Source organism: Apteryx mantelli, chromosome 8, assembly GCF_036417845.1.
Source record: "Apteryx mantelli isolate bAptMan1 chromosome 8, bAptMan1.hap1, whole genome shotgun sequence".
Lineage (NCBI taxonomy): Eukaryota > Metazoa > Chordata > Aves > Apterygiformes > Apterygidae > Apteryx > Apteryx mantelli.
This window is the reverse complement of record NC_089985.1, coordinates 20,578,307-20,854,952: the sequence shown is the minus strand read 5'-3', so window position 1 is coordinate 20,854,952 and position 276,646 is coordinate 20,578,307. Positions and strand designations below refer to the sequence as shown.

At 38.0% G+C, this 276,646-nt stretch overlaps 8 protein-coding genes across 24 annotated transcripts; 3 read left to right on the top strand and 5 right to left on the bottom strand.

Annotated features, from left to right (window-relative positions):
* Positions 1–22,023: 22,023 nt before the first annotated feature.
* On the bottom strand, positions 22,024–30,829 carry VCAM1 (vascular cell adhesion molecule 1). Of its 2 annotated transcripts, XM_013961207.1 has the most exons (10): positions 30,813–30,829; positions 30,284–30,356; positions 29,320–29,595; positions 28,282–28,599; positions 27,241–27,513; positions 26,374–26,640; positions 25,577–25,843; positions 24,379–24,645; positions 23,389–23,655; positions 22,024–22,656 (listed from the first exon to the last, which is right to left on the bottom strand). In XM_013961207.1, exons 2-10 carry the CDS (start codon positions 30,345–30,347, stop codon positions 22,496–22,498), a joined length of 2,160 nt encoding a protein of 719 aa, XP_013816661.1. In that variant the 5' UTR covers positions 30,348–30,356; positions 30,813–30,829; the 3' UTR covers positions 22,024–22,495. The 2 variants fall into 2 exon arrangements, with proteins under 2 accessions (XP_013816661.1, XP_013816662.1); XM_013961208.1 differs by lacking the exon at positions 26,374–26,640.
* A 34,744-nt stretch (positions 30,830–65,573) lies between these two features.
* GPR88 (G protein-coupled receptor 88) lies at positions 65,574–67,439 on the bottom strand. Its single transcript, XM_013961072.2, has one exon. It carries the CDS (start codon positions 66,660–66,662, stop codon positions 65,574–65,576), a length of 1,089 nt encoding a protein of 362 aa, XP_013816526.2. The 5' UTR covers positions 66,663–67,439.
* Positions 67,440–72,744: 5,305 nt separating this feature from the next.
* On the bottom strand, positions 72,745–136,005 carry CDC14A (cell division cycle 14A). 3 transcript variants are annotated; one of them, XM_067300845.1, is made up of 16 exons: positions 135,392–136,005; positions 134,140–134,230; positions 124,695–124,770; positions 116,123–116,215; positions 108,999–109,078; positions 99,271–99,337; positions 96,856–96,918; positions 93,550–93,637; positions 92,259–92,489; positions 90,482–90,620; positions 89,418–89,577; positions 86,610–86,725; positions 86,029–86,076; positions 84,807–84,935; positions 83,589–83,916; positions 72,745–74,550 (listed from the first exon to the last, which is right to left on the bottom strand). In XM_067300845.1, exons 3-16 carry the CDS (start codon positions 124,734–124,736, stop codon positions 74,521–74,523), a joined length of 1,614 nt encoding a protein of 537 aa, XP_067156946.1. In that variant the 5' UTR covers positions 124,737–124,770; positions 134,140–134,230; positions 135,392–136,005; the 3' UTR covers positions 72,745–74,520. The 3 variants fall into 3 exon arrangements, with proteins under 3 accessions (XP_067156946.1, XP_067156944.1, XP_067156945.1); XM_067300843.1 differs by lacking the exon at positions 135,392–136,005 and adding an exon at positions 134,692–134,913; XM_067300844.1 differs by lacking the exon at positions 135,392–136,005 and adding an exon at positions 134,451–134,626.
* Positions 136,006–138,958: 2,953 nt separating this feature from the next.
* Positions 138,959–147,796, bottom strand: EXTL2 (exostosin like glycosyltransferase 2). Of its 2 annotated transcripts, XM_067300836.1 has the most exons (6): positions 147,543–147,796; positions 146,623–146,749; positions 145,381–145,453; positions 143,686–144,113; positions 142,171–142,241; positions 138,959–141,531 (listed from the first exon to the last, which is right to left on the bottom strand). In XM_067300836.1, exons 3-6 carry the CDS (start codon positions 145,383–145,385, stop codon positions 141,040–141,042), a joined length of 996 nt encoding a protein of 331 aa, XP_067156937.1. In that variant the 5' UTR covers positions 145,386–145,453; positions 146,623–146,749; positions 147,543–147,796; the 3' UTR covers positions 138,959–141,039. The 2 variants fall into 2 exon arrangements, with proteins under 2 accessions (XP_067156937.1, XP_067156936.1); XM_067300835.1 differs by lacking the exon at positions 146,623–146,749.
* A 237-nt stretch (positions 147,797–148,033) lies between these two features.
* SLC30A7 (solute carrier family 30 member 7) lies at positions 148,034–181,083 on the top strand. Of its 3 annotated transcripts, XM_067300832.1 has the most exons (11): positions 148,034–148,121; positions 148,304–148,405; positions 153,446–153,559; positions 155,198–155,285; positions 156,823–156,949; positions 157,896–158,051; positions 159,697–159,747; positions 161,147–161,282; positions 173,176–173,266; positions 174,315–174,464; positions 175,858–181,083. In XM_067300832.1, the coding sequence occupies exons 1-11, from the start codon at positions 148,042–148,044 to the stop codon at positions 175,903–175,905; spliced, it is 1,143 nt and encodes a 380-aa protein (XP_067156933.1). In that variant the 5' UTR covers positions 148,034–148,041; the 3' UTR covers positions 175,906–181,083. The 3 variants fall into 3 exon arrangements, with proteins under 3 accessions (XP_067156933.1, XP_067156934.1, XP_067156935.1); XM_067300833.1 differs by lacking the exon at positions 153,446–153,559; XM_067300834.1 differs by lacking the exons at positions 173,176–173,266; positions 175,858–181,083 and having other exon boundaries at positions 174,315–174,459.
* A 733-nt stretch (positions 181,084–181,816) lies between these two features.
* Positions 181,817–203,213, bottom strand: DPH5 (diphthamide biosynthesis 5). Of its 3 annotated transcripts, none has more exons than XM_013961294.1 (8): positions 203,173–203,213; positions 202,763–202,947; positions 199,707–199,831; positions 196,289–196,397; positions 186,480–186,600; positions 184,238–184,277; positions 183,064–183,167; positions 181,817–182,070 (listed from the first exon to the last, which is right to left on the bottom strand). In XM_013961294.1, exons 2-8 carry the CDS (start codon positions 202,895–202,897, stop codon positions 181,844–181,846), a joined length of 861 nt encoding a protein of 286 aa, XP_013816748.1. In that variant the 5' UTR covers positions 202,898–202,947; positions 203,173–203,213; the 3' UTR covers positions 181,817–181,843. The 3 variants fall into 3 exon arrangements, with proteins under 3 accessions (XP_013816748.1, XP_013816749.1, XP_067156943.1); XM_013961295.2 differs by lacking the exon at positions 203,173–203,213 and adding an exon at positions 202,148–202,318 and having other exon boundaries at positions 202,763–202,839; XM_067300842.1 differs by lacking the exon at positions 203,173–203,213 and having other exon boundaries at positions 202,763–203,022.
* An 86-nt stretch (positions 203,214–203,299) lies between these two features.
* On the top strand, positions 203,300–261,236 carry LOC106499745 (uncharacterized oxidoreductase ZK1290.5-like). 9 transcript variants are annotated; one of them, XR_010884857.1, is made up of 8 exons: positions 203,300–203,399; positions 220,120–220,368; positions 228,152–228,253; positions 242,874–242,965; positions 248,896–249,078; positions 249,622–249,681; positions 254,751–254,938; positions 258,242–258,327. XR_010884857.1 is itself a non-coding variant. In XM_067300837.1 (8 exons), exons 1-7 carry the CDS (start codon positions 203,315–203,317, stop codon positions 251,940–251,942), a joined length of 867 nt encoding a protein of 288 aa, XP_067156938.1. In that variant the 5' UTR covers positions 203,300–203,314; the 3' UTR covers positions 251,943–251,948; positions 260,687–260,753. The 9 variants fall into 9 exon arrangements, 6 of the variants coding, with proteins under 6 accessions (XP_067156938.1, XP_013816747.2, XP_067156940.1 ...); XR_010884856.1 differs by having other exon boundaries at positions 254,751–254,942; positions 258,242–258,322; XM_067300837.1 differs by lacking the exons at positions 254,751–254,938; positions 258,242–258,327 and adding exons at positions 251,847–251,948; positions 260,687–260,753.
* A 2,585-nt stretch (positions 261,237–263,821) lies between these two features.
* On the top strand, positions 263,822–268,450 carry S1PR1 (sphingosine-1-phosphate receptor 1). Its single transcript, XM_067300831.1, has 2 exons — positions 263,822–263,985; positions 265,396–268,450. Exon 2 carries the CDS (start codon positions 265,514–265,516, stop codon positions 266,651–266,653), a length of 1,140 nt encoding a protein of 379 aa, XP_067156932.1. The 5' UTR covers positions 263,822–263,985; positions 265,396–265,513; the 3' UTR covers positions 266,654–268,450.
* Positions 268,451–276,646: the final 8,196 nt, after the last annotated feature.

Sequence of the window (276,646 nt, the reverse complement as noted above, 5' to 3'; positions counted from 1 at the left end):
GAGATGTAAATGAGATGCTTGTGCAATTGAGAGTTACATCTACATCTTACAAATTAATTAAGATTTTATATATTACTGCAAGGGATTTTGAGATCTTCCAGAGAAAGCATACTGACAGATACAAAGTAATAGAGACCTGCAATGAAGAGAGTTTTTTTTTATAGAAGCTGTTTATGCTTCTTTGTGCGGTACAAGCCTATGGCAGTACTGTATTAGCAGACCTGAAATGAAACAATGATCTTGTTAGTTTACTAAAGGATCTACATTGCACCAAGCTGCTGCTGTTTGTTCTTTTTAAAAGCAGTACTTAATTTCACCTGAGATTAGGGAGCTGTTCTTGAATATACATATATACACATGTATATATGCATACATACACTGAGCAGTGCATATACACACAAGTGTATTCAGGCATATAAATCTAGTTGCATTATCCCCCAAAGGAGGATTAGGCAGTGAAGTACTTTTGTAGTTCTGGCCTTGGGCTTTGCTACAAAAGCTTATTCTGAACTAAAAGGAAAACAAAGGGTGAGATGAGGCATCAGTTCTATTTTGCATATGAAGGCCTGAGTCACAGAGTTGGAGTGACTTAACCAAAACTTCATAAATGCACTCCAGGAGCTTGAATTGCTGTCCAGGTTTCCCATATCCTAGTCCACAGCCTTGGCTCTAAGATCTTTTTCTCAGTTATGACTATTGAACTTAACATTTAACAATAACAATTGATTAACAATTACTTAACAATCGCTATGTTTCTTCTTAGGGTTCTTTCCCTCCTCCCTGAAAACAAGTGCAAAGGAATGAGATGCTATTAATTTCTGATTAAAAATTATTATTTTCTCTAATACTGAGAATGACCTGAAGGGGGCAGCAGATACCTTCTGCAGTATGCTTGAAGCACGGGCATTCTAACAGCAGCTGATAAACGGAGCGCCTCTCTCTCTGAATTACAAGTCTGTGCTGTTCATGACTTTCCATGATTCCCTTTGGAGAAAACCAGAATGTATTTCTCAAAGAAGTTTGAAAGAAAGCTCCCAAAGGGTTGTTGTCTGTGCTTAAGAAAGCAAGCTCTTCTAAAGCAGAGATTTTAAAGGATCTTTACCTGTTTTCACAATTCAAAAGATTAACATACCTGACTAATTTTCCACTTAATGGAGAGATTCCTGCTGAACTATTAAGTGTTTTGCTACAGCAATAGCATGGTACAGAAAAACCTGAAAAAACAAGAGACAGACAATGAAGTACTAATTTTCACACTTCTCAAAAAATACAGATTGACGAGAAACTAATAAGGAAAAATCTCTCTACTTCTTGCTAAAATAACCCAAAAGGTAATCTCTTTGGGCTAGGTCATAGAAAGCTTTAGGTCAGACGGGATGGCTGGGCGTCATTTAGTTTAACATCCTGATCAAATATTGCTCAAATGTTGGCCTTGTCCAGCCCAAGTTTTGACAATTTTTGAAGATGGAAATCCCACAAAGTTTCCAGTCAACTTGTTACAGAGCTTGTCCATTCTCAGAGCCGGCAGTCAATGTGAAGAGGCAAAAGGGGGGGTTGTTTGTTTATTTGTTTGTTTTTGTTGTAGGTTTTTTTTAAGTTGAAGGACTGTTTGTTAAATGAAAGTTACTTCCTGCTACAAGAAACATTAGAAAGGTGAGCATAGTAATATACCAGTTCTTCGTTAATTCCTGAAAAGAAAACATGGCAGAAGACAATGATATAATCAGTTCTACACTATTCAGAAGATTTCTGGTATGCGGGGAATCCTCGGGATTCCTAGGAACAAGGAAGCTTCAGTAGGAAGCCCTAGAACTAACATGTTCAAAACTCCAAACCAAAAATTAATTTCGGAAAGTTACATAACATTGCTTAAAATTAACACAGAAAAGCATCTTAAATGAAGTTTGTAACAAACATAGTTGACAAACATTCCTTTTTATTGCCATGGAAGTTCAATTGCTGGATTCTGTATAATTTAATAGCCTTTAACCAATACCCAGTCAAAGAACTTTCACGAGTACAGATAATTAAATTTAATTCTTGTGCAGTTCAAACCTTTGTGAAAATTATGCATCCCAAGAAATAATGACAATCACATTCTCTGTAGTGTTATTCAAAATAAACCAACATCGTGTATATCTCTATTAATTACACTCCAGCAGCTAATGCCTTCCCTTTAGGTTTTAAAATCTCCAGCAAGTATCTTGCACACTTGGCCTTCTTGCCCTGTAATCACGACTTCACTTTAGCAATCAAAGAAGCATGTTCCACTTTCTTGCCTAATGGATTTTTTTGTGTAATGTAATCCTATTTAGGAGATGTTAACGCCTAGACAGTTTAAAGATTAAATAAACTAACATAACTAACGTTTGTCATGTTAAGAAAAGCTTATGACTGAAAGTACAGCACAATCAAATTTTTTAGATCTATGCAGGCTTCTATATATTCATAAACATAACATATTGCATTTATGCACAGAAAGTAAGATAAGCTTAAGCATGTTTTTTATCTGGTCTCAAAGGTTGGCTGGATTACTTTTTCATAGTTTTGTTTGCTTCTGAAAAACTATGCCAGTTTATACACCTGAGAGGATCTCTACAGTACAACCAAAATTTTTCCCACATTCACAAATGCCTAAGTCTGTCTCTGAACAAGTGTAGCAAAAAAGAAGAGCTAGAGAAACGCTGATAGAACTATCTTCTGTTAGAATTTGTAATTCTATCCAAGTAGAGATATTTTGTGAAATCAGGTCTAATCTTTCTTTTGGACAGAATTTCAGAGTGTGCAGGATTGTTTCTAAGGAGAGTAAAAAACAGAATGGAACAAAAATCAACAACAAACAAAAAATCTTCTATTGAAAAATTGAAATGCAATCCGTCTTCCACACAGGCCTACAAAAAAAGTATAAATGCCCAGCCAACATTATTGAATAAAGATTAACAAAAGCCAGGTTACCAGAAGAGTTTCTTCAACCTCCTCTCAGTAAACATATGATAACTAGAAGCTCAGCAAAACCAGCCCCCACTGTTCCACCCTCCCCTGCCTCCCATAAGGCCATTACAAAGCGCAGCAGGGCACTGATGGTTGGCAGCCCTTGGCCAGCTTCATTCCCGTCCCATTCGAGTGTCCAACCTGCTCTTGTTGAGACATGAACATCTGGGCCACCACCAAGCAGATGAGGACCTCGCAGGACACCCGGGCTGGCCTGCTGGCCCTCCCTTCCTCTACTCTGTCACCTTACGTCTGTCCCCCTTGTCATCCTGCGCTGCTTTGTGGGCTGAAGGAATCCACTGCTGATTCGATCAGGCTTTAACTGCAAAGCCGTTCTCCTCACAGGACAGAACATCTCTAGATAGGAGACATCCACAACCAGCAAACTCTTCAATAAGGTTAAATTCCCCAAACAATTCTTTCCCCTTGCTGTGCATGTGCACACACACATGCACACACGCAGAGTTTTATTACCCAGGCCCAATTCACATCTTGTCTCTTCATGGTGACCTCTTACCAAGAAATGTTTACCACAGTTTCTGTACTTTTTTAAAATATAATAATTAATTACTCATCCTTAAATATATACTTGAACACATTTTAACTGAGGCAATAAAATTTATAAAATGGATTTAGGGCTACTAATATCATTCATACTCTACCAAGTTGCTGTTTTCCCTTTTCAACAGCAGGGTTTCATGTCACAAAACTTAAATCCTCTGGATTTACATTTACATTAAATTCACTTAGATTTTAAATCCACAAGTCAAAACATGAGCTACAGTTCTTGTTACATCACACTCCTACACTGCACGTGCCATACATACTTCAGCTTAAACTTTACAGCATAATTAAGTCTTAAAATTAATGCAGTGTGTGCAAATTAATTGTTAGTAGTTAGTGGTATAACTTTTCTTTTTTTAAAACTTCCTGCCCTTTTTGAATATTAACTAATAATTACATTGCATTACCTGAAGCTTTTTAACTTTCATTTATATCAATTTACAATCATATCATTTTTAGCGATAATATTAAGTGACTTAGATTAAATTACTTGTAGGAATGTATTAACCTTTTGTTCAGGAAGAGATGAGACATCACTTGCACCTGCTCTACAAATATGCACCGGGTTTTCTTATGCTAATGAGAGCACATTAGAATCTTATATAAAAACTTTGATGTGGGTGCATAGATACAACTAAGATGCTTACATTTAATACTGCTCAAACAAGTAGTGGTGATGACTCACAAGTTCTATATAGCAAGGAAATAAGATTAATCCTCTCAAACTAGGTGTCTCCAGTACACTTCCACTGAAAGAGTATTATGTTTAGATGAATGTGGTGATTAGGAAAGGCATTGTGCTAATGTGTTATGTGGGGACTGAAGTCCGCTTGGAGCGGGAGGCTGGATCGGGGTCCTCCTGCCGGGAATAATTCTGCATTATCCTATGTTCCTGAATGTCATATCTGGCAACTAACGATCACCTGAACATCATGCTGAAGACCTCCCTACAACAATATTCCTGCAGAAGTTATTTGCTCTTGGAAAACCAAAGCTGACTTTATTGGTTAAAAGGAGCCACATGTTAAATAAAACGCCATACCAAATAAAGGTGCATACAGAAAAAATGCCAAGTAAAATTATTTGAAGATTTAACAATGGAAAAAGTTTTTTAGAATTAGAGTTATGTCTTCCTGAATGAAAAAAAAACAATGCAAACACAGAAATTCTATCTGTTGGTGACTAAAGGGAATATGAAGTAAAATTTGTATCTGAAAATCAAGTAAGATAGATCAACTGGAAAGGATTGTCACTACCTCCCTAATATTTGACTGCAGAAAAGTCTGCACAGACGGAGGTAAAGCAAGTGGGAACATAGGCCTATGTAAACCTAGGCAGAACCAAATTTTTTTCTTTAATCCAGGATTTACTAGTACATTCAAGACCAAAGATCAGGGTTTAGGAAACTTACTGATAAGTCCACTTAAAAGCTAAAAGCTCTTATGAGGTACACATATGGAGAAGCTCAGAGTAGAAGCTGTGTGATTTTGAGCTTTTGTACCACCCAGCTGCCTCCTGGCTTTTTCACAACCTCTCCTCTGCCCACGAGTCCTTTCTGAACTCAGTACCGTAATCCCAGGACGATAGGATATCTGCTGCTACAAGAAACTCTGATTTGAAAATCCCACTTTCATGTAATAACTGAATCTTTTTCTTCATATCTGAGTATTTTAGGATAAAACTTTAGACAAATTTTCTGCCACACCATACAAGTGTTAGAAAACAAAGCTTATTAGCTCAGAAAACATCTAGAATTATTTATTTTTCTCTCCTTCCAGATATATTTATTTATCCAGCCACTCAAGCCTTCCATTACTGGATGAATAATTCCTGTGTAAAGAGACAATCTGTGAAAGCATTTAATGATTTTTCCACGTGGAAGCCTCTGTATAAACAGAAAATTTTACACACACTGCATTGTTATGGTTTACACAACTCCAGCTGACGTGAAGTTTATAAAACCCCTGTAATCCTGGAATGTACTGGTAGAGCATGTATTTTCTCAGCCATTAATGTCTGTAGCATCAGAACAAAGTCAGGCTGTCCTGGACTGCTATCCTTTCTTTACATTATCTTCCATGGAAAAAAAGGTGAAGAATAAAGTATTCCCTTTTTTGTCAGAATGGAGCCTTACACACCAAGGCTGTGCAGGCTAAGACAGATTCCAATATATTGTATCTTAGAAACAGTGGTCAAGATTTTGCTGTTACTTATAATATGATGAAACCATAAATATGGGGATTTACATTACTGTAAGTGAAGACAGAATTTGGGCTATAAGCATAAATCGAAAAGACTGTCAGACTACAGCATTTGGCACACAAAGGAGAGTATGCAGTAAGTCAAAACAGCATTTCCATCTCATTTATTCTACCATCACCCCTGCTCCAAATGCAGCCACAGGCTACTTTGATTTTAAATTAAACTTTGCTGTAATGGCTTCCCAGTGAGTACTTCATAGCAAATGAATTATACACACTCACCTCTCTTTCGGCTATTCAAATTTACCAATTATTTTGCTATTTATAAAAGTTAGCCCTCTCTTTCCCAGCTTCCTTTCCAAAGTTTCACTAGATTTTGCCTTTCTCCCTGATGAAGAAATAAGTCAAAAGTGAGATCCTCTATCAGTACCATTTTAAGAAGGGAATGTAAAAAAAGATGCTCAATTTATAGCAATGTAATTTCACAAAATTTCCAAAAAAGTCAAAGAAGTTACTCTGAAGTAATACTGGAGAGCAATGGCCCCATGCTGAACGGGGAATATCAACACGTGCTGACAGACCTTAGATAGGTACAGTGGGCTAGTCATCAGAAATGAGGATAAGCACATGGCCCTTATATGTTTAAGTGATTTGGTGACGCTGTATAAATATCTCTTATCAGAACAAGATTGCTAGCATTCTCTTCTACGTGGGAGAGTTCATTTTCATAATCAAATTATCAGATGTAAAACTGTATGGAAGAAAGACTATATGAGTTAAACTGGACTGCATGAGCTCAAAATAGAGTTAAAAATTAATTACTTTTCATGAAGCCCAGCAAATCTCAGGTCTAAACCTCCCATATTTACAATACGCCAACATTATAGCTCTGAACTTTAACCTTCAGCTGTTCAACTTTACCAATGATTTTGCTATACACCATCTACTTTTCTCAACTTAAACATTCTTAATACTGTAATTCCTTTTTATTTCTCTTTCCATTCCAAAATGTAAAAGTCTCTGGTCTGAAAAGCCTTTGCAATCTGTTTTTTAGCATTTTCTGTTTTTTAATGCTGGAAAAAGAAAAATTTCCAAAAAAACCACTAAAACCAGTCTAAACTGCTGCTCTTGCGAGAAGGCTAAGACCAATGCAACTGATTGATGAAATCATTTAAATTTGTTAATTTGCTTCACCTTAAATTACAACTGGAACAAAATTTTCAAACCTGACATTTCAAAAGCACCTAAGCGATTTAGAAGTATTTATGTTTCAATGGGAGAAGGCCTGCTCCCAGGTCACCTAAAGCATACTTACATACTTTACAAACTTTCATTTTCAGAGGTGGCAACTACTTGCACTCTTACTGAAGTTTACAAGCGTTGCAGTGTGGTCAGCTCCTCTGAATCTGAGGCCTCGCACCTTCAAAGTATGACAGTGTTGATACCACTGTTCTACCTCTGGTTATGACAGCATATTTAGGTTTTCTTTCCTTTTTTTATGAGGTGTAAAACCTGCACAGCTGAAAATAGATGTGATTTGTAATAATGAAAAAGGATATTTAGAACGAGCTAATGATGTAGTCAAAATGTCATATACTAAATAAGAATACCTTATGTTGTCAGAAATATACTTAACCGTTTGTACTTTAGGAAGGGAATTAGGGTAACTGAAACAATGATAACCACTGTCATAGCGAGAAAAGGTCGATGCAAATTTCAGCTAACTTCCTTTCAACATAGTTTGGCCAGTCAGCACAAATAATTTTGAAGCCATGCTTTTAGACAGATTTATTTTCTTCCCTCTTAGAAGACGGTGACCTCAAGGACTACAGGATTTACATCCTCTGACTGCAAGCCAGATTTCTGTATCCTGTTTATTATTTAATAGGTGCTCTGTAAAATAAGCACAATTCAAATACTTTGCCACTCAATCAAGAGTCAGACCCAAGCCCAGATTTAGATAGAATTTAGGTATGTATTTTACCCAGTGATTATTTAATGGTCCTGAAACAGACCCAATGAAGCCCTCTCCCACGCGAGTGCCCAGCCGCTCGGGTTAGCATGCGGGCAGAGGAGAGCCTCTCTCGCAGCCCGCTGGGGAGCTCGTGGCTGCAGCAGGCTGGAGGGACAGCTATTTAAATCCTCTCTGTCAGAGGAAGAAATTAAACATACATCTCCTACTTTCTGGACGATGCTTTAACTCACACACACTGTGAAAAGAAAGAAACACTAACACCTCTTGTCCTGATTTTTAAGTGACTCCTGCTGTTTTTCTGAAGAAAAGATTGCAGGTCTCTCACCCTGCGGAGGGATTACAAATGGATGGAAAGACCTCCCTGCAGGCCTGAGGTAAGAGCTGGGTTTCGAGCATACCCCGGTATCGCTCCCTCCAGGTTAGGTCCCAGCAGCGTTCACCGTGACTTTGGATGCTTTCCTGCTCCATCCTCAGGGGGGTTTCCCTGCGCCTGGGGCCAAACACGGGCCCCTGGGCTGCACCGCCGGGAGCTGCTGCTGCAACCTAACTTTGCCCCCAAGATCGCTTCTCCCGCCACGTGACTTCATGAAGTGCAAGTTTCCAGTAAATTTTAGGCAGGCTGTTTCCCAGAAGCCGCTACCCCCTGGACATGCTGGCAGTGTGAGTCAGATAAATAAGATAAAGTTAAAATTCAGCAGAAGCGAATAGGGAAAACTCAGCAAAAATTGCAGTTTTCCATACGATCTTGTAACATATTACAGAATTGGTGGAACTCGGCAGGTTTAAACTGCAGTCTGCCCCTACTGAGCTCACCCTTTCTTTCGCCTGCTTTCTCATTCTCTCCCAGTCGCTCTTCGCTCTCTCTGTATCGCTGGCTCTGGGAACTGAATCTGCGAATGGGTGAACAACCCAAAGCCCATTTTCTAAACATCAGACTAACTGCGTCTCCCGCTTGCAGACTCAGCGGCGGTGAAACTGAGTACTTATGACAAGTGAGATCAAATTTAACAGCACCCTCCTTTTTTCTCCCCATCCCGTTCTGATTCTACATTGATCTTCTGTGGCCTGCTTTCAAGTTAATTTCTTTTCTGTTCTCTGTGCTTTTCTTCACCTTCCCTCCAACTTTACATTTACTTTCCTTCTCCTCTCTCCCTTTACTCTCATATCTACTTACAAAACATTACAATATCATGGTATTGTTAAACTACAGAATTAAAAGTACAGTCTGGCTCCAACTAACCTTGGTCCTTGCAAAACCATTTTATTTCCTGCAGGCTACAACAACTGGGAATGCAGAAAGCTTTCAAGGTCATCTCAGCAAGCCCTTCCTACAGTCTAGCTGGACGGAGGCTCAGTGCTATGCGGAGATACGTTTTGGCATTCCCAGGAATGCAGCAGTTGCCTGTGTCTGCAGACAGAGCTACAGTAAATGGTGGTTCAAGATATCTTATGAAATAAAAGGAGTACCAGAATATGGGATTCACCTTGTTTCCCCACCTGTTTAGGTGACAGAGTGTTGTTCAGAGCATGCCTAAAACTGCATCCAAACTGTTGAAGATGGGAAACTGGAATGGAAAATTCACAAAATTACTTGCGTGAGATTCCTGAGGTTTCCCAACTTCATATAGAAAAAGAACAAGACTGGCTTTTCTCACTTAAGTGTAAAACTATCCTTCGATTAAAACAAAGATATACAAAATCCACAAAAAAAAAACAGAAAAAAACAGATTAAAGAAAACTTGATCAAGCTTTCTGAACCTCCAAAAATTCTCTTTCCCAGCATATTACTCCTACATATGCTTTATCTACCCTGCACTCAAACTACCACCATATGAGGAAGAGCACTCTTCGGCCCCAGCATCTTTCTCCTAATGGTTTCAAAATTATTTATGTGATTTAAGCCTCACTGTATGCCCATAAGATAAAACAGTGTTACAAGATGGGATGTAGGACAGAGAGGCAAGTGAAATCAATTGCTAAAAGGCTTATTGGAAAAAAACAGAGTCAGAAAGTAGGTTTCAGGATCCCTGGCTCTCCATGCCTAGTTGCACTGCATGACTGCAATGCAGTGACTGCAATGCAATGACATGAGGTTGCATGACTGCAATTTAGTAATGATTGTGAGATTTATAATTATTTTTAAAGATTTCTACACATCACAGATGATAGTGATATTTTAAATCTCTCCAATATACGAATATATAATTAGCTCTTCATGTTCATGCTACCAGATCTCTGAAAAGTCCTAAAGTGTCTCATACACTGTTCACATTTGGCACAATTTTCTCCTCTGGAACAAAAACTCACACCCAGCTTGTGTGCTGTACCACAGCTGTTCCAGCAGAGCATTAACCCTCACAAGCACACAGGGCTTATGTAATGCCTCCGTACAAATATGAATGCAGCATGAGAACAGGACCAGAATAACTCAGAAACCACTTCTGGTTATGAGAGGTTGGGAGTCTCAGGTTAGGATCAACTGCAGTTTTGTGGCAATTTTGTGATTTTATCCAAAAGATAAGTGGCAAAATCTTTGCAGGGAAACTGTTCTCCATCTGGACTGCTCCTTGACAACCTAAGTCACTGCTCCATGACTCCTGGCACTTTCATGATCATCCCTCCCACTGTGTCACAAGCTGCTACCTGGCCTCCTCTCCACAATGTTTCTACAACTACAGCCATACAGCTGTATAGGAACACATCTTGCACATGGCATAGCGTTGGGTCACAGCCCTGAAAACACTTAAAACTGCTATCTAATTGTAAATGGTCTTACTGGAGTGAAATGAATTTACTCACACATTTAAAAAGCATTATGTTCTGTTAATACATGATTTGCAGACTCAGATAATTAATTTCTCTGAGTAACATGATAATGTTTAAAGATTAACAAAACAGATCTTAGCCTTTGAGATGAGTTACATCCGGGTGCAAAAAGATTATGGGTCAACTTAATTTCATTAGTTCTTACCTTGTCTATACCATTTCAATGCAATCATTCAGAAAGGAGACAAATTTGTTAACAAAGTTAAATTAAAGATGTAAATTAAGTTAGAGATATTAGTAATATTAAAATATTGCCTTCTACTACCAAAAATTAATAACACAATGAAAAGACTCAACATTCACTAGTAAAAAGGCTTTTCATAGCACCAGCTTTTGCTTAAGCAGTTCACAAATTTTAGTAATTAACAGATTAAAAACCACCCTGGCACAGCTTTACAACTGCATGCAAATAGAGACATTATTTCCCCCATTAATCCTAGAAGCAAATAGTAAAACTGTTAGCCAAATTTAGGTCAGGAGATTAAATAGCTGAGAAGATGGCTGTCAGTTCACACTACAGTCATGCTTCTCTAAAAAAGAGCATCTGTTGGCTGACATTACAAATTTTGATATTACACAGATATGCATCTATGCCAACCGACTTTAGACATAACTGAAAAAATGTTCCCTAAGCAATTTATCTATGAGAAGACAGTAGAAAGGCAAACAACAGCAGCAGTTTAACATGCGAGATTTATATTCTTGAGTCCTGGGTTTTGACACAAAGTATTTTTAATTTTTTTCTTGTTGAGCAAGTGGGTGATATTACAGGATGACAGGAACAGCACATGTTCTTAACCAGCTTGCTCTTTCCAAACAATGCTGGGAAGCTGCTGACATACCAATATGCAATATGTATCGCTTGTAGAGCAGAACTGCTGAAAGTAACTCAGCCGGCACATTCACAGGCAGTTTCGGATCTACTCACCAGGTTCCCTAGGGAAAGCGCCCGCTCCCGAACTGCAGGCTTTCCCCAGGAGCAGCAAACACTGAACCGTCGCGGTGCGGCTCCCAGCCCCAGGTTCACCCTTGGCATCTGCTGTCCAGCCGTTACCCTCTACGTGTCCCTCAGGTGAGCACCACTGCTGCAGTGGAAGGCGTTAAGAAATGGTATCTCCGTAACACAAGGAAGCACATACTGGAGTTCATGGCTCCTGAGATGTGACTGGTGTGATTATAAAACAGGTAATCCAAAATAGATATACACTCACCACACCATACAAAGAACTTTCAAAGAAGAGAGGGTCAAAAGAGGTGCTTTCTATAACTAATATTAATAAGAAGTGAGAACTTCTCCCTTTTATTCAATGCTTATTCATTAAAAGCGAAATATGCTGACATTCCCCCACCCCAAAAGTTCTTATAATCTTCCACAGTGACAAAATATATATTTTAACTGGCTTCCAATGACATCGGTGATCTATGGATAGTTGATCCTAAATGTCATTCACAATATCTTAAAAAAGGAAAGGGATGTGTCGGCAAAAAGCACTGCAGGGCAATGGTAGAAGAGAAATAGCCCATCATCACATCCTCCTTTACAAGGATTAAATCCTGTATCCTGTGTAATCCCTAACAAGCCTCATTTATTTCTATGGTGCAGGACCTTACATTTAAAATAACATTAAGACAATCTTAAACTCTTTCTGGTAATAAAGATTTACTTTAAAATACTCTTTAATCAAGGAGTCCTGATGTGATTATCAATCAAATGCATTTAAAATGTTCAAGGAAATGGAAAATATTCTTCAGACAACTTGGAAAATCCAGGTCAGGCTTTAGAAATATCAAAAACATCCAGAAAGAAGCTAACTGCCTCTGATTTCCTACAGGAAATTTTTGCTGGGTAACATGCTGAGTAATGGTTATTTAGATAAGGTTATTAAACTCACTATAAAACTAGTGTGCATTTTACTAAGTAGACAATTAACAATCATTGTTCTGAGTTCAGTAAAAACCTCTGCGTAGAGTGCATCTAGGGTTAAAATAAGGTCAGCTATCACAAGTAACTCGTTTCACAGTCATTTTCAACCACGATGCAAGTGTGGAAGAGGTGGCTCTGTCACTGCACTGATTGCCAGCGCTGCTAGCTTGGCTGCACTAGCCTAAATATGAGTAAGACTCTATGGCAATCTGGATTCAGTACCTGATCCATCCAAAAATTAACTCAGTAGGAAAAAAAAAAAAAAAAGAGGATGGGAGTGGAGGAGAAAATAGTTTTCATTAAACAGCAGGCTCTCATTTTGGCTTACCATGGGCGAATGGGGATAGAAAGCATGGAATATCCTCTCAGCTCAGACTTTGTCAGCTTAAAGCAAACACATCCCACAATACTAGGATCTGCAAGGAATGAGAAGCAAAATAATACAAGAAACCTTATAATTCCTTTAAGGTAACAAAATGATGGAGCTTCATTTGGAATAGTAAGTACTGGATTGATCACCACCTATGAAAGGTGATGCTGCACTAGAAATTTTGGAGAGGGTGACAGAAATTACTGAAATGTGAAAAGCCTTACAACTATTACAAAAAGAGTGATGTTTTGATTTTTTTTTTAAATTTAGAAAGGATATGAGTAAGACGAAATTACACACATTAATCAATAGTGTAGTAAAAAAAGCTAGATGACAAACTTTTGTTCTTCCTGTGTCATAGCTCAAAAACAAGGGGACAAAAAGTACTGAAGTATTTCAAACCAATCAAAGGAAACACTTTTTAAAAAGTATGCAATTAAACTATGCAGCTCTTTTCCACCAGAAGTAATTTGAGCCAGTACTTTAACATGAGTCATGAAAGGATTGGACTTGCAACTATTGCCAGCTATTTGGAAAAGAGACTAAGTCTTATACCTGCAGGCTTAAATTTAAGCAATCTGTATCCGATATCAATCCCCCCCGCCATATTACAGAAACAACTGTTCCTAAATCTGTCTCTAGGGAGTTTCTTCCATCTTCCTGTGAAATACTGGGTGCTGCTTATTGCCAAAGAACAGTATCCTGACCTGTCTGAATATTTTTTTATTTGCTCTTGTATGGGAATTCCATTGTTTCTTACAAAATGAGCAACGGTACCTTGTCATATAGAACCACAGAAAAATTTAGTTTGGGATGACCGCAGGAGGTCATCAGCTCCAACCTCCTGCTCAAAGGTAGGTTACCCAGTTAAGGGTTGCTCAGGGTCTTACCCAGCTGAGTGGTGAAAATCTTCCAGGGCAGAGGTTGCACAGCCATTGAGCAACGTGCTCGAGTGCTTAACCACTCTCGCTGTGATGAGATTTTTCGTTCTTGTCCAATTGGAATTGCCCTTGTCACATATTTTGACCACAACCTCTTGTCCTTTTATTATGCTCCTCTGAGAAGAGGCTGGATCTGTGGTCTCTCTAAGCCCTGTTTAGTGGAGGGATATGGAAAGACTGCAGTCAGACCACAAATACATTTTGCCCTTCTAACATGCATTTTTTATCTGGCAAGAGTATTTAGACATATCACCAGACTACAAACTACAAGTTGCAAAACAGATTAAACGGAATGAAAAGGAGGCTTGTATTAGCCACAAAGTTTCTTATACTTTGGCTTTTAAAACTGTAGTCATTCACAGTATATTTTCCAAAAAGTCTTTGCTTTAATTTCAATTTAATTCTGCGACCTCTTTAAAGGTAGGAATCCTATTGCATAATTTGAATAGAACTATCAAGGAATGTATTGATCATGCATATAATATGAAATTTAAGGTGCTTCCTTATGTGACCTGTGCATGCAAAATAATTTCAGTGTGACCCAGAAGATGCACTGTATTACATCCCTTTATCTAAATTGCAGACTTTCGTCTCTTCCTATAAAAACCAGGAGTCTGAGGATGGCTTTTTTAAAAAGACATTTACACTGCATGCTTTCAAGATGTCTACACTTGAGAGCTCAACTGCAGAAAGATACAACTAAAAAGAAGTATTCATCTTTTAAGTACAATCAGGGATGTTAATCTTGCCATTCTGAACCGACAGTCTTTCTTTTCAAGTGTCATAGACTTGAGCTCTGATTACACACTCTTCACAAAAAAAGAAGCTCCTGTTTCCCCTTTACTTTGTGCTGCTGATCTATTTTTTCAAGTATTCATTTTGATAAATAATACAGGACACTACCCTGAAATTAAGTTTTTGTCAATAAGATTTTGCCATTAAGAGTGGAAACAATATCTATGTAAACAATCTTTTACAAAATTCAATGAGATTTAGAAATCTACAAAGTCAGTAAGCTCCCCAGTATTTCTCAGGTTCGTTTTATTATTACTGTCTATCCTGTTTTATTATTACTCTTATTTTATAGGTTGGGACATTTAACAATGCATTAGCTTTTCTTAATTTAACAATCTCTGATCCAAAATCATACATGCATTAGACTCTCTTAGAATCCAAATAATCTACATCAAAATTCCTTACCAAGTTTGTCAAAAGCATTAAGAAGACTTTCATTTTGTTTGAAATGAACAAGAGAAAGTGTGGTCTTGCTCCTGCCCACCCAAAACATGAGTGTCGCAGCTACCCCATGCTTCATTTTAAACTCAACAAAAGGAAGAGGATAGCTCGATCCAACAAACAAAATAAAAATCAAACACCCTCCTTGCAACAACCCCAAAATTTACTGTCTTCTTCAGTCCTTCAATCAGTCAAGAAAAAAACATCTACCCCACCTCAGAATTGTCCTCAGATTTTCTTCCAATTTTTGTTTTATATAAAACACTTGACCTTCATTTTTTAGTTATATCCATTCTGCTTGTTTGTTTAAAAAACATAATAACTTGAATATCAAATATCTAAGTGAGAGCTCTTAAAATGTGAAAGTAATGTTTATTGCTCACTTATACCACGTAAAATACAGTCATTGGCAATCTACAGACTGTATGTTGAACTATTCCTTAATAGACTTTGCACTTTCAGCCCCCTAGCTCTATTTTATGGGATCACTGCCAAACCCCTTCCTCCTGCTGCTGACAGCTTGCAGCAATACTGTGCAGAGTTCTTCACACCACATTCTTCAGTCCGAGACATTATCTAGAAATCTAGATAGTTCAGTGTTGAAAGATTGCTCAAACTTACTCCTGCTTTCTTCTATTTTGAAAAGAACACAAAACAAAACAGTATAAACAAAAACCATAACAAGCCAACAAAACTTTGATATAGGTAAGTTAAGCTTTGCTAGAAAAACCTGAAGGGTAAAAAAACCTCCAAAAGCTCCCAGAGGTCAAACTACCTGTCAAACTCAATAAAGTGGAACTTCCCTGCAAACAAAGATGTACTATGTATTTAATACATATGTGTATATGTACTTTTAATACATTATTTAATGCATTAATACAATATGTATTTTTAATACTTTACTATGTATTTACATAATTTCAAGTGACAAAACAAGTGAACAGAAAACAAATCCATTACAAATTACTAAATACAGAGAAGCAATGTCTGAGTCAGGAAGTTCCCGAGCTGCAAAACTGCTGGAGGCTGAGAGTGCATTTGGAGAAGGTATTACTATATGGGTTTTGTTTGTACAGTCTTTCTTGGGCATTAACTTTCAACTAGTGCTAGTTAAAAAAACTGCTGGTCTGACTTAGTCATTCTTATGTTCCACACTGTGGTGAACCTCATTTCCCTTGTTGCTGCGGCTTTTTCTAAAATTGTTTTTTTACCTCATTACCTGGGTCTTGTTCCAAAATTATGTGTGTGCACTCACAAAAGACTGCAGAAACCTTGGGAACGAGCCAGCATTAATTTTAGCCAATATTTGCCTTCGCTTCTCTATTTAATCATGCCCAAGGCTCAACAGATGCCTGGATCCAAACCCATATCTACTCACCTGTTTCTCATCACTACAAGAGGGCTTTGCTAAGAAAAAACACAACAGCTTCTAGGAGGGGGATTTTCACATCCAAAGAAGCGCAGATCTCAGAGATTCTTACAGCCCCATTATATTCAATTAACAGTGAGCTCTATAGAGATAGGGAAGAAAAAGGAATAGTTGTGTTCATCCCTAATCATATATGCAGATTACTTGCAACAGTGCTCTTCAGCTACTTGTTACTACAGACATCTGCTACTAAACAAGCAACAAGGCAAAGAACTAAGTTCTCTAAATAAGTTTCTAGCTTTAACAAACAGGACGCTTCAGGACATTTATGTTTTGAACACAGAACTTTCAGCCTCTGAATGTAACTTTAGATGAGGAAACAAATTATCATGTTCCCTATACATTTCTTTAGCTGCTTCTATAGACACATTGCTCTTCTGGCTGTTGAAGAAAGCAAGTAGGGCACTATTCTGCCCTGTTTGTGCTTGTCACTTCAACTCAGAATACTTGGGAAAAGTGCTGTATGCCAGCATTGTCACAATTTCTCGAAAGAAGTGAGGTTCCTTAATAAATACACAAAAAATCTTGCTATCTGCTCCATCCTGCTCTGTAATCAGCACCAAGGCCATTTTGACTATGAATGAAAACAAAATACTCAATAACAGTGTGGTGCTGGAATTGCATTTTGTATATGAGAAGGGATTTTACTATTCCTTTCTCCCAGAGCTTATCTATAAAACTTAGATTATCTCAATAAATTGTTTATTTCTGTATGCTTCTCAGATAAGAGTGCCTAGATGAATTATTCAACAGGGAAGAATTGTGCCTTCTTGCCTTCTCCTATTGTTTTGATGCTTGGATATATATGGACAAAATATCCCTGAATTTTAGCTGAACAGTGAATTGTAAGTAACAACAGCAGATAAATGATCAATGTCATTCTAAAAAATGTGGGCAATTGCGTTTTAACTGTATTTTATCAGTATTTCTGATATTGAAACAGGCAAACGAAGCCATCATTTGTAGTATGATTTTGTGGCTTAAGCCCATTAGTTGCAGAACAAGATACGATGGCAGGATATACCCAAGCCCATTTTCTGTAGTTCTCTCTTCAGCTGCATGTTAGAAGGAGTGCTAAAGGATCTCGCACTGTTTTTTTCACACATGCCAAAATGCACAGAAATGCAAAAAGCTAGTTTAATTTACTAGGTTTGACTACCCACAGAGGAAAGACTCTGTGGCTCGGCTGGCTGAAAAGTCTTGAAATAACATCACTGTTAAAACTGTTAAAGCTTCCATCAGTGTAAGTATCCGAGCACTTAAATAAGAAACAAAAATATTTTCCCTGATTTCACCACTTCTCTCATTCCTTTTTCAAATTTGTGAAGTAGCTTTGAAACTGAATATGGAGTCAAAAACTCTTGTCAGTTTTTTTAATGGTAAGCTGAATGTTCAGGGTAAAATTTGGATTGGTTGGCATGACAAAGGTTTAAATAATGGGAAAAGCTGATACAGGGATTAAAGTAAAAGAACAGAAAATATAATTAGTGTCATTCAGCACGGTTTTATGGAATGTAGGCTTCATCAGACAAATTAGGTTTAAGTTATTCGGACTTATGAGGTATCTGACTGTGTATCACACAGCTTTCTGTTTCACAAAAAAATGCTAACAACACCTCTGAAGGATTGTATCCTCCAAAGGGTTGTGTAACCATGATGGGGACAAGGAACTGAACAATAGCTTCTACAGTGATTCTCTGACACAAAAGGATTTATGTAAAAAAGAGCTGTACACAGTAGGAGTAAAGAAGTAAAATCCGTTCTGGCATTGGCAGAACCAGCACTGGAATATTGTGTGCAGTCTTGTGCCTACATGTTAAATGATATGTTGAAGTACTGGAGAGGATTTAGAAAAGGGCCACAAGAGCTATTTACGGACTGTAGAAAATGCCTTATAAAGAAAGGTAGGCTTACAACAGCTCAATCTGTGTAGTTTGTTGAAAAGAAGATTAAGAGACAGCTTGATTACGGGACATAATTATCTTGTGGGGAGAAAGGCATAAAACAAACAAATGGCTAGAAGCTGAGGCCAGACAAGTGGAGCTAAGAAACAGGCCACGTATTTCCAACAGCAAAGGCAGAACTAATGAACACAGACAACGATGCCTTCCCCATTTTGTGAGGATACTCTGCTCCAAATTGGATTCCTTACACGGCAATATGCTCTGCTCAGAGATGTTACTTGGTTCAGTGTAGTGGGAGGTGGATGGAGCTGAACAGCCTGCAGTAGCCAGACTCACCAGGTCACTCTTTGACCTTATTCTCAAGAAATTTTCCCAAACATTCCCAAGAAAGTTTGAAAAATATATCTTCTTCCATTTGAGCTCTATGTTTTCAAGGAAGAGCACATCCTTCACTAGCTATGGAGAGTAAGGTTTTGTAATCACCCTTTAAAATTCAACCTCATATTAGCATTAGCATTGCCCCAGGGTTACTATGGGGATAAACCCCTGCTCTGAGGACACGGACAACACGTGTGCTTGAGCACAGTCCTTCAATGGCAGAGAGGATAAAATGCAATTATGTAACTTGGGAAGTAACTTTACAGAGAAAAGTCGAGCCAACCCATCACAAGCCTTTGCTCCACAGCCCCCTTTCTCTGTTGGTCATGAAGACAAGCCCCCAGCAGGGCCTCGTGTCTAAGCCTTCAGGCAACTGTGACCCCTTCTGAAAGCATTTGCTGGGCTGGAGCTGCTGTTAATGTCTTTTTGCCAGGGTAGGGGCTCTGCACTTCGCTTTATGAGCAACAGTGCAAAGGGAAATTATATTCCTTCCAGAATTTTCAATGAGGAGAGAAGTTATTTGATTATGAACTTTTAACCTCCATACCACAGCTGCTGCCCAAATCATCAAATGTCTTGGAAAATCCCAAGAATGAGGCCATAGGGGAGGAGATCCCCTGGCAAGGTTCTCCTCCTGATTTCATCAAGAGGAAGTTTGCTGCCCACACAAGAACAGCATTTCCTAAAATGGCAACCCTGAAGCGTCTGAGAGGACAGACAAGTCATGTAGACATTAAGGTCTGTATCTACACTGCAAATACTGGTGAAACCAACAGTGCAGCAAAGATACCAGGAGCCTGAGGAGGAATTTCCAAGAAAAACTTTCACAGGCACCAAAGTGCTGTTGCAGGATGACTTGTATTCCTCTCCCACTCATTTTTTACTAAGGAACAGAAGAGGAAAGAAAAACAACACACGGGAAATACTAAGCCCCTTCTCCAAGCAGGCCTTGCCCTAGACCATTCAGAGAAGACATAAGAATACAAGAAATACCTTACTGGGTCCAACCAATGATCTGGCTATCCCAGTATGTCTCCAGCAAGGGGAGGCTATTTAGGGAGAGCATGTGAGCCTGGCCACTTTCTGCAGTCTATTCCCTGAGCATCGCCTGGCATCCATGGTCATTGGATCAGGGATGTTATAGAGTACATCTCTGCCCATTTCCTTTAGTATTTGTTTATGGACCTCTCATTCATTAATTTGTTCATTCCCTTTTCGTGCCAAATGATACTGTTTGCCTCCACAACCTCCTACAGCAGCAGCTGCCAGTAGTTTACCACCAACTATGTAAAACTACTTTCTATTATCTGTTTTAAGCTGGTCTCCTCCTAGTTACTTTGAGTGTCCTGTAGTTCTAGCATTGCATGATTTAGCAAACAGTTCTGCATCTGTTGTTTGCTATCAGCTACCTCCAGTTTTGAAAACCTCAGTCATATCTCTCCTTCAAAATGGTCTCTCCAAACTCAGAAGTCCCAGCCTTTCTAATTTCTTTCTCCAGCTCCTCCAACCACTTAATCATTTTAGTTCCCTCTCTGTATCTTTTCTAATTACACTATGTCCTTGCAATACAAAGACCAGAACTATATACAGTATGCAAAATGTTTTGCATAATGGAAAAATTATGCTTTCTGGTTTGTTCACAAGACTGCTCAGAGACAGGCCTGACAGTATTCTGAATTAATTTGCCTGGCACCACCTCCAAGAAATTTGTATCATGGGCCTGTCAAAGCTCTCCTCCTCCTCTGTCTTCAGTCTTTTCTTCACCCTCCTACTGTATGCTTGCATTCCTCCAAGCCAAGTCCACACTACTCTCGCATTTTTCTGCTACACCCCCACTTCCCAAGCCTCCCATTCCAAATGCAGGTAGGAACAGGACCCCACACGACCTCATTCGCTGTGCACAAAATACTGCTGAACATGCTGTGATGTGCGAGATATGCATCCCTGCCTCATTCTGCAACTAGCTACTGAGAGTCAGCTGCTTTTGTATTGCTCCTGGAGGTGGCTGTTACCATGTGGTATAATATAAAGAAATTCCTTTCACATATCTGTTTGAGCTTGTTGGGGGTGAGGGGAGGGGGGGGAGTTTGGAGGAGCCAGGCCCAGTTTCTTGTGCCTAACACAGTGGCTCAAGGCTGCTGGGATGAAACGAACTCCAGCCCCAGCAAACAGCCCAGCACACCTAGTCTTGCTTTGCACCTCCCATGACCGACCGTGCCTTCAATCAGTGCTGAGCCTCGTTGACCAGCGGAGTTAAAGCAGCGCTGCCAGGCAGGAGAAGGGATGCAAGGGAGAATGCTCTTCAGTTCCGCCTCTCATCCCTTCCCATCTTTGCCTCTGCGCAGAAAGCCCACTATCTTCATAGCCTTTTCCCCATCACTGGAGGGGGTGGGCGGTGGAAGTAAGTGCTCAACAGGGTAAAACACACAGGCACTGGTTGCCTATTAGAAAACAAGTCGTCAGGCGAGTGGTTTGGTTTTCCACACTCTGGGCAGCTTGGGAGGGCACTGTTTCAGGAAACAACTCAGCTACCATTGCTGAGACTGCCTAGATTTTGCTTCCTCCATTTGCCTATGGCCTTAGGCAAGTGCCTGCTTTGCCTGTGCCTTTAAAGTTAAGGCTTCCCACAACACATGAATCTACTGTTAAGAATAGTTTTCACTGGCACCTTCTATAGGAATGTGCACAAGAATTACCCAAGCTTTCCCCTCAACAGGGCAGTCTATGCCCAAGATCTGTTTAAGTTTACATATATCAGACCAAGTTCATAGATAGAAAGCAATTATATTTGCAACCAATGAATTTACATCATCTAACTTCTGAGTGTGGACTATCTTGCTCTCCAAAGAAACATGCATTAGCATTAGCAATGGTGATTTGGTAAGCAGGGGACTTTAGTGACAGAAACCCACTAGCAGTTTTATTTTGCAGTGGAAATCTGTAAAGCATACTTATTGGCAGCTTACATTCTAAATAAAGGGTCTGATTTTGCTCATCATGAAATAGCAGAATTCTGCCATTGATTTGAGAATGATTAAACCCTGCAAAAATATCTTAGCTTTTCTAAAACTAACTAGACTTTAATCCCAGACACATTCTGAATAGCATTTATAATAACATAGTAACTAAAATAAAGTGTTTCAAAAAGGAGTCTTGAGATCTTAATTGCATTTAAGTTAATTAGAAATGTATGGCCCAGTGACTGTGCAACTTCATTGGAAGTAGGTTTATGGCAATGTAAGTGAAAAGAGAACATTTTTGAAACATTTCCACAAGCAGACAATTTATATTAAAAACGTTCACTCTGTAGAATAATACAAAATAAAATATTACCATCTGATCAGCTCAAATAATGCTGATTTATATCTCTGAATTAACAACATTTCTATGTACAGTTGCAGTAAGGCTCTGCATTTTTACAAACTGATATTCAGTTGAACATATTTATAATACAGATTATACACTATATACAAACCTAGTTCTCCCAGGAACTCATTGTTGAGCATGCTTCAACAGAGAAGTGGTTTCCCTGTTTCTAAGACAGGATGTTAGCTTTGCCTTTCATTTAAATACTGAAATACTCATTGAAACACAAAACATTTTCCATTTGCTATCACATGATAGCATTCTTAAGTCACTTGCTTGTTACAGCACATCATGGAAGAGGAGCAAAGCCAACAATTGTGTTGGCAGAGCCAACACAACAAAAAATAACATTGCTTATTATGAACCACTTAGACTGTTATATTCACGTGATCACACTTTCAGCCTCAGTGCTTTTACAAGACTGTAGGATCCATTTATCTTTGCTTTTCTTGACACGTAGATCAAAATCGCGACTACAGGTATTGCTATTGCTGTTACACAAGAGAATGCAATAATCACAGGCATCATTTGATCTGGTTTTTCCACTCTTCCTGCAAAATGGAGACAAAAGAAGAAAAAAAGTTGTGTAAAAAGTGATTCAAACAAATATATGTATATTACTGTAAAAGCTATGCTATTAATCACCTTCATTTGGGTCACTTTTTCTGTTTTCATGTACAAAGCACATTTCAAACCCTCTTCCTTATGTTTGCTTCTTTAGCAACTTCATACTACTCACTTTATTTCTTAGTCAGAATCTTGGTCTTGAATTTGTTATGCAAGTTCAAACCCATCTGGTATCATCTACAATGAAGAGTACCATGGAGTTCATGAAGAATACAAGAAGAATATCCTGCATTTTCCCCAAGGAATACTTGGGACATTTCTGCTTCCTGGAACCATAGCACTTCAGGAGAAGACCATGTTTAAGGAGCCCAGTCTTTACAATTTTTTGTGAAATGGATCTTGCTCCATGCAATGGATTAGGCCCACTGTTCATGCAGGTGCACAGAAACATAGCCAGGATCCTCCTTTTTCTAACTCCCTTCTTAGAGCTGTTGCACCATGTCAGGTAAGAAAAATAATAACATTCATTTTGAAAGGAGGTTATATACAGGTGATTCTCACCAGCTGTTTTATTATTTGCCTTGATCTTTTTGTTTTTTAAAGTTAATCACACTATTTCTGTGCAAGGATCAGCAGTGAACTAGATGTGCTCACCTTGACACAAAATTCATTAGAAGGTAAGAACAAAATCAGTTTAAGGCAACAGAATTACCTACCTACAACGGCTATCTCAATCACTTTAATGTTGTTTCCAACCTCATTGAAAACATCAAGCAAATATCTGCCTGTGTCATTTTTGGTGACATTGTAGAGTGTAAAGGTTCCATTCACTGATGACAGAATAATTTCTTTCTCTGGATGGACTTTTTTCAGGACCATCTGTGATGGTGGGTTACTGTATGTGCTACATGTAATAGTGACATTTTCGCCTTCTTTAACATTTTCTGATGGATGTACTAAAACAGTAATATTTTGGGGAGGAACTGAAAAAGAAAAGAAAAGAAACAGGGTAAGATTTAGCAACAAACAGAAGTAAAAAAAAAAAAAATCACAAGATATCAGCAGCTTGTAGACACAAAGTATTAATTCAGTTAATGGATTCACCACAATTTTTGAGCATGTAGCATTAGATGCTACTTGGTCACTAGCTGATAAGCTCTTCTTAACACAGTGCACTCAACAGCAATTGACAGAAAGAACATTTTATCACCTGATGGACTATTTTGCATATATTTTACGTTATATAGAGCCTTTTCTTCTTTTCTTATTTCATTTATTCAGTGAGTCCATGAAAGGACATGAGTTTACAGCCCCTGAGGTTGATGTCCTCTTTCAACAGATGAGAAATAGAAAAGGCAAAGAAAGGAGTCCTAAAATAGCATTTTTGTCATTAGGTTCCACAATTTTAAATCCTGTTTTTACAGTCTGGGGGAAGTGGAACTATGAAAATTTTGAAGAAGCAGTTGTTCTGTGCATCTGTCATTTTGGACAGCAGTTTTCATTACCACTAAGATCCTATCACTTATTTATGACAAGACTCTGTGCAATTCATCTCAAGACAATTTTTTTAAAGACATTTCATTCTTAATGGACAACAAAAGACGAGACAGAACACTGCAATTTGAAGGAAATGAAGTGAAGATGTAATTTCATCCTTCTAAAACAAATCATCATATTAAGTTTATACAGTAGTTATTTTAACTGACCTTTGACATCAAGTACTATGTGCTGAGACTCCTCTCCCAGTTCATTAATGGATACACATTCATATGTTCCCGCATCCTTTAGCTGAACCCTGCCTATGGTGTATTTGCCACCTTGCGTTTCAAGGGCTGTGATCACATCACCTATTTTCTTTCTCAGAGTAATCTGAACAGCTGGAACACCTGTAGATGTGCAAGAGATGGCAACACTTTCTCCTTGTTTCACTGCATTTGAAGGGAAAACTGAAAGTGTTGTATTTTTTGGAGGAGCTACAAAAAAGTAAAGAATAAAGAAGACAGACTGATTAGTGGCAGAAGCAACCTTTAAACAACACATTATTGCTATGCAATAAACACAACCAGACTGGCTAAAGAAGAGAAATGCACTTATTAATGAAGTTACACTTTAAAAATAAATTAATAGTCCAATAATAATATTCTAATCCTTGTTTTCTTAATTAGTTATAGATAATGATACTATATATCTGTATAGTAGTGTTGTCAGTTAGACTGCTTTTAGGATTACTTAATTTACTAAAATGCACATGTGTGTATGTGCTGTTATGACTATATATTGTTACTCAGTCTTTTTTCAACTTCAGAAACATTTATGTTTAGCTTGCTCTGAGTATTGGATGAAAACTAGAGCAGATCTTGTTTTCTAAGGGCAATCTGAGTAACAACTACAAAAATATTCCCTGAAAATGAAACTCTGCTATCCTTGCACACAGCTTGAGGAGTCAATATTTGACATAAGTTTAAATGGAGCTTATGAGAACAGGACACACTGTCGATACTTAAAGGAGGGCCAAGTGGCTGGAAAACAGTCCCTCCACAGAGAATTTTCAGCGTATACTTTCTCTTTGAATCTTTTCTATGCAAGTATCTGGATCCTACACTGAGACTTATTTGGTTGAAAATATAGATGTTTCCCTTCATAGCTTCTTTGCCTCGTGTGTACATTTGCCAATGCAAAGGAGTAATGGAAGCTAAACTGACATGGAAGGACTTTGCATGAGCTATCTATCTGTACTAAGGCAGATTTCACCCTTCATTATTTAGAGCTACCTAAATGATTTAACGGAATAGGGCCACCTTTTAACTCCATTGACAAAGGCAGAATTCCCACTGGCCTGCACAGAATGAGATTTGGACCTAAAATATATTTTTAAAAAAATGTGTTCCATCTTCTTCTACTAACCTTGAACAAGTAATTTCACAGCTTTTTCCTCTTTGCCAAATTGGTTATATGCTTCACATTCATAAAGCCCCAAATCTTGACTTTCGATATTCTTTATAGTTAAAGTCGCATCTTTAAAAATTTTCTCAGATTCCCCAGTGACTGTCTTTTTCTTCCAAGAGATCACTGGAGCTGGATTACCAGAACTAGTACATTTCATTGTCACAGTTTCTCCTTCTTTAACAGTAGCAGCAGGGATTACTGAGATGATTGTATTCTTTGGTCCATCTAAAAGGAAGAATCCTGTAGTTAATTATCAATAGAATTTTTAGAGAAGGATAAATATTTCCTGCTGGATGCAGGTTGTCAGCCTCCTGAAGTTAATTTCTCTTTTATCCTCAGAATAAGTAAAGCACACAGTTTCAGAGCCTCAATGCAAACTCTCCATAGGCTAAATATCCTACCTATAAACCAAGAATGTTAAGAAGGTAGGTCAGTCTCCCTCATTCAGATCTTGATTTGAGACTGACAAAATGCCAGGTCTAACCTTTACATTAAAGATTTCATGCCTCTGTTTTGCTCCTCAGCACTGCTCCTTTCTTTGGGAAGTGCAGAGGATTAGGCTGGTTTTTTTCTACAAAGAGAAAAATGCACTCAAAAGAGTATTGGAAGGGTTAGGGAACAGGCAGAGCTATGACTCTGGTTTTGTACTCACAGCTTTTTGTTTAGTTTGATTGTTATATCTGTCACTGAAGTAAGTGGAGAACTGACATAACTAATTATTTTTAAATGACTGGTAATAAAATATGGACACTTACATTCCACATTAAGAGCTACTGCACTTTTATTTTTCCCAAACTTATTTTCTGCTACACATTCATAGTCTCCTCCACTAAGAAATGTCACAGATGGCAGGAGGAGAATTCCTCCCTCACTGTAAAGCCCCATGTCTGCACCATCAGATTTTCTCCTTAAAACAATCTTAGGAGGAGGGTTACTCTCAGCGGAACATCGTATGGAAACATTTTCTCCTTCCCGAACTGTTGTAGAAGGCTTAATGGAGAACTCTGCAATATTTGGAGCACCTGCATGACAAGAGGAAATACTAACGTTATACTAAAGCAAAAGAAGTACTAAAGATGAATAGCGTTTTAAGAAAGCAGGAATTGTTTGCCCAAGGATCTCTTCATTTTGGTTTTGGTCCCAGATTCCAGCCGAGACTTTTGCACCTATTGAAATAGTAGTATTAATAATGATAATAAATTATAGTCTGATATAGTTTTACTACTAAATGCCTGTTAAATTTACTACTATTGTTTAAAAGTCCGAAGTAGGAGATTGAGATGTTCCTGTGAAATTGCTACGTGCATTACTATTTCAAGGAAATAACAGTGATCCCCACAATACCACTTTCTCAGATTCCTTTAAGACTCTGAGTGTTGCACTGCAGGAAATATTTTTAAGTCTGCATGTACACCAGTAGAAAAACAATTAGCTGAAAATTAAGCATTGAAATGTAAAACATAGCCCACAAAGAGTAACAGTAAATTGAAATCTGACTCCTGAATACATAGTAAGGAAGGCCCCATAATTTTCTAATTTTCAGTGTTCCAGAGTCCTGAACCCAACAGACAACTGTAGATTGGGTACTGAACAATATAAGTAAAATTCATGCAGACTTGTACCTTGTATAACAATGTCCACAGTTGCTTTCTCTGTTTTATTAGTCACCAGATTAATTACTTCACAGATGTACAGTCCTGAATCAGTGAAATGGGCATGAGGAATAGAAAGGACATTGTTTTCCACCAGATACTGAACGCTTTTGTCAGCCACCTGCCTTCTCCAAACTATCTGTGGTGGTGGATTACTTTCAGTCACACAAGTGAGTTTTAGAGAGTCTCCTTCCATTGCTGAGTTGCTTGGAGATGCAGTAATGACAGTATTTTTAGGACCAACTTGAAGTGAACAAAAGAAAAATATGATCAATATGTTGATGAAGAATGATATGCACATCTCTAAGGCTAGCTTCTCTAGAGAAACACTTCACACAATACAGAGAAAAATTAACAATCTGGGTGCACCGGTGGAACAATTTTTCCAAACTTGGTAAGGTGTTCACGCTTGCAACTTTAAAAGCTAAACTAGGCAAAATGTGTACAATTTTTTTTTTAAACTCTTACATTTGTTGTCACCCTATTGACTGGGACTATAAACTAAGAATTGCAAAGGCAATTTTAAAAATAATTGTCTATCTGTGTGCTGTTATTTTTATTCTGGTCTTTACCAGTATCCAAGGAAAGAAAGTGAGAGAGAAGTTACTGCAGGACTGCCTCATTTCCATCATGAACAAGAGTGGGTGTTTAAGGCTGCATGGACACGTTTCTCACCGAATGTTACTGAATACAGCCCCATTCAATTCTATGCCCTCGTCTTTAAACCTGAAGCCATCAGTCACCTGTTCCCCAAAGAAGTTATGAGACTGTATTCAGAGATGATATTTAATAACTAAAGAGCCATGGACTAGCTCTGATCTTTTTGCAATACAGTTGCTAGCAATGGTGTGAGGCCTAATACAGATATTAGATAGCAGATTATCTATACAAATAATATAGATAAAAAGTGTGGATTATAAATGATTTACAGCACATACTTTGTAAGCCCACTCCATGAACCTTAACGTAAAATGGTATTTGATTTGAAAACCCTAGTATAAAAAGACTTACAGTTTGCATTCAGTTTCTGAGAAGTTACTCTTTCTTTGGGTTCAAAATCCATATTAGCAATTGGTAACTTGGCCACACAAGTAATCTCTTTCCCAATATCTTCAGTAGTGGGGTAAAATGAATATGTCACAATTTTGGTCTCTGTATTTGTGCTGTCATCTTCAAAAAAATTTTTCTCAAGAAGAATATGTTCTTCTTTCTTTAGGAGTACTTCCAGGTGATCAGAAGGATACACATCAGGAATTTTACAGATGACAGTGGTTTGTTCCCCAGCAACTAAGGATGTGCTGATCTCAATGACAGGATCACTGGGGAAAGCTGAAAGAGCAAAACCAATTTATTTAGTCTGCCTAGAGAAAACACAAGAGCAAGATCCAGATTTGAAACATCTTAAGCTTAGAGGTGTTCAGAACATGACTGTGTATTAACTGTGTTACAAGGCATATCTTGATATGAAGAGGTATACATCTTTTATAAGCAATTCACGCACTAGCAGGAATTACATTTGTACATTTGTTAGAATACGACCACAAGTGATCTAATAAGATCCAGCAAGGCACCTAGGCAGTGATTCAGCTGCCTAAACATACGCAACTAATGCCATCAATACACTGGGAGTATACTGTCATCCGTACTAGTAGGTTTGGGCACCTTAATCATTTCCCTACAAATTGCAAAGGGATTTGATTATGTGCTTTTCACCTGCAGGTTTTGCAAATATTTCCATCTCAACCATATTTTTTCCAGTTCTGTGAATGCTTTGGGGAGCCTATTTTTTGCCTTTCAAGTATCACCAAGAATAAGAAAAAATAAGACCAGTGTGTGCTGTCTTCAGTGTAGACAAGCTAGCAGAAAGAGGCTGAGTAAGACGCCTGAACAGAAACATGAATCTTACAAGGAAATATATGCTGAGCTATAGCAGACTCATTATCCTAGGGTTATCAGTTTACCATCAATTGCATCATCTAAGAACAATTCATAGAATTTTTATGAATGAGTACTACTTAAAGTAAAAGAAAACTTTACATTTTCACTTACAGTAAAGTTCAACTTTGACACTCTTCTCTTTCTTCTCAAGCCCACAGAAGACAGTACACAGATAATCATGAGCATTCTCAATGCTAACTGGACTCATAGTCAAGGTAGAGTATGTCCCATGGTTGCTCACTGTTCCTCCAAGGGGGTTGTCCGTTTGGATTCTCCAGGAAAAACTTGGTGATGCACAGCCAGTAGTATTGCATGTAAGCACGAGTGTTTCTCCAATCTGCTCAACAATTCTGTTGGCAGGTGTAATCTCCATTTCAAAAGCTTTAACTACAATAGGGAGAATATACATAAACTCAGTAACATTCTCAACATTTATTTTCCTTCTTCTTCTCGTGGTCTGTTGTGACACAAGAGCTCATTACTTTACAAGTTTAAAACAGTTAAACTAATAAAGTTCAAATAGTGGTTTACTTGTCCAAAAAAAAAAAAAAAAAAAAAAAAAGCAATGTTTATGGAGTAAAGATCATTTGGACTCAGATGATCCTAACACCCATTTCTGATGTGCAAAATGGCATAAAACCAAGGCTTTAAAACTTTTTGCCAACTGGATCTGTTTCTAAAACTTTGTAAGATTTGAGAGGAGGGGTAGTAAAGAAGTTAAAAAGGGCAAATACAGGATCACTTTCAACCGAATGTTTAGTACCAAACTTGGCTGATACTGTCAGGGATGATAGTAAAATCAAACACGCAGTGATGTACAGCAGTTGTCTCCTAGACTATCTAGCAAACTGAATGAGAAAAGGACCATGTTACTGCAGAGCATAAAAAAGCTCAAAGTAAATGTTGAAAAAAAGTTTCTTAAGATTCTGACAGAACTACTTAATTGACAATTGTATTCACTGAAATGTAAAAGCAACTGGAACAAAATGAAATAAAGATCAAACAGCAAATTGCAGCTCAGTTGACATTAACCAAAATTTAAGCAAAGTGAAGGAAACAAACCCTTCCAACTTACCACTCATGCATGCATACAAAATTATTATCACAGCTTGGCTTGTTCTTTCCATCTGTTTTATCATTTGTAATTGCTGTAATTAGGTAAAGAAAGTAAATTCAAAAGTCTTGCTTTCGATTTCCTGTGAAGAAGTTCAGTGAGAGTCTGCTGCTCTGCAACTGTTTATTCTAATAGCTCCAGCGCGCTTTTATAAAGGATCTGATGAGGCTGATGGGAAATCCCTGGACGGGGAAATCCAGTGTAGAGAGGAAGGCATGCATATAGGGTTGTGTAGGTGGTTTCAGCGCCCTCTGCTGCTTTCTTATACAGAATTTGAAGCCCAGGAAAACAATAAATACAGGGCCTATTGTACTTGCAAAGAGCAAGTCAAGATCTGGTTCTGCAAATGTCTGATAAAATGAATGAGTGTGGGTAATTCCAAGTAATTCAATAGAACTACATATCAGATGGAAAAGTTATTCAAGTTTACCTTCAGCACAAATATCTTCATAGGACTGGGTCTTTTGTGAAAAGTCCTAACAATACTCACTTCTGTGAATTCCCTTTGAAAACTGTGCCACCACTCTATGAGGTGATGTTATTCACATTCCTTAGTGCTTTTGATCCCTAAAAATCAAGAAATATTAGTCAGATGAGAAGCGTGGAGATCAGACTTCATCCGCTTGTACTAGGCTAGTCATGTTCAGATGAATGGAACGAACAGATTTTCCTGATTTTACTTTAAAAATGTCCCTCAAATGGCCCTTCTGGTGAAATGCTATTGGCATGTATTACATTACCAATACTCCTCTGAGATCACACACTGTCCTATTTAAATATAATTAAAGCAGAGAGATGAAAATATAACTCCAGGTCAGTGCTTGGTTTCCAGTGGATATACAAATGCAGTTTGGAACAAAGACAAGTACCACCGGTACTACTAGGTACTGTCTGGTAAAGAGACAATGTTAGGAAAAAAGTAATATATTGCCAGTTTTTAATTTTAAATTGGGAAATGCTGTGAGAGCAAAAAATAGATAAAGGTTTACAAATCTCAATTGTTTAGTTACTCAACCACTAATTGCAACTGGTCAAACATGAATTGCTAAATAAAAGCAGCAAGAAATTCAAAACAAAACATACGTCTTAAAAATGTCTCTACCAGATCATTTAGTATGTAATAACTTAATCAGTCATTTGATGTCTGTGAACTGTGATTGTCATTGCATTGTGCATTTTATAAAGAGCACAGATCTAACTACCTGTTAACTGAGTAGTAACTTGGAAAAATAAATGCTAAAAATAAAAACAGATCTATGAATGCTAAACAAATTTCACTGCTGAAAAGCTGGCACTACATCAACCTAATACTTTTTGAGCCAAGTAGATTTTATGATTAAGACACTAATGCTGGCTCCAATATAGCATATTCGGATGAGAGTAGTACTAGAGGTGGTAAGGCTCCTGCTGTCATCATGTCTTCTTTCTTTTTCTTTTTAATCAAATCCAGAAAACCAAAATCTACGGAACTAGGTAAACAGCATTTACAGAATGTGATTTGACTCCACAGAAAGTGTTTTTCTCAAGTAAAGCACACCCTCTTAGTTAAGTTGCAAATAAATACTTTTTAATCACAAAGAGAAGCAGCAGATGAAATTCCTCTGTTTTGACTACTTAGATACTCATACTTTAAGCTGAAGAAAAAAGGCATAATTTCCCTATTTCTGGGAAGTCAGCTTCTAGATACAAGTATAAACAAGGAAGGAAATATCTGCATGCTGGAAAAATTGTAATTAAATCCTTCATCAGATACCATGGAATAGGAAACAATCCTGATCCAGATCCCAGTAAATTAAACTGGACAGCTGCCATTAGCTTTACTGGAGTTGGATCCTTACCAGAGGGATTATTATGCTGAGTGATCAGACAAATTTAACTCAGACAGTACAGGTAAGAGCTGGGCTAGCCAACACACACTATTAAAGGAAGTACAGACTTACCAAGAGCACTGATAAATTTCTTCAAACTTGCTCTTTCCCCAACCTTAAATGTGAGCACCCCAAGTGTTTTAAAAAGAACACGCACTTTATTGTTGCCCCTACTATCCTCAGCATTCAACTTGCAAATAGGAAAACAGGTAACAAATGTGCTTATTTGCAGAACTGGCTGTTCTGTCTGAAAAGAAGATAGAGAACAGCTGACAAGTTTTAGAAGTTGGCCTCAAGAGTTCAGATAATCTAGCTTTTCATTCAGATGGCACTGAGGAGGATGCTGGGGATAAAAAGAAAGGGGGCAGACAGCGAGATTCACAGCGAGATCAGGCATCCTCAGCTGCAAGAAACTGACCCGTGCAGAGGACAACCAGCACTGCAATGTAACAAGTATTACAAAAATATTACCTAAGGCCCAAAAGACTAAAAGAATTAAGTGCTGGAATGTAAATATATGTTTTCCAATATATTTAAGAATCAAAAGAGACTTTTTTAAGGCTTTGGTGGACAAACTGAGCTAAAACAATTGTGTGTCTTAGGAGAGGTTCAGAAATACTCAACACATCATTTTTGGCTTGGCATCAGAAAATAGATGTCTTTCAGGAAACCGAAACTTACTTTAGACTTTTCTGGCACGTAAGAAGAGAATAAAACTATTTCAGAACTGTGCTAAGCGTTGCCTTTAATTCATACTTCTACAGCCCTGCTAAATATCTATATGATGAAGTTCAAGATTTCCTCTAGACAAAAGAGATCACAAGTTCTTGATACCTTTATGAATTATTTGAATAAAATGTGCATTATGCAATGTGTTAGTTATCTAAATATGCAGTAAGAGGGTTAGAAATGTCAGTGTGCTGCATTGTCTCATGGAGGCTATTAGGGGAAAGCAGAAAGGCTAAACTTCATTCAGAATTTGGTCCCTTAAAACCTCCACCATGTTTTTTACAATTTAGGGGCCAGGACCTGTTGAGAAGAGGGCTAATCCTTCTCTTCTTTTGGCAGAGGAGATTTAAAAAATGCTAGAAGTAAATTGGCCTAATTTGACCTTCTGCTTCCTGTGCCAGCAATAAAATGCTTAGCAGCACTTCACTCCAATATCTGCATCTACAGCCTCCACTTGGGATTTCTGCTAAAAAAAACTAGTGTTGAAGTAATTACTTCTATATAGGACCTAAACCCAGAAACATATTTAAACATATATATTACTGAGCATCTTTGTGTCCCATCAGCTTGAGATGACAGTCTTTCAGCGTAAGGAATGGCATTCAGATGAGAAATAAGATATAGCTAGGTTTCACTCAATATTTCTTTGGCCTCAGGCCATAGAGCTATTTTACCAAGTTCATACTTAGGTCTCCCATCCTAACTGCAGCCCTCACTCATCTCATGAAAGATCTTTTTCTTGAGATGTGCACTGAAAGCCACTGGGATGAAGAGCTTTCACCCTACAAAAGCATCTGATATATCCACAGTATGATCTTGCCTAAAGAATATGAGCAAGAGAAGCATCCTGTAGCCTGAACGAGAACTATGTTTGCAGGGAAAACATACTTTTGTCAACAAAGAAAGAACAGGCACTACATCCTAGGCAACAACTTCAATATAGTCATGTCTTGACCAAGTAACTGAAAAAATACTGAAAAACCCCGAAAACTTATTAATACTGCTGCCTATATGGCCTATACTGCAGATATTTGACATGCCAGCCTCAGCTTTTCAGTTCTTCTGGGCAACCTCAATAACCCGCTATATGAGTTATATACTGTCTTTCTTTTCTCAATGCCTACTGGCTTTTCTTGGTTCCCAGTGCTTCCCTGACCCTTTGCTTTCCCTAACTCCCACCACCTTCTTTCTCATCACCTGACAATAGTACAACCTCCGTATAGCCCCCAAGAGAGGGAGGAGAGCATCACTGAATCCCTATAATTTTCACCTCTGGATGGGAGGGATGAGATCTACATACAAATCTATTTAAAGGATTGTGTCTGTTTCAGAAATTTTAACTTTGTTCCTCATTACAAAAAGAACACCAACGCATTACCATGTAACCCACTTCTCACTTTACAATTGTACTCCACATCTAACTTGTCATCTGTTGAAAAAAAGAAAAAAATAATAACTTTTAAAAGTTTTATCTGCTTTTCCTTTTCTGGAATTTCTGAAATACTTTATACAAAAATAAATGTATCTACTTTCTTTATTATCTTTCTCAGGCACCAGTTCATCAGCTATTACATTTCCTGCTTGGTTAGTTTAACTGCACAGTCTCTGAAGGCATCTAGAGTCCACAAAAGATGCCAGGTAAAACAATACAGAAGTATGGTAACTTGCACAGACTACAAAATAGCTCATTTCTTATTTTCTTCTATTGTGAGGCACTGTCTATTTCACTTAACCGAAGGAACAAAAAGTTCATCTATCAAACAAATAGAAGCCACTAGAGAAAAAAGTCCCTACTTTTTATCTTAGTCTGTTGTTGTTGGCAAAAAACAAGCTGTGGAAATTCCAAGTCTTATTTCTGAAAAAAAGAAAGTATGATTTTAATGATGTGGGATCCAAAAGTGAAACTCACTTGTCCTTTAAATCCACATACTTCTTAGAGAGTTAAGTACTGGAAGTCAAACTTTATCAGTTTGAGTAGCTCTGCTTCCAGTGTCTTCATGGTGAAATATACAAAAAATTCCCTTTTGAAATACTCTCCAGTATATATCAAGACCCAAATTGAAATATAAGTTTTGGGGTATTCAAAATCTCAGTGAGAATTTTGAAGTGAGAGCACAGATCTCCTTAAAAGAATTCATTTTGAGCCAAATAAATTGAGATACATTGAAGTCATTTCTTCTTACTAGAACTTTTTAGACAAAATCCATTCAAAACCCCAAAAGTATAAAAATAAAGTGGGATTTGGGTTAAAGTGCAGACTGGGACCTGGAATATTGCAAGATAAAATAAACTGAAAACACATAAAAAGGAATATGAACAAGTTACTTAGTTCCCTCAACAGGGTGACAACACTCCATATGAAAGCCCAATACTAGTAAATTTTCTTATGTACCTCATGAAGGCCAGCATTTCACATCATCAGAGGTGAAGTCATTCAAAAAGAGGGTGGAGGAGAAGTTTTTGACCAAACTGTGGTATTGCTCACCAGCAGCTGCTTTCCAGGGAACTTGTATATTCTTGACTATGGAAAACATGTCACTTCCCTCGTTTCTCATCGCCTTCCTGCTCTTCAGCCATTACATATATGCATATCTCTACAGACCCAGAAATAAAAAGGGGAATGATGAGAACAAGTCCTGTAATCGACCATGCCAGCTGCATCACAAGCCAAATATCAAACAACAGAAAAAAATGCAGAACTTTGACACTTTTAGACATGCTATTGATAATTGTAGAGCTGCTAACTGATTATCTTGTAACTTGTGCATCACAGACCATGTTCTTCATTCTCTTATAATGATTCTTTTTCTGGAGAGCTGTGTTTAGCTTTATGGATGTTATTTTTGCTGCACTGAGTTGTATAAATATTATTCTTTATAGTCCCACAGTGGACTGGCTCACCAACAGGCAGAAATATTATGTGGATATCCAAGGAGAAACAAATGACTTAACAGTGCATGATTCAAGAACCATCATTTTAAAATCTTTATGAGAGAGGATTATGGGGATTGTGCTATTTTTTAATGACATATATGGGAATCTTTTCTGATCTAAATATTGTTACTTTTTCTCTCCGCAAATGAACTGCCAATTGTAAAGGAAATGATCCTCTAAAAAGAAATAGGAATGAACCAACCAATTTTTACTTCTGTCAAGCCAAAATGTCAAATACCCATGAGAAAGCATTTTGCTGTTGCAAGATGCATTTGTGCATGTATATGTGTACATACATTAATACACAGAGAGAGATTTTAAGCCAGATACTAGTCTGTTAAACCAGGACCTTTTTCTTTTTGCTTTTGAATGTGCTCTACCTTAAATCAAGAAAATGCTGTTTTGTTACCTAGACTACTATTTCTTTTATTATTTCTTTCTCTTTCTCCCTCCTCCCCCCTGCCTGATAAGTATCATCTTAGCTAGTTGACTTGTTAACTCTTCCAGGGAAGGAATATGTTAATGTAGGAGTAACTAATAGCTCAGTGATAAGAACCACTGGCAGCTGAGTTTTTCTAGACAGGCAAGGGTAAGAAAGATGTGAGTTGCTGGGATTTATTTCCCCTTTCAAGAGAATTACTTGGCCAGGCATCAAAGCCCAAATCCTTGTTGTTTGAGATAGACAACTGAGCCAGAATGACTTTCATAGTTGTGTCACCCGCTATCATAGACCATGTTACTCTGTAGTGATAAGAGAGGCAACTTGAGAAATGCAAGGCATGTTTGAAATTGTTGGCAGGCAGGATAAAGCTTTGTGCTGAATTAACTCAAGAAATTTCTGACTTTCACCGTTCCCATGCTTCTTAACCAAGGCTCCTTCCTGAAATTTCCCAGATTTATATGTAAATACTGATTCATAAGGAACAGACAGTTTAATGATCCTTTTAGTTGGATAAATTTTGCCTCTATTGACTTCATTTCTTGCTATAATTAGCTCTGCAGCATAATGAGGAGGAGATATCAGTATGTCTCTTCCAATAGCTGAGCTCCAGACAAATGCTCTACCAATATGGTTTTCTGGCCAAGGTTCCCTCTCCCTGATGAATGAAACCACTATTCACTGCGTCACAGAGGACCATGCAGACTAGTGCTAGGGCATTCAGTTGGAAGCTGAGACACATGGATATCCTAATAAGAAACATTTCTGTGCAGCTCCCAGTTTCTTAAAGATAAGATATCTAAATATGATATACACAGTGCTGAGTCCCTTTGTGGATCAAAAACCAAATTCAGTTAAATTCTGGTAGGCTAATGAGATTGAGATTAGTCTTACTTCTGTAATACCTTTCTGTATTCAGGATATCAAGTAGTAGAGTGACTTGGACTCTGCAAGAGTATCAGGGCACAGGAATTCCAAGGGAGTGTTCAAGGGTGAATTCATTAAGATTTTGTCCATATTATATTGCGCTCAGTTTCCTAGATTACTTGAATGAATGCAACACAATTATCTCATACTGAAAAGAAATACTGTCTAGTAATTCTGTATTATTGAGGTAAAGTATTTGATATAAAACTATCAGCTTTTAGCTGATTTGTTGTTTAAGATTACATTTAATTATGCTCATTCATCTACTATGATACCAAGATGCAGATGACAACTTTGCTTGCACATTGCTCAGGTGTCTTGTCCTATAACTGTATTTTATTATGTGGCATGAAGAGATACTTATTCTACCTGTAAAGTCAGCATATGGCTTCTGTTTTAACTTCCAAGTTCAGAAAACCTGTTTCTGCATAGCAAATATATCCCATTAATAATTTAGGGTCTTAAACAAGAAAAAATTGTTTCCCTTTATGTTGGAAATCAGAATTCATAAGATTAATTCAGATACTACTTCCCCTGAGTGGCTATATATTTTAAAATAAACTACCTGTTTTTCAGCCTTGTGATACATTTCTGTTTATTCCTGTAATCATTCTGTACTATATATTCCAGCTGAAAATTTGTCCTCCTTTATGTTACATGTGAAAACCTTCTAATCTTGTTTAATTAATCTGAATTATTTACTAGTACTGACTAGGTCATCATAATTAATATTTTAATATGGGTGCCAATGTTTTCTAAGTCATCAGAAAGAGTGGACAAGGCATTTGAAAAAGATCATTAATTTAGATTAGAGCTGCAGATTATTATAAAGATGACTGAATTATTAATTTTGCATAATAGTCATTGCAAAGCTAGTAACATTTTTGTCAATTATCTACAAACTTACCTTGCTATTTGATTTTCTTATTCTTCATTATTAAATGTATTAATGAATGATTTTCACACTAAGGCATTTGACTGTTTTCATCAGGATTTGTATTGTACAATCAGTCATTTAAGATTCACTTTATACTTCTGATCCTTTTTTAGATGACAAAAATGCAGACAACAAAGCTCAGTGCTTTGACTGACACAATTATCTATTGGACATGACTGGGAATAGCACTATTCTGGCACATAACTTTAAAGCAAACCATTGTGAATAACTGGAAATCCTGGCAGGATCTAATTGGAAGAAATAAGGCATAAAAACAAGCAAGAAGTCATCTGAAATTTCTTGGTAATCTCATAATAGTTGTTGTATCAGCTGTAACAATTCCATAGTTGCTATTTAAGGTCACTAAAGGTGAAACACTATGGGAGCCTGACTTGACATGTGATAGAGAACTTCCAGTTTTATCTTGGCTTGAATTGCTCACTGTCTCTCAAAAGAAAAGTGTCTAGAATATTCAGAGAGCTCTGTCAAGTACATGGCATTTCAAGAGCCTGGAATGAGAGAGAGTATAGCTTGTATTGGCACATCTGGGTTTACAACACACGGAAGTGTTCAGTAAAAGTGACCAATGCCTTTGTTTGAACCTCCCAAATGAATATGAAATAAGTGTCCGAAACCTCTAGGTACCTTTAAAAATCTTACACTTAATGAGGAAAGAAATCTACCATCCTTGGCAATGTGCAATAATGCCTCACACGGAGATAAATTTCAGTGGCTCTTCTCCGAGAAATGTAATACTCAGTGTAAACATGAATGTCAGACTGTCACTAACTTCTTAGTAAAATTTCTAGGATCCACACAGTGGGAAGCTATTTGAAAGAGTAGTAAAACAATTTCTTACAAACACCATGAGATCTTCTTACTCTACAAATTAAAATCTTTTCTGACAAATACCAGCTTTCAGCTCAGGAAAGCTCATTTATAGTTGCTCCACAAAACAATAAATAATGCAAATAGATAAAAGAACAAAAAAAAGGAGAAAAAATAGATAATAGGAAATGAATGTTCAGGAAAAGGCTGTTGCTGAAACATTATTAAATAATCTGAATTCTTCAGTATCTCATACAGTTTAGGAAAAGTGTTTTGTCTTCTAAAGGAGTTCAAATCAAAGGACAAATGCTGCTGCCATATTCATTTCAGATAACAGAATACATTATGGAGACTACTCTTCTTATATATCATGTGATGTGTTTTGGGTTGGAGTTTATACTCTTTCATCTCCTTTTATTTTCTTACATGAAAAGGAACCTTTTCCATCTATAAATTCAGCTGCTGCTGTTTCTCTTTTCTTTTATCCCTTATATTCAGAACCATCTGCTGTGATCTTCTCCATAGTAATTAATGCACTGGAAGAAATACGATGTTACCCCAAAACTTTTGAAATAAAGATATACTTATGTAAGAGAAAGACAATTTTTCTAGTTAACTGGATAGAGTAATTCCTCTATACCTTTTAATAATTGTGAAAAGTGGGCCGGAAGACAGCTTGTACTCAAGATCTGACTTCTGAGAGAGGGTGAGTGCAAGATTTGTAAGATGGCATTATCCAGAGTTTGACACACCACTGAGGTTTTGTTTCATCAAACTTAGATTTTTATGCAAATATACAAACACTTGCACTGAATCAGTCAGAATTTTATTTAGCCAGAATCCCATCTCTGACAGTGGCCAAAAGCAAATGCTAAGAGAAAAGCTTAAGAATAGGGGAAGTACAAGTGATACAATAGATGACACAAGGACTCAGAGAGATGGCTTCTATGCCTTTAGGATGTGCTTTTAAGAGCATAATTCAAAATAAGGAAAATCCTATGTGGAAGTGGAAAGAAATTTGAGAAATGACTGAAAGTTTTAGAAATTCAAGTCTATTGGCACGTATTCCTAAACACTGTGGCTTTGAAAATCTCATCCTAAACAGTTTATAAAAATAGAAATTAATAATAGCAATTAACACCTGTTTATTTAGAACTCAGGAATCACCTGTTCTGTTCTGCTGCTGTAAAATCAACTCATCTGCTTTCCACAACTCCTCTCTGCACTAGTACTGCAAAATCTTTTTTTTCCTCTATGTAGTTGCAAAACAATCTGAGTTACTCCTGAAACTAGGATGCCACCGAACTACATCAAATGACCTCTTCTGAGCATTTCAATTTTGCACAGAGACGCTGCCAAAATTTTAGCTGTCTGCCAGCTCCTGCTAATGCAGTACTCCCATGCCACCTCACCCAGTCCTCTGTTAACATGTTTTGGCTGCTTCTGTGTCGCAGCTTCACCATCTGCTGACTTTGCACTACGTACTGTTACAAAGTTGCCTGTTGGCTTTCACCTCTGAAAATAAGTTTTCCCCAAATTAAGCTTGTCACCTGCTGCTTGAATCTTCACTCGGGCCTAATATAAAACTCAATTGACTCAAAGAGAGAATCTCTTAGAGATACCACCAGACTTTGTATTGTCCCATTTATCTGTGTTACGACTTACTAATTGAAACCATCATATTTACTACCACTGGAAACTGGAAAGACTAAAAAATCAATAGCAACTTTGTTCCTAAGGATCTGTATAACTGAAGTCACCAGGAACAAAATTTTTAAGTACTTTATAGGGTACCTGCTGGTACAATTGGCTAGTCAGCCATGGCTTGAGCATGAAGCATGGCTGCTGTTCAGGAGGCTGTCCTTGCCATAGCACAAGTTTGCGGATGTTATCGCAAGAGAATAAACGTCTTTATCTCAAAATAGTGAAAGCTGGCTTTGCAAGACAACTTGGAAATGCATGTTAAAACTGATTTCAAAATACAAGGATGTTTCAAAAGGAATATATAGGATAGTAAATCTCTAAGGCATATAGTCAGAAACACTCTTTTTTGTGATGTCTCTTCTCATTCTGTTCTTGGGGGAAAATGGCATTTATTGTTTCAGTAGGATCTATTATCACTTTTTAAACATTCCTCAATTTTAACAGAAAAATCTCCACCTTCTCCAGATATATTATATGGGAAAACCTTTGTATGGCTTCAGTCTTTTTCAAAATCCCACCGTTAAACAGGGGATAAAGAAAGAAACAGGATATCCAAGTAAAATATACAAAAATAGGAAGAAGTTTGTTTATGAAACACCAACCAGAGTCCTGACTTACAGAATATTCTCATTGTTTTTTCCTTTGCCATAAGTTTTCTGACCCTGCTGTTTTGTTTTTCTGGTTGATTTATTCATCAGCTTTTTCTATCACTATGGCAAAGGCAAATATCCTTTGGAAGGAAGACCATCTTCCCTCTGCCACACTTCCTCCAGGGCAGAGAAGAAAGAACATCAATTTATTGTCCTGACAAAGTTGGCCACCTGGTCAGAGAGACCCATAGCTCTCAGGCCAGAAGTGCAAGACTACATTGTACTTGGGCAAAATTTGCCTGAGGAACAGATCATTTGCCACATCAGCAACATTTACCACTGATCCACTGTCTAGCTTCTAGCATAGTCAACAGCGGGTGCTTCAGCGGAAGATGAAGACTGCACATAACAGGCCAAGTTTATCATGCAGTGCTTCAAATAATTTCCTTATTTGCACAGAATTTTACGTACCCTCACTTGAGGTATGACTTCCTTTTTCAGCTTAGTTTATTTTACTGCAAATATTACTACTTTAGCAGTGGGAAAAAAAAGGCAAAACCCATGCAGAATGAAAAATACATATAAAGAGTGGTGTATACTGGTGCATGTAAGTTTGTATACAAATTCCACCATTTTATCTCTGGAAGCAGCAAGGAACTTCCTGAAAGTTTCCCAGCTAAAAAGTATCATATAATCAGCCAATATCATTATCTGAAATCAAAACCTATTTAATTCAAGGAAATGTGAAACATTTGACTGGAAATGAGAGGAACGTCCACTTATAAAAGCATAGTGCATGCTACTCTTCCAACAAGAAAAGCAACCTTTCTCACTTCATTTGTGCTGTGTTGGAATTGCCTGTGCTTAGATTGTGAGCTCAGTATTTGACAAAATAATTTATAGAAAGAAGGAAGGAAAAATATAAAAACAGAACCTAAGGTTTATGCTGGTGTAGAAGTTAAAATAAATACCATGCAAAAACTAATGATTTTTTATTATGTTCTAAAAATATGTTCAATTTAGCTGTAGGATTTAGACCAGTCTTACCAAACTTGAATAACTAAAGTGCCTTTTGTCATCAAATGAAGGAATAAAATGACAACACATTAAGAGAAAACAATAGTATTAACCATCTACAGTTAGAACATAAATTAAACACATTAAAATTAGGGTAAGGTATGGAAAAACATCAGAAAAGATGACAGCAGTTTAGTCATCTATGCATTCAAACACAGAATTAACTGAAAATGTTTATAGAAATGATTGTCTTGTGGTTTGATTTTAAATTTCCATTTAGAGTTTCATATTGGCAATTTAAAATACCCACTCTAAAGAACTCTGAAAAGAAATCACAAAGAACTTGAAAAACATAGCTTTCATATTACCAACACACGTGCTTTTTCACTTAGTAGCATTTTTGTCATTAGATCTTATGGGTTCAACTCAGTTGCTTACATCGGCGTGTTTTGTGCCATCTGAGATACCTTCAGGTATGGAAAGCACCCACAGGGACTGGGCAGATATGACCCAGGACCTACAAAGGAGCTATGCTCTTCTGAAGCAGCAGCTAAAGGCTAGGAGGGACAGCCCAGATGCCTACGTGGCACTGGGTGCCTATGTTTAAAATATGGATTCAAACCTTACCAGTGGCTTTCTGCTCCAGATTCACACACCCAAGTTTGGGTGTCTAGCATGTAGATTTCTATACGTGAGCTAGGTGTCCAAGCTCTTCATTTAGTCAATGGGTCTAGAGAGTCTTGGAGACTCAGTGGAGTCTGGAGAGCTTCCTCTCATCCTACAGCAGATACCTACATTTAGTTAGACACATTGATCTCTTAAATGAGGGTGGTGTACACAGGCATACCTGCTATGGAGCATCGTGCTTGGCCTTCAGATGCTAGTCCAGAAGGGTAGAGGTCTCCTGTAAATCTTGTGTGATATCTATCAGCCTTGTGTGAATGTTTTGGATATCCCAGGCCACCTCAAAGAGCACTAAACACCTATATTTAAATAGCTAATTCTTATCCCACTAACTAGATCTCCATTGACTATAGTGAGCTCTAAGACACCTAGCTCACATAAGAGCTCCTACACGTAGACACATGCACTGCAGCCCTAGGTGACCTACATACTAAAGAATGATATACAAAAGAGAAAAGAATATACACCTGTATCTCTATATATTATCATTTCTTTTTCTTAGTGATTTACGTATGTATCGCAAATTTCTTCTGAAAATGCCTCCTACAAACTATTTTTAGTAAAACTATATTAAAATATTTATAATTTGTTTCTTAGTGCCACACTGTATTTGTATTTATGTTTTCAGTACTAAGAAACCATATAGCAAAAAGAGAAACTCAGCTCACTTCATCAATGAACTATCAGGCCCATCCTTCAAAAGATTAGAAATCTATAGACTAAATAAGCTCAAATTTATTGGCACTTAATCCCCTTTATAAACATTTTTCTCACTTTGCTGAAGAATGCCATTATTGCTCAGTTTTATGTAGGTGTACAAGTGGAGGCCATGGACTCCTTTTCTGATGGATACTATTTGACTACTTCTAATAAGCTCAGCGGAAATCTGTGCCACTATTCAAGCTGGGATGGAAAATACTCATTGTGAATGAACTATACAGGAAAGTTAAATACAAAGCTGAAATATCAAAGGGAGAGAAAATAATACAACATTCCAAGTGCATCCTTCTAGACAATTAAAATACTGAACCAATGTATCTCTAAAGAATCACATCAGTCTTCAGAAGCACCTTATTCTCTACCAGACACATAGGTTCTATATGCAAGGAAATAGGTAACTCAATTTTAATTTTAGTTTTCTTTAAAAATGGTTGAAAATTTTGTTACAAAAATAATAATTCACCCATATCTGGTTTTGATTGTGACATAATCATCATGTGTGCTTACCTGCAGGAGACCTCACTCTCTGGGGCAGCTACATAATTGCCCTCAATATCTTGACTGATTTTATTCTGTGTAATACATTCTATTCCCTATCATGTTATTATAGCTTGTGTGAGTCCAGATGCTACTCATATTTTTATAAATGTCCATCCACCACTGTTATGTAACAAAAGATCAGTTATTAACATAATATTAATAATAATAGTAACAGTAATAATAACACTGAAGATATTTCTCATTTGGAAAAAAATCAAGGCAAATGAGAAACACTGCTCTATTTTATGTATTTGCATCTCTACAGAAAGAAATATGTGGCCAAAGTGATTTGGTCACACAAGCATTCATGAAATTTTCTTCATGGGAGCCCTGTAAATCTTGCCACTAACCAGGTGTGGCAAGTTCTTTAATAACTTCAGAAAGTTATTGGCAAGGATTAGTATTAGCCATTGAATTTTTATTCTTTTGGACTAAATTAAAGAGGATGAAGCCTTGTCTTCCTTTGGAAGGACTTCAAAATTACAAATGACTGCCAAGACAAGCAGCCCTTGCTGGGAAAAATAATGTTAAAACAATGCAATAGGTCACTGGAAGTTTCCTAATGAATTTTTTTATACAGGGACCTTTTGGACAGCAAGGCGATGTAGGGCCTTTCATTTGAATCAATTTAAAAAAACCCAACTAAATAAAGTTCAAAATAAGGTTCTTCGCAAAGGAAAAATATTGCTAGGACTGTTGGAAACTAACTACTACTACGTAGCACGGGGCTGCTACATTTCTGTTCTGTTAATTCACAAGAATTGTTACTCTAGACAGCCCTATAGTATGTCTCTGATCAAATGAAAATCTTCCAGGTCTAATGCAATGGGAGTAACAGGGAGTGCTGAATGACTTTTTCTTTATTATGGAGGGCAGCATTTGGGGTAGTTCTACATGCTTGCACTGTGACTTGTGTCATAGCCCTGGATAATATGTACAGAATTCAGGATGAGCTATTCCATATGAAATACAAAAAGGAAAAGAGGTTTTGGTAAAATAAATAGCACATGGTAACATGTATGACACATTTTAACAAAATATACAGTAAAATTTATGTGTGTTGCAAGATCATAGAGCTTCCAGCATTAGTCATGCCATGCCATGCCTGCCATGTGGAATGGAGCAGTTTCTAAGTATTTTTTAATTAGGATAAAAGACAATGTTACATTTAGGGGCAAGTCAACTTGCTGTAATGCCACTTTCAGAATCAGGTTGTTTTTTCATTACTTTGCTATCATTGGGTCTAAATACCCACAAAACCATTGTACACTTAGTTCCCAGATGCAGAGTAATTTTAAGTCTTGGATTTCAGTACAGCTTTTAGGATGAAAGATTTTTTGATTTCCTTTTTTAAATCAGTCTTGCCCTGTATTGGTTGTACTGAGAATCGACTCTGATGGGAGCGTGCTGAACTTCCTCCATCTGCTATGGCTACTTTCTTTGTTTTTCAAATATTTTTTTCTAAATGTAATTTCCAAGCTTTTGTTTCATTTTGGTGTGAAGTAGCCTATTGATAGATGGTAGGAGGCAGTTAGTTGATGACATCAGCAGAAGTTTAAAAATAAAATCCAGAACACACCACCAATGTTTTAGCAACTTCCATATAAAACAGACTGGTAAGAGCAAAGTCCCTAGTGGATTTCATAGTACATACATTGCTCTTAAAATATAATTTTTAATATCCTGCACCCAAAAACATATAGTTGTTCACACTACTTATTTTTATACGGTCCTTAAAAGACCCTATTTGAACACTTAGAAGTTTGCAAAATTTTAACCTGATTTCTTTGTTTTGACCAAAACAGTTCAGCTATTTCCTCATGGAGACGTTATCCCCTTGTAACTATTGAGTATGATCACATCATACATAGGCCATACCTTCAGAGCAAAAAACCCATGTTTCAGTTCTTGCTTGCATGTACTCAGGATAGGACTAAATGCAATACCTCATAGCTCAACAGCAGAGCTGTATCCGGTGGAGCTGCGAGTTTAAGACTTTCCCGTACTCCATGTCAGTACAACACAACATGATGGAATTTCTGCAATCCTGAAAATTACATTTAAAGATACTACATTAAAAAAATGTTATTAAGTTTGCAAATCCGCATGCTCTAAACTGGGAAAGAAGAGAATTAAAGTTTCTTTACGTGCTCACATACTTTTGTTTCAAGAAACCTTCATTTACACTACAGTTAGATTGACTGTGGAAATGAATAAGAGTTGGATGACAAGGGAGGCTCTTTGTACCCATACCCTGCCTTGTTTGGGCACAATTCAGGTGCTCAAATTAGGCAATCAAAGTTAGTGGAGCTGAGGTGCTCCAGGAAAGTGTGAGTGTGTGTGTGGGGGGGGGGGGGTGGAAGCAATGAATTAATCAGTGGCGGTATCTTCCATTTTTGTTAACTAACATCATATATGTGGGTGTAGGTACAGAAAAAACGTGTTCAAATGAGTAGGTCTACTGCCTTCTGAATGTGCTGCAAGGGAAGGGAAAGCTTTTAAATCCTGATATTAATCGGAAAAACAGTAATATCCTCACAATTATGAGGAAATGCTTTGAGATTACAGAGAAAAAAGAAAAGGCATCATAACCGGACAACTGAAAAAACAGCCTTAGGCTTCATCCAGCTTCTAGCCACTCTTTTTACATGGAAAGTGACACCCATTTGTCCCATTTCCTACAAACATATCCACTTCTATAAAAAAAGAACACAAAACAAGACCCAGATCCTCATAACAATTTCTCCTGCCAGAAATTCACATTTTTTTCCTGTGCTCAGTATGGCTAAATTCCAGGAAATTCACGGAAAGTAACACCCCGGAGCAGATACTGAGCTTTTAGAACCCGTAGAACAGGACACATGCAGAGTCTTTCACTTACAGCAGGAAAGTACTGAAAATACTTTGCTTCCTTTTTAGAAAAGGACCTGCTTAACAACTTGCTGTGTTATGGTTTATCTTATAAAATACATTAATAAATCTGAGATCAGTGAAAGTCGGATAAAGAGTAACTCACAAATAGTGGAATACAGTTCTTCAGCACTTACCCAGAACCACGAAGTCAGACACCAGGCAATCAGCAGTGTATACCCAGAGCCTCTCCACACCAGAGATTCTAGCTGCTTCTTACAAGAACGTCTTAAAGTTGACCCATGAAGAATCTATTCAGAGAATTTATCAATGAAAGAACAACATTTGTACTCCAGAAAAAAAAAAGATCTCATGTAGAATTTAGATTCAACAGTGATTCCTAATGTTAGGGTCAGTTCTGGGGAATTTAATATGATATTACACTTACAGTAGGGAGCTACAATGGAAAAAAGAATTGGCATTGAGATTGTTTAATAGCATATAATCTTATATTGCTTGTAATCTTAAAAAGAGTATTTATGACAAGTACACACTCTTGATGTCTGAAAAGCTTCAGAATGTTACCATTATCATCTTCATTTTCAAATGCAGATGGGGCCCACAGAGGGAAGTCTTTGCTCAGGTTGAAGTCCTACATTTAAACTAGCAAAGGTATAAATCATTCCCAGCCAGATGTTCCATATACAATATCCCATATTACACCATGGTGAAAATAATTGTATGCCTTTTAACACATCCACAACTTACATAATTTGCTGCTCTTACTAAAATTATCTGCATAATAACATTCTTTGTCAATAGTCTACAGAAGCCCAACATAATCTTTTCTAATTTCCTAAGTGCTCTAACTACATTCGGGATAACTAAAACTGCCCGAAGCAGTACATTTACTAACAACCTGTTGATAGATTGGTGTATGTTAATAGAGCTCCTTCCCCTGATGATGTAATTAAGTGAATAGCTACACAGTTTTGCTTATTTAGAGACAGCTGCAGGGCATGCTCTGATAGTAATTTCCTCTTTCTTGTTTTGCTTTTGGATGGTTAGAAGCGATGCAAACTCCTTCCAAGCATGCCGATGGCCTCATGCAGTGGAGAATAAGAAGTCATGGCATAAATATCTAATGAGCACAAACATATAAAGAAACCAATAATCTTATGAAAAGGAAGCTACAAAGAGAAAATGGCCCTTGGAAAGAAAACTGCCCTTCTGCCAAGTACTTCTGCAATAATGCAATGGCAAATGCCCCAAGTTAATTTGGAGAGTTTAGTATCGGGGAATTCCCACCATGAAAAGCATTGAAACAGTTTAAACATTACTGTTCGAAAAGTGACTGGAAGACTTACTTCTCATAATCATAGTTCTCCATGTATACAAAATTGTTCTCAGACCCAAAGGAACTTAAAATATTTCCTTTTCCACTATCACGTGCCTATACTTCCTTCTTGATTATCACATGCCTTAGCAGCTGTTCACTTCTGTCAAAGCAAGCAGCAATAACCTAAAATGATGATGACAACCTGCTGACAGAGGTGACTGATTCTGTCATTCTGTCCCACAAGTCTGTACGATACCAAACCTTGGCTATTCTGTTTTGATGGAACATTTGCAAGTACTAGCATTTAAATTCACACCAGGTATATGAAACTTCTGAACATTTCTTGCAGAAATGTTTCTTTAAGTACCCAGGCTCTCCTCTTTACATTTCCTTTCAGCTATCAAAAAATTAAGAGTTATTTTAAACCTCTTCTTGCTAGTAATTATTTTCTCATCTCATTTTCATAGCTCTTCAGTTTGACTATTTTTCTCCTTAATTATCAAAACATCTGCAACTTTATACACTAGCTTCAACCATCCAGTTTCCCCTTACATATTTATTCTCTCTTCTCAAGTCTGCAGAAGTTAACTTCAGAGACCTGTTGCTCTTTTCTTCAAAGATCGTGTTCTGCAGTGACAGTTCTCCTATTTTCTACCACCATAACACACTGCTCTTGTGCCTTGTGCCAGTCCTCTCAGGATCACTGGTCAAACTCTCTTGTTTCTTTTCCAATATGGTTTACCAAAAGTCAGTTTCTAGTATTTTGAATTACAACTAATCTCTTATTCAGCATGCTGAACATCTCTCTCACCCCTTTGCAAACATTTCCTCACTTCTACCTCAGAAGAGTTAGCAAGACCATTCAACTGACTACTTTTTCACAGGCTTTTAATGGTTCAAGTTACCATTAAAGGTAGCCTGCAATTGCTCTGATAGCTTATACTATTAAACAACTGTAAGATGCATTATTGCATAGTATTTGCAGATGTTTAACCTTTTAACAGTTCTTATATCTTTCAGCATTAGCTGAATTGTCAAACTCCTTACTTCCAAATCCTTCCCATATCTAGCCCCATATTACTCACTAGCACTGCGTAAACATGCTATTGTTCTTTTCTTGCCTAGTTCCTGATCTCACATTCCAGCTAGTTCTCTAGCACAAAAATAGTAGGATTAAATTGATTAAGATTTCCTACTATTCTTTTTTTTTAGTTATCTTGTTGGAAATGCCCCACCTACATAGACAGAAACCTGAAAAAATATTTCTGTGAGATACTGAAACGAAAAAAGTTTATAGAAGAATAAAACAAAAAAGAAATAAAAAAAAGAAAAATGGATAAAAATTCTTCTCATCTGTGAAATAAAACACAAGAGGATTTTTTAAATTAATTCTTTTAACATATTTTCAGACTAAGCAGTATAGGCTCTCAACTGAAAAAAAATAGTATTTAGATGTTACACTTTAGGTAAGTATTTTTGGTTATTGATTCTTCAAAATACTGAAATACATGCATAACATTAGCAATGGGATTAGTTTCAGTTAATTATACAATTAAAGCTTCATATATGCTTAAGAGCTTTGCTAAAAGAGCCCTTACTAGCATAAAATGTGAAGTGTATGTGAAGGTGTAAAAACGCTAGATGCTCCCCACAGTTGTTACAACATTAAACAATGAACGGTGGCTCATAGATGTTGTATAAAAGAATTTTAACAAACTTATTATAGCAACCACATCTTAGTAGTTCTGAACATACATTTTGAATGTGTGCACTAAGACAACAGCTGTACGTGGGTCTGAAAGCTGTGGAAATACCCTAGGAAAAGAGAGGAAATGGAAATCCTGCCCCTCCAATTATTACTTTATAAATTTAACTATATAAAAATTAATATCAGAGTCATGCATACTGAAGAGTTGAATGTTTAGGAGTATGGAGACACCTTCCCGCATTTCTGATATTTTGTGGAGTTCCACAGGCAACTGTATTGTTCCAAAAATCTCCTGCTCCTGTTCTTTACCAGGGAAAATCTAACCTCTGTTAGATGTTGGTCCTGTCTTTATTTTTTGTTGGAACCACTCTTGTATTTACCCCAATATAACAAACAGATTACAATAGGATAGAAAGAAAAGGAAAAGGAACAGACATGGTCAAACTATCACCTGCTTCATCCAAATCCCGCAGAGAGTAGAGCAGACACAGGGAGCAGAGCAGACACAGGGAGCTAAGGCTCTTTACTCGGGCTTGTTCCACTGATTTGGATGTTCTAGTCTTTTTTCTTCAGACCTCATCTGCGCTGGAGCAAAGCTGCTTTTAAATATTCCTGCTTGTAACAGAAATAGTGTAGTTTAAATCTCTGGAACTGCTCAAGGCTTAAACAGAAAACAGGGAAAGAATAGAAGCAAAGGAGAGCGGACCCACAAGTGATACGCAAGGGGGAATGCGCACCCTTGCCCCACACGTCGGGCCCTCCAAGGAAGGCTGCTGCTCACGGGAATGTGCCTCCCTGACCGGGAGGAACTGCTGAGGCTGAGGCCGATTTCAGGGTTGGAAAGACGCTTGGGCAGACAGACTGGAGCCAGTTGCATATAAGCTATTACCGTAGCCAACAAAATTAAGAGTTTAAACAGGAGACGAAAAGAAGGGCGTGTGGCTTTCCACAAACCGTCTCTTTATCTGCAAACACAGTAGCAGGCTTGAAGTTTGCATTTAAAATGGGAGAAGCAGAAAACCAGTCCTTCAGTCTCAGCTCTTACTTTTTTCTGGCCTGCCAGAAAAAAGTTGTAGCTCAGCTATTGCAACTGATTCAGGTTATCTCTGAAATTGTGGGGCAGGGTTGGCAATTTATCATGTAATTTGCAACACAATAAAATAAAAAATGTGGTGAATATTCAGAGGATTAAAATAAGAAATCTTAATTCACTTGGCACCTTCCAAGAACATCAAACTAATGAATTTATCAGAAAAACTTTTTGAGCAAAAGAGTGATTTTTAAGTGAATATTGCAGTATAGATGCATTTATAATAATTTCTGAAATTCGAATGTTTTCTTCCTCAAATCAGTAAGTGGTAGAATGCTACCTTACTGAAGAGTCTATTCAAAGATCCATATATTATAGTGTCATATTTCTAATATATTTCTAATGGCAAATACTTGCACAGGGCTGCTCAGAAATTAATTCCTTAATTTTTGAAAGAAATAATTGTTCATTAATTTACAGTAATTAACACCTTTAAGAAATGTCAGTACTTTCATGTACTCTCTCGGTCTTATGCAAAACTCACAAAGTCTTCAAATGATTTTCATAGGTCATTGGACTTGCTGTGAACAGTCACCAACCAAAATTTAATTATCCTACTACTTTCTGTATTTTACAAATATGTTGCAGTTTCCCCTTTAAAAATACTGTTTTCATGAACCATCTTGCAGATAAATTAATCTATGCAGGGAATGACAATCTATGAAGTGAAATGAGCAGTTCCAGTGCACGGTAAGCAACTTCTACAAAATTTGAAATGAATTTTTACAACAATTATTTTTAAACATTATCCCAGATTTAAAGGGTATTAAACTTATCAGCTCCTGCTTTATTCAGTTCACCTGTAAGACTAAACCCAAAAAATAATCATGCTGGATTTCTTGCTGAGTGTGCTCATTTTAGGACAGTTGCTGCAATCCAAAATTAGTACCTTATTTAGCATCAGCACTTTCTTGAAAACAAATACAAAGTTGACAGTTATTTTTAAGAACTTGCTGCATCACACATTTAAAAAATACAAATAATGCCAGCAAATATGAAGGTGAGATACCTTATACAGACAGTGTTACAGGAAATAGAAATCAGATGTAACAAGCAATTTTTCCTATCACCAATAGCTAGAAATTGGACCTGCTATTGTTTATTTAAAACATAGGGAAAAGTCTGCTTCCTGTCACTATATGTGTATTTTGCTCCATATACAACATGACCCTTGACTTACAAGGGACATTAGAGAACTTTTTGGCTCTCATTCAGTTAAGCCATTATAGACTGAATCTGTAGAAGGTTCAGCCAACATCCAAACTACTTTAAATGGATTTGACACATCATCAGAAAAAAGAAAATTTGAGTTTCCTTGAATTCTAGGGGGAAAGTACTTGAATGACAAAAAAAGAACAGAACAGACCAGAAACATCGTTAGGTCAGACAGTATTCTGTAGACAGTCCTTCTCCTTGCTGCTGAGGCAGCACAAAATAAAAGTTACAGTTATGTAAGTACTGTATCAGCACTATCATATTTCTTAGGGCTTTTGAAGGCTGAATCCTGCAGTCAATTCTCAGAAGTCAGGAGCTGAATGAGAAACTGCACTGTACAGTCACCATAAAGGAAATACTTGTGCATCTTTAAAATGAAATCTAAAGTTAAACGCTGGTATTTAATAAAGCACCAGAGATCCCTGCTTAATGGAGCATGAGGCTTATGATCTCTGATGTGTTACCAGAAATTGGAGGAATAATACAACTCACTGGCTGATGCTTGCTTTGCTGTGTAGTCCGTGGCAGGTGTGTATTCGGTGCACATGTGCGGGGCAGATCAGCAAGTAGGTGGTGTTTCTAGAAGATGTTAATGGGAACTAGAGTTTTTCACATGCTGTTGACAGGAGAAAAAGATTTTGTAATTTGTTGTAATTTATTCTGAATTTTCTTCCTAACTCCCTTCAGTTAGCAATTTTGGTCATGGCTAGGACTCTTAGGTTTTCCATCTCTTGGAAAGCATTATTTTTTCCATTTAGACCTGAAATATGTCATCCTAATGTAGTGATACTAAGCACAGCAAGCTGAAAAGGACACATGAACCATCAAATCCACAATAAAGCAGGAGCCGATAAATTCACTGCATCTTAAAATCGTAGGAAGATCTAAAAAATAATTGCTGTGAAATTAATATTATTATTTTTCTTTTTAACAAAGTACAATATTCAAAGCAATTGACTTTTTGCTCTGTGCTATGCGCAGGGAAAGCTCTCCCAGCACATGGTTGTTCTGACAGCTGGTTCTTCATATTTCCAATCCTGCGGCCAATACCATAGACCTACTTCTCTGCCGACTTGGTATGAATCTGTGGTCTTTTCCTTCCACTGTGCCTTCTGATTACAGTGATTCGCTCTCTTCTCTCCTCTTTTGCAGAACTTTTGATAATCTTCCCAGTTCCCTGCCAGCATTTCATTCTTGGCTACGTCTATTACCTCGTTTTCACTTTCAAGGAGGCGAGTTCTTCTCCTGTTCCTTATGACCCCATTTTCTCCTCTTCCTACTCAGCTCTCTGTTTCTCTTCCAGCCGCTTGTCCCTTAATATTGTCCTTGTAGTACTGCAGTTCTAATTTCCCAAGTGAGTTAGGCATTACAATTCCATAATTATTTTAAGCTTTTTATTTCATTTTGCTAGTCCTTCTTTGTAGGTTGCCCTGAAGTTCCTCAAAGATCTCCCTAGCTGTGACTAATTTCCAAACTTTTTTAGCATTTCCAAGTTTGTTACATCGTTGTCCTTACCCTTTACTGGGACCTTAATGAAATATTGAAATCCTGAAGGACCAGTACGATATTCCATAGCTACCTTCTGCCACAATAAAATACTGCAAAACCAATCATTTATTACATCTGTTTTCTGACACTTACCCAGATTGTATAACAATACCTTACCTCCAAACGAACAACTACTGAACTCCTTTAAAAAGAAGGACTTCCTTTGGAAAAGGACCTTCATTCAAACATAGCATGTCACAGTGCAGGCCCCTTCACTGCACAAGCAAAATACGCTCATGAAGAAGCCTAGAGGCTGGCTTCACTACGAAGACAAAGTTGTCTGCCTGTCAGGAATTTATTTGCTTTCAAATGTTGAGACTTTCTTTAAATTCAGTATTAAATAAGACCTCCTCAGATTTGTAAAGCTTAGGGATATTTTTGTTTATTTGTTTTGCTTTTTTAATAACTCTGACATTCTTATAAAGAATTCTTAACCTTATATTACCTACTGGTACTCTTAATACCAATTGTAGGTCAGGCAAAAGCTTTACTTGGCCTTACAATTTTAGTGAAAATTATATTAATATATTTTTGTCTGCTTTTATTTTGAATAAAAATACAAATAGATGAATTATACATATTAGTGAAGTTAAAAACTAGTATAACTTAGTAAAAAAATCATTTTGTTCTAAAAATAGAGATTAGGAAAATCAGCAGATGAAAGTTAAAATATATCTATATAAAGATGATTCAATGAGTGTCTTGCAGTAAAAACCCCAGATATTTAATGGTACAAAATTTATACTCTAGCAAGGAAAGAAGGACCCTCTATCTCTATCCTTAAAGGATGATCAAAGAAAAGTTTCAAGAGAGGATCAGTGTGGATTTTTTCCCCTCTAGCTTTCTGCACCAAATAGCATTTTAAGATGAATCTGCCAGTTTCCTTTAACTGCACAGATGTGCTGTGTAGCTTATCTACTTTCATATATAAACATATTTGAGTACAAGCATCTGATTATATGTTTAAAAACACAAATATGTGTAAGTTATGTTGAAGTAATGATGCACAATCTATTTCTCAGTTATCTGCATAGGCAGTCTTAGAGCCATTTTACATCTGCTCTCTTCTTTCATGTCTGTATGCTTAAGTTTAAGCTTGTTTCCTAAAGAATTCAATTTGTCATTAATTTTAAAAAACAAAAGTTAAATGATTGCACCAGTGAAAACCCTGCTCTCCCCTTAATCCCACTTCAAGAATTTTGCCCATGTTTTTCTGATATCTATTCAATTCTAGAGGCTTTTTAGACCGGATAACTTTTATAGCTTTCACCTTGTTCACTTACAGCAGCACATGATCTTTCTAGAGCACAGTGCCATCTAGCTTCTCTTTTTGTGACTTCAGGTACTCTGTGTTGAACATAACTGTGTGACATGACAAAAGAAATAGTCCCAAGGAGCTATTGTAATATATATTGTCATGGTAGCCTTGAACATTTATCTGGACATACAGCTGAACAGGGGGAAGAATTTACTCCCTGAGCCTCCCATGAAACGCCTCTTTGATCATCCAAAACAGCAAACAAAAGTATATGTTTTCCTTTGAAATAGGTCTTACTGCCTCCCTTCAAAATGGAAAATCAAGATCCATCCTGATGCTCTAGGCAAGCTACCTGTGCCTTTGCAGAAGCTCCGGCACCATACCAATACTACTACTACACACTTCAGAGGGCATCAAGGGAAAAATGGCTAAATCCTCTCACGTTGCTAAAGGCAGTTGTATCTTAAAGAAGAATCCCTGCTCCCAAAGGAGCAACGTTGAAAAGATTAGGCAGATTCACTGATGTGCCAAGAAAGGAGAAGGATAGAGGAAGACACCTTTGATGCACATGAGGGTTTTTTGTTTACTTGTTTGTTTACTCTTCCTTTAGTTACAAAGACTTTTTTTTTTTTTTTTTTTTTTGGAGAAGTGCAGAGCAGACACGAAATGATCCACCACATCTCCTCGAAAGAGGCCGCTTCAAACGGGAACCCTTCGGGGGTAATGGATGTATTCATCACTCCCTGTATTCATCTGGAGTCTGAGACGTACTCACTGGTGTCTGGCTTTCATCTGTCTCTGCAATATACACAGGACCTGCCTATATGCAAGCCTGTAACAACAAATCCAGCCCTCTTCCAGCTGTCTTCTCATCAGAGAGACTGCAGCAGAACAGCAGGCAAAGTCTCCTCATGTCTGGGTCTGGTTCATGCCACTGGCAGTTTCTGGTGAGCCAAGAATATACAGTATCCATTCTAATTTTCTTCATTGTGTCTTCCCAATTCACTGATGTGCTCTTTACAGCTGGGAAGGGGTACTTCCTGCTCTGTCTCATCAACAAAGTTCATTTCCATACACACAGGCACCATTAAACAAACCTCTCACTGCTAATGCACAGCAACAGATAGCAGTGAAACAGCCAAGTCTTCAAACTCTCACTTCTGACCCACTGAAAACAAAGGTTTGCCATGAATTCCATGAATCAATATAACTTCTTAAATGATTAGGGTAAAGAAAGGCCTAAATAATTACAAATAAATACCTAAATAATTAACAAACTCGTTGAGACTCCATTGTCCTTATTCCTTTTCACACAATCCACTTGAAATCCGTGAAGATATATGAGGAAAATTTGCTACTCAGCATGTCAAGGTGGCATATATATGCAGATTTTAAAGGGATGAACTGGTGGTAGCCTTTTGCAGCTGGCTTGCATGAGGAAGAATGACTTGGTCACTTTGCTTTTTCATACTGGTTGGCTGGCCACTGTAAAAGGGAAGGTCTCAGGCTAGCATCCTTCTGTCCCTCAAGAGCATACGGGGACAGCTATCCTCACTGCTGAGAGCACCCACTGGCATCAGACACCCTTGCTTAACACTTGCAGACAACCTCAGGATCACTGAAAGTTTTAACAGATATTCTTCTCAAATGTTTGTTCATAAACTATTCATATGGAAGTATTTACGTAATAGGTATCTCTGCCAGCCTAGGAGTAACTGGCACATAAATAGCTTTATGCATTCATGCTTGAATCCAAATTTTGATGTCAAAATATTACCAAAATCATTAAAACAACACATCAGCTTTGTTTTCAAAATCAATTAATAAGTAGTATTTCAATATAGTACTGTGTAAGTGATGGGAACAGGAAACAGAACTATGTCCCAGTATTTCTATAGATCTCTTATTTAAAGACAAAAATTTGTACGTGCCATTCTAACCTGATCATAGGGATCACAATAATTTTCAAATTAAGGATAAAAATAACTTATTATAATCAGCTATTTTATTCATTAGCCTAACATAATACTTAGTGTTAGATTTCACTAAATAAGAAAGTGATTACAAGACCTTTAGTTTTTACTTTCAGTGGCTTTTTGCTCTTCAACTATTTGCCCCCAGAGTTGCATGCACACAGATTCCTGAATATGGTTTCCCCAGAGGCTTTCTACATTTGGGAAGAGAATTGTTTTATATATTCATATACATATGAGAGAAATTTTTTTCCTCAGAACTGAATGAGTGATTGTCTGCCAAATCTAAGGGAAAATGGTAAGAAAATCTGAAGAAGCTATTAGATAATGACTTTAAATTTATTCTCAGAGTTCTGTCCTTGCACTCTACAGAAATCAAATCATTCTCTGAAATTGTATATTTTATCCTCCAGTAAGTCTTCCATCTACCTGTATCATGACCGGGAATCTGCAGTCCCCCACCCAGGCGGCTCCCAGAGCTCCTGTCTGGGTTCCCTGGCGAGGTTCAGGGCTTCAGAGGTGCCCAGCCTCCGCCACGGCACAGGCCTGAGCGGCTGCGGTCCGAACACCCGGCACGTGTGCGCTGTATCACAAAAAACACAGAAGGTCTGGCTTCATCCGCCTTCTCTAATACATTGACCCACGCTGCCCAACATGCCCTTATGTGATTTCTTTGATCCCTGAGCTGTTTGCAGGTTTTTTTTAATTCTTAAATTCCCAAACTCAGCCAGGGATAAGGGATATTCAGCAAGGGATAAGAAGTCTGGACAAATTTTTGTTTATCTTAAATGAAATAAAAATGTAGTTCAAAAGGCCATATATATATATATTGTTTTAATATATGCACACATATGTACATATATATATATATATAGTTTTTCTTGAATGTTAATAACTTAGAAACAAAATATTTTTTCCTCAAAAATCTCAAAGTGTATTCTTATGTTTGGGCTGAGACCAAGCTTGGGATGCTACCATCTCAAAAATGCATTTTTTAGCATAGCATGACTACATCACAGAAGTGACTATAATTATAATTTTGACATTACCATAACGACCATGGTTGCTATCAGGTGACAGGTATAATATGGATAATCAGTAGAAGGTACAATAGCAATATTTAATGATGCATGAGATGGAAGAAAATTAATTCATGCCTTTAATTCAGCTCAGATTCATCGTTTGTTATGTGAGTGTGACTTTCCTGATTCTGTTAATATGTACATAACAGTTACAATAAACAGCAAAGAGCCAAGCAAGATATCTACTGCAGAATCCAGAGAGCTTACATTCACCCCTCATATACAATGAATAATTTTTTTTGTGCTCCTATTATACTGTTAGGGTTTTTTTTGACATGATAAATAATTCCACTCTTAACACCGTACAAAAAAATCTGATTGTTGCAGCAAGAACTATGAAAAACCTCTTTGCCTTGAAGTCAGTTGAAAGCAGTAATGAGGCTGTCCTTATGTTTTCCTGTGTTGCAGTCTACCAACTCTATGATTTAATGATCCTAAAAGAGATAATGCCACAAATTAAACAAACTTAACCTGGAATAAAGCAAGGTGTCCTCTTAAATGAAAGAGGGGCAGTTATGCTGACTAGAAGAATTAACAGAGTTGCATATTTCAAATCCTGCAAGATTTTACCACTACCTTTGTAGAAAACTATTAACTGAATGAGAAATTTTTATGGAAGAGGAGACTCCTTCCATGAGACTATTCCAATATGTGTAGGTAGCGAGGGACAAAATACAATAGAAGACAAAAGATGGAAACCTGTACAGAGAAACAGTATCCAAACATAAAGATGAGGAAGTATTACTCAAATATCTCAACAATATTTCTAGATATTACCTCTGTTCAAACCTTACTGCTCCTGTCTGTACAGCTACAAAGTTGCTACAGAAATCAAAGTCGTTTCACTATGTCTTAGAATGATATATAAAGTTTACAAGGAATCACAGAAACAGTGTTCTACAGAAAAATATAAAGGTCAGTGCTAAAGAAAGAGGTTGTTTTAGCAGTAAGGTACAGTGAAGTAAAACAGATGAAGGGGACAAAAAAAAGAGGATATTTCACTGACACCTCACTGGAGCATACAAGAAGCAAAGCTTGTGAAACGCTCTGCAAAACTCTGGCTTATTGTTTGACTTACCAACTTTGTCTCTCAAGCCTCTTTTATAGCTTGCTTCGGTTGTTAATGTTCACTTTGTTACTTTGAGAGCGGCATTGCACCTCCACCACATCATCAGTTTCAGCAGAGATCAGGATGGATACAGCTCTTGCCTGAAGCATATTTGCATTTATAACTCTGCACTCAGAACGTAACAGGATGGGTGAAGACTCCAGACAGCCTTAAGACAGCTATAAGAAATTTCCATCCAAAATGCTAGCTTCATGAAGCTACGAAAAACATAACAAGATATCAAAGATCTCTCTTCCAGGCATGGCAGTCTCTGCTGTTTCTCCCCCAGGGCTACACCTCCACTTTCCTCACTCAACTGCTCTCTGAATCCCCGGGGAGACAGGGAACAGAGTGGCCAAGGTGCAGTGATGGACATTTGGCCTCACTGAGAAGCACAACTCACACAGCCATTTTTCACAAAAGTTAATACCTTCCCTAGCTGCAGTGTCAGAGACAAACACGACCAGTGTGTCCATTCAGAAAAGAAGGCAAACGCCACAACCGCCTGCAGTAGGGCTCCAAGATGGCTCACTGTAGGCCTGCTCCTGAACCAAGGCAACCTTGCTCTTGCCCGAACCTTTCCAATAGTAACAGCTCCTGCCTTTGTTCTTTGCACCTTGGTCCTTGAATCATAGGAGCTGGTACTGTCCTGTGGGAAGGGGATTTCTTTCTGCCATGGTGTTTCCTTTTTAATTAACATGGGTTTCATCTGCTGTCACTTCTAAAGCAGCAGGAAAAGCTTTGAAGCAGAGGTTGATCTCAGAAGTACAGGGGAAAAAAAAAGTCATTTAAAGAATGCTGTAAGTTTTGGCAGAAACATTTTTGTTATTCGTTATTTCAATCCACTGTCGCACAGAGGCACAGCTCAGCATGGTGAGGCCTGCGGTGCTGCACAGCTCCCTTGCTGGGGCTGAGCTCCCCTTCTGACAGGCAGTTTGCTCTCCCGCAGAACGAGTCTCAAAAGCTTGGCTCTATACTTATGGTAAGCTTTATGTGGGGTTGCAGGTTAGATATCCTATAGCTTGCCCTAAATGCCAAACAGTTAATCTTCCTGGAGCAGTTACTATTTTTCTTCAGAAACTCAAAACTTCAGGCCAGAAAGCAGCCACAAGTGTTTTTTTTCAGGGTTATTTTGTTTCTAGCTCTTAAATTTCATGAATAAGCTGAATACTTGTCTGGACTAGGTATAGGGCAGAAACTGCACAGGAAATCTTCCACAGTGAACTCATAGCTGATATATAAGAGAGGTGGTCCACACCCATAAAGCAGAGTTATTTTCCTCCAAGTTCATGCCAGAAAAGCCAGAAAAGACCAAACATATTGGTTTGAATACTTGCATAAAGGTGAGGTCACTTTTTATAAGTTAATCATAATGAGCTCTTTAACTACAAAGTGTTTTATCTCCAGTTGACAAACTATGAGTGGCTTTTTTCTACATTACCTCCAGTTTCTCAACAGCCTTAATCAGATGGGAATATCAGCAATACAGAGAATATTTGCAATAAGTCTCACCACTGCTCTACACAGAAAAAAAAAAAAAAAAACACCTTTAACTCCTACTCAGTCTTAGATAGACATCTAAGTATCTGGGATCCATCCCTCAACTCTTTAGTTTTAGTTTACATTTGTCTCCCAAAACTCACACTGCTCAAGGAGTCATTCCCTGATCAGCAGGATCAAGCATTTGTCCCTCAGTGAAGGGGGTTACAGTAAATACTGAAGTTAGGGAAAAAGAAAGAGAGCAAAGAAACTATTACTCTGGTAAAATGATGACAGTGCATAGGAAGGATTGGCATAAGAGACCAAAAAAAAAAGTAGCTTTCTTAGAAGTTAGAGTCACGAGAAAAGCTATTTTTGCTCCCATTTAGAAAAGGGACTTCTGAATTTAAAGAATACTGCAATAATCTAGTTATGTGATTTAAGATGAAATAGAAGGGTAAAGTATATGTTGTCACTTTTTCTTTAATGAAATGCTACACTTAAATGTCTTCATTTGAAAATAATCTGTATGTGGGTTTTTTAAAAATAGCATCAATTTGGTGGTTAGAAAAAAAGGTTCACAATGTGCTTATGGCTGACTGAATCTGGAGGTTAACTAAGATCTTATTCCAGCTTGTAATGCCAGTAATGCTGCTGAATGTAGTCTCCATAAGTATGCTGATGCAATTCACACCGTTAGCCTTTTTGACTCAAGAGGTTAATAAAAAGTTGCTGGTGTGTGGAATGCTTTGTTAAAAGAAATTGAGAATAAAGTTATGTAGCCTTACTTATTAAGAAAAGCACAGAATCCTGCTTCCTAGCACATAGATGGAGTCAAATAACTTGAGATGGTTTATTTCATCATTATCCCAGGTGACTTGTGGCTTTCAGACTTCTTTCTCTGTGCTGCTTCTCAGCACCACGGTTAGTGCCCCTGTCCCGACACCTTTGTCTCCTCTCGTCACACATTCCCAGCCTCATTTTGCTGCTAGTACATTTTTACTGTGCCTTTGCTTTGGGCAATGATTGTCCAGTTTTGGTGAAGACCCACGTTATTGTAGTTAACTGGTCCCACGAAGGAGCTCAGTGGCTCTTTACAACTACCTTAAATTAAGGGTAACTTCGAAAGTTTTAATCCAAACTATAATTTCACAAACACTCTCTTTAAGCTATTTCACAAATAACTATATTTCTGCCTTAAGGTGTTACTCTGATGCATCGCAGTTTTATCTGAGAGCAGATCCCACAGGGAAAGGCTGTATTTCTGCAGGGGCAAATCACAAACTGAGTGGCTGAACTACAGGCAGCTTTATGTAGGCCATGGTACCAAATGTATGTTTTTAAGCTATATTAGTAGCCACTACGATTCATCCAGCCTATTGCTGATTCCTAACTGCTCTCTTTTCCAGAAGCCCTGAGAAAATAGCAAGGGAGTAGGCACCTATTGCACATGAATAATGTGGCTGATCTGCTATTGTATAAAGAAAGCCAATGTTTTGATGAGATTACACCCGGCATCTAATATACACGAAGCCAACTGACCAGCCATTGTTGGAAGGGAAGTTTTAAGCCATGCTCAAAGCAACTTGCTTGGCAGAGTGTCAGAGCAAAGGAGAACTTTGCTTGAATCGCTGATGGTGTTTCACACCATCTTCATTTACATCTCGCCAAGGATTGGTTGGTTGAAACATTTTAAAGGACAATTGGCAACGTAAGCCCTGCACCTGTAAATTAGTTGTCTGAACACAACAGAAGTTTATACTGAAGAAAAGTCACCATCAAATTGCAGTGGGCCCATTTGAATGAGCTGCACAAAGTACAGCAGAGATGCCAAAAACTGAGAACCAGATAATTTTCTCATCCAAGAGGTGCTGGTAACACAGAACCGATAGAAGTTGAGCTAGGCCAAGCTTCCATTATCATTTACCACAGAGTATTTATATTGTGGAAATATAAAGAATATGGCTGTAGAACAAGGCATACAGGACTTTTCTGAGCAGTAATATCTCAGAGACTGAGATCTGAAGTTGAGATAATTATTCTTTCTTAATTACTTTAAATTAAGATTCTTTTCTGTATAATGCTATTTTTAAGTCACCTGAGTATATTAAAACAGTCAAAGATATACAGTCAGATGTAATTGCATCAAACTTTCCAAAAGATTTCCAGCTGTTCTCTGGAATTAATGCATAGCATAAGGATAGCTGACTGAAGTTTTGTACACAATAGCATTTTTTATACATATTTGCATGTAAAACATTTTCTATATAAAATACAGGCATTTCAGATTTAACTTGCATGCTCTTCTGTAAGGGACTAAATCCAGAAGTTCCAGTTATTTGATGTTTGGACATCGAATTCTGAAACAGGTTATTGCTTTAATTCCAGACTAACATGTTTCATAGCTTAAAAACAAGGTATTTAGTCTAATTTATTATTTTAAATGTTGTTCTTTTGCTTATGAGCCCAAGTACTGTGGTTTACCAAACATCTTTAGTTCCTTTAGATATGTGAGAAGTGGTGATGCTCATCCTTTGGTGGGTTCAGGCCCAAAGATTATTTCATAGTAGAATGAGATCTTAGCCCTGGGTAACCCTAAATTTAGCTTTATTTTGGCAGTAATCCTGAATATTTTCCAGAATTGGTATAGTTGGAACAGTGGGTGGCTGGAACAGTTCTTCCTCTTCTCCATTTGCACCACAAAGCTAGCAAAAACAGTCACTGTGATTAGGATGTGAGATTAGAACGAGGATCCTCCAATCTCCAAGATAAGTGCACAGTGTCGATAAAATAAATCTTGCAAAGTCATGTGTTCATGTTACCTTGCTAGGCCTCCTGACCTCCCCTGATGCTGCCACTCAGGTGGTACACTGTCTCTGCGATATGGAGGAAGAAAACCTCCGTAAGCTTCAGACTCTAGGAAACTTCTCTTACTTTTCCACAGGTCCTCATAAGTGAATAAAGCTGTTTTCACTTTGTTTGTCTGTGCCAAAATATGGTTTTGTTTTATTTTCATTTTGAAGCCTTAGCTCCTTGTCTTTGTTGAATCTTGACTTCAAGCAGAATTTTTTCTGTGACGATGGTGACTTTGTTATTTAGAAAAATAAAACAGTGGTATGGGGATTTCAAATACATCATAGCTGCCCAACAGGTTTTAGGCTCAGGAAAAAAATGAAAGTCCTCCTTTCCTTTTAAAGCAATTTCTGCTGAAACTTAGCCCACCTCACGTAAGGTAAGCAAAGCATGAAACATTATAAAATATGGCCTTATGTTTTACTCCTTGTGGAGGAAGACATGTCTGTTCCTTCCTTGTTACCATCTCACCACTCTAATATCATCGTGAGAGCTGCTAAATAATTTTGGTCACCCGACACAACAAAATTCTATGCTTCCACATCCCTATTCTTGTTCTCAGACTGATGTGATTTAGATGTTACTGCACTGATTGTTTTAATGAGCAGGGCCCATGAATTCAGGACAGGATTAGCTTCTTCCAGTCTTTTGAGACAAAAGGCAAACAGTGCTATGCACCACCACCACCACCACCCCCACAGCACCAGCTGCGTCACAAAAGAGGAAGTAAGTGGTCAAGTGATGAAGAAGGAAACAAAGGATTTCAGGTCCCTTCCTGAAAGAAATCTTGAGGCTGCAGTACTCACCACGGAGCAGCTCCACTTCCCTCACCGCTCTGAGTGGGAGGAGTTGTTGCCTTTCCAAATGCTACAGAGAATCTGTCGTTTTATATTTAGCAGAGGCTGTGAAATCCCACTTTAACAATAACGCGTTCAATAGAAACGCCATAAACTGGTAATTGAACAGATGATAAGGTTAGATGGAGAACACTAGTCTCCATATTGCATTATTTTCACCTAGTTCATTGCCGTAGGCAGAGGCCTTTGTCAAAGTGTATTTTATTTAGAGAGCTTTCAAAAAAAAAATAAAATCCAAACCAGACTACTAAACGGACCAGGGTTTGTTTGTTTGTAACAGTTTCCACAGGTAGCGTCATCCAGAAGCTTGTCAGGGGAAAGCTCAAGGAGGGTCTTGCATGGAGCACAGGGATGATAAAGATGGGGAAAAAGAAACAGTTGCTCGTCAGGGGGGGGCTTGGGTTTTTTTGGTTTGGAGGGTTGTTTTTTTTGGTGGAGTGGGACATTCATCCTTTCTTCACAAGTGAACCTTGTGTTTCAGGGAGCTCATTTTAAAGAGATGCTGAAAGAATCACACCAATTACATAAAGATCCACTTGCACTAAGCCTCAGGAGGTGTTCAGGTGCCCTTGTCTCCCATGGACACCTCTGAAACCGCAGCGGTTAGGCACGCTGCAGTATTTACCAGCCATCCCAGGTGTCTCGGTGCAGGCGGCGGGCTGCGGGCCGGGCCGGCGGCGGGCGCTGCTGCCCGGGGCGCGGGCGGCGCCGCCTCTGCGTGCTCGTGCAGCGGGAGAGACGCTGGAGAGGGCCGGGGGTCTCCGTCGGGGGGAAGCCTGCCGCGGCGGGGGGGAGCCGGGAGAGGCCCCGGGCCTGCGACGGCGAGTCCCGGCGCGGCGCCCCGCTGCCGCCGCCATCTCGCGCTGCCTCAGGCGCCGCCGCGGCCTCCCGCCCGCGCCCAGCCCGCGAGCGCCGCCGGGCGGGCGGGCGCGGCGCGGCGCGGCCCGGGCGGCCCCGGCGCGGCGGGGCGCCGCTCAGCGGGGCGCAGCGGCGGCGGCGCTGCCCGCCGTCCCCCGCCGCCGCGGCAGCTGCGGGCAGGGCGGCGCGGGGGCGGCGGGGCGGGCGGCGGCGGCGGCGGCGGGGCGCGGGCCGGCGGCCTCGGCGCGGGGCAGCACGGAGCGCGCCGCGCGGCGGAACTCCTCGCTGCGCCACGTGTAGAGCAGCGGGTTGAGGGCCGAGAGGGAGCAGAGCAGCAGCCAGCTGGCGGCCTGCAGCGCGGGCGGCGCGGGCGGCAGGAAGAAGCCCAGCAGGCTCACCCACACCAAGGGCTGCGTGCCCAGCAGGAAGACGCAGCAGAGCAGCAGGACGGAGACGCTGCTGAGGCGGCGCTGGGCGCGGCGCGGCGGCGGCGGCGCGGCGGGGAAGGGCAGCTGGTGCAGCAGGTGGAAGTTGAGGACGCTGACGCGCTTGGCGCTGCCCCGCACCCGCCGCACGATGCCCAGGTAGCAGTGGAGCAGCAGCGCCGTCTGGCTGAGCACGGCCAGGGCCAGCAGCAGCGCGGTGTAGCGGGGGCCGCCGTCCGTCTGCCGGCCCGCGGGCGGCTGCTGGGCCGCGGCCGGGGCCCAGAGGCCGGGCAGCAGCGGCAGCAGGAGCAGCGCCAGCACCCAGGAGAGCCCGATCATGCAGCCCGTGTGCCTCCGCTGGTAGAGGGCCTGGTAGACGCTGGGCAGCTTGGTGATGAGCACGTACCTGTTGAAGGCCACCAGCAGGTGGGAGGCCAGGGAGACCGTGAGGCCGAGGCCCAGGAGCCCCCCGCGGAGCAGCCGGTACTCCGCCGAGCGGAGGGAAGAGGAGTTGGGAGGCAGCAGCCCCAGCACGGCCTCCTGGGGCATCCACAGGGCACAGACGCTCAGGTCGGCGGCGCAGCCGTTCACGATGAAGGCGTTGCTGGTCGTCTGCAGCTTCTTGAAGGAGAAGACCAAGTAGATGACCATCACATTGGATAAGGTCCCTGAGATAGCTAACGCCGCATAGAGCAGCGACAGGAGGATGCGGGTCCCAGAGGAGTCCTCCCAGAGCAGCAGCAGCGGCGAGCTGGCGCTCCAGGAAGAGGCGTTGGGCATCTCGCCGAATGCGGCTCAGTTTTGACTTCTCCCCGTAAATCCCATCCTCACCTGGGTCGGAAGATCCTGCTGCAGAAGTCCCCCGCCAAACACAAGGGAGAAGGTGCAGCTGATGGGCTCTAAGGCAGGTTTCAGTCGAACGAGCTGCTAGGTCCGGAAAATGCAGTTAGCAGTAAAGATCCAGCGAACAGCAGTGTCCAGGGCAGGTAGCTAGCAAGAGATCCCACAGGCTGTAGCTCGTGAAAGTGGGTCCATAGGATGCAGATAGCTGTTAGCAGACAGCAGCGGGATTGAGGATTTTGTAGCTGTGAAAATGCCAAAAGCGGCAGCACCTTGCAATCAGCAGCAGAAACGGCAGCAACTGATACAAAGCTTTGCAGTTTCTCCTGTGCCACGCTACGTACACTGTATATCATTCCAGGAAGATTCAGCCCTTCCACTCTTCATGAATTATTCAGCAGATTTTCAACTTGTTAAATCAAGAAGAAAAAAACCCCAAACCCTACCATGCTCCAGAAATACTGCAACTACACAGTCTGACTCTTCTCTTTGCCTTACCAGTTTCTTGGTTCTAACACATTTACACAGCAACTTTCATTTTCAGCAAGCTTTCAAACTAATACCAATTTCAGTCACTTGTCTCAAACACAATCCATTTACTGTAAAAACTCCTGTCCTAGATATTCACTTAAGCTGTTTTTTTGATCTTATTTTTGTTATTAGAAAGCATTCTATGCTTCTATAAACTTTTTAAAATTACTTTTAGAACTGGTCTGTAATAATGGTATGCTTTTCAAATTAAATCTCTTAGACATGATATACAGGTCCTTGGTAAGACTACTTATTTGAGGGAGCTGATCAGTCTGTATATTTTAAGTTTCTTCATATATTTATGAAGAAATGGCAATGGCAAATGAAATGAAAATTCATAATGTATTTCTCTGTCTTGGAGCTATCACTGGTCTTCACTGAACTCACAACTCTGGAGTCCTTACAATGCATGAGTAACACTGTGGACCTCTGACCAGGCTTTCAGGTGCAGGAATCTGACATAACTTCTGACGTCAGAAGTTCCACACACTGTCACAAACAATTTTCCTAAAGCCTTTTGCCATATGCAGCTGGTGGTTAGCAGGAATAGCAGGGGAATGAGAAAAGGTACCTGGAGCTTTTTAATGTGGTGGATAGAGTAAGTGAACATGTGTAAGCATAGGAGCTAATCTGCACATGCTAAGAAAAAAACAAAACAAAACAAACACACAAAACTGTGCAAAAAGGACAAACAATATTTAGAAACCATCTTCTGAGAAATGCCGAGGCTCTGAATGGCAAAGCCCATTCAAACACAAACTCCCTTATAATACAGTGCAAGAGCCTGAGTTACTTGTCACTTCAGAAATACACTTCATTTCCTTTTGATGCTCAGCAGGTTCTGCCGCCCCCACCCTGCAGCACAGCAGTGAGCACAGTTGAATGTGACAAGTCTCCCCAGCGCCGCTTCTCCTTTTGCCAAGCTCATCTCACCAAGGTTGTTTACATAAAGCAGTGCTAAAATGGTTTAATTCATTAAATGCACTTACAGTAGTGCTCAGATAAGGTAATCTGCAACAATAATTAAACCCGCAAATTACTCAGATTAAAATTCAAAACACTAAAGGATCAAAAAGAACAGCCTCATCCTGCTTCTCCTTTTCTCCTTTTGTCTTTTTCTCTCCAAATTGCCAACCTGACTGTTCTGAGAGAAGATTTCTCATATTGCAATTATATTAAAAAAAAATCCCCTTCCCATATTCCCAGTGTATGACTCACTTAGCTTTCAGCACAAATAAAACATTTACTGAATATAGGAATCCCCTCCTAGCAGTACCTCCTGCTCAGCCAGAACTTTCTTTCACTAGTGACTTATGATCCTAAATCAATGCGCAAACACAATAGGATTTATTACTAGGTTCACTGTTTCCTAGCCATTCCATGCAAAGAGAACAAATATAAGGCTAGATGAACTTTAGATTACAAAAGAAAAGGGGTTGTCAGAAGAAGTCAGGTCCTCTTTATCTATTAGGTCAGCCATCTTGATTCACTTAACAGGTCAAACTATTTACATCTGAGAGCATCTAAAATGTGCAGAACCTGCACTTCTACAGTGTGCTCATGAGAGCACTCTTCATGGAGTCTTTACGTACAAGGTCAGACAGACTCTCTTTATCGTGTTGGTACAAAAAGAGCTGAGACAGGCTGTATAATGCACATGAGAATTTCTTGAGTCTAGGGAATTCACCTATAGGGGGAGTCACCTTGCTACTTTGTGATCAGCTGGATGGGTGATCTGGAAGGAGCAGCCTCCTGAAGAGGAAGAGCCTACTTTTCCTCGCACTGAGGCACACACAGAGACTGGACAACATAAAAATAATTTCAGTCAAAGACCTGATATACCCCTTCACTTACAAAATTCAGTTGCTACCTGATATCAAACTACCTTGTCCCAGGTATGCCCATAAAGAAACAAACCCAAAGAGGTTAGCACGGGTTCATCTAAATTGAGCAGGTATCATACACCTAGCACAATTTGGATTTAGGTCAGAATATAGAACTGAAAACTCTTCATTGCTGAGGACAGCTTATCTTCTACCACCAAATGAAGAACAACTATCTTCCATCTGGATCTTTCTACAGTACTCAATCCTGTTGATCTACCGTCCCACCTGAAAGATGTGGGAAATGAATGGATGTCTATGTTAAAGTTATTTCAGACCTCTAGAGATGCATGCAGTGAATAACCACCAGAAAGTCCATCTGCACTACCACAGTCTCACGCAGTGCTCTCCAACAGCTAAATCTCAATAAAAGAGCATGCATATTAAAGCCTCAATATTAGTTACTTCTGTATCGTTAGCAAAAGTGCAACCTTGAAGACTGCACTGTGTTGCCTAGCAGCCAGAAGACATTGCCTTCTTAGATACATATATGATGAAGATCTGAGGTTAATGAGTTGGGAAAAACATACATAACTCAAATTTGAAGAGAATTCTGTAAAGACTAAACTCCTCTTCCAGCAACTCTATTTTCTGTTTAAAAGCAGCTATGGTACCATTTCACTATAGCAATTAAATAAGCTATATAGGAAACAACAAAGCTCTCTGAACACAACATTAAATGAGTAGGCATGAGGCTACAAGGAGCCACTAGCAATTATAATCATTAGAAAACAATTCATTACAAAGCTATTGCCAGTGACTGGAGTTCAAGATTTTCTGCTTCACAGGTAGAAGGGTTATAATGGGTAGTATTTGTTTAGATTTGTTAGTTTAAACAACATTCAAATTAAACTAAATTGTTAACAGAATGAAAGCAGCTCCTAAAACAAGTTAAAAAAAAAAAAAAAGAAAAAAGAGGCTATTTCTTTCTGGATAAGAGAAAGAAGTTACTTTACCTGGAGCAGTACTGTAGTTTTTGAGAAACATTTTTCCTGGAATATATTCTTGCTGCACAAGGGCAAGTATGAAATAACTGAAATGGGAAAGGACTGTAGGAGACCATTTACTCCTTACCTGGTTCTGACTGGGGAGACATACTCAGGAATAAATTATTCATCTCCTATTCATGATTAGGTGGGGCACATCTCATTCAAATTGCTGCTTGCATGTTTGTAGATTCTGTAAGTGAAACATCAGTGAAAATCAAACATTTCAAAAAGGATATGCCAATTCAGTTCAAACTGTCTCCTCATGTAGATGGTAGCTTTTTTTCCACAAAATGTATTAACTTGCTCTGTGGAAGAGATAACAGAGGACAAGCATGACATGCATGGAAGATTCTCACTTTATTAAGAACAGAGACACCTTAGGCTTGTGCAACATGAAGTTACTGTCACTAGCTCCCGAGATGGCAGAGCTGCTCATTAACAACTTCAGTTATCACCTGTTGGAAAAGAATCAGCATGACAGGAAATCCTGCATCGCTATCCTGCTTGAGTTGAATGTGGGTGTCAGTAAGTACACAGATAAAAGGGAATCAGTGAAGCCTTTCTAAGAGTCCCACACCAAAATTTATTATTATATCCCTTACTCTGGACAAGATTCAATAAGAAACTGAGTAAAAACACTGGTTTCTCTCAAAAACATTCCAAAAAAGGAACTCTGATCAATTAGTTTTGCAGAGAGGTTAAGAGAGAAACTGCTTTTACATGTGGATTACATGTGGGCTACAGAAGTAATCAATCTCACCTAATAAGGAATTACCTGTGTATTCACCAAAGATATATTTAGATGTAAGGTATTTTTAGATACAGTCGATCTTATGATGCTAAAAAATGAAAATACCAAAATATGTTCAGAAGTAATTACAGTTACAATCTAAATTCATTAAGGTAATGGAATTAACTTATGTCATTGGATTATTTTGCTACAAAATAGCACATCTTATTTGACAGAAAGGCTCACGTTTGTAATTGACAGGACAATCGATCCAAATATGGATTCATTACAAGCATGATTATCTATGGTCTTTTTTAATTAATTAGATTGCTCATATGCTTTAGGTTAAGGATATACAAAAGTCATTTACTTGACAAGGCCCTTAATTACTGTATTTCTTTCCTGCTGCGCTTTACAATGCAGAGCTAATCAAGTGTCAACCTTTTGAGGCCTCTCATTGTTTAGTTGTCAGTAGAGACCGTTATTACAGAAGCTAAAATCTTCTTCTTTCTGCAGTATTATAATTCAAAAATATTCTCTAAATTTGTAATACCTGATTGAAAAGCTTCATAAACTATACTTTAAAGTGAGATGATTAAGAGTTTCATAAGTCATTAGCCATGGAATTGCAGGCCTAGAGACCTCTAGGTTTATCTCGTCCATCCATTCATGTTTAATCAAACCTATTTTTAAAAATCTCACGTGCTACAGCTTGTTCTCACATAACAAGGGAAAATATATTTATGAAGCAACAAAAAAGGTAAAGTTCAAGGATGAGTGACCAGAAGACATAAAACAAAATTCATGGTATTTCTTAAAAGCTAGAAGATTCTAAAGACACGAGTACCTTCCTGAGCTTTAACTGTCCACAAACTCTTTCCATGATGGTACTGACTATATTTATCATGCATTTTTTAAAAACCCAGAAAATCCATTATGCATTAGCTGGCACTTACTACATTTTTATCATAGTGAATCCATATAAGTAAGTCTAAAAGAAGAGGGGAACAGGGAACAAGACTGTTGCTTTCAACATATTAGAGAGATTTTTAAGCTGTTTTTGCTCTATACTTATACACATCCAAATCAGCATCCATTAACTGAACAAGCCTTTTACTGTGCTATTGGAATAGACCAACACTGGAGTTTAGACTATTTCTGCAACTTCTGTTCTAGTCCTAGTTTTGCCATTCCTTTAGAGTGGCTATGCAACAGTTATATACACCATCCACATCATTATAAAAGAAAAATAATATTGCAGTCCAGACTGATCTGACAGGAATTTTAAGTATTGTAGAAAAATAATCATGCAGCACAACAAATTTGCTGAAAATACAGCCAAGTGAAACCACGTTAGAACCATTTGTGGCTAGTTTTTAAAAATCAAAGGAACTCTTCATTTAAGAAAGGATAAGAAGCTAAATGAAAACATGATCTTTCAGATTCTCATGGACAAAGACCCTGCTGTTAGCAGGACTAAATAAAACTGCTGCATATGCACAAGAGACAAGGTATATTACACCTTTAACAAGGGTCCCCCTGTCCAAGAAAATTCAGATAGATTTTAAATTATGGTATCTGGAAGTGTAACACATTATAATACTGCCAACTTTGATTAAATAGGTGAGACTTCATGCTATACAAAGCAAATAAGAATCTTAGCTAAAAAGACTAGTTATAAAAGATAAACTTTTTTTTGGAAACATTTCATCTTATTCATAAATACTTTATAAGCTTTAGTAGAAATAAGGTGTTTTGAAGAGCTGCTTTTGTTTGATGTAAATTAATACGATTAGATCTTTAACATCAACATAAGATCTGAGTAAGAAAGGCCAAGAAACAAGACAGGAATCTGGATGATATATGCATTTTATTATCAATTAGCTGTGTGTATATATATATATATATATGCATGTATCTACATTTCAAAATAAAACAGTATTTATTTTATTAAGGAAAACTATTTATAACAAAATACACAACAAAATTCTTTGTAGAAGGTAGAATTACCTTACCATTAACCTATAATTCATATACAGTATATCGTATATATATGCACACACATATGCTACTTAGTGTGTGTATATGTTACATATACACAGTTGTGATAAAGTACAGTATTGCATGTAAATTTTATTCAGTGATTTACATAGCTGCTCTCAGTATTGCTTACTACCACTTTCAGCGCAACTTTCCATGGCAATTATGACCTGAACTTTTTCTGAAATGAAACGCCATTTTATCTTAACTTCAGTCGCAGAGCAAATGCACGTCATTCACAGGTCTTCAGGAACAAAGACTGACAATTCAACCAAATTTTATTTTCAGGTTTCTGTAAAAATTTTGGCAAAACTTATGGGTAACAGTTCTCTTGTTTTTGCCTTCTGAATTATAGTGACAAATCAAGTTATCACAGCTGTTTAAAAAATTTTGCTGACTCTGCACTTGTGGAGTTCTGAAAGATGAGCAGGTGATCTCTAGCCCTTCACTGCAACACTTTTTCTCAGAATTTCATCTCTAATTGAGCCCATTTAAACTATGTGTTGAAGAGCATCTTTACTACTGCCAAAACTGTTCTATGATACAGATTACATCACGATTAGCTATACGGTTAAAAATATTCAAATTAAAGAACAGGTTTTTGAAGTGTCCAGTTGAAAAGTGAAAATATTTAATACACTTCTACATTAATTTTTCCATATGCTTTGCTAATGAAACTGAAGACATCCTGCCAAATCTAGCTTACAAACACATAAGTATGCAACTCTACCAAATTCACTGTCCATATACATTCTTACCAAGTTTAAATTTGGTCTTCCTTTATTGGTGCAGTATATATTGCACAGCAAGTTTTTACATTCTGCATTGAAAAGAAAAAGTTAAAATAAATACTTTAAGACAAATTAAGGAAAGTGTTAATTGCATAAAAGAATCATCAGCTAAATTACTTTCTCTTTGCAATGGACGATGTAAATTACATTACATCTCAACAAATATTTTCCATTTTCCTTATGAGACATCAGCAGCTGAAAGTGGAAAGCGGACTATGTATCAAGTGCTTTCAGTTGATCATATAGTAAATAGTCTCCCACTAGTTAGCCTTCCATTAAGCTACCACAAGACCAACTAGTGAAAAAGTAATTACACTAGGCTTTAAGCAATAACAATGGGCCCATAAGACAGAAAAATCTTCTTGCTCATAAAACCAGCTTTTCATCTTTTCCAGATAAACACCTAAAACTTCATTAAAATACACATTTTGGTAACAAAGAACTGAAGAACACTAAAATATATTCTAATTTTTACATAATTATATATATTGTTTATCAAAATAGCCTCTTAATACATACATATTTTAACACTGTACACAAGTTATAAATGTATTAAACTCATTAGAAATATCTTTGAGTTGTCTCAGCATTAAAATTTTAAATCTGTATATAACACAGGGTAGTAATCTCCATAAATTCAGCTTCAGTGCATCTGTAGTCATTAACAAGAAATTTCTGGCTGTTAAGAAGTCTCATCTTGGTGCTGAAGATTTTAATATATCTTGGATTGAAGACTCCTCCTCTGAACGAGCAGTTTCTTTCCTTTAGTTCTTCTCCTTCACGATGGACTTAGATTTTTAAGAGCTCAACAGGTTTCACCGAAGCAGCAAGGCTTTAGTACTGAACATATTCAGACTGAAGGGACTGTGCAGAGGAGAAACAGAAACTGATTAAAACTCACAGAGGTGGTCAGACTTGGACAGAATACACATTTTGCACTCAAACATAAGGAGCAGAGAAAGAACAGGCAGAAGAAAAATAAATTGAGAGAGTTGGTGGAGGGGGGAAAAATTTGATAATGTGTGCATATGTAAAATGCAGCAAAATACAAGTAACTCAAAAACTGGATACAGTAAAGTCCATCAGCTTTTCTGTATCTTCACTTTTCCAAATGAAAGTCTAGAGATTCTTGATGAAAGTTTTACAAATCCTTTAAAACAACACAGATAATACCAAAGCCTTAACAATGTGTTGGGAAAACATATGATTGCAATTATTGTATTGTAATTGATTGTAATTGAATTGCTTTCATTTCTCTTGAACAAAAAGAATGAAAGTGCTAGTATAAGAATACAGCATACTTTACATGTTGATTCAGATAATGACACAGGAAACATGTACGGTATAGCTAATCATTGAAGAAAAATGACAGCACAATTATGCACATGAAAAAATTTAGGGATAGTTACTAAGAATAAGAAAACAGAGATGGAAGTGAAACTGTTACTGCCAATGGTTCATCTGGGTTAGCAAGGAAAGTAAGTGTAGTTAAGAGTAAGGCATAATCTTTTCTACTGTATTTATGTGCATTTCTGATTCTACCACAATCTGTTTTATAATAAAAAAAATTATCAGTTTAAAAAGACAGCATCCAGCCATCTTATTTCCTCCTACACAGATGTGTTCAGTGACAGCTTTTATGACAGCAGTTTTGTAGTTCATGAGGATTCATAAATGTTTACAAATTTTAAATGATGTCATTTTGATGAATAAGAGCAGTCTTATCTGAAGGCTCCTTGTTGTACAAGAATGTCTTAAAAACAAATAGCAAACAACAACAAAAGCATCAAACCATATTAAAAAAATAACATCAATTCAGTAGGATTAGAGAGAACTACTAGAGAACATGAAATCTAAGGTAGCTCAGAACCATGAATTCCTCTCTTCCATTCTCCCGCTATCCCTCACTTGTCAGTATAGAAATACTCTATGGCACTCATTACCAAACCGAAGAGCACTGCATAATAAACATATAACCCTTTAGACCTCTAACTAGTATCACCAAAAAATATTTTTTTCCTAAACATTGAGGCATATACCTAGATACAATTCTCAAGATGTCTTTAAATGCGTTTTTCACATCTTGAAGGTCTGAAAACATCTGAGTATTCTTTCCTAGGTTAAGAAAGAAGTGCTGTCAGAATATAAAGAATTGAGTACTATTCACTAAAATAGTCTTTAGTACTGAATGGATTCAACAGGAAGGCAGTCATTTAATATAAAATAGTTTACTGTAAAACTAAACAGTTGCAAGAAAGTCTTTAATTATTTTTGTTTCATTATAGGCTCAGAATCACCATCGAATATACGATAAGGTACGGCTATTTTCCTCCACTCTGTTCTCTAGTCATTCTGGATTATTAGCTTTGTTGAGAGCACTTGTCAAGCTGTTTATTACAAGTGTAAGAGTGAGACAGAAGGAATATTCCCTTTATCAATTCATTAACGAGCACTTGAAATTTCTGCTCTCTTAAATGACCCTCAAGGCTTTCTCTTTTTCAGAAGTGTATTTTAACAATTATAATGATTGTTTTACAATTTAAAACAGTCTTTGAAATGGATCCTTGAAAACTGAATTCCAAGTAAAGTTGATTAATAAACATTAAAAGAATGCATGAAATTTCATGATATACGCTGATATGATTTACAATATTAGATTACTTTCCAAGCTTGGACAGATGAAAGAGGACCAGAAAGCACTGTACACTTTTGGTGCTCTCAGATTCAGGTGGCATTAGCTGGTAATGAACTATAAACAGCAACCCTTTATTTAGCAGGCAGTAGTAACCAAGAATTCTACATCACAATTTAAATATTGTTACATTCTGGAATTTAAACTAAAGTTATTGAAATTATTAGAAATCCTTAGTCTTCTCACAGGATGAAGTATACAAATATGGAAGAAAAATTAATGGCAATGTATAAAAAGAAACAAATGTATAAAAAGAACAATAAAAATGTATAAAAAGAACAAATATCCATGCAGCAGCACAGATTGGCTGAAAACATCAGATAGCTCATTTTGTTAATTTGTTACAGATGGGTAGGTTTTTTGTTTTTTGATAAACATATATTTTACAATATTTCCACCCTAACCCTAGTCAGCTGAATGGTTGCAAAGGATACGGACTAATTTTTCAATTGTGAAAAATTAAAGCTGGGGTGGGTTTTTCTGGCTTCTGCATTTAAACAATTTGTCTCTTTGGACAACGCAGAAAGGTGTAAGAGCACAAAGAGCTTTTTTCAAAGCCTGTACCTGTTTATCTCAGATAGAGGGGTTTCCTACTTTTCACATTTACATTTCTAGCTCCTATTTGTGGTGACTCAAAGTATGACTTGCTGTTCTGAGTACTTTATTAAAAACAAGTACCCCAAATCTCCTTCAGAGTCACATGCTAATATTCAACAAAACCTTAATTTAAATACAGGAAAAAATTAAAAGAAATATAAAACAAAACCAACTGCTCAATTATCATGATAAGAGAATAAAAACAGTTAATTAAGGAAAATCTCTATTTGCAAACCTACAGTGATTCTATGCAATGTCAAGCATGGCATTTTATACCCAAATATTAGACATCTAAGCTAACAGCTAAGAACTAGATAGTTTTGCTACAATCAATGATATCTTTCTAATCAAGTGCATGTTGAAGTGATTGAATAGATGAGTATCTTTTTTCTTGTAGAGCAGGAGGCACCAATAGACTCCTGGAAGAGAAAACAAGCCACAGATCCATTTAGGTGCTTGACCTGAAGGCACATGCATTAACTTCAGGACCAACACAGCTGCAAGTTAACTTTTAAAAGGCACAACCCTACAGGATAGAGTGTTTGTTATCTGTTAGGACTTGAACATGCACTTTTTCCAGATAATAGCAAAATTCTAATGGTATGTCATGATTTTTAGACTCAAACTCTCATCTTTACTTACAAAGAATTTAAATTTTTTGACTGTGCATCAACTCTCCCAAAACATACACTGCAACAAGAATTTTGCAGCAGGCGAGAATTACTCTGAATACATAATAATGACTAAAATAAATCAGGATTTTTTTAAGTATCAAATTTTAATAACTTGGTTATATTTTAACAAAACTGTTGACTACATATTCTGACAACTGATATGCAAAAATGCATAATGGAGGAAACTTATACTGGCTATTCATTTGAAATTATTTGTATATATAAATTACAAATACGCGCTATCCTTAGAGTTAGATTTATAGATCAGTAAGAGACACTAGTTTGCCCCCCGCCCCCCCCCTTTTTTTTTGGCAAAGGCAGTATTGTATTCACTAATGTTAAGTTCCTATTAAGAAAAACTATCCTAGAGGTATAAAGACCATGTATGCGAATTTAAAAATACTGTTATACGACTTAATTTTTTGAAAATTTTCCATCTTGCCAGTTTCCATGACAGCTACAGAAGCAGAAAGTAACTCATCTTAAAACTACATAGATACATACTTTTCAGTAAAAATATTTTTAAAGTGCTATTTAGATTTATAACTATTGCAAAAGTAAAATAAAAATCTTGTTGTAGTACCTTAAATGTGGTTATATTTGATAAGGTATTTTTGCAAGTTATAGCTGGGAAATTGTTTTATTTGAAAATTTGAGAAACAGGATATTTTCATCAAATACTTATTGACTAGAATGGCAAGTTGTTTATTATATGAAAATCAGGCTATCTGGTTCATCAGCATACAACAGCATAAAGACACATAAGAAAAGTAAATGGTTTAACTTCTAAACTTACACTGATGAAGGAACAAAAACCATTAGGGAAAATATATGGCTGACAAAACTGAAGAACAACAGGAAAACAATGGTCAGTTATTTTTGTTTAACTAGAACATGGAACATTGTATTACTAAATGGATGTTAACATTTTTCGATACAGAACAAAAAACACCACAGTACTAAGTAACTTTCTCTTCCATACTGGGAAAAAAAAAAAAGACACATTTGCATCACAAAAATGAAGATCCCAATTTCGTCACTAATGAAATTAAAGAACATTCATTAGAGATGAACAGTTAAGAGTCCTACCAGTCTTTAAAGCTCCTGCACCACTAGTGTTAACTATTAGCAAACTTCAGGAGAGAGTATAAGGGTGATAAGTTCTTTGATTTTTTTAAAATAGAGTATCTGTACAATTACAGATGGTTAGCTCCACATCTAACAGTGGTAGATAAGATTCTACTAATAAAAGGAACAGGAATATAATTCATATAATTCAAGAGTTCTTTGATGAGACAGGATAAATGAATAAACACAACCACAGGTATATGTAATGGACTTCCGCCAGTCACATTATCTGATGTGCTCCCATTAGAAAGGGGTGCAATGCAATATACAATATAAACACTTCCTGCAGGAGATCAAGGTTTGGCTGACAAGACTGCATGTAATTTCCACATCTCAAGCAGTGAAGTGAAAATCATTATAGAGTTCTGTTTTTAACAGAATTATACCAGAACTGCTGCCAAGACTTGATGCTGTTCTGTATTTTGTTCATGAGTTTAAGACCACTGCTAAAAATCATCACAAACAAAGTATCTGGATGACAGCAGTTGAAGTGATAAGACAAAACAATCCTCCTTGGCAGGTAAACTCATTCTATTAAAAAGAAAGTTTTAATATAGCCAAATGCAGAGTTCTACATACAAGAACAAAGAATGGGGGCCATTAAACTAAAATGAAGGTCAGTATCTTGGACAGCAGGAACTCTATTTCCCCCCCGCCCCAAATGAACTTACAGTGCATTACACTTAAAAGGCTAACAGAAGCTATAGATTTACAAGCAGGATAGCACTTTGTAGCAGCTCTATGTACCTGAAAGATTGGTGTTAAGAGTGCTGCATCTGCTTCTTGAAAAAGGATGTTCAGAAACTGTAGAGGACTGTAAAGCTATCAAAAATGATCTTTGGGCCAGGGAAGTGTCATAGATGCAAAAAGTTCAACTTAGCTTATTAAATGAAGACAAAGTTGGGGTGACTGTCATGAAGGTATTTCAAGCTAGGAAGATATAAGGTAATAAAGGACTATAACAGTGGCATAATAAAGAGATATAGCAAGTTTTAGATTAAAAGTTAAAAGGTTTTAAGCATGACTGTACTCAACCAGTGGAACAAACTATCAAGAAAAGTGATATTATCTTCAAAATAAGTCACCATCAAGAAGGATCCGCATTAGCCAGTAAGTTATGTGCTCACTATCAGACAAAGAGCATGCACAGATTAGATGATCAAATAATCTATAATTGGTCATCACAAATATAAATTCTGTAACTTCACTCAGCAACTCAGTCAATGGTGCGTAAGAGGTAACAATTTAGTGCCGGCCATTGATTGTGACAGTGGCACAAGGCCAGATGGTACATTTTAGTTAATAAAGGCAGCACACGCAACATTCGGAATACGTTTGAAAAGCAGATCTTCTGAGAAGGAAAGCAGTTTAACCACTATTATTTCAAAATAAGACTACTTTACAGATAAGTCATAGAAATTTGTATTTTGTTAGAGATTTCCACATTGCATGATTCTTCCTAAGAAATGCTGCTTCCCACTTCACAATATATAAAATCCCTTTTCTCTCAACTCACTCTTTTAGCGAAGACCGGATATAGCATCTAATTTAAAGATCTTGCTATGTTTGACTGTGCGTATCCTCTACTCCTAATCAGCAAATGATAGTAAGCCAAAAAACTGCTGAAAGCTTACACCATTACATCCTTTCATACATTGGTAAGTCATTAAGATAGGTAGGAAGAAGATTAAAAACAGGAGAAACATGCATTCTTAAAAGCTACTTTTTCTGCAAAAATACTTTCTGCTCAGCCTAAAACTTCATACTACACCTAGTAAGTTTGATCTGAATCACTGTGCCAAGTCACTGAATAGGATTGCAAAGGAACAACAATTTGTTTCCCCTTGTTCTAATGTGTGAATAACTACAGCCCCTCTCTACAGTCAAGATGGCTGCTCACCTGCTTATTAACTGCTCCTTTCATCTTGCTTAAAATAAGAGGCAGTGCTCTTTGTTTTTCTCTTTTCCCCAAGTATTTTAGTCACCCTTATCCAAGAAGGCCACAATCCTAAAAGTGAGACAGTGATGTACATGGTATCTGCTCCTCCTTCCCCTCATTGCAGATTTTTTTTTTTTTTTTGGGGGGGGGGGGGAAATTCCACTAGGTTGAACCTTTAGGTGTCAACTAATACTACGTTTCTCAGCCTACGCCGATGGAACAAGCCAACTAACCCTGCTTTTGTTGTTAACAAGCCCTGCTTTCTCAGTATAAAGGTATGGCAACTCCACTTTCCAAAGGAGATGACGGTTCTTAATTTTTAAAATGATGCATTTTCATTAGACCTTCTAAGGTTTGGATATTTGAGGAAATGTGTAACATAAGCTCCAACAGCTTACATTATGGCACGTTGAGAACTTTCGACCTACAGTGAACTTCAGCTTGTTTTCCATAGCTGAGTCACATTACAGTTATACAGTGCCTCTCTCCCTTAGGGCTCTGGGTACAGGTGCACATATTTACACAAAATATGCAGCTGTAACTAAAATATGGAAAAAAACCCCAAAGAATTGCTGCTGAAGCATAGCATTTACACAAGGTACAACAGAAGAGAATGGGAATGGATTGACCCTCCAGAGAATTATTGTTCAAATATATCAAATAAGAGACAACACTGAAGAAGAGGAATCAAAAAACCCCCCAAAAAACAAAAAAAAACCCATTAGACACACACCCAGACACTATCACTTAATTATTCAGCTAAGTGATTGTTTTCTTGCTTCATTTGCGCATTGACTTTGGTTCTAATATACTCAACTAAAGCCTCTGTCAGTCTTCCTCTTCTCTGAAGACTGGACTTCCATAAGCACATTGGATGAAAAAACTGGGAACACCTAACAAGGATGGCTTTTCAGAATCAGAACTCATGACCAAACGAAAGATTCATGGCTGTCTTGATTCAAACGTCCTCAGCTTGCTATACAGCTTCTTTGATTTTTTTCTCCTCATCTCTACACCCAGAGGTATTAAACCAGATTAGTAACTTGAACTAAAAATAGTATCATACTACTGCTCTAGAACTAGGTTTCTCATAAGATAATTAGGATGCTTTTACATCCAACTTGGGAAAAAGCTCAATTATAAGTAGTCTACCTCATAAGGGTTCCACATAACATGTGAAAAAACATTGTCAAATTCAACAGCTAAAGCATAACTTTGTAAAACTGAAAGGATGAGAAAATATTCAAGATGTCCTTAGCAAATAAGTTACTGCTGATGAGTTTAAACTCAAGTTTAAACTAAATTTAAATGCAACTTTAAACTCAATGCAGAACATACTGATTCTAATATTGTGGAATATTAACATTTATTTGCAGGTATGTTGTGGTGAATAATAGGCTAAATGTACTTGCAAACAAGGGCTTTGAAAGCATCAAGTATTTTAAAGAGATATTTCAGGTCAAACAACCTAGCACAGCAACTCTACTCCTTTTTCAGTGGAAGTTTCCATCAAGCTTATAAGAATACAGAACATCTAAGCAGCATCATGTTCTTTTTTTTCCTAGTTAGGTTCCAGTCACACACACAATCAAATAAATACTCAATAGTCTGTTGTGAAATTAGTTTTCTGCTGTTGTCTATCCCCAAAGGAAGTGTAATTCAAGCTTGCAAGCTAGAAACGTGGCTTCTGAACTGTTAGAGGTGCCACATACTAGCTGTTAATGAGAGAATATCCCTCATTTCTTCATGAAAATACTTTTAGAAGAGAACAGAGAACGCATGAACAATCTTTTTGGTTAGGATCTCAACAGCATATAACAGTGCATTGCCTGTTTTAAGACAGCCTCACCACACTCTGGAAAATAGTAGCAGGTATAATACACTGAAGTAAGAAAAGAAAGGAATAGTATTCTGAAGTTAATTTATATGATGGTTATTTTATTGCAGTGACTACAAACAAAAATTAAAAATATGAAGTGTCAGTGCTACTAAACAGAGATTTAGAGGTTCGATTAACTCCTGAGAACATATTTTATTAAGAACACTGTAGCAACTTCTGTGATTAGCAGGACATCAAATCTTTGGATACCTAGATATTTTAAAGTGGTTTTAGAAGCTGACTTCTATGTATGCTTATTCCCCCTGGCCCCCCCCCCCCCCAAAAAAATCAACATTCTATAACTGAAGTTATTTTGTAACTGAAGTCTCCCTAGTCTGTCCTCTGGATTTTGCACAGACCCACTTTCAAGTTGCACTAATATATCCATGTAGCTTTTTGATACAGACTCTTTCATACAGAAGAATGGGCATAAAATAACCCCGAGGCAGCAAAGTTGTAAAGTTATGAAAATTAAAGTGTTGAGAGCATCAGAAATATATTGCCTTAAAATACTTCTCCTTCAGTGTTAGAAAAGGTCTAGATTTCAAGTGGACTCATTTTCTAAATGAGTGTTGTCTTTCAGAATGTAACATCTTCCACTTAGTACGACAAATGCAAAAGTTTTTTTAAAACTGTTACTGCATGAAGATTAAGCTACATAGTAAACATAAAATTACTATGTTACGTATAACTTGAAATAAAAATCTAAAGCAGAAGAAGGTAAAAAAGAAAAAGATAAAAGGTATTAAAGTTGGTTTAACTTTATGAATTATTTATTTTCATGAAACCTCCATGATCTAGAAGCTTGAAAGAGGCAGGAAAAAAGGCAGCTGAAGTGATATTTACTTAAAGTAACAGATAAAGGTGCTGTTAGGTCAGAAAGAAGTCAGAAAGTTATGGTGGGTTACAAGTTTTGGGTGACAGCTTTTCTTGCAGAAGCAAAGATAAGCAGTGGTCAAATGCCTGAAAGGGCTTTTGTGACTGTGAACTTACAGGAATTGATCGACTCAGGTATCGTGCTGGAGGAGCTGTAAGCCCTGTAAAGGAGGGTTGATAGATGCTGTACTCATCTGTCACGGCGTTGTGTGGACTGGTTTGGCTGCTCAGGTTGTTGCCACTACTGCTGCTTCTGTTGTACAAGTTGTTGTTCAGTTCACGGTTATTTCTGTGAGGCAGCTGCAAGCTGCCATTCAAGTGGCCGGAGATTTGTCTTACAGAAAAACCTGTCCTAGAGGACGATGATGCCATTTTGCTCTCATCATCATCTGAAGCAGCATACAGGTTCCCTAGAGAACTGGCTAGCCTGGAGTTTATGGAAACGCTGAATGGAAAACACATGCGGGGAAAAAGATGCACACAATGTATGTATAGAGATATATGAAAATTTAACAGACAATTCAGAAGACATTAGGGGAATAACATGGACCATTCTGAAATAATTAATGTTTGCACACAGCTTCACTTTTTCCTCTCTCAAATAATTAAAACCAGAATTCTGTGTCAGGAGTTCCCAAACTGGGTTTATTCAAGTACTATCACTGCCAGCTTCTACCTCTGTGTCAAACTCCACACATGTGACAGACATGGTATTAAAAGGTTCAGGCAGCAGATGATCCACACTGAAGTACTCTGTGAACATGCAACAGTTGGGGAACTTCTGTTTCTTAAAAGCCATAACATAAGACAAGACTTTAGGTAACCAAGAAAAAAATAGGATGTCCTAAAATACTTATTTTCCTCAAGTAAATGTTTGTACCCAAACGTTATGAAAAAAATCAGTTTCATTTAGCATCCATAATTACTTGGTACAGTAGTAATAATGGAATTAAATGACAATAACTCAAGGGTTCATAAAAATCATTAATTACAACTCAGTATTCTTCTGGGATTAATAGTATATAGAAATTTGTAAGTATTCTTACAAGTCTATAAACTCATCTGAGTTAAAAAACAACATCAACAAACTATGAATGGCATAATACTGTTTCTAGATTGAAATAACCTCCCACAACTCTCATACCAGTAGTTTTCTTTCTTTTTGAGCTGCAAATAGCTAACATTTAACTAGTAGAACAGCAAATTATTTTGTAAGTAAACATAAGCTGTCTTACAACTAAGAACAGCAACCTCTTCATAGATCAGACACATGTTGAAAACCATTGTACTATACAAAAAGTATTTGTACCACAATGAAAAAAGGAAAACAAAAACCTTTTAAGATTAGAGCCTGAGGATGCGGGGGTTCTATTTATTCTTTTCGCAGATGGTGAAATAACTGCCATCACTCTGGAGGCCTTCAGAGGAGACATGGATCCTTCTGAACTACCCAAAGTATTCAGTCTAAAAGGAGTGCAGAGTTTTTATGAGAAGCAAGATTATTATAATTAAAATATACATCTCAAACACATATAGTCTTTAAATATTGACATTTTCAGAAGTGGGAATCATGTTTCAAGTACTGAGAACTCACTAGCACACAATTTACCTGTTCTGAAATTAACTTTTTTTTTATTATCCTCTTCCCAAATTTTTTCCCTTGCTATATCATATTATACAATTATGGGCTACTTCTCACCTTGATTAGGTGAAAAACATTTTGTAGAGGTAAATGTCCATTTTGTTTGAATTTACCATGAAAAAGAATGCTTTTTGTGCTTAATAAGCATGTACAAGTAGAAAAACTTAAACCATAGCTTTCACAAACATCCTCCTTTCCAAATGACAGCAATAACATTTTTGCTAAGGTGCATAAAACATACAGCTCTTTAAAGGGTGACTCAATGACTAAATTCTTCGTATTTTCATAAAGAGTTTTAAGTATGGTGCACTGGGCTACTACAAAAAAGTTAGCATTCATAGGCATTCATGTTAGTTTATTAATCTTTAATAAAACATATCAGTAGTGTGAAATTCTCTCCATCCTTAGACTGGAATATTATCATGATCAGCTCTCAGGGATGAAAGGTTTTGGGTACAAGACTCCAACTACAAGCACATAAGGAATGACACTGAGCAGAAATGGATTTAATTCTGTGCCAAAAAAGGGTAAACAGAAGTCTCCCAAATTAGACTTCTCTATAACACCTCTAAAAAATACGTGTTGCTATAAAACTGATGGTAATATGTTTTCATATTAATGCTTTATAAAGACAAATATTTTATCTTTCATACTCTGTTTTAGATGCAGTGATAAAGGGTCCATTGGTTACAAAAACAAAAGAATTGATTCTACCATTCCTATAGCTCTTAAGTCATACTTTTCACACCAAATCAAAGGAAAAAAGTTGTTCCCTGCCACTTCTGAGAAGTATTCTGAAACTGCTAATCAATCCATGTGATTGAATACAACACAAGTGCTGACAATTTAAGACTAGAGTGGTATGCATTTAGAACTATTATTAAATATACTGGATGATTTATTTCAAGTTAATACCTGAGAGGCTGCGATATTGACCTGGTGTGCAGTGTCATTTCTTCCAGCCTAAAGAAACCAAAGCAGAAATTTAACTAATCAAATGATAATTTTATTTTAAGTATACAAGTATGTCTCATAAGGTTTAAAGTATGAAACTTACAAAAGATAGAGTTAAGAATTATCAACAATCTTTTTCAATTTACAGTTTTAATTTACAGTTAAACAAAAGTACTTCAGGTTTATTTTCAGACTTTGCATTTTTACTGTTCTTGAAAGATTCAAGATTTATATGAAGAATACAGAGAAATAATTTTAGAAACATAACAAAATATTCTTAAAAGAACTTGGTTAAGTACATAAGTTTTAAAATGCTAGATAAACATGACTTTGAAGGTTGAGACATTTTTCTACTTTTACTGCTAAATAACAAGTAGTTATCCTAAGCAGGAAGACAGGAAATAAAATAAATTAATAAAACAAATGTGCAACTATTATACTTAGAAATTTCTATCACAGACCTAGTACAACATCCTTAAACAAGACCATATACTTGCTATAAAGATCTGACAGCACAGACTGAATTTAGAACTGTAAATTACCTCAGAGCTCCAGTTGTAGCAGAACGTGGCTGTCTCCGACTTTTTAAGGCACGAAGTTTATCTCCCTGTGTCATGCTGTTCTTAGTTTCCACACCTGCTTTGTCTTCAGAATCATTCTGGAAAACACCAAATACGCAAACAAAGAAAAACACAGAATCCTTAAGAGCCTTAAGAGTGCAGTTTCAAAACACTGAGCATCTCCGAGTGCAAAGATTAATACTTAAAAGGCGAATCCTACAGTCTTTTACACCCGTTTGGGCTGTACTCTGTCTTTGTGTAGCTCCAGTGAAGTTAATGTGGGCGCGTATTCACAGATGCCTTTTGCAGAATCCAATCTCAAAGTCAGTTCAGGATGCTCGAGTCTAGTGTCAGTATATATTAAAAAACAAGTTTTTCTTCTTAAGTCTGTTTTTATGGAACCTCAACTCCAGCTCAATACTGCATCACTATTTTTAAAGTTGTTAATACGGAGGGGAGAGAGTAGCACGCAATTTTATGATATGCAGAAGACAAGGAAGAAATTTAGTTTAAGATCTGTGTTCTGCAACAGGAGCTAAAAAAATACTTTCCTAAGTTACCAAGTTGTGTGTGGGGGTGGGGGGTTGTTTGTTTTTAAATAAGTTCCTATGACCTTTAGAGAAGTACAGTTTTGGAAGAATTTACCTTCAAACTTAATAAGGAATAGAGGGTGAACAGACTTCAGAGTTTTAAGTTACTTTTGCAGCACTAGAAAATATTTTAAATTAAAAAAAATATTAAAAGTGTGTGCCACTGTTTTTAAGTGCCTATTTATCATTTCTGATTGGTCTCAAAATAGACACATTTCTAAGGCCTAAATATTAAGCAGAGACTGCCTCTTGATTATGTAGCAGAAAAATATGAAAGTTACACAAAGTAGCAAGACTACTGCAATTTTTTTGTAATTGCCAAATGAAAATTTATATTAATTATGCTACTCATTTGACCTCAGATTAAGTATTTGTTTGTATTATAGTAGTTCCCATTGAGCATAAGTGACCTTGTTGTTCTGTATAAAACAGAACAGTTTCTGCCTTTAACCAAGACAAAAGATTGACAGAAGAGTCTATACAATAGAAGCTAATCAAACAGTGTGATGGTCTGTAAGTGTTGCATTAATTATAGGAGAATGTAAATATTGTAGCTAGATTTCGTTGAAGACTATATGCTAGGCCTCTGTCACCTATCACTCAGCCTCAACGCTGATCAATTTTGTTTCCCGGTCTTTACCTGCCCAACAGTTATCATATGTAGCTGTCTGTTCTCTCATTCTTAGAACGTATAGATTTTGGAACTGGGAATGTTCCTTTGTTTTGAGCTTCTAGAGAGCCTAGTATAATGAAGTCTTGAAGCATAACCAAAGATACAAAGAGATATAGAAAATTAAATGTTTTCAAAACTGAATGCTAACAGTTTTAATATCACATCTGTAAAAACCTGAAGTGGTCATATTAGAGAGGGTTACAGCACAAAAAGAAGCACTAGGAATAAAAACAAGGACTCAGTTTTTGGGTTCTCATAAAACCAAAATCCATGACTCAGGATGGTTGATCAAAGGGCAGTATGAACATCTGTGTCCTGATGGGATACCTTAAATGACAGAAAATATGTTGCAGAAGACAAAAGGAATGAACGCTATTCCAACAGCTATTTCTGGTGCATTTCAATAGAGTCCACCGTGCTGATTCTGCTGATGCTAGAAGCTACAGCGGGGCACCAGGAAACAACCACTTACAGGGGAGTTACACTCTGAATCTGTACTTAAGCCGCTACACAGTGTTCAGGTAGTTGAGTTACATGCAAATAAGCTGCCTTGAATACCAGAAGCAGTGAAGTTGTAGCAGCTCAGATTCAAAAACATTACTTCAAACTATATGGCCATGTGTCTGCTGTTTTCATTAGGTGTAAAAGACCAGGCATCTCTACAGTGGTTTGTATTCTCCTGTTAATACTCTCAATAATTACCTTTACAGATGCCAAGCCACAAACTGAAATTCCAAAAGGCAAACAGTTATCAGTACATAATCATCACTGATCTATCATAATCTGGAAGACCACATTATATACATTTCTGTAAAGGTACTATCTGGAAAAGGTGCCTGGTAGAGTTTGCAGGTCTTTTACATCAAAAAAAGTATTCTGTTGGCAGAATAAAAGCTCTTCAGTTACTACAAAGCTAAGATAGGATTAATCAAAAGCACTTTGAACAGTTCCTCTGAACTGCTCCTGAAAGATACTATAGGGCAGAATAACAGTTTATAAGTTTTTACTGGCTCAGTAGCAGAAAGAGGTCCACTTTAGCTCACACTTCAGCCAAATAATTGTTAGGTCTTCGCCCTATTATGTGCACATCACATCCTGTGGCAGTCTACAAAGCTTTGATTAAGGGATGGACATCTGTACACTCATGCATTAGTAGCTAGAAACCTGGAATAAATAATTTCCAGGAGGGAAACTGATTTTTCTTTTTTCCTCCATTCTCCCACAAATACCTGAAAACCCTGAAAGAATGACTTAAAATAATGCAAGCCTGCTGAATTTTGTGAAATGACTTATAAGTTCTCAAAAAAAAATTTTTTTTGAGAAGGTTGAGATTTTTTTCTAATTAAGACCCATTTTTTAAAAACAAAAATGAAGTTTACTGTGAAAAAGCAATCTAATACAAATACATGTCTAACAGAGAAAAAACTAAAAATGATCTATAGCTATTTATATATATATATATTATATATACACACACACAAAAAGTTCCATCTCTGCTTATGTGAAATTTTTCCTCTGAAACCTTACCTCCCCATATTGATCCAACTCCCGTATTTCATTAAAGCTACCACTGATTGAAATGTCATCCAAGCCACAGAGAACTCTGTTAATGTTTCCATCATCAACTACTCGTTGTTTCTGTTTTGATCGGATGAGGTCTCCCTGCAGCCACAACATTGCTTGCTTCCTGTCAGATACAAAAATTAAATAAATATCAACACATTTGTACACAAATAAAAACCAATAAGAAAACATGCTACCCTTTCAGATTGCCAACATCTGAATTATCTGTATATCTTCTTCAGTGGAGAAAGAAAAATCTGCATGAATATCACAAAAAAAGTATGATTTTGAACAGTAAAAGAATCACCATACATGTCTCTAACCATCACAGAAATACTTCAGATAACAAAACTCCATTTTACAAAATCCTAATGGAAAAAGAAAGAATAACTAAACAGGAATTTGGAGCAGTATTGTAAAGGCTTAAAATAAATCTTAAAAATGCACATTAAAAAAATGCACTTTTAATGTGTAGAATAAATGCTGTGTTGCTGTACAGTGTATTATTGGAAGCATGAGTTTTGTATATACAGGTATTGCGCAGTAAAGCTACAGCTGCCTTGCACAGCGGAGTTGGTCACAGTCATGTAAGGCTGAACAGGACTACAGCATCAGCTTTCAGGAAATGGAATATTATATCCTTCAGACAGATGTTAAACATCATCATTTAATTGCTACATCAATATGTGTGTATTTTAATAAAACGCTGTTTGTTGATTAAATCTTTTGTCCACACCTGGAATTTACACTCCCAACACTGATTGTCTTTATCTCCTAAATCCCAGAATACATACAAGCTGAGCCTTGAGACTGTCTGCCCCTTAAGATGACAAAATGCCTAGTGCTCCAGAAAAAGACAATTGCTACTGATTAAGTTTGATCTTGATCTCAAATCAACTAATCTTGAATACATTGCAACGGGCAGTAATATACCACCTCAAGATAGAAAGCAGATCCTATAAATAGTTTAAGATGAATAAAGATGTAGAGAAACAGTTGATTCTTAGCAACAAAGAAGGTATACGTACTCTTCCAAGAAGTGTTGCTGTGGTCCTATAATAGAACCTGGTCGACATATTCTTATCCAAGCAATGGCTTCAGCATGTGTGAGCCTGTAGTGTTTCATTATGTAACAGGCGATTAGCGTTCCTGTTCTCCCCAGGCCAGCTATGGAAACGCATATGAACATATTCATGCACAAAATCATGAGTTCATAATTATCAAATTAATTCTGAGTATGGGATATGAGGAGAAGGCTTCTTTGTAATGTTATTCACTACCTTGATATTTGAAGAAGGAATTTCTGGTTCAGTATCTCATTTATCAAAAAAAAGTTAATAGTGTTTAAGAAAACACAAAACAGTGATCATCCTTGTCATTTGTGTAATTCTACTTCAAAAAAAAATTTTTAAGGCTCTGATATTAAAGCTGTGAAAAAGCTGGATAAGAGTTTCGTATTTATAAACCTAGTAAAAAACAAAGCAAATCAAAGTACCTTTGTACAAAGGCCAACATGCATACTTTACAAGTCAAAATTCAAATATGTGCAAATACATTTGCAGATCACTGCATTTAACAGCATGTTTAACTGTCTTGTGTGCCAGTATATATATATTTTTAATCAAATTTGTTTTAAATAAGGCTAACCTGTATGACTATTCAATGTTTTCTATATAAACAGCAATAAATAGTGAGCAGTATATAAAATTATGTCAGAAGAATCATTTTGAGCAGGGAGAATTATTTTTAAAGAGACAGGCTGGGTTTGGTTTTTGTTTTTTTTGAAATGCAAAAGGAATGCAACTTGCAAACAGATTATAAAAAGATGTACTATGCTAAACATACAACTGAGTAAGAAAATGGTGTCAGAAAATTGCAGGTAACATCTACCAACTGCATACAATCAATAAGACTTCTGTTCTTTCCTGTAAGTTCCCGCTAATGTACATAACTTCTATAGCAACCTTTTGCATTAAATAGTTTTATAATAACTTCTGGGAAAAGTGATTTCCAGTGTGGAAGTTGTGCCTGGAATACTTCCATAACAAGAGTACAAGACTACTCTTGCTAATCAGTAATTTAAATTATGATTATGTCAAATAGCAGACAGTCAGCTTATTAATACCAGAAGTTTGGGGTTCTAGCTGCACTAAAAACTTGTTAGCAAATAAACTTATTTACCTTTGATATGCATGTTTAGTGCTTGGAGAAGAAATTATGAATGAATAGCACTACTCATTTCAGATCAGCAAACCACTTGTCTCTACAATGCCCTTACACAATTCTATTAACATAAAACAAGCTGGACTCTACAAAGCCTTTGTTATTCCTCCTTGACTAAGGATGCTTCGTGTATTTTCTGACTGACATGCTGAAACAGGCTGGTTTAAAATATTGGCATCACACTAAACTCACATTAGCTTGAAGTGTGGAAGTCATGCTAAACAGAAAAATGTAAAAGCAATAGTCCAGAGGCATAAAGAAAACCTTTTAGTCTTCAGCATTTCTTAGCCAATTATTATAATGCTATTTGTGCAAGCAAAATGCAAGAGAAGTTTCTATCAACTAAAACCCACACCCTTACATGAAATTAAGAAAAAACCAAAACAATAAACAACAGATTATCATGTGCTTTAAGACGTAGGGTGTAGGACTAAAAAATTTAACAAGTACATGAAAATATCAAGTATTTGTCATACAATTAATCATATATTGTAAAGCAATATTACTTTCAAAACCAGAGTGTGCTTTTTTAAAATTATTTCTGGAATAACTTCAGTCTGAGAAATAAATTAGTGAACATACCTTTACAATGTACAGCAATAGCCCCCTCAGCATTCTCACAGATGTTCAAGAACCTCTGAACTATACTGTCGCTTGGTGTGCTTCCATCTACGAAGAACAGGTCAAAATGCTCAAAACCAGCATCAGTAAAACGTTTTGCCTCATAAATTTTTTTGTTTAGTCTTATGATTGATGTGACATTATGTTTCTTGAAATAAGGAAAGTAGGCTTCAGGTGCATGAAGAGGATAGCCTATAAAAAATAAAGCAAAACCTGTTATAACAAATAAAGCATTTCATGTCACAGATGACAGTTTAAAAGTCCTAATAACCAAAATTCCTCCCCAAACATTTTTCAGAATGTTAAACATTCTAATACTGCAAGTGTTTTACTATTTTATTCAAAACAATACACAGATATTAAGTCATAAAGAAATTGTCCACAAAATGCTTTCATAAAGACCAGCATTAAAAAATATATATATATATATATAAAGCACAATACATCTGAAGCACTGTACTGTATCCTGTTTATCTCACTGCCCTCTACACTAGGGATTTATAAATATATTAAAGCTAGGCATATATACAAGCTCATCATTTCAGAACAGCTGCTTATCTATGGTCAAGCTGCAAATCAGAAGACAATTATAGGATACTTTAAGAGGAGACTTTATGAAGAAGCTAGATTGGTGATCTATAGCATAGACAAGAGGAGCAGCTAAAGGAGAAATTGTAGTACCAGAAATATTCTTCCTCCATTATGAATTAAAAAAAAAAAAGCAGCTTTAAGGCCTTGATTCAGTGGAGACAGAAAAATGATCTTTGAGGAGTTCAGAAAGGTAGAGTGAAATGAAAGGAATTTGATGCTGTTATCAACAGATCTGTACTTGGTTTACCTTTAACTTGCCAACCACTTTCTTTCCCCAGGTCTTTTTTGATAAACTTCTGATCCTTATGCTTGTAAAGCAGCATGCAATTGTTATAAAACCCTTAACACATTCTCATTTACTTTATGTAGATCATCTTTAATTCTGCATATTTATCATATCAGTTGTCTGGCTCAGAAGAAGAGTAAGGGACCTAAGTTTCTCAGGCACTTTGTCACTGATTGGAAGTCACTGACTGCTAGAAGAGACCTTTAGATTTAAGCTCTATAATCTTATATAAAATATTAACTGCACAATTATTTTTGAAGAACAAACTTTCTGCAAGTCTTTACCATCTTTTGCTTATTTGTTATAACTTTTTAACATGCTGGAAATAAGATCAAAGAATAGCATTAAAATGTATATTAGAACACTGAAACATACCATTTTCAAGTTTGCTTTTTGGGTGTGGTCCACTAAATGCTAAAAATTTTCCTGGAATAATCCAGTTGAAGTCACCATTTTCTACTCGCTAAGAAAATTTCAGGAGAGAAAGATAGAGAGAGACAGAGATACATAGAGAGAGAGGAGAAAGCATTTTAATATCTTAAAAACAAAAGAAGTGATCAACTTTTTTTAAAAACTATTTTTAAATGCATTAGACAAAACATTTTAGATGTAACACATATGGGAGAAGCTAATTAATCATAAGCCATTTCCCAGAAATTCTTGCAAACCTCCCCACTCCCCCAGACCCCACAAAAATCCATTTTGCTAAGATTTTCAAGTAAAAGCAAAAAGATCCCATCATCTAAGGTATTTCTCCCTTAGAGGGTTCAGCATTTCAAAAGACACCTACTCATAACAGCACTGGCGAACACCAGTGTTCTTCTATGTTCTAGCAAAGAATATGGAAAAACGCCTCCCCATGAAGCACTGGCTAAGAAAAAGCAATTCGCAGAAAACAAATTAAGACCAACTAGCCTTCAAAACAATTATACTTTCTGTGTAGAAACAGGAATTTACATATTGGCTTAGTAATCACAAAAACAAAGTATAAATCAAATTAAAAGATGGAAAGTTTTTTGTTGTTTGTTTTTTATATGAAGTGTGTTCATTCCTCATTTGGCAACGTAATTATTCTCAACATGAGATTTAAGGACACAGCACTTGGTTCAATTGCATTATGAAGCTTTGTGTTTTTAGCGCTCAGCTCGAAGTGCCTAATGAGTAAAGGGCTCTGCTAATGGACATTGCTGTAGTCAATTCATCGGCTGTTTGGCCGGCTAACCCCATTAGGCTTGTTCCCAGTGTCCTCACACAGGGCTTGCATAAGGACTAGTGGCCTGACTCTCACTGCCAAGTCAGAAAAAAGAAAAACAACCCCAACCTCCCACAAGTTTGTACCGAGGACTGCAATCTCAATATATAAGCACCTCCTCTCCCTTTTTAATGAAAATCCTGCTCAGTAAGTTAAAAGATTTTTTTTTTAAACCACCAGTTGTTTAACTTCTTTATATTTACAAGGGTTATTGTGGATAATTTAAGTTTCAGCCTATCTGAACAATATACATTCAGCACTGCATACAAATGACATTATTGTTAAAAAAAAAGAGAGAGAGAGAGACAGACACACTGAGTATTTTACATCTAGTCCAACAAAAGGGGAATTAGCTGCCTCAATAATGTAGGAGGTTGAAAGAACTATAAACACAAAACTGATTTTTCTTTAGCCTGCTCCCTTAACTCTTATGCAACTTTTCTCCCTCTCACTACAAATTTGAAGACCTAACACAGCAAAAGTCTGGAATATTTAAAGTTTTAGAACTACAGCAGAGGACATATCTAAACATACAAAGCTGACCACCATGTGTGAAATAGTAGAAAACATACAGAAAAAGGACAAAAAAATTAAAGAGGACTCCAGGTTCTCGCTTCTTAAACTAAGACAGCGGGCAGCATTCTTTAAACACCACTCATAGGTATATGCTTTCAGAAAGTAGACTAATGTAAGCATTAAACAAGATAATGGGACAGCTTTGTATATAGTTCTAGTGAATTATTTTCATACATTTCTCAAGCAGCTTTACTCAACACATACTATACAGTATTTATTCCTAGAGAATTCCCACCCATCATCATCTGTTTTTAGAACAAATTTTACTGTTGTATAGAGAGTAGGTAGAAGGTAGCAACTTCACATTAAGTTAAACAAACTAAAACAAATGCTAAGAAATTCAAAGATTACGGTTGTAGAGAACAGATTTCTCAATTCAGCCACCACAGAACATGACAGTATATAGAACTCTTACTACAAATAATTTTTATGAACAGCTATATGTAAAAGTGCATCTATTACAATCAATAATTACAGTACAGATTTCTGTGTTGTAAATTAAGTTTTCCCTGTGTATTTCTCTCATGGTTTTCCCTCTTTCTTGATCATTTATGAAGCATTTCCTACAGTTGTGTACTTCAGTGATATGCACTGAATCACACTTTTCTCACTTGTAAAAACAAAATTGTTACTTAACAAATGCTATATAGACATTTAGAAGAAAAAGTATCCCTAAAAACTTGTTTGATATTAGATACATTCAACTTAAGATGACAAATTTAAAAATGGACATTTTCAGACTAAGTAAATAAATTTATTTTCATAATTTCCAAGTTTTCTGAAAACACCAATAGAGAAGGGTCCAGGAGAAGAAAACTGGCTGTAAGTAATTTTGGTCTTTAAAAAGACAGTTTAATACATATTCAAATACTCAGTACACATCTACCTTGTATATCCTTCTTGCCTACCAGTGCAATTGCAAGAATTTCTAGGCGTTCCCAAGACAAGTTCCAATACAACTACATAGTTATTACTGACTCCATAAGTGTTTTCCTTCCTCTGAGGTAGGGAAATGGTGGAGAAAGACCATGCAACTATTCTAGACCAGATATGCATACACCTGCTGAGCCTGGGACTTTCTCTGTGAGCCCAGCTCACAGGTGCAGCATGGGGCTACCTTAAAGATTCTCTGCAGCAACAGAGCTTGAAATGACTGTCTGCTATTAGAATATAGAGGCGAGAACAACTTAAAAGGTTTAGGTCTGTGTAAGTTACAGAACGTGGCACTTGAGACATCCAGAGTTTCTGTTCTTAAATTTTGAGAAGGCCAGCAGAACAATGGACAACTTCTGTTAGCTTTTTGGGACTCCATCAGGAAGACATTCTGGATGTATTCCCAGTACTAGAATCTCCATATAATGCTACTGAAACAACTCAGAAAATCTATGTAGCTATCAAAAAAGTTGTTTTATATTTGGGACTAACAGCACCTTAAGCAGCAGCTCTGCAAGTCTTGAAGGAAAACACAGAGTCTGTGGATCAGCTAAGAGATTTTGAGTCATGATATGTACACTGGCGGAAGGATGGGGAAGCATAAAAGAGGCCTCAGAAGCCAGGAAGGGTAGAAGAAAACAGTTCAGTTTTATTAATGTGAGAGCACTAAAATGGCAAGGATTTAGATACTCATCCTGCGTGCTGTTGACCTATAGCATACAGCTTGGGGTGTTATTATCAAAGCTTCCAATGAATACCTAACCAAGAAAAAACCTGCTTTCGTGTGCATACCTTACATATGAACACTGGGTTTTACTTGAATTATGTTTTTCCAGTATGTTTTAGGCTGTGGGATACTGGATATTCCAACTCATTTTAGGCAAACCAAACATATTTAACTCATTATTAGATGTACAAACCTCATAGTGTTCATACTCATCCACATCAAATGTCTTAAAGTCAAAAAATCCATGCCGCAAGGCCTAAAAGGCAACAAGGTGTCAGTTTATTTTTAGGTATGATACGTAATCCCACTTTATAATACTGTTCTTGAGAATCAAAACTAAATCATTACAGGTTTGTGCTTGTGGCTTGTTAAAGTCTACATTAAGACAACATTAAATTTTACACAGATTAACAACACAGACAAAAGACTACAACAATGGCAATAAATCATCTCAGTTTCCTTATTACCCCTTCATAAAGATGTTATGATGGGGCATAAGCTTGTTGCCTATTACTTAAATCATAAAATTGACTCTCCCCTCCCCAGTATGGATGTACTTTCTATAAGGCAGATAAAAGTTAAAAGCAATTCCCTTTTTGTTGTATACTCAATCATTTTTTTCTTTAAAATGATGAATACATTTTTGTGCAGTTGGACATAAAATAGAATATTCTTAGTTTTATATACTGAAATGTGATGTTCAAGTTTTATCATCATAATATCCAGGCAAAATGAGATATAAAAAGAATACAGTACTATGTATAACTGTTATTTTGTAATTTCTTGTTAATATTTTCCTCAACACAATCTGCTGATAGAATCAAGCTAACATAACTGTTAAACAAAATTTACTAGAGAATTGAAAGAAATCAAATTATGTATTGTACTTGATTACCGTACTATTAAATATATCAATCTTATACTAAATATTTGTGTATAATATCCTATTAAAAACTAAATTTTGTGAATAAGATATCGATAGCACAAATTTCTTCTATGGAATAGGTGGAGTAAATTTCTGCAGCATATATTTATACTCGATCTACCACATTCTGAGAAGTACAGATATTGCACAACATTGTGGGATTGGGTGTGTGAAAAACAGACCACACATCTATCATTTAAAGCAACATTAATAATTGCCATTTTTGCTACACAAAGTGCTTTTTTTTTTTTTTAAGGCAAAACAAAAATAATTTCTTTATGGATGAAAGAGGCTTAATGTTGGACCTGTCACAAAACCCAAGATACTGAGAGGTTTGTTTGAAAAGCAGATTTAGAAAATTTATTTCATTTAAATAGGGCTGGCTGGCCACACCTCAGAATTTGTAGGCCACCTGAATTATGTATATATGCTGATACATGCACACATAGCAAATTTATCCAGATAACCCAAGATATTACTTTAGGATAAGGGACATAGTTTCTACTGGAAGTGTTTTTTACTTCTGCAGGTAAACTGGACAAAAATTCAGTAATAAATTTTATGGGAACTATGGGGGGGAAAAATGGTCCTTTTCACATGTTTGTTGAAGATAAATTACTGTTAATTCACGGACTGCTTCAGAGAGCTTTAGGATCTGTAAAACACCTCACAATTTAATAGTCATACTGTTAACTGGCAGCTCCTTTCCCACCCACACGGGACTAAAAATATTAAACCCAAACTGCCCTTTTTCAATTTTTAAAAAATATCTGTTTTGTCATATTCTTAAGAATTACAAAGGGTCTTTAAAGGATCTGCCTATACAGAACCATTTATATAACCTTCCCCCTTCATCAAGATCACTGGGAAATTAGATGAACAAAATTTGATCCTTGCTTACAGTATGAAGTATATACTAAAATACGCAGCTGCCAATTCTTAAGATGGGCCATAAGATTCAAAAAAGCAACACTGGAACTTAATTTTCCCCAGGATCACCATCATGATAGAATATATTTAGCAATCTAAATTAACCTTTTTGAACTTTTTCAGTAAGTTCATAATTTTCCACATTGGGTAACAAACATATCTGAAAATTGTATCATAGCTAAAATGCAGTGCTTTCAGCAGTAGTCAGCTTGCTTGATAAAGTCACATACCAAAACACTAGTAAAATCATGTTAGTTTCCATTCTTTTTAAGCAATTCCGAAAAGATTAGTGTGTCAAACACCTAAACAGATGGAGCCAAGTATGGGCAAAAACTGCATAAAAATAGTGCTCAGATTAAATCACAATAACCTCAACTGAGATAGACAAAGGTATCAGCTTACATTACTCCCCTTCGCCAATGTTTAACAACTATTTATTAGCAGCTCTAACGCATTATCTGGCACTGCTGACTTCAGAACTCCACCCAGCCAGGATGGGCACGTTTGCACGTCCTAGCAGGGCAGGTGATCTTGGGAAAACTGCCAGATGCCATGCCAGCTGGGTAAAACGCCACCTTCTGCCATTGTCGCTATTCAAACAGAGTCCTCAGTAATTTAGGCTTCACGGCAGCATACTATTCATTCACACACATCCTGCTTTGAAACCAGATTTTTGTATGTATTTTAGAGTATTTTGCTTCATTATTTTTACAGTCAATTTAAACCTGTTTGGCTAAGGAAAAGTGTTATTACCTTATTTATTCCCTGTAAACAGTCCAAGATCGTGAGATTGTACGTGCAGTTCCCAAATGAAGCATCCCTATAAATTTAATACAAATGAATTTAATATACATAGAATTATTTTAAGAAGTCAGGGAAAGGAAGCACACAATAGAGTATATTCTTAAAGTTATTCAATCCCACCTGAGAACTATGAATCAAAGTTCAAAGACAACATCTCTTTACACTCTTGTCTATGCTAAAGCACTACCCTAGAGAAGGTGCAACTCAGTGTAAATACAATTAGATACTGCAAGTTATTTTAAGTCCCTGCTCCTACCCCTGCTGACAGCACAGCTTTGTACTGAATCTTCCCATCCTGGAACAGGGAGCTTTGCATTCTCAGCTGTGCGAGAACAGTGACAAAGCAAAAATCCCTTAGCTGTTACCAGGTTTTAATCGAGTTATACTGTCTAACAGGAAAAGGTGAGTAGATCAGTAGATCACTAATTTGACTTTCACTTATAGGCTCTCACTCCAATGCCTGACTGCAGATGTGTTTAAAATTTAACCAGATACAATGAAATTGAGAATTCTTCTGACCTCAGTTTTGCCACTATGGAAATAATATAATTTCTCCTTAAAAGATGACAGGGTACGCAAAAGCAAGACACATTCAAGTAGTATGAGACACCAAAATATATCTACACAGCAAATGTGTTGTGGAAAAGTGAAAAAGTAGTTTTTTAAAACACTGCTTTGGACCCATTTGCATTTTAACAAAATCCTGCCTGGGCAGATTATTTTCAAATCACTCACTGATGAAATCTGTTATAATTCTGCACTAAACCATCTTATCCAAAATATTAAGAACTGCAGTTTATCAGTTCTGCACCAGTTTATCAAAACCGCATCAAAATTTTAGGATAAGTCAGATACATCAGTAATCCATAATTGATTCAAAATTTCGATCTTGCATTTACAACTTGCATTGTTTGGCAGTCTACTTGCCATACGTAGCATAAACAGCAGTACGGTAACGTTCATTCATTCCAACCTGCTTTAAGAGTTGTGTGTTGGGTTTTTTTTGTTTGTTTGTTTAAGTAGAATACACAGTCATTTTAATTAATCAGTGTTCACAGAAAATGTATTTAATAACACAAAGTTAAAAGCTACAAATTTGGCAGTGCCATATTATGGACAGGCCACTCCAGAACAGGTTTCTAGTTATTCATTATTAAAAAAACCCACTTATCTGCAAATCTCATAAAGTGGAAATTTTAAAGTGCGAGTACATTTTTTTTAAAACCCAAATCTAACAAGAAGTCTTCAAAAATGTAAAGCCATAAAGTATTTTCATTAAATAAGCAAAACATATCAAAGCTGTAAAATATTAACTTATCATAATACTTTTTTTGACAGGAGAAAATGAGATGACAGATCATTGTGGTGCAAAACAATTCTAGCAAAGCAAAATGTCTTCTGAACAAAAATCTTGAAGACCAAATGGGAATATGTGCTTAACAAAAAATCTTTAAAAGCTGTAATAGTTTTATGAGAGGGCTGACAGAAGCAACTTTGGAGCAGTACAGATGGAAGGTATGATGGTAGCAGACATTCTGTATTACATGTTATTTTGATATAACAGGAATATAATTTTGATTTTATTCATATGAACAAACTACTCCTTCAACTGATAAAGTATCTGATATTACAGTATATAAAACAATACTGGAAAGAAAAGAAAAAGCCATTCAATCCCTAAAGCAATAATAATAAAGCAACAATAGTAAGGGAGGGAGAACACAGAATTTGACCAAGATGCACAAGATAAACCTATCACATTTTCAGGTGTATGTTTTTCTTAGTTACAATTCCCACAGCTATTACCAGCCAGAGTAGCATCATGAAATGGGTATCACCCAGCAATCATTTCATAGACCCTACATTCCTGCTCCTGCTCAGTGAGTGCACGTCGATGCTGGCAACTGACCTCTAGGGCCTATGTCGTCAAGCCTCAAATGTCTTATTTCCATTGCTGCACGCCTCACCATTAAGGTAGGTGTACTCAAGCTGGAGCAAACAGCTCTGCCGATGCATTTGTCATTCATACGCAGTAAAATGACAGAAAAAACAGAAGTCAGCAAAATTCCAAAGAGGTAGAACTTTAGAAGAACAAATAAAACTGGTGACACCTAATCCCAAATTCCCACAAGCTCAAATAGCAGTTTTCCGTAGGGCTTTTTTTGTTTGTTGTGTTTTTTGTTTTGTTTTTTAAATACAATACACTGAATGGGCAACTGAGAAACTCATACCTCCATGTATCTTTTGTGGTAAAATGTGACAATGTTGTGAAACAATAAGCACTAGATATGGATGACAGTACAACATAGTATTGACATAATTCCTGGAAGCTGTGCCTAAATATAACCTAATGCTTTAAGAGAAAGCATGATATTTGATGAACTACAGCAAGTATTGAGTATATTATATTAGACTTGCCATAATCTCTCTCCCCCCTTATGTATCAACTAGTAAAACGAAAAAAAATCATTTGGAAAACAAGTAAATGGAACAAAAATCTATGCAAGTTTTTAAGCGTCTTCATAACCATCGTGTTTTTAGAGTTCCCAGTCCTTTTTCAGGAAGAATGTTTTTTTAGTTTCCAAAAATTCAGCTACCTGCTTAGAATCAATTCCAGATGCAAACACCTTTCTGAAACTTTCCTGTTTTCTACTTCAGACTTTTAAAGTGGAGCTATCTCCAGGGATTAAGTTGCAGATGTAAGAAAAATAAACAAAATTCATCTGGCAGAATTTTCATTTATAATCAACTAAGACGCCACATGCTGTTATCAGTTCACACTGTAGAAAGATATCCCCAGGGTAATCTTACACAGCACTCGTCCCGACAGCTACATTACATGCTAATAGTAACAGCATCTCTCTCTTTCTCTCTCTTTCTTTCTCTGTCAAACTAAAATTCTTTTTGCTAAAGTATGAGAGGGAAATTTTGGCACTTTTCAGTTTTAAAGTTGTTTACAAACATAGTTTATAAGAATTAACACTATAAAAGGATCACCAAAACAAAAAAATGTGTCAATACTGTTGTTGGGGTTTTTTTTTGGGGGGGGGGGGGGAGGGGGGAATCTGACCATAGTAATCCAGATACTCCATTTTAGATTAAAAAATCATTTTCAATAATTGACTAGTACGTAATCTGAAACAAAGAAAATTCATCTCAAAGTAAAAGTGTTGCTTAATCCCATCACTGTACATCACCCAATTCACCTTTGTGCCTGCTCAAGAAGCTGTATTAAGCCTTTAAACTTGCTCATTAACTAGAAAGCTCAATACTAGAAAGTATCTTTTATTCCTCCCATCTATGCACCAACAGTCAAAATTCAGGAAGAATTAAGTACAGATCAGGCAAGTGCTCGTGGAACCAGTATTTGAAGACAAGACCCAAGTTACCAGTTTTCAGAACACACAGCAAGCAGAATTGCAGTATAGTGCATGAGTTATAGGAAGAAATTCTAAATATACATAGCCTACTTTATGCTGCCTTTTTAAATATTAAAACAATTAAAAAAACCTAACATACTTATGAAGTAAAGTAGTAGCGTACTTCTGAAGTGACGCTTTTTATATTCAGTCTTCCTATCAAATAGATGATTTCATGTAATTCCAGAAAGTTGTATTAATATTCCTTTAGAGTTTAGTCAAACATCACTTTGCAGAAGTACTACTCAGAGGGCAGATGCTTAATGCCAATCTTACTGCTAATCTCATGTCTAAAAAGGCCTTGAAATACTCAACAGGCAAAAATTAAAGGTTTATCTTGAACCAATTTCCTGAATGTTTTAAATAATCTACTTGAGTAAAATACTTCAGATAAAATATTTTTCTTTAGAGGGAATTAAGTCAGTAACTATTCTGATTCTTTGTTAAATACAAAAACCCAAACAAAAAACCCAGAATACCTAAAAGACACAACTTTCTCCAGAATGAAGATAAGTGACCAAGTTGAGCTGAGTGGCCCAGGGAAACCTCCACTTTTCATACTGTGCATTGCACTGCATGTCACTTGCAGTCAGAAGTCATGTCAAATCATTAAGAAGCTTTATTAAATATTTAAAAACAAACAGTGATCTTTTCTGAATCCTAGAATTAACACATTTGCTAGAAAACCAGAAATAATTAAAAACTAATGCAGAACAGCTGGCTCTACTTCACCATTCTTTATATCAATCTTTTTTCCTACTGATTTCATGCTACTTTCAAGACCATGGATAAAAAAAACCCTGTCAAAATTAGTATTAACCTTCACAAAAATTCTGTTAGAAATACCACTATTTGCACACCAAAGCAACTTGAAGAGTCAATTAGCTAGTACTGGAGCCATTAGCATGCACTTCCTTGCTCCCCAAGACAGATATTTCAATATTTTGGAGCAATAATAAATAAAGAAGATTAATTTTTAGCTTGGACAAATGGACCACACTTTGTACAACAATGAAACCAAATACATTGAATCATGCAAGCACTAGTAGTTAATGAGGAAGGGTCCTGTAAGGAAAAAATATCTTTATTAACCTCAGAGAAACAGCATTTTGGGTGAAACTAAGATTAAATCCAGACATTCTTCCTATATAAGCTTATTATTTTCCCCTGTTCACAGTCAGCATTCCAGCCTACAAAATTTATGCATGTGCTTAGGTTTGAGAGTAGTCATTTTTAACTTACTGGGACTATTGATGCATGCACAAAAAATTTAGGTGTGTGTTTCTAGTGACAGAAATGCAACTATTCGGATTTAAGCGTGTTCTACCTTTTTGTTTAACTCAGAAGTCTATGCTAAAGGCCAAGAAAAAGAGAGGCTGCCTCATTTGATATTGAAATAATAGAGCACATGCAGACATCTCCTGCAAAGTTTTACAGTGTGGCTGCTCTGATTTCTGTTACTGACCACACATATTTCATTACATTATTCTTTTAGTGTTATAACGGCCAAGTGCTTTACCCTCTCTGTTTTTAAACAATATTTTTACCAGCTGTTACTTGACAATACTTTGTATTTGGTTTCAAAATGAGAAGAATGAGTATTTCTGTGAACTATAGATGGAGTATGAATCTGAGTGGGTATTACAGAGCTGCAAATCCCACATCAGATTTCAGTTATTGTAACTGACCTGAATACTACATAAGGTTTTCCCTCCAAACACTTTCAATAACAAAATAGTTTGTTTCCCCAGCTTTTGCAAATATAACAACAAAACCCCCAAAACACAAACTAAAATCTAGCTCTGAAATTACTGTCATCTTTAGAGACTGAACACTAACACTAAAATACTTTTAGGTTTTTCTCTTTAATATAAAGTCAATACAAAGTAGTTTGAGGTGAAAATCTAAAACTTAGTTTTATAATAGGAAATGGGTATTTATGAAGGCTTAAACTGGTGTTAGTACTGTTTTATTATGTGGAATTAAGAAGATACAGTACAAGTTCTTCAAGAGACTAGATGGTCCCACTGCAAGGAAACTGAATCAGCAGCAAGTAAGATGAAAGTGTTTCAAAGACAGTAATAATGCCTTATCCCCCTGGTTTGTCTACACATTTTCCATTATAAAAAAAGAAAAAAAAAATCCCAACTCCCATCTTTCACATATCTGGGTAAGGAGAGTATTCCGATTTTCATCCACCCCTGAACAGCATTTATTGAAGCTGTCTTTAAATGGAATACAGCTGAAGATCTAAGCCGATTAAAGCCTTTCGAGGTCACTGAGCTAGATAAAACTAGACCAGTTTCCTAGTGATCATTTCATGTAAACATACCTCAGTGCCCCATAAAGAATCTGACAATCCTGCAACTTCTACCTATTAAAAGCTATCTATTTTTCCCCAAATAAAAGACACTCCAGCTATCAAATTAACAAACTTTCTAAATAAGCTAGCTGCAACAGTGAACCTCTGATCATTACACACTGATAAACTCTTACATTTACGTTACCCAACATTACTTACATTACTCCACATTACTATTTAAACAGAGATTATTTATACTAGTAAAGTCATATGATGTTCAAGTTCTAGGCTCAAAAAAAGGAAAAAAAAAATCAATTCAAGTCAGTAAGTACTGAATGCCAACAATTAATATCCCAAGTTATTTCCTTCCTAGACCTTAAAATTGGAGGGAAGGGTTAAGACATTTGAATCCTATTTTTCCATTGTGTAAGAATCATTTTAGTCCTGCTCAAGACACTAACAGCATGGAGGGAGTACAAGCTTTCTCCTGACACCACCTTGTTTCCTCACAGTATAGCTTGATGCCAATCAGATATGGTTCTTAGGCCCAAACACAGTACAGAGCACAGCACTGCTGTGACAAGAGAGCTCTAGTTTCCAGTGACAGCATAGATTCAACTTGCTTGAGCCTCTGTATCTTGCTCCATTTTGCAGTAGATGCATCTAAAATGTCTTAGAATGGACAGGGGAGAAAGTTATCTCAATCAAGGGTCCTGGAAAGCCAGACAAGGAAGTATAAGCTATTTTTTCCCCATCCCCAGCTAATTCTCCCACTGTAGGCCCTCATCAGATCTACCTGCCCTTCTCTCACCTCACTAATTCCTAAGCTCCTTAGGTAGCTATTTCCAGCCTCTCCCTACGAATTCAACTCCCAAATATCCCCTCCCTATCAGATTCCTTATTTCTTAACTAGCTTCCTATCGTGTTAGACTTTCAGTCTTATTTCCTCACTCCTTTGTCTCACCTGCCGTACAGCTAGATTAGACAGCTTGCTTCCCCAGCAGGACAAGCTATACCACAGGTAACAGTGTGCTTAGTCTCTAATCCAGTGCCAAGATCTGACATAGTCCAAAGCAGCTCCAAAAGAAGCTTAAGCAGCACTTCCCAACCCCATGTCAAAGAAGAATGAAAGAGAGAAAAAGAAACACTTCCCCCTCCCCCCAACAAAACACAACCAACCTCTCTCTCCCCATGTTGCAAACCACAACCTCCTAAAAAAAAGTTGAGTTTTAACCAATGTGTTTTAAGGATATAAAAACAGGCAACTGGATACAAGACGCGAAAAGTGAAATTAAGCCCCCCAAAGCCATGTATACATTAATCCTGAAGTTTAAAGAATACATGGTTTGCCAACAAATTGTTTACTAATATAGCCATTATATAAATATTTCAAGGTGCATCAGTATTTCAAGCTGCAAGGGTTGTCTCAAAGGAGACCTTATGGTTAACTTTTTTTACATTCTAGAGCATACTGTTTCATTCAAGCATGCTTGGGATGAAGTAAAACAATGCTGCAAAAAGTCACCATTCTGACAAATGAGTACTGGCAAGCTTAGCAGCAACGGTGGAAAAGAGAACACCTCCCTCCTGCCTGTGGAAAAGCCAAGCAAACAGAACGACTGCTACTTTAACAAGCAGTTTAAGTTAGGACGCAGATTTCGTCGGAACATGGCACATCTGACACTTCATTCTGCCAACAGTCACGGAAGTAGCAATCCAAATTAGGACACTAATGTCTTAATTAGCCAATGTTTGCCAAAATGAACACAATTCAAAAGCTTGAGACAAGGACAAGGGCATTAACATGCATTAGAAGCAACACATTAATAGGAGATTACTGCTCAGAGAACCTTTTTGCCAGTATAGTGCAGGGTAAATCTGTAAGCCTATGAAAGTATAGATAGCAATTTTGCAGATTTCTGTTGTACACACTTGACATTGCTTGCCTAGAAGGTTTTCACTTACTGTACTGATTTACCTCTCATTCCTTCTGGTTTTGGTTTATATACAATTAGATTTTGTATTACTATTGTGGTTCTAAATGTTTTCATATCAGGTTGGAAGACGGATGTGAAAAAGATTTTTATTCTTTTTACACATAATTTTATTTATGAAACATCTTTTCACATGCAGCACCTGCTTTGTTTTCCATGTTAGTTCTGGACAAAAAAACCCCAAACATTTATTTAAGAATAAACTAAGGACTACCTCTGTCCTCAGTCAGGTATGATACTCTAAAATTCAAGATTTTAAAAGGCAAAGATTTTATATTTGTTTTCCAGGACACAATGGTACTGCACATCTATCTTTATAAAATTCATGAATTCTCATGGATGGGTTACAACAGTCCATAGCACTACGGGCAGATTTGAGATAGGAAAACAGGTTCATGGCTATGGATAATATTCATTGCTTTAAAGAAATCTGACACCATCAATTGATCTCCCAGCAACCTGCAGCTTGGAAAACACAGGCAGAGAACACAGGAGAGTTAAGTATCAGAAGACAACCTACTCTGTATACATCTATTGTCCTCTTCCCCTGAAGCTGACAAACTGAATGAAGAATGCACTTTTGTAATAGTTTTGACGATCCAAATTGCAAAAATCAAGTAGCTCCTTTGCTGAACATTGTCTTCCTCAATGTTTTCAGTTAGTATTCTCTCCTTTGGGCAACATGGAATGCTCTTTTTATAAGACCTATTTTTAGAAAACCTTACTCTTTCTTATATTTCTTTGAAATCCTCCTTTGCTGCCCTGGAGTAGCAGCTTTTTTTCGTGGAATAGAGTTTTGTGAATTCAGACTCAGAGGATTTGCTTTGAATAATTAACACTTAAAAAAAAAAGTTTTTTTCCTGATCATTAAATGTGTTATTGTGGTTCTTATCAACCTCACAAGAAGTCAGAGAGCCAACTGCTTTCACCACTCCCTGCCTCCTCAAATAGGTCAACATGTAAATTCTCTGCTGAAAAAGACTATCACTGATTTGATACTTTCCCCCGCCACACATACCAAATGTGTTCATCATTGGCTTAAGATTTTAGTCAAAATGGTCTTTACATGTACATCTATCATTTCAATAGTTTATATTCTACCTGGCTCCTGGGCAAGCCAGGAGAAGAGAGGAAATCTCACCTTCCTTTGCTGCGTGGCCGTAGAATCAGATGACGCTTTTGCTATAGACAAGGTAGCTCTGTTTACAAAAGCATAGGCTGACAGCAAATACTACTTTTAAAATGCTGACCTTCCTGGAAAAGAGGATCTTAACCTATTGGTAGTTGCTTTATGCAAACACAGGCGACATCTCATAAGAGAAGTGTGAGGATTTTGGTTCATAGAGCAGAGGTGCATTTCAGGGTCCATACCACAAAGAAAAAGAAATCTGAAAATCTCTTTAGATAGGCATGACAGTTAAAACTCCTTAGATGCAAGTCACAATACAACTGCACTACAGGCAATACAGATAGTTAGAAATTTTCTATTTTTTGTTGAAAACACAAAAGGCAAAGCAACTTTAACAACTTGAACTTGAGCACTCTCTGTAAGATAGAGAAAATACAACAGCCAGAAAACCCCTTCATTCATCTAAGTCTAGTTGTTCGGCTCCTAGCTAATATGAAAGATTAAGAATGACTTCCAGATAGTAAAACAGGATACATCATGAAGGAAAATTTTAATTGCTAAGTCAAACATGCTAACAGCAATTTTCTAAACCAGAAAGTTTGCAAGATTGACAGTCTTACAACTGAAATCAAAGTGGCTTTATTATTCCATCACAGAGTAAGTAGTTTCACCCAAAGTTGAAAATGAATGTTTTGGGAACTAATCATTTTGATACAATGTCTGTACCAGACATTAAACCATTTTCTGGGAAGGGAGAGGGATCTAAAATAATATTTTGATATTTAACAAATTCCAAAACACAAAACTTAAGTCCATTTCACTTAGTTACATACCTAAACGGAAGATATGGTGGATTAGATCCAGATAAAAGTGTTCTGTAAGCTTCTTCTGGTGTTCTCTTCAAGTATATTACCTAAAGAGAGAAGGGGGGGGAGGGAGGAAAAACAAAAACAAAACATCAGCCCTGAGCCTGCAAGTCATTACCCACATACATGCCCCTGCTAAACTCTTCAGAATGTATAATATACTCCTCTATGACAAACTCTTTATGCCATTTATAGGACAGAAAAGACACACTTACATGAAGTAAAAAATTCAACAGAAATCAGTCAACAAATAGTTTTTGTTTGTTTAAAATCACATATTGCTGCAACTAGGAAATGCTAAGACAGATTCAACATTATACTAAGACGAAAAACATGCATCTATAGTAGGAGATCTCTGTCCAACTTCAAATTGATTTAAAAGAAGTATTTTCAAAGCAACTGACACAGGAAACATTTCTCCACCACACCTCGATGGAAGCTTTTCTAACACAAATATTTTCCGATTCTTAATTATCAATATCAAACCAGTTATTAATGATCAATGATGGCCAATTCAACAAGGTTCAACAAGCTGAACCTGCTACTATACAAGACCAACCTATAGTTAAGGTAACACCCTAAGCCAAGGCTCATTCTAATATCACTGAACACTATCAGCTGCACTGACTTCATATGTAGTAAGAAACTAGAGCACTGCAACATCTTGCTGCACTTCCAGTTCTTATTAGTATAAGAAAACTGATCCTTAAATATATCTAACTTCAAATACAAATTCAACAAGCACATTATTTATAAAAAAGGCTTCATCCAGTTTGGAGTGAAACATTTCATATACATAAATGTGTCGTGAACAGAGCCACGCAGTTTTCCTATCCATTTCTCTCCAGCTCACCTTAAAAGCATCTGTCTCTATTTTTCAGCTCTATGTATATTTAACTATTGAATAAGAGGCATTATAATAGTTACTTTCTAACTCAAGAAACAGGTTAGTTCCCAGTCCAAAAGCTTCATTATTCACCTTTTGACCTCAAATACATTAGAATACAGGTAAGTGGTGGTCACTGCCAAGGTATTTGCAATTTGCTTTTTTATATCTAGAGTCATATCTCAAGTTAGTGAATTCCTACTATTCTACCTACCATTTTCTGGCATCTTACAGAATTCCTTGCATTTCTTCCTCAAACATGGCAAGGTAGACAGGAAAGACAAGGACAGGATAAAACAAAAGAAGTTTGACTAAAGTTATAAAACAATCTGAAAGGCTCTTTGTTTTGTTGCAAGGAAAAGAGGGTCCAGAATCATCCCTGTTTTTCAACCATCACTTATTTCACTGCTTTGAACAAGTAGCCTAACTTAGGGCCAAAATGCTCTTACAAACTGAATTACCTGCAAAAGATCAATTCCTTGACACAGAGCTGTATTTCAGTCTCAGTCTCCAATGTCGCTGTTACAGTTACCATAGTCACAAGAATGTGAAACAACATAATCAATACCAAATAAAGAGGCATAAAAACACTTATCGCTTATCTTCAAATGTTAAATCTGAATATTGCAATATGTCAATATTACTGTTTCATTTAGCAAGAGTACCCAAATGACACATTTCTCAAATTAATGCTTTTCTGTATTTGTCTGAACTTCCATATTTCCCCTACAACCTCTGAAAGCACTGCACCCTTTCCACCATCAAAATAGGCCACGACTTCTATATGATAACCATTCCATTTATTTTGTATTATTAGAGGAAATTTTTTAACTCAACTACTGGATTTTTTGCTGGTGGGGTCAAACCAGTAATTAATATTTAAATAGAACCAGAGATTTTCTTCTGACTATATGTATTTACTTACTTCAAGTAGTGGAGGGGCCCACTTCTTTTTATTTTTAAGCTGTAATGTCTGCCTTCAGCAATGACTGCTAACTAATGGCATCAGCTTCATGCTTTCAACCCCTGCAGAGTAGGAATGTTATTCTGCTTCCACAGCAATTTGTAAAATATTCATTTAGTCTATGAAAGATGTTTCCTTTATGATATTTCCCTCCACTTCACAAGTGCTTCATGTTTAGAAGACTGCATATGGTTTGCAACAGATTTTTCAAAGGAGGTAAGGGGGTAAGAGAAAAATACAGATTTTATTCATGTTGATTAATATTAACATTCACATCAATTAGCTACTTAAATTTAAAGCCCAAGTTACTGCTTATGGACTCAAAAGTGTTTGAGGGTAATTCAGAGAACTTAAGGGAGAGAGATGAGCTTCCAACTTAAACAGTTACCCAGTCAGGAATCTGAAGTAGGGGCAAAAATCATACAACATGAATGTCTCCCACCGCAGCAGTTTCAGTTTCACAGAAAAACTGGAGCACCTCAAAGATTTCTGCCCAAAGACATTAATACATGAAATTTTGAACCCAACACTGCTAGCTGTCCATCTACAAAGCTCATAACAGACACCAGAATGAAAATAGGAATTAAGATGTTAAGAACACAAAAGGAAGGGGGAGAAGTACAGAAACACTGAAAAAGCTCTTGGAAAAACAAAATATTGTGGAGGCCAAGAATAATTTAAGAACTAAAGGTGGAAGGAGCATCTAAAGGAGAAGGAAACACCACAGTACATGTCTTCTTTAGTACAGAAGGAGCTGTGAGTCCATTAAGAAAAATCCAGGAGACAGTTTTCTGACTCATCTTTATTGATGAAAACAGAAATGTAGCTTCATTTTTTTGAATCTAATATGATGAATCTTCAGAATACTTTCATTCTGCAATGTATACAAATGTAACCCCCCCCACAAACCCGTACCAAATCTCTTTTATAAACTGAACCTATATCTGAAACAACAGAAGTAAAAGCTTTTTTTTTTTTTTTTTTAAACAGTGTTACTTTCTAGATGGCAAGTATTCTCTTACAAGAGTCATTTTACAACAGGCAGGGTTCTCCCCCCTCCTCCACTGCCACTACTGTAACTCACATCATGTGGCCTGCTACCTGTAAAAACAGATGCACCAAATACTGCAAATTAAAATGTTTTTGCTCTGGCATTCCCACTTGTGTTCTCAGCTTCCTGAATAGTTATCTGATTGTAGGCTAAAGCTCGCCATAGTTGAGACACTATGTAGGCATATGACATGTAGCAATACACACACACTGCCAAGAAAATGCATACCACACGATCTAAAAAGTTTAGAGAAGAAAGAGGGAAGTCAGTATTTTGCAAATCCGCCCGAACACTCGCCCACAACATTTCAAATACAGGTTGCTTTTGCCTTGCTCCCACCCCTGCCTTCCATTTTCTCATTAAAATTACATGGAACAAATCCATTCCATAACTGCTAAGTTATCACAAGAACGCTGTGAAGCAACTCTAAAACAACCTGAAGAAAGATGTTGCTTTAAACAGCAAAGAGGCTGTGTCTGCTGCAGTAACTGAAAAGCCTTTGTACTGGCTGACCCTCCAAGGGAATGACTCTTGATCCGAGTAGTGCGAAATGCTTAGACTGAGAGAACAAACTCTTAAAGCTGCAGCTAGGGGGTGAGAAGTCTAGTTTATGGTTTTAAATTAGGAAAGATATTCCTGCACACAAATGACTGAACATGCCTTAGTAGTTCACTATTATCCAATCATTTTCTCTGATAAAACTTACAAACTTAAAACTTGACAGCTTTTCCTTTTTATTGGCATTAAGGAGTCTAATAAAAAGCTATTAGCACCAAAATACACACTTAAAATAAGCACTGGAAAGGAATACGACCAGCCCATTTGCTATCTACAAGGAAAAGAAAAGAGTTCACTGGATCTCTTTCCAGAGTTTAGCATAGCATTAGAGCATTATGTTTCACCAGGGCTACTCAAGAGTCAGATTTTAGTCCACGAATCAACTTGTGATCTTTGAAGAACAGAATGAGATACCTATTACTTGTCTTCTATGATGGGCCAGAATTAAAGCTCTAGGTTTACCAGTAGGAGCAAAAGTCATGCAAAAGCGCATTTGTTCCCTTTTCTCTCCCCCCGTTCTGCCAGAAGTACGGCGGGCCGCTGGCACAAGCTGCCCAGCGCTGCGCCTGCCCTCCGGCCCCGGGAGCTCAGGCAGCAGAGGGTACAGCTGGGAAGGAGGGCCCCAGCTTCCAGCCAGGAAAGAAACAAGAAAGGCCTCAGAAATAGGGAGGGGGGGAACCCTCCAACCCATCCGTGTTGTTGGACAGGAGGAAATGAACTCTCCTTCAAGATTCCTCTAAGCACAAATTCTCTGACGAAGAGGGGAGCTCATGTAATCACTTCAGTATGACTCAGTTAACTAGCTGCCTTTTCCCTTCCCCACCCCCAAACAAACAACTATTAGGGACAAGCAATTCAACCCAGGCTACATTAATTTTGGTATGCACAAAACTATTTGTTGAAATACTATTTTTCAACAAATTAAAGAGAATAACTTTTATAATCAACTATTGTGGAAGACTACACGGGGGAAAAAAAACCCTCTACACTAAGTCTCTGAATAGGCAAAGGGGAAAAATACAGCAATGCTAACCTCACCATATTCTCTGTGGCATCTGGTAAGACTTGTCATAAATGGAGTTTTACTAGCTTTTACCATCACTGAACATTCTGCATTGTAGCCCCAACAATTTATGAGGGAATACAAGACTTCAAGTACTCCATAACTTCTCTTTAAAAATCAAGGAAACCTTTATGTTCACCTGTTCCTGTGACACTTAAGTTCTGTCTTTTAAAAATTCAGTTTAGAAAAAAAAAAAAATAATAATGCTTGCAGAATTCTTAAGAACTAGGAGATTAATTTAGCAACCGGAAATGATTAGCTTAAGCGTATTTAAAGTCTGTTGTAAAAACTGGAATTTAGAAAATACATCCTCCAGAGATGCAATTAACAAAGAGGCAAGTTGTTGCAAATAAAGTTTTAAGACTTAGCCTTCTCTTAAACTTATGACTCTTACTGAAGTATTAGTAACAGCTATTAGGATATTTCAGTTCAACATGTCTAAGAAGCTGTTTAATGGAAAAATCTAAGTCGCATAATCACCACTGGAAACCAATTCCTAGAACCTGATCCACTGTTTTCCACGTTTCATTTTACACTTAATATTTTAGCATCAGGACAAATTAAACAAACCTTTTCAACCATCTTTACACACATTAGTGGAATTCAAAGCTATAAGACTCTCTGGTCTCAAGAAGTTTATATAATCACAAGTCATAAAATGTAGAAGACTTTGAACCAACAGTACATACACTTCTGTCCCAACAGGGATATTCAAAATGTAATAGACCAAACCGCCAATTGCACACAGTTCTTCTACTAAAGAATATGACTTGACTCCTTCAAATCGGAAACTACACTGTAACGTAACCCAAGAATGTACACATCTGACAACATGGCAGTTACAGGCAGAATATTATTAAATACAAATATTATTTCCCAAATGTGAAATGAATATGCCTGTATTACAGAAGCTAAGCTTATATTAGTTTAAAAAAACAAAAATCAGATACTAGGCAGTTCATAAATTCATAAAATAAATATTTGTTCTAAAATATTATTTACCCACATTGATGCAATTTATTATAAAAGAATGTGAATGTATTTCCATAACACTTGCAAGCTTAGGAATATGCATCTATAGAAGTAATTATGTAATATATTGGATATCTTTCTATATCTTAAACTATTATTCAATGTTTTACTAAATTGAGATAAATCAGAAAGTGACTATGTTCCATATAAATGAGGTATGCTCAACAAGTGTGCTCATACTTTTTGGTATTGGTAACACTGATGCAGTAAAGAATTATTCTTTACTACATCAATAGCTTCTAATAATCAGAAGGTATTTAAAACATCTACTTGCTTCTCCAGGAGAGTAACTGCATCAAATGCAGAAATAATTCACTGCTTCATATGCTAGCAATTAAGAGCCATAAACAACACTAGCACTGGCTAAACAAGGGTTAAACGAGCATGCAGTTGTGGCACAGTAGTTTACCTTATTGTACACATAAGCTACCTTTTCTCATTGTGTAATGCATTACCTTTTATCTGTTACAGAGTACATACACAGTCACACCATGGTACACATACTACATGTTCCCACCTAGTTCCCCTCAGAGGAATTCCCTCCCCCTCACCCCCAGTGCGTACCCTTATCCCTAACTATGGCTGCTAAGCAGCTCATTCAAGTAAGGACTACCAAATACATGAGACTCTGCCCATGGTTTAGCCTTAAGATACTGTAAATATTGCACAATTTACTAGAAACTGAATTACAACTATATTTTTAGTGCATTTTGTATAACACACTCACTGGTTGATTGCACAGTTCTATTCAGCTGATCAGTTTGCTGCTTGGAGCTGTCTTGCACCTTACACATCTCCTTACCTTTCTGTTGCTAAGATGACTTGGCTTTGCAGGAAGTTCTTTTCATAAATAGTAGTGCTCTCTCTTTGGGTCTAGCTAATACCCATAAGGTCCTTTTAAGCCCCCATCCAAAAGAGGACAGCTACTTGAGACACAGTCATTTAACAAGGATCGGACAAAGAGAATAAAAAGATAATTTCATCCCCTTCAAAATGCCAGTGCCCTACTCTTTTTGGGGCTTCTAGGATGGATCAGAAGGTGAAGGCAGGATCAGACAAGGGCAATTAGATGCTCTAATCTACATGTGCTAAGTGAGTGTTCCCTAGCTAGAGGCTTAATTAAACCAGCTTTAAAATGTGAAGGGAATCTTTATAAATACATAATTTTTAAAATGAAGATATAAGTATGCAAACAGAAAAGAAAAAGTGGTCTGTATGCAATGACTGAAGCTTCCCTTTCCTTTCGCCCCACAAACAATAACTCTCTTGAAAGAAAGTAGTTTCTTGCACTTTGCTTTGGTAATGCATGCAAGTTTGAGAGATTTCTTCGTCTGATGAAGAAACTTAACTGAGGCTAAGTGCCAAAGACAGGACTTCCCTAACACTCATATGTCAGAATTTTCAAAGATAACTTAGAGAAGAATTAAATGACAATCTGACTACCTCCCTAAAGGAGCATCCCTTAAGATGCTACTTTACATGTGACGGGCATCTCTTAAGGAAGGTTAGAAGCATCCATGTGGTAAGTGGTACTTACAGCATATGCACCTATTAAGAACGCTGCATTTGCTCGTTTCCGCTGGTCAAAACTGGTGTAGTAAACTATTTTCTTTCTTGATAGACTGAAAGACTGTGAAGCAAGTACAAACAAACAAACAAAAAAATCAGACAGCATATTTATTGAGAGAAGAATATACTTTAAAAAGTCACTTTTTTGAAACTGAAAAATAAGTCAGTAAAAAAACTGTTATAAAGAACTTCTTAAAATTATAGGAGGAAAAGTTATTGATATTTTAATCAAGAAGATTGTTTATGGTAAGAGTGCAGGGAAATATTTCCTGTATTAATGCAGATCTATTAATTCTGCTGTGTGAAAATATCCTATAAAATGCAGTTGAACCAAAATAATAAACACAACCCTCCCAACTGTTAAATCTCTTTAGCACCCTACTCCTTGACAATGATGGACACACTCTACATTAAAAAAAAAAACCCTGAAGTATTCAATTTTATAGGCACTTCAGGAGTTAAATAACACACATCCACATCACTTAAAAACAGGGCGACAAGTAACATCTTTATAAAGCAAGAGTTTATTCAGAAAGTTGATTGTGCAAGTGAACTGCCTGAGACAAAGCTAGGCATGGAAAAAATTAATAATGCTTGTGGCTCTTCTTTCTAAAGAAAGAAAACCTCCATCAGAATCCTCTGGACAAAATTCCCAATGAAAAACAAGACACACCTGAAATGAACAATAATGACAAACTGCAGCAGAACTATTTAAAGTCAGAGAAAGCTAGAATTATGCCACTTAAACAAGGCAAGTTGGACAGTTTATTGCAATCTTCTCTTTACTTCATGAATTGCTATACTTTGCTATATTCTGCAACATTATCATACATGTTTTTCCTGACAGATTTCCACAGTACTACTACAGTTTAAGGAATGCTCATGGACAGGTATACTGGATTAAGTTTCTAAATATGTGAAGGTTATTTTAAGAAATTGTGCAACATTTGCTGGACTGTCTTTATTCCAATGCTACTGGTACCCAACTTCAGTTGTTTAACTCCTATTTGATGCTGATTTACTTTCTTTTCTATTCTCGGCACTGATGACATTTGTGGGGTGGGAAATAAGGTAACTGCTACAGGAGTGTGTGTTTTAGTATATAAATTTGTGCCAACCATATCTTCCAGAAATTCATAAACATTGATTCTTACCTTACACGTTGATGCAAATTTTAAGAAAGCCTTAGCTGCAGGAGTTTCTACTGAAATTACTTCTTAGTATTATAAAAGCCTTAGAAAATTCACAGTTTGCACCCCCACTTCCCCCCCACTCCCCCAAAAACCCAAATAGCTGATAAGCTCAGGAGAAATCGATGTATGCACTACAATAAGCTCCTTACTCCCACCCTCCCCCCTAGAAATAGCCCCTTCAATAGTGGTTTTAACTGTACATTATAAGCTTGCCTTATCACCCACTGCTTCCATAGGTAGATAAGGAATGAGAGTTGAATTAATGCAACTGAGCACATCTAAATGGGACTATAATTCCTCAAAATGTTTGTTGTCAATTGGAAGAGGTCATATCTTGAGACCAACAGCAACATCTCCCTCTGTGTACACACAAACATACAGAGCATAAGTAATTATTTAATTAGTGAAGTATTCAATTAATATTAAACTATTGTGATTAATTTTGTCAGGTTTTAAGATCTCTCCTTTCCTTCCCCTCCTTAATTTCTTCATTTTAGTGTTCTATAACTGAAATTCCACCCATAATGTGTAGGTGGGACAAGATTACAGTAGCTCTCCAACAGTGACAGAACTTCAATTATAACTCGTTGACTACTGCTTAAAGAGGAGTTGTTCGTAACAGTTTACAGTTCACCTGAAACATTACTTGAAATTGCAAGAAGCACATTCTGCTAGCTAGCCAAGAGTATGTTCTATTTAATGAGATTACATTTTTCATAATTTTAGTGAAAAGATTTCATTTTAGAAAACGGGTAGATGAAGTCAGTCCAGTTCTGAGAAAATTTTGTACCAGTGTCCAAGAAAATGATAGTCTGCCTTAGAAAATACTCAAAACATTTAAATGACACCAATATAGCATTTCATGGCTTCTGTTTAATCTCAAAATGCAAAGGTTTAATCCTTACGGGCCATATTGCTATACTGAATACTTAAATATTTTTTGAATCCTGACTAAAGCTTTAACACAAAACTGAAAACTGACATTTACTGAATGGCAGTAAAAACTACCTTGTAGCATGCGAAGCTGAGGAAAGTTGCACTAGGATTTTACATTTCAGAAGTCTACAAAATGAATCAGTATTTTTGTCTGCACATGAGTTACAGAAAAACCTTATTTAGATGAATATTAAAGTAAGTGTTTGCTGAAATTACAACAATACAATGACTCTATGAACACTAAAACACAAGTTCTCTGCTCAGCTCAGTTATGCTTTCAATACCAATGCTAAGCTATACAAATTATAAAATAAAAGCAGCCTATTGATTTTCTACCATGTTTAACAAGCTAAGTCTAGTCCTTAGGCTATGTTCAACTGCAACAATTGAACAGGTTTTTTTGTTGTTGTTGTTGTTTTTTTAAAGTAACTATCTTTTACAGCTCCACCTGAATGGACAAGGGCTTTAGCTCCCTTAAATATTTTGCAAATCTGAAAGAGGATAAGGAAGAAAAAGTGAGACCAAAAACTTATCAATACAGAATTTTGCAATAAGGTTTGTTTAAAGAATAGCTACAGTTAAAGATAATGTAGTAGGAAGTAACCCAGGGCTAATTTAGTGACAAAGTGTTCCTTTTCCCAGCCCGCCCTTTTTTTTTTTTAATTTAAATTTCATACATACACTGTGAAGCACTAAGGATATTTTTATTTACCAACAACAAAAAAAATGTAGTAGTGTTGCACATATTAGAATACAAAGTTACAGAAGAACAGTATCTGTCAAGATATATTCCAGAGGAGTATACTCAAGTTCAGCTGCAGGCACCTAACAAAAGAGATCTTTTTCATGCAATCCCTGCTTTTAGTTTGAGAAATGTAGCAGGTTTTGTTTTAAAATGATGAAGCAAACTCATTAATTTATATAAGAAAATTCCAGAATGTGTTATTTTCATTTTAGAATTACCTTTATTTTAACATAGATCAGCTGTTGCTTCTTGAAGACATCAAGAGACTGACTTGTATGGGAATTGACAGCAGCTTTAGAAAGCGCCAGTGCCATCAGTTACCAGCTCAGTATCTCTTTAGAACTGTCATCAGATTGTATTTTACCTAATGAACATTGTTTAATATACTTGTATCGTTCAGCAATAAATTACTGCAATGTATTTAATAAACCTGGATCAACACAAATACTACACACACAAAAGTGAGTATGAAGTTTGCAATTTTGTCATGGAAAGTGATGTATTAAAACTAGTACATGCAACCTCACTCAAAAATGTGAGCCATGCTAAGGAGAGAGCTTGCAACTAACACAGTTTCATGCGTATGACTAGCAGATTATTTGTATTAAAACAAAAACAAACCAAAAGTCTCTGATTCAGCAGCAATACAGCTGGGTATGAGGAAGGTTAACCCCACAGTTCATAAGTCTGCCAGAACTTCCCCTCTCCTGCCTTTGATCTTCCGTAACTTGTATCATTTATCTCAGCAACTCTCCTTCTCACTGATTACCCCTGCTTCTATCAAGGATGTCCAAGGCTAAGGTTAAACACACAAAAAACACAGTAGTTTTGTTAAAGCATTTTTATAAAGTCAGACTTATTTAAACAGAAGAAAAAAATCACTTCATAATGGAATCAGTTGCTTAGCCAAGCATTTTTACCAAATAGCACTCAAAGAACAAGGAGGAGGAGAGCGCAGCCAAGCATTCTTTCTGGCTGTTGACTGGGCTAGTCAAAATAGTGGCAGATCATCTCCATAGCAATCAAAACATTACAATTGTAACAAGGTCAGTAAGGCTTTCCTGTAAAGCATATCTTCAGTACTTTACCCCCAACTTGCTCAAAAAAGGAATATATTTGAAAAAGTTCTTCAGCAATTCACAACAGAACTGTTTGCTATTTTAATCAGTCAGCACAAAGTTACAATAGTTTAATATGTTGATCTGCCTTTAGTACATTACAAATTGAGACCCCTTCTTCCCTTCCCCTCCCCTTCAAGAAAAAGCAGGGAAAGCAGGAAATTGCCTCCATGTTTAACCCTCTCCCAAAACAGAAACAGAAATAAATATAGTTGTAGGACTTGAAGGGGGAAGTTTTTTTTTTTTAAATGAAATCTTATTCTCATACTTATCCTGTCCCTATTTATAGAAGCCTTAAACTTAATAAAAATCTTCTAAGCCTTAAATTTTTTGAAACACCACATCTACATACAAAAATAATCACAACATTGTGCAAAATTTGTCAGTTTGTTCTTACAAAAAGATTCTTTTCATAGAAAATTGTATATGAAGTGATGAAGCATTAAAAATAAGATGTATGTCTCAGATGTTCACTCCTTTGTAACATGCATAAGCTCCCTGTTTCAAGATTGCTGCCAGATTTGTTGACATACCATCCAGCTATGATGTTTTAGATTATTACAGATTAAACAGAAAAGTTTCAGATTTGACTTAGTCTCAAGACATAGTAAGGCTGTTTTTCATTCACTCTTGTGAACTCAGCTTATCAGGTCTTTCCATTGTGTCAAGGCACAAGATAACTCACATATGAAACCCTCTGCCACTAAACCACAGACAACTAAAGCATGGCTTCATCTTTATAAGACCTATTAATGTCCTATGTTAAGCCAACTGCATTAACAGGCTTTTTTGACCATGGAGACAGGGCCATACCTTTAAAGTTTTAAGAAGAAACAATAATTAATTCATACTTTTTACTTATTTTAAAAAGGCCCAAAGTTAGAAGACTGAAAATTAAGTTCTGTGAATAGCTGCATCAGGCTATGACAGGACAGGAGTGTGGAACAGAAGGAGGAGGCTGATCTCCATACTAGTATCACAGCCAGGCCACACAGTACAGGAAGCAATACAGGACTGGGAGAAGAAAAAAAAGTGCACTGAGTCAAGAAACACAGCAAGACAAACAGGAATGGGCAGAGGAAAAAAACGGAGGAGATTTTGAGGAAGTAAACTGGGACAGGTTGGCAGATATGCAAGAGAGAGGTTTGGATAGTAAGCTCACCTAAATATATTAAGACCTGAGCAAAGCAATGAAGAAAAGGAGCTCAAATGGGGAAGAGACAGAAAAGTCACACGTCACAGGTAATGCAATGGAGGCTTTAGGCATGCCAATTCAAAGATAACTAATACTGTTTATTTGGGAAAGAGGTTATAGCAAGGGAGAGAACTCCTAACCACATTCATACATCCCATATATACAACATGGGCACACTCTCAGATTCCTCTGCCCAGGCAAAGAGCCCTCACAGCTCTTCCAGGCATACCCCGGGGGCCCAGGCACACCCTCCGACAGTGTGCACCAAGGCCTGGCAGGGGTCATCTGGGCTTCAGCTCTCAGTCCTGGGGGTGCTGCAGCATGGCAGCAGCAACCATCAAGGTGCACAGGTTGGACTCCCAGAGAACAAAGATCTGGAGTGCCTCTTACTGCCCATCACCCACCACCACTCCTGCTGTTGGGCAGGAGTGCAGTTACCCTTAATACAAGGGTATGCAAGCAGCATGCGGCCAAGTAGGGCTGTTTCTCCATGCAGTTAGTTCAACAGGTACTTCCTATCTGTGAAGCACTCTGCTCACACATAACTCTGGTGCCAGGTGAAAGTTATCATACATCATCTGCTGCAATTGTTCACCACATCAATGCCTTTCTGGTGGGAGAATCAGAAGTCATGAACTTAATGTCCTACACTACTTAGGCTTAGGAAGCCTAGGCTGAAGGAATCCCCTGAGGCACACTTGTGAAGGAGAGACATGAGAAGGCAAAGGATGGAAGGGTAGAAACCATGAATCCACAGTTTGCAATCAGCAAAGCCCAGCAGCAAAGTCTTCTGTAGCTATGTCTGTAATACATATTAGATGCAGGCTTCAGTCCTGGGCTTTGGTTTTACAAGCCTACTTACCTATTGCTGGTAATACCCAATTGGGGCACAGCCTGGCATATCTCTCAGCTATTAGAAAGGCAAAGCTCACATCAACAGGTACAGGGCCACTGGAATCTACTCATGTGAAAGTCTTTACACCACTCAGGTGATACTCTAAGTTTAAGCTGTTTGATTTCAGGTGTTACTTTCAAGTGACTGAACTATCAGGTCACCCTTCTCCATTACACACCAGTAGTTTAAATCAACTTGTTTGGAATTGGCCTCTGGTAAGGAAGCAGCAACAAACAGCACCTCCTGCCAGCTGAGGCCAGAGCTGATCTGAGTAAGAGCTTCTGTGCTGTTCCTGACAATTCAGACTCTTACCTAGTGGTGCAAGTTTTTTCAGTTAGCTTTTTTCAAAGTCAAGAAGTTACATTATAACAACATTAAGATTTGCTAAATCAACCCAGGAAATGTCAGAGTTACTCATTCAGTTTCAATTTGTCTCCCTTGTGTATTTATTCATTAGAACATATGATCTTTTTACTATCATGACCACAAACCGTATATGACTAGCAGCTTGCCTCATTCAGTGCACATGACAGCCTTGAAACAAGAATAAAGACTGTAAAGACATTCCTGTTTAACACTGAGTCACTTAAAACCAAGCTCTGCGGTATTTGCTGGTTGTGTTCTCATTTTCCAGGTGAAAGTCTTGGTATTTAGGGTCCAGTTTGAAGGAGTTACAGCTCAGCTACAAAGTACGAGGAGACTCTGTACTCGCATCTCAAACTGATCACAGCCTCAATTTGAATCTGGAAATCAGGACTAATCTCTTTCTCGTAGCCACACTGAAAGTTAGATTTTTTTTTTTGTTTGTTTCTTCTGTGGAGTCACTGCTTCACAGAGTAAGCTTTCTCCACAGCAGGATCTGAGTATTTTAATAACTCAAATGAGGTCATAAACAGAAGAATTAAAGTTAAGAAAACTCAAAAAACTAAAGAGCTTTCTTGTGAATGAGCACTATTCACCACATTTGAATGGCACAGTGACACCTGAAAATAGGATGATATAAGATAATGTATTTAGAAGCTATATTTAGTGTTAAAACAAAAAAGTCAACTAATTTAATGGTAATTCTTTTCCAATATGAGCTTAGTCATTCAACATTATAAGTACTAGAGTTGCATTTATTAAATATATCAGCTTCCTGTATTAAGAAGCAATCTAAGTTTTCACTAGAAACTAATCTTTTTTCAAAATAGTGCAACTCTATAAAACCCTCAAATTTGCAGAACCTCCTCTTAGGAGGACTTGAGATTAAGTCAGCATGACCTAGGGAGCAGCAGATAGCATGGATCAGCTTGCATAATGGTTTCATTTGTGCAGCAAGTGTTACTCCCAAAATACAATGCCTCCTCTGATGTAAGAAACCTCCTAACAGTGGCCAGTGCTATCATTGTTGTCCCTTTTTACATTTTAAAATCTTTATATTACAAAACATTAGACCTGTTACTAATAGGAGGAGAAAAATCATAGACACCTATATTTAATGAAACATTTCTTGGTATTTGCACACCAGTGATACTAATCAGTACTATTAGAATTAAAAGCATCTGCTTCATTTCTTGCAATTAGTTTTCTATACATGCTACAAATCCCTTTTTCTTAGGCATTTGGGGATAGGGTTAAATCTACAGCTATGAGATCAAGCTTGTGGTTTTATGACAGGACAGTGTTGTTAGAACAGAACTAAACCACAGCCACCTCAGACTTAACTGCTGCATTCAGAAATTCTAGACAGCAAGTTTAAAAGAAAGGACAAACACTTTGCAGTTGAGAGAAAAGCTACTGCGGATCTAAAGAAGACACCAAAGGTGTCTTTCTTGTGCAGAGCAATTCAACACTCAGTCTTGAATCTACAACTGTTATACAGAGGCAGGAAACAAGAAAGCTTCTGCGGAGAAATTAATATGGATGACATTTCTACAAGTAAGACAAAACAGGAACAATTTTTATATGGATGACAACATTTCCATACAACTGTTACTAGAAGCAACATTAAATTGAAAAAAAGATTGAAGTTTCAACTTTAATCTCTTTCAGTGGAAAATTTAAAGAGTGCAATTTTGGGCCCATGCTTGCTTCTTGTTCATGCCTTTTTTTCAGTATCTGGTCTTCCATCATTCATACCAGCATACCTGCTTCATTACCTGCAAATCCATGAAATACGCATACAGCCACAGACTCTGGTTTCTATTCTGTTACTCACTAATTTGTCTTGAAACTAAGACATAAAAAAACAGGGAGCACATCCTTCAGTGGCTCAGCTGCTAAGCAATAAGAGTGTATATTCCTTTTTACATTCTTCAGAGGGGAAAAAATTCAGCATAAAGGAGAAGACCCTTAAAGCTTAATAGTAACCATCTAGATAATGAATACCTAATAATTGCTTTCAAACTGGGTAATAGCCTTTGAAGTTGCATTTTCAGGAATAAAAATTTAGAATAAAATTTAAAACAAAGCTTACCTTTAATTTCTTATTTAGCTTACAGCAATATCTATATAACATTGCCAAATTTAAAGGTCCAAAATCTCCATAGAAACTGAGAGAAAAGAGAACAAAAATATCTTTGTTATTTATACAGAAGAGCTAAGCAAATTTCAACAAGTATTGCGTTGATAGTTAGAGCTACCTGTGGGCAATACCGAGAAACCATGGCAATATATACGGTGTACCAGATAAGCCCTCTACCAATTCAATTATAAGAAAGACATCAACACATTCTATTTGAAAGCATTTGTAGCTTCAGTAACTACATTTTTCATTACATACATACAGTTTAACTACAGATTCTTTTTCTTCACCCCAGAAAATCCAATCTAGTTTGGCCAAGATTAGAGAAGATTTACTAAATTTAAAGTATTCTTTCACTTGCATGTATGATGATGGAATAGGATTTGATGATTATTTTGTGAAAAATACTTGAAAAATATTAAAAAAAAATGTGTGGAACATGAAAGCTACTAGAGTATAGAATACTACTTTGTTCACCAGTGTGTGTATATATGGCCTTTTCTGATCAGCCCCAAAAATTTAACTGAACACACAGTTTATGTAAAGCATTGAAGAACTCCAGCCATGCTTTAGGATAATGAGTTTTTATTACTATTCATTTGTTAGAAGTACATCAGCATGAAGTCATATATTCTACTTTTACTGTTCTGCATGATTAATCTCAAATAAAAAAGTAGGAAAAGCACATTAAGATGTCTATTGTGGACAATTTCATTTGTAAATACAAATTAAGATAAGCTTAAGTTGTCCTAACATTTGGAATAAGGTTTCTCTTTCTATTTTGGTGGAGGGGAGGATAAAATACATTTTAATCTGTCAACCCATGACCTAATGGTATATTTCTACCTGTACACAGAATTGACAAAATAAAGCTATTCAGGTTGTCTCAGCAACCAAGCTAAAAATGCCACAATCTTAGACTGACACTTATTACTATTAAGTATGCAATGCTTCTCCTAATACAGAGGGGGGGAAAAGAAAAAGCATCAATGTTCAACAGACTGGTATTATCAGTTTGCCTATGCTGCCAAAACAAGGTATTTGTCACAATCCAACCACAATCAGAAAGGAAAAGCCCTTCTGGTCACTAGTGTTCAGCATTACCCATGCACCAAAACACACCGGCAATTCCTGATTCACTTACACACCACCCTGTGGGCAGAATAAACAAGCCATTATCGCTGTTGATAACAGATTGTGACACTGTGGGGGAGGGGGAGAAAGATCATTTGTGTCGCATTGTTTACATGAATAATTTTGAATTTCTCTACTTAATACCTCTAAACAGCAACAAGTTTGAAAAGAAAAATTTAATAGGGCTAGGTGAAACAAGTGCTTTGCAACCCTCCAAATCAGAGGGTTCTCTGATTAAAAAAAAAAAAAAAAAAAAAAAAAAAAAAAGCAGCTTTGTATTTAAGTCAATGAATTCTGATCTACAAACTCCTTCAACTCCTTAAAACTAAATATAATTTCTGACATGTTTAAACAGAAGAGTTTCTGATCCACTCTCGTTATTTTTAGTAATAAAAGTCCATTTTTGTACTTTCATTCAAGATACTTAATCCTAACTCAGTCAGAAGATTTTCTTCTTAAGAACAGAACTTTCACCAAGTTAAAGTTAAGTGGAAAGATGGGAAAAAGAGGAGGGGAGAATCAAGTCATCTTCTGCATAAAGACTTTTATCTGGCAAAAGTTAAAGGCAAAAACCATGGCAGAAATCAAATCTGTTTATATGACAGTCATTGATTAAAAGAAAAAAAAAGAAAAAGAAATAGCCATTGTTAGCTTATTTCTCTCTTTTACAAGTAACAGTTTGTGTCTAGATATTTTTTCCAGGCATTTGTATGTAATAAGAAACCTATCAGGATGCCTCTGACGATTAAACCAGTCAAGATCTTGAGACAACCATTTATGATGGAGGCAGGAACCAGATATAAGGAGCAGAAGGCGAGTACAGTATTAATCTACATGTCATTATATTTTGCTTTAGTCAAGTACTGAGATGATAGCTTGAAAATTACTCTTCCCCCTCATCCCATGGAAATTTGCAATCCATATATATATATATATATATATATACACACACACACACACACACACACTTCTTACACTAGGAAGTAGCAAAACCCCAGAATACTCTAGATGAATATTTAAAGTCTCCTTTGAAAGTACTTCCATAATGCTTCCCAGGAGTGGTAGCAAATGTTTGTTTTATCTGTATTTTCCTTAGAACTAACTCCTAGACTTATACCCTTCCTATGAGTGCTGACAGCTTATCACCTGAGGCATTTGCTGAAGTGTATCACAGGAACTGTTATTCACCTATTCTGTCATGCAAGCAATTACTGTATGTTATTCCAGGAAGTTTAAAGGTGAAAGACTAGTCCAGAACTCCTTAGGACAGTAGTTCTGGTTGTTTCTAACTGCAGTTCCACTAACCACTATACCTCTATTGAGCTGGGATGCCACCTAAAAGTGCCATGGATCAGCTCAAGCCTTGGGCATCTCTTTTGAACTCTAAATCCACTTTTTAGTAAGCATTTGAAAACCACTGACTCTAGCACAGCAGCTGAGTGATAAACAGCTTTCATACATTAAACGAATGGTTGGAAGCTGGTTATGGTCAGTGAAGGAGTTATAGCCATGCAGTCTTTGAACTGAATTGTTAACTTCCATCTTAACATCACAATCAACCTATTTGTGGCTAAGGTGTCAAGTTATCTTTCAGAGAGAAACTGTATTATTTATACTGTACCCTGGAAGTCCAATGTTGAAAACTTTCTGCATGTGCTCTGAATCTAGCTATTAAGCAGTAGAAGAACTAGCCACTGGAGAAGTGGCCAACAAGCTACTACAAATACATGCATCAAATGTAGGCTGAACACATTAAGTTTCACAGAAAGTTTCTGGAAGAAAGCCGAAAGGGTAAGTCCACAGATTCATTACAACTTAACTCTTCTGGTCAAGAAAACTTACCTGCTCAATCATCTTTCTTCCACTACTATTTCCCAAGGTCTGTCCCTCCTTCCCACTACTCAAGTATGGGAAACAAGGTGGGAGGCACAGTAGTGCTGCATCCCTGCTCTAGTCCCAGCCATTCCAGCAACATGTAAATTGTCAGGAGCTTTCTTATTTGGGCTAAGACACAATCCTTAACACTTAATACAACTTGAGGATTGCATGCTTCTGCATAGACCAAGGAAGATACAGCAAACATAACACTAAAAGCTATATAGAATTCCATTACTTGCATCTGGAGGCAGGAATAACACAGAGGCTCTGAATTATGCAAAAGAGCACCAGGTATTCACTCCATTTCCCCTTGCATGTTCCAAATCCTCCTCAAAAACCTGGTTCTTCAAAATCCAAGAATAAGGCATAGCTCCAAATTATAGGATGAAATAGGCATTCCAAAAACTTGCACTTTTAATACAATGGTCCTTGCAGTCAAGAACAAAGCATTAACGAACAGATTCTCCGGTAAAGAGTTTGCCAATAGAACAATCTTCAGAGCACATTAGAAACCTACTCCCTCTGAAGGGGGGAGGGGGGAAAAAATTCCTCTCAACAGAATCTAAGTTTCTTATAAGGGGTTTTCTATATCAAGCTACCCTCCCATCCAATATAAAACAGGGGCCTAGAAAATAGAAGATCTGTTCTGTTCCTATACTGGTTTGTTGCAAACAAAAGAAGAAACTTCAGTATTTTTGGCAGTTTCTTTCCCATGTGAAGAAGTGAGAACAGATATTCTAAAACAATGCATGTATATAAGATTTATTAAATTGTTAGACTGGAGAGAACACCACAGGCATTAAGGTATATCAGAAGTTTCAAATGTAAAGTTATGCCAGTTATCCATGTTCCGTGCAAGAGCTGACACTCCCAGTTCTCAGGTCTTCTGATTTCATAGCGATCTTCTGGTTTAGAGTGCATTTAAAATCTTTCATTTAAGTGGGAGAACAAAATAAACCTAGAGTACTATTCGTAATAATCATCTGAAACAACTAGATATCAAAAGCTGATATTAGTATATGAAGTTTTGCTACTCAGTATTTACACACACATTGACAAAAGAGTGAGAATTTAAGAAAGTTTTCCAAATAAGGTTTTTTTTTGGTAGGCTCTAGCCTACCAAGTTATCTTGGTCATCTGATCCTCAAGTTCAGACCTTCAGAAGCTACTGAAGTGAACAAAGAACTCGCTGTACTCTGTGTGAAGTAACAGCTCCATTTGTTGTAACAAGGCTACTTTAAGTTTTCTTTTTCCTTTCAAGTGATACAAGCCAATGAATGATACAGAAGTTAAGGTTTCCTATGCAAGTGCTGTTACTGGATAGCCATAGTTAAGCAAGGAGGCATTTTACTCCAAGCAAAAACAAACAAACAAAAAACCCCCCCACCAAGTTTACTCTTATTCTTCTTACAGGAAAGAAAAGCTGCTGCTTTGAATATACACATGCAATGAAGGAAACACTTCCTATGAGTGAAGGTCTAAAGAGTACTAATTTAATTTTGTTGTAACTAAGCATTTGAAAAATCTCACTCCATTGCTTCTTGAACTCAAAAAAGTAGCTAACATTCTTAGGGCTGTTGTGAAATGGGCAAGTAATATAGTATGGTTTAAAAGAAAAAACCCACAGAGTTTTAGCATTTAAGATAGTATATACAAAGAATGTCACATTAATTACTTTTACAGCTGTTCACAAGATGTCAGTCTAAATCTGCAAAAAGTAGTTTATGCAAGAGATCTGAAGTCAGAGTAAATGTGTATAAAAACATCATGATTTATGAAAACTGCCATTATAATTTAATCAAGAAGAAATTCCTGTTTCTCATTATCTAAAAATTTTATTCTTGTATTTGAGCCACATACTCAACGTTGAAAGAACATAAAAAGTTGCTTTGATAAAAATAAGTGACAGCCTATTACAAGTTAACCAGTCAAGTGTAGTATTCCCAACCCAGATCTGTTTACTGAAAGGTGAAACACAAAAGACACTATTCTTAAAGAAAAAGCTTTTTACTGGTGCCCAAATCATTAACTGAGGTCCTGCCAAGGCAAGGCTTGTCTACCTGCCAAATGACAGTCCTGACCAAGCTGGATTATTTCTCATCAACCCCATTTCCCTGAAGTAACAGTTACCTGCACTACATTACCCTGAAAGATCATATTCCCTTAGAAGTAGTAGTGCAGGTTTCCTGAGGAAGGACTGCAGAGAGTTTCAGAAAGAGACTGACATGAAATCTTACAGAAATAGATCAATTAAAAAAAAAAAGTTAAGCCTTACAAATTCAGAGTTGGATAAAATCATTCAGGTTTCTTCTTCTCTCAGCTGAAGAACTTGCATACAAGCTCTTCCTTAGCATGACAGGTTCAAGGTTAAATTGCAGCACATTTAATTGAAACAGTGACAGTTCCAGTAGTGAGTTTCTAGTCAGCTAACATTTGAAGTGTTCTTAAAAGCATTTAAACCTTTCTTGTTTTTATTTTAAGAAGTGTGAATGTTTAAATACGTGAGGACAATGACTTCATTAGAGCTGTTGACAGCTTGAAGGGGAAATTGGAGGCTAAGTACTCCCGATCATGTGTAATCAATCACACTGTGTATAATTTAGCAATAAATCATGTGACAAACTACAAGAGCAAGTCAGCATTTATCAGACCAAAACTTTCAAAGCCATCAGATCTAGTGCTAGAGCATTTTTGTTTAATAAACAGGGCGTACACTATTAATGTAAGCCATCACATCTTTATCACTCTTCAAGAATAAAAAAGGAGATGAGGCAGGGAACAGATTTTAAGGACAGAGCAATCCAATAATATGCTATTTATGATCAGACCACCAACCTACATATTCCTTAGTTTTAACGTCATAGTGCTTCAACAAAAGCAAACTAATGCCTCAGTAAAGTCTGCTAAATTAACTTATATAACACGCTTTATACTTAGAGCTATCGCTAAAGATGGTAGAAAACAGCTCAAAGAAAAGCAACCTATTTCCCTGCATAATGAAGTATCTTTATCTAGTCACTAGAATGATGCATCCTAACCAAATTAAGTCAATAAATAGTCATATTAACAAGGTTACTTACATATCTCATAGGTGCCAAGAATTTTGTGTTTGAACAGACACCTCCTAACTTCCTACTTGGAAAAAATCTGAACAACTCATTTGATTAAAAAAGCAGAAGTGGCCATAAAATTCTGATCCAGAAGAGTAGCAGAGGCAAGCCCTTTTGAACAAAAGCTGGAGGAAAAACAAAACAAACCCCCCCCCCATTGTTCTGAGCACTTCAAAGCTCACTTGAAAATATTCATTTTGCTATCATGCAATAAATATTTCTAATCACTTTCTCAGAGAGAAGGCGGCATTTTGGGGAAAATGAGCAGAAAACCTGATTTGTTGTACTCAAGTTACACTCCATTACTATGTAGAGATAACCCCTGATGTCAGAGCCTCATTTTGCCAAGCATATGCAACGTAACAGATGGATGTCAAGCACAGTGATGAGTATGAGGAAAAGGGAAGGTATAGCAGAAGCAGCATTTTCCTAAGAACCAGGAAACCTGCATTCTATTCCTCGTTTTGCCACCAGCCTTCTGATTTCAGATAGATATTGACAAAAATATAAGATGGGGACCCTATCAACACCAGCTTTTACTTCCTTAAGACAACACAAACTTTACTGGAGATAGAGGAAGGAGAAAAATCAGGCATTATCAGCATGCTATCAGGGAAAGTTTGGAACTCTTTATCTAGGATAGTTAGGTTATTACTTGCACTATATCAGTGCAACATACACTTATACCACCTGGCAACTGTCACTTAGTTTCTACTTCAAGATATGTAGATGTATTTTAGCTTGAGAGTACAAAAGGAAAAGACAATAATACTGTTTCAAACATAGGACACCTTTAAAAGGAGTCCAAACAGGTTAGGAACTATCAATTCAAAAAAAATACACCATGAATCACATGTCCAAGGTTCCAAGGTCTTTAGAAATGCCCTAGAAGATAAAAGAAACTGCTTCCTTCCATTAACTTGTAAATATCTCTGGTATCATGGTTACATTCTAGCATGGGGTTAACTAGTTATATGGGTTAGGGAGTATCCTAACTGAATTTTCTTTACACAATTTTAATAATTACAAATCTCTTTTTACAGACTTTTTCAGAGATTTCCTTCCTCCCCCCCCCCCCCCCAACACACACAAAACATGCCAGTTGCAATCCCTGGTTAATACAACCATCTGTACCTAATCACACACATACCCTGCGTAGTAAGGGCACAGATCACTCACACACACACCCTGCCCTGTAAGTTCAAACCCCACATATTTTCTTCGCCCTTTCTAGAAGCGTATTAAGAATTAGAAATAAAATACCTCATCAAGCACAACATGAAAGTCTTATGAGATATGAGGTCAAATTTTTCTCTCATTTAAAAACTGAAGCATATTCAAATAATATAAACTTCAACTGGACAAGGCCCTGAGCAATCTGATTTAACATTAAAATCAGCCTTGCCTTAGAGTACTCCTGAGGTCCCTTCCAACCTGAATTATTCTATGATCATTACAGAATTTACTCTCAACCCAAACAGTTAAATATGAAAAATTAACTTTGAGAATGGATCATTGAAAATATCAAGATAACAGCTGAAGACAATCAAGACTCAGAAGTGTTTATAAAAAAAGAATAAACCCTAAAACCTTAAGTTTTGCCCTGGAAGTAAGCTAGGAACCAAGAAAGATTACTTTCTACCCTAACAGAAGCAATATCAAAAAAAAAAAAATCACTGGAGGAGGGGGAAGAATGATTGGTGCTCACAAGTACTTCAGCTCATATGGGGGGGGGGGGAAGAACTGTATTTAAACTAGACCACATAGCTTTTTCTAGTTTGGGGGGGGGGGGGGGAGTTTGCTGCAGCAACCGCTTTGTCACAGATCTACCATCAGTCGATCTAGAAATACAGTGTAGAGCCACTATATGCAGATCAGCTAAACCCCTCACATGAAGTAGACCTTTCTAGAGAAATCCCAACATTTTCCTGAAAGGATCCTCTTTACCAGGGCTGCTCACTACCATTAGAAATGCGTGCACTCTGTTCCAACCTGTCCTTTTCTTGACAAGGCAACTCAAGAGTTTACAGGAAATAGAGTTGTGAGTTTGATCAGTGGTGCTGGAAGGCTTCATACAACCCAAAGGCTGAACACTCCCACATTAGCTATAAACATGGCTCCTGTCTTGTCCAAGTTATCAACCTCTCTGTCAGTTTAAACTAGTATGTCAGACTTATGAACTGCAACAAGCGAGGACTGGATATTTGTTGGGTTTTGCTATTCCTGCCAAGACAGCACAGAACTGTTAACTTTCCTCTGCTAAAAACAAGACCCTGTCCATCAAAACCTTAAACTAAAGTAAGGAAAGCTGTGCATGGTTGATCCTCTAGATGTTTAATGCTATTTTACAACCCACAGGCTAAAGTTTATAGCCTCATTTTACTGCAAGCAATTTTGTGCTTAAATCTTTTGGTTTTAAGTTCAGATCATATAAATAAAAACAGATGATCTGATAACAGTATAACAGTGATCTAATTAAGATACTGAAACAAGACAACTTGAAATAGATGAAAACTTGTTAGTCAAAAGTATGTTTATCTGTTACAGAAATACTCAGATGTCCCATCGTTAAATGTTTATGGGAATAACCCTACTTAATCACATAGGGTGATTATTTTATTCTTTCAGTGTACTTACTTTGTGTCCCTTAGTACTACTCACACTATACTCAATTTAACTGTTAACCTTTTATGTGCTGTTAATGTGTTCTAAACACATGAATCATTTATTTCACCAATAATAGTTTTTCTGCTGTTCTAAAGCTACAAAACCAACTGGAAATGCTATCTCAAAGTCTTTTGAAGGCTTAAAAAAGTAAGCTACAGATGTTTTCTTGAAAGCAAATCTAAGCTTTACAGACTCCTGAAAAGTGTATGAAAGGTGATTACTTTTTAGACGCATTTTTTCCCTGTATGAGTAGTATAAAGCTACCGTTTCATTTCAAACAACAGTCTTCTATTTAAGACACCACCTAGTAAAATATAACTAGTGTTAAGCGATGTTGCCCACTTTATAAACAAATTTTGCAAAGCTCAGATATCCAACCTCTAGTTCAACTACACCTGAAGTTATTTAACTGGTCTTGTCCTTTTTTTTAAATAGTAATCCTGTCAAGCTAGTTTCAACTAAGTTATAAATATATTCTGGTTAACTTTATACTGGTGCTGTGTACATGTAGCTAAATGAGGCAAAATTATTCTATATAGTATTAGTGCTGCAAAAAATCTCGGGGGATCATTTTGAACACACAAACTGCAAAATATCAAAACACTTACTTTTCATAGACCAGCTCCTCATCAGTACAGAAGTAGTGCGTATTCACTGTACCTTTGGGTTTATTTCGTAAAGTAGCAAAATACAACCGATCTGAAAGACAGTTCAGGGCAACAGAGTAACGAGGGACCCGCGGCGCGGCCCGGAAGAGGCATCGCCGAAGCCTTTTTCTGCTGCGTGCGAGGCGGCGGGAGCGGGGGGCCCCCTCCCCGGGGCGGGGGGCCGGACGCCCTTCGGGAAGGCATTTTAGAGGGGTGATTTTCGACCCGGGGCAGAGCAACACGTAGCAACAGGTGCTGGCCCCGTTTCTTACCGGAAAAGAGAGGAGGAAGCAGCTACTCAGGCGTTCCCCACACGAGCACAGGGGCAGGCGGCTTGCGGAAACCGCAAGGCAGAGGGGGTCAAAGCAGAACGGGTGCGAGGAAGGCACGCAACAGAGCCGGGGAGGGAGAGCGGAAAGGAGCCCGCGCCGCTGAGGAAGGCTGCGGCGAGCCGGACCCCGCAGCCGGGTGGCCCGGCCGGGGCACCGGGAGGGCTCCCCGGCAGCCTCTCACCTTTCACGAACTCGGAGGCTCCCCCCAACACCTCGGAGGCGCCTGGCGCCGGCTCCATCTTAAAGAAGGCGCGGAGCGGCGAGGCGCGGGGCGGCTCCGAACTCATGGTGCCGGCGGGGCCGCGGCGCGCTCGGCCGGGAGCCGCCCCTTTAGGGCATGCCCGCAGCGGCCGCCCGCCGGGGGCCGCGCTGCTGCGAGTGCCGCGGCCGCATGGGAACAGCGGCGGAGACGGCAGGCAGCTCCGGGACGCGGCGGGCGGGCGGGCGGGCGGCCGCAGGGACTTGGACCCCACCCCGCCCCCAGCCAGGAGACGCCCCCGGACACTTAAAGAGGCAGCGGGCGGTTACCAGGCGCCCCGCGACGCTCCGGCAACCACGTTACCACGGCTTTGTTACACCCGGCCCGCGGCCGCGGCGCACCGCCCCCTGCCCTGCCCTGCCCTGCCCTCCTCTCCTCGCCCCGGCTCCGCCCTCCGCCTCGCCGCAGGGCAGCCCGCCCGCGCCCTGGCCCGCCGGGCAGCGGCTCTGCGCCCGGCACAGCTCCGCCCGCCGCCGCTTCGCCTTCTCACCGCCCGCTCCTCGGAGCGCGGCCCGGGCAGCGCCTCCCACCCGCTCCCCGGGACTGCCCGTTGCAGCATGTCCCTGTGGAGACGCGGGAGCTCCTGAGGTGGCAGCAGCCGGCGCTGGACCGGAGCTAGTACCTCAGCAACGCAGGTCCCGTTCGGGAGGGAGGCGAGCACGCCACGCAGGCGAGGCGCGGAGGCCACCTCGCGGGAGGGAGGGAGGAGGGAAGTGCGTACCGAGCCCTCTCCTCCCTCCCCAGCCTGGAAGTGGTTATTCGCGGGGGGTTCCGGGCCGGGTGGCTCCGCTCCACCGTGTGGCGTGATGGACAAATCGCCCCGCCAATCCAAAGCTGCCTCTCCACCCCGCTAGCCAATGAGCGAGCAGTGCCGGGGGGGGAGGCGGCTGCTGCTGGGCAGCTGCGCCCGGGTTGCGGCGCCCACCCGCTGCTGCCCCGCGTCCAACGGTCACTCGCACCCCCTTCCCCCCCCTCCCCGGTCCAGGGTTTCTGCCAACTGCTGCGCTCCCTTAAGGCAGGAGGGATTTTGTTTCTCCCCGTGAATATTGTCTCCTGGGGAGAACTGAAGGGGAAACAAATCGTCAACGAAGAAACTCGTGAAAGAAAGGGACGACAGTCATCCTGGTCGCAAATGCAGCCCTCCTCCACCCGATCCTCACCGGCGCGCCGCAGCGGCTCTCCTCAGCCCTCTCCTCTCGGTACCCGTCAGGCGCTGGAGACAGCGTAGTAGTTTATACGCACTCATCTACTCTGTTAATCATAAACAAAAGCAACAAAGTATGAATCTTAAATGCTAAAAAAGCAGGAAAATATGTAAGTTTTTAAGTACTTACATAACAAACATTGCCATGGTTAATACTGTGTTATAGTACAGTAACATTCTTTTAGCCAGCACGACACTCTCCCTAATGCGTTGGTTTACGCTATGGGCTCTCTTAGAAAAGTTATCCAGTGATGAAACTTTCACATATACTCGAAGGCTGTGATAACACTACACCAAATTACTTGTAGGTTGTTGTTTTAAAAAGTAAGGTTGATTTCTGGTGGTTGGAAAAGCAATTAACCTATTGCCAAAGAGATACAAGCATTAAAAGTGTTAGATAGAAATACCTTTCTCCCCCCCCCTTAAGAAAGAATTAGTGCCACATAAAGCAGATTGTTCCATTTTCATAACTGAACAAGCAAAAGGTAACAGACAAGAGGTACTGTGTTGAGAAGAAAAAGGATGCTATTCTTTCCCAAAGGAAAAAAAGCAAACAAACCCTGAAACACCTTAAAAAGTCATGGTGACAGAAAATAATATGCATCTGTGAGGTCCACGTTATTATCACCATGTTTTCATAACATGAACCTACCCTGACTACAAATTCACATTATTACAGTGTGCCTGCTGGTGAGGTTTTAAGTAAAACACTCAGAATCTTTATTAGTCAAGTGTCATAAGTACAAGATAACCCTGAAAGCCTTACAAGTACACTTATGCTGAAGCACTACAGAAATGTAATTCTCATGCATTTGTGTTTTTAAATGCTTATTTTTTGTTTTTGGCATTGGTTTCAATAATTGTTTCCACATTCTTATGTTTTTCTCTTTTCTTCTTTTTTTCATAGCTCCAGAACTAATATTCCTAAACATCTCTCTCTTTGGGTCTGGTCCTATGAACTTAGGTAAGGACTCTCACTCTCAGTAGTAAGTACTATTCCATGTAAGATGATTGCAAGATTGAGTCTTCTGTAATAGTAAATTAAATAAGGGTTGTTGGAGGCTATTTTATTTTCATGGAAATCAGTGTGTTTATCTTTTTTCCTGCGTTGTGCTACACTGTTTTCACTTGTATTCAACTCTTAATTAAATAAAATACTCCATTCTTATTTACAAGCAACATCTTGAAGTAGAAATTCTCTAAATTCAGGGCTGACATATCCTGTATAAAAGTAGGTATCAATGTATTCTTTACAGAACCTTAGCTTCTTAACACTTTTTTTTTTTTTACTCAAATTTTCATTACAGGCCAATGTTACACAAATTTGTAAGTACACTTGAGTGGAGTTTGTATGAGCATATGTATAGCTTTAACTAAGGTATCTTGGGCAACAGAAGCAAAGACAGAGCAGTACAGCAGGCTAGCTACCCAGTACCTAGAATCCCTAGATACATACACTTAAAGCCTGTGCTTTGTAAATCTATCTAGTGAGATGCATCTAGGAGGCAAACATGACTAGAAACTGAAGCCCCACTGTCAACTGTTGTTTGTAGATTGCTTATATACCTTTGACAACATTATAAATACTTTTAGTTGCCCATTAGTTCTCATTAGTGGCAATTAGAGCCTTTGTAAGCACAGAAAATAACCTTTCTCTTCTTCCCCGTATAAACATCTACTGAATAATCCCCATGCTTTATCAGTTCTAGTATTGTTTTTTATAGCTTTTAGTATGATTGATCTAGCAAAATTCACTTTATAAAATGCTAGCTTTAACAATGCTATTTTCACTTCATACTACTTTGTTATTACAATGAATTCTAATTAGTTTTTAACATTTTTGGTTATATCAAATATCTAGGCTACAGTGACATCTTGTGGCTTTTTAACTTTAGTTTTTAACTTTAGTCTTTTTTTAACTTCAGTCTTGTAGTCCTGTTGCATCATTTTAAGACTATATCCTTTTTAATAGTTACAACTTTCTGAAACCAACTTTTTGTTAAACTTTACAAATTGGGTTGAATAAACAATAAAAAGGATTTTAAAGTATGATTTTAGATATTTTTTGAATCCTGTATGTTGGATGAACACTGATTCCTATAGAACATTCAGAGTGTATGATGAATCTGTTTAGATATCAAGCTATTTCTAAACGACATCTAGATAATCTCTTAGAACAAATCATCATGTGCATATTATTTTGTTAAAAATATAAATGAAATTCTCATTAATGGAGTCCATTAAAGGATCTTGAGGCATTTTTATAACCATCAAGGGATAATTCCTAATTTAATTTTCTATAGTGAAATAAGTAATAGCTCAATTTTGAAGTTGGGGAAAATAAAACAGATTCTAATAATGCTGTTTTTCTACTGTTGCTGTCAAAAAGGTGTGTCTAAATTAGCGTTAAAGAACCTACCCAGTAGTCCAGTCTTTTTGTATTGGTGGTCTGCATCTGACATTAAAATATCCCTTAAAAATGTGTATTTTACATGTTGCCTAAGACAACTTTTTATTCAGCTCCCAACTGGAACCTGTTATCCTGCAAAATGAGTACAAATGTGTTATGTATAAGAAGTTACTGACCTTAAACAATCAACTAACCAACCAAATAACCCCCCCACACACAACTCTTCCCCCCCACACCACAAAAACAGGGAAAAAAAACAAAACGCTTTTGATTTCTAAACACAATGAGTTGAGTTAGGGCTAGAATTACAGTCTGACCTTTGCATTTTCTTTGATATCCAAGCATAACGGCTCAAGGCTGTGTTTTTTGATGGGTTTTGCCCCCTCCCCCTCCCCCTCCCCCGGTGTGTGTGTGGGCCTCACCTAACTTTAAGTGAACATACATGCCAACAAGTACCTGTGTTTTTTAAAAAATGAGATCTTAGTGCTGCTCATGTGTATGCAAATTGTGAACATACTTTAGACATCTAACACTGGAAAACTGGGTCAATAATCTGAGAATAAATACATAACAAATCTGTTTATGTATTTTATTTGACAATGGTACAAATTAAGTTTACCAGTATAATAAAAACTTGTTCTATTAATTCCTTGACTGATACAGAAAAGCAATGTCCCTTCCCCCCCCCCCCAAAGAAAACCCACGCCAAACAAACAACCCAGTACTAAGATTCAGCTGAGATGACAATTCATTTCACATTTTAAAAGCAGGTAAACAACATCTGTGAGTCTTCACAATTTTAGTTGATACTGCACAGAACAGAAACTACAGAAGACCAATAAGCAAGTGAAAGGCAATAAGCTACCATTAGGAAATCTGCATTTCTGAAAAGACTGTAGATCTATTTGTATACTACTTATCATTACACCACGATAATTAAAATCTACTTTTCACTATTACAACAAAATTAAGCAGGTTTTACACTGCCATGTTAAGATTTTGACCCTTAAATCTTACAAAAGTACTAGGAAGACTTCACTGAATGTAAAACAAATCCTCTAATACTGAAAGAACAGGGCAAAATACCCCCTCCCCCTACCAACTCAAAGACCCTACAGCCGGAATCAGCCCAGCTGTAAAGAACTTGTTACATTTTTCAAATAATTTTTTTCAGCTAGCCTATTATAAAAAAATGATATACCATTTGTGTACTAGAAAAACTGTTATTGATCGCCCATGAATTCCTTTGCACTGGTATTGAGAATCGATTAAAAGCTGATGCTGACATCTACTTGAGATGCCAGATTTGATTCCACTCTGTGATCCAACAAAATCACTGCCTTTGGTTCATTTCCTCCACACCATAAAACAAGTTCTGTAACTGCAATGAAAATGGGTTTTGTCCCATCTGCCTTAATACAACATTTTCAGACTACACAGAGTCCCAATCTAACAAAAGCTATTAATGATAGCTCTGTTTCTTGCAACAGATAAGGTCAGAGACTGATAATAGTCAGGCCCTGTCAAGTATCACTGTACCTTAAAATACCTTTTATAATGCTTTACCCATTCATTGCACGACATTTTAATTCCGTTGTCATAGCCACCAAAAGCAGAGATGAAAGGAACCAAAAAGTGAAGTGAATATTCCACTGAAAGAGAAGTTAAAAAAAATAGTAGACCTATAATATTACAAAATATACACTCTGGAATAAATGTAAAACGGCTTGTTCCTATTCGGAGTTGTAAATAAGACATTTTTAAAACTGAGGATTTTGGGGGACACATTTTGTAACAACGTACATGCAAAATATCAAAACAAAACTAAATACTAAAGGGAGTATTAATAAGCAATATGGCACCTGTTTCTTTTGGCTGCATACGTAAGAATCATATTTCATGTATTCATTTTTCTTACATTGCCATCAGCTAAGTTTTACCTTTCAGTTGATTAGCATTGTTTCAGCAACTCCAGAAAAAGAAGCTGTTATCAGAGAGATCACTATCCACTATCTTAGCAATAGCACATGTTGTAGGCATTGGTTTTAGGAGTGAGATTAAGATGTGGTACTCTTCCTCTGGCTTGCTTTCATATCAGCTTCAGGAATATCTCAGAATACAGAATAATAGCTTATATACAAACTTCAAAGGGGTTTTGTACAGGAGTCTAGAAGCCTAGCCAACAGCTTACTGTAGCGCTTCTATAGTTTTGTGGGGAACTGTGGAGGGAGGAGAGGAGGGGAAAAAGAAGGAGATGTCTCAACATGCGACTATCAAAAATATGCCTAGACATCATTTGACTAGATACATATATTACAAAATAAAAAAAATATAAGAAAGATGAATCAAAACTCCTACTGAAGTGTAGGAGTGCATTTTTGTGTGCACGTTTCTGAAGAGCTGGCCTGTAATAACTGTAAATAGCTTCTCAGGTTTTTAAGGAAAGGATGATTTTATTACACCTAAACATTAGCATACAGTCTTTAGTTACAGAATTAGTAAGGAAGGAAAAAATACATAAAAAGCCATATGGAAAAAATTCAGAGGCTATAAATATGGATGACCAAGATGCAGTAATCTATACTTTACTCATCTCCTTGCACTTAGTACAATTCACTGAATATTGTTTAACATCTGCCCTCTTAAACAGATTAGTTTACATTTTATTTTTGTGGTTGGCATAATTAGGAAAGCCAAACTGAGAAATCATGATATTAGAATATTTTAAGGGCATGCCATCGTAAATATTAACCAGTTTGTTTACACAATAAGATCTCTGTAACAAATGCTCTGCTCGGTGCCACATTCCAGAATAGCCACTGTTAGTGTCTTTTTCTAAATTTCTTAAATCAACAGGCTTCACAAACACTCCTGAAGACTTTCCAGTATGCTTTGCCACTAGAAAATTCATGGCAATATCATCACAATTTTGAGTTTCATCTATTAAGGCATAGACAGCTTCTGGCTGTTTTTGAAAGTCCTCTAGATATCCACTGTGGAAAAACGCTGCACCAATAAGAACCATAGAATACTGATCTCCATTTCCAAAGCCAGGGTTCTGCAATTCAAAGCTGCCATAAGTGTATACACCCAAAGGAGTAGAAATGTGCTTTCTAGGAACAAATCCCACTATCTGCTCTGGAAATTGCTGAAAGAAAAAAAAAATATATCAAAATACATCTTAAATAGTTTCATGAGAGAGACTTCTGCTTTTTTTTTTTTTAAAAAGTGACAGAAGCACAAAGTTATCGCTAAGAAAGACACTGCCAGCCTATGCTCCTTTGATCTGCCTAAATGTTGCACTTAAATACAGGTTTACAAAACTGACACAATAATGCTTCATTCCACTTCATATAGTGCCAAGAAACATCTACCCAAAATTTGCAGCTGCAAATTTGGTACTCAAAAGTCTACAGACAATCTTTATTAGGTAAATAGAGAGAGAGAAAAAAATTTTTTTGTTTTGCAGCCTACTAATCAATTTAAATACATTCAATAGTCAACAACTTCAGTGTTCATGTGTAAGAATTTGAAAATTTGAACAATCTGAAAGTTACAGACTACAGGTATAACTACCACTGAAGAAAACTTTTGCAATTTCTACTATTTAATGCTTCAAGCTTTTTAATATCTAACTTTACAACTAGAACAACAATGGTAATACAGTTCAATACCAACATTATGATACTACATTACTTTTTATAATTATAACCATTCATCTCAATTATAACTTGCAAATACTGCCTGCCAAGGTAAAAAAAAAAAAAAAAAAAAAAAAAAAAATTACCTGCCAAACAGAGAAGGCAAAAGCAAGGTCATGGGCACTGACTAGTGTATCATCATCCATCATTAAAACAGCTGAAGGAAGGAAAAAAAATAAACTTGTCAAAAGGTTAAATACATGAGTCCATTATGCAGTAAAACATTTGACAAGCTAGCTGGGAAAGTTCTATAACCATTAGGCTGAACTGCAGAACTGAATCATAGTTCCTTGAAAGTAGACTGAAAAAACATACTTTGATACCAAAGTTAAAGCAAGGTTTCAGCTTTGTGATAACTGGAACCAAATGCAAATTTTAGATTACTTGCCATGCTATAACAAAACTCATCTCAGCAACTTCAGATCGTGTGTAGTATAGCTTGGCAACTCTGTGTTGGAAGACTGGGGGGGATGTCTGGCAAAGAAACTTAAGATTCCACTAATTTTAAGACAGCCTACAATCCAAATTGCTATCTGATTCTTTTTATTATAGTTCTATTTTACAGAACGTTAGAAACCTTGCTTTAGTATTTGAGATTAAGGAATTTCCAGTATCAGATCTTACCCATCTCCTCACTATTTGCAAGTTCTAAATAAGCAAGCTTAATAAATTACACAGGCAACATTCAATATAATTAAATACAGCAGAAAGAATCTTTGCCTTAGATTTTAGGCAAAAGACTGTCAGGAAGGGGAGAAGGGAAGATATTCTTAGATCAGAATTCCAGGTATGTTAAGAATTTTAAGTTTACGGTCAGCATAATCGTATTAAGAGCAACAAAACATTTTGAGAGTTGAAGTTTCCAGTGTCTTCCTAGAAGTCATGGGTTGAGTAGCATGGCATGTTAGGAAGAGGGCAGTGAAACAGAAGAATTACCTTTACTAATCATGAGTAAGGCCAAGTCTGTAATGCAACATACGGGTTTTGTTCACTTGAAATAAACAGGACTTATTGTTGTGCTTCTCCTGGAAAGAGCTTAGGAAGAATATTTAGATGTACAGCCCAAAGACTGAGGAAAATACTCTTGACAGGATGCATGATTTGAGTTAGAAAGCCAAACACCTGGAGAAGGGAGTTTCTCTGAAAAGCAGGACATTCTTGTGAACTTTGTGTGGAAGTTCGCGGACTAAATCAAATCTTTACCAGTTGGCTTAAGTCCAAATTAAGGCAGAGACTGGACAAATACATTGAGTTTTAATTTCAGTTCACACCACAAAGGGAAGAGACGCTGAACTACCTGGGTTTGCCTAAGAGCAGCCACAGCTGCAAAGGCCCAGGAAATGTATTCAACGTCCCTCTTTTTTTCCATACCCTTTATTGACAGGCTCTAGTCTGCTGCTGGGTGGTATGCAGTTATGGTCCGTTACCATAACATAATTTTCTTCTATATTACCCATATATATTTTTTAAGTTGAATATCAGTTGGGCCCCTTGAACCCACTTATCTATGGATTCTTCCATAATATAACTCAAACCATCTTTCTTTTAGTACACAGATTTTAATTGTGAAAATATTAGTAGTAATATGAGCTGCTCATTACCTTTTGTTTCCAGCTCAGGGAAATTCTGGAGTCTGTTCCTCATACGATTTACCGTTTGAACTTTAAAGACCACAGGGACAGGATGAGGCCCCAGGGAATTCCACATTTCCTCTGGTATCTTCTCACCAACATTGTTCCAAACAACAATTACCTTGTGCAGATGGGGAATAGCTTGATAATGATTTAAAAGTTTTAGCAGTAAGTCAGTTCTATTGTATGTCTGCATAATAAGAGTAAATGAATCCAAGGCAGACTGACTCTGGGTTTTTGGTTCCCTTCTCAAATTGGGCATTTTGTCATCTTTGATATTGGGAAGCAAAGCTGTTAAAGCACCTGCTACAAGAAGTAAGACAATGATCACCACAGAAGTGAAGCGAAGTAGGCGGATTCCCATAACTCTTCCTGGAAGCTTACAGAAGTGAAAATACCTTAAAAACAGGAGAGGAAAAACTATTGGTCCCATGTATACATATCTCCCTTACTCAAAACTCCCACAGTATTAAGCAGACTTTTAAGTAAATAAATGAGTGAATAAATAAGGAGGATTTTAGGACTTGGGCCAATTACTTTCAACTATCAAGACAGATACTTCTGGTACGCAATTTCTAATATTCATTTGATTTTCACTTCCAGAATTATTTTTGTTTAACTTTGAATTTCACTGTTCTGTGAAAATGAATCTAGAGTTCTTCTTTAAATCTAGATTGTATATCATCTCTTTCCATTTTCTCAATACTGCATTTTTAACTAAACATTTACATACCTCACCAAACCCATCCAGCTGAAATTAGAAAACAAACTTTGTACAGAGCTTAACTTCAGTATTTTCAGCATTGCAGAACTCCACCTTAGCTGGGAAACACAAGGGAGAGAAGGTACCTCCCTCCTCAAGAGCTCTGGCAGAAAAGAGGAAGTAAAATGCTCCTACTCTTTTCCAATGCTCAGGCCCCATATACAGAAGGAACAATCTCAGTCACTGGTTTGCTGGACATTTTGTCAACAATTTTTGTATCTGCTCGATGATGGCTATTGAATGTGGAAAATATTATCCCGATCACATTAACTGATGCTGTAACACAGGTGGAGCAAAAGAAACATGCCGCATGGAGTAATGTATGAATGCAGCAACAACAGTATCAGAGCTGGTCTGCTAACTCTAGAACTCAGCAAAAACTGGAAATGTCAGAGGCTAGGTGCTGTCAGTCGACTTGGGGGCAGCCTTAGCGTAAGGCAGGGGTTTCTGGATCCTCACAGTTTTGGGACTGAATAGGAGCTCTCACAAAGGTAGTGCTGACAGCCATGCCTCTTCTAGGTAGCATTACCAGTTCTTCAGAACTTTATAAATTGTGAACTTAGCAGGATCCAGCAGCCATTGCACAGCATAGTTTTCTCCTCAAATGATGTCACGTGCATTCGTTCTTCACTGTTACTCCCGATAGGTATGAATCAGATACAAGATCAAAATTCTAAGCTTACTCATCTACAAATATTATTCATGCCACTCCATTAGTGCTTTTTAGGATTTCAATAGGAAATTCTGCTTAATTTAAGTGATCCAGGTCAGCCTCATCAATTAAAATTCCTGAGCAGTCTTTGAAGTTTTTCATGACAGTTTTGATTATTCTTTTCACAGTGCATATACCATGCTTGAAAATATGAATATAAATTATTTTAGTCTAAAAGGCCTCAACTTACCTCATTGTTGCCAAGTACGATAGTTTTTCCTCGCCTTGTTTTACAAGAGGGCAGTTGTTTGTGATATTTTAATCTGTTGGAAATCAAAGGGACTTTATTACTGAAGATCAACAGTTATCAAACATGGTACCCAACATCCTTTTACAAGTAAACATTCTTCTCAGTCACTGACGGACATACACATTTGTGGCAATTATCCAGTCCTTTTTCCTCTGCCCCATTGAATAATTGTCTCTGCCTTTTAATGAACTCTCCAGAAACAGGTTGTTAAAGCAGTTTGTTAAAAGTTAAAAAAAAAAAAAAAAAAGAGAGAAAAAGCACAACATATTTCTCTTCTTGTTAAATTGTTGTTTTGTATTATTGTAATGCTTATGTGTTCCTTCCTTAGGGTCAACTACTGAGATAAAGTAGGTCTCCAGAATCTCAATCCAGTGCCCTATTCACTAGGCACCACTAAAACACATATTTGACTACCAGAGCCAAGCAAGTAGTCTCAATAACAATTCCTTTCTTTTCTGGCTTATCCCCTTCAAACTCTCTATCCACCAAGTTTACCAACTCCATTAGAGCTTTTGGAAAAATCAAAACACCGTGTCTTATCTTGTCTGTCAACAAGGCAAAAGGAATGGAAATAACAGTGTAAGCACAAAAAGTAAGGATGCACAAGGTGCAAGATAGAAAGCTAAGAAACCTAGGTTTGTTAAGTTTCCTAGGGTGTGGTAGGGATTTTTGTTTTTTAAAACTAGTTGAAGAAAGGGAATATTTATTTTTGATTTAAGAATGGACCTATGAAAATGTAAAGAATAAGAACTTGAATTTAATAATTGAATCTACATCAAATTTCATAAGAGCAATTTGTTTTAGTTATATAAACTTTGTGCTTAAAAATACAGAATTTCCAATTTGTGTGTATACCAATTATGTATCAATATGAATATGTCCATACATGCAGAACTTCACAAGGTTAAGTTCCAGTTTTACCACTGACTTAATGTGTGGTACTGGGGAAGTTACTGAAGCTACTTCCAGCAGTTGATCACCAGTTTTGGTTCCTTCATTGTATAGGTGTACAAACTGAGTCACTGTCACGCCTCACTTCTAAAAAAGAGCGGCAGCTATTCAGCACTTCTCAGACCCAGCACATCTCCATCACAACCTGATACAGCCCAAATCATGTGCTTTTAAGAAGGTGAGCCTTAGATTTTCTTCCCCCATTTGCAAACTACATATGAGGATACTTACCAACATCATTGTGATATGTAAATTTTTAAATTACACCGAAGATGAAAATATAAATGCTGTTTATTGTGGTAATTAAACATCCTGGCTTTCCATACGTTCTTGTGCTTACTTAATTGTATACAATGGGCTGTAACAATGAATAAGGATGATATTATTATACAGTCTCTATTTAAAATGAACCCCTACATAAAATGTTTAGAATCAGCAGCGTGGCACTTTCTAGTAAAAATGTGCTGATCGGTTTAGCCAATTAAGTAATGAAATTGCAATATAAGAGTGACCTCTTAAAAAAATTCTCCAGAGACCCCCTGTAGAGAATACCTCTTTAAAGAAAGCTGACGAGAATGAAAACTAAAAGTCAAAACACAGTATTTTAATCCCGGCTCTAAGAAAGGCATTTCTCCGCAGGGAGTACCTCTCCCGCCTGCCCCTTCGCGGACGGCGCCTCCCGTTTCATAACCGTTACGTGCTGCCCCCTAACACAGCGGCCGCCCCCGCCCGGACTCCCGGCGCAGCCCCGCCGCTCCCGTCGCGATCACTGCCCCGGCCCGGCCCGGCCCGGCCCGCTCACCCGCCCGCCGCACGCCGCCCGAGCTGCCTGCCCCGCTGCGGTGGCGCCAGGCCGCGCGGGAGGGGGCGCGGGAGGCGCGGCGCGGCCCGGGCAGGACCGCCGCAGCGCTACGGCGGCGCCGCCGTGCCCGCCCGCTTCCTGCGCGGCGGCGCCGCTTCCACCGGCTGCCGCGGCCTGCGCGCGGGGCGCCTCCACCCGGGCCGCCGCCGCCGCTCGCCCCGAGCCCGCGCGCACCCGGCCCAGCTTCCTGCCGCCGCTCTCCGGGAGCGCGCAGGGGGGCCGGGTGCTGCGGCGTCGCGTTTCTATGGGGGCAACAAGCTCGCACGCACCGCGTGAGAATATACTCAACTTTTTTCAATCGGCTGCTCTAATTCAACCTGCTTTGGGCTGAAGAACGCCCCGAAACGCAGCGAAACAACGGAGCCAACGCAGAAAACTGGCCCTGACTCAGTGAGGAAGTGAAGCGCTACCGGCGCTCCTGCCGCGGCCACGCAAGAGGGCAGCGGCAGCAGCCCCAGCCCGGGCCCCTCCGCGCCTCGGCGGGGCGAGCCCTGGCGCCCCGCACCGCTGCCCAACAGGCCCGCACGAACCCTGGCACCGCCCCCTGCGGAGCTGTGGCCCCGCCCCAGTGGCCCCGCCCCCAGGCGCGCGGAGGTGCCCCGGAGCCACGCCCCCGCGGTCGGGCCGCAGCGCGGCGGTGTCGCGTGCGCTAGCGGCGCGCAGGCGCGGGGCGACGGGCCGGAAGTGTGCCTGGCGGGCGGGGCCGGCCGCGGGGGGGGCGCGCTCCCGTCCCCCGCCCTGCCCGCGCGCCTGCCTGCCGTGCGCGCCGCGGCCCCCACCTCGGCAAGATGTTGCCCCTCTCCATCAAGGACGACGAGTACAAGCCGCCCAAGCTCAACCTGCTCCGCAAGGTCTCGGGCTGGTTCAGGTGAGCGGACCGAGGCGCGGTGGGGCGGGGGCCGCCGCGCCGCGCCGCGATGGCCGGGGCGGTGGCGCCGGAGCCCCGCGGAGGGGCCGGGGCCGGGGCCGGGCCGGGGGGCGCCGGGGCTCCGGCCTGCGGCCGCCCACGCCGCTGCGCCGGCGGTGACGCGCTGTGTGCTCCGCGCTCAGGTCCATCCTGGCGGACAAGACCTCCCGCAACCTCTTCTTCTTCCTCTGCCTCAACCTCTCCTTCGCCTTCGTGGAGCTGCTCTACGGCATCTGGAGCAACAGGTACCGGGCGGCCGCGGCGGCGGGGGCGGCTCCGGGCGCGCAGGAAGCGGCGCCGCCGCCAGTGCCACGTCTCCTCTCGGCGGGGCCGCGCCGGGGGGGCCCCGCCGCGGGGGCGGGTGGCGGCCGTTGCCTCCCCAGCGCGGGGGCTGCGCGGGCAGGCGCTGCCCCGCCGCTCCCGGCGGGTCCCCGCCTCCGCGGCGCCGCTGTGCTGCCGGTCGCGGCTGCTCGGCTCCGTGCCGAGGAGGCGACCCGGCCGGCAGCGGGCTGCGGGACCCAGGGCTTGTAACCGTTTCTCTCCTGCTGCTGGTCGCCGCGATCTTCTGCCTGGGAACGTGGCTGTAGGGAAAAGGGAGAGCCGGGGGCAAAACCCAGCAGGGCACAGACCAGCCTTGTCTCTGAACGACTAACAGGAATTAGAACATCCTGGTGTAGATAAGCAGGACTTTATGTAATGTGTAAATCCACAAGGGTAGGTGGGAAATAGGATGGCCTTGATGGTTAAAATGCTATGGAAGAGTCTGTAGTAAATTGTAAATGGGAAATGGCTTTAGTACTGGTGTGTGGCATACAGGCAGTGGCATCTTGCTTCATCATGCTTCATTCTTGATAGAGAAGTTGCTTGTGGTGATACTTCATCTCTAAGTTGATACTTGAAGTTCTAGAGGGACTGCCATGAAAGTGTCATTTAAGCCCAACCGTGTGTACTTGCCCATTGAACTGAAAATAGCTTCTCTCAAAAGCTGTAGTATAGGTGCAGATTAATGGGGCTCTTAATCAAGAGTCTTAAGTGAAGTAGTAATACGGATTTGGAAGAAGTTGCATCCTTCTATTTATCATGTTTTTCTAAATCTTTCACTCAAACTGTATGATAAAACCCTTAACTTAGATTGTAGCAAATGCTACTGTAGCACTAGTTAGAACACAGTGCCAAACTGTCTTGGATGTGCTTGGTTTTGACTTTGTAGTTGGTTTGTTTTGCAAATTGTGCATGGATTGTTGTATACACAGCCAGTCTCTTCAAGTATGAATGTTTTTCTGACTAGTTCAGAATATGCAAAATTTTATTTGAATGGTTCAGATATAAAAAGCTGTATGTTAACATTAATTTGGTTTATTTTTCTCTTAAGCATGATAATTTTTTTTGGTACTGTGACTAGAAATAAAATCTATACCAAAGAAGCCCTGTTTAAGATATAATTAAAACTAAGAAGCTGAAGTGACGCGTGCCAGAGGTTTGATACTGAAGAACTGGGATTACTGGAATTGAGAAAACTCTCTTTATATATTTTTGTTCCTTACAGAGATTAAGAATTAGAATTTGTTGGATAATCATTAGTTGGATCTCTTATATTTCAAGTGATTAATTTCAGATATCCTTATGGTAAGTGTAGGTTTTGGGCTAGTGCAAAAGAACGTGGTTGTTACTATGCCTTTAGTAGAGAGGGATTGCAGAGAGTGTGGTGAGATGTGCCTGTGGTTAGAGCAGACACTTCATACCTTGGAAGAACAAACCCGTAACAAGCAAACAAGGAACCGTGTAGGGAAAACTACTTCCTAAGTTCAAAGAACACAGCTCCTTTGGCCCTCTGCATCAGAGATGCAGAAACCAAATGGTTGCCAAGGTGATTTTCTGTATCATCTTAGGACACAGTGGAATGAAGAAGTGCTTCTGTCTTGTATATGGCCAGTATCTGATGCTACAATTGTTAGGAGTGTGTTGAAGGTGATCTTGAATTCTCTTCTCTCTAGTGTTCTTGATGGAGCAAATGAGCAAAAGGGATAAGCAAGATTAAAAGACTGCTGTGATTCCTCCCTTGGCTTCCACAGACTGTGGAATTTCTTTTCAGTTGTGATTTAGAAAGATACACTTTTACCGACTTAAATTACCATCCTTATTACCTCCTACCTGTATGGGTTTTCTTCAGTGGATATTCCCTACTAGTCAGAACCAAACCTAAAAAGAGGTGTTCCCCTAAGGATATCACTTGTTTTTTTGGGAAACTGTCACCTATGTACTTCAAGAATTTGATAGGGAATTCCATTCTGCTTTTTCGTAGGCATCCAGCTAAAATCTCCTATTGCCTTAGGTTTTCCTATAAAGTTTGTTCAGAAAGTCTTCATCTCTATCTCGCTTTGACTATAGTACCTAAGGATAGTTTATGATGACATTATCCCCTTCCTTAAATGCGATATATATGTATATAAACATTTATATAAGTTACCTTTGTATGTTATATATGTTATATTTATATGTAATATATAAGCACATATATAAATGTGTATATATACCTATGTGTTTATATATGTGTGTGCATATGTATAGGTTCTGCATATGTATGTGTTCTTCATATGTAAAACAAGACTTTTGTCTTCTCTTCTGCTTCCCTCCAAACCCACTTCTTCCTGAGCTGAGTTTTTCATCGGAAATGTTTCAGATTAGTCTTGGAACTGATTTCAGTCAGGCTGAAATGGATTGGTTTGTTAATGCTGAGTAAATTAAAATTTGTCTAATGAACGTGTTTGACTTCAGTTTGAAAATCTAGGTGTCCTAGAACTTTTACCACCAGTAATTGCTCTTTATTCTTTAGCTTCCAATAACTGAGTTGTGTACATCATTGTTCTTAGACAGCCAAAGGAATTGGGAAAGTGAAACTTTAAGGATAACTGTAATAACAAATGGTCATCAGTACCCCTGTATCAAATGTCTTTTCAAATATGAAACAACGTTAGGGTATTGATGAACATACTTCCTCGCAGAACCACTTGTTCATGGTTAGTAAATTAGGCAGATTTTGGCAGCTGTTGTGTTGTTTTAAATTCCACTTATATGCACAATACAAACTGACAGAAACTCTAGTCTGTGGATAACTAACTCATGAATGTTGACCTTAAGTTGCTTTGAACTTTGTAGGTTAAAAGAGCATGCTAAACCTTTTCTGTGTTATCACAAGCAATCAGTCAAGATTGTGATTGTGCATTGGTCATTGAAATAAACCATTTAACAAGTGGTCTTTCAGCCTCTGCTTCCTTCAGCTTCTAGATTAAAGGGAAGTGTGTGTCTTCTAGTCAATGCTTGCAGCTGATAAGGCAAAGATTTAAGCACTGGGGGGGTTTACAAGCTGTAGCTCGGCATCATTCTAACACCACTGTATCGTTTTTGAACTGGAATTGGCTTGGATCCATTTAGCTGAAAGCACAGATGGAACAGGTTTGCTTTTATTCGTGCGTGGACATATTCCAGTCTGACTAGAGCAGATGACTAGAGAGGACACCAGCAAAAGGAGCAAGTGACTGCCGTCTTTAAACTTACCAAAAGGAAGAAGCAGCTGTCCATAGCAACTTAGCACTCCTGTGTGCATTCTGCAGGACTAATCAGCTTGTCTTTTAAATGACAGACTTGCAGATGACCTGATTGAGAGGGCTCACTATTTGCCAAGTTGTTGTTCTTTCCTCCTGGATGAAGCTTGTAGGTCATAAAACGAAAAACCTTGATACAGCTCTGTGCTATTAGGAATATTATTGCTGCTTCCTTTGATTTAGCGAGTGTAGCTTCACCACACTGTATTAACACACACCTATGTAAGTAAGAATAACTTACAAATCTATTTGACAGTGTTACCTAAACAGATCTAAACATATTTAGGAGAGGCCTATTTATCTGAAAAGATAAATATTTAATTTCTGCATATTTAAGTGCTTAGTTATTCTTTTTTGTTTGTTTGTTAGGTTATAAATTCATGCCTTGGCTACTCAGAAAAGCTAACTGAAGAACTAAAAACCTGTTGTTATAAGAGCAAAATTAACAGAAGCTGAACATTCTCAGAAGCTCTTTTTCAGTTGGAGTGTTTTGAAATTGGCACCTATTTAATGCTAATTAAATAATTCTTATGTGTAAACTTTTGTGTTCCAAAATAGGTATTAGATTAAGCTTTCCTAGGATATCCCAGGTCTTTCATGTACTTTGAGGAAAAACAGGCTTTTTATCCTTGATATTAGAAAGATAAGTTTGGTCACAATGTATAAGGAAATTTCTATTCTGAAAAATACCCATGCACTAAAGGCATGTTTCTCAACGTATTTTCTCTGGCAACTGTCAGGATTTTGACTGCTTAGATCACTAGCATTGTTAATGAACTCCATTTTTGGAATATTGGAAACTTTTATCATCCAGTGATTTTGCTGAGATGCTGCCTTGATTTTTTGAGCAGTATGTTGGGGCCCTAATATTTGGAGTCCTTGGGTGTATCCACAGCAACAATTCTGATTAGTATTTTTTTTTTCTGATGTTGATGTTTTTGCCAGAAAGCAGAACCAGTAGAGCTGGTCTTGTGTCAAGAAAACTAGGTCTTATTCACTGTATCTATATAATAGATGACTATCTAAAAATCTGTGGGAAACAGCTTCATACAGATCATAAGTATTTGCTGTAAGAGGTGAAAAATACTTCTATGTCTGTAGCTGGGTGAACTAGATAAAGTTCTTTAGATGGTGTGTAATAAAAGTGGGGTTTGGTTTCTAAACAGTTTTCTGATTTGAGGAAGTAAACTGAATACAAGTTTATTTCTTTGATAGAATTTCCAAAATTCTTGAGAAGTTGCAGTAATCCTGTGTGCTTTGTATGGGAGCTCTGTAATAGAGAAAATGGTGATGAATGTGGCTTGTCCACCATCCCATGGTTACTAGGTGGTGAACAGAGGAACAATTATTCATGGTGTGTGGGTACATCTACCTAAGTGGCTTTGGTTTGTGTCCGTGGAATCCACTCCTGAAAAAGGTGTTCTAGGAGGATTTTTTTGCTAAGTGCTCTTCCTAAGCAACCTTCACTAAGCTGACAAAAGCAATTTTGTAGGCACACTTACATTGGTGATGCAGTGTGATTTTTTTTCTTTGGTGGTAGCAGAACCATGTCTGAAGATTAAGCTTAGAGACACTGTTTGCTCTGCTAGTGTGTAAAAGATGAAATGTTCTTTGTGCTTTTTTTTTCCCCCATACCTAACATATAGCTTCAGAACATAACTTTTTTTTCTGTTCTTTTTCCAGTTTAGGTCTAATATCAGATTCTTTTCATATGTTTTTTGACTGCACTGCTCTTTTGGCTGGATTAGCAGCTTCAGTTATTTCAAAGTGGAGGTCAAATGATGCTTTCTCATATGGGTAAGAAACTTCAGGCTGTTACCTTAATATATTTTAGTAAGCATATAGGTGGTTATTTCTCATTGTATGCACAAAAACCTTTTGCAGAACATGAAAAAACAATATTGAAAGTGTTTTTTAAGGTGAGTTATTTAAACTTTAAATGAAGGATGAGACGTTTAAACCTTTAAAGGTTTAGTGAGTATCCCTCTTAGAAATGATAAAAAATTAAAAGGATTGCTTTTGGGGAATAGGTTTATCACTTCTAAGAGCTCTGTGGTGATACTAGTGGAAACAAATTAAGTTGCGGACCAAAGGTTGCCCTGCGTTGTCATGTGTTCATGGCGCAGGGAAGTAAGAGCAACTGCATTGTGGGTTTGCCCTCAGAGCGCAGGAGGCTCAGGCTGCTGGTGCTCCATGCCTTCCTTGGAACAGACGGTTACCTAACTGCAAGGAGCTAAATCTCAGCGATGCTGCATCCAAGATTATAAGACATGCCTGTCAGAACCGGCAGAGTTCAACAGCTGTGGCTACTACTCAGAGCAATAACACAGCTGTGCTATCCTCAAGGCGAGATATGTCTTCCCATGGCGTCGGATTGCCCTTTATGCATATAGCTGCTGTAGGTTGCTGCATTCCCCATAGCATCGCTGACATGAGTGTCAGCATTCAACTTCAGCTGTCTTGCCTAAGCATATGGTTTGAGACTAAAGCACTGTTTAATTAAGGTGGAAACTCTTGTGTGCCTAGGAATTAATTTAGGAAGAACTGGTTATACCATGAACTAGTTGCATTGAAGGCAGGCTCTATATTAATTAACTACTCTGCATTTAAACAGCTAGCATTCAATGTATTGGAGAACAGCCACAATTTCTTAAGTCTGGTATTTGCTACGCTGGAATTACATGTTGTTCTAACCTGACCTTTTTCGTTGGAAAAATTTAGTAGCTGAAATAATTAATTTTTATTTAACCTTTACTAATATTTTAAAAATCTTCATACTAAAGGGGGAACAAATTAATGTATCATTGTTAATATTTAACAAAACTTTACATCAATAGACTTGGATGTTTACATCCCACCCAGTTATCTTACTTTGTGGCTTCCAAATATAAGTTGGTAACATAAATTCCTGTAGAGATGTTCTTAAATGGGAAGATTTTAAAGTATTGAAAGTTTTCTTTCACCTAGATCATGTAGTGGCTGGGGAGGCAAGCTGAATGATCTTGCAGTTAGGTCTGTGGACTTAAAGAACTGTTCCACTAGACTGCTGGGTTGAGGAGGAGGATTGTTGTGAAGTAGTATCCTACTTGCTTAATTCTCTGTTCCTCCCTTGCTTTCCGTCCCCTTATTCTTTCAGTGTTTTATTACTGTTGCCTTCCAAAAGATCTCAAAGGTGCATCACTTACTACAACTATGAAAGCTGAGTAAAAGTCTGCTGTGGTAAAATTTCTGAAACTTCTACCAGAACTGAAACAGTGAATTTCATATACATTTCTCTAGTTTATATATTATGTCTTCATTTAAAAATTTCTTGTGTAATGCAAATGTTTGAGAACTAGAAGGAGATTGTACCCCAGTTTCTTAGGTCCACTTTCCATTTTCAGCATTTAAATAGCAGTGGTAATACCTAATATTATTCTTTTTTGTTTCTTGCAGGTATGTTCGGGCAGAAGTACTTGCTGGTTTTGTAAATGGTTTATTCCTCATCTTTACAGCATTCTTTATTTTTTCTGAAGGTGTTGAGGTATGTTAATGAGGTCAACTGCACTTGTTAATTGTCACATTTCTATGTGTAGTGTATGTTTAGTGGGAATAAAATTATTGCAAGGAAATGTTTTATATTCATAATTGGTTAAAAATCTGTGATCTGAACAGAAAGTAAGGCCATCTGAAATAGCAGTTTAATGTGACACACACAAAAAAAGCTTTTTTCGGAATATCTGTACAGCCCTTAAATAGTGTATTTTGATTGTGCATAAAGATTCTGTCAGATTTACCATGTCCTCTTTTCAGCCAGTGTAGTATTTCATGGAAAGATCTTTACTGCTCATTGTTAAAAGACACATGAGGCTAAGAAAGAAAAACCAAAACTAGTCATTCAGAGGAGAGAACTGTAATCATAAGAAATGGAAATATATTCTGTGAAGAAGTTGGACTAACTCATTAAAGAAAGAACAGCATTCTCTAAATTTTGAAGTCTGATATAAATGCAGAGTAGTAACAGTTTTAACTTTTGCCAGGACACTTTTCTTGAATGTTTTTTTTATAAGATGATTCAGCTAATAATTTAGAGATTTAAAATTCAGGCATTGAGGTTGTCTGCACCTAAGTGTGACAGCGTAAAGTTGATAACTGATTCTGATCAGCTTGCATGAATGCTTTTACTTTTTAACGGGAGATATGTTATAAATTTTTTTAGACTTCAGGCTCAGAATAAGTTAGTTCTGATTTTTGGGCTAGTAGAGAGTTAGGAAGACCTTCAGGAACATGTCTTCTATGTAGATGAGGCTGTAAATACTTTAAAAACCAGTAGAAACTATAGAGTTCGTAGTGTCTCTGACATTTTCTTTGCTTTCTCCCAAAGTTTTTGAGTATAGATTTTAGGAGTTTAAAAGAACTGCTACAACTTGTTCTTGCTTTCATTACCTTCATCCCCTCACCCTTCTAAGAAGGTATGAGGGTGACTGAGCACTGGAACGGTTGCCCAGAGAGGTTGTGGAGTCTCCATCCTTGGAGACGTTCAAAAGCCACCTGGACAGGGTCCTGGGCAACATGATCTAGGTGACCCTGCTTGAGCCAGGGGGGTTGGACTTAGATGATCTCCAGAGGTCCCTTTCAGCTTCAACCCTTCTGTGATCCTGTGAAGAAAGGAAGAAAATAAAAAGCCTTCTAGACTCTTGCAAATTGTTTGGATGACTTGTGCAATCCATGTATTATAATGAACTTAAATGCTCTTCTATGGTGTTGAGCCATATCCCACAGCATAATGAAACTGATTATGGGCAAAGCTAGCTGTAATGCTATTGGATCATTTTACTCTACTTTCACAGCTTTAGTAAAACCAAAACTTCAGCTTCAGATAGTGTGAATCAGTCTGTGTACCATCTCAGAACTGGAAGTTTTGAGTAATTCCTAATTACTTCTTTATATAAGCCTGTTTGTATGAGAATGCTCCTGTATCTAAGCAGTTTTGTGCCACTGTTTCCTTTTTGTAGTGACTTTTAATAATTTGGGCTTGTAAAACTCTACATTTGCTTTTTCTTTATTTATTTATTTATTAGAGAGCGTTGGAGCCTCCTGATGTGCATCATGAGAGACTTCTTCCTGTTTCTATATTAGGATTCATCGTAAATCTTATAGGAATATTTGTTTTTCAACATGGAGGTCATGGACATTCACATGGTTCTGGTATGAGGCCTATAATTTTCAGTACAGTTTCCTTTCTTAGAAGTCGGTGTTCCAGGACCCTATTATCCTCCAATGACAGCCTCAATACTGGATTTTTTTTCTTTTTAGGGGAAAGCCAAGCAAAATGCATACATGACTTGTTGCAATCTTGACTTTTAATTTTTATTGCTAGCCCTGGTTCATCACTGCTCTACTTGTGTTAACACCTACTATCTGGAAGACTTAGATCTCTAGAGTCTGCTTTCTGAAACATGCACGCTTCTGCATCTTACTGGAAGAGAATGTCTTTTGGACAAAATTAAACTGGAGTTAGAGATAGTCTCTAGTGGAGATTTGACAAAACAGCATCTGGACCAAATTTTAAATATGGGATGGATAGTCAGTTTCAGGTGCTTCTAAACTTAGTGTCTTTTGAACTTTAAACACAGAATTTATTTGCCTAAATGTATATGGTAAACATTCTGATTTTTTTTTTTCCTGAAAAGCTATATGCATCTATTTCAGCATAATATATCAACTGTGACATAGACTAATGGATGAAAATAGTCCATGGGCTTTAGGCAGCAACTTAAACTTGATTTTTTTTATTTTTTTAGTGTTGGAACAGTAGCTATCTTCTAGTTTCTTAAAAGAGCTGTTCTTAATGCATTTGTATGAAATTTTGTGCACATTTTCTCCAGTTGTTTTAAAAGTCTAGCATAACTTATCTCAAAGGCAGGAATGTATAAAAGCATTTGACTTCTCAAATCAGGTAAATATTTTATACAGCTGCCCAGCATAGATTTAGGTTATAAACAGTTTGTGTTAATTTTATTCTAATAAACTTATGTAAATCATACCTTAAGATGACCTGAAGAATGAATAGGTTTTAAGTATCTTAAACAAATGTAAGCATGCTTTTATTCAACACTCGAATTCATATTCTGACAGTGGTATTTGTTTATAGGGCATGAACACAGCCATTCTCTGTTTAATGGTGGTCTCAGCCATGGACATAGTCATGGAGGTCATGGTCACAGCCATGAACATAAACACAGCCATGGACACACTCATGATCATGACCATAGTCATGGACACTCTCATAGTCGGGATTATTGTCATGGTAAGTACCTAGTTAGTGGCATAGACCATCTTGACTCAATTTAAATTTGCTGCTACTGATTTTTCTGAACAGATGAGAAGCTGCTGGCAGCTTGTTGTAGTGAGCATATTTGGAAGTAATTTCACTAAATATAAGGTGCACTATGACAGTGCCATGTCTTGTGGTTTCTTTTGGTCAATGCTGTTTCTCTTGTGATCTGTGCAGTAAGTTCAGTGTTAGTTTTTAAAGGTTTTGTTTTACCTACATTTTTTCAAATGTTCACCTTAATGTGTGTAAGCAAAAGATAAAACAAATGTTTGTTACAGCAATATAATGAAATGAGTTATCAAGTGTTTTGTTTCTATTTCAGTTTTTGATTGAAATTAATAGATGAAGTTAAGCAGCTTTGCTAATGTTCTTGATTGGGATAATTTTACAGATCAAGAAATTAGGAAAGTTGAATGTGTAATTTCACTTTGGGGACTTAGGGATGTTGATGGTACTCAGTTTGTGAACTCAAATATAAGCTTTTCCCTGTCCTGTTCAGTTGTAATCTATTTCCAAGCTGGTTAAGATACAGAATACCTTTCTTGTAGCTATGCTTAAATCTTTTCTATAAAGGCAAACAATGTATAAGAGACATGCCCATGAAATATGATAGGTAATCCTCACCATGGGGGAAGAGGCAATGTGGTTGCTACTTTTGTGAAACAATATAAATGAAAGAATTATTGTAGTACAGAGTTGACCATCCTTCCTGACTAAGCCGTAAACCAAAGTCTGATATGACTGAGAATGGGTGCGTTCAGAGGGGATAGAGTGGTAATTTGCAGACAGGAGGTGACAAAGAGAATAAAAACATTTTCTTGGCTTGCCACTTCCTTGGTATTTTTAGTAGAAAACTGCTGCTTGTTTTCCAAGTGTTCTCCTGAAGGCGGTTGGAAAACAGGAGCATCCCCCCTCCTGCCTCTTCCTTGCTCTCCACCTCCTCCCCCCTTCCCCAACTTGACTGTTATAACCTCATTCCTGTGGAACAGAAGATATATCTGCTTTGTGCACTTCAAAAAACAAATATGAGTGCACTTTTGTATAAATTAAGTATTATATATCCTCAGTAGAAGTCATTCACTATCCTTTAACAACGCCTCCCACCCCCCCATATGTGTTCCATAGAGGCGTTAATATGCATGGAGGGGAGAATTTTTTTGACTTAGTTTTACCTTCTCCATGTCTTGTCCCCATTATTTTACATTAGGTATGAATGCTTCCTGAAGTGCATTATTGCTGTGTAGGAAATTCATTTGACCTCATTCTTCCTTCTTGCATGTTTATATGGCTTGTGTTCTTGAGGTGCCTTCTTTTGCTAAATATTTGAAAGCTTTTTATGTCTTAAACTGTGTTCATTAGAAAACTGTTTATCTGCTTTATATATATGTGTGTGTGTATTTACCATTGTATAACATGGTACTGTCTTTAAAAACCTGTGTTTTAAGACTTTTAACCTAATTGTTGCATTGAAAACTCTAGATTAGTTTGGGTTTTTAATAGTTGGAGCAAACTAATCATTGTGAGTAGCTTGTCAGTTCAAAGAAATTTCAGAAAGGTAACAAAACATATCACTTGAGAGACGATGTGTAGCTTAATATGCCAATAATTGTCTTCACAGATGACCATTCTCTTGAAGGGACGACTGGATCCAGCAAACAGATTTTACAAGGTATGATAAAAGGAATGGTAGTTTATTAGTTTTCATTACGCATCTGTTTTCCAGATAAGTGCCATCTTTTTCTTAGAGATAGTTTGTGAAGTCCTTCCTACCTATGAACAGACCAGTGCCATATCCTGTGCATGACTAGGTGTTGACATGTTCCCTGAAGTCTAAATATAATGCTATGTCAACACAGTTTAAAAAGGAGATCCCAAAAGCTGGGATTCGGTTTGTTGCCAACACTGAAAAATTAATGTAATAGAAGTGTAGAAGAGTGGTTAAAAGCAGAAATTTAAGGTATCTAGTCACAACATATGCTCTGGAAGTTAAGAAACTCTGTTATAGAATGTATTTGAAAAATACAGGTCAATATAATCACTGAAGGTCAACTGAGCTTAAAACTTACATTTCATAAAACTATTCCACTTGGTTTAGACAAGATGATCTCTGTAATCTCTCTATGAAAATTGGAGGCCATGATCTCCTGAGCAGTAGTATAAATAAATTACTGATGATTTAGATGTCGGTTTTGAGCTTGATTCCCCTCCTTCCCTCCCCCCCCCCAAGATGTTCAAAAGTTCATGGGGGAGAAATGTACAGTGTAAGAAGTAGTAATTATTTGACATACCCAAATGTCCATGCTGTTTCATCTCTTGTTGGATGCTTTTCTGGATTAGAGGTTATACTTCGCCTCTTGTTTGTAGTCCTTGCAAGGGAGCATTTTCAACCTCTTTCAGTATTTATACTATCTATATTCTGTGTATATGTACTCAGTACTTTAATAATAGATATGAAAAGACTGACTTTCAAACTGAAGGCATATTTTAACCAAAGCATATCAAAATTACAGAAAATTGAGTCTTTCTATTTTAACTTTTCAATATAGGCTTATTAGAAAAATCAGTGAAGAGTTGATTTATAGTTGTGAGTTATTTTCCTGTGTCTGAAAAACTGTATTCAGAAAGCTGTTTCTGAATGGCTGTTCCTGTCACTGCCAGCAGGGAGCTCCAAAAGCTAAACTTTGGCTAGCTGCAAAATGCTTCTTTTCAAGTCTTTTAACCTAATGTGTTGTTTTTCAAGATCAGTTTGTCTCTGCTGTAATATGGCTGGATATCGAATGAAAATTTTTAATTTCATCTGTTAACAACTACTTAAGTTGATAGCAATGCCATGAAATATCTCTTAATGCTAATTTCAGAAAATAATATAAATTCTTAAATGCTTTATATTTTAAGGATGCGTTGAAATCCTGTCATCACTTTCTGTATATTTGAACAAAAATTGATCAAGAATTTAACAAGCATAAATCATATTACAGTTCTTGCAACTCCTCTCCTCAAACTGTCCTTGAAATATTTCCGTTTACATTAAGAATACCAAGTTGTATTGATACTTAATCTCTTAACAGGTGTATTTCTACACATTGTTGCGGACACGCTTGGAAGTATTGGTGTAATCATATCTGCTATACTGATGCAGAACTATGGTCTAATGATAGCAGATCCTATTTGTTCAATGCTGATAGCACTACTCATAGGTGTAAGGTAAGCACTGATATCAGTGATATTCGGTAGTATGTTTTGATGCTGGTTACAATAGCACAAATCGCAGCTCAGAACAGGTCTATCCACTTAAAAAGTGCGGTTACACTAATGCTTCACAATGTCTTCTTTTCTTCCAAGAGTGATGTTTCCTCTACTCTGTACAGCTGTTCTGGTGTGTTCTCACTTGAGTCATCCTGCTCTTCCTTTTCTACATTTTAGTCCTGTTGGCATAATACTACAAAAATGTCTTTCAGGTTCAGGCTGTAGAAAGTTTCCTCTGTGTACATAGCACATGCTTACGTAAACCGATGTACTGTATTGGTAAATGGAGCAGAATGGCTTCAGTGCAGCAGAGTCGAGCCTGCTGGCACAGGATGTACCCTTGTCTGTCCTTGTTGAATCAAGACTGTTCTATTTTTTTGGAGAGAACCGTTTCTTCCTTTGTATTTATGTTCTGAGCCATCCCAATTCCTTTTAAGATCTGTTGGAAATGCTTCAGGTAGTTGTGTGCTTTCCCTGGTGTTGCTTACCAGGATCACTGTAAATGTGAAACTATTTGGATTGGATTAGACAAGCAAACATTTCATTCAGCGATGCCGTGACTGAGGCTTTTCTGGCAACGGCTTCAATGGTGGTAGAGGGCAGAGTGCCACAACTTCAGTTACAAACTAGCAGCTGAACACCTTTCTCTCTTTTAACAATGGCGAATGTCATCTGAATAATTGTGGCCACGTTGTGTTTATACCATATATGGCACGTTTATACCATATGCATGGCAGCTTTCGCAGAGTTATTGATGTGAATCTCCCTGTTTATCAGAGTTGGGCAGCTTGCTTCAAGCACTAGAGAATGCCCACAGAAATCTGTGCTAGAGGTCACTGGTAAATTATCACTTTCATATAAACTCAATATGTTGATTTAAACATCCTGTAATGAAATTTCATAAAGGACAAATTATTAACAAACAAATTTTATTAATGAAATCTTCAAAAATGGAAAATAAAATGTGCAGGTTAACCGTGGGGAAAGAAGCTATTGCTGACGTAATAGGTGAGGAGAAGACTGATTTCTGTACACTTCATATTTTAAAGGTCCAGCTTTGTGTACAGTAGAGCACACACAGAGTTGAAAATACCATGTGAATGAGAATGTCATTTCTTTGTGTTTTTTCTTCCATACATACAGAGGTTGGAAGAAGGCTATAGCTTCTATAGTAGGATTTTTACAGTAAAGCTAATCATAGGTCTCCCAGCGTAGTTAGGATGGACTTCCGAGATCTGTGTTCTATGCCAAAGAGGCTAGGGAATGCCAGTTTGATGTGTCCTTTGACCTGATCACAGACCCTAATGCTTAGCTCTCCCTATAACATTATTTTTTTTGTCCAGGATCACTGTAAATGATCTCTAGGATCATTATGATAACTCTGAGTGCAGTCATTTGCATTTCAGTTAGCAGAGGCAAGTTCATATTTCTTTCACACTGGCACATCCTGGCATAGCAGTGCTGCAAAGGCTAATTGCAGGGTTTTTTTTTTAAAAACAGTACAGCTGTTTTACACTTAACTTCTGGTGGCTTTGCTTGAGGTATACCTTAAACAAGATGAGATGACTGCAATTTCAGATAGATATTCTTTGAGAGTTTGGGTCCCCCTTTGTGTTGTTTTACTTTAATAATATTTATTTACACTTTTGGATGCGAGACCATTGTTTATTGTACCTTATTCCTCACTACCATGTGTATGTAATGTGCTGTTCTAGAATTAACCCAAAAGGCTTTTCAGATTTTCCTTCAAGATGCTCTTTTGTTTTAACAGGGGCACAACTAATGATAGGATATATAACAGGTTTAGATAATTTTTGAAAAAATTAGGGCAAACCTAACTTCTGAGAGAGAAGATTACACTGAAATTTTGTGATATGTGCTTGCAAGCAAACATTAAACTGGTATTTGCAAGAGCTGTATCTAGCTCTGATTTTTTTTTTTTTAATTAATGTTTGTTGTTGTTCAGTATCTAGTACAGCGATTCCTCGCTGCATTTGTGGGCCTTTCTGCAGCTTCAATAAATGACTTTTTGGGGGGATTTGTTTCTTTCTCCAGTAGGTTTGGTTTTAAATTAAACAGTTATCTACTGTTTAGGAAGAGTGTTTATCAATGTTACTTGGGCAGAGCAGCCAGTCAAGGATTTGATGTAACCCACTCATCCGGAAAATCTCCCTCTTACTAGCTAAACCAACTTTGACAAAGTGGGGTGGGAGCACATGTGTGCCCCCAGATGTGGAAACATGCACATTTGTTTAAAGATCAGGATCTGTTCTTTGTGGCTGTAATAAAACAAACACATTTTTGAGCCAAAGAGATGCAAAAATCAGTCCAATAAAGTTCTTATCCAAAAGTCTTAATGCTGTCTGGGGATTTCCCCTGACTTGGAACCATAAAGATTTGCTTGTTTGATTCAAGTAGGGTTGAGTTAAAAGCCCCAAGGTGCTTTCTCTCCCTACAAAAGTGCTTTAGCTGATTCATTTAAAACTGAAAAGTATTACATTTTATCACTGATCTCCCAGAGCTGTCTTGCACAACTCCATGTTTTAAGTATATGAAGTTGTCCATTTCCATTTTAGTTGCCTACTTAAACCTCTGGTTCTATGTTTAATGTGTGAGTTATTAACTGAACTAGAGAGGCGATATTGTCCTCACTACTGCTGTTGATGTTACCATCAGCTGCTGGTGAAAGCAAAACCTTGAGCTTGGATCCTCCTCTATGTCTTTGAGTACCCTGAAGCGTTGAAGTCAGTCAGCTGGAACTTCGGGATCTGTACAGGAATGCTTGTGTCCTTGGCTGCCAACTTGTTATTTGGAGGGGAGACCTCTTTCTTAGGAGAGTGTCAGGTTTTTGTGTTGACAGGTAGATGTTTCTCCTTGTGCTGGTTGCAATGCTAATTTTATCTCCCTTGACTACTCTTTGGAGGGTGTTGGTTACCTGAGAGCTAACTGGAGCAGATTTTACTATCCAACTCCAGTCTGTTGTATTGGAATGAGAGAGAGAATTCTGTTTTGGGGCGCTCATACTGGCCTTCTGTCACTTGTTCTCATATGTCAAATTACCATATTGGATTAAGACCTGTCTAAAATACAGATGCTTTTCTATCATCAGGAAATATCTTAGGAAGCAAATTATGAATACAGCAGATGGCTATATGAGTGCAGTTCTGAAATCATGGTAGGAGAGTTGTCCAGACTTGAATCCTTTCTGTTAATTTTTAGATAACGAGGATAAACTATTCTGAATGTTATAATTTAGAAAACCTACTGGTTGTACATGAAATAAAGCATGTATTGAGCAAACGATTTTCATAAAGTTGAAAATTCCCAATAAAGTATGAGCTAGGGAATGAGTTTTTACTGATGTTGATTGAGGACTTTCTGCTCTAAGGGAAGAATGGTAAGAGAAATTTAGGTTATAGTACCACTTTGGATGTGTGTTTAGTCTAAATACTTAGTAGGTTTCCCAGTTTGCTTAGAGATGAATGAGGGCAGAGCTGTAGCTAGAAACCAGAGGCCAGAGTTGTCTTTGGACAAACAGCATTCTGGTAAAACAGTATCATAAGAAGTGAAAGAAGTCTTTGGACTCGTAACTTTTTTTAAAAAGTTGTTTTCAAAATTAGCTGAATGTTCTGCAACTCTGTCACTGTTGCGATTTGGAAAGATCATACTGCTGCAGTATGGTAGGTGTTAGTGGAAGTATGTTTTCAGATGTACCTTTGATTTTTTTTCAGTGAAAATAGTTTTATTTTCTTATGCTAATCTTTAAACATATGTATTAAAAGGAGGAATTCTTGTGGTAGTAGGTGCAGGAGCAGCAAAGATAATGGCGTGAAAGCATTTGGGTTTATGGGTTTGAGACTGGTGAGAACCCGTTTTGTCTTTTTAGCCAGTTACACTGGTGTGTTTGTCATAGGAAGAGCTAAGTAATGCAGTGTAGCTGATTGTATAACGAAGTCACAGCTTTTGTGTCTTGTAAAGGTACTGTGATGCAATGGTACAAAGTAATTGAGAGAAGTATGTAATTACGTTCAAATGGAAGAATAACAAATGCATCCACATAGTTAAATTTGGTATACGTTACTGGATGTAGGATGGTATTTATGAAATCATATGATATTTTGCTCGTGCCTTCTTGAAATAAGCAAGTGAATAGAGTGAGCTAACAAAACTGTCACCAAGAATTTCCAAGTTCTGAACTTCTTAGCTGCTTCATTAACTGGGTATGTTTTAACATTTTCTTAAAGTCAGAAATAATTATCTCACTGAGCTTTATCTCAAGCTTTACAAAATGAAAGACAATGCAATTCAGTCTCATAATTTTCCTAAAAATGATGATGAGGTGTAGGTTAAATTAAAAATATATACCAGGAAATCTGCAATAGTATTTTACACTTTGCATGTCCAAGCAAATATTTAAGCAAAATATGGATATGAAGAATGGACTTACCTTTTTAAATGTACTTTAAGAGGATCAGGTAACTGTCACAGTTTACTTCTGATATTGCAATAAGCTGTGTTTTAGTTGAATGCCTGATAATATTGTGTTGAGAAGATTATTAGATTTTAAATATAAAATGCTTAAATTTTAGGAATGTGCATAGGACATTTTGCATAATCCAGATGTGTCTGGTAAAAGTGTAGACTGTATGGAGTTTGTTTAATTAAACTACAATAGTAGTGCTTTTGACACCCCATTTATAGTTAAATTTTGAGATAAAAAGCTGAAGACGATGATAGTGATAATGTCTTTTGAGGCACATGAGACTGAAGGGCTTTTTAATAGCTTGCTTTTTAGCAAGAAACTTCAAGAAAATAAGGTGAAAAACAAAAGTCAAACTAAGATATTGAGAAGAAAACTGTGTAACTGGTGAATTGGTGTTTGAAACTTAGCACATTTTTAATAGATTGAGGTTGTAGTGAAGGTTATTGTTTGCTTTTTTTGGCCAAGCAAAATGTACATGTGACACTTAATCTGCTAGAGATTTGGCTTCAAAAATGTGTCCTCTAAGTTACTGCTTAATGGTCGGTTTAGCTTGATTTATAGAAAGTGTGGTACATAGGTAGGTGGGAGGTTTGACCCAGGGGTTTTTTTGCTGTCTCCCTTCTGGGATACCTGTGTATCCAAAGAGAGGGGATAGCGGCAGAACACAACCCCTTTTTCCTTTCTTGGAACTGTGTAGGAGGCCAGGAGGATAGCTAACCGATTGCATGCAAGTGCGGAGGGGAAATGATGTTCTCACTGAATGTTGATCTTAATCCAGAGCTGCTCATATATAGGTGAAATAACTGTTTTTTCATTTTATGCTTGAGTGTCTACTTTCTTCAATGTAGGGCAGTCCTCTAACTTGATTACTGGAGTCATGCCTGCTCTGTTAGTGGGTCTTCTGCTCTGCTCAGTTCTCTGAAATGACGGCAACACTTCCCGAAAGAAATCACAAAAACATCTCTATAGGATGACTAAAGAACTTCTCACTTACAATATAGAGAAAGCTGTGCAGCATCTAATTTGTGACCTGTTCGGTCATGTGCAGATGCACACACAGTTGAACTACGCCTCTTCAGAGAAACGAAGCAGTGCTTTGAATTCAGATAGTTGAGCCCTCCTGTAGGCAACAGCTCTAATTTGTATAAATTGTCAGCTGCTGACGTGGTTGGCTCTGTGTTGCTCCTGTAATCTTTCACTAAGGCTGCTCCAAGGCCACATACTCTCTGCCTGACTCCTCTTGACTTAGCATAGGATGTTCTGGATACGCAATGGAAATCCAGTGTGGGATTCTGCTGCGGTTATGTTTTCACTGAGAAACAAATACAATTTTTTAAGTTTAGTGGAGCAGAACTTGAATAGTTCTTACTATAGTGTAGTGAGGTAAGATCAGCACTTCCCTTTAGTTGACCATGACTGTCTACATCCCAGTAAAAACTTGTCTTCACTAGGTTTATACAAAAATACCGTTAAAACCTATTAAATATCATGCTTTAAAATTCATCTTTTTGGAGGAAAGAAAAATAGCCCAAATGTTACTGTTTTGATAGGGAGAAGCAAAGGCATGAAATCAGGTATTTTTCACTTTGTAAACTTCATTATTGTGTTACTTGTTGAAGAAAGTTGCTTTTTCTCCATTTATTTATTTATCTATTGAGTCCTGACAAGCAGAGAGCTTGGTAGCTTGTGGTTTCTCAATTGGAGGGCTATCTCCTGTAGTCTTTTAAAATCTCTGCATCATAAATCCATGGGCAGCTCTGAGGGCTGAGGCTGATGTGGTAGCGTTCTTTGGGAGCTCTTGAGCACTCCCAGATGCTCCACCGTATCTGGTGAATAGCTGATGAATCTGTTTTCTTTTATTACTTTTTATACTGTCTCATGGAAGTGTCTGTTTAGTTTAAAAATGTAAATAGGACATGTTTAATAGACAAGGCTGTTCTTAAATGCTTAATCATCATTTTATTTGAAGTCAAGTCTTTAAAAAAAAAAAGTCACTCTTTTCAGGTTTTCTCCAAGATATTTTTTCATAATGTAATCTGCTTGAGTCAATAAACAATTACCCAAGTCTCTAACTGCTTTAAATATTTAAAACTAAATGTTTATTTCTTTTAGGTAGAAATATTCCAAAATATTGAAGCAATTTTAGTATTTCAATCAACTATGTGAAATTAATCATCAAGCAAAAACCACGACTCCAGTATAAAGCAAGAAGTTTGTCAGAAACCACTCTTAAAGCCACATGTTTCTAGAAAGGCACTGTAGACTAAATATGATACTCGATTGGGTAGAGCATGTAGATTGCATGCTGGTGGTCAAAGAAATGAAGCAATTAACTTCAGTCATTTAGTGAAGTAGTTTTCTTGGGTTACATCATTTCTACATAAAGCCTAGAGCTGCTTTAGCCTGATGTAATGCAAAAGAGCTTTAGGGGAGAACAAACCTGTAGCATTTGTGGCGTAGAAGTATGAAAATTGATGTTGTTTATAAGTTAATGCTTTGTTTGACGTGCAATTTTAAGCAGATTATCCTAACTTTTAAATGAAGTGCTGCATTGGCTAAGGTTCAGAAGGAACTCCCCTGAACTAGTGTGTTTGTAGCTGGACTTGTTTTGAGCTGTCGTTGTTAAATGGCATGTGCTACCTTTATTTACAGGGGACTGGTACCTGCCAGCCTCGATGGAGGATCAGAACCCTGTTTTGCTAAGAATATGTCCATTGAAAAGGTGATTTGTGCCTCAGACAGTTTCCTCATGAGGAAATAAGATACTCAACCTGATAATTCATGCATTAACTGCCAACTGTGTTGTCTTTACTGAGATTTTTTTCCCATGGGGGTAATTTAACTTCTCTGAATTTTCATGTCAGCTCTCTATTGCCACTCAGAAAATGGTGTAGCTGTAACAAGTGCTATTTTCATTTGAGTAAAAGAATAAGGTGCATTTCCTTGATGACTGAGGTTGTTCCAATCACAAATAAAGGCGCATGTTCCTTATCAGCTCGGTACATGGCTATGTAAGAATCGGTGCTAATGTTAAAATGGTAGAGTCAAAGGTGCTCCTAGCCTGTAGTTAGCTTTCATTCCAAAGTCAAAATCTCCCTACAAAAAAAAATAAATCAGATAACGAAAGGTACTGTCATTATTACTAGTATTATCAGTATTACTGTAGTATTAGTACTGCATAATTATGAAAACAGATCATGTAAAATTGGAAAAGTAAATATTAAACTTTTCAGTTGTATTCCTTGTCCTGAGGAAAGCCTCCATTTTGCTTAAAATTGCCATGGCCTAATGGATTTTTTTTATAAAACTTAAAAGTTTTGAAATAGGTTGACATTCTTGGCACTGCAGATGTGGGTGGAGGCTAGAAATGTATGATTTTGAAATCTCGCTTTACATTTTAGACTACAGTACTTGAAGGAAGAACCATAGTTGGCCTCAAGTCCTAGCGGGGTTTGTTTACCTTCCACAAGATCTATTACAAGTATCCTTTATTTTTCATAGGCCTGACAGCAATAAATGAATTTCCTGTTTGTGATCTGACTACAATGATTATGTAAAGGGTCTTTATCCCTGTGCTTTTTTCAGTTTTGCTGTCTAAAATTATGCCAATGCCAGACAATATTGCTGTCTATAACTACATCAACAGTGGCATAAACGGTAATGGACTGAAGTGGGTATGAGTCTGCTATCTGAATGTGATACAATTTGGTTGTGATTCTAATACTTTCATACATATAGTGTTTGGGTTTGACTGTTAATCAAGCCATATGTAGTAGCTGCAAACTGGACTCATCAGATTCACATCAGTGGATTTTACCTGTTTCAATGCCTTCATTTCCTCTGTAACAGTGTATGTGAAAGTGTAACGTGCTTTCTTGCTGCTAACCCCTTTTGCGCCCACTAGCCATTTTTACTATTATTGCTTTTTGTAGAGGATATGGATATGTTAACATCCTGTATCTTGCTGTAGGTTAGTTCCTCTTTCAAATCCCATTGCCCTGTGTAATACTGTGATACAGTAGGTTTTGGTGATCGGAACCAGTTGAAAAATTTTACCTGCTTTAATAGCAAAACTAATGGAGTGCTTATGCATGGAAAAAACCCTCAGTGAGAATTCTGCGTTATTTATTTTCCTTAATAGTCTTTTTGTAATTAAAAAATAAAATAAGGGGAAGTATCAGTGCAATAGTTAGTGCAAAATACACGTGCTTGTATCTGCAGCACTGACTAATCAAAAAAAAAAAAAAAAAAGGAAAGCTTGGTCAAACTCTAACCCCATTTTCAGCCTGCTTGGTAGTATCATCTTTCCTAGTGGTTTCTTTTTCAGTCACATGAGATGCAACTAATATTCCTAGTGCTTCCTGATGATTAAGAGATACTGGTTTTCAGTTTGTGTTTGGAATGAAAAGTGAGCTTAGTTCTTGAAACAATGGAAAATCAGAGATATCAGAAAACTCTGGATTCTATAATTTGTCATGTTAGTTTGGCTTACCCTAAAAGACTACCTAATATGAAAAAATGTCCCTTGGGGTGTAGAGATGTATGCATGGGCTTATGTACTCTTGTAGAATTTGTGAGGTCATATCACATCGCTGCCGCTGTCCTTTGGTCTTTGCAGCTTTACAAAAGGTAAATTCATAGTTGAACACTGTGCCCGAGAAGATGGGACCTGGGATATGCTTCAGCATTCATCTGCAGTGTCAAGCCACTTCCTGACTTAGCTGTATTATTTGGACTCTTAAGATGTTACTGTTCCAGTTAAACACCATGGTTTTGGGTTTCTTGTTAAGTCTGGATAAAAATTGTAATTTGTGGAACATTATTGCCAAATATTTGTACGGGAGGTTTCTCTTAAAGCCTTAGTATGGAGCCCTTATAAAAAACAAATAGGAGAAATCTTGCCAGCAAGGAAACAAACTTTTAAACTGTACTGCCTCTCCTAGGAGTGGAATATCTCTCCTCATTCACTTTTTTATATTAGTTGAGTTTGCACTAATGGTTCCATCAGATTTTAAGTGCTGCTTAAAATTGAACACCATTGCCTGGCAAGAAGAGACAGTATTTGGTGCTTGCACACACCCTACCGATGGTGTAGACTCCACCTTGGAAGCCAGTTTAAGGTAAAAGCTTTTCAGAATTAAGCAACTCTAAATTTAAAAACATCTTCAGCTGAGTAGCTCTCTAACAGGGTTGTAACTTCCCCTTTTCAGTGTGCACCCTGTTCCAGAATGAATCAACCAGTCTCACTGACCAAATCGGTTTTAGAATGGGCTAACATGCACCACTTGCTAGTTTTAGGTTTCTGTCGGTTCTCTCTCCAAATCTCCTGCTTGCCAATTCATTTCCATTAATTTTTTCAGATAACCTAAATATTTCATTCAGATCAGAAGTGTTTTGGTCAGACTTTTTTCGTGGATATTCTTCCCCACTTACTGGTATCTTTCAATAGAAAAAGAAGCTCTTCTATTCTCCATTTGTTCAGTCCTTTCCCTGGGAAAAAAATATGCAGCCTGCACGTGTATGTTTGAAGCTTTTGGATGCATATTGTTAGAGGGGCCTTGTTAAATTTATGGGGATAGTGTCACTATTCAAAGATCTGGTATTTAGTTTGCATCCTGAACTTGTGTGTTGGTCTTTCAAGGTTTTCATTAAAAGCAAGCCTGCATTTTAACTTGTTAGTTAAACTGAAATCAATTAAGCAATGGATTATTTGGCGCTCTAGCTTCCTTTACTGTAACGTTTGTGACACAGGTTATTTAGTGAGGGGGGGACCATTGATAAGAGCAGCTTCTTCCCTACACTTCTGTAATCCACTGTCTGTAGAATGTGACACCCCAGTAATGCTCACGTTAGGCAGGTGAGCAATTGGGGCATTGCTGCGTGTCCAGCTGTCTTGGTGACAGGTCCATCCAAGCATCCTCTGCCGCCCCTAATTGCTCCTTCCTATTTCTGAGCTGATTGGCAGTAACAGTACAACTGTGTGAGGCACGTCGGGGAGTGCATCCGGCGGTGGACCAGCCTGGAAGAACAGGCGTGGGTGCAGAGAGGGCTGCTCTGAGGGTGGCCATTTCTCCAGACCAGCTGGTTGCGCAGGAGCCCTGCACTCGCTGCCCCGCTGGGGATTAGCGCAGGGGTGAGCTGGGGCAGAGGCTGCATGAACTGGCACCGCTTCCGCGTACGCATGGAACGATACCGTTAAAGACGGAAGGGAATGGTTAGGTCATGCTCTTCACCATCATTGAGTATATAGTTGTTTTCTACAGTGCATACCCCATTGCTCCATGCGGTTTTAAATGAGACTTCGGCAGTTTCCTTTAACAAGCAGCCTAACTGATCTCTTACAAATTTTTTCTGGGTGATTTTTTTTTCTCTTTTTTTTTTTTTAATCTCACTGCTCATGTACTCCAGCTGTGATGCCAGTATTGGATAGTGAAATTCAATTTACAGCTTCTGAAGTTTATCATTAGCTTTGCTGGAGAATGTACAATATGTACTTGAAACTAGATTGTTGTTTAACTTTCAATATTGGGCTACAGAATTTTAGCATCCTCCTGAAAATTATAGGATGCTGTACTGAACCAAACATGATACGCTAATCCTAAACAAAGTTCACCATACTGAATACTTAAAAGCACAAATTTTTAGTATTAGCTTCAGAGTATAGCCCTACTGGTCTCCTGTTTTTTCTTGTTTTGGGTTTTTTTTTAAGTAGTTTCATAAAAGTTCTTTTTTAGTTTGCTGATTAAACAAGACTGTGCAGCCAGGAGGGAACCTCTAATTGTTTCCAGATGTTTAATGCTTGAGCTTGGATGAGGCCCTACACTTAGTTCACTTCAAGAATATGCTAAGCTGTCTGTTTCTAACTAAATAACTTTGTTATAGCTGGACTGGTCCATACTAATTTTGTTTTATGATCTCCCCATTATTATCTTAGTTCATAAGAAAAATATGCCTTAAGCCAGACACAAAAGCAAAAACAGTTTCACTTGCATATTTTTATGATTGTTTGTGATTGGCGTTGAAGTAGGTTTTGCTTCTGAGCTATACTTACCAGCTGGCTTTGTCATGTAAGTTTTAAGACACTTAGAGGCTCCATCCCAAATCCCATAATTACATTGTTAATCTGTGATTGTCCACTGGTGGCCTCTGTGAGAAACCTGAGGGAGCAGTGTTCTTGCCTTTAGTAAGACACCATAGCAATTTTGTCAATCTTTTAATTTTCTGTAGCAGTTTTTCATAGCAACTTTATCTGTTTCTAGTGAAACAACTGAAGAAAAATTCTTCAAGAGCGCAAAGGAATGTTGTGTTACTGCTTATTCTGCATGTTTTGAAAATATGATAGTAACTAACTTCCTTATTTATTTCTAGTGTTGTTCCACTTTTAAAAGAATCCATTGGAATTTTGATGCAGCGAACTCCTCCTTCCCTGGAAAATGCTCTGCCTCAGTGCTATCAGAGGGTGAGCTCTTAGGCCATTTTTTTTGCTTAAAATCTAACTGCTGACTGATTGAGCCTCAGCTGTGTATTCTGAGGATGTTTTGCAATGTTTTGCCAGTAATGCCCATGAAACATGCCCATGATTGTACAAATGGAGATACCAGTTTGATTCTTATGTTTCTGAAGTCCTAAATTGTATGTATAGTTTCAGCTCAATTTGTGTCCTAAAACATGTTACATTGGTTTAGAAAAATAGATCCCAAAGCCTTTCCTTTCCAAGTACTTTGTGCCAATAAGTAGTGCGTAATGTTTTTGTTCTGTTTGCTCACGGTAGTTTTTGTCTCCCTCTCCTTAAAATCTCCTTCTGTCTTTATGAAAGTGAGGTGGCTTAACGCTGAAAGTCTGTATCAGACTATATAGGTTACCCTGGATTTGACGTCTCCCAGTATTTCTCTTTAACTTATCCATTATCGTGTCATGTTCTGAACAGTCGATGTGCCTTTGCGCGGTTAATAAAATGCATGTGTGGAGGAGTGCCATTGTTTCAGATTGCAACCGTCACGTGGAGGGTTTGCTAAAATGGGACAGAGGAAAAAAATGTTGTTGGGACAGACCTAAACCCTTGCCAAATATTTACAGAAATACAATATATTAGTATTCCTGTTAATAGTTAGAATGTCTAACAAAGTGTTTATGGGAAAATTCCTGACTAACCTCTGCATTTGCAAAAATTACTGTTTAAATTTGAGATGACATTCAATTAAGTAACTTTGTGTCTGTTCTCTCTTGGATAACTTTTCAGAAATGCACAGCAGATCTCAGTAAAATATATGTAGAATACAAATACAGCTAGATAAAGCTTCTATGTATATGTAATGACTTTGTATATTTTCATTTTCCTTACAACCACTGAGGCACTAATAAGGAATTTAAGTGAAATATCACAAATTCCATAGTGAACTAGTGGAAGTAAAAGGATACATCAGCTTCTAAAATGTTTTCTAGGAAAACACAGTACATATAAATGTTTTTTCAGAAATACATTTTTTCAAAAGTTGCTTGTCTTTCAGGTGCAGCAGCTGCAAGGAGTTTACAGTTTACATGATCCGCATTTCTGGACCCTCTGTACAGATGTTTACATAGGGACTCTGAAATTACTAGTAGCTCCTGATGCTGATGCAAGGTGGATTCTAAGCCAGACTCACAATATTTTTACTCAGGTATGTCTGTCGTCAGTGGAAATCACACACATGTCAAAGTGTGTATCACCTTTCTCATGATGTGACGTAACTCTGATTTAAAAAAAAAAAAAAAAAAAAGGAAGTGTTCCTGGTTTTGGTATAACTGTTGAAAAGTTTTTCTGCTGTGAGGAACAATTTCAAAAATCTTGTGTAGTGTAGGTAGAATTGTTGTACCTCTCTGCATGAGCTTTTGCCACTTACTGGAGATAACAGCTGTAGCTCTCTGAGGTGTATCAAATGAAGGTGAAGCCCTATATTGACCACTGAGAAACCAAGAAAATAGATGAGGATTCCCTGCAGGTAAAGTTTTTGACCACAGACTGGACCTACTTCTTTTTGTTCACTGTGCTGATGCTGTATTTGTCATTCATTGCTGTTCCCTAAGAAGCCACATTCTTTGCCTGTTTTGTGTTGCCTTTTAGTAACATCCATGCTGTGCTGGTCATTAGTCAACACTTAACCAGCAATTGTCATCTTTTATAAGACTGATGTATTCTCCTTTATTTTCTTACAAAACTTGAGTATCTTTATATAAAAAGACAGTGATGTATTTGACAGCATTTGAAACTGATATGAAATGTTGGAATTCTTGTGACCAACAGAAACCTTATTAGAAATTGATAGTTCTTGCCTAAAGAAGATCAAAAGGTCAAAGACTTCAGCCATTTCTTTCTGTTGCTTCCTTATATATTTAACAATTAAAAAATACAAAATTCACTTTGGCTACCTGTTCAGGTATAGGTACTGGATATGAATAGTCTACAAGCAAAATCTAGAATCTATTATACATGGTGATGATAAAACTAAGGAAGGCCATCTAAACCTTGTTTCCTACAACTTTTGAGGGGAGAAATGGTTTGATGCAGTTCACATGCCTAGAGGGTTACTGAAAGTTATTTTGGCATGTCATGTGAATTCACTGTAGCTATTCTTGTTTCCCGCTAAAAACTTAGAGTAGAATAGGTTCAAACCATAAATCCCATGTTACGTTCTTATGCTTTGCTCCATTTTAAACTGACAGCTCTTCAAGCAGATAAACTTTTACATTTGTGTAGCTTCATTTGTGACACTGTTGTTACTTAGGATGAATCAGAAAATGTAATGTGGCAAAGCTAATGTTAATATACATTTCCTGCATATGCATTTTTTGACTGTATGAAGAAACATGTATTCATACAGCTCTCTAACAGTTTGTAGGTTTACGAATTGCCAGTAACTCAATGAATGATTTACTAAATGTGGGAGATCTATTACAGAATAACAATATACTAAGTTCCTTGTTAGGTAACTTACTGATGCAAACTGGTGTTCAGGACAGTTAAATTGCTTTGGCTTTTCAGTTTCTTTTAAACTCTCCTTTTCTTATCCGCAGGCGGGAGTGAGACAGCTTTACGTACAGATAGATGTTGCAGCCATGTAGTCAATTTCTGAAATTGTGCTGTTGGACCAAAGTTTTCTGTACTGTATAAACTTCTCGAGACAGTTGCCTCCACCACTGTTCCGGAATTGACTGAATAGACTTCTGCCTTTGGGCTACTGATGGAGTTCACTTCTAAGGAGTAAATATTGATGAATGTCATGAACTTCAGGTCTTATCTTTTTGTGGCCCCTAAACTTGTAAGTTTTTGTGGGGTTTTTTTACTTACTACATTTGTTCCAATAGGAAACTAACATTGTGGTACTGGAAACCCTGTCATGTCTTCAGTGAAGCTGCTGAAACCACTGCTCATTCCCATAAAACCAGTGTTATCAGAAATTGGAAACTTGTTTTGTACATAATGTCACAATGGCTGACATGCTTCAATATAATTCTATGTTTGTACAATTGTTTGTACTTTGCAAACTTAATGAACCAAACCATATTGGGTTTTCAAAGTGCCTTTTATATCAGAAGAATTTGCCAGCATAGATATGGAACATCAGAGGGTTTCATTACTTTTACAAATATATCTTGTATGCTGTCTGATATTTACTAGTGATGTATGTGGGTTTTTTTGTGAACTTACATAACTGTAGATGTTAGACTTCCCTTACTCTTGTGTCTTACCAAACAAACAGAAAAATGCTAAATGTAAAAGGCAAAGCTATTGTGAAGAGACTTGTTTCCAAAACAAACTGGATACTTTGTTGTACATCTCACGTGAAAATCATTTTAGTCAAAGTATTAGACTTAAATCCAATTCTTAAGTCTTTTTATACTGTTACAGTAATGAAATATTACATGATGCTACCCATGTTCATAGTCACCACAAGACCAGGCAGCTGAGGTAAGATGCTGGTGACAGAAGCAATGCCTGAAGCTTTTCATCTTTCAAATTGTGCAGGGAAAAGAAAAGAATTAAATCACTAAGTTGTTTGAAAACTTAGTCTCCTTGATTTTAACAGACTGTAGAAATTTTTATTAGAGATTGGTGAGATAACTGTTGCTCTTCCAAATACTGAAAATAGGTGTTCCTGGTGGTTATACCTGAAATGGAAATAAGGATCATCTTTCATGCTATTTAAAATTATGCTTTTTCTAAGTTGACAAGTCCTGATATTTTTGATTTTGTCTGTTCCACTGTAATCTTATGTGTTTTCATCAAAATAAGTTTTTCTCAATGCAGTAAATTTTTTTCCAGAAACATTAGTCAATAATATTTTTTTTAGCATTTACTTTCATTTTATACTTTCAGGTTTGAGTGGTGCTTTCAAAGACAATCTGCTAGACTTGGTATTACAGCTAATGATTCTATGAAATTGTAGTAGTTAACTTGGTAATGGAAGATTTTAGAAATGGACATTTTACAAACAGAACATTGTGGAGTAAAACAAGATGAAAGCATTCTTATGAAAAATCATAGCTGCTCCTGATTGGTATGGATTTTAGGTATTCTTCTGGTACTTGATATGAGGAAATACTGAAATCAGGGCCCTCTGAAGCTGATGATGTCTGTGTAGTAAGTGCTAGGCACTATGAAAATATCTAAGATTGATTTGCAGAAATAGTTTGTTTGCTACTGTGATATTGCTGAAATCATGATAGAGAAGAGCTGTTTCTTGCATTCATTTCTGTCGCTCCTATATGGTATCTGAATTCTGATCTCTTTTCACATGAAAATGCTGATAATTGCTAAATTGATCCCTGGTACCTGAATTCAGCATATAAGATGCAGGAATGTGATTGTTCATTCTGTACAAAGCTTGGGTCTGTTCACTTTAGCTTGCAACTGGAACTGAAAATTGGGTGTAAAGAAATAGAGCAGTAAAAAGCCACATACCATTTTGAAGCTTTACAGTCCCCTTCTCCCATGCACATCCCAGTCTTCAGACCCTTCTTTATCCCTGTTACTGGTTTCTGACCCTGTTCAGTTCTCCTGGGAATGCAGCTGCACTGTTCCGTATCCCTCTCCTCTGGCCTCCTGCACGGCAGCCCCATCCAGCTCACGCCAGCGCTCGCCTCACTCATGCTGTGCCACACCTGCACTTCTGCAGCGGAGGACGGCATCTGAAGGCTACGCAGGCAGCGAGGGAGGGTGCAAGAATCCACTCAACAAATCTGGATATCAGTTTAAGATATCATTTGTATATCTGATCACAGAAAAGGTAGTTAAAAGATAAAGTTGTGATAATAAGCGCCAAGACCCTTCACACTGTTTTTGCAGTATGTTACATACTTCTTGTTTCTTGGTGGCATGATTTTTTGATTTTTATAGGTAATATTACTACTATCTGAGGCTACATAATATCAACAGAAATCATTTTAAAAGAAGCACTAGTGAACTTTGTAGCAATTGTATCATGATTCAAGAGCACGCTTTGGTTTAAATCATTTTTGTAGCAGTGTGGTGTGTATTTCAGGTCTAAGCTTTCTAAAGTACTGTAGTGCCACCTAAGTTGTTAGGCCTGGCCACTGTTTTACTTTTGTTAATGAAAAGACAATTGCCACAATTTACTCTAAGCCTCCAAGTGAGAATCTGCCTGGGTTATAGTTGGGTTTTGTTAAGATGTAAATCTACAAACTTTTTAAATACCACAAATGGAGTGAAAAAGCCTATAAGCTGGTTACAATCACAAAAATTAGTTTTAATCATGTTTTGAAGTCTTTTTATTGCCTATGAGGATTTCTTGGCTGACTGTTGGAAACACATGCAGGTCTGGATTCTCTAACCAAGATAGTGTAGAAACATCAAGTCATCCTTAAAAGTAGTGAAGCAAGCATGAAGCTATGTATCATGTGTTAACTATAATTCTGAGGGTAATATAGGGAAGCCAGTTTCAAAGTAGACTTAGCCTTTTTAGCCTTTCTGAAAAAGATAAGCATCAATAGATTCTACAAAAGGCAGTAGATATATCCAATAATTAAATATGATTATATCTAGAATGCCAATAAGCAGGGTGACATCTGATTTTTTTTTTTTTCCACCTACTTGCTTTGGTTTTAGGAGACTACAAATCATGCAATTGAAAGTGAAACTGTTCATATCTTGAACATTGTGTTTTGCTAATTATGTAATACTTTGCTTATTATAAAACACTTCTCCTTTAACATGTTAATGGAGAAGCCTACTTTTTTTTTTTTTGTTTTTTTAAGGACAAAAACAGATTTGTATGAATGACTAACATCCAGTGATGGATGAATGTCTGCAGATAATCTGCTAAAACTGACTTTTCTGGTACCGGGACTAGATTTTGAACTAAGTTTTCCAAATACAGTTTTCTTATGTTTTTATGTAGCTGAGGATTACCTGCTTAGGGTTACTGGTCTGTATAAAGGGTTTTCTTCTGTAACTGAAGACAGCAACTTACAACCATACTGTCCCAAAGGCTAAGTCTGCAAACTGCATGCTTTTTGCAGGAACTGCTGCAAAATGTTATTTCATTTTTCTAAGCAGCAACCTGTGAAAGTCTTAACTGCATTTCTGGAGAGTTTAAAAAAAAAAAAAATGCTATAGAGTTCTGTACTTAAAATGCCCCGAATGTTTGGCATGCTAAATAATGGTGGAAGAAAACTGTTCTTCTCCTTAAGAGAATACATCATAAAAACCAATCCTTTGTAGGCTAATCCCAAAAACTTATGGATAAGACTTGTTCTTTATACAAATAGGGCCCAGATAAAGAGCTAGACTACTTATGTGATTTGCTAAACAAATGCAAAAAGTGCTGGTCCAAATAAATGACTGCTCTTTATGGAATCCTGCTTACTGAAGCTAAAGTTTAGTCTCATCACTTGTAAGAGCCAATGACACTGTCCATTGTGATACTCAAACTTTCGAGCTGTCTTACAGGTGGTTCTTGTCTCTACGTACAGATTGAAACTACTTCTTCTAATAAAATGGACCTTAGTGAGTTTTAATATTCTTAATTTTTTTATGAAGAAGTAAAGCTGGGTTTAAAGACAGAGGAAGGAAATGGTATTTCTTTTAATTTGTTGGTAGGTGAGCCTGTTGAGAAGCTACTGCTGAACTGCAGTTTTCCTACCCTTAAACTAAACTGTTCAATCAAATTGTGAAGTTCATGGCTTTTCCTTCATCCTGAGTGCAGATTTAAGTTGCAGAAACCTTGATGCTTTCATAAAATGCAAATTAAGTTGGGTATTACTGTTTATTAAATGCAAGTCCTAACCAATATTCATCTAACAAGATCTTTAAATACCAGTTCAGAGCACGTTTTAGTTACTAATTAAGCCCTGTCTTGTTTTCTTCAGCAGCTATCAAAATGTCATTTGCTGTGATTCTTGTCATCCCACCCCTTTTAAGTGTGGTTTAGGGGAGTAAGTAAAGAGGGATATATGTTATACATAAATGTATTTCATAACCCACTTCTCTGACTCCTAATACTGACTGGTTAATTTCTCCTTTATACTTGCCCCAAAATCCCTATTTGCAACCTCCTGGGATTCCCTTTGGGTTTTCTCCCCCCAAAAATCTCCCAATTTGTTGCAGTGACCATCTGCGTTGGGACCTCATTGGCCAGAGACTGCTATAATGTGAAAAGATGCCAGCTCTGCTTCTGTTTTGTCTGGCAGGTGAAGACTACAGGTTTTGCTTTGTGCAAATACTGGTGAATCTACGTGTCTGTTTTAGTGAGCCACAAAAGTTCCTGCCTATGTGGTAATTTGGCAGAAATAATGTGTAAAAAGGAGTTGCATATTTCACTTCTCAAATGCATTGAAATCTTTCATGCATATGGCAGGGTCTTGTACAAGAGTTAAACGTCTTGCTGCAATATTTTGGCTGGAATGTGAAATAATGTGAATGAAGAAACTGCTAAAAATTGTTCCTGGTAGGATACAACATATTGCTTGCCTTGTTCTCAATTACAGCTACTTTCAGCTACATGAAATACTCTTAGCAGTGAGCTTAAGTTGAATAGAGCAGTGTCCAAATACCTGTGAAGAAATTTGATAACACAAGGAAGCTCACCAAAATTTTGAAGACCATATATTATTTTGTTCTGGAATACTAATGTTAGTAGCTTAGCCATGACTTGTCCCAAGTGCAATATTAGAAAATTTTAATGTAATCTTTTCTACTTGAATATGGTCTATATAATATCCTATATTACTGAAAAAAATATGGGATCAAGTTTCTTTCCAATAAATTTTCAGTTAAAAATCTGTATATGTCTGTTCTATTGTCTTCTCAGTATGACTAGTTTGAATAGCAGCCACCATCATCTGCTAGCTGATTCTGAAGAGAAAGCTCAGTCTTTTTCTGAGAATTGTTGCTGCACTTTGAGTCCTGTGCTTCATAAATGCTAGCACTAACACAGAGAAATCTAGTTCTATTATAAGTTGCAAACTTCTGAAATGAGAAATTCCATGTGGCTTCTACCTTTCATTCCCCAGCTGTTCAAAGGGTGAGTTTGTTTTTCTTGGTTCACAGATTTGTAAAGAATATTTTCACTCTCACAAGTGTAAAGATAGATACAGACCTCAGTTTTTGCACACTATTGTATTGTTTTGCATTAGTGACAGAACTCCTAGATTTCTGGAAAGCTGAAATGCAAAATTCAACACCTAAAATACACTACCACAATATATGCAGGTCCAATTAACATTATAGCAAAAGTGATGCTGGATGGACATCTGCTACACCTCTTCTTCAGTTCTGTCCTTACACCTTCTTACCCTAGTCATCAGCTTGAGGCTGATGTGGATGTAAATGTACTGAACCAAAGGGCTCCTGGGGTTTAAAGGCTTTTGGAGAAGTCTTTAGATGTCATAAACTAATACCAGCAGGTGCACCTTGCATTTTGTAGCCTCAGATAAAAGAAGGTCATGTTCCTACAATGTTGTCTTTTGTAGCAGCATACAATCTAAATGCATTTAAGCAAGCTCTAAGATGGAATAAAAACTTAAAATGCTCCATTTTTATTTAAGCAGTCCTTTTAAATGCATTATTTTCAGAGTTGGAACAGCTATCAACAGAAAAAAGCTTAAGCATTTCTAATTCCAAAGGATGCATAGAGCCTGTTACAATCATGGAATGTAGTGGACCACCTAATTCCACAGTGGACATCTGATGTAGTGTGCCTGAAGCAATTTTCTGATCTGGAGCACCCACACGTGCAAGGCCAACGCAAATGGTGTTTTCAGTAATTTCTGTAAGAAAGGAGAGTCAAGAAGTGATCCTTCTAAAACTTTTTCAGGGGCCAAGTTCAAACTGTCACTAAAAAACTTGATTTATTGAGTAATAACCACATCACAAAGGAAAGAAAATAAAGTGCTTAAGCATTAACACCAATCTCATTAAGTCTCCAAACAGTAAGTCAGAGTGGCCTAGAGAGTAGAAGCCTGTTCTCATAAGAAAATAGCTGTATTTTAGGGATGTTTATAAGTATGAATTGGAAGGCAGCAGAAGTAGAATATGAAATTCATTCTGGAATTGTATTCACTTAGAAAATACTGCTGCTTCTGATTCATTTACCCATAGGATAAAATGGAAGTATTGTTTCCTTTTCATCTTAACACAGTATATCAGGAGTAAACTTTTAAAAGAAGGAGAATAGATGGGAAAATTATTTTTTAACAGAAATTCATCCATGACAAGAAGTCATCTTCATAACTGCTATGAACAAAGAAAAACAGATTTCATCCCGGTCTTAAACATCTTCCTCAGTCTGTTCTTGACTAGTGTTAAAAATTCAAGGTCAAAATCACAGCCCTGCATCTTAGAGTTAATCATCTAAATTCATGCTATTATTCATGTAGAGCAGAGTGTGACCAGTCTAAATAAAACATAGGGGAGATTTTTAAAGCCTAACTGATCTAAAATGCTCAGGATCCTTCACCATCTCACAACTCCAGTGGATCAAAGAGCTCACAGTTTAAGATTGACAGAAACAATACAGGATTACCAAACTGAGACTGACTAAATCTCCAGGAGCCACTAATGCTCATTCATCTGTGTTCACTGACCTACAGGATGCTTGAACTCTGTCAAATCCATCTCATGATTAGGATTTAAAGCAGCCTAATTCCACTGCAGATCAAGAGAATGCTCAAATTAAAAGGAAAGGAGGAGAGTTCAGAGGCTTGTCAGTAAGTGTGAACAGGGAGGGGTAGTAGTAGATAGAAACATTGCAGTAATAGTACCTGGTTCTTCTCCTTGGAGCCTCCTATTTTTAATAATGGTAAGAAGCTGTTCTGCAGCTTGGTTCACACTCATGTAGCGTGGTGGCTCATATATCTTCCTTCCCCTGCAGGGAAAGAGAATTAGAGTAATTTAACATAAAACCCATCCCACTATCCCTAGCATTCTTAGCCTATTGCAAATTAAACCTTTGGACCAACAAATTGAACTTGAAGAAGGCCAGGGTCTCAGGCTGGGCCTTTTGGACAAGACTGAAATTTTTAAGGAAGAAAGAAGTCTGTTGTGTTCTCAACACACCTGTGAAACAGCAGGGCTTCCATCTGGCAGATAATTTAAGTCTTAAAAGCAAATTCAGCTGTTGGAAGCAATATGCAGGTTTTGTGCAATTGCTCCTGAAAGATGCATTGGACCTAAATTCAAGGACCAACTAGTGTTTTCCTATCCGATGCCTTGTAGACAGATGATTATAGACTAGAAATATATTCTTAAATGAAATGCTTCTTAGTTATTTTGCCAACTGTGGATTGACTCAAACAGATTTTATTTTGGAGCTCCAAAACAAACAAAACTCAATGTTACTGTCAGACTTCATGAATGTGAATTTAAACCAGAGTTACAGCATGTCTGTAAGTATTTATATTCTGCATTGTCAAAATATACAGATTGCAGAGGGATGATTAAGATGTGGCAAGAGCTTTTTTCAGATGCAATTAAATGAACTTAGTTAAATAAATAACATATATAAAATTTTCTTGTTAAAGTGTGGTGTGTATTCAGCATTTCACATTGTTTCTAGCCAGTGTAAGGAAGAATTAATTCAGGACACTGTTTCAGCTATTAATCTATTTCAGGATGGGATACAGCACTACACAAGACAGAATGGTAGTAAAATAACACTTCATCTGCCAAGCAGAAGGTTCACCCCACTCTGACCTAATCCTTCTCATAGAAACAATTAAAACAAAAATTATCTGCTGCTGCAGCTTCATTCAGTTACTGTAAATAAAGCCAGGTCCAAATGTAACCAACAGAGAAGTTCTACTTAAAAGGAACAAAAGACTATGCCCCCTGAGAAGTACAAGAGGACAAGGCAGGTGAGTTCAGTAACAGACTATGGGCAAAGAACCTTTGTAAGCATGCTGTGTGCTTCCATATATTTTCAAAATGATGACTTACTTCATTAGATTCTCCAGAGACTGCTCCTTCACTTTAATGTCTGTAGAACAAAACAGTAATATTAAAACACAAAATCCCTACAAACTTTCCAGTTACACTTTTCTGTGTAGGTAAAGCTTAGTTTCTGTAGATTCTGTAAACTTCATAGGAATATTCTAGCTATTACAGGAAAACAAATATGAATTACAGCCAAAGTTTAACCCATTCTATCCTGCTTAATATGTTAATAATAAAACACTATGATTTTATGCATGTGTAAGTTTCATAGATTTTGGAGCAACTTAGCAGAATAAAAAATACTGCTAAGTATAAAAATGGCAGGTATATTTACCATTGAATAGGATTGCTAAATGCTAGGATGTTTAACCACACAAGGATATTGGGACTACTCTTAACTTATGAATACTGTGTGGTCACAGGAGGTAAAACAGTATGACTGATCGACAGCGATTACATCACTACCATGCAGGAACCTAACTTTCATTAGCACTTCCTTCCTGTCCCCATCAAAATTTAGAACAATCTTCTGTTATGGGAAAAAGAGGATTGGGGGGGGGGGGGCAGGTAAGAATCTGCACATTTGCAATTTTATGAAACTCTACTAGACCACAATCTCTCTGAGAGACAATCAAATGATATTAATATGCATTACACTCCCTAAATATGCTAACAGACAGCTGTATTATAATAATATTTTTCAGGTGTTTGAATATAGATTATCAAAGTGAAAGCTAGACACATTTTCAAACTTAATTAAAAAAAGAAAAAAAGTATCACTTAGATGATGAAATCAACTCCTAAACCAAGGTGATTCTGAAAGATTTTCTGAAAGAATATGCAAAGTTGCAAGACTACTGGTGCACAGCCTACCAAACTGCTTATATGTCAATGAAGCTGCTTTGAAATCAGAAATATATCAGCATTTTTTTACATCACATTTGCTTACCAGATAATCATATTGGAGAATCAGCTGAATAAACAATCAATACATACATCAGAATGACCAACTAGTATTAAGGAAACAATTAACTTGGAAACTGATAGTTTTCGGCTGTAAGTCACAATTAGATTCTTATATGATAGTATGACAAATGTCCCTGAATAAAGAGATTTATAATTCAATTTTACTATTTCAAAATTTTTATTCTTCCTGCTGCATAAAAAAATTAAACATAAAAAGGGAGAATGCAGAAATGATTATAAAAAGAATCTGAAGAATACTTTAATTTTAACATCTAGTCATAATAATCCTTGTTTGAAACATTTCTGAAGTCATCCTTTAAAACAAATTATCAAAATTCTGCTTTTTAGCCAAGTTTGAAAACAACCAAATTTCAAGGCATCGGAAAGTTTGATGTGCAGTGATGCTTACACATTTAAATTGTTTTCTGATCAGGATTCCTCCAGTTACCACAGAATTTGTTTTTACTTAAAATATTCATGTATCAAGCATTGACAGATCCCAGCTGTGTCTGAAAGACACAAAGAAAGGATATCTAATTCTATATAAAAATAAGCAAGTGCCTTATAGTGTATACTCAGGCAATTCTCTGACCTTTAAGAAGCTACCCAGACAAGTAGACTTACTCAGGAGATTTTCAGCCTAGGATTCTTGAGCAGGAAAGATAAAGATCAGACAAAGCCATGGGATTGCCCCTGAGGACAGTGGTCAGCTAGAATCACTTTTCTGTTTCAGACCCATGATCAGCAAGGATTTTTTTTATAGTATGCAGGCTTCTCTCCTGACAATCATCTTTTGCCAAAACATCATTAGATAATTCAGGAAATCAAATATCACCTTGCAAAATAGAAATGTGGTTAAAGGTATGATTTAGCTCCTCAAAAGGTCAAATGTATTGAGTTTTAAACTAATTAATTCAATAAAATGTAGCTGCTATTTACTGCAATCTCATTTAGACCCTAAGCTAGATCTAGCTTAAAATTATACTGACTGTTGTAGCAAACACAGGCTTCCTGCTCCCGTTTGACTTCTATGGCGGCACAATTTCTTACAGATTTTCTGAAGAGGAATGAAGACGTTCCTGGCCACCGTAGCATGAACAATAGCTGAACTGATTCTGAGTACACATACACTAAAGCTTTGATTTTTAGAGTATTTTCACAGATATACATTAGCTGAGAACATTTGTTTAATCACAGACACTTCATCTCACGCCTGTCACTGCTGTGTCCGGACACCGGGGAAGATGGTAGCTAAGGAACTGGGATAGCTGCTGCTTACCAAGTAAGCACAGTGTGTGCATTCCGTTCTGCCTGTTCTTCTTGATCTTGTCAAAAAAGCTTTCTGGCTTCCATGCATCTGTCCAGAAAACTATAGAAACTGTTTCTCCAAAATTATACAACTGTAAAACAAAACAAATCCAATAACACACATATACAATTTTAAAAAAAAAGTGGAAGAGAACACAAAACATGATATAAAAATATTGAACAGTTGGCGACATTGAAAAGTCCTGAGGTTAGTTAGGAAAGAAGTTTTATACTGCAGTGATCACTCTTCTATAAGAAGCTTAAGTCTGCTCTTTCATAAACACTTAACAAAACATTGCATTAAAAAATAATGCTTCCTTTTAAAAAAAAGCTGCCCTGCAGTTCTCTGTATCTCCTGGTTAGTTCTAGTACATTCATTTGCATTCTCTCCTTTATACCAAACCTGTAATTAGTGAACTGTTTTTCTCTTCTTGATAACAGAGGAGATATGCTGTTAGGCCCTTACTTGCTGAACAGTAAAGCATCTTACAGAACAACTAATGAACTACCTGTAAAGTTTTCATCTGTCCCTGCATTCCTCCTTCCACTGTGTATTAACTTTCATTCTACCTTCTGTACTTTGTGACTTAATTCTGAAGCCCTTATAAAGGCAAAACGTTGCAAGGTTAGAATCAAAATTATTACTTACTGCTTCTAATTTCAGTAAAAGATAGGTAACTTCTAATAATATTGTAACTCTTGCAATATTTTCCTAAGTTTTGATTCTACTGCTATGGTATGATTTGTACTAAAACAGGTGCAGATGAAAGCTGTACCATGCAAAAGAAGTTACAGTCTAAAGAGGCATTTGATCTAAAGACAGGGAGAGATTGTGCATGTAGCAGAGAGGTGAAAATTTTTCTTATGCACATATGACAAAAAGAATATTGCTAGCAGAATCTATATTAAGTATACTTACTGCCTTCAGCCTCAGTCTTGGCACTATTTATTACCATAAGTCCCTAATCTTTGTGAAGGCATCTGAAGCAATAGTCTTGCCAATCATTTCCAGTGATGCAAAACTGAAAGTCAGATGTAAGCTAAAGCAGAATTTGGCTTGGAAGTTTTGGTAACTGACTTGAAAAAGGGTAGAAGTGCACATCAATTTTGGTCAATACAGCTCTGGAATGAGGCCAACCAAGATAGATTTTACAGCTTGCCAATATTCTGTCTGCTTGAGCCCACCTGTTCTGCCAGAGATTGGTAAAGCATGGAGATAGTCTAGCTACAGTATTTTCTTCTGCCTGTACTGCAGCTACATGGTTCCTCACTGGTAGGCAATGACAGGGAAACAACAATTATATAAACTGACCTCCCCACTGTCTCTGTAAACATGGAAGGAAGAATTGCTTTTCCAAGCCCACTACAGGAGGCACTGTGTCTGCTGTTAGCAGAGGAAAGGACCCTGCCTAGAAGTAGCTCTGACAGCTCTGTGCCATCTGGGGATTCCCCTATACATACTTGTTTTACTGTGGCACTAGGTTGTGGTTTTAGCTCCTTTACGCTGGCAGAGCAGAACAGAGAAGACAGAGGGCAAACAAAATTTGAATCAAAGCAGAAACACATTTGTTTTCCAGGGATCAAGAGCTCAAATTTTAACCACTCATGCTGACAGGAACAGCATTTATTCAGAGTCCTGGAACACTACTGAAGGCATTTCCTCTTTTAAATATTTCATTCTAGCACAAGGACAAGAACACACAGTGTACATTTCACAACCTAAAGGTTCTTCCAGTAACCTAAAAATAGGTTGAACCAACAAGTGCTCCTGATGTAACTTTTTAAACTATTTAAAGGCTATGGTTCTAGAAAAAGAAAAAACAAGCTGTTTTGCCTATCTTTCATTTGGCTAGTTAGAGCTCTTTCCATTTTGCAGGCAACCTGAAGAAAAACTATCAGAACATGGAGTTTCTCTTTCTCTCCTCCACTGTTGGAGCATCTGGGAACAAGTTAACTTTTAATCTCATTGGTGAGGCAGTAGTATACCTTCAGTCATCAACACCTGCTGAAATGTCCAATACCAGCCTGACTGACTAGTTTATTATCTGCCATCTGAAAGCCACTGCAGTCATTTCCCAAAATGAAGTAGCCCTCCTTCAGTACAGAAGGTGGCCTCAGATTTTTTCCACAGTTCCTTTGGCATCTTGATAACCTGAAGGAGAGAGACTTCTACCTCTGCCTTATAGCAAAGAAAGAGGTGTGCAGTAATGGGCAGAACATTACTATCCGATAACAAAGTTATAGGTAATCAGATCTTTTAAACCAATCCGCCACATCATAAAAACAAGTTGGATATCCAGCTTGTATATCCTATGCTAGTTGTTCTGATCTTATTATTTCTCTCAGCTGTTCTTTCCATTGATCAGAGATACTTCCAAAATCTTTGCCAACAAGTTAAGCAAGTTATCCTTTTTGTGCAAGCACTACCACAGTTGGATTCACTGAATCTGTTCTGCTGATTTACCATCAGCACCAGATTTTGCATTAAAGTTTGAATGTCAAAAAAGAATAAAACATTTTTGTCAGATAGAGCTTGTCTGTTCAGTAGAAGGAACTTTAGAATGTCTTCAAGAAATACAGATATCATGAGAAAACCATAGTTACAGTTTCAAAAAATTATACAGCTTGGTTTCTCGGCAGCTAGACAGCATAAAAGTAGCTTCTACACTAACAGGATGGAACAGGGAGTATTTTATTAACCTCACAAATGCCTTTGCAACTTATACTTTTGTACTAACTAAACAATGAAGAATAGATTTCCTAGCATTAATGCATACACATTTTTTACTTTAAAAGAAATAAAAGAGTGGAAAATACTACTTTGGAGACTTTCTGGTATACCAATAATCTATGAATTCTGTGGAACTGAAGCAATGAATGGAAACTCCTATTTTATTTATTTTTATTTATTTATTTTTGCCTCTTACAGAATATTGCACAAAGCAGAGTTCTTCAGTTCACACTTTCATGAGCTCAGAAGCTGTAACTTTGTTTTATGCACACACATAATACGAAAGAACGTCTGACAACTTTTGGTTCTGAGGTGCCTGTCTGCTCTCAGTTAGTATATTTAACCCTTCTATTAATATTTCTTGCTTTACTTGTTGTTTATATAAGCAATACGGATAGCTAATTGTGATGCCAGAATAAAGTATGAGAGAAAAAGCGCTGTATCATGATCTTAGCTCTGAAAGCCTGCATGTAAGTGAAATTTCAAAAGAAACTACAGAGCAACTTCATTAATGGCCCATCTGAATAACATTAGAAACCTGAAGCTGTCCAGATCACCAGAAGCTCACTTAAAATACTGGTGTGGCCAACCACCACAAGAATACAGAACATGAGGAGAAGGAAGGAGTTGAAACTAAATAGGGAAATTAAAAAAAGGAAGATTCCTTTCCCTTCTAAAAAGTACTTTCCCCCCTTCCATCCCCTCTAAAAAGTACTAAAGCAAGCAGGAGAGAAAATGCAAGATAGTATTAAAGGGCAGTAGGGCAACAGCTGCAGAGAAACCAAGAAGTAAACATTTCAAAATGCAGACATTTATTTTTACAGCATCTTTGCCAGAATTATTGCTGTATCAGCTGCAATGGTGACACTGCAATTCTTCAGTTAAGAACCTAACTGCTGTCCTAAAATTTCAGAACAGTTTCAGAAGTGGGAACATTCCAGGGGAAGAAAGTAATAGGGATGTAATAGGAAGTAATAGGGATCTTGTCATTATGTTTTTTAGACTCAGCACCTTTATACATATGCAAATGCTCATAAACCCTGTAGGATTATAACGATATTCAGCTATGTTCTGTGCTGAGATGGTCACAAGTTACATTGTAGATTATTCTTACAAGACAGGAGTATTCTGCCAATGAAGCTACAGCACAGCCTGATCACATCCCACTGACACCAAGAGGCTGTTGCTGCTCCGCCAATTCCCCAGTGGAATTTGGAGACCATGTAGTACCTTGCATCATCCCAGGTTGTGTCCTGATAAATTTCAATGAACATACACTGAAAGCCTAAGACATATTTTGTTTTATCTTTGTCATAAGAGTTTTGCTGTGATGCTATGCAATGTTCATCCTCAACCTAACAAGATTTTTGTCCCCTTATCCTCCATAACCAGTTTACACTCTTCTACACCATATCTACCTCATACTAAAGGGTCTCTACTGTGCTATTTACTATGTATTTTGCCAGAGAACAACTTGGGAAGTAGAAGGATCAGCAACAAAGAGGTAGCAGGAATCAGTCAAGCTTCATTTTTGGTCCTTATTGGTCAAACAAAACAATCATAAGTTTAGACCTAGCCTTTTATGCCATATTCTCTCATACCACAGGCTTTGAATGCATAAGATGAGAACTTTCATGTGAAATGGATGTTTCTACATTTCACACAGACAGGGCTGGAACTCCCTTTGGTACTGCAAGCCAACAGACTGGTTCAGCTGTCTCATGAACCTCCAACCCCCTTAGTATGTGCCAGAGAGAAAGCAACTGTGAAAAAAGGATACCTGGCTGAGGATAGCCCACTCCACATGATTGCAGTCTTCAGAATGCAGCTGAGACAAATTACATAAAAGCAGGTGAAGGGAGGAACACTTTTTTTTTTCCTCCCCTCTTCTTCTTTCTTTCTTTTGGCTGCCCCCTGTATCAGTACTTAGGAAATAGACACTCCTGAAGCAGAACAAATTCAACTATCAAAAGACTCAGAAAGTTATTCCATGAAGCAGACTTGAACAAGACAGGATTTACCCTCCAAAGGTAACATTATCTTGTCTTTAGTAACCTCCTCAGACTCTTCCCAGCAATACTAGACAATGATTCCTTCCCACCCTCCTCATTTGGTTTAGTAAGCTGAAACAGATATCTAAATAGAGACTTGAATCTATTTTGATTAAACAGGTGTTTCTGGGTCATATATCCTGGTAACAAATGCCACCGAGTTGCACAGCAAATGTGAGTAATGAAGTAGTGTAACTAGTATTGATTTAACATTTAATTGGTTTGAGAAACAAACACTGAATTTTAAAAGGCTTGGAAAGAGGCAGTCAGCAAGAAAACCAACTAGTGATAGAAAATGGTTTATAATTTTATGTGGAAAAAAAAAACATTTTGCATAGAGCTTCTCAGATTAGAGTATTTTTGAAGGTTAAGGCACAGACAGGGTGGAACTCAAAGCTTCTATTCCTGCGTTTACTAGGTTTTTTGTTTGACTTTGAGCATGGCAAGTAATGATAGCATCCCTCAGCTTCCTTATCTATAAGCAATACTTCTGTAGCTGACACAAAAAGCTTACTCAACTATTAAAGACTCAAAGATAACATGGTAAGCACGACAGAAGAGCTGCTTTTGTGTTTCAGATACAAATGATCAGCTAGTAGTTAAAAGGCAAAACTACTTTGTAACTGTAATTGTGTTACAATAATTAACTGGACTGCTAAGAAAAAGAAAAATCAGTGAGATGAGTCACTGAAAGAAAAGAGGGGACAGGCAGATGTTTGTTCTGAAGCTATTCGGGTGGAAAGTGGGTATGTCTCAAAAGAAAGGCAAGTCTTAGCCATGAAATGTTTTTTGCTAGCTACCTTATCAACACATTAAAAAAAAAAAAAAAAACGCACCTTACAAAGCTAGCAACGCTATTCTTCCAGAAATGAGCGCCTCTTACTTTGGATCTAGTCATGTTTATTAAACAAAGAGATAAATGGAACCAGGTCTAAGAACGGGAACTGAAAGCCTAGGAGTTGTAATGGTGCTTCTTGTACAAGGGAAAGAGGTTTGACTCTTTCCTTCCACAAAGCCCTTTCTTAGCAGATCTAAGGCACAAGAAGAAAACCGGTTGCTAAAGACAACTTAAGAACACACCACTTACTTAAAGAATCTTGAAGCAGATCAGACCATTCATTATGTTTTGATAATATGAACAGGAAAAGAATATGCTTTCAGGTTGAGGAGGGATTTGTACATTTAGGGTAGTACAAAGAATATACACAGAATTTTAGCTAACTAGCAGGATTAACTAATTGGATATGTTTGCTGAAGCTTAAATCTGCTCACTGTATTCTATTCTAGATGTTTTCAAGTATCTCCCTTCAGAAAATCCTGTCTCATTTTTCTTTTCCTCTGTGGATCTTTTATCTTTCCTATCTCTTTCCTTCTAACTCCTTATCTCAGCCCTTTGTCTCCCCATGGCTTGTCTCCAGCTTTGCACTTCAGTCCTCAATCATCTTTTTCATAGTAACACTGTATCTCAAGCCATTCCAATTTCAGCATCATTCTTTCACATGCATCACAGGTCAGTATGATGCTGAGCAAGTCAGACTAGACTCTTTCCTCCATCTTCAGCTTGCAATGCTGAATGATACTCCGATGAAGAGAACTAAGGCCATGTCTTGCTCTGAGGGTAGCTGAGCAGTGGTAGAACAGAGGTTACTCTTCAAAATACCAAATTTCACAAACCTAGAGAACTAGAGCCCAGCTGATAATGATGAAAGCTGAAGTGTACCACTAGTTATCACCTATTAGAAGTGCTTTGTGAGAACTCTGGTCTTTCCTTGGGGACTTTCCCCCCACACCTGATTTCCCCAGCAGCATGCATAGATACCAAACCTCATGACTTACTTCATCAGCATTTGTTCTTGACTATAACAGTCATAGTGATCAACCTACCTCAGTGTCAGACTCCAGACAAGAGAGGTAAATCTACAGAGAACATACTAAGGGGCAATTCACATGCAGGCAGTTTGCCTCTTGGTTTTTCCCCCTTCTTCTGTTTTTACTTGTTTTTGAAGGAAAAAAATAGAATAAAAATCTGACGCAGCAAGACACAGCAAGAACAGTGTAAAAGGGATAGCAACAGCAGGTCACGGAGCCTTATGTTCAGTCTAGTACTTTGCTAAGTTATACTGTCCCCAGCTTTCAATAGCTGCAACTCATTGTATCAGTTGGCAGAGAAAGAACTTCCCAAAAGTTCAAAAAGTTTAGTTTTTAAAACTAAAAAAAAAACCCTCAAGTCTTTATATAAAGCAATCTTCACCCGTGCAGTCTCAAAACAGCCATACTGATTCTGTTACGTTAAATTGGCAAGACAGTAAGAATTTCTTCTTGAGTTTTTTTTTGAAGAGATATTCCCTCTTCTTCACTAAATATCTGTAATTTGGCAAGAAATGTATTTATGTTCTTTGAATGTGAGAAACAAACCATAACTAATATTTTGAAGTTATCATCCAAAATGTAATGATGCTGCTCACACATTTTGCAGAGATTGCTGCACAGTATGTGTGATATACGGAATCAGAAAGCTTACTCTCCTGACTTCAGTAATTCTCTACATTGCAGGAAAACTGTACAACTACCAGCACTTTGCTAGCTGCACAGAAACATTGCAGATGTTGCTGATGACAAAAGACATGTACTTTTGTGAACGTACTGGGCAGTAGCTGTATTTTACTGAGGGTCTAATCAGTAGTTACAGCTCACTACGCACACGGCTTTCAGAATAACGTATAAAGGTGTTTCCTGTTTTTCTCTAGTAAGAAAGAAAGAGGTTTTGTATCACAATCTGATTAAAACAAGAAAAAAAGCCAAGCCTTTTCTGTGGTGAAGCAAAAGAGGAATCCCTGCTATACTTGACAGCAACTTTGCAATCTGAAACACAATAACTCCAAAACCAAATTGATGGCAGGAGACAGTCACATAACATATAGGAGGTGAAGACTGTTCAGAGAAATTACAAACCTCTACCACAACTCTTAATTAAATCATAGCTGCTTTTTAGTGTGATACCCTTCACTTGCTGTTTACACTCATAAGGCGCAATTAAGAGTTAATCATACAGCTGATTATAGTCCTGTCCAGTAACACAACATGATCACAATTTCCTAAAATGCTTTTTACAATGGGAATGTTGAGTTATGAGAAGGCAGCCCCTCCCAAGCCAGGACGGAAAACGAGACTATTGCCAGAGTGAATAACATCACACTTCCTTCATGGTCTGTTCCCCTCAGCATGGGTTAGGGAAATATTAGCTAATCTCCAAAACTGTGCATATGTGAAAAATGTATACGTACTTTTTGTAATATACTCCCAGTTAGTTTTCTGCTCTCTTTTTTCAGCCAGCCTAGAAGCCCTATACTCCTTCCTTTGCCTAACTGTAGTTGCAGGGCAGAGCAAGCTTTCAGAAAATTTTGTCAGCTGTAATCTTTGGGAATATGAGCCTTGCATCTTCTTTCCTAATGGGCATAAAAGAAAGAACAGTAAAAGGTGATGGGTAGGAGAAACCACTTGTCAACAGTCTGACAGCAGAGGCAAACTTTGCACCGCCATAAAGCCAAAAGGGGAAAGGGTGAGTCCTAGCCTCAACTCTGGTGTTACCCACCCCAATAAGTGCAGTCATGCGACAGCTGCCACCTGTCTGCTGTACACGTAGAGTTTAAACACCAAGGAGCCTATTTCCTTCCTAAAAAGATAATTTTGCCCGAGTCTTACAGCAATAGGCAGGTGTCACTAAGAAAGTGCTCACAGGAAGAACTATAAAGATTGTGACAATCCTGTGTTGCATTCCCTTGTGTACTAGCATTCTATGTACTAGTACAAGAACGGGTGTCAACACACTGCTGCTAAACTGCCACATCAGACAGGGCTCCTGCATTTCTAAACCATGTCATCCAGGTGTGATCAAAGCCAGAGATTACACTCATCCTATTGCAACAGATTTTCTGTTGCTGGGCAGCACTGAAATAAGGTACTGGGGTTTGTCAGTGTATATTTGAAGGTATCACTTGTTTGTTGAAATAAAAGATAGTGTTTTTTCTGTTAAGTTAGGAAGGAATGTTTCCTCCTGCAAAGATGACAGCACATTGTTCAGACCCTCAACTCCTGTCTGTAGCACCCTTACATTCCCATGCTTGCTTACAGTCTTGGCAAATCTCAAGCTTTGTTTAAGGGTTCCTATACAGAGGGAACAATTTTGAATGCTGAGAGCGCAGGTTCCCTGAGGCACAGGTGATAAGATAAGAACATACCCTATGCTAAAAGGATCAGTAAGAACAAGAGGAGGAAGCTGCAACTAATCTACATGTGATTAGTGATGCTACATACACTGACACAACATTTTTCATGTAGGAAAACAAGTGAGCTGTATACATGTAAAAGGAAGTAGTCACGGATTTTCTTGTTGGACACTAGATCTGTGCTGCTTTAGCCATGCAAGAAGCACAGAAACCATCACTTGTTCTTTCAGTCCTTGGCTAGAGCAAATCCCTTATATCTCAGCAGACAGGCAGAAAGTGAAGACTGGTCAACTCAGGGGAGAAAGAATGCATCATGTGCAAAATTCTGCAACTAGTTATGATCCACGCTGGACGCATACACAGGCCTGTGCATGTATTCCTTTTATTACAAGAGCAGAGTGTTTCTCGACAGGATAACAACCTAATTTCAGAATAAACTTATTGGTGACTATCAGTAGTAGAAGGAAGCCAACATGGGCAAAGCTTTACCTGTAAAACAACTTAAATATCAAAGTCTCATGGGGGGGGGGGGTAGGTTAGAGGGCAGAGAAGAGAAGTGTTATACACATGCACTCATAAAAAGGGACTTCTGCTGGTTTTGCTGACGCGTAGCATGCTAAAAAGGAAGTGTACATTTCTGTTGTCAGAATTTGTTAACAATTGCTACAGATCTTCAAGCTTTAGATTGCAACATGCCTTACTGCATTAGTAGAGAAGCTCAAAAATTCTAAGTTTAGCAGTCGTGGAATAGCATATATACAAAAAAAGTTACCTGTAAACCACAGCAGCCCACTGCATTCATTATTGAAGCATTATGAATGACCCTGTATGGAATCCCCAATTTTACTGCACGTAGTACTAAATCACTGTGCGTTGTGGCCCTGTGGTAAGAAGGGAAGGGGGTTAAAGATTGAAAATATACAGTGAGCTTATGTTACTAGCACTGTAGTTTGCTTTGAAAGTAAAATCAAATCCTTCACAAATAAGACAATGCAGAGGTGTCAAAAAGGCAACAATAACTTTACTTACTGTTATGGAAAAGTAAAAACTGCAGTAAAGCTCCCATATTTTGTCTTCCCCAGCTGAAAATACAGGCAGCCTCACTATGCTACTGTTCTTTGCAGTTTTCTGGTGTCATTAAAACTGCAACACTAGCACAATTGTTACTTTTAAAGTAACTTTGGCAAATATTTGAAAAGGAAAGTTCCATTTGTCCTTTATCTTCTGCAGGTGTCTGTTGGACATCTGTTGAACTGTAAACATCAGCACTACTTGGCACAGACTTCAGCAAAATTCCAGTATTTCCTTAAGTACCGCACAGCTAGGCCTTCTCCAGCACATGCTAGGAAAGCAACACTCAAATAAGCAGAACTTTGAACAGATTGAGGTGAGCTCTGCGCAGTACTTGGAAAAGCCATCCTTAAAGTCAACTCTTAAAATATTTAAGCCAAAATTACTCCAAATAACAATGCCTAAATTTGTTGAGAGAAAAAGTTTATTCAAAAGTAATTACAAACAATTCTAATTAAGTTTATAAATAAGCTCAATTTGGCTCCAGGTATCTAATACTCAAACACCTTGCCATGACTGGAGCGATAATCACTGGACTTGCAGTTAAGAGAATTAGGGTTAGAGTCCTTTTAAGATGGTAAGTAATTATGGATCCAGGGTAGTCTTATCTTTAAAGATTTCAAAATTGTTGCTGTTCATCTTGCTTGCAAACAGTTTAGATACATGATAGGAACTACATTTTTCCTTGTGAAATATGGAAATGCACCTACCCCTTGTCTGAATTTATCAAATCTGACCAACGGCTTTAATCATGTCCTTTTCCCCAAGGTGTATCACACACAGTCCTGGCCATAACAAAGAAGGAAGCAGAGAAAGAAATAGCATATGCTGATCAGAATAAACAGAAAGACTGTTTTCACCCTGGCCAAGTTCAGTCCCCATACAAAATCCCCTTGATCTTTGGCCTGATATTTCCACCCTGCATGTCTGACTAGCACCATTGAGCAGATCAGGTGCCTCAGATAGCAACACAAATGTGGCAGCAGCTGGCAAGGTTGTAAGGATGAACCTTTAAAAAACAAACAAAAAAAAACAATTGAACAAAAAAAAACAGTTTCACTGGAGAAACTAAACACAGGATCTGATTTTGAGAAATCAGAGACCTGATAAAAATAGACTCCCAGATCCAGTAGAACACAGTAAGGTTATCTAAAACAGCACTCCCATTAGTAAATAAAATATGCTCCTGACTTCCATAAGTAAAGGCAATTTAAGAATGCTTGCTCTAATAGACATGGGGGCTAATTTTAATGCCTTATATTATGCACTTCACACACATAGGACAAGGGGCACTGGAGGATTTTGTGGTTATGCTAATGCTGACCAGCTGGCTTTATTCACTGAAATTTGCTCCAGCCACTATTTTTTCCCAATAGATCTGTCCATAATGACTGTAGCTAAAAGCAAAGAGCCCTCAGCTAATATCAACAAAAGGCCTGACAGAGTTAGCTCTCCGCACCCCAGGCTATGCTATTTTCTGTCACTGAAACAGCATTCAAGAAGTTTCATGGGTAGTAATAACATAAATATTAGCACAGGCTAGCTGAAGGTGGGCTTTCTGGTATGATGTTAAAATTATTAGGCTCCTGCTAGCATATTTACAGTTGTTACCACATCTCCAGATGAAACATTTGCAGTGAACAACAGTGAGAAGAACTACAACATAGGCATAGCTAGTTTTTTCACCTTAACCGTTAGCCACAGACAGCTGAGATTTTCTAAAGATTCAGCCAAATACTCTTCTTGCATGCAAATATATTTGAAATACTAAGATCAGCTGCAGTCACACAGTTTGTGTCCACCTTCCTTGCAGCTTCTCCTAGGACAGGAGCATTCAGTTCTCCTTCTTAGTAATCTCATGAATCCCTAAATCCATAGGGCACTACACAGGCATAGGAACAGTTCTAGCTGAAATGCTAAGAGCTAAGAACATAAACATTTAGATAGCATCAATTCATTCTAAAAAAGGGTAGTTTTCTGCAATGCTGAAGTATGCTATAGTTACCAGAATTGAAGCATTTAGTCACTAAAACCATTGGTGTGTGAGGCAGATGAAGATACCGCTTACAAGTGATTATATTTCAAAAGATGAAGGGTTTTTGCTTTGTTTTGTTTAGCCTTGTATGTTTACTTATATCAGTCCCTGGTCCATAACACAAGAGTACAGGTAACATGGCTCTACATGAATCCTAATTTTAACATTAACATGCATTGAAAGTATAATTAATATTTCTGAAATATAGCATCATCTGCCCCTAAGTACTAGCTTAATAAAAGATTCTCTTGGCAATTCCCTTCATTCTGCATTTACATAAATTATCCACTTTTGATAGATGTGCACACTGCTCCTCTTTTTCATAAACTCTCTTTATTTTCTTCTCCTACAAATAGGGTGCTCCATGATTTGATTTTTCTTGTGCCCCTTAACGCTATGGTATAAATCCTGAACCACCAGCTGGAGACTAAAAGGTCTTTTGTATGACTTGACATTACAGATTGATGATGCCTGACTGAGAAGACAGAAAGAGATCCTTCTGGTGATAGAAAAAAAATATACATACCTTCCAGCAGGAATACAAAACGGAAACAAAAGGCTTAATAAACCAAGCTAAGACATTTATAATGACCTAAGTGACTTTAAAGACTAGCATATATCAAAGCAGAAGCACTATACAATGAACAATCAGCACTCATTTTAAAACAACTGAGAATAAAAGCCACAGTTTATAAATACAAATCACAACTAAAAGAATATGCTCTCAAAACATACTTGATTATGCCAGAGCCTAGAATTTTTTGTTAGCAAACAAAACCGGGAACAAAATATTCTCTATGAAGGCCAGCATGGAGAATGAAATGATAGCAAATCACTGCTGAAAAACAGATTTATACATCCCTGAGCTCCACACTCCTATCTGTAAGGGATGTCTGGGTGAGAAAACTCCAAAGCAAGATGAAGCGTAGAGAATTGTACATACATTTTGTATGATATAAAAATGTTTTGAAAATCAACTATTCCTTCTTCACAAGGAATTATAATTAAGAAGGACAGCCCCATTCTGCTTAAAAAAAAAAAGTGATCAGGCTAGAGCAATAATTAAAATGTTGCCTCATCTTACCCAAAGGGGTCACCAACCACAAGAAAAGCGACATCACAAACATCAGCTTCTTTTAAAATGCTATCTGCTTCTTGTTCCACTGTTTCTCGATCAGCCAAAATCAATTCTTTTCCATAAAACTCTTCCTAGAAAGTGAAATTAATAAGAAACACCAAAATAAGACATTTGGGATTGTTTTAATCTGTGTTCCAATTCAGGAACACAGGCAACATATGCTGGAAGAGCCAGCTCAAATATTATCCCCAGCTGTTTGACCCATGTGCTAGAAAACCCTACCTCCCCCTGCAAGAATACCTTAACTTCCCATTAGGCAGCTCTTGAGTTGACAAAAATTACTGCCAATCATATTATTACACCAATTTGGTGTTTCTTTATGCCATCTGTATCAGTTCAGGAGCTGCTCCACAAGTAGCCTGGTTACACCTACAGGTTGAAGGTCCCTGGGTGGCCACTAGGCATAGTAATTTAGCCAGTCATCCCACTGGAAGTCATCCCCACTCACAAGTCAGAGCCTAACTGCTTAGGCTAATTATAATACTAACATGAAACCAGATACAAATAAGACACTAGCTATTACTATAACCTAGTTTTCCAGCTTTTATTTTTCTTCAGTACATTGTAACTAACCACATCTAAGGAATGAGTTCATATTAATCCTTCACCTTCAGTTCTCCATAAGAAATACTGTACCATATATGCAGGTAAATACATTTGACTGTCCTTCAAACACTTCCCTTCAGCAGCTGAGTAATCGTTAGGTCTCTCTGCATGTTTTAAATGTATTTGCAGAGTATAACCTCAGATGTGTAGTAAAACTTCACTTAGTTCTAGAAACACGCTTACTGATTATCTCAAACACCTCTGTCTCTGTAAGTCAGGTTTCACCATACATTTCACATGCTGTTTACATGATTAGATAAAAAGTTTTTTCCAGGGCATAGACCAAAAACGGTGTTTTTGTTCTGACAGTATTCAGCACATTTGCATGGTAATATGAACATCTACAAGTTGTTAAAACTGGCAAGTCAATTATGCTCCAAAAAGGTTTTCCTCTGACTTTTCCTTTGATTTCAGTGGTAAACTCGTCTTTGCCTACAAAGAACAGTGAATTGACAAGAGAACCACTGTATTTGTACAGAAGAGGAATGGGGCTTCCATAAAAAAAAAAAGTGTACCCAAAAGCTAGAGTACTAGCCATGGGACCTCAGATAATGGGTTTGCTTCCCTTTTCTAAAGATGACCTCCTCACTCATTTTGGATAAGTTTCTCTGTCTCTGTAAAATTAAAGGGTATTATTCTCCTTGTGAAACAAATCACAAACTATTCAGGTTCTATAGAAAGGGTACCAAATATGTATACAAGCAAATCTGATACCTATGATTCAGAATGGTTGACAACCACCCTGGAGTACTACTGAGGTCCATACTATTATTAAGAAATCCTAAATTAATTTTGACACCCCACTTGTTTTTCTTAAGCATCTTACACTACATGGACTTTAGCAAGTAGTACAGAACAGCAGCAGCAGATCTGTAAAGCAGATCAGTTGGTGCTAAGAATCCAGTAACAACGGTATATACATTCAGGTGGGTTTACCACAGAACCAAAGTAACTCTAGTCCAGTACGTGAACAAATACTCTTTAGAAGCTGGAGTGCATTCCCAGAGCACACCTTTCAGTTTATTTTTACCCAAAGGTATCCATTTGGATGCTCTCAGACTGCTCCACAATGCAAACCAAGGCACATTAGAGTTTATCAAAAGCACTCTCCTGATCTAAGCTAACAATGTAGACTCACTAGGAGGTCACTAGGTCCAAACAGTTCTTTCACCAAATTGAGGGCTGATTTAGATGGTTAGCTTTGAATATATGTTTAGATAGGCAAATAAAGATAAACTAAGTCACATCATTTGAATTTTGAGATTTGATTTAAAAAAAAAAAAAGCCAAAAATACTCAGCAATTTTATTCAATGTTTTGCTTTCAGCTGGCTAAGAATCTTCTATCAAAAATTTTTTTGATTGAAAAGGCAGGTTTTGCAAAGTAAAAATATTCAAAGAATCATTTCGATTTTGCCAACTTTCCAGCTATTCAACAACAACAAAAAAATTGTCACAAACAGATTCACTCCAATTCAGGTTGCTTCAGTGTACTGAGTTGAACAAAAATACACAGAGTGTATCTACACTGCAAAATACAGCTGATATACCAGAAATGGCCCCAAATTTTCTAGCCTAGCCTCTGGCTGGTAACAACATAATGCTGACTCCAACCCAAATAGCTCACATTGCTACACGTACATATAGCTATGCATACATATACCTGAATCATTATAGCTATACTGCTTCCAAGACCCAGCTAACTACACAGCTTATGTGGAGCAGGGATCTCTGTTCTGTGAGCAGATAAGCCCCTTTTTTTTCAGTAATATTTCAACATTACCTTTCTCTGACCAGCAGACCCATGAGAGTTGTAATCCGTTGGGTATTTTTTACTACCATCATCTTCCACAAAGTGCATTTACTGACAGAAACTCATCTCCACGTCATCACATAGCCCACCTCAGACTGAACTGCATGGTCTGTTCTGGGAGACTTAGCATGGTGAGACTGGCTGGTCCACAAAGAAACATGAAAATCTAAGGTGCTCAAATTATTATTCCCAGCAGACATCATAACATGTTGGGCAAATACAGAAGTTTAAAGCACCAAAATAAGTATTTATTTTTTAATCAAATCAGACATTTTTCTAAGCAAGTTCTTCAATATTTCAGGCTATCCTCATCTTGCTAGAATTTGAGATGAAAACAAGTGTCAAAGTATGAATGTTATTTGTAGGAAGGAAAACTTTATTTTTGTTCTAGCCTTCTCACAAGGTAAAAAAACAATTCCTCCTATAACATAGAGTACATAAAGGTCATATACGTTCTCTTTATGAGATTATAACACACTGTTATTTTTTCCTGTTGAAGTTACTGATCTCTCACTCTCAGTACCCTCCTTAATATGCCCCATGAGACACCTCAGAGCTTGGTGAGACAGCAGTGGCCAAACCTACCAGCACTTCCTTCCCTACAGTGAGGACGGATGTGTAGGCCTCTAGGTACACCCTGCGGCACTGCCGCACCACCTCCAGGCCTTTCACTGTGATGTCCTTAGCATCTCCCAAGCCCAGTCCGACCAGGTACAGCATGTTAAGGCGAGAGCGTCAGAGGTGCCAGGGCCGGGTGCCAGCGCCGCCACCTACCACGAGAGGGAAGCGGCCATCAGCCAGGGCGCCTCACGCCTCGCCCAGCGTGGAGGCCTCGCCCCACACCTCACCTCGCCTCGCCTCGCCTCGCCTCGCCTCGCTCCACTCACTCACTCACTCACCCGCCCGCCCGGCCCGGCCCGGCCCGGCCGCGAGGCCTCCCCGCGCAGCCCTAGGCCGGGCTCGCCCCGCCGCCGCCCCAACGGCCGCTCTCCCACCTGCCGCCTGCCAACCACGCTGCCCTAAGCAGCCCCTCCCCCGCTCGCTTTACGGCGCTCCGCGACAACCGCGGGGTCTGCTGGGAGTTGTAGTCTGCCGGGAAGAGGCTAGACGAGCGCTCGCGGGCTGCAGCCATTAAGCATGGCCGCGCGGCAGGGGGGCGGGGCGCACGGGTGCCCTGCGCTGCCGCTCGCCAACGGCCGGAGCATCCCGGTGTTGGGGCTCGGTAAGTGCCGTGTGTCACTCGTCCCCGGCCTGGGCCGCCCCTGGCCCGGGCTGCGCTCCTCAAAGGAGCGGGCCTGGGTGCAACCCGCACCGGCGAAGCCCTGCCTGTGCTGCCCCGCTGAGAGACGCTGCAGCGCGGCGGGGAGCTCGCGGGCGGGCCCTGGGGGCGCCCGGCTCGCTGCGCGGGCCGCGAGGAGGCGGGTCGGGCCCGCCGCGGGGCGCAGCGGGCGGCGTTTCCCCCCGTGGAGACGCGGGTGCAGCCCCCTGCCGCGCCTCGCCTCGGGTCGCCCGCGCCAGAGCCAGGCGGTTCCTGCGCTCCCCCAGAAGCGCAGCTGCTAGCGGGCGGGTGGCTTTTCACGGCCACCTTCAATGAAACTTGGACCTTAGGAGGCCCCTTCTGCTGCCCTACGGCCAGGCAAGCTGAAAGACAGGTGCTTTTCGGCTTGGGAGTGCAAATGACTCCTTCCACACCCCCCTAAGTGTTATTCGGTAATTTTTATGATGTTCGGGTGATTTGTTTAAAGCAGAGCTTCTTATTGGAAGCTTTGCAATATCAGTTTTGTTCTGTTTTTTCTTTAGCTACAGATGTTGTAATCAAATGCCTGCTGGGGAATCTCAGCTTTTATTTAAAATCAGACGGCTGGTGTAACCTTCTGTCTCAGGGTTGCAGGACAAGGTCGCCTTTGTGGATTTTGAAAGAATTCAAATGCTGTTACCTGCTAAACTCTTGCAGGGCTTTAGAGGCTGTTGGTTATATAAGTCTTTATTACACTTTTAATAACAATTGTGTCTTTAGGAAAAGAAGGAGCCACTTTTCTGCTTGAAATATGATAATGAAAGGGAAATTAATTTTCTGTTGATAATTTGCATCTGGCCACATTTAATTCTGTTATCAGTTGTGTGGTGAAGAGTCCTGCATTAGAATCAGTAAGGCTCTTAAAGATTTTTTTTTTCCCTAAAGTGTGAACATGCAAAATTAGAAATCCTTTTGAGATCATATTAGTTGCCTGCATCAATGCTAGTGATTCTTCAGGAAAACTACTGTATTCAGTTGTAACAAAGCGAAACTGCAGACTAACCTGAATATATCTTGCTGTGAGTATTCAGACATGAAAGTGGCCATGAAATTTGAAAGAAGGATTTTTACTTTTTTCTCCCTTCCTCCTCCCTGCTCCAGGGAGGCAAACAAAGTATTTCCCCACTGTCAGCTGTTTGAGAATAGGGGAAAAGGATTTTTGTGTTTATTGAACTGCAGATGAAAAAGCCCAAGATTATCTTGCAGTAGTATACCCCTTTTAGCTGTATGAAGGAACATCAGATTTATACTATCCCTGTTCTTAACTGGGGGATTTGCTGATGCCTCAAAAGAGGCAAAATCTTACATGACTACAGGGCCTGAATTACCTATCCTTAAAGGTGGCTCTTGCAAGCCAGCATAGGAACATGTGAGCAGGGAGGGTAAGTATCAGGAATTCTACATTGTTATGGTCTATGCTGTGCGCATAGTAGATAAAGAGAGCGTTTCAATCTTCAGAACATGAAAAAGCATTAACTCTCCCAGTGTGGGAGATGTAGCAAAGGCTGCCTGGAAGGTGCATCACAGAGGCAAGCATGTACCAGTGACTGTTATATACTTGAGGTTCTTGTAGGTACTCTTTAATGGCTCTTTTTGCAGTAGAAAGAGTTCTCCCTCTTCCAGCTAGAATGCAGGTAGAAATCTTAGACTGGATTTTTCTTTTTCCCTTGAATAGTTATCTTTTGTATATATATTGCATTGATTAGTTTTTATTTCTTGTAAGGAGTTAATTTACCTCTTGATTAAAGTCTCAGATTCTTTTATACACCATCTGGAGATTTTTTTCTGTCTCCTTACAATCTTTCTAGAAGTCTTTCATTGACTGCATATTCTAAAACATGGGTACCCTTCCCAGTCAATCCTTTATGATGCAGTTTTATTTTAGGTCAGTTCAATATCCCAGGTTTTCCATGATTTTAGACAAACATACAAATCAAAGGCACTTACATGCTTTGTCTGTGATGCTGGAGTCAATCAGTGACACAAATATCAGGCTAAGCTGTAAAATAAAATGACCCTCATGCTCCTTACATCCTGTAGGTACTGACTTCAGAGCAGTTATGTAGGGTTTTCCATAGTACAAAGGAGGGTAAATTTGGAGATGAGGATTTTAGAAACAGTGTATTAAGCCACTAAAGTCAATAAGAGTTGGTCTTTGATTTTAGTAGGGCCAGTGTTTCAACTAGGTGAATAGATAGAGCTTGTAATGCTTGTCTCATGGTACCCAAAATTGTTTTGAGCAGACTTAGAAAGTCATAGTAACTCAGTATCATCAACAAAAGGACTTAAAAGTCTATAAAATGTTGGTAACTGTTTTTTCCATATATTTTTGCGCATACACACATTCATAAACATTTAGTATGTATATGCTGAATGTAGGTATTTGTTGTTTTATTATCTATTAACCTTAATAAGACCTTGCTACAGCTGTCCCTTGCATCTGTCCATTGTTCCAGTATATGCTGAACTGTATTCCAGACTGTCTCCAGAGTCATCATTTTTCTATTGGAGATTGTATTAAGTAATACATTACTTAAATGATTGGAAGAAGTAGTACACTAGAAAGTAATCGGGCGGAAAAACTTCTTTTTTGTTCTCTACCAAATAGAATGCTGCCTGCTGTCCTTTAGTTATATCAGTAAGTACTCAGTAGTTGTTTATTAAGCCTGAACTCAACCACAGTGAAGAACTAACAACATAGAAGAACAAGAAAATTAAGTTTGAAATATTCTGGGCCAGTAACTTTTGTCAGGTATGGCTTTCAAGGAAATTCTCTTGAATGGCAGTAGTGTCACAAAGAGCAGAATTTGGTTCTTTGACCACTCTTCTGTTCTTCTCTTGACAGAGTAACAATTGACATGTTGCTTATACATTCTGCAGCTTTTTGAAGATCTTGTAATATACAGGAAAAGTCAGGTAAATTTAAGAAGTCCTTGTTGTATGCTGCAAAACGTTGCAGATAAGAAAAGCTCAAGACTAAACACCTGTATTTGTGGTCAAGCAATAAATACCAAGAAACACCACCTAACACCATGGGATCTTGATCCATGGTAGGTGTTCCTACTTGCTACTGTTTTACAAATAATGATTTATTTTTGCTACAACCTTACTGCACTAATGTTTGCAGTTCAAAAAATTTACTTGGCAGTAAAGTAGAGGAGAGTAGAACTTCTCTGTGAGGTAGTGCAAAACCATTTCTGCAGGATCTGAGGCTTGGTTGTTTCTTTGCCATTTCTTATCCCTCTAAACATGCAGACCTAATTGTTATCTGTGAAAAATGATCTTTGAGAGGACAGACATCTATGTTGTCTCTGTTGCTGGACAAGCTTTCTTAAGCTTCAGAGACAGATAAATATGCTATGTTGAAGTAGTTGCAACTACCCAGTCATGTCAACTAGGAGGCAGAGCAGACAGACATGCAAGTTATTTCCAAGCGATGAAAACTCTTGTAGCAGCTGAGAGATTGAATAGGAGACATGTTAACATGGCTCTCAGCTAAACCATGTTACTAAGATAGAGTCCAACAGCAGAGTCTAGGATAGCATTCTGAGAAGGGAGGAGAAAAAAAAAAAGCTTCAGATGGCAAAAGGTGGTGGTGGTTCTTTTTTTAACCAGGGCTTTGGTGTGTGGGTTTGTTTGTTTTTGAAAGCTCTCAGGAGCTTGTTTCCATGTCAGGGCTGCTTTGGCTTTCACATTTGTATAGAAGTGTGATAAATTGGTCAAGGTTTGATGCAAAAGGGGAAACAGGACAAGAAGGAGATAAAGTAGTCGTTCATTAGCTTGCCATTCTCTTTCTGATGCTTTGCGCTCATTTACCCAAGCTATTCTTGGTGAGGAGGACCCATTTCTATTAAAAATGTCTAGTGAGAAAGATGGATTTGTACACCACAGAAGATTACATAGTATGTGAAACAGTTTATGCTCAGTCTGAAGGGTTACTTGAAACAATATACCAAAATCTGAACATCCAAAATTCTATATTTACCTATGCATATTCATATTATATTGTGTTTGCATTGTGTCCACTAGCAAGACAAATCTACCAGCAATGATAAAGCAAGCTGTCGTTCTTGAGACACCTACTGATTATTGCAAGGCAGCCCACCTTTGTGTTAGAAATAGTTGTATAGCTGAAGCTTTAATCAACAAAGGAAAAATAACCTACCTGTTTTTCTTGTAAGTCTAAAATGAATGAGTGTTTTGGCCCTCATACTAGATGCAAGTGCAAAGATATGCCCCAGAGGAGTACGTTACCTCATAATGGCTTTAGATTGCTTTAGAAAATGGCTCCACTGAATATGTTGCTAATAAGATAGCTGTAACTTCTTTCCATATTTGCAAGATTTACTTTATTAGCATTTTAAAAATACGGGGCAGATAAATGGTTGGTATACAATGGCAGTTTTGAAGTTACACTTCTTTGTAGGAGCTATGTGTTTCCAATTACTGTATATTTTGCTGTGAGCCTTTGTAGTGTAGTAGGGAATTCCCTGTATTTTCGTTGTCTTAATTTAACTACAGGATACTTGGTCCTTATCTAAAGCAACATCATTAAAAATGGATCATTTTTCAAAGTAGTACACAAAATTTTGTTCTCCTCTGGTTTTGAAAAAATAATGCATATACTTTGTACTCTTCATGCTCACTTCTAGTTAAGTAGGGAGCCCTCACAAAAGTTTTCATTTCATTAAGATTTTTTTTTTTTTATCAAGTCTGTGGGATAAAGCTGCTGCCATCTAAAGCATTTGGATATAATTCGGTAGCAAGAGAAGTTTTCTTCCTATAACTAAAATATCAGGGAACTTTTTCAAGGTCATGTGCTGCATAGTTGAGTTCAGTATGGCATTACCCTTCATTGGAAGGCTTTGTTGTGTGAGGGAGGCTTGATAAAGTCTCCTAGTGGTAAAAAGATTTGATTAGTTCATGAACCTTACCAATATGCTTCTCTGAACACTTTATTTTCAAGCTAGGAGTAAACACTCCTATGCATTTTAAAATTTTGAAGTTGTGGAAGCTGCATACATGGTTATAAATAAATAAAATTTTACCTCCCTTTATTATAAAAGGGCCCTAAAGTCCCAGTGAAAGTTCTCTCTTAAGGCTTGTTCTGGCTCTCTATAGTGAAACTATGTTTAACCCTTTGATATGATGGTTATAGTTCCACTGAAAAAGACTTTGTTTTTTCTAGGCACAGTAATCATGAAATTCAGGGTGTTTGGTCATATAGCCTGTGATTTCCTGACAAGTCACGTAGTTGATACAAAAAATACATAGAATGTTTTCTAGTAAAGTTGTTTGCTATGTAATCCTTGGTGTAGCTACAATTAATAACAGCTTGATGAAATAAAAAGTTCTCTAATGATCTCCTTCTATAAAAGTATAAAATTAATCACATGCTTATTTTGGAAGGGGGTTCAGGACAGAAAAATTTCAAAGCAAATATTTTATTAATAATAATGATGCTCATCACAGAAGTGCCTGAAGATCATTGAAGTATGGTGCCACTATGATAGACATTGCAATAGGAGAGCAGACAGGTACTGGCTTGAACAAATTACAGTCAAATAGCCAAAGCCTGAGAAAGAGGAATAAAAAAAATCTCAGTAAGTAATATGATATCAGTTAACTTCTGGCAATAATAATTTGCTTATGTTTCATTTTTACTGCATATGTCAGTATGTTACACTAACATGGTAAAATAATACATACAGGCACACACATACAATTCCTCTATACTGTAACCATTAAAATCTCTCTTGCCCTCGTTTCAGGGTGTTCCTTAGAACTGCTTCCTGCAATTCACCTGTAGCTTTACCTACCTAAATAAATCATAAAAATAAATTTTTACTGACTTTGCCAATTACAACGTTTAAGACATAACATCTTTTGCATCACAGCCACCCAAGACTTCTTGTATTATTCCCAGTTCTCCACAAGTGAGATTTTTCTGATAGAAAACATAAAGTTGGATTGCTGCATTTTCATTATGTCGTGTTTTGGGTTTTTCTTCCCCATAAAAAGCTACACATAATTTGGAACCTAATGCTTAGTGCAAATGCTTTAACGTTTTCTTCCAATACGTATTAACTGGATTAGTAAGGATATGGAAAAGGTATCTGCTTTTTTAATGATTAATTCTAGGGTTGCTCATGGTCATTCTTAAACTTAACTGTGGTCGGAAAAAAGCCTGTCCTGTTGGGATTCGAATCAATTGAGGTTTTGCTTTTCAACTCAATGGCAGCAGAATCAAGCCTTCACTTTTTGTCATTCACCACTTTTAGTGCCTTTTTTCCATCACTCTTTCAGTTCTTAAGGAAATTTATGGACCAGTGTTCCTAGTACCAAGCCCTGTGGCACTCCCCCCTATTAATCTTATCCTGTAATAAGAATTGACTGTTTATTTCTCCCTTTTGCTTTATGTCTCAGCCAGTTTTTTTATTCTGTCAGGACTTTACTTCTCACCCATGGTTACCAAGTTTCTGCAATAGCCTCTTGTGATGAACAAAATGCCACAACTATAAATCTTTGTCTCATTCATCCACTATTTCAGTAGCTCTGACCTTGAGAAGTTGTACTTGAGCTTTGAGGGCCTCCAGATATTTAACTTCTGTCATCTGTACAAAACGAGACTTATTCCAGGCAGCTGTATTATATTGGTAGAGTGTGGAACAAAATGAGTATCCTCTCCTGACCTGACTAAACTTGCTGACCTCTTACCTTCCTTGCTTTCTTCTAACTTCACCTGGTTGCAGCTTGATATTTTATTCTTTAAAAAACACAGAATGCTATACAAATGTGTGTTTTGTTTTGTTTTCTTTTGCATCTGGGGGAAAACAGTGGGGAAGTTTTTGCTTTTATCAGAAGGTACATAATACAGAAATAGCTTTTTGCTGGAGGAAATTGCTTCCTTTTCTCTGCTTTTGTCATACCTGTAGAAATCTATATAGTAACAAAGCAGGCCTTTTATATTTTTACTGGAGGGTTTCTCTAGAAGTCCGAAGGAAAAAGGGACCGTTTTCTTAATCTTCAGTTTAGCATTCCTTCATGTGATCCATCTTCCAGAAAAAAACCTCAAACCTGTTTAGTATTTGAGTTACCTAAGTATGTGAGTTAAATAGGAAAATGGAAAGGTTCAATGAAGTCATCTTTATAAATCACAAAAAAGGGTCAAACACCATTTTCCATTCATAGAAGGTTGTATTTAACCTTCTGGTATTCAAACTAGAACCAGCCCTTAACTGGTTATTTTGTACCAGATGTTTAAAGAAAATCAACTGGTGTTTACTGCTTATAAAAGAGAAATGTCTACTACATCCTACAAAAGATTATTTTTTAACATCTGTTTCATCTAGAAAAGAGGTTTTGTTTGCAAGGTTTTATTTCTAAATAAACTCAATCTAGAGAAGAACAATTAAAGTTTTGGGACTGTACTGTTAAAACATTTACATAAAATAGAACTGAAGGAAATAAAAGGTTGTAATAGAAATGCGATGATCACTTTGTGTTAAATAACTGTTTGCTCTGCCCAGGCGTATCTTTTTTGCTGGAGGGACTGAAGTGGATGAGAGCATTAGTAACTTTGACATACACTGATTATTTTGTGGAGATTTGTGACAAACATCTGGATCTTACAGGTACCCATGCAGCATAGAAGAAATGGATGGCCTAAATATTAATTTTAAGTGCATTGTAGTGTCAATAAGTCATGTAATAAAGGCAGACCATTCAAGTGAACTTCATAGATTCTCTGGAGTAATTTTAGCCATAATCCCGAAGCTCAGTTTCTGAGGAAAGATGTCATGAAGAAAATGTAGGAGACCTAATTGGTGTAGTCTACCAAAATTTGCCTAAATTGTGTTTCCACTTGAATTTAAGCTGTGGTATGAGTGCTGCCATCTAATGGGAAGTATACCAATATTTTAATAGCATTTTTAGAGAGCAAAACGATATGAAAAGGACATGTCCTTTCAAAATGTGCTCCCGGTGAATTATTTCCTCATTTCATTGTTTATGTTCCAAAGCTAGAACCCATGTGCACCTGCAAGAATAATGTCCACTTGCACTGATTTATATTTGACCTATTAACTGTGACTTAACAGCAGAAAGATAGCTTGCTTTCTTTCATGCTGGATTCTTTTTGGCATTCACACTGTTGCTGATGTGATATGGATGAATTTTAAAGGTCCCTCAATAAATATAAGTAATAAAAACAAAATTAGGCTTTAATGGCTGTTTAATAATTAAAGCTTTTGTCAGTTTAAGCAGAGACATTTTCTGTGTATGCTTTAAAATTTTCTGTTGCCAGCATTACTTTTAAACATTATGACTTTAAATGCCCACTAGATGAATGAATGAATTGTAACCCATTTGAAATGAACAAGGAAGCAAGCTCCAGTGTATTTAACTGTTGTCTTTCACCATGTTTCTATAATATAGAGAAATGGTATAAAATGTTATTTAAAAAACATTGCCTGACTTTTATCTTTCAGCCTACATATAGCAGATTTCAATCATCATACTTTTTTTCCTTTGCCAGAGCTCCTTGGCATAGTTTCTGGCAGCGTTGAATGGTGATGTCACATGGTGTTGTAACCTAAATTGCAGTAGTTCCTCATGCCTGCAACGAGGGAGGAAGGGGGTACTGAATCCTAAACTTTCTTCAGTTCTAATGTTTATGCCAAGTACCTCCAATACAGACAGTGATACAAGATCCTTGTTATGAACAAAAAATAAAACAAAATGAGAAAGGGGAAAGCCATCTTTGTGGCTTTATATAAGTTTCATAACTGTAAGCTCTGTTCCCTGGGCTTACTGCCTGAATGGAAGTACTTTGCATTCTAATGCACGCTATTCTAAGGTTGCATGTGTAATGTGAGAGGCAAGGCTGCAACAGATGTTGTTGTCTTGGAAACCTTGAGGAAAATATATTTTAAATTCTTAAATGATACGAAAATGTAGAGCATTTTATCAGAAGCATTCTTTATTGTTTAGTTTTAATTTGCACTACTGATAGCTGCGTTGCTGCTGTTCTTTGAACTCATGAATGCAATTAGATATCAGTGGGACTCTGCAGGTCTCAGACCTTGCACTGCTGCATGATTTTGCAGGAGTGGGGCCTTAGGTCATGCTTCACAGTTGCATTTATTCTGTAAGTAGTCCTGTGTGTTTGCAGGGTACTGTTATGATGTTTAAAATTAGCCATCATCTTGAATGCCATGTTGAATGAGGATCTTAAAATGAGTTATTGTACATATGTTTTCCTGATGTAAGCTACAAATCATTATAAATTTCAGTTCTCTTTATACTTTTTTCTATAATATTCTCTTTACAATATTTTAAGTGTTTTTTTTTTAATTAGTGATCTCATGGTATACTAAAATTTTTAACATTACTATCCCTCTACTATATGCTTAATCATAAATGATATAACATATATGCAAATATTAAGCCCTTACTCTGTACTTAAGTAGGGTATTGTCCTAGTTCTTACTGTTGTGAAATTTTGACTTAAAAATAAGTTTTGATCATTCCTTTTTTGGAAGTTGTTTAGAGGAGAAAAATGTCACAGGTCTCCTGTATTGTGAATTATTTCCAAATGTCTAACATCATTAATCAATTAGTGTAATCTTTATCAGAGTAGTGTAGGATGATGCATTAATTAAAGGGGAGAAAAATAAAATATTTTTATTCAGTCTATTCAGTCTTTATTCAGTCTAAGTTTGCTGTACATTGCACATATCATGCTTACCTGTTATGAAGTCAGAAGTTCTATCAAGGTATGATAAGTGCTAGAAGTATTTGCGATTGAGTTAACAAAGGGAACAGAATGAAAATCATTTAAAACTGGTTCACACCAGCAATTCTTTGTGCACTATTAACTGCTAAGATCTAGTCACAAAACATTATTCTGAGGAGAAAAGGTTTAGTGAACCCTAGAAATTGGATTTGATTTATGCCAGAAAATCTGCCTTTTCACTGCTTGAGATTTCTATGGAAGAAAGCCACAGTCTTTTACCAAATGGTTTCTAAGGTAACATCTTATAGCAGAGCATCTGAAAACAATTTGGTTGTTAATGAGAAATAGTTCTCAGCGGTGGGAAAGTGTTGAGTGAAAGAAAAGGCTTCAAGATTTGGCAGTCTGTCTGTAAGGCATTTAAGTAAATGTGTGCTGCAACTCTGCTTATGAAATTTCTACATGGATTACGCGTACGTAGTCTGTCTTTCAGATGTATAGGTCAGTTTTCAGAGCTGTCCTTCCCTGTAAGTTTAACTGGGAAGTTCTGAGCAATAAAAACAAGCATTTGTACATGAAAACTGAATAATTTAAATAGTTGGCATTGCCTGATGGAAAGATCTTTACTCCTACAGCACAAATATTTGCATTTTGGGGATCATACTGTATTTCTAACTGCCAGAAATACAGTAATGAATTGGAGTCATAGCATCCCAGTGACAATAGATGCTGCTTGCAGAGTTCCTGTGCTTGTTGTGGGAGGCGTTCCAAGCAATGACTTTTATAATCTCCTTTTCTGAAGTTTTGACTAGGTAACTTTAGCTCAGTGATCAGAGATGTACCTTAATTTTACAGCAGATCTGAATATCCTTTACAGTCGGGCCCCCTCTGTGAGGTGGGGGGATGGAGCTTCTGTCAGCAATGGCTCATTGCCATTTCTTCCTTCCTCTCAGGAAGAGCAAAAGCTAGCAATTCTGGCTTCCCTTTCCCTGGAAACATGATAAACATGTAATGGCTCCCTCCTACTTTTCCACTGCAGCTAGACTCTGTTCCTGTGTTCTTCTCTTTGGTGCCTGAACAGAATTGCAGAGTTCAAGATCGCACTTGCATGCTTTTCTTCCTTGTGATATTGAAGTCTATGAACTTGTTTTAACTGAAACACAAAGGAGAAAAGCAGTCCCAGAGTGACCCCTTTGCACTAAATGGTGGATTACATTTAGCAGGAAGATCTGAAACAATACATAAGTAAAGCTTCTATTATTAAATAAAAAAAAGAGTAAAATTCAGACAGCTGTACAAAGGCAAGAAAAACTTCAGGGTGGAATCTCTAGATTTTTACATAGGTCAGGTCTGTTAACAATGTTTTATTAGCATAGCAATATTAGTTACGAACATGAAAATATCACGTGCATACTGTATAGCTGTGATGTCATAAAAGTGCATGTAAACGTAACTAAGACCTCTGATAGGAGTTCTCTGGTGAATCTTTTTGTACCAGTGTGTTGTTACTGTATTGAAGCACCTGCCTCACTGCTGTGCTGGCAGAGTCCTCCTCACCATGCCATGAGATTTGCAGAAACAAGCTCATATCCACACTGCAACTGCTGTAGCTCACATTGCATCATATTTCTACAAAACCACCTTTATCGGCATCTGTTTATTGCAGTTACAGCACTGCATTGATACTTTGATATTGCAGTGTCAAAAAGGGATAACAGTTTCAGGAACACTGTAGACTAATTCCTGCAACTTCTCTGCAGCTTTGACCTAGTTTTTAAATGGGTGAGTTTTAGATAACTGGTCTGCTGCTCTAGTCCTGACCAAAGCATTGGTTATATAATACAAGTCTCCTTAGCGCCTTTCCATTATCATTGATGTTGTCCTAACAGGTCTTCTAGATGCCTGTCATCTCTCTAGATTGCATTCCTGCATCAAGTTCAAGGGCAGCTGCTCTATTATATGTACATTAGATGCCACTCTTGCAGACTGAGTAAAATGCCTGAGTTGTATCATTAAAATGGTTGTGATTGCATTTAGAATGTAACTGCATCCCATAACTAGAAATACTCTGTAATTGCTTTATGAAAATTATATAGAATGATAGCTTCATAACAAGCTTGACTTTGATTTCACCTGCTGCAAAAGAAACCCCTGCGCTCTTCCAAAGAAGATGGGATGCAATATATTCTTTATGATTTGATGCTAAATGTGATTTTCAGAGTAATTGACCCCGTTAAGAAAAAAGTAAGCCAGAATATAGGAGCAAGAACACTTGGGTTCTAGTGCTGTTATTATAGGAGGTTAACGTGACATTATCTGGTTCTCTGAGAGCAGCTCTAGTGATGGTGCTGGGGCACATAACCTCTGTACAAGAGGAACAAAGGCTTCAGGAAACAGGTTCTTGGAGAAGCACTTTCTGATGATTTGACAATTGGCTTGAACACAACTTTTTATTTTATTATTAAAAACACTGAACATATTGACTGATCTAACTGCTGCTGCCACCAAACAGGGAATGTTTCTTGCCCTGTTTTTCTTCCTTGTCTTGGTGTTTCTCCCCTCTTGGGGCTTATTCAGCTTGCTGAATAATTAGAAAACTTGACACTTCTCCCCCCCCCCCCCCCCCGATTTAAAAATCTGAATCAGCTTGTCAGGAGATCAGATGAATACAAGAGTAGATGAGACTGTGGCTGCCCCTTTCAATGATAGCAAACAGTAGATCACCTATCCTTGAGCCATCCTATAGAAGAGGCATGCGATTCTGTGAATGGATTAGTAATAAACCTTGAAATGTGTAACATGTCTGTTTGCTGTGCGTGTAGACAAAGTTTTATGTTTTATCATCAAATGTGGTTATAAAGTATTAGTGAAATCAAGCTGTATTGACAGATGTTTATTAGGTCAAACTGATAAAGTGAAATAATAGAAATAAAACCAATAGAAAAAGCTACTTCAAGCTTATGGTATACAATACCATGTACATGCAATAAGTATGTAAACATGGATAAAAAGCCATGTTTGAAACATTGCTTTTGAGAGCTTTCTCATGTGACTACTGAGAGAAAGTTAGCAAAGGAATAGACATTTTTCTGTTTTTTTGTTTAAATCAACGATGTTTCAATTTAATACTGGGTACTGATGTCGGAAGAGAATCAACCTATGTATGATCACTAAATATCTTGGCTGTAGATTCACTAACACAGACTTTTCTAACGTATGCGAACCCACTGATTTCAAGTAGCCATAGTTATTCACATCACAGAACATTTTTATGAGTTCAGATAATTAAATAATATTTTCACATTTCACACAGGACATGAGGACACACTCCTCCACAAAGGAAGAGAGGAAGTGGGATAGGTCCTGATTCTCTTTTTCAGTAGTATTAGTGTTTTGAGTCTTTGCATAGTTCTACAGTGTTCTGTGAAGGAGGACAGAAGGTTTAGTGAGGCTAAGACCCAGCTGAGATGGTGCCTAAAGCTCTGGAGGAGAGGAGCTAGCATTTTGGTTTGTAATCCTTTCCCAAAAGTTGGGGAAGGGGCTTGCCTTTAGCCACTGCCTTATGAACAAGATCCCTCTACTCCTAATCTTTGGTACCTGCTATGGTTTGCTGGAGCGCAGGTTTCTCGTCCCAATTTTGTTAGCAGTGTTCTGCAGGATATCAAAAAAGTGATGAGTAGCTGTGACAAAAAGAACAAGCTATTCTGTGAACAGCAGAACCAATAAAGCCTAATTCTGTACAGATTTGTCCTTTGACCTCTCCATATTTCCACTGCAGTATCCTCATTCCTCCCAACTATTAATTTTCACAAAATCTGCAGGAATATAATTATCTTAGATGTCTCATTTAAGTGAACTTAACCCAAATTTGAGAGAGCTGAAGACAACAGCCTTATTTCCCCAGGAAAGCAAGTTAAAATACTAATTTTTAAAAATAGTTTTTCCAGACTTGCTCATATTTGACTTCATTTAATAAAAGGAATTTCTAATTTTTTCATCACAGAACTCCAGAATAAAAATATGTTAATGCAGTGTTTTAGAAACAGGAGGAGGATGGAATGAGTGCTAGTTCATATTAGTTTTAAATGCAAGTCCAAATTTTGTCTTTAAATATGTATGTATTACATACAGTGTGAAATACATCTCTGAGGAAAAAAAAAGATAATCCAAACGTAAGAATGTTAAAGTTTTTGTATTCAAATAATGTTAAGTCTGGCTTAAAGATGTAAAACAAATAGAAACAATGAGCAAAAAAGTTCAGCATTTAAGTTATTTCACCTTCTTTTGTCACCCTTCTAAATCTATGAATTGCAAAATGTTTAGTCACATGAGTAAATGCAAGAAAACTGCAATTTCTAGAATCTAGAAGCTGTAATGTTAGTTGCATTATTAACTTTTAGATTCCTGGTTTTCATTATTAAGTTGGTTTGCAAAGTGGTAATATTACATAATTGTTAAGCTTGCTTTTTTCTTTTTTTTAATTTAGTGCATAAGGACTGTTGTAGTTCATTTTAAGACGTAGAAATGGAGATAATTCCCTCTGGAATGATCTTTGTCTCTTTATTTCCTCTGGAACAATTATACATGTCATCACTGAATGGGGAGCAATAACAAAAATATTCTGAATTTTCCTTCTTCCCCACTCCCTCCCTTTAACTTAAAAGGGTTAAAAAATTGTGTGTCCTAAATATTCTTTCTGGAATCCATTATGCATGAAAAGGGTCTGAGGCCATTTGCAAGACTTCTAAATGAACTCCATTCATTCTGTGCTTGGAAATGTCCATTCAACCACAGTCACAATAGTTATAACCTAATTTCTTTGGCACCAATACCAGCTTATTAAAAATGAAGAAATTGTTAGGAAGTATGGTAATTTCTCTATGCTAGTTATATAATTCTTTATTAAAGTTTCTTTAGTATCTGTATGATGTAATAATTACATGTCTTCTGTAAACAGTTGCAATGTAGTCAGTAATAAGTAATTTAAAATTATTAAGCAATGTTATGAAGATTTTGTAATATCTAGTTTGGAAATGTAGTTTGATCTAGCTTTGCTTATTTCAGTGTGAAACAAGATACAGGGACCTCATTTCTAGATAATTCATGAATAAAACCATTTATAATATTAGCGATAATTAGTGGCTGTGGAGAAAAAAAGTTTTAAAGATTTCTCTTTTTAAAAACATTAAGAATTTGGTTTATATTTGAAAGACAAAATATTTGAGATATGCATGTCAAAACTGCAGGAATATAGTGTTATGATTTCATCACTCTAAAATCCTTGAAGGAAAACCAAGAATTCACTATTCCAAATTCTGTATGTCATACAAAAAAATAAATTGAGGATTGCCCCTTTGTGGTCAGCAGAATTTCATGATCCTCAGGTAAATATGTATGCATGTGATACCAGACAATGTATCTTATTTTAAATGGCTTGGAAGTGCTGAGCAATATTACACAGATACCATTGGCTTTCCTTCCAAGACTGGGAATGGACAAAACTTATAAGCCCTTAGGAACACCTGGCTTATCAGGCATGCAGATAAGGCTTTGGTAAGTTCTCCTTATTGCTGTATTTGTTGCTAGTGTTGCACGAGCAAGTGGAGCAGACCACCGTGGGCATTCTCTCTCTGGTTCAGCTATGGGCAAGTCTAAGGATGAGCATAAAATAACTGTGTTTATTTTCATTTGTTTCCTTTTTCTGGCAAACTCAGTGGGCATATAACAGTTTAACTTCATAATGTGCAGATAGCTGTGTTTAAATATTGTTTGAAGGGAAATAGTTAACAGGGCATACAAATTTCAAGTGTGTATTACTCTTTGACCTGAAGTCTTTATTTATTAGATTCAGCAGAGGCTGAGGACCCTGATCCTGCAGTTGACAAAGCTGGCTGTCCTGACTGCCCGCGGCCATTCTAAAGTTAGTGACGCAGCCATTTGCTTGCTTGCTATTGTTTATAGAAGTAGGGTCTTTAAGTAGTAGCGTCATCCTAGCAACTGGCTATTCTAGCTGACTGGAACTGACTGAGCATTTCCTCAGACAAACTGTAGAAAGTACTGTTTGTGGGAAGTGTGTGAGTGGGGGTGAGTGGGTGAGGGGCTTATGGCAGGAAAAACAACTAACAGGAAAGGGTAAGTAGAAACATCATCCTTCTTGCACTCAGCCAGTTCTTTATCTGACAGTCCTCCTGCTGGTTGCTTTCCTGCTAACTCTCCTCCTCCTTCCGTCCCCTTGACATGCAAAATGCACTATTTTGTACATCCAGTGAATACCTACACAATGAGAGTTGCAATACTTTGTTACTGAAACTCCCTGTATACCTATTCTCCAACTCCTGTGCAAGGTTCCATTCTTCCAGGTACTGCTGAGCTTCACTCATATGCGAGTTGCACCTGCAATATGGCCCAGTGTGGGGTTATACAGTGCAATAATAACTTGAAGCTACCAGGAGTTCAACAGAATAAAGATTTCAGGATATGTCTCCTACAAAGCAAACTACTTTTTATATATTTGTTTCTTCTTGTTAATATTTTCATCTGTAAATATTGTATTTCTATATGAAAATTAAATGTCACATATTAATATTGCAAAAACTATGTATTTTCTCTTTGGTAGTCTTCAGCCTGACTTCTGATCTCACTTCTTACTGTTTAATACTATTTATATTTGTTTTCAAAAGAGTTATTTCTGACTGGCATCAATATACAAACACCTTATGTGTTTCCCCAGCCTGGAGATCTGTAAGCACACACTATCTGTCAATTCTCATTTCTTTATTATTTTGAAATGAAGATTCAGTAAGAAGGTTCTGTGACAATTTACAAAAAGAGAAAAACAAAAATAAGAAAAAATCTGAAATATGTCATTCATAATTTACTGTTGATATTTGACTTCTAATTTCTTTTCTTTAGGTACTTCCCATCAAGGTGGCTATTCCCATGATGCTGTGGTCTATGCATTACAAAAATGTGGCATTCATCATATTGACACAGCAAAAAGATATGGCTGTGAATCTCTTCTCCAAAAAGCCATCAAAGACAGTGGTGTGAAGCGGGAGGACCTCTGGATAACTACCAAACTGTGGCATAGTGATTATGGCTATGAAAACACCAAAAAAGCCTGCTTGGAGTCCTGTAGAAGACTTGGTGTTGAATATCTTGGTATGAATCTTTATATAGTTCATTTATTGCACCTTCCATAGAAGTACTCGGAAAGATAAATGAACTCCTGAATAACACTGTAGTACAGATAGATCCCAGGAGCCAAATTTTGCCTTTATTTGCATATATGCAATTTCTTGTTCTGTTTGTTTTTAGGAAGCTCTTGTGTGTAACTGAGAGCACAGAATATATCCCTAATTTTAACAGTTGCAAATACTTTAAAACATTTTAAACTACATTTTTGTAAAATAATATTTGATTGTTAAGTTGATTTGAGGGTCAGCTACATGACTGGCAAAGTATTTCACTCAAACAAACAAACAAACAACCCCCCCCCCAAACCTATGAAACTGATTCAGAAACTTAAAAGTAATTTCGTGATAAATGCTCATTTCTTGTCTTGCCTTCTAAATCTCAAGGAACGGGCATCCTCTAAAACTTACTTTGTAGGACTATTAACAGATTTTAAAAATCTGAGTAGCTGCCTTTGTTTTTATCTGATGCAAAATCATTTTGGGAAAATGTTTATAGGGTCTAGAAGACTTCAGAAGATTAAATCCTACTAACACTGAATTGGACTTAGACACTCTTGAAATTGCCCTCATCATAAGCCTCTTACAGTGGAAAAATGTGATATTGTTACTGAAAGAACTCCCATATTAGACAGACAAGGAGCTGCAGTAATGGCCCAGATTAATTTTTTGTACCAACCAGGTGACAGCAGTAGAGGTACCTGCTAGAAATAAAAGTGAAATATTTTTAAATGTTTTTACTTCTTCCTGCCTAGCTGGAGCAATGGAAAGAAAGAGGAGGGACACAGAAACATAAATTTAAAGTCGTAATCTAAAATAATGACACTGATGGAGATAGTGTTTATGCTGACTAACAAAGAATAATTGATCTAACTATCAAACATTATCTGTGATTGTCCTGTAAAGCCTTTGTTTCTCTTCCTCTCCCTGTCCTCCTATTACCAATAAATGCGCTTAAATGAACAAGTGAAAGCTTTTGTAAAGTACAGATTTTGCAGAATAATTTATTGATGGCAGCTGCATGCTTGATTCTCACTGGCTTTTTTGCTTTTGTACATTGCAAGATAAAGGGAAAAAACCTCTACCTGTTAAAGACTATGATATTTGTATGCATGTTTGGCTCCATTCTTTATGGAAACGTGTCCATCAGCTTCCTGCATAGGTATAGAATAATGCAAAATGAGTTAAAATCTCTTTTGATCTGTCCAGTGCAAATACAGGCCACTGCAAAGAGGCTTTCATAAACAAAGTTTCAATCCCTGACTTTGTCTTCTAAATTAAGAAATAACATGTTTCCTCCTCACTGCTTTCTACTTCTTTGGTTTTGTGCTTGCTTTCTTTTTTTCTTCTGCTTGCTATGGCACTGGTGCTGAATGCTGATGAGAGAAAATTTGACTCAACTCCAGGAAATCATTTTCTGTTGATTCCTTTCACCTTACTTTAATTTGATTATGTTTTCTCAGGTACTAGATCCTTTTTAAGCACTCCTTTTAAGTGAGTACTTGCTCACACAAGTACTTAATTTAGATATTACTGCTAAGCAGAAATATGTGAAATGGCAGGGGGTGGGGGGGGGAATCTGTGAGGAAGAAGTGTTCTTGTTGCTGTTGCCGTGTGAGTGAATCCTTGGACTGGCATAAACAGAACTTAAGTTTGTCAGATGTGTTTGAATCTGAAACTTTTTTTGCCCACATTACTACTCAAATCAAGAAGCTGCTATAACTACCTGCACTATGTGCCTCCCTACCAGATATTTCTTCTTTTATTCCTCACCTGTCTTCCTCTCTTTTTTTCTTCACCTTTTTTTCCACTGATGTAGGGACGTCTGAACAACTTATAAAGCTTTTCCTGAACCACCACTTAGTCTAACATAACGACCTAAATCTGTTTCTTTAACTTGACAATCTGTTAACTGTGATGGCTTAGGAGCCATCACAGCCACTGATCCAGCAATGAGGTCAGTAACTTTTGCAAGAGGGATGGATGACAAATGGAGTAACCATGCTGGCCGTTTGAATCACCCGCACTAATCATTTTTGATAGACACAGTAAGATCTGCACTCATGTGAGAGAGGTATGGTTGAGTTTTAAGTTTAGCCCTAGATGTGCTGGTGAATTAGGCCCTTAAAGGAGGGACAATATATGGTGTGTTTCATGGGGTTCATAGAAAGCATCATGCTTCAGGGAGGCATATACCTCCCAGACCTCCAACGGGCCTGGGAGCATCCAGCTGGAAGGTGCTACTGGCAGGATTTCCAAAAATTAGCAATATCTTTGAACATAAATTTTTCAAGGGTTTCAAGAATGTTGAAAATAAGGGCTTTTTGTTGGAAATGTTGAGACTTATCGCAAATCTAACAAAAGTAACTGCAATGCAGAAGACCAGTTTGCAAATACAGTTACAGGCTTGTAGAACTAAGATTATTTATCCCTAGGTTCATTCATGAGCATGCACCTGCATTTTATGTTATCTTTCTGCTAGCCAGTCTAGGCCATGGAGAGGGCATCAAATCCATAACAAGAAAAGTTTTAGTAATAATATGGCAAATTGTGTCGAGGTTTATGTAGGAAAGTAAATTTTTAATTACAAGCTAGTGTTAAAGCCAGCAGTTCTGTGAAATAAAGGTACATGAAAAGTGAAACAGGATATATAACTCTAAATCAGAATTTCCTGATTCATCATATGATATTAATCAAATATGTGGTTCTTCTCAGCATTTCCGTGTATTTATTTCTGTGATGTTACACCTTTATGTTAGGAAGTTAGCCATTCAGAAGACTTCAACAGAAAAGGCTCTAGAGCCATAGCAGTGTAAATTGTGTAGCTGAGCTCTTTGTTCCAAGCAAAGTCCTGATAATTCCCTTCAGAATCCGTTTGGGCTACACAGTCCATCCATGCAGTCTGAACTAGAGACTCAGGAAATAATATAATAGTGATTGATAAATCTGTTCATTAGCAGTATAGAAGAATGCTAGCTGTTGAGACTGACGTGAGGCAGTTACTGCTTTAAGAGAAAGTGTTCCATGTTAAATACTGTTATGAAGCCTTTTCGATAAATGCTTGTGGGGAAAATGACATTAGGAGAGCAATGTTCCAGGGTTTTTATTTGAATTGTTAGATTATATAACCATGAGAAGCTGGAAATTTGTATTATTTGTGGGCAGTGGCTAGAAGAGATATTCTGCTTCTTGCATTTTCTAAATGTGATCCTCCAGCTGGCAGTCACAATAAACCAATATGAAGTGGCAGCAAATATTATAGGTTTGGCAGTAGCAGAATACATTCCTTGGGATTTGGATGAAACATCCAAAGTAACTTCTTGAATGCGCTTTGTGGGTTACTGTATTCATAAACAATTTTATTTTCCTTGTGGCTGTTTTGAATCTGTCAGATTCAACCAAATTTAAGCTATCACAAATCCGCAGCTGGAGTTGGACAAATGTTTGTTATATCAGCATATTCAGTGTAATAGAACTTGGCCATTTTTTGCATCCACATAATGATGAAACACCCAGTTCGGATAGTGTGTTAATGCAGAACACTTTGGGGGTTACTTCACATTGATCCTTGTTCCAATAGAATAAAAAAAAAAAGAAAGAAAAGATAGAGCAAGAGAGAAAAGTATATCTGCATACTGACTGCAGTGAAGATTGAGAAAGGCAAGGAAAATATGGTTATTGCATTGAGATAACCATGTGCTAATCACTGAAAAATACTGTTTTGCTTTTAAATGTGTAAAATGTCCCTGCACTTTTGAATTAAAAGAAACTATGTTGATCGTGGGTGCCACAACCACTAAGAAGTAATAAGCCACTCGGCATTTTAAATGTCAGTGTGAAAATAGTTCACATATTAATGTTAGGTTTCCGGCAGCACTGGTTTTTTGACATTTCAACTTTAGGCACCACTACAGCTTAATTGAGTGCTCTAAAAAGCTGCTAAATACAAGGCATGATCATGAATGTATTTGAGTTTTCTTCCAGTGCATCCTGATACTGTGAATCATTGTTTTGTATTTTGAGTTAAGAATATTAAAAACCTCCAACGATAGAAATGATACAATTCTTGATTACTGGAACGCTAAGCTATTTTGATAAATTATTTAAAACTAATTTATTGTCTCAGAAAGTAAAATGTTTGTGTTCATGTAATCCCCCAGGGAGGAAAACGTTTTGAGCAAAAGAAAGCGCGTGGGTGGAGGTGCGAGCGAGTGTATGTATAAATGAAGTTGAAATTGTAGAGCTTAATTTGCAAGGTGCTGGGTGCTTACTGTTCTTACTGGCCCACAGGTATTATGGAAAGTTTTCTAACAAATGCAGTGGGAGTGAGCGGATCCTCACTTGATGTAAACTGTGTTGAGTTTATTAAATCGAGCGGCAGCTCCATCGCTCATTGTATTCTGCCATGCTTTGCGTTCCTGGCCCTGCTGTGGTGGTTGGTGCGTGACTGGCAGACCCGCGGCCACTCTGCCCTGCCTCTCGCTGAGATAGACTGCCCTGGCTCCAGGCATCTTTCAGGAACACTTCTTGCAGTCAGGAGGACTACTCTGGGATCTGGTAGATGCTTTCTAGCCCTGAGTTTGTATATTTCCAGTCATTGGGAAGTACCAGGAAAAGATTTTTATCTTCTATGCCTAGATATGTGCTCCACTGAAACTGATGGGAGTTTTGCCATCTATTGTCTTGTGGTCAGGATTTGGCTCCTAAACAATTGATACATTTGTGTTAGTCATCAGCTTTCAAATGAATTTTACTCAGGTCCAGCAAGGACCAGATGTTTGAGTCCTCTGAAAAAGCACCCACTTAATATTGTTTTACTTGTCTTTCCCACTCTTGAACTTGCTCATATAAGCTGCCATAATCTTAATTCTTTGGAAAAGTGCAGTTTTTACAGCCTTTCAGTAGTCTTCTTTTTCAGTCTGGTTTTTTTCTACCTCTTTTTTTGTAAATAAGGTTGCCATGCTTAATTTTAGAAATTTAAACTTATGCACATGCAAAATATATAATTAAAAAATACTGCCTTGTTTGGGTTCCGTATATTGGAATTAATTTTATGTTGAAAATGGGCGAACTGAGTCTTACAGATAATGTTGCCAGTTATGCCAATACTAAGCTGTTTGTTGATTTCATCAGAAAGCCTCAATCGAAATATAAACATCATAAGATGATATGAACATCACATAGCTGGTAACATGGCCTTTCTAAAATAAAGGGCCAGTAGCTAATCATGTTTGCATGGAAAGAAGTCTTGGACACTAATATAGGGAAGGGTAATGTATTATGTTTGCAAAATATGTAAGGCCGGAGGTCTTTCAGTTTTCAAATCTGTCAAAAGTCACTCTTATAAGAATGCTTCAGTTTCTTGAGCTGAGTACAAGGTATCTTTGTATGTGGAAATGCAGTGTAGCTGCTTCTGTCAACACATATAAGCTATGATGCCTAATGGGATATTCAGGCTTTTGAAAAAGTAGCTTTTGGTAAAAATCTGTTGAAGTTAATAGTTGTTTTTTGTTTACACTGAAATGAAATGTTTTGGTGTAGTTGAGCAGTTTTTCTGGTCTGATTCAGAGACCATGATAGGCAGCAATGAAACATATATGTTGCCTCCGTTTTTAGGTGAGGTAGGCCTCTGACTCCAGTAACTTGCACCTACTTAAGTATGATGTTTGCCTTATGCATTTAAATTAAAACATGGCAGTCTCTATGCAGGAACTGCTGCCAATGGCAATGGATCAAAATGAACACTTGATATTAGCACTGGACTAGTTTTAGAAAACAGTATGATGGGATATTTCAAATTCTAATCCTTAAAATTGCTTCTAATATAAATCAGTGGAAATTTTAACACAGACTTAACTGATTATAGAATTAGAGTAGTCATGAGTGTTTTGAAAATATCAACCTTACCAAATGCTTTAACCAATATCCCAGTAATGATTTTCAGTTAAACATTACATAAATATTTGTATTTACGCTTAATAAATACAACTCATTTCTTCCAAGTAATTAAGGAAGAAATAATTATTCATGGATCAGTGATGAACAATGCAGTGATGAACTGCGTTTTTTTACATGCATAAAATTCACTCTCAAATTTAGAAAAGAGTAAGAGCAAAGAATGAACAGCTTCCTCCTTGAATGGGACATAGATCCAGCTGCAGATGGTTATATATGAACGGGTATTTACTGTCTGAGCAGTGCTGTTTGAAAGTCTAATGGGTTGTTGACATCAGTAAGTGCAAATCTAGCTCATGATTTTGGGATGTGTTTTATACCCTTTCCTACATACATCTGTAATGTACTTCAATCTACAAAATTCTATGTTCTTTTAAGTAGATTCTTAGTATAAGCGAAATACTTGCTTTGACAGTATTGCAAGGATGCGCACAAATGTGAACCAGTGTACAAAACTGAATTTGGTGCTACCCTGTCCTCTTAAATGAAGGTTTGAATTTGTATTTGTAATCCTTAAACTTGAATAAAAAAACAGGGCAGAGGATACAAAAAGGTGCTCTGAGTGAATGCTGTGGTGCGTTCGAAGAACAAAACACCCTTTTCATTGCAAAAAATTCATTTTTTTTTTATTATTTCTTAACCTTGAATAGCTATAAACTGCCAAAAAAGCAACATTATAAAGCACAATAATGCACATCTCAACCATTCATTTCTTTCCTTCTCCTGCTTTGTGTTGGACTAATTTATGAGGTAAAGACCAACACCTATTTGATTGGGATGTCTGCAGTTACCTGCTGAATTTGTGGTTAGGATTTAAATAGAAATGTAGTGGTTTTCAAGGTTTCTCCTAGGTTTCTCTTTCAGAATGGCAAGCAATGTCTACAAACCTTTGAAGGATTTGTGAGCCCTATCATTTTTCAAATTGGGAACGCTTCTGTTGAGGATCTAAACTACAGGTTTACTAGTCTACCTTTGGGCAATCACATTTGGAATTCTGAGTCCAGTGTATGTAAATTTATTCTTTTTAATTTTATGTTGGAAATGCTTCATTTTTGACTACGAGGATAGTTTTTTTTCTTGCATGGAGGTGATGCAAAAAATGCTTTCCTGAGACAGCCATTCTCAGTAATGACTTGAATAAGTTTATCAGCAGTAAATATTAGTTTTGTTTGAAAATGTGCTGGCATTTCATAAAATGTAGTAAAACACAGTTTTGTTCCCTAAAAATTGCAGGTTTTTGGTAATGGTTAAAAAAAAAAGGCAAACACAAATGCTTGCACAAAATTATAGCAAAAAAACCCTCCATGAAATAATGATTGTGCTGTAATTTCCAAGAGAAATGCATAGATGGAAGTATTCTTTAGAAAAGAAAAACAGGCTTGCTGCTGTGGTTCTATAAAATATCTCTAGAAGTGCTGAGCATATTTGTCTTCCATAAACTTGAAGACTTTTAGCGCTTCAGCAGTAGTCCAGTCTTACTCTAGTGACCTAAATCCCTTTGTATTCAGAGTTTATTAAGTGCTTATGGGATTATGAAACTCTGATTACAGTGACCTAAGAGTGAGGCACATGTATAACTTTTGACACCTTTGGTTGTTACTGAAATGTAGATTTAGTTTATTAAAACTGAATGGATGTATACAGTGATGACCATGGAGTAATAATTATAACCGTTTTGAAGATAGTATGTTAGAAGCCATTATGGATGAAATGTGCTACTTTGCATAGTGGGGTTTTTGGTTTTGTTTTGCTTTTTAGAGAATTTAATAAAGATTCTGATTGCGTTTCTTTTTTAGATCTTTATTTGATACACTGGCCTGATGCACATGTTTCGGGTAAAAGCAATCGGGAGGTCCGAGCTGAAACTTGGAGAGCCATGGAGGAGCTCTATGAGAAAGGTAGTATAATCGTGAAAATCTGTCTTGGCAGAAGGAGTTGTTATGCATTTTAAGTTTTGGGGAGTTCATAGGGAGAGATGTTCAAAAAGTTTATTCATGTGGGACCTTCAGATTTCAGTGGGACTTGGATGTTTAAGTCATGTGGATCTCTGAAAATTACAGCCTTAGTATTCTGGTAAGCTAAATAAAAGAGCTTTCTGTTGCTTGTAAATAATATGTTGCCAAATTGTGCTCCTGAGGTTAGTGATGTTGTGTATACTTTCTTGAGGAAATCTACAGATTACATTGAAAGTTTTATGCTACTGTAGAACATCTTTGTAGTAGCCTCCTCTATTTTAAGCATAGAGCGTGCTACTTAGTTTTACTTCCTTTTAATCCTTTTTTTTTTTTTTTTTGGTATGGTGCTATTTTCCACTTTATCATATATTGTGGTACTTTGTAGATCTTTGCTGCTTGTGATTTGGAAGAATTGAGAAAACAAACTAGATGAAGAACAAATATTGACCTGCAGATTTTTTGGTAGCTACCTTTTGAAGGGGGGCAGGGGGAACTTTTCAAAGGTGGGACCTATCCTCTGAAATTCTAGTGAAAACTCTCAACTTTATTTTTGGTGTCAGCAATCTCCAATTTACATTCATAGCAATAGGAAAGAGCAGACTGCCCCAGTCAAAATTTATCATGTAGATTTCAGAGGATGATTTTGCTCTTTAAGTATGTAGTACTATTAGAAGTAATTTCATGAAAGAAGACGCTGTGACATTGTTCTTAGGCAATAGTGGACCACCTTATTTACAATTCCAGAGAAGTTCCATGAACAGTAGAATGGGAGAGGACTTCTTGGGCTAAGCAGACTAACTCTGCTAACCCAGAGTTACTGAAATAGTGATTGTATCAGGACAGTGGAATTGTAACACAAAGGCATTTGCAGGCTGTATGGCACTATGAGTTTTATCAGAGCAATAAACAAACCCATTCCTTACCCTTCAACACTTCAAGTACTTTTGGTCCGCTTCTGGAAACAGAGAAGTAAATTATCTTTGATATATCTTTTATTCTTTTTATATAAAGTGTACAGAAAGTTGCAAAAATGTTTTCCGTCTAACAGATTGCAATGTTCAGTTTTTTAAGAATGACTACATCAACCTAAAATTTCAAAGCATCAATGACTTCAAGTCCTTAGATGAGTTATTCTACAACCTACTTAATCTTTCCATTGAGAAGTGTTTTCTGATGAGTGTTTAAGTTAGTGCAGGACATTTGTACCTAGATATTTCATCCCAACTTGATGCATATAAGTTGGGGATAATTTTCGCCTTTTATTATTGTTGCCTGTCTCATTGTCTTTATTCTGCTTTTGCATGTGTGTGTTTGTGATCTTTCCTTTCTAACACAACAGTCTTTCTTCCTCTCTTTCCTCCTCTATATATCTTCCTAATAGGAAAGACTGTGAACTACTCAAGGATCTTCCAGTAAGACACTGGAAATACTATCACTGGCCTCATAGAGGGAGAATTACTTTTATTTCTTGTTCCTATATGTCATACCTCTTTACAGACACGTTGCATGTTGCTACCTTCTGTCTTTTTCGGATTTGAAGCTTTTTGTAGACCTGTGATTCGCTTAGCTAAGCATATGTTTTTCAGCTCTGGTCTAGCTTGCCTCAGTTAAATTTGCCTTCTCCTGTAGATTAGATATTAATCTGGTTGAATCAAGCGCCTTAGAACATTAACCACCACATTTTTGCTATAAGGGATGTAGACTCTGGATGTCCTGACCATAACCATATGTTACTGAAATGATACTCTAATGTAACCACTCTGGAGATGGAAATACAATGATTCCTGAGGAAAATATTAAATAATTCATTTGCATGGTTAACCACTAAACTTTCTGTGGAAGATTAAACACTTGTTGGATATCTTTATATGACTTGGGATGTGTTATGTGAGTAATTTGTTAACCTTGGTATGAATTTAATATACAATATGGTCAAAATCCTAACTTGAGAGAAAAAAAATAAAACTTAATTTCTTTGGGAGGGGGAAGAATTCAGTTGAGTATACAACTTATCTTTGTCTTCTCTGAACTTTATATAACTTTTTTGGACTTCCCTGGGCATTGCTTCAGATAGGCATTGGTTCCTGTTTGCAGTATTGTGATTTTTTTTTTTTTTTTTTTTAAGGAAATGTTTATTCTGTTAAAAATACATTTAAAAACTAAAAGCTCTACATCTGAGGATTGAACATTTTATAAATAATATTATGCTTGTGCAGTCAGTTCATGGAGGAAAGATTGAAATTATTCAACTTGCTAGTGTGTTTAACAGCCAGCTGTGTCCACACTGAAGAGTTTCTGAAAATGCAATGACAATAAACACTGTTCTCCATGAAAAATTAGATTGTGTTATGGGAATAATAATGTATATCTTTCTGCAGGAGACTTCTGAGACCGTTAAAAGCTCTCAGTATGGACCTAAGTCTTTGATCTGACTGAAGTTAACAAGCCTTTCTTTAATGACTTCTTTGTATTCACAGATAGTTTGAGTGCATATATTTGAAAATCTCAATCTTTTAACTTCAATTTAAATCCAGGTTAATATTTATCATGCAAAACTCCACCTAGCTGGGGCAAGCAACATTTTAAAGTAATGTAAATTATAGGCTTTTTTTTACCCTAAAAGGAGGGTAAATGGTGTTGGTACCAAGGATTGTAAAACTTTTCAATGGACTTTTTTTTTTGGCTTGTATTAAGTTTTAGATCGGTAACAATGGTCACAAATTGTCACAAGAAAATTCCCAGTTGGGCAGAAGGAAAAAATTCTTCACTGAAGGAGTGATTAAGCACAGAAAAATTGTTCAGACCATTGTGGAATCTCTATCTGTGGAGACTGTCAAAACTCAACTGGATATGGCCTTGAGTAACCTGGTCTAATGTAGAAGGTTAACCCTTGAGTCTTGAGTAGGATGTTGGACTAGGTGACTGGCAGAAGTTCCTCCTAACCTTAATTTTCCTGTGATTCTACAATCTGTAGCTGCAATTAGTTTGGAACGATGCTAATCTGAATATGGGTCTTTTTAATACTGAGTTCTGTTTAAGAGCAAGTCTGCTTTCTGTGTACAAGAGCATGGAAGAGTCCGAGTTCCACATTTCTCTTTGGGCACTTTGGCTCTTTGTGTATTGCTGTATTTTGTAGTATATCTTCTTTCCACCCAGTCTCCCCATCTTTGACTGTCTCGTTTCTCCTAGATCCACCTTTCCTGTCTCAGACCCTCCTACTTCTACTGCTACTTACCTATTGCTGTATGCCTCTGTAACCCATTTGTTGTTCTGTCCATATGCTATTGCTGCTACCAGCATTTTGGCTGTACTCTCTTACCTTCCTTCCTCAGTGTATTCCCATTGGCCATCAATACCCACTGACTGCAAAACTCGGATAATCCCTGACTTTTTGCAGAGTGTCTGTACCTGTAAGAACAGAAAATCCAGGCAGACACTGCACTTATCAAAAGTTTCTGTATGGTGCTTTAAATACAGGAAAGAAAAAGCAGTAATTTGTAACCCATAACACTTTTGCAGAGCGTTACTTACTTTAGTGGCTTTCTGGTTAGGTATAAGGGATCATCAGCTTTTTTTCTGGTTGTAGCATGTGGCTCTCAGATTACAAACCCCTCATCCTCTGAACTTTGTTTTTTAAATTGCCTTGTTTGTCCCCATAGTTTCTCAGAACAGGCAGGTAGAACACATTGCATCTTGCCAAGGTGATATGTGAGGCATGTGCACCTTGGTTGTTTCCTAGGCATGACTAGCTCCGCAGTAAATGACCAACTGTAATGGAGAAGAACTGCTGATACTTGCAGTGCATCTACATTCACAGCTTTGTAGACGTGGCCTAAAAAAGAAAAAAAAAAAATCTCAAAGATGGATTCAAACTAGGTTCATCTGAGAGGCAGGATATATAGCTGAGATACAGGGCTGCAGTAACACAACTTGTAGGGCTTCTGGTCTGAAGCATCTTCTCACCCAGCTAACTGAGGAGGGATCAGGGGGCTTGACTTTGTGCACCTGCCCAGATAGGTGTGCACTAATATTTATAAAACTCTGCCCCCAGTTAATAAAAACTCTGTGTGAACAGTTAAAAACAAATCTGAATTACTTGACAAAATTATTTGAATAGACATTTTAGGGAGCAGAAAACTTAGGTAGAAAGTTAAACGAGCCTCCTCAGACATTAATGAATCCTGTTTTAGAAAACTCCTAAGTACCAAAGGCTGTAGAAGAAATAGCAAGGTTTTTATCTGAATGCAGCGTGTGCTAATGGAATTGTGATGTATAATTGGTAGATAAGCATCTACCAGTTCACTGAGATATGTGTACATCCTTAATTTTGGGCTGTCTTTGATCCTTGAGTGCCTAATAGTGCTTCCTCTATATTCTGTTAACGAAGGTTTTGGTTTGAGTTGTAACATCAGAAGCTTCTCATAAACAGAAAATAATAGGTTCAGGTGACGAAAGAGACAGATATTATCCTTTGTTATCATTAAAAAATCCCCACTGTGGTTTACCACTATACTGTTTTTAAGAATCCTCTCTTTGTATTTCATCAAAAGGAATGTGATGTTAACATTTTTCAGAAGAACATCTATGAACAATTTAAAATGAGAATCTGAATAGTATTTGTCAGAGATCTGACTTACTCTCTGCAGTTGGTTAGCTGCCGTGCTGAAGTTTGGGGCTGCACTCCTTGGGTCAGTTTACTTTATGTCTTTGAAACCTAAACAGAATCTCGTTACTGGCCCAAGACTGGGATCTCAGGAACACACTTGAAAGAGCGTTTCGTATTTTAGCATTCTCTCGCTAGTGCTTGAATCCATGCTCCAACTGCCTAATGCAACTGAGCAACTATCTCAAGATCTCTCTTCAGATTAAACACATTTTCCCAGGATTCCAGGTGTTCTTCTCAAGTTTTTCTTAAGGGAGAACGTGACAGATATTAGAGCATGCCTATTCTTGCATAAAAACAGATATAGGGATTCTGAAGCCACTGTTGTCCCTTACAGCAAGAAAAATGCACGATCTATATTAAAATAACAAACCCTGAAAGTTTTTTCCAATTCAGTTTTTTTTTTTTTATCCCTCTGGGTTGATGTCTGGGACATGGTCCAGTATCTTTCTGGTTTGCCTTTGAACTACAGAGTCTTTGGCTGGTTAAACATGCCAGCCTTTTATATTCTCCTGGCTAAATCCTCCAGTATGTTCTTAGTCTATTAAAAGTCCTACCAGTATTTCTCCCTCTTTATTCTGAATTTTTTACAATTTTACTCTCTAGTCTCTTTTGCCTACAAGCAAGGCAAGGTTAAACTTCTAGCCAGCTTTTTTAGCATTCCTGTTGTATAGCCAGAGTCCAGTCATTACATTTACTGTTTTCCCTTAATATTTTTCTAGGAAAAGATGTCATAAGGTCCTGGTCAATAAAGTGAGGAACTTATTTATAACAGCATACAAAGCTATAGCAATTGTATTATTCCATAACATGAACCAAAATTTATAAATTGTATGTACGATGCCGCAAATTATGCAGAAATTGTATTAGAACTATTATTTTGCACAGTAATCACTTATAACACTGGTTGATACATGTGAGAGATTCATATGCTGATAAGAAAGGACTCAGTGCAGAGAGTTATATTTTGTATGACAGCTACAGTATATTGCCATCCGTAGATCTTCAAAGCCTGGGATTTGCATGTGTCTGAGCCCAGCCCTGCCTCCAGGGGCAACTGTGCCTTCTCTGGGTGCAGGGGTGGCTCTGGGACCACAGCTCTGCACCCCTCTGGGTAGTCAGCTCGACTAGAGGAAGATGGACTAGTGGAAATCTCTGAACAGTCGTTAGAGTTGTTTATGTTGAGAATTAGCAGCAAATGAGTGGTGGAGGATACTTACAGTTTTCTTTACGGTTTTTAGAATGATTATGTGTACCTGACAGTGTAGGATAAATGTTCATCCTGCACTAAAAAATTGCCATTTAAAAAGACTGGATAATTTCTGGTAATTTATTAATCGTGTAGACCAAATTGATAGCTGTTTAGATCTTATTATTAAACTGATTCCTGCTAGCTGAGGATCTAGTCCAGTACTTGTAACTTAAGTTTCAAGAAGTAGCTTCTTTAAAAGCTGTCATGTCTGAGAATGTAGTGTTTATTTTGTTGTTGCTGCTGCTGTGATTTGTTAATCTCCTTCAGTTTGGTTGCAGCTGCTTCATAGGAGCAGGAAGAATATTAAAAATCTTAATCCTAAAACCAGGTAAAATTAAGTTCAGGTGAATTGTCAGCCAAGTGACTCCATTGCTGTATGTGCAAATGTGTTAAGGCCACTGAAAGAGTAAACAAATCAGTATCTGCAGTCTAGTGCTGAGAGCATTCCCTTGGAGGTAGAGAGCTCTAGATGTGTGTCTTTGCTCAACAGACTGCATTTGCATTTTCCATCAAAGAGTTATGGGATAAACAGTGCTGAGGGAAAAAATGAGAAAAAATTCTTATTTTGGTCAATGAGATGTTTATGTATAATAGCTGGCTCTTCCTGTTGTAACAGCTGAAATCAACTAGGATTCTTGTAATATCAAACCTATGGTTTGAATTTTTGTGGTGTGGTACATTCTCATTTGTGGAATTATCTTCTCTGATACCTCAGGACAGAGGCTTGGCTGCCTCCAGAGCCCCTTCCAAGATACATGCACTGAGTCAAATGTTCCCTTGACAGCTGCAACATTCTTGTACCAGCAGTTGCCCACTGGCAGATGAAAGCGGTGTGGTAGCGGCGTTTACATCATGAATAGTCATTACGCGCGCACACTGGTAATTGGTCTGCTCCTAGCAAAATGACCCTTTCCATATGCAGTGAGTGCCTTTAATGACCCTGATTTTGACATTGTGGCTAGCCCATCGTTTTGAAAAGCTTTTCATACACATGCACATGATTACTTGTCCCTCCATGAAAAAACGTTGGGGAGAATGAAGGCCTTCAGCCAGCTTTTGGCCCTGAAGTTGGCAAGTGTGGTAACACGGTGGTCAGTCAGTTCGCATCCCATGGGGACTTGGTGCCTTTTTGCTAAATGTAGAACTTCTTGCTTGTTTTCTTTTAGTGTAAGCGGTACAGCTTATGCTTACATGAGATACTCATGCTTGCACCAGAAATTCCTTTATGTGTTAATATATGATTTTGTTAAGTATAGAGAAATGTTCTTGAATGGATTATATTTATTTTCATTTAGTTGTTATTTTTAATAGTGTTTTCTCTCCATATATGATTTGAAGAGAGTCCCATGAAAGAACAGAGATTGTTTAGCCCTAATAATGGAAGTGAAGTGGCAATATTCTTGGAGAAGTCATGTTTTGCCTAATTCCAGATGAGGGAAGAAATCTCAACAACCTTATTAATAACCTTGTCTTTCATCTTTGGGCAGAGACCAGTGCAGTTGTCATCTTTTCTTCCTGCATTATCTGTCAATTCTCAAAGGTATGAGGGCTGAGTAAGGCAAATACATTTTTTTTTTTTTTGTGTGTGTGTGTGTGAGTGATACACAGTGCTGGTACATCCTTTCCTAGATGACGTATTCTGCTGTAAATGATATTCTAATGAGAAATTATTCTGTGCCTATGCTTACATTGTCAAATGCTGAACAACTGATATTTCACAAACACTTGTATTATATTTCCACAGAATATGTTTGTCTTAAGAGTGAGTATGTTGGTAGAAGTTGTATATGTGGAAGCTTCACTGAAGTTTTAATTGGTAAAAGCAAATAACTGATTTTCATAGCAACACAAATCTTCTCATTAGTATCAGTATATTCTCTCTGCATATATAAAGATGTCTGATGGGCTTGTTATTATCAGAAACACAGTTAAGAAAAAAAGTGTTTTCATGGGTTGAAGGTGCTTGCAGTTGGTGAGGATGTTGGTTGCACCACACCCTGTTTATCAGATAAGACTGCAATAAAAGACATGCAAAAAAAAATGACTACTCATTTTTTATGTTTAAGATCAGAAAGAAGCCTTCATAATGTGAAACACTTAAGAATAAGAAATTGCCATTTGGTGCAGATATTAAACTGGAAACAAATCTAAATTTGCAAGACTGTCCTCATTTGTTGTATTTTACTGTTATGTTTTTTTTCTTTCTGTAATGGACTTTATTTCTAAATGCAAAAATAAGCCCTCAGACTTCTTTGTTTTAATGATCTAGAGGTTCCAGTGTGGACACAAGAACTCTTGGAAGAAGCTACTGTTGAAGTCCATTGCAAAGGAAAGTCTTGCCTAAAAAAAATTTTGTCTCAGTAAATAACATACCCAATTTGGGGAAAAGACATCATTTGTCTCTCTTGCAAATGTTACTTTCTTAGTTTGTGTTTTCCCAATTGTTAGTGAGCTGTTGCTTCGAACAGGAGCTGCAGAATGATATGGGTATAAAAATGTGCTTTCAGGCTTTTTTTTTTTTTTTTTTTTTTTTTTTTTTTTTTTTTTTTTTTTTTTTTTTTAAGCTTTCTTCTGTTTACAATGTGACTCTGCATGCGTAAAGCTGGCGCAAGAGAAGGGGAAGTCTACTGAAGTACAGGGGAATTGATTCAGCTTTGAAAAAAACCAAACACAACCTTTTTGATGGAACATTTTAATCTGATGTGATTTGTAATGCCAGCTTGAGGAAGAAATTTGCCCGCATAACTAAGATGGCGTTGCACTGAAGTGGTGAGGATGAGCAGCCACGGTCAAAGAGATTGAAAATACATTAAGCTAGTATTGCTACCTTACACTCTTTAGCCAGATATTTAGCTGATGTGTTAACTCAATTTTTATAATGGATTTTCAGCCATGCAAGTTGACAGTTTGACTATTCCTGTTGTGTTGTCCTCGCAGGTTGTCGTGATTTACAGGTGATCTGTAATAGGAGTGAGAATAATGGAATTGCAGTAGCAGGAAAGTCATTCTGAGACAGATAATGCACCTATATTGCTGTGGCAGGTAGGATAAGAAAAAAATCCCTTGGGGGCGAAAGCATGATTTCTGTGGTTAGGGAGTGGGTCCTGTTGTCAGTTTTGCCAGTCTTCCTATATTGACTTTAGACAGGACGCTTAGCCTTTTGGTGTCTGTGTTTTATGGTCTGTAAAATGGGAATAAGTCTTATGTCATAGATTTAAAACTTAATTCATTATTGGTTGTATGTAAAGAGTCATCTGCTTTCTTTCTGAAGGCTTTGACTTGCAATGTGAATGTTGGGCACTCTCAGGCTATGGCTTTGATTTAGCAAGCCATGCTGGAATCCAACCCTCTATGGTTTCTATGAGTAATACCATTTGCCTAAAGTGAGATTTTTGATGTACGTATCACAGAAAATTTGGACCTTTCCAACCTGTGTAACCTTCTTTAATAAAAATATTGCAGTTGACCTCTTGTAAAAAGTGGATGCATTTGTGTTTTTACTCTGTGGCTTGAGTAGAAGCTGTAACAGAATGGGCACTGTTTGCTGGATGTGGGAGTTCTCCCTTGCCCGGACTGATGTCAAGCAACAGGGAGGGGGAGGAAAATTGGCTCCACAAACCCAGTATCCAGTTTTGTCATTTAAAAACATTTTTTGATCTGAACTTTGTACAGTTAGTATTTCAGAAGGTCTTTAGAAGTCTGATAAAAGTCCATAGTAGTGCTCGAGAAAGATAAGGCTCATTATTGTAATAAAACAATGTTGTGGTGCCAAGATGGTATATTTATGCTTTATTGTGGCAAGACTAACAGTGCCCATCAAACTCTAATTTGGTATTATACTAAGTAAAGGAAGAAATAATCAATCATTCTCTAGGTTGCTATAAAAAGTGTGTTAAGCTTAATACACCACTGCATTGTGAGACAGTCTGTTGGCTTGAGGTATTGCTTCACAGCAGCTGGGGGTAATACAGTCTGGTGAAATTACTCCCGTATATGCTGGAGGCCAAGATGATTGTGTGTATAATAAGAAAGATATTAATTAATTCTTCAATTATCATCAACCATTATTTTGAAGGCCAATATGTTTTCAAATTTGTCTTGCAGAATTTCATGACAGTTTTTCAAAACTGGATGAAAATTTCTGTTCACCATTGTGCACTACTTAGCCAATTTTTAACATGCATACAGGAAGCATTACTGCCCAGTTTTCCTTTAAGCCTGTGAAGTTAGAACCTCAAGGAATTGGGCAAAACTGCAGTAAGCCTTAGGAGCTGATGGGGAATTGCAAACTGTCTGTTTATTGCATGTGACACTTTCTCAAACTCTGCTTCATATGGGCCAAACCACTCATTTCCTCAAGCAGATAAGGAGGATACTTTTTCTCCCTGAGTCAAAGCTCTGTGACTCTGTAAATAAGGCAGTATAAATGTATATTTTAAAACTGTACTTTTGGAGGCATCTTAAGTAGCATTTTACGATGCTTGACTCAGGGGGACTTGAACTTCAGGACTTGCTAAATTGGCGAAGTCAAAGGAAGTATAGCTTTTAAAAGCACCTGCTACCGTAACAGCTAGGACATGAATTGTGCCTGAATTGTCTGAAATGGGATTTTTAAGCTCACTAAATTGGTATTAAATTGAAAATAAACACCTTCTTTTTCCCATTTCAACAGAGTTCTGAGGGTTTGAGATCCATGACACAAACTCTGGGGAACCTGACCATGTCAGAGGTCCCTGAGAGAGGCAAGAAGAGACGTGTCCCCATTCGGTCCTTTCCCACCGTCATAGCTGTTTCAAGGCAAATGTGTGAGGAACCTTTTAGGCAAATGTGTGAGGAACCTTTTAGGCAAATGTGTGAGGAACCTTTTAGGCAAATGTCCCCTAAGGTTGAGTCTTTTTATATAGAAAAAAATACAAACACATGTTTTATTGTTTTAAATGCAAGTGTTAGAAGAAGTTCTTAAGTAGACAAGAGCTTAAATATTGATATTATGCAAGTAGATGTAACATAGTTTGAATCTTACAGTCTCCAATTGCAGCAAAACTAAACTTATTGAGGGAGAGGTGCAGAAATGTTCATATCACATGTATATTATCCTGTAGTAAACTAATCCTGTTTCTTCATCTCTTCCAGTTAACCCAAAGGAGAAATTGGTCCCTAATGCAAGTTAGACTAGTCTAAGAATTTTTGAGTTTCTGCTAATAAAAACCTTTACACCAGAAAGGTGTAAATGATAAAAATTGTGTTCTGGCCCTCCTTACCTCCTGTTCTGTGTCTTATCAGGGCATTATTTGTGTCTAAGGAGAGGTTGATAGAGAACCTGTTAAGGTATTCCCTTAACTGAGAGGAATCTTGAGCTGCTTATTCCAAACCTGGGCATTTTTTGTGATGCCTGCAACAAAGCACAGCAATTAAACATGAAGCCTGTGGTATGGCTTTAAATATTTTGAGGTACTAGAAGAATTAATGACTATTAAACACATTGGATTCCTCAGTATGTATTTTTTTTATTTCTACTGCTGATGTGGTAATTTCATGTATCTTGTTTGATGTATGTAGTCATAAGTGTTAGGTCTGACAGATGAGGCCCAGGAGCTAGTCAGTCCTTCATTTTCTTGCCAATCATTTTCTATCTGATTCTTTATTCTTAGGAATTAATTCAGCAGATGTAAACATGGAAATAATTCTGTATAATTTCCTGATTAAAGCAGTCTTTTCCAGATCTGAGCAATGTAGGGCAAATGTATTAATTTTCAGTCAAGTAAATGGAAGCACTCCCTGCCCTCTCTGAAAGAGAATCCATTGATCATCAGTTGAAATTTAGACTCTTCATTTTTCAGGAAATTCCAGTGTTTCAAATTCATGTTACCCATGTGTGTTGGAATAAGATTTTTTTATAGTCAGACTGTGTAATTGTTTTCATATTTATTGTATTTTAAGTGTTTTGACTTTTGTATTAAATTACAATATAACTTTTATGTTTTAGACTTGTAGCCAAAAGCAAACCAGTGAAGTTGAAATGAAGGGTTCTAACTTTAGCAAAACAAAATATGTGGCTTTAATGAAATTGAAATATTTCAGTCATCTTTCATTTAAAAAAAAGATAAAATGCTGTTTCCACAAAAACATTTGTTTATTTATTTATTTATTCCCTGGGAAAATTTTGACTTTCTTGTCTGTTTTGAATTCAGCCTTCTCTCTGCAATATTGCTCTAAATACAGTAGTGCCATGATATTGATTTTAGTAGAGGTGACTCAGATGACTTTTAAAACTAAACATAACTGAACTGAAGCTTCTTGATGGGAGCTCTAACAAACTTAACACTGAATGCAATGAGACCGTGGAACAACCTTCCAAGTAAAGTTGCAGACTTCCACTAAAAGTTTGTAAGAAGCAAAACACTGTGTATAACATAGGGAAGAAAACTGCTAGCTTTTCGCGGGAATGGGCAAGAAGTCTAATAAGCCCTTCCAGCTTTCACTTCTGCGATTAAGTTTTGTTTGTGTTTTAGTCTGAAGTAAAAGCTTTATTCTTCAAGGGCAGTAACAGCCTGTTTTTTTATAACTCCTTAGCTCTCAAAAATAGTGTGCAAAATTTTGGTTCACCACTGTGTTAAAACTGACAATGTTTTTCAGACTTCTTTGGCATGATGATTTATTAGTGTTGACGCTCCAGGATTGTTTGTCAGCAGAAGTCAAAAGCTCGTGTGTCACTCCTCCTGACAGATTAAATACAAATTATGCAAATTGCTGTAGTGTAGGTTATAACCTGATTATGTTACACGTCTTGAGCAGTGATCATATCTGTAAGTGAAAGCTATCTAGAGTTTTACTTGTTAATGTATTTTTTACCTTTGTATTCCACAAAAGAAACCACATTAAAAAGTGATAGTAGGCATGCAGGTTTTACAGACTTAACTGCTTGTGCTGCCAAAATATGTAAAAGCAACGTTGTAGTAGAGTTGCTCATATTTATATGGTTAGTGGCTTTTCAAATACAAAACTTATTTTTCAGGGCTTTAACAATGTGGTTATAATAATTAGCAGTAAACTGTAACTTCATTTTTGGAATTTAAACGGAGAAGACTAGAACAATTAAATTTCTTTATTTTGTCCAGCTAAATCTAACCTGCAAATTCAAGATATTTTGTAATCCTATAGGTCATTTTTTATTTAAATGACAATTTAGTCTACTTATGAATTACTTTTTATACATAAAACATATGTGCATTTTAAAAATAAGTACATGCATAGTACACTTCCCTCCAGCATTTTCATTAGCTTTATTCTCAGGGTAGATTCTTCCTTTTAATGTATTCGTATGTGCCAGTTGCATTAATGAGTGCTGTATGTGAGTCAGTATCTGAGGTTCAGTTTCAAGGCAGCTCCACAGAGTTCCCCACTGACCTCAAGATAGTGGTGGTTCTAACTGTGGGATGAAGGCAGAGTTGGTTCGGACATAGTTCGTTTGACATCAGATGTCTGAAATTGCCCAATGTCTTTTTTCCCCCCAAAATAAACAGTATACCATTTGGCTTAATTCCTTTCTTTTTTGTTATAGATATTTGTATGCATATACATAGATGAGGACATGCACATACCTTGTATAGAATTGGTTGGGAGAAATATTGAATTAAATACAGTGATTGAACTCCTGTGTTTATGTGACTTGAAATAGACTTTCCATCTGGAGAGTTACTAACTGAAATCCAGATCAAATCAATGAAGACAAAGTTCACAGACTTAAGAAATGAGTCTGATTCATAGTCCACAGAATCCACAGCCTAAAGAGACCACTAGTAGCCTGACCACAGGTGGTTTCCATATTAACTGTGTTAGCACAGAATAAGAACCAAACTACTGAAGAGTAGTCAGAGTTGAGGTGTGGTAGCAGGCCAATATTGGGAAGTGTGCTTTATCATATCTGAAGTTCAAAGGAAGACATCTGATTTCAGGGCTGTCAACACTTAATTGATGTGCATGCATACACGCGTAAGGCTTATTTTAAAAATAACCCTCATGTCATCTATGTGCAGTTTTATTTTCATTTGCATGTCAACAGGAGCTAAGAAATCTAGCAGTCCTGATACAGATTCTTCTTCCTACAGTTTCAGTTTCTTGATTCTTGTTAGATACTGCTTATTTAATTCTAACTTTTTTACTGAGTTTTATGTAACATCTTTGTAATAATAACAATCTAATAGAAATGTAAGCAGGGTTATATAGTTCATTTGGACTGCATGTCCTTGTGTTTGTTACTCACACCTTATTAGTCTTCTGCAAATGTTCCACTTTAGTTTTGGCAAGCTGCTCAGAACACCATTTCCTTCTTTTCATTCTGCTGAAGTGCAATTGTTCTTTGCTTACACTACATTAGCCTTTCCCAGAATTTAGCTTGGAGTTTTTATACACTGGGGAGCTTCCAGTGTGTTTAGATTATAAAATGGTTTCCTAGTGTGACTGTGACGGAACCATGCTTTCAGATAATGCTGTCAAACCAGATTTCAGGGTTTTTTTGTTTCTGCTATACAGAATGGGTGTGTGCAGTCACAGTCATTTTGCGTCTTGAAAGTGATATTTTTTTAAGTTATCTTCCCAAATAGTTAGGATTGTCCTAGAACTTTTTCTTGTTCTGTTTCTCTTGTTAGGTTTATGCAGATCAATTGGTGTAAGCAACTTTCTTATCAGTCATCTGGAGCAACTAGAGGAAGACTGTGTGGTTATCCCACACGTTAATCAGGTGAGTGGATAAATGTATTAAAAGTATTTGAGTTTGGTGTTTTTGTTTTTTAATAATCCTCTCCTCCTCACCCTGTCTGAAAGACCAGACTCCACTAGCCTTATTCTTGCATTTTCTTCCCTTTTATTTCACTAAATCAAAATCCACATGTTAGGAAGGCCACCTGAACTGAAAAAAAATAATAATAAAATAAGTCCCTCTTCCTTTCCCCTGTTCTGCCCAGGCTACTTATTTGTGGCTGGTTTTGAGGCACAAACAAACGAAAAGTCAGTGTGCCAGCTTTTGATGCTAACAGCAGAGAAGTAAAATTCCAGTAGCATGAAACATCTAGCATCTCCAGAGTGAATGAGCTTTTTGAGAGCCTGTGCTCAAATACTATAAATAATTCCTCTAAGCAACACTGAAACCCTGAGGTGAATTAGGTATCCATCGAAGTGTGTGTTGTTACCTTTGCTCCCCCCCTGATTTCATCAGCAAGATCACCTTAAATTCAGTGAACTGCTCATTTAGGAAGATACTGCCAGGGCCCAGGCAAGGTTTTTTGCTGCTCTAGGCAGATAAAAGGTTGCCACCTACGTAACAGCAGGCTTCCAGGGCACAGACAACTGGTCCCTCATTGCAGTTGTCTGCCACAGCTGTGCGGGAAATTCCTGCCCCAGTTCCTGTCACCTACTGCCAGTGAAAATGTCTGTATGCGAACACAGAGCAGGCGACTGCAATGGCTCAAGGGCAGACACATGTTTTCCCCCCTGCTACAGGTGGTGAGGATTTCTGGCAGCTGATTATGGTATCATGTCATAAATGGCCGCAATAAGGTTGCCTGGAAGATGGCTGTCAGAACCAAAAATCTGTTTTCTGCTGACCTCAAGACTCTGTGTATGCTGCAGACAAAAAGAAACAATTTTTTCTGTTCATGTCTGTATAGCAGTGTGATTCCTGCTGTGCTTGCCTCTTCTATTTCTTAGAGCTGTTTGTCATATGTAGACAATTACAAAGCAGCAAAATATAAAAAAGAAAGAAAAGAAATAAAATTTGGAAAAAATAGTGGTTATTTCAGGTTCAGTCTTTCTGCCTTTCCTTCTCTTTGTGGTTGGCTGTTGATGGAGATGTGTCCATTTCTGGTGGTTGTGACACACTTTTCTCGTAGAGCTGAAAGACTGAAATGTGTTGTTTTCAAAATGGAGATTATCTTTTAGTGTATTACAAATAATCAAATATTTTATAAGCAAGTAAAGGAATTCTGTTCTGGACTGTGTGAGAGTGTGGACTGGGTTACTAAATGGTAGTTGTGGGTAATGTTAAATTAACCTAAAATCAAATAAAATATAAAAGCCAATAAACTATTTAAGTTCAGTTACTCAAAATAAGCCATTGAAGTATGACTAAAGACAGGCAGGTTGATGATTGTTAAAGAATCAATGAGTTTGCCAAGGTTAAGCTGTCTCCTCTTCAGAAATACGCACCTCCAAAGCCTTACTGGAGTTTGGCAGAAATTGTTACTGGCTGTTAAATGAGAATAGCCTTTCAATGCCCTATTAAATCACTACAAGACCAAAAAAAAAAAAAAAAAAAGTAATCAAAGCCTTGGATTTCTTTCCCAAACTTTGTCTTACCCACAATATCAAAGTCTTACAATGTCATTATGCATCAGAAGTAGTAGTGGAGCAAAGTTGCTTCTTGATATTTGATGGCATCTTTTTGTTCTGTGGCTGAAAAAAGGGAGACAAAATGTTGAGACAGTAGTGATAGTGCAAGATTGATAGTGACAGTGTGTATGTGTGTTCCTTGCTGTATTCTGACAGTCAGTTTTAGCTGATTAGATGTTTTCATCAACCAAATTCAACAAAAAATTGTTGTTCAGAAAGCAATCTCTTTTTCTCAGCATTCTGCCATTTACTTAAGGTGATGTGCAGCGTTGTTTCAAGTTAAAAACAAAAACCAACCATACCGCTGCAAACTGCTCCACTTTGAACACTTTCATTAAAAAATTCTATAGCATTAATTTACGCTTTTCAGAGTTACAGGAGTCTTACAAGCTGTACTTTAGAGTATCCTCAAAATAGCATTTATTCTGTTTCTTGCTTAGTGCTGGAGAGGAGACACTTCAGTTGCTGAGTTTGATAAAGAGATTACTTAAGCACTACCAAGTAACTAATGAATTCCTAAGCTGAAATTGAGACTAGAAGTGCTATGCTTAATGCTTATCTTAGACACCAGTATTCTATAATACCAAAAAATCTTTGCTATATTGATGCATAAAATTGCCTACTTTTTTTTTTAATGAACTTTATTTCTTAATACAAAACATTTGCAAACAATTGTTGTATAGAAACTGATTATTAAGAAACAAATGAAGGAAAATCACTTCCCTATTAGTCCTTGTAAAATTGCATTTAGAATTGAGGGTGTTCTCTCAACTCCAAAAGTTCTTATCATTATGTTAAAATTGAAAGTTATTTTTCTGTGATGAGGAGGAAGTAGGAAGACAGGAGAAAAGCGGTTCTTTATCAGACTTTGTAGTCTTTACAAACCAGGTGGTAAGCATTGCTTCTCTTTTTGGTTCCTGGATGAAACAGTTTCATCATGTTCTTTAACAAAGTGGGAGAGACCAGGCTTTTCAAGAATATAGTCTTGTTAAGGCATGTAGTAGTAAGTAAGCAACTTTTAAGATAACCAGTTACAATTTAAAAAAATACTGTGAATCACTATACAAAACCACAATAAATATTTTATTCTAGCATCGTATAGAATGAAACATACAGCCTAGAAGTTACAGGTTTCTATCCCAGATGTAACCGACTTGGCAGTGGTAAGTCTGGATTTGTGGTCCAGGAGGATACAGCCTCTTTGCAGTTCCTTGTGCCTGTCGCTCGTTAGGGGAAAAGGTACATTTTCCTAAGAATTTAATTTATGTGTACATTTCATTTACTAAGACCATATACTGAATCCAGATATAAGCTGTTACTCTCCAGATTCCGGGTAGGAGTGTTTGTCAGTATTTCTCTGCTTTTATAGAAGTGCGAATTACTGTGTAATAAGCTCAGAGTGATTTAAGTAATGTTAATATCCGTGTTAACATTGAGCCTTATACGCTGTTAGGTAGACTTGTACAAGGTAGAAATGTATTTTAGTGTTTGAGGCCTCAGGAAACAGTCCCTTTGTATGTAAACTTACCTACTCTTGCTCTATAGAAGAGCCTCATTTCTGGGCTTAAATTTTAATTTTCTAAAGAAAAATAATTAGAAGACTGTGCATTCCCCTTGAAAAGCTGCCTGAAGTCCAGACGTGGGAAAACTTTGCCAGGTGAAAAGATGTGAGGGACCTGCAGCAGGGTGGAAAGAACAAGGCCCGATGATGGCCCTGACCCCCGCAGGGTCGGGCCGCCAGGGTCGTCTCCGGCCCGGCCCGACTCTTCCCCCTTGTGCTCCGGCCGCTTCCTTGGCGCTCCCCTCTGGCTAGCCGGGAGCACCTGGGAAGGCGTCAGTAATGGGAACCGCAAACTGCTGTTAAGCACATGCCAGACTTTACCCAGAAATCGCTCAGCATAGAGTGCCAGAAAAGATCAGGATCGTGCTCCGCCACCATACGACTGGGAGTCCTTGCCTGAGAAAAGGCTGGGGACTAAAATAGCAAGGGCGGCGCAGGCCAGGAAGTCGGAGTTAGTATTATTATGAGGGGAAGCGCGTACTGGCTGCCCACCCTACGCCTCTGCTAGCTCAGGATGCTATTCTCTTGCGTTCAGAAGCTGCTAGAATCTTCCGGAAATGTTTGAAGAAAAATAATTATTTTTGAATTTGTTTTTCATGTGTTTTTTTTTTTTATGTTTAGTAATGTTTTTGATACAAAAGAATTACTTGCACCTACCAACAGGCAACTGTGTGTGCAAAATTCAGCTCACAAAATGTAAGAGTCTTGATTCAGCAGAGGAAACAAAGTACAATTTTTTTCAGGCAAGAAGCGGTTGTTGCGCTGTTCTGCTTGTCATGCTGGCAGGGGACTGCTTTGACTGGTTATGGGGTAATCTGGAGCTCGGCTCCTTAGAGTCCTTATTAGACCTGTGGCTAAATTCTACTTGTAGTTGTATTAGTAGTAAATGTTTAATAAGTCACCTGAAGCCATACAGATATTCCAGATTTTTCAGCATTTGACCCTAAATCAGTCACTATTTAATATTTTCTAGGCTATGTTATGTGTTATACAAGTAATTTCTACTAAAATTACTTATTACTACTGTATTAATTCAGCAATACACCCTCTAGATAATATTTTTAAACATTTTTATTAGATCCCAATGTTCACATTTTATTAATATTTTTGAAGACACTTCATTTTGTACCTGTATTTAATAATCAGTATAAAATTCTACCTTCCCTAAGAGAGTACTTGTTGTTTCTCTGAAATACTCAGTTTTGTCGTAGTGTAGCCTGATAAGGAGCACGTACAGGAGGCTTGCTTTGGACTTGGTTAATCAGTATTTTGAAAGGAACTGCTTGTTCATTCTTTCTTTTCCTCACCATTTTGCATAACGCACAATTGGAATATTTTCTAGTCAGCTCAGATGCAAAAAAAGTTAATAAATGTGTGACCTAAACACTGGTCTTACAAATATAAACATGAAAGACAAAGGCCACTCAAAGGTCAAGAAACATCAAAGGTTGAAGACATGGATGTGTCTGCTGCTTGAACCTTGGTCCTGAGTCCACCTAGTAATTTAGATCATAGCAACTTTCGGCTGACTCAGCCCAGCCTTCGAGGGGCACGTTTTTTTCTCAGCATATATTGAATGAGTGCCAGCCTATTGTTCCTGGCTATTGTTGTCGGAAAAGACAACATGTACTAAAGATGAGAAACAGGAAATGTTCATTTGTCCCTTTTATGGTAGAAGAAAATTTCCAGATTCCATGTGTTGAGGTAATTGTTCAAAAGAATGTTTCTTCAGAATGCACAGGAGCTGGATCTCTGGAACATTGGTGACAGCTAGTTGAGCTAAGGCCACATCACATGGTTGTGTCCTAGTTTATAAAAGAAAACGCCATTCACCTTCATCTGAGTGCAAAGGAAGGTGTGTTTCTAACAGTGTATATGCTGTGAAATATATATATTTTTAAATGTAATAAGGAATAATAAAGAGGTTCGGTTTTGGTTCGGCTAAATGCCAGGCTACTTGACTCTTTTGAAATCCCTCTTTTTTTTTTCCCCCCCTTATTTTTCAGTAAGCTTTGTTTTCTTTTGCTTCCTACAACTATGTCTTTGTATCTTGTTACTTTTTCTCTCTTGACTGGTTCTTGGCAGCTCAGTCTTCCTTCCTACCAAGGGTCTCCTGCACACCTCCTTCCACAGCTGCTTCTGCTCCCCCAGACGCTGGCTGGGACGCCAGGCAGAGCTAGGACACAGGGTTTGCTGTGTATCCATTCCAAGCAGAGGTCAGGCCCCAGTCCTAGACAAATTGTTTTGGTCAGTCCGTTATACACACATGCACACACTAGCCTTTACAGCTCAGAGGATCAACAAATGGGAAAGGGAGTATTTAGGGAAGATAAGGTAGCCTCAAATCACCAATAAAAATGACCCAAGACTGACTCTCACTATGCATTTACGTATATTCCTCAAACACCGTGCAGTCCTCATTACCTGAGAACAGGAGGGCAAATCCAGCTGCAGGCAGAGAAAACGGCTGCTCCATACAGCTTCCTTCTTGGGGGAAGCATAAAATATGTAGTAAATGACTGTGTAAGTTAATGACAAAGTATTTGTGGATTGTTACCCTCCGCATGTCTTCTAAAATTGATAGCTTACATAAATCTCCCAGCAGTAGTGATTTCATTCATGTATTCTTAAGAAGACAGGGCAAAAATGTTATTTATTAATGATAATTTCTCCTAAATGTACTCTCAAAGTTTTTATTAACAGTTTCTTCCTGTTTATCTAAGGTTGAATACCACCCTTTCCAAAGACCTCAGGAGCTGGTGGATTATTGTAGGAGCAAAAATATTGTTTTTGAAGGCTACTGTCCTTTAGCCAAAGGTGAAGCACTCACTCATCCTACTATTATTCAGCTGGCAAAGAAATATGGCAGAACTCCAGCGCAGATTTGCATACGCTGGAGTATACAGGTAATGGAGGATGGCAGTAAAAACCTAACTCCTCTCTTGGGGAAAAAAAAAAAAAAGTAAACAGTTTGTTTTCTGTACATCAGTCTGAAACTTGTACAGAAAGGATTGTTGCCTTTAATATGCAGATGTCCCGTGAGCCAACTGTGCTGTACTGGAAGCTTGGAATGTAGTACACAAACATGGCAGTATTTTACATGTGTGAAGAATCTGATTGTAGAGAATAAAAGGAACCACTGATAAAAGAGATGTTTTCCAACTAAATGTCACAATCAGTGAGTGGCATCATTCCCTTTCTGTAGCTCAAAAAAAAGCAGTAAGCAGTGAAATAAGTGCATTAAGTTGACATAAACCGTGTAATCTGTGTTGGAATTTAATGCAGTGTGTATAACTGCAATTACAAATAGTTGCATGTAGAAATGTCAGTGACATCTGAAAAGTAAAATGAAAACCTCAGAAGGCATGAAGAATGTATTGAAATGTTTTGAAAATGAGATTACTTTCCTTGAAACTATCTATAAGTTTTAATGATGAGGTGTTTTTCAGAACGGGGTTGTCACTATTCCAAAGTCCACAAGAGCGGAAAGGATACAGGAAAACTGCAAGGTAAGATTTGGTTACGCACTCAAGTCTGAGTAATATCCGAATTATTGTTGTTTTTAATACTTGGGTATGCCTGCCCATTTTCCTATGCCAGTTTTACATCAGGCAAATCAGTTAAAATTGTCAAATTATAGTAGCATAAAATTACTGCAGTGTAGTAGAATACTGTAATCCACAAATCTCAGAAATCAAATGGGATTTTAATTACTATGTGCAAAAAAGGTATCCATACAGAGAGCTTTCATAGTTAACTTTTACTATTAATATTTTTATTTATTACTTGGATGGTGATAGAACAACATATTCCAGTTATGGATAGGTCCTTTTTGTGATAGGCACACAAGAGTCAAATGGAAGGAATTTGTTTGTACGCTATGCATAGTGCACAGACACTGTCTGAAAGCTGCAAAACGCTGGAGGGGGTCCCAGGAGCCCTTTTAAGGAAGTCACAGTACTGGCAGAGCTGACTCTTCCCCTGCCTTCTTCCCATTGGCTTGCAGGGAGGTCCCAGCGTGCAGGTGATGGACAAAGTAGAAGTGAGAAAGGGAATTGGCAGCATCCCTCCTCCTCCTTTTTTATACCAAATGTCTTTAATTCATATCTCCTTCCCTCCATTCCTCTAATCTGAAGGACTAGAGAAAGCTTTTCTTGGGGGAAAAAGTCCCACAATAACCTTGTTGTTACCTCCAAAAATATTTTACGGGTATGAACTGTTTTGCAGATCAGGAACAAACTCTGCAAGAAAACAAGAATCTTCTTACCTCCAGTTAATCACTGACTGTGTGTATGTGTAAATTAACACAAACATAATGAAGTTTTCTTTTGGTGGCTATGCTTGTTATGTAGCTCCTACCCTGACTGTTTATTCTGCCATCTACTCTGCCTTCTATGGTGGAGGCACAGCTGTTTGTGGTACTGTTTTGTGAACCAGATCAGAGAACTAATCCAGATTAAAAATCCCTCCTTTCCCCTCCCTCTCCCCAATTAATTTGAACCCAGATTAATTCTGTGTGCTTTACAAAGTTTACTGTGTGGCCCCACTAACTGGTTTAGCACAACTGAGGGGTTGCATTGTGGCAAAACCTAAAACACTTAGGATGGGAAAAAAAACTGGCACAGTTATCTGACACCATTTATCATATCTCCCCTTCTTTTTTACCCCACCCCAGTGGGTTGGCCTAAATCTATACCATTGCTGTTCTGGTTTGGGGAAAACATGGACATCATTAAGCCCTGAGTATATAATATATTAAATAGTATTTCTAGTTCAGTGGCTGGTCCGTGGTTTGGATTTAAAAAGCCTGAGCACTGAGGTTTGACTACAAAGAGGCACGCTAGCAGCCAGCGATCCCTGGCTAATGTGGGATGGGAGGAGCTCCTTTGGCAGCAATTCAGGCTCCACGGGATTTTTTTGTTGGGTATGAAGGAGCTCTGACAAACACTACAGAGACTTTAGAGCAACTTCAGTTTTGAAGTGATAATATCTGAATAAGACACCTGCTAAGAAAACACTGGCACTAACATTCATGTTGCAGGCCTCACCACAGGAGAACTTAGTGGCTCTAAGAACCTATGCATGGAGGCAGGTGGTTGCTTTCAAGTTAGAGTTAGTACTGAGGAGCTATGGCACTCTTTCAGTAGTGGCTGATCCAAAAGTGTTTTGTCTAAGTAGGCAGAGACAAGGTAAAGAGAAATACAATCTTTGTTTTGCAAGCTTTGTGAAAGTCCTGATACTTCTAATAATTCTTTCATTGGCTGAAGTTCTGAGGAAAAGAACTGACCAACTGAATGTAACAGAGAAACACTGAGCTCATGTTTCCAGGGGGATTGCAGTCAGGATGTTCATATACCTTTGCTAATGACCATACAGACTGCTGTCAAAAACCACTTTGATATTACCACTGTCTTGGACCCTTGCCTGAGGCCAGAGTGCTATGAAATCATCTACCAGAGTCTACAAATGAAAATGAGAGTCACAAAGGAGCAAATGAGCCAGTGGAGCCTGTCAACTTAATAGAATGATACTTGTCTGTGAGAAAAATTCTGAATAATTTTCAAAAGGAAAAAATTTAGAAAAATCCTGCCTCAATTTTAAATGAATCTTGGTGAGTTTAATATGAACGCTCCTGATTCTATCCATGATGTTAACTATATATGCATTCCCATAGGTGTTTGATTTTACAATAGCAGAAGATGATGTTGAAATTCTAAATGGCATGCATGATGGCAGACATGTTTCCTGGGACCCAGGCCTTATTGTGTGAATGAAGGTTTGAGCTTTTTCCTTTGTCAGAGATCAGTGAGTCACCCCATGTGACTTACCTTCAGAGAAGGTTACAATAAGAATGTAATTGTAAGCTTAATTGCAGGTATTAATGATAACTGATTTGAAATCCTTAACACTGATAACGGACAAAAGACTTTGTTGGGGGTAATACTTTCATACAGAGATCTTGCGTTTCCATCTAAAATCCTGATCGACAGTTCACTGAAGCCTGTGCAAAGCCTGCTATTTATATCATTGGCCTTGCATCAGGTCATTTAAGAAAGAACACGAGGAGATAACACTTCTTAAAAAATAAAAAGCATTAGTGTACAATGCAGGTGTTAAGTACAAAATAAGTTGTCACATACTTTGTTAGAGGGTTACAATGTACAAAGAAGAAAAAGCTGGGTGAGAAAAATATATAAATACCTTTATTATTACATTACTACCTACAAAGCTACAGTGAGAACATGATCCCACTGTAATAAGCAATACATAAGAGCATCATAAAAAAAAGTGTGGCATGGGTATTATTGCATAGTAATTGAGTTGCCTCAGAGAGCTTTAGGCGTATTATTTACCAGCCTCGGGGCATAACAAAGTAGCAGCCCTTCCAGAGAAATCCATGTACAGATAAACTATTTGCATGACTTAAGTTGAGCAGCAAGCTCTAAGAGCCAGACAAAGAGGCATCTTCATTATTACTAATCTCTTTCTCCTATTCTAAATTCTGGTGAGTTTTGTTTAGCTTTTAGTAAGAATTAGTCTGGCTTTCACTTTGTCCAGGAGATCTCATTAACAAATATACTGTTCCTCAGATTTTATCGTAAAATATGTGTATACATATGTGTGTGTATACACACACACACATATATATAAAAATATATAAACATATAAATATATATAAACATATAAAAGTGTGTGTGTGTGTGTACACACACATATGTACTCACATACATAGTTTATAGATATGTTTTCAGAAATATACCTGCAGAGTCTTTTATCCACTGAGTATTTGACTTCTACTCACATTGGTTTGATATTTTAGGAGTTCCTGTGTCTAGAAAGGTATGGAAAATCTGACTATGATTTATATTGTGTGTGGACTTCCTGACACAGTTTTCCCAGTGCTGTTCTGCTTTATTCATATCATGAAACAAAGTTCCTTAGTTTTTTATCAAGAAACAACTTACAGCAATCATGTATTCTAGCCTGCATTGTTTGTCCTCAAAGCAGAGCTTCATACAGCTTGACTAAAATACAGAGATTTTTTTTCTTTTTGATAACAGCTCCTCAGCATAATTTGCTGGTTATTATCTGTAAACATTTCAGAGACGATTTGTCTGGGTTTGCCTCTTGAACCATTGTGTCATTTTAAAAATACAAGGTCTTTTATGAAATGCTGCCCTCATTAATTAATACCTCTACAATGTACTGTCCCCCAAAAGATGAGCAATCTACACAGTAGAGATTATTTTCCAGCTTTTCAAATGTGGCCTGCAGTTTGGGGTGCTTCAATATCTGAGAATGCAAGTTTAGGTGTCTAAAAGTTGCAATGTATCTGGCTTAACTGGTGTGATGAGGGGTCCAGTATTTCCAAAAAGTAAGACGTATTTATACAATTAAGGTCATTTTTAGGGTTTTGTAGCATTTGCAGAAAATGATGGTAGCCTTGGTGAAATGTACACAGATAAACCTTTCTACCTCTGGGTATCAGCTAATTCTTCTGAAAAGTCACTTTATAGGACAATACCCTAGTGTAATAGTTTGCTCAGATTTTAGCAGTAGGACAAAAATATGGTGCTTATGTTGTTGTACTTATGATTCTGTACAACGTATCAGAATTCGGAGCACAGTGAATCACTTGCCTAGTATTCACCCAAAGTGTTTTTTTGCCAGTGAAGACTATTTCAGAAACTACAAAAGAGAAGTTGGAGTTTTACCTCTAGTTCTCTCTAAAGAAGCAGTTATCATGTCAACATACTATCCCCTTTTCATGTGTAAATGATGCATACAAAGTGAAACAAACCTCTATGTAAGCTAGCACATTTTCGCTTCAATATCACCAGGACGCTATTAATTAAGACTAACTACATGTTTGGATGTCCCATATTAGCTTGAACAGCTCTCATTTTCCTGCACTTGTTTCTGACTGATTGTCTCCCTGTTCTGAGCTAAACACAACTAAACTAGATTTTCATTCTGATTCCCCCATATAGATGACTATAGGTTACAGTGAGGATGGCTTCCTAACTCGTTGTATTTCATTTTTCCCTCCGTCAAAGATATTTTACTCTTGCTTTTGCAACTGCTGTTGCTAGGAAGTCAAGCTACCCTGTTATCAGATCTACATTATATCCAAGCAGTACAAAAGTAATGAAAGGAATAATTGGATAGAGACAGTATCACTATAAAAGTGTAATTCTATTTAGGGAACAGTTATGGAAAGTTACAGTTTTAGTCCAATTATTTGTCTAATTTTAGTCACTTTTCTAATTATTTTCAGACTTATTGTTGTTTCAGGATTTTTTCCAGGGTGGCTTTTTTATTATTATTTTTTTTTCCCTAGCAATTTCTATGGTACCTGGCAGTGGCTTTAGAATTATGGAAATATTCCATACTTCCAATATATGGAAATAAGAGTTAAATTTTAAGTAATAACTATGTAGAAAGCCAAGTGTAGTTTGAGCTAATATGAGCTTTTGAAGTGCTAAGACTCAGCTGACCCATGTTATCTTTCTCCCAGGTGTGCTCTGCTGTTTTGCACATTGTGGCATCACTAATCACCATCATTGTTTTCTGCTAGAAGCTGCAACTCCCCCAAGAGCCCGGAATCCTGTTATCGCCTCTCTGCTTGCAATATACTGCATTTTATCGCTGTAGCTTGCTTTCGTTTGAATACAGCTTTCAGAAGTTTTACATTATGCTAATGTAGAAGCCCTGAGAAAATCCTCTTTTGATTTTGATCAGGTTGCACAGGGAAAGACTAACTCAGTGGGTTTGTATTTTATACTTCTCTCTACAACTAAATTGATGTTACAAATGTGGAAGATAGTTTCCTTTTAAACAAAGGCTGCTGCAAAACGATAAGTCCACATTAAGTCTTCTAAACCAAAATTTCCAAAGTACCTACAAATTTCATCATAATATAAAGAAATAAGACAATAAGCAATTGGAAAGTGCATGGTTGATGAGATTTTGGGTTGGCAGTGAAGAATGATGTTCTGTAATAGAAGGAGAACCTAGAAGACCAATGGCATATAGAAGTGCTGAACATACAAAACCAGGAAGTTTAACTCCATCTTTTATTTCTTCTTTGATCGGTACCCTGGAGGTGCTCATTTTCAAGACTTTTTTAACTCAGGATTTCATCTCTCAAATGAATTTTTGAAAGATACCATGCATGTTCTTCCCCAGAGCTGAAACTCCTCCTCCTGTCCTTACTTGCATAATACAAGCTTTCTCTAAAGAGAAAACTTTTCTACCTTTCTACAATGCCATTTGTTAAGATGCAGCAAAATATCCATTTTATCACAATAACCATCATCTTGTCAATAGGACAAGGAACTACAGCTGAAAAATCCAAGGCACTTTTTCCTCCTTGTTATGTAGGTTACTTATGGTCATGACTTATGAGGGCAGCCCTCTCTAGCTAAGATAAATTTTATCTTATTTAAAATAATGACTGATCAGTATTATCCACCTAAGTGCAGTCAGCCTTCTTTGCAGGAGCACTGTGATTGTTAATGGAATGGAAACTCTGTTGAAACAAATAAGGAAAGGAAAAAAATAAACAAAGTCAGTGGAAAGGGTGAGGCCACTTTTTGTGCAGCCAAGTAGCTTCCTGTCTGATTGAGTGGCTCCCTCTCTCCTTTTTTTTGTGTATTTATGAATTTCATCTTTTATTTTACTGGCGATAAAGGCACCTAAGAACCTTTAACTGAGAAATAATGGCAATGGTTTTGTAAAGTGCATACTTGAGGAATTTTTTTTATCAGGCTGCAGAAGTGTTTCTACAGTATCTGTCCCCTTAATGTAAATTTGAAGACAAGTATGTTATTTTTCTGACTAATATATGTAATAAGTTCACAAACCCTCTAAGTCAAGAAGACTGAAATGTATCCACCCCTCTTTTTGCACTGTGGTTAACACCAGCTGATTTTCTTTTAAAATAGCAGTGCAGAAATATTTTGACAAGAAAGCTGACATTAACCCCATGTTTTCAAAAGCGGGGGCTAAGATGGAGTTGCACTTGCTGCCACTAATTGAATCCAAGCAGTTAACTCTGCCCACCTTACCTCACCCCTTCCAAAGCCTGGAAGCTCTGAGGAACACAGCTATGGCTATAGTGCGTTGGGTAAGAATAAAAGATAAGCCAACCTACTGGCAATTCTTTCTGTTGCTGTGCTGAGAGTCTTCTTTGTACTTAATCTTTGGCACTTTTTGCAATCTCCCTTAAAATGTCTGCACTTTTGAAAGAGAATTTGAAGCATTTGCACTGCCTTGTAGTGAGCCTATGTAATATTTATGATATTTATGTTGCAGCCTTACTGTTTGTCTTTATTCAGTGGCCACTTGTCCCTCTGCAGCATCACACAGAACTAAATACAGCTACCAGGGCATTATAGAATAGTTATGAGTTCCTAAGCAACCAGAGCATGAGAACTGTCTCCAAAACTAGTTGTTACCCACTGAAATACAAAGGAGCACAAAGCCTGAGATGAATTTGTATCAGTGATGTTTATGCTACTTACCAGTGGTATAACCTGTATCACTCTATTAACTGTTAGACATGGCCAACATTATGGGATGTAATTCTCTAAGCGACTTTGCACAGATCCATTGGTACCAGATCTCAATCACCTATGTAACTGCTTCCCTGCCTTATTGGCTGTTACATGTTTTTTCCATGCGATAGTGGTTCCCTGCATCAGGCTTTTGTAGTAAAGGCAGCTGTGCCCAAGAGGAATCATTTATGATCTTGCTAAGGGCTCTGCTAGCTGGTGCCCTTTAACAACTGTTTCGTGGCTGAACTACTGAAAGGAAATGCAGGAGTGTGGTGGCAGGATATCATCCTACTAGTGGTTGCTTCCCCCCCCCCCCTTCTTTCCCTCCAGCAAAGTAGATTTCTGTGACTTTCTAGCAGAGGCTTCCCAATTCCAAAATAATGAACTGGTGTTAAATTCATAACTTGGCTGTGAAATGTGTGTGTGGGGGGGATACTATTACTTTCACAGTTTTGTGGTAACAGGAAGAGCAGAGATTGTTGTTTTCTTTTCTCTGTGAACTCATTCTTTCCTAATGGTTCTCTGTGACCTGGATTCATCCTGTTAAAGGAATAAGTATATTGTTGCCAAGCTGAATTTAGGGTAAATCACTTGATTTAGGTGCAGTTTAAGGGTGGTGAAAGATTATTCCATGGAATATAGCTGTGACAGTCATATACTATGGTATAAATTGACTTCCCTGGTGTAAAAAACAAACAAAAAACTCTTTATATTAGTGAAACAGCAAGTGTCTGTTTTTTATCCCATGATCTGTGAGATTTTGCATGATTATCAGAAAAGCCTTATAATCAAGATGTAAATACCTTTGATTAGCCTGGAAGATTATCACATTGTTTTTCAGGAAATGGTTATTTTACTGGTTTTGTCCTCAGTAATACATATAAGTAGTATCTATGATCTGCCAAATAATGGCAGACTTTTCAGCTAAGACTGCTGTTACTTCAGAATAGCATGTTAAGATCACTTATTGTGTCCATTCATGTCTTTAGTTTGTCCTAGCAGAAAAGATACAGTAGGGCTTTTGTCTGCTCTGTATGATTGAAATAAAAAAATAGTTTTCAAAAGCTTTCTCATACACTTTTAATAATGCTGGCTTACACAGTTTCATCACTCTGGAACTTCTGCTATATTTTAATACATACCAAAGAAGATGTATCGTGGTTAGCTGTATTAAAGTTGCTTGTGGTTTTGGGAGCAATGATTTCCAGTAAAACTATTTCAAGTCACTTTCTGAACTCCTTCAATTCTTTCCACTTGGAATTAAACCTTTCCTAATGTTATGTTCAGCTTAGTGATCTAAAAATAGAATACAAATCCTCACTAAAACTAAATATGTCAGACTTGTTACAATAACATTTAAAAATAATGGTCCATTCAATTAATATTAAATTGATCAATATTCAGTACTTAGAATGAAGACATTTTCTAAATTAGAGAATGCTAATACTAAACATGTATGTATGTGCTCTAGTCTTTGCAATGTTTTCATCACTCTTTTTCTCCAAACCAGGTTTTTGATTTTAATCTGAGGGAAGAAGATATGGAATTTTTGAACGCCATGAATGTCAACAGAAAAGTAATTCATCTAACCTATCCACTTTGGAAAGGATAATTTCAAACCAGATTGTTCTAAACTCAGAAGTGGTGCACCTGAAACATTAATTCATTTTAAACTGAACAATAAATCTAAACGGTTCTCTTGGGTACTCAGACCTCCTATCAATGACTTAGATTTACTATTATGTTTAAAAATGAATAAAATTATTTTATTCCCTCTTTTCTCTTTGCATATTTCCTGCTTGCTTTTAACATTTTTTTTCTGCTTTCTCAGAGCTTTGTGGCATGTTCTTCCCATATGGGTTGAGCAATATTCTAACTAAGTTACTTCTACCTGTGTTTACTTCATTTAAGCTGTAATTTTAATCTATTTGAACAAATTAATTTTTTCCTGATAGACAGATTTTTATGGGTATTAGGTACTTAACAACATAGATAGGTGCATGGTAAAATATGCAGGACAGTTGAAAACAAGTTAAGTGACAAACACCAGTTGGAACAAGTAGGTATCTTTGTCCTTTTCAGAATCCTAGCAGAAGCTTATGTGTGTGTCTAGGTACCTAGATTTCTGTGAAGAGAAGTCCTGACATCACTTGAGTTTGTTTTTCTTTCCTTTAGCTGTCTTCCATTGCAAGTAAAATTAACTTTGCTTAATTTATTTCTGCACAAATTTATAGTATTCTTAAAAAACAAATTGACAGTACTTGGCATTTCTAGTTGTGCTTTATGCAAGTATCACCACTGCTCTACTATCACAGAATCACAAAATGGTTGAGGTTGGAAGGGACCTTTGGAGATCATCTAGTCCAACCCCCCTGCTCAAGCAGGGTCACCTAGAGCATGTTGCACAGGATCATGTCCAGGCGGGTTTTGAATATCTCCAAGGAAGGAGACTCCACAACCTGTCTGGGCAACCTGTTCCAGTGCTCTGTCACCCGCATAATAAAGTTCTTCTTCATGTTCAGATGGAACTGCCTGTGTTTCAGTTGGTGCCCGTTGCCTCTCATCCTGTCGCTGGGCACCACTGAAGAGAGTCTGGTCCCATCTTCTCGACACCCTCCCTTCAGATACTTACACACATTGATAAGATCTCCCCTCAGTCTTTTCTTCTCCAGGCTGAACATACCCAGCTCTCTCAGCCTTTCCTCATAGGAGAGATGCTCCAGTCCCTTCGTCATTGTAGTAGCCCTCCACTGGACTTGCTCCAGTAGTGCCACATCCCTTTTGTACTGGGGAGCCCAGAACTGGACACAGTACTCCAGAAGTGACCTCACCAGGGCTGAGTAGAGGGGGGAGGATGACCTCCTTCAACCTGCTGGCAAAGCTCTTCCTAATGCAATCCAGGATACCGTTGGCCTTCTTGGCTGTAAGGGCACATTGCTGGCTCATGGTCAACTTGTTGTCCACCAGGACCCCCAGGTCCTTCTCCACAGAGCTGCTTTCCAGCAGGTCAGCCCCTAGCCTGTACTGGTGCATGGGGTTGTTCCTCCCTAGTTGCAGGACTCTGCATTTCTCTTGATTGAACTCCATGAGGTTCCTCTCTGCCCAGTTCTCCAGCCTGTCAAGGTCCCTCTGAATGGCAGCACAGCCCTCGGGTGTATCAGCCACTCCTGCCAGTTTTGTATCATCAGCAAACTTAATGAGGGAGCACTCTGTCCCATCATCCAGGTCATTGATGAATAAGTTGAACAATACTTGACCCAGAATCTCTTAGTTTTAAGAATTTAACTGGCTTTCAGATAAAAAATACAGAGCTGGAGAAAGGACATAGATGGTCTAATTCACAAGATCACGTCTGTACTGCTTAACAAAACACTGTGTAACATTATACTCAAGCTAATTTTAACAAGCTTGTTTGGTATTAGAGGTGGTACAAATGCATTGGCTTAGCCCTCTGTTTACACTAATTTATGCCACATCATCTGGGGCTCAGGTTAATTTAAAAGTTAGTTCTGGTATCTCTGTAAGGAACTGCAGGCTGGATATTCAGACACTATGCTATGTAATGAGAACTGCATTGCATTCTCAGTTGTGTGATGTAAATCTTGAAAAAAAATTCAAAATAAGGTATATTTTTTCCAGATTTCCAGGAAAAATCTGAATCTGGAGTAATGCCTCACTTCTGAACGGTTATTTGCATTTCTTCTAGTCACATGATTTGGGGGGGATTCCACTGGCCGCTCTTTGTGTTCTTTCTCAGTGAGGGAAGCCATTCTGGTGGTACTGTTCAAGGGTCGTTGTGTCTTGGCCCTGGCACAACAGGAAGGAATGGCTCTGGTTTATGGCCTCACTTATGTCTGGATGAATAAAAGTACTTTTTGCATATATAGATTAAGATTTGTGAAGGCACATAGGTGTAGTGTGTTGAAGTTAAATCCTGTGCAAATCTGTCTTGCAGGGTTTTCTGTCACCTTTGAAGAGGGATAATGATCAGACCCTACTCTGATGCAGTTGTGATTTGTCCAGTAACACAAGCACTATGAGCAGTATCTTCTGATGATGCCAGAGACATTACTTATGGAATACTAATTGTAACAGATCTATTACTATGCAGGCTTTGGGAATACCCCAGTTTGCAACTTCTTTTCTGACAAGGTCAAAGCACTTTCCTGCAAGACTGTGTAATATCCTTTTCCTCAGCTAAGAGTTTACTGTGTATTGTGCTGGAGGGAAATTTTTCATTTATATTTACTTTAAGGTCCTTTAGTTTCTTTTTAAAAGATCTCTTTGTAAAGTATTCTGAAATTTCTAGACTTTATTACTTCTAATTCCAGTTGGATGAATGTATGTCGATAGAGTCATTATGCTAACAGAGTCAACTCTTCTACCAAGAATTCTGTAATCTGGAATGGATTGTTTCTTTTTTTCCTTCTTCTTCCATGGGATGGTTTATTCTTTTCATAATTTTCTTTGGCTTCACTGCTATAAAATGATCAGTGTTATATCAATTTGTGTGGCTTTGATTAAGACACTAAAGCTAAAATTCAGGCCTCTTACCTGGGTGATCTAGCATCACCTGTGACTAGCCATGTGTCTGAAATTCCTACAGTCATTATAGGAAGTTACACAAGAACTTTGGTTATTACAAGCAGTCACTGGTTTTTGTTTGTTTGTTTGTTTGGGGTTTTTTGATGCCAGACCCTAAAACATGAGCTTGTTCTGTTAACTGAGATGGAGTATAATCCCGATGTAAATCACCTCCCTAAGTATTTATCAGTGTATTTTGGTAGAGTTGGCTGGAAAAGCCTGAATTTACACCCCTTGTGCGGAGGCTATGATCTGTGCTGTTGAGCCACACTAAGATATCATCTCTGAGTTTTTAAATGTCAATCACTGCAAAGTCGGGTGATTTGGTTTCATTCCCTGAGAAAGGTGAAGGAATATTTCAGTTTCCTCTCTGCTAAGATGTCAACACAGCTATAAATGTGATTGGTCATCTAATTTTCACAATGCTTTTTGTGATACAAATATCCAACAGTTTGGAGTGGAACTGAAATTATTCAGACATTGTACATAGCCTCTGACAAGTAATTAGCTGGATGTCACAGCTCTGAGTTAGAGCCCTCTCAGTTGGTTAACCAGTAACCTAAGCATGAAAGCTTATATATCTGATTACTGAACCCTGAGTCATGCTACCCTTTAATTAAAGCATGTTACTTTAATGTATTCCTTTTGCATAAAACTATATAGGAGTGATTTCCTAGAGGAAAATGCCTGATGAATGCACTTCTATTTAGTATTTTCTATAAATTAGCTAAATAAAGGGGGAATGCTTGAAATATCTAGGGTATGTCAGGCAGTTGCAGGGGATGCATATGTCAACCTCAAGCATGATTTATCTTATGTGCCTTTTCTGACAGTTGTAATTTAACGGCTGTATTTTCCTCCAGGCTTTCAGGAGGCTAAACATCTTTTCGAGTTTCTAGTTTTGTGGTGGAAGAGTAAATGTCTGTTTGCCAGCATAATTTATCTGAGTCATTCTGGGAGAGGTGTGGAGCAATTGAAACATGACTATTAGCATAAATAAGTGAGGGACTCTTCCTGAGGGTAGTTACTCTTATGGTCTTTCAGAAAGAAAAGCTGCTTCCCCATAACAATTGCTATTGCTCAGTGAATTGTGTGATGCTGTGAACTAAACGACCTCGTATATTAAGCTGTGGTCTATTGTGATATTCTTTTGCATTTCAATTTGAGGTGGAGTCAGAGAACAGAGCAAGGAAGGAAGAGGAACACTTCTGCAGTAAGAGCAACTGTAGATTACCAACACGGTCACCACTTCACATACACTGTAGTTGTTTTTTTTCTTTTAAAGGTTTAAAGAAGGAATTTTAAAACTTAAACTCACTTCCTTATCTTTTTCTGTCTCTGTATAATACCACCATTATCATGGTAGGTAGCTGCCATTGCCAATTTTTTTTTAATTTAAAATATTTGTTGTCTTAATATTTTCAAAAATTCAGGAATATTGCAGACTCTTCTAAACATTCAAGATCTTTTTTTTTCACGTGGTAATACCAGCACATGGAGGTAAGTGATTGATGGTGGCATAAGGTGACTGGCATGAGCCTGAAAGCAAGCAATGACATAAGTCCCCCGATGAACCATGTGCCACTTCGGCCTTCCCGCCGTGCTGGCCAGCGCTGGCCCCTGCCCCGTCAGGCTGCCCCGTCAGGCTGCTGCGTGCTGGGCGAGGAAGCTGCTGGCGAGTTACGCAGCGCTGCAGCGGCCGGCAGGCCACAAGCGACGGTGACTCCCCACGCGATTGATCGCTCCTGCAGCCGTGGGGCCCGCCAGGACAAAAGCTCCCCTCAGCATGGCCCCGAGCTTGGTAAGGTGAAAAGAGGGGTGAGAGCCTCTTTCAAGTCTTTACTTAAATATTATTTATGAAGTCCAGCCTGAGATGGGTCTGAGGTGGCACACAGGACAACTGTTGGTGTTATCCCCACTGTGCCCACGCTCAGGGAAAAGAGAGAGAAAACGGCAGAAGAGATGCCAGCCTTTCCCTCCCGCCACGGAAGGGCCCGGTTTGGAGCCGCTGGCATCCGCAGGGTGGGCAAGTGAGGAGAGCCGCCGGGCCCCGGGGAGCCCCTGCGCGTCCCGCGGGAGGCGATGCGCTGCCCGCGGAGGGGCTGTCGCGGCAGCCTCGCCGCCCTCCCGGGCCGGGGCCGGGGCCGGGGCCGGGGCCGTCTCTGGCTGGAGCCTGGGGGGGGCGGCGGGGGCGTCCCCCTCTCGCCGTGGCACCCGAGGCACGGGGAGGGAGAGGTGACTGAGGTCTGCGCCGTCCTACGGCGGAGCTCCCCCGAGTCACGCCTTTTCCGGGCTTTCCTTCTCGGATCCCCTTTCTTCCCCAGACTCACTGGGGCTCCGAAAGGGCCGCGCGGGGCTGCTCCCTTCCCGGCTGCCGGCGGCCAGAGCCGCAGGGGGAGGGGACGGGGCGGCGAGGATGTCCCGGCCCCCGCGGGGCGCAGCGAGCTCCCCGGGCTGGGCTGGGCTTGCAGGTCCTTCACATGAGCCGCCCCTCCGTGACTCGGAGAGCCACAGGCAGGGAGGAGTTAGAGGGGAATAATCGGAAACGGGGTGGAGAGCAGCGGCTGCAGGACCATTAAAACCACGGGAACGTGTCCGGCCGCGGGAATTGCTCCGCGGGCACGCAAGATGCGGAGGGTCGATGCGGGCTATGCGCCGCGCTTGAGCAAGGTAAGGGTCGGCGGCGTCGCGGCCGCCCGGCGCCCCCGCGGAGCCGGGGGCAGCTGCGACCCGCCAGCGCAGCGCTTCTCTTCGCGGCGAGCACCGCCTTGGGATGCTAGAGCAACAGAGGCGAGGGGCAGCGGCGGCTCTCAGGGGCGGCTCGTGCCCGCCTCGGATGCCGCGTCCGGTGGAGGTGCTGCGGGGCGGCAGCGGGGCGGGCTGGACCCCAGGAGCGGTGCGGGGCAGGAGCGGTGCAGACTGGAGCACTGGAGCGGTGCGGGGCAGGAGCGGTGCAGACTGGAGCACTGGAGCCCGGGAGCGGTGCAGACTGGAGCCCGGGAGCGGTGCGGGGCAGGAGCGGTGCAGACTAGAGCACTGTGCGAGGCAGGAGCGGTGCAGACTGGAGCACTGGAGCGGTGCGGGCAGGAGCGGTGCAGACTGGAGCCCGGGAGCGGTGCGGGCTGGAGCCCGGGGCGGTGAGGGGCGGACACCTGGAAGCGGTGCGAGAAGCTGTGCCCGCTGGCCTCGCACCTCTGGCTTTGCCCTGCTTAGGTTATAATTCATCGACTCTCCCCGTCCTCCTGCCCTTGCAACATTTCACGTGTTTAACTCTTTTTAGATGTCCACTAGAAAGTGCTTATATGAACAGGCAGTTTCCTCTATATCTGCAGTCCTTAGAAATGTCCATTTCAAAAGCTTGCAATGCTAATTATTTCAAATGCAAAGTATCTTCTGCTATTCTTTAAGATCCACAGAGTAGGTTTGCTATCTAACTTATATTTCTCAACTTTCTAATTTTTATGCTGCTTTGTAAAAGCAGACGCTTGCTAAATAGAAGTACGGGCACCTTTCCTGTTTACAACTTTGAGTTGATTTCTTGCTTATATACATCAGTGAATCACCTTCATCACTGTTGGAGATGGCATCAGTAAATTGCATAATTATCCCCTTCCAAAACACAGACGTTATTAATGGAGGAGAATACCAGTCTCCTGTCAAGTAATATCTGTGCAGGCTTCCATGTCTTTGCATCTAAAAAAAATCAAGCCCTTTCCCTTTCTAAATCTCTGCTGCTGTGTATGTAGTGTTTCCTATTGAAGAAAAAGGTATACTAGAACTTATTTTTGGAGAGCTTTGAGATCTTTCACATTGGAAGAAGTCCAGTCCTCGCTGACTCCTACTTTTTTGTGCAATTCTGCATGACAGGACTTTTTCATCTTATTAACTTTACCTGTTTAATAGGCCTAACCACCTTCTAAAATGTTTGTTAACAGGTGAATGAAACTAATTCCTTTGTGATTACACTCCTGGGTCTGACGTACAATTAAATTAGCAAATTGTCTTATACTGTTCTTAAGTTGTTTCTTGGTTCGCCTGCCTTCTTTTAACCCTGGGGTTTGTTTGTGCCTCCCGTTTCAGGGCTGCCGCTCGTGAGGCCGCCCGGGAGCGGCAGGCGGCTCCGCGCCGGCGCTGCGCGGGGCTCGCGCTCGGCGCCCCCCCTGGCGGCCGCTCGGGAAGCGCCGCTCAGCCGGGCACCATGAGCTCCCTCACCACGGCCCCGCTGAAGGTCGCCAGCAACCTCGCCAACACCGACGTCAACTATATCATCAAAGAGCATTACAATTACACAGGAAAGCTAAATGAGAATGCGGACAGTGGAATAAAAGTGACTTCGGTGGTTTTTATTATCATTTGCTGCTTTATAATCTTAGAGAACATTTTTGTCTTGCTCACCATCTGGAAAACCAAGAAGTTTCACAGACCCATGTACTATTTCATCGGGAACTTGGCTCTTTCAGACTTGCTGGCTGGAGTGGCTTACATTGCCAACCTCCTGTTCTCTGGACACAAAACCTACAGCCTTACCCCCACCCAGTGGTTTGTAAGAGAAGGCAGCATGTTTGTCGCCTTGTCAGCTTCTGTGTTCAGCTTGTTGGCCATTGCCATTGAGAGATATATCACCATGTTGAAGATGAAACTCCACAACGGCAGCAACAGCTTTCGCTCCTTCTTGCTGATCAGTGCTTGCTGGGTTATCTCTGCGATACTAGGGGGACTCCCAATCATGGGCTGGAACTGCATCAGCCTCTTGCCCAGCTGCTCCACAGTGCTGCCTCTCTACCATAAGCACTATATTCTCTTTTGCACCACAGTTTTCACCGGCCTTTTGCTATCTATTGTCGTCCTCTATTGCAGGATCTATTCCATGGTGAGGACTAGGAGCCGCAGGCTGACCTTTCGAAAAAACATTACCAAAGCTACCAGGAGCTCAGAAAAGTCGTTAGCTTTGCTCAAGACAGTGATTATAGTCCTGAGTGCCTTCATTGCCTGCTGGGCTCCTTTGTTCATCCTGCTTTTACTGGATGTGGGGTGCAAAGTGAAAACTTGCTCAATCCTCTTTGAAGCACAGTATTTCTTAGTACTGGCCGTGCTCAACTCAGCCACGAACCCTATCATCTATACCTTAACAAACAAAGAAATGAGGAGGGCTTTCATCAAGATTCTGTGCTGCTGCAAATGTCCCCCTGCAGATTCTGGGATCAAATTCAAGAGGCCAATCATTGGAGGGATGGAGTTCAGCCGGAGTAAATCTGACAACTCCTCTCACCCTCAGAAGGAGGAAGGTGACCGTCCTGAAACCATCATGTCTTCAGGCAATGTTACCTCGTCTTCTTAGGAGTAACCACGGGGGCCTATTTCAGAGCCTTCCCTCTGAAATCTGACAGCCGGGACGCCTCCTGCTCACTACAGCAGCATTGGGCTAAGTGAGCAAGTAGCATTAGTTCTAGTGAGGCAAACGGTGCACTTCCAAGGCTGGAGTTCAAGAAATGGGACAGACTGTTCTGGCTTGAAAACCTTTTTCCCTGGAGCATGTTTTGTCTTTGCACTGAGGCAGCTCAGGATTGTCAGGCGCATTCATATCCTGAAATCTCCTTAGTAACTCTGAAAGACTGATGCCTTGGTGAAACGATGCCTGGTGCGTGTGAGAGAAAGAGAGTGGGGGAGGAGAGAAAAGGAGAATGAATCTTTTTTTTTTTTTCTGTGAGAAGAATGTGAAGTTATTTTTTCTTTACTTGCAGCAAACCACTGACACAAAGATCCTTCTGTACTGAGTTTAGTGATGGCTCTGGTATACTTGGTCAGAAGTGTTTGTTTAGCACATAGCAAGAAAAGATATCACACAAATACAATTTAGACCATGTACAACCATAATTTTGCATCACTTTCCAGAGCTTTTAGTTAAGTAATAAGATTTTATTTGCAGAGTCCAAAGTTGTTGGGGTTTTATTTAGCAAGATCATAGCTGTGAAATTTTGCTGACGGTCCACATCACATTTGAAGACCATGAGCCAGACTCTGCAGTTACTTTTCACCCATACAATTCCACTGACTGCTTCACATTTTATGGAGTAGCTCAGAGCAGCATTTGGCCCCATATGTTGATTGCCTTGTTAGTAAATAAACTGCATTATCATGACAAATGCAAGGTAGAGCTAAAGGTCATTTCTCTTTAAGATGACTGAAAGTAAATCTAATAGTATAAAATACTATTGACAATAGTAGGATTTTTGCCTAAGTAAAAAACGAGTAAAAACTGAGGGGTAATTTCAGTGTTAGGTCCATAGTATTTCCAAAGGTAAAGATTAGTCAGGCAATCTGAAAGGAATACCTTGAGTTTCAGAAAAATTGAAGGAAAGTTTAAGTGAAATGATTATAGATAAATGCACTTCCATAACAAATTGCAATACACGGTTTGACAAATTTTATTAATGTTTATAATTTCAGCAAAGATGTCTGTATTTCATCAGTTCATGGAAGAAGTACCTTTCATTTAATTGAGTGTATTTGTTTTACAGCATCATTTTTATTCCTCTGTTTTTCTAACCTGTGCTAATGGGGTTGAATGTGTACAATGTAAATAATTAAAAAAGATGCAGGAGACTTCATGCACCTAGAGTATTACTGTAACAGAAGTGGTATATCTGGGATAGCTGAGAGCAATTGACTGATTTACAGTTATTGGCAATTCTTAGAAATGTTTTTTTGTAAAGAAAATATATTGCCTTTGTAGTAAGATTTCCAGTGCAATTAAACTGATTTTTTTTCTGGTTTAAAAAATAGTATTTAAAATGTTTCTGACTTTTATTGTTCAATTTGCACATAGCTTTATTGACTTCTAAACATTAATAAACTGATTTTTTTAAAGATTCTGTTATCACAATACTAGTAGTTTTGTACTATTATGGGCTTTTATGCTGGGTTTGGTTTCTTGTTAGTAGAAGCCAATGGAAGGATTTCTTATTTCAGTACCCATTGGATTAAGCCTATTCTGTGCAATCTTCCCAACCAGTTAAGACATAGATGCATAATGCCACTTATGAGATCATGTAGAATACAAAATTAATGTTAGAACGTGTTTTTTTCATCAGCACATACGCTATACTGGTGAAATGCCAATAAAAGAATCTAAATAGTAGCATGCTGGCAAGCAATTTTTCTCCAACAAACAATGAAGTAGAAACAGAAGAAAAATTAGATGCCTGTAAGTTCTGCCACTACTGCCTGGAGCGTAATAAATGAAAGAATAGTATCTAACCACTAATATCGGTCATCAGTTTTAAATTTTGTTTATTACAAGCATCATTTAAGTTTACAAAATATGGAACTGTGGCCTCAGTCAGGTAATTGCTGCAGCCTCATTAGGCCCACCAATAAATATGGCTGTGTATGTGAATAGGTACTTTATTACTTCTTCTAAAGGTTTGACTTCCATTTCTTCCCTTGCTGCCATTCCTTCTAGGTATTACTTAAAACTCTCATGGAGCTTGTACAGGATGCAGTTGGAGTGTAAAGATAAACCTCACCTTCTCGTACTGTATGTCATCACTGTGCAAGGTTTACTGTGGGAAACCAAAGCCTACTCACTGAGGAAGGCTTTAGGTCATAACCTCACTTCCTGAAGGAAATTCCAAAAATGCCCTGAAGACAAAAGAGTGGAAACAGGCTGGAATTTCTCTCCATCTGTCTGCCTGTACGGAAGGAATGATTTCATGTGTGCTCACTTCCTAGGCTTTTAGTGTCCTGAGCAAAGCTGGAAAAAATGTCAAATCTGTATTTGTGCAAAAGATAAAGTCTGCCTTGGCTCAGGCTGTCATTTGGGCAGTGATGGCTTACGTAAGGTACTGACAGTCATAAGGGAAAGCACTACTTTATCCCAGGGTTGAAATCACTTCTATGCAGAGCACCAAAAGTATATAAACTATGAAAGTCCAAGTTAAGCCCCTAAAGTGCTATTGGTGAGTAAACAAAGGCAAGGCATAGGGACATGGGTTGTAGTCTTCATTTTAGTCCTGATCTGCATTTGCAGGAATGTTTTTATTCAGAAGACTCTTGGGACTAGGGCCTTTCTGCTCTTGAAGCCTTAAGGGCATTAAGGTTGTCTGTCCCATATGGACTAGAGATCATATGACAAGGGATGAGCCATGTCCAAGTACGGCTGTGTCACAGTCCCCTTGTGACAATCAGCCTTTACGTATCTGGAGGTGATAGCCAACAGGTTAGTCACTTCCCTTCTCTTTGTCTTGGTTTCTGTATCCCTGTCTTATCTACTTTGTTTAATTGCTGTGCAAGCCTTTGGGGGGAAATGACTCTTTCCCACTGTGCATTTGTTTGATGGAAGCCCAATTCTGGTAGGTAACTCAAAGCCCTAAGGTAATTCATGCAATAAAAGAAAAAAAATGCAAAGGCCATAGTCTGGCATTGTGCCATGGGAAGCACTTCCTATGCTCTTGATCAAGATGACTGAGATCCATTTCCTTCATGGTCAGGCCACATCTATGCATGATAGAAAAGCTTCAGGCAGGGAACAATAATCATAATAATAATAATAAAAGTTAGGGTTCCTGACAGAAAGAAAGGCTGTTTGTATCTCTTCGCTTCCTACAGGAGAACTCTACAACTCCTTGACCAGTGAAATCTATTATACTAAATCAACAGGTTAGGCCAGATGCACAGTGCTCAGTTTTGTGATGTGTAATGCAGAAAGCACCCTTTCCAGGCGCCAGAGTGCCTTGCATACGACTTTGCCCTTTTGTTGACCATGTGCCAAACTGGTAGAGAAAATGAACTGGGAACTGAAAAGGTACATTATACAAATGTATAAGTAAAATAAAATAGCCTGAATTTTCAAGAATAACCTGGTCCTCTGATTTATACTTTTTCCTAAGTGTTCTTCCAGTATAAGGAATTGCACGGTGATGGAAAATGATCATAAAATCTGTCTACTGCTCCCCTAGCGACTGCCTAAATATAGGTATGCCTGCACCCAGGTATAGACAGCACTGTGTATATTGGGCAGCAGAACAGCTGCAGTCAAAATCCCCAACAGACTAAGAGTTTTAGGACACAGGTCGCATCAAAACTATTACAAAGAGGAACAAACCTTAGGCCTGCTGTACAGTGTACCAAAACTAGGGGAAACAGAAAGGTAAAAATACTGTTATCCATCCTCTTCTTATTCTGCCAACAAAAAACTACAGGGATTGTCCAACTGTGACATTTCCTAATTCCTAATTTGGCCTGGAAGATCTTAATACTGATTGCATTTTATATGGACTGAGATATTATCTAATGCTGTAAAAGGGCCATACTGACTGAGCATCCAAAAATGTGGATACTTAAAACTGATCTATACTAAGTCTGTTAGCTATGAATTGCTGGAAATTCCCCAAGGACAGGCATCACCATTTATGGGGTTTTGAAATTCCCCAGGAATAATGTTAATATATTTTAATATTTTTTCTTCTTTTTCTTGGAAAACAGAAATTAATCCAACTATGACTGAACCTTCAAGGATTTAAGAAACAAACAAACAAAAAAATCCATCTAAATTTTATTCCCATAATCTGCTTTCATGAGCTTTTCTAATCCTACCTTTGCATCTATAGATGGAAAGAGTTTCTTCATTCTCTATGGTCTAATTTATTGTGATAGAACATTATTTCCTTTTATGCAATCTGCAAGAATGGCATTGGGTCAAGAGATCTCCCTTTAATTATTACTCTAGGCATGGGATTTTCTAAAATTCTGTCTCTATAACAATTGGCAGTAACCAAATCAAGTCTGCACACAGGAGGTGGATTTAAGTCTGTGGTACAGCTAATTTGTTGCAGTAAGAGGTTTATGCTGAAATAAATATCTGGAGATCTGAAACTCAAGCATCTGAGATAAATGAAGATACTAACAAAAAAAAAATGTTTTTTTACGGGGGGAAAGTTGAGAACATAATTTGTATAGACTTACATGATCCAACGAAGAGAATTATTATTATGTTAAGGATCCTCTCCCACTGACCCTTGCTGCTGGCTGGCTGTGCAGGGAGAAGATGACACATTCCTTGTGTGTGTTCTACTAATCCACATATTCTGAGATGCTGTGTCAAACTAGCATTTTCCAGACAAAACCCCACAGAAGTCTGCATAGCCTGATTGCTTACCATACTGAAAAATATTATATTGGAATTGAACAGTAACTAATTTCCTGTATTCAGAACTCTTAATATTACCTTCATGGTACAAAAAGGCAGGAAATCGGATCAACCACACCCAAGAATTCTCCAGGCATGGAAAAGCCCTATGCTAAAGCAAAGTTGATAAAGGTCTGTCAACTTCCTGTGAACATTTAAGCCTCGTTTAGTAACTACATAATGGAAACCTGGCACAAAGGCCAACTAAAATGAATCTTGACTTTATATGAATGATCATTTGGAGAAGATCCATTTTTAAATACATAGTACAATAATTATACATCAAAAGGGCTCATTGGAAAAGTAGGTGACAAGAGCCAGTTAGTGTTAGCATGCATATACAGCATTTGCAATGCTTGTTCATGATCACTCTTCTCACTTAAAAGCAGGCTCAAAATACAGACCAAATAATTTTTGATAACTAATGCATATTTGGAAATCACAGGCTAGAGGGAAATCACTGAATAAATACTGTGTTAAAATTTTCTGCTGGGCTCCATGAAATCACTGATGAAAGCGTTATCACTATTTGGGAAAAGTCTTTGGTTTGAATCCTAGCTGACATCTGAAACTACGACAAGGGACTACTAAACGTAGTTTTGCTCTCTTAAGCCAGACTTCTTGATTTAGCAGGACACAATGGTACAAATTGCTGGGATACTATCTCATATAAGCAATCTCATGTCCATATGAAGCACCTACAGTTGAATAACGTGAAGGTGGGGACATGAACTGATATAAGCAATGGAAACAGAGTACATATGGTTGCAGAGAAAATACAGTAACAAATAGCATGATGTGAACACTGGATTGTGACAGAGAGTGTATGAGAAAACGGGCTTCAGGAACAATTTGGGATTGGTGAGGTAGTGGTAGTAGTAGAGGTAGTTCTGTGGTAGTAAAGGCACATGGCTGGGGATTTTCAGTTATGGACTCTAACTGTAGGTCAGCAATTCTCTCCTGGGCAACTCCAGGCAAGTTCTCATGAATTCTCGCCTTCCTGCAAAGAATGACATACACAAGGACACTCAAAAGTGAGTATTTTAGTTTTGTGGTACTATTAAAAAAGTTGGTATCTGTGGTATTTTGGCTATGGTAGATGGTCTCCCAGCTCATTTAGTGCCCAGCTGCTTGCAGTATCTTCTTGTGCTTTGATGAACTGATGCTGCTCTATGACAACTCCTGCACGGTGGGAAATTAATTTGTTTGTTTTTTAGTAACACTCAGTGCATGTACAACTCTCTACAGCCTCATGGTTGGAATAAGCATCGAGATCTTGGCTGAAAAAAACATTTTTTAAGAGCAGCTATTATTGAAAAACAACTCACTGAAGCCTGTATCATTATCTTTTTTGCTGTTGGGGAAGACATAACCATGGTCTAACGGATTCTTCTAATCTGGTGTCCACTTAGATGCCTGTTGTACAAGGAAAGCATTTGAGCTCTTTCCCTTTTAGATATTTTGTATTTCCACTGCAACTCCCACTTTTACTGCCGGTTTAAATAGTTTGTAGCTGGCATGCAGGTTCTCCCTCTGATTAGGGTAATTCGAATTTCTTCTTCTGAAGAAATCTTTTACATTGGCATAGCGATATTACTTGAAAGTAGCCTACAAGTCTGTGTTAAAAACATTTTTCTTTTTTATTTTTCTGGAAAATTAGAAATCCAGTACATTTTGTGTCTTATCAGCTCCTGTACCACTTTGTATATCATATGAAAATATTCCTTTAAGAAATCCAGAAGATTAAACTTAAATCTCAGAGGCTGTCCATTTCTTGTGTCAAAGTGGTTGTTATTTTGTTTTTATAATAAATAGTTTAAGAGGTGTCAGGGAGAGGAACTTGCCTATACAAATGGAACTGTGGAGTAATACAGGATCTTTTAACCTGAAATGATTCACCAGTGAGAGTGGCTCTAGTTAGAATTCTTTAAATGATACAGTGTGAAGTTTTGCTTTTCACTAAACTTGCTGAAAAATGCAGAGGCCTTCGAGAGGGTTTGGAGAATCACAACAAAGCAAGGTGCTTTAATAGGATGAACTAATATAAAAGGCTCAGTGAGCAAAGCCTTTTCCCACCACAGAGAAGAGAAGCAGGAAACAAAATATTCAGGCCTACAAACTACATTATGGAAGTGGATGATAGAGAAATAAAAACTATTTAAACTTCAAGACAGAAACCAGGCTCTGCCTTTGGAAACCAGAACCAATTAAAACATGGAAAGTATTTCAGATTAGAATTTATCTGAACTTTTATATTTGTAGACTCAATATATCTTAATGGTTTAGAATAGAATTGTTTGCTTTGTTTAACTAACATGACTCCAGTGGCTGAACCCGAGATCTTTAATACAGCACCCAAAATTACCTTACAAATACTAACACCGCTTCCTACATAACAAAAGTTATGTAAAAAGTGTATTTAAGCGCTCATAGAGGAGGTGCTGCAGCGACGCCCGCCCCCGCTGCCCGCGCCCTCGGCAGCCATTTTGCGTTTGGGCTCGTGCCGCATCCAGGCAGCGAGGAAAATCATCGCCATTTTAACACCCATCAGACACTGGATGGAAGCCCCCAGACCACCTTCACACGAAAATGGCTCCCAGCCATTAAAAAGATTAGCAGTGGCTCAGAGTTGCTTATTTTGGGACGAAAACCAACCTCCTCTCCTCTCGAGGTCCTTTTCGAGGCTACTGAAACCACTCCCGCTCCTGTGGCCCCTTCGCTCCCCCGAACTCTCTCCCCCCCCTTTTCCTTTACGCTGTCCCCGCTCTCTCCTGGGTTTTCCTGCCGGCCCCCCGGCCCAGGCTCTTCCTGCGCTGCACTTCCCTTCCCCTGCACTTCCCTCTTGCGTTGTTTTGTCTGGGCGGTTTTGTTGGCAGAGGCTGAGCTTACCCGAGCGGCGCGGCGGGGAGCGGGCGCCTTTGAAGCCGGGCTGCGCTCGCTGCTCGGCCGCTCCCCTGCGAGGGCGGGAGGCGGCGTGGCGGATCTCTCTCACAGCCAGCCTTTCCACGGAGATAAAGAGCGAGGAGCTTACCAAGCACAACAGCAGGGGAAAAAATAACTGAAAACACTCTTATCTTGGTTAAAAACAAAACAAAAAAGCATGCCATAATGAAGAGATGAAGTTTAAAATGCCCGACCGGTCCTGAAGTAAGACAAAGCAGCAGGAATCGTGGGGTTTGGTCTATGTGACCCTGCGCCACGGAGCGCCCGGGCTGTCGCTGGGAAGGGCCGCTGCGGGCGGGCAGTTCCCGCGCTTCCCCGCCGAGCGGCGCGAGCCGCCTCGCCCGGCGGAGGGAGCCGCGCAGCCGTTGGCGCTGGCGCGGGCCCCAGCCCGTAACCGGCGTTTGAAGCTCTTGGAGGAGTTAAAACAACCGCTTAGAAAGCGTGAAATGCCGCTATGGCGTCAATGAATGTAAGCTTAATGGGTGTTAAGCCTGAAACTTAAAGGTGATAATTTACATGCAGTAACTAGGCTTGTAGGTAGTCATTTTTTGGGGGGGGTGGGTGGGTGGGAAGTATTTAAATACTTATATTTCCTACTGATTCTTTTACTTGAAGCATCAAACCATCCACCTTCAAATAGATAGTGCCTTTAAAGCGTGGTGAGGAAGGAGAGATTAAAGGATGGGTGTGCCCTTACCAAAAAAGCAAAACCTGATTTCCTTGCTGCGGGCCCTGGCTCCAGCCCAGCTTCAGGTGTTCAGGTTCCTCAGGTGGCAGTAATGTGAGTGTCCCCTCCCTCCCCCTTAAAATCTCCAGCTCCTCTTGGCGATTTCTTTATATTCTCAGTAAAAAACAACATATGGGAAGCTTCTGGGCAATATGAAAGCAACTAAAAAATATTCCAGGCAATAGCTCACTGCAGGTCTTGGATTGTTTATTAAATGATTTTTATTGAAATCTTGATTTTGTGTTTAGCTGAAGCAGCACCAACTTTGCAGCTGGCTGCATGAGGACTTGGCTGAGGACCTTGCCTGACAGAACCTCCCAGCGTGCTGCACTGAAAGTGTACCTCAGCCCCAGAGGTCTGCAGCAAAGGCTGCCCGGAGTGAGGAGAGAGCTTGGAGAGAGCAAAGAAGCGTATTCCTGACCTTCAGGGTGCTGAGCGTAGAAAATGGTATGTTCTTAAGGTAGTAAGGGGGAGAAAGTCTGCAGGGCTGAGGCCTAGACCTGGAAAGTTGGGTGAAGCAGGGCAGCCTCTTTTGGGTGTTGTATCAAAGAAGAAAGAGGACCTTGGGTCTAGTTTGACTTTTCTTGTCACACAGCATGGTGGACTGTGGTGTTTGTAGAGGAACATGTAGACCTACAATAGTCGCTGTGTGTGTTTGTGTAAGTATGTGTTGCTGTAAGATGGCTCCCTTGTCGAAGTATGTTGGGAGAGCATGATGTTATGCACCCTCAAAGTCTGAGCTAACAAGGTCTTGGTAGATGGATTTTAATTTAGTCACAAAGTCCATTGTGGAAGTGCACAAATTGTCACACAGATCGTACACAAAGTGCTTATTTCAGTCTTGCATTTACTGTAATCCTCTAAATGTATTTGAGTTATTGTCTGTTACCCGTCTCTGTGTGGCCTTCTGAAACAGGTTATTAAGAAAACAAGCCCGGAGCAGGCCAGCATCCTGCCAACTTGACACATTGGTAATTATAATATGAATCAGTGCATAGGAAAGGAGAAGCTCCAGTTTTCTCACACAGATTACTAAGCAGCCTTTGGGCCACCATCTCCAGTGATCTCCTATGTATTTGTATAGGCAATTTATTGATAAAATAATCAGGGTTTTGGTCTTTCTTCCTGAAGAAGTTTCTTTGTGATTTGCTCAATTCATCAAAGCATTCATCTGCAGAGATGGAAGGGACTGCAAGCAATCAAATACGGTCAGGTACACTGAAGAAAGTGTAAGAATTCCTAGAGATAAAGCTTTTCATCCTGTTTCACTGGGTCCTTCCACAGAATGAGATTAGTATGACTCTGAACCACACTTGTTTTCAGAGCAAAGTGGAACAAACAACAAACAGTTTTTTTTTTTGTTTTTTTTTTTGCTGTGTTTAAGGCATTTTAATCTATGCCACTTGCAGCCTTAGCATTGTGTGTGGCCTCTACTCTCTTACTGTTATGGGAAATCAACCTAATAAAACTTCTCC

Bases quoted from the DNA above. Each gene is read 5' to 3' on its own strand.
- S1PR1 (XM_067300831.1), top strand. From the start codon at position 265,514: ATGAGCTCCCTCACCACGGCCCCGCTGAAGGTCGCCAGCAACCTCGCC.
- DPH5 (XM_013961294.1), bottom strand. From the start codon at position 202,897: ATGCTGTACCTGGTCGGACTGGGCTTGGGAGATGCTAAGGACATCACA. The intron at 196,398-199,706 runs GTAAGATGAGGC...TTCTTACCACAG, and splicing joins GTGGTTGGTGACCCCTTTGG to GGCCACAACGCACAGTGATT. The intron at 182,071-183,063 runs GTACTATTACTG...CCTTTCTTACAG, and splicing joins GCTCCAAGGAGAAGAACCAG to AAATTACTGAAAACACCATT.
- SLC30A7 (XM_067300832.1), top strand. From the start codon at position 148,042: ATGTTGCCCCTCTCCATCAAGGACGACGAGTACAAGCCGCCCAAGCTC. The intron at 148,122-148,303 runs GTGAGCGGACCG...CTCCGCGCTCAG, and splicing joins AAGGTCTCGGGCTGGTTCAG to GTCCATCCTGGCGGACAAGA. The intron at 158,052-159,696 runs GTAAGTACCTAG...TTGTCTTCACAG, and splicing joins TAGTCGGGATTATTGTCATG to ATGACCATTCTCTTGAAGGG.
- VCAM1 (XM_013961207.1), bottom strand. From the start codon at position 30,347: ATGATAAAACAGATGGAAAGAACAAGCCAAGCTGTGATAATAATTTTG. The intron at 29,596-30,283 runs GTAAGTTGGAAG...TCCCTATTGTAG, and splicing joins TTTGTATGCATGCATGAGTG to TTAAAGCTTTTGAAATGGAG. The intron at 28,600-29,319 runs GTAAGTGAAAAT...TTGCTCTTTCAG, and splicing joins TGTCAAAGTTGAACTTTACT to CTTTCCCCAGTGATCCTGTC.
- LOC106499745 (XM_013961292.2), top strand. From the start codon at position 203,315: ATGGCCGCGCGGCAGGGGGGCGGGGCGCACGGGTGCCCTGCGCTGCCG. The intron at 220,369-228,151 runs GTATGAATCTTT...TTTCTTTTTTAG, and splicing joins ACTTGGTGTTGAATATCTTG to ATCTTTATTTGATACACTGG. The intron at 249,682-258,241 runs GTAAGATTTGGT...TCTCCAAACCAG, and splicing joins GGATACAGGAAAACTGCAAG to GTTTTTGATTTTAATCTGAG.
- CDC14A (XM_067300843.1), bottom strand. From the start codon at position 134,797: ATGAGTTCGGAGCCGCCCCGCGCCTCGCCGCTCCGCGCCTTCTTTAAG. The intron at 93,638-96,855 runs GTTTGTACATCT...AAATTTTCTTAG, and splicing joins ATGAGTATGAACACTATGAG to CGAGTAGAAAATGGTGACTT. The intron at 92,490-93,549 runs GTATGTTTCAGT...TATTTTTTATAG, and splicing joins AAAAAGCAAACTTGAAAATG to GCTATCCTCTTCATGCACCT.
- GPR88 (XM_013961072.2), bottom strand. From the start codon at position 66,662: ATGCCCAACGCCTCTTCCTGGAGCGCCAGCTCGCCGCTGCTGCTGCTC.
- EXTL2 (XM_067300836.1), bottom strand. The intron at 142,242-143,685 runs GTAATGAGCAGC...TCCTTCCTTCAG, and splicing joins CCCTGAGCTGGAAACAAAAG to CTGTTTTAATGATGGATGAT. The intron at 141,532-142,170 runs GTAATTTTTTTT...TTTTTCTTTCAG, and splicing joins TTGCCTTCTCTGTTTGGCAG to CAATTTCCAGAGCAGATAGT.